Consider the following 220,894-nt stretch of genomic DNA (forward strand, 5'->3'; position numbering starts at 1 on the left):
ATACCATCTGTTCCGGATCGCTGATTCTCATGCCTCTAAGGATCGGCCCTAAGGGGGGGATACTGTCATATACCATATTCCCGGATACAGATCGTACAGATCCAATCTAATCCTTCTTTCATGTCCTGTTCATATAACTCTAACTATCGTTCATCTCCTTTCGGCATTCCTGTACACCGGTATACCAGTTATCCTTTACTTCCGTTATGCTTACTGATCCGCTACACTTACTGATCCGCTTTAGCTTAGACTTCATTCCCGGTTATGATACGTTATCCGTCCGACTTACCAGTACACTGTACACATACTTTGCTTATACTTCGTACATAGCCTCGCACCGTTGCTTATTGATCATTCCGTTAGTTATCTGTAGTATATAAACCCTTGTACATGCGCTGTAGTAGATCAGTTCGAATATCATCTTAGATTGCACTCATTCTGTCTGGACTCTAAGTCCATCCATTATCCGTCCGGACTTGAGTACAATACTCTTGTCTACTCCGAGACTTAGGATTGATTCCTATAGTCTATATATCTGTCTCTGTCTTTGGACAGTCCTCGCCCGTTAGTTTCTAGTTCAGATCCAATCCGGATTAGCCGTTACTATATATGTTTGATATCCGGAAGCCATAATGGATCCATTACGAGACTTATCCATCTCAATATACGCGATACTCTAGTACTCTGAAATAAGGGGCAAGACTCGGGAAAGGGGCACAGCGCATGAGCTCAGGCCGAAGCCCTTCGGATCCGATACTACTTGAGTATGGTCTTAACACTGACTCAACACACCAAATGGCATTGTTAGTAAGCACATTCTTACCAATCCATGTGATGATTCATGCTTTGTAATCAGGGCCTCCAAAAGGTATATAAGGAGCCCAATTTTGCCATGTAATAAATGGAGCACTTCCCACCTTCACTCATCTCAAACAGTGTGAGATTAAGTAAGAACCTAAGTACAGGCAATTCATTAGCCTCACAGTAAGACTAAGAAACATTTATTCAATTATATACTACCTTACAGGGGTTGATTATATAATCTATCAGCTATTCTAACTAAGTTTAACCCATACTATTTTCCTCTCTCTTTGACAGGAAGGGAGACATGATTCACGCTACACATTTCACACTACACGCTACACGAGCGAGCCCCTTCAGTGACAAATCCCGTATTATACGGGTCACCCGACCTACATAATATCCCGTGTAATACGGGCCAGCGGATTATGGGCCGATGTTATGTATATACCCGATGTTGACGGGTGGGCCGGGAGGAATATTATTTCCAATGGAGACGGGTGGGCCCATCTATGCTGATGTTATATATATCATCAATGATAGCAGATGGGCCGGGAGAAATATTATTATGGAGATGGGTGGGCCCATGTGGGTAATATGTAGAATAGGATTGACATATATTATAGACCTGAGGAGAGATGTATAGCAAATAGTATTATATAGATGGGTGGGCCGATGTAGGGAAATATTAGATAGACGGGTGAGCCAAGGGTGGGGTGAATTATTTATTACATAGACGGGTGGGCCGATGTGGGTATTAGATAGACGGGTGGGCCGAGGGTGAGGTGAATTATTTATTACATAGACAGGTGGGCCGACGTGGGGTAATATTAGATAGACGGGTGGGCCGAGGGTGAGGTGAATTATTTATTACATAGACAGGTGGGCCGACGTGGGGTCATATTAGATAGACGGGTGGGCCGACATCGGGTAATATCAAGTACCAAGTACTAAAACCCAAAACCCAAAACCCAAAACCTGAAACCTGAAACCCAAGCCCTGAACACCCAGACTCGGGACTCAAGAGACTCAAAACTCGAAATTCAAAACCCAACTGGAAAGTCATACATTTTTACGAGTTAAGAAAATTCAAATTTAAGATGATATGAATTTTTGTCATCTGGAAATACCGAGTACCGAGTACCGAGACCTGATACCCAAGACCCGAGATTCGGCACTCAGTAGTCAGTGAAATGAGTACAGAAATACATAAGATACTACACATTAGTGTCAAATTTTGACTTGTGAATCACAAGTCTCGAGTCTCGAGACTCGAATCACCGAAGTACTGACTACCAAGTACCAAGTACTGAGTGCTGAGTGCCGAGTGCCGAGTGCCCTGAGGCTTCCGGGTATTAAAACACAGATAGCCCTCGCTCTCAGGGGGTCATCAGAATTTAGATCACCTCAAACGGATGTGATTTGGGTGAGATATGAGCAAAATACTATATACCGGGTGAATTTCAGCATTGGAAGTTTGATGCTTTCGATGTTTTTGATGTCGGGTCTTGATGCTTTCGGGCATTAACATGTAGATAGCTCTCGATCTCAGGGGTGTGGCAAAATTTAGATTGTCTGAAACAGATATAATTTGAGTGAGATATATGCAAAATACCACACACTGACTACCGAGGGCTGAGTACCAAGTGCCGAGTGCTGAGTGCCAAGTTCCGAGTTCCGAGTTCCGAGTTCCGAGTTCCGAGTTCCGAGTTCCGAGTTCCGAGTGCCAAGTACCCCGATGCTCTCGGGTATTAACACCCAGATAGCCCACGCTCTCAGGTGCCTGTCAGAATTTAGATCATCTCAAACGGATGTGATTTGAGTGAGATATGAGCAAAATACTATATACCAGTTGAATTTTGGCATCAGAAGTTCGATGCTTTCGATGTTTTTGATGTCTGGTCTTGATGCTTTCGAGCATTACTATGTAGATAGCCCTTGATCTCAGGGGTGTGGCAGAACTCACATTGTCTCAAACAGATATAATTTGAGTGAGATATTTGCAAAATACTATGTATATACTGACTACCGAGTGCTGAGTGCCGAGTTCTGAGTTCTGAGTTCCGAGTGCCAAGTGCCGAGTGCCGAGTTCCAAGTGCCGAGTGCCGAGTGCCCCGATGCTTTCAGGTATTGACACCCAGATCATTCTCACTCTCAAGGGCCCTGTCAGAATTTAGATCATCTCAAACGGATGTGATTTGAGCGAGATATGAACAAAATACTATATACCGGGTGAATTTTGGCATCAGAAGTTCAATGCTTTCGATGTTTTTGATGTCGGGTCTCAATGCTTTTGGGTATTAACATGTAGATAGCCCTCGATCTCAGGGGTGTGGTAAAATTCAGATTGTCTGAAACAGATATAATTTGAGTGAGATATTGTTAAGACCGTAGCTCAAGGGTAGACGGATCTGAAGGGCTTGGCCTCAGCTCATGCGCTGTGCCCCTTACCCAAGTACGTGCCCTTAATTTCAGAATGAAGTCCAGATGGAATCCGACGAAGTCCGAAGGACTTCCGGAGGCTGGCTACTCTGGTTGAGTGCTGGAGGACTTCCGGATGAGCGCGGGAAACTTTCGGATGAGTATAGGAAACTCTGGAAGAGTTTCACCCGCTGCATTAGATCCGAAGGTAAGCTCCCTAGATGGAAACACATAGAAGATAGGCTGCAAGGGACAGAGTCCAAAGCAGGATAGGGTAGGAGGAGTGGTCCGAAGGACAGGACGTCCGGAGGTCCGAAGGTTGCGTCGTCCGAAGGTTGCGACGTCCGAAGGTTACGACGTCCGAAGGTTACGATGTCCGGAGGACCGGAGGAGTGGACAGGATTCTAGGACAAGAGAAGAAGGGCTACAACGGACAAGGTCCGGAGTAGAAACAGACGGAGGTAGACTACACTATGGTAGAGTCGGATAGACGGGGTTTAGACAGAAGTCTTGGAAAGACAGGAAATGCCGGAAAGGCAAAGCTTCGGCTTAGGGAGTCAATCCCTAAGCATGGATATAGACGGAAGGATAAATCCGGAGGACCGGAAGGTTGGCCTAGGGAATCCTTCCCTAGGCCTAAGGAAAGGCAATACTAAGATGGACCGAAGTCCGAGATCAGAATGAGTGAAGTCTAGGATGCGAGAGAGCAAGTCTATGTTGAGCAGAATCTAAGATGATATTCGAACTGAGGAAACTTTACAGGAGTTGTACAGAGGTTTATATACTGGACGGGATCCGAGAGGATCAGTAAGCTGAAGACAAATGCTATGTACAAGCATGTGGAAACATATTGGTAAGTATGAACGGAACATAAACAAATGAACTCGGAGATGAACAAAGTACAAGGATCAATAAGCAAGATGGAAACACAGATAACCGAAGTCCGGAGTCAAGAGGATTACCATAAGGAGATAGACGCTGATTTAAGGTTTGAGCTTCGGATATGAGTATAGGTCGGATCCGGAGGTCTAGAGATATCGGATGAGGCGTCTGGATATCGGATGAGCGGATCCGGAGATCTAGGTGAAGACAAGACTAGGATATAGATCATGGATATCATCCGGTAGTCTAGGGAAGGTAAAGTCTCAGGTAGGATGAGCTCGGATCCGATGGGATCAAGGGTGGATGAAGCAGGCTTAGCTGCGGAGGTCCGAAGGTATGGATATATGGATGTACGAAGGTGTACGGATCCGAACCGATAGTGGACTGGAGGACTGCAGGCATGGATAAGGGTATGGAGTCATGGATAAGGGTATGGAGGTCCGGATGTGCATCCGGAAGGCGTCCGGAAGGCGTGGGAACATCATCGGACGTAGGTCCAGAATACGGGATATGACAGATATATGCAAAATCCCATATACTGACTACCAAGTGCTGAGTACCAAGTGCCGAGTGCTGAGTGCCAAGTGCCTTCCGAGTGCTGAGTGTCCCGATGCTTTCGGGCATTACCACCCAGATAGCCCTTGCTCTCAGGGGTCCATCAGAATTTTGATTATCTCAAACAGATGTGATTTGAGTGAGATAGGAGCAAAATACTATATATCAGGTGAATTTCAGCATTGGAAGTTCAATGCTTTCAATGATTTTGATGTCGGGCCTCAATGCTTTCAGGCATTGATATGCAGATAGCCTTCACTCTCAGGGGTCCTTCAGAATTTGGATCATATTTTCGCATCAGGAGTTTGATGCTTTCAATGATTTCAATGTGAGGCCTAGATGACTGTGTTCATTGACATGTGGATAGCCCTTAATGTCAGGAGTTCACAGAATTCATATGGCCTCACATGGACATATGAGGTAATGTAGGACATTCTCAACACATCAGGAGACACATAAAAACACATCATAAGGCACTACATCATGTCTTCAATAGTCATACCTATGTGTAGTATGATAGTGTGATCTTTAATATACTGTTCAGGCTGACACTCATCAAGTATCACAGGTCTATTGTACAGACTTAGAATAAAATACAGTAGTCTTAACTTGATAGTCATTACACGATAGTCTTCACTTGATAGTCTAATATGATTGTTGATTACTACATAATACATAAGCTGTGAGGGTTAGGATTATTATGGAAGATATGACAGTCATGGTTATTAAGAAAGCTTATATTATGCCTAGCAAGTTAAGACTATTGAGTTAAGACAATCATATCCTTAGTCTAGTAAGCACTGTCAAAGCTTGTGACCTTCTGGTAACCGTGTGGCAAAATCATATTTTGCTGATGTATATATCTTGTGATTGTAACTTTCTTGCACCAGTGAACAGTGATTGCCTTGAATTTCGAGTTTTTTTGTATTTAGAGATACATACCACTGACAGATACTGTTTCAGGGACTGGAACAGTACACTGGAAGCCAATCTATCATATTATACATAGGTGTGATCATAGCAAACCTGATGCAGTCCCTGATGATGGGTTTTTATGTTTCTCCTGATGTTTTAGAATTTTTCCCACACAAGGCTGACAACAAAAACATTGAACCTGCGAAGCTCAGACACACCCAATAAATTGTATTTTGCTCATATCTCCCTCAAATCATGTCTGTTTGAGGCAAAATATGATCCCCAACATCCCTTCGATAGTATATGCAATATATAAGGATACTAGGACAACAGGATTTATTCCTGTTGTGCTATGTGCTTACCCTTGGTGCAAGGCCTGACATCAAAAATCACCCGATACATAATATTTTGCTCATATCTCACTCAAGTCTTATCCGTGTGAGACGATCTGAATTGTGACAGGCCCCTGAGATCAAGTTCTATCTGCTTGTGAATGCCTGAATGCATTGAGGCTAGACATTGCAAACATGGAAAGCATTGACCTTACAATGCTGAAATACACACAGTATATGGGATTTTGCTCATATCTCACTCAACTCTTATCCATTTGGGATGGGCTAAATTCTGCCAGACCTGTGAGATCTAGGGCTATCTGCATGTCAATGCCTGAAGGCATCGAGGCTTGATATCAATAACATCAAAAGCATCAAACTTCTGATGGTGAAATTCACTTGGTATATAGTATTTTGCTCATATCTCACTCAAATCACATCCGTTTAAGATGATCTAAATTCTGATGGGCCCCTGAGAGCGTGGGCTATCTGGATGTTAATACCCGAAGGCCTCGGGGCACTCGGAACTCGGAACTCGGCACTCGGAACTCGGCACTTGGCACTCGGAACTCGGAACTCAAAACTCAGCACTCAGCACTCGGTAGTCAGTATATACATAGTATGGTGCAAATATCTCACTCAAATTATATCTGTTTCAGACAATGTGAATTCTGCCACACCCCTGAGATTGAGGGCTATCTACATGTTCATGCCTGAAAGCATCAAGACCCGACATCAATAACATCGAAAGCATCGAACTTCTGATGCCAACATTCACCCGGCATATAGTATTCTGTTCATATCTTACTCAAATCACATCCGTTTGAGATGATCTCAATTCTGACGGGTCCCTGAGAGCGAGGGCTATCTGGGTGTTAATACCCGAAAGCATCAGGGCACTCGGAACTCGGAACTCGGCACTCGGCACTCAGCACACAGCAGAAAGCTTGATTGCAACACTGAAGGCACTGAGGTGGATGAGGGAACACCTCCTGACAGTGATTGAATGCCTGAACGCATCAGGGCACTCAGCACTCGGCACTCGGCACTCGGCACTCGGAACTTGGTTCTCGGCACTTGGCACTTGGCACTTGGCACTCAGCACTCGGTAGTCAGTGTGTGGTATTTTGCATATATCTCACTCAAATTATATCTGTTTCAGACAATCTAAATTTTGCCACACCCCTGAGATCGAGGGCTATCTACATGTTACTGCCCGAAAGCATCGAGACCCGACATCAAAAACATCGAAAGCATCAAACTTCCAATGCTGAAATTCACCCGATATGTAGTATTTTGCTCATATCTCACTCAAATCACATTTGTTTGAGATGATCTAAATTCTGATGGGCCCCTGAGAGCGAGGGCTATCTGGGTGTTAATACCCGAAAGCATTGGGGCACTCGGCACTCGGAACTCGGAACTCGGAACTCGGAACTCGGAACTCGGAACTCGGAACTCGGAACTTGGAACTTGGAACTCAGAACTCAGCACTCGGCACTCAGCACTTGGGACTCGGCACTCAGCACTTGGGACACATTAAATCATATCTGTTTGAGATGATCTAAATTCTGATGGGCCCCTGAGAGCATGGGCTATCTGGGTGTTAATGCCTGAAAGCATCGGGGCACTCTGCACTTGGCACTCGGCACTTGGTACTCAGCACTCAGTAGTCAATATATTGTATTTTGCATATATCTCACTCAAATTATATCCATTTCAGACAATCTGAATTCTCCCACACCCCTGAGATTGAGGGCTATCTTCATGTCAATGCCCAAAAGCATCGAACTTCTGATGCCAAAATTCACCCGGTATATAGTATTTTGCTCATATCTCACTCAAATCACATCCGTTTGAGATGATCTAAATTCTGACGGGCCCCTGAGAGCGAGGGCTATCTGGGTGTTAATACCCGAAAGCATCGGGGCACTTGGCACTCGGAACTCGGAACTCGGAACTCGGAACTCGGAACTTGGAACTCGACACTTAGTGCTCAGCACTTGGTAGTCAGTATATTTTATTTTGCACCTTTCCCAAGTACATACCCTTAATTTCAGAATGAAGTCCAGATGAAATCCAATGAAGTCCGAAGGACTTCCAGAGACTGGCTACTCTGATGGAGTGCTGGAGGACTTCTGGATGAGCACAGGAACCTTCCGGAGGAGTATAGAAACTTCTAGAGAAGTACAGGAAACTCTGGAGGAGTTTCACCTGCTGCATAGGGTCCGAAGATAAGACTTCTGAAGGTAAGCTTCCTAGATGGAAGCACATGGAGGAGAGACTGCAAGGGACAGAGTCCAAAGCAGGATCAGATAGGAGGAGTGGTCCAGAGGACAGGATGTCTGAAGGTTGCGCCATCTGAATGTTCAGATGTCCAAAGGTTAAGATGTCCAAAGGTTATGATGTCTGAAGGTTATGATGTCCAAAGGTTACAATGTCTGAAGGTTTTGATATCCGAAGGGTAAGATGTCCGGAGATCCAAAGGTCCGGAGATCCAAAGGTCTGGAGGTCAGCAGGAGTGGACAGGATTATAGGACAGGAGAATAAAGGCCACCATGGACAAGGTCTGGAGTAGAAGCAAACAGAGGTAGGCTACACTTAGGTGGAGTCGGAGATAACAGGAAGTAGACATAAGTCTTGGAAAGACAGGAAGTGCCAGAAAGGCAAAGGTCCAGCTTAAGGAATCAATCCTTAAGCTTGGATAGAGATGGAAGGACAAATCCAAAGGTTTGGAAGTCCAGCCTAAGGAATCCTTCAGGTTGGACTCGGATCTCAGTACACTTCACTTGATTTTTGATATCCGGGACTCCATAGTCGGAACTTGAGTCTTGAATCTCGGGTGTCAGGTGTCGGTTGTCGGTTGTCGGGTGTTGGGTGTCGGGTGTCGGGTGTCGGGTGTCGGGTGTTGGGTCTCGATGGTCGGGACTCAATATTTGGGACTCGTTGGTCGGGACTTGATACTCGATTGTTGGGATTCAATGGTCGGGCATTGGGTTTCAGGACTCAAATCTCGGGCTTTGGGACTCGGGTTTCAAGACTCGGTAGTCGGGACTCAATGGTCGATTGTCGGGATTTGATAGTCAGGGCTCGGATATTGGTACACTTCACTTGATTTTCGGTAGTTGGAACTTGGCATTTGGCATTTGGTAGGCTTGGATGATGTTGGCTTTCAAAGATCTATTATCATATATTGCTCAATGAAATACCAGACGATCGGAAGTGTGCTGGACATCACATATTCATTGGTCGAGACCCGGGTCTCGGAACTCGGTACACTTCGCTCGAGTTTCCACTTCACCCCTTTGCAAGGCTCCATGCCATACTACATCATTAGATGACTTTGAATTATTACCTCCATGATATACAACTAGCTGAGCTCCATCATGTCTACAATTATCATTCTCCTGGGCCCACCGTTTATATTATATACCCCTACATCGGCCTACCCGTCTATGCAATATATGTCTACCATTGGCCCACCCGTATATAATAAATCTTTCACCGCTCCCTCGGCCCACTCGTCTACAAAATAATACCAATACGTCGGCCCACCTGTCTACAAAATAATATTAATTCGTCGGCCCACCCGTCTAATATGATATATATCTGGGCCCACCTGTCTATGTGATAACAAGCACCCTTGATATACCCAGCTATTTGATACATATCTACCTTGGTACACCCATCTACATAATATCCAACTACCTCGGCCAATCCGTCTATTGAAAATTCATGTCCATCGGCCCACCCATCTACTTTACATATTCCCCACCTGGGCCAACCCGTCTCCATCGGGAATAATAACACTCCCGGCCCATCCGTCACAGTCGAGGATATATCTACCTTCGGCCCATGGTCCACTGGCCCGTATCATATGGGATATTATGCACGTCCGTTCACTCGTATAATACGGAGATATGTTACTGCAATATGTGTACGAGCATGCTAACTCTCAGACACAAATCATACCGTAGACTCAGTATACAGAATCAAATTGTTTTAAACTAAGCAAGGAACAAGGAAAGAAGGTATATTGAAATAAATCCTCCCAAGAACTCACACATTATCTACCACGAAAACTAGAAAAGTTGTAGACCGTGTACTTAAGGACTGGCAATAAGTCTTATTCTATATAGTTGTGTTGTCACTATATAAGCGGCGTACATAAGACCCTTAAGTAAGAGGACAACACGTTAACCAAGTAGAGTCCGAGAGTGACAAACAAAAGTCTAAGAACTGATAGTTGCCAGCATTGGCAACCACTGGCAAGCCTCAAATCTAATTAAGGTCTGGCTGCTGGTGGACGAGTGTGACAGAGATACTAATATGTATTGAAAGGTGGGTAGAATTTAAAAGTTGTCAGCATTGGCAACCAAGCCTCAAATCTTTAAGGCCCAGCCGCTGGTGCGAGCATGACAGAAATGCCATTGAAAAAGTAATAAGGACGCAAATCAAGAAATGCCGCATATTGAAAAAATGTAGGTGGAATGTCTGTCAGATGGGCACAAGCTATTTGGCCTTTCGGCCAGACCTCCATGTAGTCTGAGCGTTATTGCTCCCAACACCCAAACAAGTAGAATCCACAGTAAAACCTTCACCTATGACAAGATTATCAGCTGTCTTGGCTTTGCGTCAGGGCTTTGGTTTTGGTTTGGGGCATGCAGTATCAGCTTTCACAGGACCTAAATGTTCAACTCCAACATGGCCATCTTGATGCCCCAAATCAAGGTCCCCCATTGTGGAAGATATAGACTCTGAAGGAGCTGGAACAGGTGGAGCTACAATAGTGGGAGCTGCCATTGCATTGACAGTCAGAGCTGCGGGAGGATGATTCAGAGGTGCGGGAGGATGGTTCAGAGGTGTGGGAGGTGCGGGAGGTGCGGGAGGTGCGGGAGGATGGTTCAGAGGTGCAGGAGGACGAGCCTCATCTTCGGAGTCTGAGAGTGGTGAATTGCGCAATGACGAACCGACAACATTCAAATGATTTGGGTTGAAGACCGGTCCTTCAAGCTCCTGTTCCATGGCACGCTCAAACTCTTCTTCATACATGTGGCCTGGTCCATCATCATGGGCAGAAGGAGGGACAGAGGATGAAGTCGAGAAGAGAGCATCATTGAAGAATAAGATAACCTGGCGCGCCCAGGAGCCTCCAGTCAGTAGGCGTTGACGGAAGAAGTTATGGTATTCGCGGTATGGTATCTTAGTGGTCTCCCCAATCTCAGTCAGTTCTGCATCACCCAAAAGTAGGAAGATTGCCTGATAATTGAGAATAATGAGTCATAGCCATAACAATAGCTCAAAATAGACTTACAACGACAGCAGCAGCAGCAATCATACCTGGTGTTGTGGCCCGTAATTTCCAGATTTTGGCTTTCATCCTAGAAGATGCTGCGCCTGTGGCAGCCAATGACGATTTTCCGAAGAGTGATACTTTCAACACCTGTTATACATCATACAGGGTTTATTGGCCTGCACGACAACAAAAAAGAGGAACGTACTTGCACCAGCTTTGCTGATTTGAGCATCTCGTTTGGTACTGGCTTTTCGGGTGTAGGAAACAGCACCGGTGCAAACTTTGTATAGTCACCGTGGGGACTCAATAAAAGTGCACGACATCCAGGGTCTTCATGTCATTTATAGCCACATATGAATATATTGGCGTTCAGACTGAAGATGGCGCCAGCACATGCCTTGACGTCTGAAGCCATTTCGGAACGAGCATTACTGACACCCATCCCGAACTAACAACATTTGGATCAGAACACGAGAATACATTGACAGGACAGGCGTGACATACCTGTGAGCCGAAGCTTTGATAATTCATCAATTCACGCTCTTCTGCAGGAATGAACTGGAAGAGTTCAGCCTTCACACCATCCTCCATCGAAACCCCACTTATCCAGCGCTCCTTGCTGTTAAGATCAATGTCCGGACAAGTACGCAGTGGTAAAATCTCGAGGTTAATCCAAAGGCAGTGAGTGATAGAGTATTTCCTCCCAAGAACCCGGATGGTATCTTCCTTGGCTGCCATCGCAAGATCGTTTGGGGTGAGATTGTGTTGCTTGCGACCTTTGGATGTTGCCGCCTCGAGGAGCGCATTCCTCTTCATAGTCTCCCGGTATCTACCACGCAGGTTGAGTAGCAACTTCTGAGTGACCTCGAGAGCCTAGTAATTGTGAACCAACTGATTAAAACTGTATTATCAAACTCAATAGGAATGGAATAGCTTACCTGACGGAGCTCCTGAGGTGTTGCATCTACGGGTGCAGGTGTGATTGCGGTGCAGACGTGTACAAGTTCTTCGTCTGAGTCATCTGAGTCGGACTCTGATGAGGACTCAGAGTCAAATTTGGCATTGGACTCTGGTAGATCTTGATGCTGTGGCATGATGCGCAAAGGTGAGAGGACTGGTGACTCGAAATTGAGTGGAGCTGGAGGAATCTGTATTAGTATCACTGCGAGTTTATATGCAAAACTCACGGTCTTAGACTGGGTCTTGCGCTGATAGGCGAGCATTGCAATTCAGAACGTTTTGGGGACCCGAGGGCAACACCACGCACAATTACATACTAAACCTGTAGCACGAGTAGCGATTACACACAAATCAGCAACCCAAAAGTAAAATACACACCTGTTACGCTCCAAAAATGTCCAAGTACAACTTGTAATGTGTAATGACCCACGTGTGGTGTCAATGTGGTAATTTCCAGTGCACAATTGTACCCTGCCAAGAGAGGGCAGCGTCATAAGAAACCATGATGAGTACACATGTCAGTGACTTGTCAATGTCATTATTATCATGACAAACCTATTATTAATGATATTCTGAAACACCCGAACATGGTGAGGAGTCGGGCCTTGTTGCGAGGGTGAATGAGTGTTCTGGCTCATAGACAAGTGGGTCCTGTACGAGGGTGCTGTGAGTGTGCCCAAATAAATTACGGTTGCCACCGAGTTATTTCAGTGGACGAGCATGACAGAACTGCCTTTAAAAACACCTGAATTGCTGGAACTGCGCAGAGGTCCAGCGCACAAACATACCTTGTCCCAGAAATGTTGAGCTTGCTGGAAGTAACCGCACCACAGTTCTAAACCTCCACCCAAGGTCTGTATACCAGCAAAAAGGCCCTAGATTGTACAGCGTTGACAGCAGTCAGGACCTGAGTGGTCTGCTTGGTCTGTTTTCCTTCGATGAATGCTTGCAATTCCCTATAATTTGTCAACAGTAAGTGGCAAATGATGAGCGAAATCGGCATCTGGTCTTTATAAAATAGTTTGCAGACCTAACATAATGGTGTATGGCGACTTGGATAAGATATCTGGATACATATGCGCCACTACTGATTGGGATCTGGAAAAAGGGAGTGCATATAATCAGTTAGGCTCCATGAAGCACTGGGACACAGCAAGAGAAATAAGCGACGAACGTCGATGATTTTGTTAGTCATAATCTTCCCTCTCCCTAAAGCCCAAAACATAGCGTCCATGCTGCCATAACAGTTGAGAAAGCAGTGGGCTTGGACGTAGGGATCCTGGGACACATCGTAAACGTGTTTGGGAGTAAGTGTTGAAGTGGTAGGGTCGTCAAGCCTTGGTGAGGTTGGCTCCATTTGCGATGTTGTGGTTGGGCATCAAGAGTCTAAGGTAAGCAGAACTCCAGAGAGGTAGTAGACAAGGGTGCACTTGAAAAAAAATACAACTGGCGGAATTGCAGGAAGGCAGAGGTCCAAGAGAGAAGTATTGTACAATAGGGGTCTAAGCAGCCTGCCAGGATTGTATGTACAGTGTCTGCAATATGGAAAGCACAGTAATATCTATGGTAGAGTTCAGTCCAGTGAGGGATGGGTTAAAAGAGTCATCTCTGAGAACGAAGAAATATGTCAGTGTCTACATAATCAACAAGGAAATGATCTCCGGGAACAGCAAAGTCCGGAACAATTAATACACCACGAATGATAGAGTGAAGCGTGATGAATTCTGACGAAGCCAGGGGTCGCACACGAAGGTGAGTCAGTCGCAAATGTCGATCGATAATACGTTGTGGACCCATTCGCGCATCCATAGTTTGAACTAAAGCAAGATCTAAAACCTTGCTGCCAACTGTGTGCTTGAACATAAACAAGATGCGAACAAAAATATTATTGTCATTGCCGTCCTTGTCGTTGGTGCAAATCAGGGCGCAGTTGTGTCGCTCATGGCCATGAAAGCTCGGGTTACACCACAAATAGTCTGTAGCGAGCTTCCAATCCACGACAGACTCATAATTGACCTTGAGGAACCAATGCTCCTGGACCTGCGATTGTTTAAGAAGAGGAAGTTATCAGTGAAACGAATGTTACTGACTGTATCTTGTGCTGAAAGTCTTAGCCACATTTTTCCGTCAGGAAGTGGTATGTTGTGGGCAGGTAGAACATTGTTGAGGAACAATGAAAGTTTCTTGCAGAACTGCGCAAAGGCAGGGTTGGAGGTGTTTTCTTCATTGAGTTGCAAAAGGGTTAGTGAGCGTTGTGGAGCGCCAAGGTAAATATGTCCACCAAAAGGCTGATCATCTAGGTCTTCTTCCTCAAGTTCTTGCTCTGAGAGCATGACCTTACGTTGCTCTTCGTCAAGGTAGCCGATGCGGCTCCGGATGAGCCCCGAGAAAATGTCATATGATCTAGTCGAAATATCTAGTAATACGCAAAGGATGAACAATGAGTCAGAAAGCATGATCTAATAAAGTAGTACCTGATTTGCGATATCCTTCCCGTTTGTTTGCAATTTGTATGCACATTTAATCGGTCCATGTTGCTTCTCATTCGGTCTGGTGCTGAAGTTTTGAGCTGCTCCTTTCTCCCTAATGTCAGTAAATACATGCTTTGAGGCATGAGCCTTGGGGAAATTCCAATTTTTTGTTGCATCATCGCCAAGGGCCTCAATGTATTCCTGTGTGATAGTAGTGTTGAGTCATGGTGATGGGCACAAACGATTTGGACACGACTTACATCTAACAGTTCCTGAAACATGAGGATCTCCGCCTCTCCAGCTGCAAGAGTACTTTCAGTATGAACATCAAGAGATACATACATATCAATGTGAAGATAGCTCACTATTCACTTTAAAAGTGCATAGCCAGCTTCATCTTCCGCCCATGTGAGCACGTTCTGTGCCGCATACACGATTTGCTATCAAAACCATGAGAAATGAGTAGTTTTAAATATAGCACATGAGAACGTACCTTAGATATATCCTGGAACTTGTTGCTGTCAGTAAAATAGATGTTGGTAACACAGTCAAAATGATTGAGGTTTCGCCATCGCAGAAACACATCAAACCTTAAAATTAATGACATATGAGACACTGATAATAGAGTAACGACTGGGAAGGGACTTACTGTTCATCAACCATCTTCTCGGCAACACGTCCCAGTGCCTTGAGGTGTTTCTTGCACTCATCGAATAAGTGATCACCAAACTTTCCCTTATGGTAAACATGTAGCAGATCTTGCGAGAGCGCATCGTGCGGGTCCAACAGCCTAACCTTCCAAAATGCATTCTGATGGTTGTGAGATCATGTAAGTGAGAAAGACACATCAATCATGCACCTTGATAGGCCTCAAGCTCTGTTTTTTTCAGTTCTGCCTCGCCCACAACATGGTCTCTGGACCACAATGCGACCCGATTTTGTGCATCTTCAACGGTGCGCTTCGGGTAAGTTGTTGAATGGTTGGTGAGCGCTTCTCTTGGGACCAGGCAAACGGGGCAAAGACAGCCAGATTTGAGGCCCGTATTAGCGCCATCACACACCTAATATTATAATAATATAAATAATTTGTATTAGAAATGACGTGTCAATGATAAAAAACATGGACACTCACTGCTCTTCATAATCGGCTGATAGGATTAGAATCAAGGGAAATAGCAAGCGTTGAGTTCCGTCGTAGCACTCATGTGCGAAGCCAGTTGCAGATAAGAGTATGATAGTTACGAGTAGGATTGAAAATGATTCGTGCCATACAACACGCTTCAGATTTGTATAGGAAAGTTTGCTGTCTTCGTCTGAGTCCTCGGGAACCTGTAACAAGGGGCAAAGACCATCAATTCTTCCAGTCAAGTGTGAGTCATATGACAATGGGAGGACTTACAATTGGTAACCACCCTACCATGCGCCCTCCTCCGGTACCATCAACATTTCTGATATCAACTGGTAGATTCCCGCAACGGGTGATTACCGGGTATGCTTTGACAGTACCAGCCGACGAGAGATGAGTTTTGTCGGCATATAGTATGAACGCAAACGGCGCTCCATTCTCAGGTAATGATGACTAAATGAATTGAAATTTATTAGTTAGTCACGTAGTATATAAAAAAAATGGGCAGACTTGGAGATTCCACCAGCAGTCTCCCGTTCATGGCTCGTGGAAGAAGTGCTCAAAGCGAGTCCCATCGTGCTTATAAAGCCACTGAGCATCCCAGACAAAGTGCGGAGCCAACAATGGATTGGCTAATAGGTCCATTGTCCAGTCCCACAAAGGCCGCGAATAAAATTCATACTCGATCACCTCCTTCTTGTACTCAACAGGTATAATGTGTTTTTGGAACTGTATAATTAAACACGGTCATGTGCACTTGTTGCAAAGGTAAAATAAAGTCACACTGCTCTTACTGGTGTCAACTGGGTAGACGACCTAGCCCACGCGGTCATAACATCTACGTGTGTTTTGAACGAAAACTTTGTGTGTCCATCTGCAACTCGCCAGATGAACTTCAACAGCTCATTAGTCTAGTCCTTATTCAGCGCGGCTTTGTGAGTGAGCTCAGCGAACTCGAAGTCCGCACAACAAGTAAAAGGGTGCCAAGGTGTATCATCAACAATGGGTGAACGTGTTGCCGATCCGCCCCCGTAAGCAGAAAACGTCTCGACAGTTTCAGGGCGACCACTGTGGGGATGGAATTCTGTCTTAAATGTGTCGGAACAGGCTGATGTCGTTGCTGTAGTGGCGTAAACTGGAATGAGACCTGGAGGAGGTGCTGCCCCTGCAGAGGCGCTAGCCATGCTTGTATCAGAGTTGGAACCTAATGAATGATATTAGTTATGTGACTCGGGTCAAAATACAAACACATATGTTGTCATGCCTCAGCCTCAATGCTCTGCGTGTCATCGAGACCCCCTTCCAGCCCTGCAGCAGGATAATCGTGGCCACTGACATCATGATCATACACGTCTGAGTCAAGTACAGTAGTAGGAACAGATTCCGTTGCAGCTGCGCCTCCTGATGAGTCCACAAGCACAGGGGCTTGAGCGGATGCGCCAGTTGGGTGATATTTCTTGTTGCGATGATGTTCTGATGCGAAAAATTTCGATGATTATTAGTGATTGATTCAGAGGAGATCAAAATGTAAAATGACAATGAACTGTGTTCTCCTTCGTTCAGTATTGAGTGTACTGCAGCCCATGCAAATTCTCTGTCCTCTTTCCTCTTTTCCTTCCGTCAAAGGCAGCTTTTCTCGTGCAACTTGATGCCTCTGGTCGTGTAAGCCTCATTACAATATTGACATTGGACCTTGATGGTAGATGCAGAAGTTTGCGTGTATTTATGCCCTGGACCTGTGGCATTGTTTCTGAGTGCAGGCATATGAGTATTGTATAATATAAACAGAATGAAGTGTTGGAGTGGATTCAGATATGCAACATCAAAAATCATTCAAGGTATAATTGGAATGAGATTGCAATCAGTTGCTGACATAACTGAACGCTTGGAAGGCGCAAATGTACCCTTGCAAGTTACCAAAATAATGTTGCCTTCCTTGGAATGATCTAAGAATATACCATGGTTCCTTGGAAGGATCGTGCATTGTGGATGCAATACGGCTAAATGATGTCTCAATTTGGAATCATTGCAAGGTACCTAAGGAATTTTCCGACATGCTCATGAGACTTTGGTTCCCAGTTTCTAAACACGGTATCAATGGCTGGGAGCCTAATTCGCAGAGTAAGATAAGTACATTGAGTCGATTTTCCTCCTCACGACTCTGAACATTTCGTTTGCATTGAGGTGTTCGTGATTCATCACCAGTTGTCCAGATCACTATTAGACCTCAAACATACCAATGCAAACTTTTGTTTCCTCGTTGCTATGTTATCATTCCTATCCTGGCACCATGTCGGTTATCGCGTCCAAGGTTGGATGAATTCGAGATTTTGCGAGCACACCATGCTGACTATGAGTGTGGTCAGGGTGTTCCTATGTGGTGGCCCTTGAGCGCAATACTTGTGTGATGGGAGTTTGGCATCATACAACACCCTGTTGTCATAACCCCAATGAGTTTTGTTCCAGTGATGCTACTTTCCGTACCGATGGTTATCTATCATCTATTGCCCATAAGCACATGCCACTTCACAGTTAAAATCCATGCTCACAATCTATCCAAGTAGTCTCGCACGTCTCAGGCTGTTGTTCTGGCATTGGTGAGTTGGGTGGTTTATTGGTAGCACACAAGGAAACCAACCAAACTTACCAGCACTAGCGATGCACATACCACATCATTTTGACGCTGACACACAGTCCACCATCTCTACTTAGTAGTTCTGCCAGTATGTCCTTCTTCGGCGGTTCCCTTTCTCTGTCTTTGCATGCTCAAGCACCACTCTCATAGCATTAAGCAGTTGATACGACTCTGCCTTCTCATGCTGAAACATTATTAGGTGCTTGTGTCATTCTGATACTGGGGTGTTGAGCTGTGATGCCTGTGTAAACACATGGGAAACACAACCCAAGTCGCCAGTGTTAACAAAGCCTGAAGCAGACGCCCTCTCAAGTATCACCAATTGGATCCACATACCCGGAGAAACTTTGCCATCAAACAGACTGAGCTGTTCGTCCGGTGTGTAAATCTCTTGTTCTGTCTCACTGCACACCTCAACTAGTCTCCATGCAGAATGAATAAGCAGCTACATGTATTCCTCTCCAACAGACTGGAAGGACTGTCCGGGATCACTGACCTAACTAACATATCCACATGCTTTGACAAAGAAATTGGGCAATACAGGATTGCCTAGGACAACGTCATGGCAAACAGTCGAAGCCGGTTCAGTCCCACTCATGCAAGCTGAAACCCCAGTTGATGGCATTCGTGACGCAGAGTGTTCTACTAGCACCAGTGCTATTGTCAAAATACTTTCTACCTTAATCAACATGGTGTTACATGCCAGTCATACGTCAGGCTTCACGGCGGCAGCGTCCTTGGAGAATGGGTCTCGAGTGACACTCATTGCACAAGAATTCTCGTATCACTCCTGGCCTGTTGAATTCTGAGTAGTAAGAACACGTCATTGATTGCAGTGTCAGGAAGACATTCAGAGCATGATCATGGCAAAAATGGTTGATGCTGACAGGTTGTGTGGGTCGGTGGGGCGCCAGCATCAGCAAAAAGCCTAGATCATCGTAGCCCCGGTGACAGCTATATAGAGCTATATAGCCACCATAGCGCCATGTAGCCTCAAGCTCTGCTACATACTACTACAGTAGTCACAAAGCCAAACAGTGTGCTACAGGTAGCTACAGGAGCTACCATGTCCGCTACAGGTGGCTACAGGTGGCTTCATAGCGCAGTAGCATTCTGCAATTTAATTAGTGGCCACTGATGCGCAAAACATCTCGCCATCGATGGACTCGTTCAAATAAAAATAATTTGCGGCCTCATATGCATTACCACTTCTCAACCTCGGCTCAACTGACAGACCCATCTTCGGTATAAGATGACAAGGCCTAACAATTTCATTGACATGAATAACCACAGCATTGCGGCAACAATGGCGGGTCGAATGTGACACTTGTCGCATTCCAGAAGAAGGGTCTGGTGCCCTGAAAGGTGTGAACCACTTGATGTATGCAAGGGCTCTGGTGTATGTGCCAAACTGACGAGGGAGGGAGAATATAGCACACACTTGAGCCACTCTCAGACCTGCAACAGTTACTATCAAACATCGCCCTTCAGATAACTCCCAAAAACTTACCATCCAGAGTCCGCAAACATGCAGGATGAGGTCTGTCAGATATCAACCCCATTTCAAACCGAGCTGGACAACCAGGCTTATGGCCTGATGACAATATCTCAGGTGTTGCTCTAAGCGCCTCCACATTGGTATGTCACTAACTCGGAGGTCAGGTGGCGTCACAATGACCACTTGCCGGTAAATGTCAAATGGTCCTGCACCCCTGGTACGACAGTACAGCCAGGGAGATTCTTGTGTATGAAAGACTGGAGAGCTGTGAAAAAATCGGTAGCACCATGTGATGTTACAATGTCTTGAACCGATTGATGTGGATGCGCTGGAGCCTTTGCAAGGACATGCGTCAATTGCGATCGTTCGGCATATGTGGAGTCGTACGTGTTTGAAACATGCTTGGTCCGGCCTGCAGCTGAGAGAGGCACATGTTCCAGCCAATCCAGATATGTACCCTGCAAGAAGACGGCTTCCTGGTGTTGAAGCCACAAGACCATTTGTTCCTCATAATCACGTTTATTGCTGGCACGGTAAACGTCCTTTGCAAAGTCTATATGCAAGCGCTCAGGAAGTTCTGTGTTGAAACCATCAGCTGCACCAAACAATGTGATTGACTGGACGTAATGAGAGAGTTGGTGCAGTTTGGGGATGTTGAAATGTTCATGAATAGACAGTTCCTTGAGGACCTCCTTGTTAGCGTGAAATACTGATAGTGCTGTTTGTAGGGCTTCGAGCGAATCCACCGTGTGAATTCGCAGTTGCGCATAATACACGAAGTCCAGAATCAAACGAGTAACTACCAAGACCCGACTACCCGGCATATGATATCAGCCACATATACCATGTTCGAGACTCGAAATACACACACCTAGGCACTGCTCCAGTGAGTAAGCCTACAAAGACTCGCTGCATTTCTTTATGTTCACTTCCGGTCCATTGCTTCACAGTCGATATTCTTTTCTTGAAGTGCCGGAGCCCTGGGTAATTTGGCATTGCCTTGAAACGTGCGTCCATCTCTTCCTCCCCGATTATTTGCTGACACCACCTCACAAGGTGGTCCTTGAACACACTTTTATGAACTTGGTGCAAAAGATCTGGAGTGAACACTAGGAAGATGTCGGCATGAGGCATTTTGGCCCAGAAAGGCTTGTAAATGCTATGTAGTCCCATTTCCTCGAATTCAGGCGGATGCTGACTGATCTTACGCCTTTGCAAGACATCCATCGTGGTCTCAGTATCACGCATAACTGAGTCCAGCACATCCCCTCGCTCCTCTGCTGCCACAAGACACTTCAGACATTGATTTTCCTTACAACAGGCCACCAAACACTGTTCAGGGAAATCGGCCACATATGCGGCCGGAATCGGGTATACACGACATATCCATGAGTCAGCACACACCATCTCGACGCCATCATTGCCGGTGGCAATCAGAGGATGGAGTAGGAGGGCCATGCAGTGATGGAAGAGACGGTATCCAGCCAGGGACCGTTCTTCATGAGTGAAGCAGTCCAGCTTGACCGCAGGTATGTATCCGATCAGTACAGTCACATGTGAAGAAGCCTGATGCCTTTTTGCTTTTGCGACATTGCCAATAGACATATACACAGGCCACGCAGACTTATCGCCTCGGAACTGTGACAACATCATTTTGTCTGAAGACAAAATAATCGGAGCTATAGTCGCTCCTTCAGGCAATGCTTTCTACATGCGAGGTGAGTCAATTCCTTCAATGCTTCTCTAGATTAATCTTACCTGTTTCTTGCCCCACCAGTCTGCTGTCCACATCTCGTCAATAACTCTATGTTGGCCTGCACGGTCAGAATATGCTTTGGGCAGGTGAGTAGGCCATATCCGCCTTGAAAGCAGGGTTTCCAATGAGCTCCTTCACATATTCAACAGGATCTCGACTCCACAGCTCAACCTCTTCTTCCAAAAACGCTCCATCCTCATCCTCATGATTACCACAGACAGTAACCTTTTTACAGCTCCACCCCGGACCATGTTGAAGTTCGTCTATTCTTTGCAAGAATGAACAATTGTTGTGAAACGATGGCTTCATGCAGTGTTGTGTCTGTCAACAGCATCAATACGGTGAGTTCCATTCTTGTTCAAGGCTCTTGACGTACTATGGGTAGTTTTAGAAATTTGTCGGTCCGTGTTTGTCCCAGATTTTTGACAATCCACTGCGCTAAACCCCACTCTTCCCTGGTGAGTCTTCTACTCAGTACATATCTGGCCAGCATGTCCAAGGACTTATGCATCCTCAAAGGGAGACCATGGATCTTCGCCACCTTGCTGTTGTTCCCTTCTACGTCTTTCAAATCTGGTCTCCCCTTTGCCAAATCCCCAGCCTGCATTTGGCTGGGGTTCAATATAGCGGCCAATGTTGAGTGATGTACCATCCTCATCATCAAGTTCTTCGACTGAAATGCAACGAATTTTGGTGAGTGTAGGGTTGGTGTCCATTTCAGGACCTGAGTGTGCACAAACATGGTGTGGGGCTATGTCTTCATGGCCAAAGTCTACATCAGGTGTGTGCAAATCCTCCGCCTCTATATCTTCAATCATTGATGTCCACTCCCTTTGGCATTCAGGCCGTCCTACAATGTGTCTTTTGAGACCCTCGTGCATAGACGTGACCTTGCCGCAAAACATACAATTAGGCATGGCAGGTTAGTTGTTGCCAACAGTGACTGGTTTCACATCCTAATACGCTGGTTTTCAGGCACTAGAACCACCAACATGGATGCAGTTCATAATGGGGCTCCATCTTTCATTTCACTTGGTTGGTTACTCGCCTCCTGTGGAATGCGTGTATCCAGGAATGTGTGAGTCCAGAGGCAAATGATGATATTGTATTTGGTTGGGATTACCCTGAGGCAAGCTGGAATGCTATCAGGTTCGTCCATTTTTGCTGCTGAAGGTCTTCGTCGCTAACCTTCTGGTTACTCACCTCCTGTGGAATGCGTGAGGTGAATGATGATATTGTATTTGGTTGGGATTACCCATCCATTTTTGCTGCTGAAGGTCTTCGTCGCTAACTTCACGTCCTCGCCCTTGGAGAACAACGCAACCTTCATCTTTTGTTTCTCTTTTGTTTCTAGGGTGGATATGTTGCTGGTTCGGCAGCCTATCCTCCCTCTTACCAGCGGTGCGCCACATTTCATTTCACTGGTATCTGGTTACTATCATATTTGGCCTGGTCCTTTTCTTCCTCTCGTCTCATATCTTTCTCCCTTGGAAAATGCTGAGTTCATGCATCACATCACATGGCTTTACTTCTGATTTTGCCCATTAGGTTTCTATTTTATTTTGCCCATTTCTGTTCAACCCCATATGCCCATGGCCTGGAGTCCATTTTTCATTTTAAAAAGGCGAGTTCATGCATCACGTAGCTTTCTTTCTATTGATTTCACCCATGGCCTGGAGCCTGCAGTCCATCTTTCATTTTAAAAAGGTGAGTTCATGCTTCACCTAGCTTTTCTTTGGCTCATCTTCTCTACTCTGCAGAGTTCAAACATCGCATGGCTTTGCTTTTACTCCTCTTCTCGATTCTGTTGCTTACTCCTCTTCTCGATTCTTTCATGCACACCTTGCCTTTTCGTTTTATCTATTTCATGCCCGACTGATGACTCACTTCAATTTAATACCCATACGCGCCATCATTCATACCCAACTGATACTACTAACAGACTAAACAAGTGTGGTTATACCATGAGACACGAGCAGGATTTCCAAAAGTTGGACTTTGCGTTGTAGAGACTCGATCCTGGGTAGCCTCACAATGGCACATATTGCAACATAGGTCGAGTCTACAGTATCATGCATGTAACACGACACTTGCGCGATAAACGCGACGTTCGCGCAACGCGCGCGACTTAGGTGACACTTCCGCAACATAGGCGACACTTGCGCGACTTGCGCGCGCTTTAGGCGAATTTTCCCACGCCTAAGCGCTATAGGGCGCCTGACTTCCCACTGTGTTTTCCCATGTCCAACCAAGTTCCCAGGTATGCATTTCTCCATTTATCATTTATTTCAACATCGTACCATGTTTATTTTCACTTGGTACACATTTTTCATTACACATTTTTTTACTTAACACAACACACATTACCACAGACCATCATCATAGACAGTCACCATCTCCGAGTTTTTATTATGTTTTGAATAAATCATCGCAAGCCCTAGTAGCAGCTAGCTCTAGTGGCCATATCCGCATCAGTTGTCTTATCAGCATCTCAGTCCACGTCTTAACATCTCACTATCGCTCGCATACCGCTTTCACCCAGTTCCGCTTTTCGACGCGCGACTTTCCCGCGCTTCGCGCGCCTATAGCGCCTTTGTTCCCGCGCTTTCGCCTTATCACGTGCTTTGCGCATTCCCCCTAGAGTTGACCAGTGGATATTTGCTTTCTCCGCTTCCCCTAAGGGACGAACATATCGCACTCATATTTTCCTCCCTTCAACAATTATATCAGCTGCACCCTCAGCTGAGTTGAAGATCCTTCAGCGTGCTTCTTCACACTTCTTCTTCTCTGCATTCCAGCGACCAATTATTAACTCCCTTACATATGCTTGGTGAGTTAGTGGACCTTGCATGCATTCTGATATTTGCGCTTTGCAAGCCTTGTCACAACGTCTGAGCTCAGCATCCCAACGTTCCACCACCAGGGTTCACAGGTAAGTCTGTGAGGTGGGGATGGGTCCTGGGGTCTGACGATGTGGGTTCAAGGGATAATGAAGATCAGGAGGATATGGTCCCTGCTTGGTGCATTTGAGGCCTTCCTTAGCCTGTCCTGGTGCAACGATGACATGGAATGGGCGACTTGGAGGTGGAACAGGCCTGCTGGATGGTCAGTGTCCATCAAGGCATCTCTTGGAGGAACGTACCGTTGCCTGAGTTCAAGTCCATTTTCCTCCATTTCGCTAAACTGCGGGAAGGGGTATCTATGAGACTGGTTAGTGTGTGGTGAGTCTCAGACTACTCAGTCACTGACTGTTTGTTCATTTGGGGATTGTAGGGTTAATGGTAATGTAATTCAGTTGCACTTTATAGTGTTGCACTGCAAATGAAAACACTAACTTGAATCAACAGAACAGTTCTTTGTTGATCAGACCTTTGTTGATCAGACCTTTGTTGATCAGACTCCACGGCACCATATTTAAAGGCATGTCATCAATTTTTTTGCACTGCAGACTACCCTGAACCTGATAGATGGCAGTGAAAATGTACTCTAAAAGGTCGTCCTCTAAAAAGTCGCCCCCAAACGCCATATCAAAGGCCCAGGACGACTTATGTGCCCAGATGGTATCAACCGCTGGTTGCACCATGAGTGGTTGTCACCGCTGGCCCACCAAAAAAGAGACTTATCGACGTATGTAATCCTCAGGTGTTGCTCGTCATGTTTTTTTACTGACTTCTACCTAACAGTTTCAAAATCTCAGCGAGGTGATGAGCCCCATAAAGCTATGCAAGCAAAGATTGGCAAACATAATTTAAAGGCACTGTGCACTACATACAGGACAAATCTAGAGGTATTTGATAACAAGCCCACTGAGCTGCTAAGCGATGTTGACAGCGATGAAGATAACATGGTCAGCATCATATTCTTCCTGGTGCTCCATTGCTCACTACGACGTATCAGTTCACCGATTGGTGTGTACCTGCCAAGCCATACGGGCCACAGGTACTCGCTTTCAGTTCAAGCAAAACACTTCCTCCGGTATTCACTCGAAAGACAAAAGGTAAGCAAGTTTGGCTGGTTGTGTCTTGTACTAACTGTACTAACTATGTTTCATCATATTCTCCCATATTGGCTCAAAAGACGAAAGGTAAGCCATCTGCGCTGGTCATGGCTTATACTGACAGACTTTCATCAGATTCTGTCCCTGTGCTGGCTGCTGGTGATGCCAGCAGTGAAGACAGTAGTGACAGTGGTGACAAGACCTATGACCATAACGACAAATGACCCAACGGGAAATTATTTCTCAGTGATGACGACTCCATCGACAATGAAGAGGTCAAAGACTCTTCACAACACATTGACAGGGTCAAGGACCAGCTGGAGATCTCCGATGAAGACATCAAGGCGAAGATGAAAGGTTTCAATGGAAGACGTCACCGATTGAAGGCGGGAGATTTTGATCATGTCACCAAAGATGTGCTCACCACCGCCACATCTGTTTACCGCTGTCTTGTCGTCACTTGGGCACCTTTTCCCAATACGCTCTTGGTCGAAACCAAGCTAGCGAAACGTGCTTGGCATGAGGCATCTGATATCACTGGACTTACCATCCAACTCACGCCTTCATTGGTGAAAATGGTAAGCACTCTGTTAGGTTCTCATCCTGACCTTGTTTGATGTTTTGTGACGGCGTAGATGACGAGGCGCACGTCCCATGTGCACGGAGAGCTCAAAACAAAGATGCATGGTCTCACAGCATTGTTTTTTGGCTTCCGGTCCAGCCATTCAATGGCGGCTATTAAGGCAAACCATGACTTGGCTAAGTCATTGAAGGAAGGGAATTCATTTGTTTTTAAGGTATGTCATCTTGACCATCATTAGGCAATGTCTGACTGTGCGAGTGAAAGGATTGGGAGTTGAAATCCGGCATATACAAAATGGAATTGATCCAGAAAGCAATTAATGATATGTGGTTTGCAAATCGCTGTGACGAAGGTATACTCTATGCTAAATACTTTGATCCTTTACCTGTGAAATTGATGGCGCTGGTACTCATGGTGGTGAGTACTTTGGAGATGTCTGATGGTTGGCGGCAGCTAACGTCTGACAGATGGAATGTTGTGTTGACGAGTGGACCACTGGAGTCAGGGAAGACGTTAAATTCTCCTCGGTGTCTTATGGTCCGGTCTACCTTGCACATCTCAACTCCTTGCAGCAGTTCGAGGAGCGCACTGCTCCCTACAAATTACTGGATAGAATTCTTGATAATCTGCTTGACATGGCTCGGTGCATATCCTACTTGCATTGATCATTAGCCTGACCTAACATTGACAATAAGGTTACATGCTGGTGGTATAAACCCATTCAAGACAGCAGAATCTGTCGACGCCTTTGCCAATGATATATTTGATGAGGCGATCCGAGAGTATGAAGTCAAAATGCAAGCGGCGCGGGATGGGCGTCCTGAAGGGGTAGAGGCTGGTGATGCTGCTGGTGATGCTTGATGCTTCAGGAGGCCACTGGTTATTACGAGTGTCGGAGGTACGGTTGTATTTTTGCCACCCTGAATACATTCAATTTCCCTGCTCCTACTACGTTGGATCCTGTGGTACTATGATAAGCTACTGTAGATATATGTAGCGCGCATAGTGGCCTGTAGCTCTGTAGCCGTGTGCTACAAGATGCTACTGTAGTACTATGTAGCATGCGTAGTGGCCTGTAGCTCTGTGACTGTTTGCTACAAGAAGCTACTGGAGTTACCTGTAGTACTATGTAGCACACGTAGTGGCCTGTAGCTCTGTAGCCGATTGCTATTGGACACTGGCAAACTCGTGGCTGGTCCATTGGAGAGCTTTTCTGGCATGGGCACAGTTCAATTCTCCCCAGACTCGAAGAAGCTCGCAGCCAAGTCATCTGTGGGGAGGTTGCTTGAGGTCTGGAATGTCCAATCATGGACATTGGATCATTTGGATGTGAGGAGAGGGGAATGGAGGACAGGACACATCACATATGCGCCAATATTTTGGACAAACAACAACAAAAACATCTTGGCCGCATTCAGCTTCACTGATGCCAACATCATAACTATCTACCAGTTTGACACATCAACACTGTAGACTGTCGGAACTCCCTTCAGAGGGCACACCCACACTGTTACTTGTCTAGCACTTTCATTTGATGAAGCTCTTCTCGCTAGTGCTTCCTTTGACAACACCATCAAGCTGTGGGATTGCGAGTTCCACCAACTTCTCACCTCCTTCGACATTCAGAAGATCAGTACCCTTGTCCTCTCACCCAATTCGAGCCGACTAGCTTACATGACATATGCCAATGATGATCACGAGATCTACATCTGCGATACTTCACTGGATGTCCTTACTCAGGCCAGTGTATGCCTTCCCCGCTTGTCCATATGCTAGTATTCTCTTACAGACCATTGCATGCAACAAGTCAGCTCGCAGGGATCTACCACCTCCCTCTACCAGTTTCAGCCATTAGAGCACAGAGTCCGGATCCTCGACCGACAGCCTACACACAGGAACATTTCGCATACAGCCTACTGACACGCAGTCCTCTACAGTAGGTTCATGGTCATCCCAGTTATGCCCAAACCATCGAGAGCTTCTTCCCTCCTCTTCCCATTCGCATACAGTCTTCTCTGCTCGTAATGATGAGCCCCACGATCTCCCTCCTGAAGCAATCCTCCAAAACCTCACAGGATACATCACTAAGGATGAAGACTATCCTACTGCTCATGGTGGGATTGGGGAGATCTGGAAATGTACCTATCACATAGATCGGAGATCAATCAAAGTTTGTCTGCAGTGTTGTTTTCTCATCAGTCTAAAATTGACAATTGGGCAGGTCACAGTGAAAGCATTGCAGGCGTACACGACTGATCAACTTGGTGCAGCGAAGGCGAAAAAGATCAAGGTGAGTGGCATGACAAAAGACTGAATCTATCACTTACATCACAGGGTGTCACTTCGTAGAGAATAAAGCATGAACTCAGGATATGTGCCAACCTCAACCATCCAGATATTCTGCATGTTTTTGGTTATACAAATGGCTTCGGCCCATTTATAGCAATAGTCAGTCCTTGGGCGGAGAATGGTAACTTGACAGTCTATATGGAGCGCAAGGGTGTGGCTCTTACTCTCATTAGACGATTCCAGCTGGCAAGTCATCTCTTCATGTATTTTGGATAGACCATAAAACTGATGGAAAACTTAGCTGAGAGACATCATAGCTGGTCTGCAATATCGTATGTGATAGACTAAGTTACTGTTGCCGGACCAAGCCATAACTACTCCTCATAGTTCACGCCAACAGTGTCATTCATGGTGACTTCACTGGGGTGAGTTCAATCTTCTCGATGGCTTCAATTTCATTGAGATGTGAGCTCCAGCCTAACGTGCGTTAATTTGCAGGTAAATTTCACCTAATTGACTGTAATTTACTCTACAGACTCCCATGTCTCCCACTCGTCATCCATTGGTGTCGTCGATGAAGCTGCAGTGTCAGACGTCAGCTTGGATGGAGGTCCGTGACTCGCGGAAGCGGTTGGCTTAAGCTGCACAGGCTGGTCTGAGAGAATATCGAGAAGGAATCCTGATGATAACTTACAAGGGCTGCATGCTGTAACAGCATGCAGCCCTTGTAAGTTAGGAACACCGATTTTCGCCTTGATCTCTATGAGTCGCTTAAAACACGCATGGCCAGCAATGGCACCATCTCACTCACCTTGGTGAGTTTGTCTGTTTAGACCATATTCCTTCCACAGAGCTGACATTTGACCACAGAGAACAGTCAATTGAATAGACGCCCATGATAATATATAAACACACACAGTCCATCCAGATCAGACATATACACGGAACGCCCCTCGAATTTTTCTTCAATACCAAGCCCTCGTGCTCCATCCCCAAACTCTGTCCTTGCGGCGTTTGACTAGTTTTCGCCTTCATCGGGTTGCAGGACGTGGACAAGTTTATATTTTGGAAGCAACGCTTTTAATATCCACGAGGTTGATTGGTGCGTTGGGTTTTCGTAGGGAGAAACGGATGCAGATGCTGACTCAGTGATGTAGGCGTCTGCAAGTGGCACTCGACTATGCTAATTGGCGTATTCACCTGAGCTTCGACAACGACGCACTCGACCCGGTTTTTGCGCCTAACGCGGGAGCACTAGTAAGCATTTTTGATTCTTGACTGTTAGTGCTGGTTTTGGTAGGATGGAGTCAGTCATATGGTTTGCACGCTTTTGATGTGCGCACCGAAAGTGCCTTTTGATGGAGACGTGTCTTGAAAGTCACAATTATTTTCCATGTATCCTCAGTCAGATACCTGACGCTGCAGGCACTCGCTACATGCGTGAAAGAAGCACATTGGCTTGTGCAGATCCTTTATACGTCGTTTGTCCTGTTTCATTGGGACTTGGAGCTACAAACACTTTGATCCGTTGTAGGAATGGCCATGTTTACAACAGGCGATATCTTCCGACATGAATGTATTCCGAGTCAAATCAAATGTGAAGTCAATGACCAGCACTCACCAAAATTCTGGGTATGGGCACGTCTTTTATGGATTTCAGCGTCAGAATGACATTTATGTAAAGCTCAGAACACTGAATTCAAAGGTGATCAGGGCGTGATCAAGGCAAAAATGGTCGATGCCGACAGGTTGTGTGGGTTGGTGGGGTGCCAGCCTTAGATGCTTGAGCACGATCCAACTGTGGGACGAGGAAAGGTGGTCTTCGTGTGGTCTCCATGCAATGTCAATAACAATTGTTCACGCGTCCGCTGGCATTCAAAATAAAACTGCAATGACGAGCGAGCAACGAAAAAGGTGAATGCTAAAGGCTGAATGTTGGACCACCCAGGTAGGCCATAGCCATCAAGCATACAGCAACACTGACGGGTGGGAAATAGAAACGAGATTGACGCCTTAGCACAGGAAGCTCTCATGGCTGTGAAAGGCTGCGATAAAGGAAGCAGAAGCAGAATTAGAGATACCACATCTTGAACGACTGCGGTACCCGCATTTTAAAATTTCTCAATCTATCATTGATAGCCTCTTGGTAATATCAATTTTCATTCGCACTTCCAGCTCGAATGAACTGACGATTGGCTCTACTAGACTCTAGAGGCAAAAAAAATTAAGGATCTTGAAAATAATTAGCAACATCAGGCTTACAACACACAAGGAGAGCTCACCACGGGTCCTGCAAACACAATCAAAGAATCCCTTGCTCGTACTTGACTACGTCCGGGTTTCGCTCGCGGAGACGGAGGCATGGCATCTACATCGACGAAGGCAACCGCCACGAAATCGATTCTGACACCATCAATGACTTTGAAGGGCCATAAAGACTCGATTCGATCTATATCCTACTTTCCAGACGGCCAGCGAATGATCAGCGGATCTTATGATAAGACCGCTCGACATTGGGATCTAAAGGCAGGAAAGGAGATCGAGGAAGCACGGGGTGTTTGTGAGAAGGAGGTATGGGCAGTGGCAGTATCAAGGGATGGTCGATTGGTTGTCACCGCTGGTGGAGATTCGAGTAGTGCGGAGCTGAAAGCTTGTGAGGTTGAGACGGGGATTGTGAAAACATTCAAAGGCCACTCGGTTACGATCAACTGCATTGATATCTCTGTGGACAACACCCTGCTGGCGAGCGGGGAAGATAATTTTACAGCACGGATATGGAACATGGACACCGGCAAACTCGTGGCTGGTCCACTTACGAGCAATGATTGGGTGGGCGCAATTCGATTCTCCACAAATTCGAAAAAGCTTGCGGTCAAGTCGTTGGTGGGGAAGCACCTTGAAGTCTGGAATGTCGACACCCAGGAATTGGATGTTAAGACAGGCCTGACATATGGTGGACAAGAATTCACGTATTCGCCGGTACTCTGGACAAACAACAACAAAACCATCATAGCCGCATTCAGCTTCACCACAGATGACAATGTCAGGATAATCTACGAGTTTGATGCGTCAACGCTAGACCCTGTCGGAATTCCTTTTGAAGGGCACACTGAGGTTGTCGACAGTCTAGCACTTTCGTTTGATGGAGCTCTCCTTGCCAGTGGTTCTTTCGATGATACCATCAAGCTCTGGGATTGCGAGTCCCGCCAGCTTCTCGCCTCTTTCGACGTTCAGAATCTCATTACCCTTGTCCTCTCACCCGATTCGCGCCAACTAGCTTACGTGACATGCACCAAAGATGATTACAAGATCTACATCTGCGAAACTCCACCTGACATCCTTGCTCAGGCCTGTGTACGTATTCCAAACAAACTTCTACTAATCGTGTGCTAACATTTTCTTACAGACCAGTGTACGCAAAAAGTCAGCCTGCAGCCATTTACCATCCACTCCCATCAGTTTCGCCTCACAGTCCGAATCCTGGACTGACAGACACGCCGGAACCTTTCGCGTACAGCCTACAGACATGCGACCGCTTCCTGATATGCAGCAGTGGCCTGCTGACATGCAGTCATCGTCTGATAAGATGTGGGGGAAACACTACGAACTGGGATTCCAGCCACTGGAGACACTGCATTCTAATGGAGGCCCTACGGCAGATCTCCAAAGTACAACAATATCGCCTGTCATAGCTCTTCTTCCTCCACTGCAGATACCCTCTTCTACAGTAGGTTCACGGCTATCCCAGTTACGCCACGAACCCCGCGAACTCCTTCCCTCCTCTTCCCATGCGCATACAGTCTTATCCGCTTGTAACGATGAGCCCCATGATCTCCCCCCTGAAGCGGTGCTCCAAAACCTCACAGGATACATCACTAAGGACGAAGACTATCCTACTGCTCGTGGCGGGTTTGGGGAGATCTGGAAATGCACCTATCATATAGATCGGAGATCGGTCAAAGTTTGTATGCAATGTTGTTTGCCTGTCCGTCTAAATTGACAATTGGGCAGGTCGCAGTGAAAGCGTTTCAGGCGTACACGGCTGATCAACTTGGTGCAGCGAAGGCGAAAAAGATCAAGGTGAGTGGCATGACAAAGGACTGGATCTGTAACTTATACCACAGGGCGCCACTTCGTAGAGGATAAAGCGTGAACTCAGGATATGTGCCAGCCTCGACCATGCAAATATTCTGCGCGTTTTTGGTTATACGTATGGCTTCGGCCCATTTGTAGCAATAGTCAGTCCTTGGGCGGAGAACGGTAACTTGACCGTCTATTTGGAGCGCGAAGGTGTGGCTCTTCCTCTCGTCAGACGATTCCAGCTGGCAAGTTCTCTCTTCATATATTTTGGGTTGACCACAAAAACTGATGGACAACTTAGTTAAGAGAAATTATAGCTGGCCTGCGATATCGTATGTGATAGACTAAATTTTACTGTTACCGGACCGAGCCATAACTATTCCTCATAGTTCACGCCAACAGTATCATCCATGGTGACTTCAATGGGGTGAGTTCGATCTTCTCGATGGTTCCAATTTCATTGAGACGTAAGCTCCAGCCTAACGTGCTGATCCATGGTGATGGCACTGCTTGTGTTGCTGACTTCGGTCTTTCGTTGATGTATTCCGAGTTTATAAGCGCCTCTCAAGCTTCCTGGACGTCCACGCTCAAAGGAAACATGCGATGGATGGCTCCTGAAATGCTTGTCGAGCGGGAGGATGGCTCTCAAGCTCGGCCAAGCGAGCAAAGTGATATGTATTCATTCGGCGGTATCATGCTGCAGGTACGTCTGGGTTCATTTTGCCTGTCATTGATATCACGAGCTCCACTCGTAGGTCCTCACCAACAAAGTACCCTATTATCACCTCACGAATGATGCCGCCATCATACTTTGCATAGCAAAGTCGCAAACGCCTGCCCGATCTCGTTATGCTGAGGTCCCTGAACAATACTGGAAATTTATCGAACGATGTTGGTCTACTGCTCCTCAGGACCGTCCCTCGACAGAGCGAGCTGACACTGTGATCAGGAATGAATTTTACTCGCTGTCTAGACTTAGTTAATTCTTGCACTGTCTCGCATTCAGAAATCTTGTTACAGTGCAGCTATATGGATAAACCTAGGTACGCCTGTATAGTACGTAGGCTCCCCCAAAAATTTCTCTTATAATATTGGGGCACACTTATACCGTGACGGGGAAACTTCAGTCATACAGTCATTATTGGAGTCGGGAGACTCATTGTCGCTGACCAATGACGAAAAAATTATCCTGTTCGCGAATTCTGCGATGACCTAATTCAACATGCAGGCGGGCACTGGCTGGTCTGACTGAGTATCTCGTTGTCAGACCTTCGAGATAGAGGGAACATGACTGGTTCATGTTCTACTAGTGCCAGCCCTGGTGTCACAACTCCCTGTAAGTACGCTGGCTTACTAGAGTTCCCATAATCTACATAAATACTGTCCGCGATACTGAAACACAAGCTTTCAGTATCACTGTCTTTTGGCGTAACAGTTAAGGGACGACAGTCTTAGCTAAGTTACACTCCATCGTATAGCTCTATACCATTCTGTTCTGCCCTCGTCTTACGTCAGGCTTTGCACCAGTGGCCTTGGAGAGCGGGTTTCAGGCGTTGCACGAGCATCACCAGGCTTAGCCTTTTGAATTCTGGGACAGGTACTTCAGTTGGGCACACCGACACTTAGCACTTTCATTTGATGGAACTCTCCTGGCCAGTGCTGCAGATACTACCATCAAGCTGTGGGATTACGAGTCCCGTCAACTCCTCGCTTCCTTCATCGTTCAGAATTTCATTGCCCTTGCCCTTTCACCCGACTCGTGTCAACTAGCTTATGCGACATACGCCAAAGATGATTGCAAGATCTGTATCTGCGATACTCCACCCGATGTCCTTACTCAGGCTACTAGTGTACCTGCAATATATCCTGTTCGTGTGCTAATATTACCTTACAGACTAGTGCACGCAAAAGTTGGCTGTCTGTGATTTATTAAAGTACGTGCCTTATTATTTTACTCGTTGCACTACTTCATCTGTCGCTATGATCGCTGCAGTCTGACGCAACTCGTCGTCCTCCTGCTGGGCGCCGCAGACCACCAATATCTGTCATACATATGCTGCCGAGACCTTTGCCCGCAATAGACCCGCAGCAAACCGTTTTCGTTCGCCTTCGCAAATTTCTTCCTTTCTCGTCTCGCACAAACGCAGCACACCCTGTTCGGAACGATCAACTTCGTAATCCCTTAGATGTACGTCTCTTTTCTTGTTTATGTTGGATTTGATTCGACGCTCGCGTTGCAGTTCTCGGCTACATTGCCCCTACCCCCTCTCTCAGGGCACACCTCAACTCAGGGACGTCCAGATATGAATTCCGGAGAGAGCGTGAGTTTCGGCTACTTGCCGTCACATATTCGACTCACTCTTTTTAGTCTCAACCACTACCAATCACTCGATCGTCTCCCTCACCACCCACCACATTCACATCCCGCATACACCAGCTATCATCCTGGTGGCCCGTTCGTGGAGGTAATGCACAGTCCCGCAACGTCGATGTCCCTCTCGCGCAGGCTAAAGAGGTATGTTCATGCATTTTTCACATTGTATCCAAAATATAATGCATGAACTTACAGCGCAATGCTGCAGCGGATGCTTCGAAAAAAGATGAAGATATAGTACCCTCGACCCTCCCTCACCGAACCCTGATTCACAACCACCAGTCGCTGCGGTGCAGACTAGCACGGAAGAGCATGGAGGCGACCGGTCATGTTTCTGCTTCTAGCATTGTGCATTTGACATTCCCTGTACTTTAATATTATCGTCCACTCACACTCAGTATTCTATAAGCATGGATACATATGTTTTGTGTAACTTTAGATCTCACCCTGTGTTTAGCTTGATGCGTTGGTACATGAGCGAGGCACATCAGTGAGCTATATGCTCATGATGCGGTGCTTTGCCTCTTTGTAGTAAGAGCTTCGAGATTAAGTAACGTCTATTTTCTCTGGTAAACGAATCAGCAATTACATTCCTTCCTCTCTGGCTGCGTATGATGTACACCTTCGCTAAACTGAGATCGACATCCCAGAAGTTTTGCACGCTGATCCATGTATCGCGTCTGGTTGGACTAAATAGAATATAAGAAATTCGAGATGCAAGAGGCTAAAACACCGACCCAAAGTACAAATCATGGGAGCGATACCGTTGCGACGTGATAAATCGAGTTGATCAGCGATGCCAATCAATATTCCGTCTTGGAAAAGCTTGGCAGTGTTGGTGGTCGAGGGTGACAATGTTGAGGGGAGACATCTGGAAGTATAACAGCTTCGCTGATACTTGCGCCGTCGACGAAGCACACAAGAACAAAGGTAGTCGTTCATTCATTCTTTCATAATGTGTTTCTGGCATTCCGTGCCCAATGCTCCGCGCTGGGAGTCAACATTTTACCAAACAGAGCCTGGAGGCTGGTGGTCAAGGATATCACGTTTTGGTTGATGTAGAGCTTACCCTTTCGCGCCCTCACAGCTGCCTTTCAGTGGGACAGACTCTAGTTTTCCCTTGTCGCACTCCAGGTACGCAGGTCTTGCCTGCAGAAAGGCTCGGTGTTGCACATTTGCAAGCAAGAAGCGCCAGAATGTCTGCGTCGCGTGGGTCGTGTCGGAAATGCCATCTGTGGTGGGGAAAGCAAGATGGAATTTGGATGGAAGTCTGTTGCGTGGTTGGCTATTAAAATTGCGGAGGTTGTCAGCCATACAAAAGTGGGTTTGGGACTGGATAATTCCAAGCTTCGACTTGGGAGCAAAAACATTCTAGGCTATCAACACATCGTCGTGCACTATAGAGTTGATTCTCGTTAGGGTACGGGTGAATCCGAGTGGAAGCGCGCGCATTTGACATCGGTTTGTACTTGGAATGCATTTTCAAAACCTAAGGCTGAAAGTACGAAATAGACTCGATCGAATGTCTTCCCTCATAGACGCTGCAAGAGAAATATTAATGAGGACGCTCTCATGATCGCTAGGAAGCCTTGTTGGTGTTTCAGATGACGATGATACCTGTCGGACTTTGAAAAAACAAAGTGTAGAACGACTATCGTCCGCAACTGCACCTTTGGAAAGCATCACCGACTCATCCGACTCCACTATGAATTTCACATGAACTGTTCGAAAAAATTGTTGGTGCTCCCTAGGTGTGATATCAGACGGTTCAATAATTATTCTATCCATATGTACATGGTAGTCCAGCACATCCCCTCCCCGAAATACAACAGCATGCAGCCCTTGTAAGTTAGGAACACTGATTTTCGCCTTGATCAACAAAAACTTAATGAGTCGCTTAAAACACGCATGGCCAGCAATGGCACCACCTCACTCACCTTGGTGAGTTTGTCTATTTAGACCATACTCCTTCCACAGAGCTGACACTCGACCACAGAGAACAGTCAAATGAATAGACGCCCATGCTAATATATAAACACACACAGTCCACCCAGATCAGATATATACACGGAATGCCTCTCGAATTTTTTCTCAGTATCAGCCACTCGTGCACCATCCCCAGACTTCGTCCTTGCGACGTTTGACTAGTTCTCGCCTTCATCGGGTTGCAGGATGTGGACAAAGTTATATTTCGGAAGCAACGCTTCCAGTATCCACGAGGTTGATTGGTGCGTTGAGTTTTCGTAGGGAGAAATGGACGCAGACACTGACTCAGTGATGTAGGCGTCTGCAAGTGGCACTCGACTATGCTAATTGGCGTATTCACCTGAGCTTCGACAACGACGCACTCGACCCGGTTTTTGCGCCTAACGCGGGAGCACTAGTAAGCATTTTTGATTCTTGACTATTAGTGCTGGTTTTGATAGGATGGAGCCAGTCATATGGTTTGCACGCTTTTGATGTGCGCACCGAAAGTACCTTTTGATGGAGACGTGTCTTGAAAGTCACGATAATGTGTATTATTTTCCGCGTATTGTGAGTCAGATGCCTGACGCTGCGGGCACTCACTACATGCGTGAAAGAAGCACATTGGCTTGTGCAGATCCTTTATACGTCGTTTGTTCCGTTTCATTGGGACTTGGAGCTACAAACACTTCGATCCGTTCTAGGAATGGCCAAGTCTCCAACGGGCAGACGATATCTTCCTACATGAATTGATTCCAAGTCAAATCAAATGTGAAGTCAATGACCAGCACTCACCAAAATCCCGCAGGTGCGCAGTGGCCTTACAGGATACTACATCCGGGAAGCGATTCATGAAACTAAGTTTCTCGTCGCGCTTGACTGAATGGTACGTCTGTTACTTTCGTTCGTAAAGTCTATTGACATGATCTGACATGTTCCGCTGGACACAGATCGCTTGTGGACGTGGAGATACTGTAATGTGGGGTGCTCATTCAAGGGCGCGGTAACTCGCTATTCTGTAAGAGAAGAGAAGGTTTGCATGGGTTACTAGGGTGTGGAGTTCGTATACGATGTCCTTTTGGACTGTCTCTGCAACCCGGAGACACGGCCTTCTATTGGTTGTTGGCCATATATATATATCGTTAGTATCAATAACTATGGGGTATCCTGTCCGGGGTGTTCATATTAATGGATTTTCTCGATAGATCTCGAGTGCGCAATTTCGGATGGCAATATCGTCGGTAACGTCTGGCGAACATATACACAAAGAACATACGCAGCTAAAGGGGAGACTACTCTAAAATCAATAAGATCCGACGCGTCGTGTTCAATATTTGTGGATAAATAGCACTCCTCTCCACTTAATTGAACATCTCCACAGCCGTGTTGTGGAATATCCCTGTGGCCTATGTGTTATATCATTGTCCGCTGACAGAATCAAGGTTAGTGGACACATTCCTTTGTATTCGTGCTGTTTAACTTGGGTAACAATTCGTGGGCCACAGCGCTTCATCCACCTGTGGCGGGTGCTTGGACAGTTTAAATACTGCAACTTGTGTTTCATACCTCCTCTTTGCCATACATCGCATTTTGCCTTGTACGTCTATTATCTAACTTGTGTACTGTGAGTTAGTCTTCTACACATACTTCACCTTTTGTCGCTCATCTTGTCCTGCCACAGGCTAGAGCCTACCGCCGTTCTATATTTGAATATGCAGCAGCAGCAGCAGCAGCAACCAGCTCAAACAGGCCAATGGTCGATCCCAGGCCCACCTCAATATGGACTCCATCAATACCCTCCCATGCCTCAGCCTCCATCAGTGCCGTCACGTCTTAATCCTTATCCCCCAGAAGTCTACACATATGTATATCATCATTGGATCCAAGCGTGTCACACACTCTACGGAGGGCAATACTCGGCCCCTCCTCCCGACCAATTGGGTGGGTATCCCCCCGCCGTCCAGGATACGGGTGTACCGCCGACGGCTGCGCCACCTAGCTATCCTTCCGCACCCCCCTTGGTGCAACCCACCCAGAACCAACGTTTGGAGCAAGTACCAGAGCAAGCACCGCCGACTAGCTATCCTTCTGCACCCCCCTTGGCACAACCCTCCTACAACCAACGTTGGGAGCAAGTACCAGAGCAGCAAGCACCGGAGCAGCCCTACCATTTTGGTGGGTATCCCCCCGCCGTCCAGGGTATGGGTGTACCGCCGGCGGTTGCGCAGCCTAGCTATCCTTCTGCACCCCCCTTGGCACAACCACAACCCTCCTACAACCAACGTTTGGAGCAAATACCAGAGCAGCAAGCACCGAAGCAGCCCGACCATTTGGGTGGGTATCCTCCCGCCGTCCAAGGTATGGGTGTACCGCCGGCGGCTGCGCAGCTTAGCTATCCTTCTGCACCCTCCTTGGTACAACCCTCTCGCAACCAACGTTTGGCGCAAGTACCAGAGCAGCAAGCACCGAAGCAGCCCCACCATTTGGGTGAGTATCCCCCCGCCGTCCAGGGTATGGGTGTACCGCCGGCGGCTGCGCAGCCTAGCTATCCTTCTGCACCCCCCTTGGTACAACCCTCCCACAACCAACGTTGGGAGCAAGTACCAGAGCAGCCAGCGCCGAAGCAGCCAACACCAGAGAAGCAAGCACCAGTAGCCGCCGCTGAGGAAAGCTCTGTCAAGCGTGGAAAGCGCAAGGCGGTGGACTTGGATGATGATGATGCTCCCCCGCGAAAGAAACAAATGATCCACCCCCTCCTTTACCATCCCGATTTTGTGAGTCCATTTTCTGTTTAGTTCTCGCTATCATTCTGACGGTTTTATCAGGAACTGGTAGAAAGTCACGGTGAAGCCCGTTACAGATGCTGCCTGACGCAGTGCGAAAATGCACCTTCAGTACGACAAGCTGATATTCAAGGTCATATCAGATCGAAGAGGCACCAGAAGGTTCGGTTCATATCACCAGGACGTGACGAAGCGTAAGTACTGCAGTGCTTTCAAATGCGACTTTGGGGCTGATATATAGATTCTTGCTAGTGTAACTCGCGTGGACTCTTCGGATATAGGCGGCTCTTTTTCCAAGAACCAGCCAGAGGCCGGCAAGGTGTCTCAAAGACCTTCCGAAGGTTTCACTTCAAGCCAGCCATTGGAACATTTTTCCAACAATGTTGAAGAAAGTGCCAACCCCACTTCGAGCGAGCCGTTGGAAGAGCCTTTCAACAATCTTGATGAAACTGTCGATCCGGCTTGGGACGAGCAGGTGGCTTCGGATGAGCAGGTGGCTTCGGATGAGCAGGTGGCTTGGGACGAGCAGGTGGCTTGGGACGAGCAGGTGGCTTGGAACGAGCAGGTGGAAGAGTGGTTCAGCATTATCAACAAAGCTGCCGAATCGACTTCGGGCAAGCAGTTGGAAAAGGCTGTCAACAATCTCGAAGAAACCGCTGACTCGGCTTCGGGCGAGCAGTTGGAAGAGGTTGTCATCAACCTCGAAGAAACTGCTGATTCGGCTGCGGGCGAGCAGTCGGAAGACTTTGTCAACAGTCTTGACGGAACTGACGCTTCGGCTCCGGATGACTTGTTTGAATATTGTATGAACAATTGGGACCTAGCTTACAAAGAAGCTCCGGGCGAGCCGTCGTTGGAAGAATTGATAAATCGTTTGGTGTCTTCGAACTATGAATTCATCGCTATTTAGCTTCATCCTTACTACATTGTAACATACTGTACACTACATACAAACTGTGATATGGCTGCAAGCTGGTCTTGCCAGACTCGTACACGAGGCTATACTGCTACCTTTGAAATTTAAAACAAAGTTTCTCTTATTTAACCACCACAACAGTATATACGTAATATCTACGGTCTCCAATCCCCATATCCTTGTTCAGGAACATACATGTCCCAGATTGGAAGTACTGGCTACGCTTGGGGTCTCTACATTGATGGCTGTGTTTGGCGTACGTCAATAGTGTCTCTGTTCCTCGTCGAGTCTGGAGTACTTGGAGTGAGCATGGCCCACTTCCTCATTGCTACTGCCATACCATTGTACTGCGACAGTGACGGGAAATCCGGAATTCTGTCCTCTTTGTGCAATGATTTGCTTCTGTTTACCACAGGTAGGCTTTGCGGCTGATCCAGTCGGTGGGCGTAAAAATGCAGCCATACAAAATTGAATTCTACTGGGACCCTGACTAACCCAGGTACCCGCGCACTTGGATCAAGCATTTGCGCTGGAGAAATCTCTGGTTAGTGTTGATCGAGGACGCCAAGCTGTCCGGTCTCACATCACCGCTAGCCTGAGCGCATGTCATGACAGGTGGATGGATGGGGCGGTTTATGTACAAGCTTCAGTAACCTCACTGCTTCAATGGCAGCTGGCGGCAACAAGTTACCGACGTGTGGATTGAATGTCAACTGTATGTACTGCACTTGACAGGATTAGGTATGTATTTCCAAAATGCAGTGCTCCTCCACCCATCTCATGACTGATCTGAAACATTGCATCGTCACAGCTATGGCTGTTTCCCCAAATGTTTTGAACGTGGATCGACATCATGTAGGTGCGCTTCTTTAAATCCACCTAATGTCAAAAGTTATTGAAACCGTGCAATGATGATTTACATAATGCCCGACGCAGTGCATGTATCATTTGAAACTCAATGCCGCCGTAGACAATGCCACCTTCAAGGGGTATAAAGTTGCTCAACTTATTTGCCATACAAGAAATACCTAGAAAGCGCCTTAACCCTCATAGCCAACTTCCCGTTAACATGCTCTTCAAGTACATAGCTGTCTTTGCTGCAGGGATTTCTGTCGCCTTGGCTCAGACAATCGAGTTAGGGTTCCCTCAGAACGGGGACAACTTCTGCCCCGGTCAAGAAGTAATCGCTCAAGTTATTCTACCGGTTGGTAGTTGGTTCGTTTCTTAGTATAATGTGTCACTCTGACAAATGCTATAGGGATCCCTAGCATCTTGCATTCAGGTTGGCATTGCCTTAGCAATCGATAACTGCGTGGACGGTTTGTGCCCCGTCCCAGCAGAGGAGTTAGGATCTGTTCTCTATGCAGGCCCTTGGACACCCGATACCCCCCTGGACCACCCTCCTGGTGGTAACTACCAGAACTTTACCGTCACTATTCCGTCCTACCTTGCAAAGGGTCCTGCTATCTTTACACTCACGCACTTGTGTCTCCTTGGGGTACGAGATCTTCCGTTTTTATCTCCTTTCGTAGTCTGAGGACGTTTTTATAGGCGGCTCCATATCCACTCCTTGAATATCGTAACGCGACGGTGAACATTGTGTGAACGGTGGACACCGGAGAAAGGTTTTCATCATGTGGGTTCATATGGATGTGCTGGATCTGGACTGTTGTTTCGTGTCTTCATTATGAAACTCAAGGACTTTAGTAATTGTTGATGTAGGATCGGAGGAATTACTGTCTGTCGTACTTCGCTAGCACTCATACATGCCATCAATTGATGTAATTACGCATAATCTGCAAGTAAAGAGTGAGCACTAGACTGGGAGACGAAACAAGGAAATTCATGCGAACTCTGGTAAAAGTTTGGAATCACTTGTTCTGCTCACAGCGTGCCACCAAGGAAGACTTGAAGACTGAGCATACATGTGTCAAGACATATTGTTCGATACTCTGTCCCGCGTTGCCTGTTCCATGTTCTTGCCCTTCTCCATGTGCTGCCCACCGTTGCGCGTCTTCAAAGACTCGGTCAAGTTGTTCACTGTCATCTCCACTTTTGACAACCCCTTGGGCGGGTTAACATTTAATCTGGTATCCATATTGAAATCTTCCTCAATTTCATCGTGCCGGGGACTTCGCCAGATATGCCAGAAAAAGAGCAGGGTGACGGAAGCAAATAATCAAAGAAGACTCAATAGAGTCACAAGTATGATTGTACTGCTTATGTTGGTGCCTTGGATGCAGAAGGCGGCGATGGCGATGGTAAAGCAGAGGACGGACCATAACAGTGACACTACTGGAAGTGAGAGAAAACAAGCAGTAATGGTCAAGTCAACGTGTTCACCCAGGTGTCGGACATGGTACAGGTACGACTCCTGAGATTGAATCAATAATCCATCATAACGTGGAATTGGATATGATACTTGCTGCGTCCTGGTGGAGCGCGTCCGCCTTGCCGCGGTGTCGCCACACGTGGTGCACCTCGAAGGCAATGCTCATCATAGTGAACAATGATGATGCAAGTGAAGCGGTTTTTTGCAGCGCATCGATCCCCCTAGACGAATGAATTTATCGGTTGATGGTACACATATTTGGTTGTAATGCTTACAGGAATGGCCAGGAATACTACGTTGGCATTGACGAAAACAGTCGCCAGCGTTTGAATGTATGCAAGTTAGACATGTCTACTGCCGCTCGATGGCAAGCCTTACAAGCAAATTGGAGTCTGTCGTCATGGTGAGCTTAGATAATGTTGCAGGATGGACGGCGCTTACCCGCCCATTCGTCAAGGAACTGTTGCATCAACTTCCGAAAGTCGGGGAGGTAAACGACCCCTTTGACTCTTGTCCCTTGTAGCCGCGTCCGGTACATGGAATGAGTCCCAAATAGTGGCGAAGGCAAGATAATCTCCAGGAGCGAGAACTTCGGAATAGCTATATTCGGTTTTCAGGTGTGCCCCAGTGATACCGTGTGCGAGATTTCTCAACTTCTGTCATTACTCTGGCGATATGCCATACGATGGCCGGAATGACAGCGTTCTCTGTCGATCCCTGTCTATCTATATTACAGCATTAATAATTAATTCTGCAATGCATCACTGACCAGAAGACGATAGAGCTACCTTTCAGATCCTGATATATTCGAAGAAAGCGTTCACATTGACGATCAACAAATGGGAATGGCGTGTTTCTGAAATCGCGGATCCTTTCTGACCGTAAAAAATCAGCGTACGTGACCAAATTGAAGCGACGGTGACGAAAGTAAACTTTGCCACTGCCAGTGAAGTGAACGTATTTGGTCCAGAGGGGGACCGATGATTGTTCTTGTTACCATCTCGGGGTGTGTGGTCCCTCGTTCGGTTTTGCTCTTCGGGTCATAGTATCTGTGGTTAAGGTGGCCTCCCTTACAACACCTCTCTGAGGGGTGGTTTTGACATAGGAGCGTTCTGATTCTTTACCAACTTCTGTACCAGTTCGACTAAAGGTCGATGTAAGTGAGCCACGGAGGCACTATCTGATGGCGCCAAGTGTTCGTCCATGTCAGAAGATCTTTCCTCAAGAGCAGGAATGTTATTCGCAAGTCTATTCCACTCAGCTCGAGCGGCAGACATGTCAGTCGGAACAAACTTGAAAGTCGGAGGGAGAGGGAGGTGGTGTCATTTTGTGCGTCGGGAGTAGCCATTGGCTGAAGGCGTTTGTCTGAGTTCAGCCATGAAACAGATCTGGTCCTTATATTGATAGCACACTACAAGTGATGCTGTTGTTTGCAGAAGGTCCAGGGAGCCTTTCATAATATGATAGTGTTTGTGGCCAGGAGCACGGACAAGTACATGTTGCCATTGCAGGTCCATGTAGGTCTTTGTGTCACCTGCATTTCAGAATCAGATAGGAAAGGTCCCAGGTCTAATCAAGGGCTGTGATTATGAATGTTTGACTAGTGGCCGCTACTAGGAGTACTAGCACTGATTCGGGACAAGACATTGTGGAGTCTGGACAACGAACAAAGACAAACTTTCCTATCTAGGAATAGGAAACTAGCAACTTGCGGTCGCCCCCGACTTCGTTAAGTGTCGCATTCATCATTACAATCCGAAAAAAAATCAAGCAGCTGCTACATAATACCCACGCAACGATTACACTATGACCAGCGACTGGTGCTACTAGTAATAAACAGTAAGATACAATACTCTCAGCAATTACCAAGATAGCAACAATTTTGCTACGACGGTCGACTCTCCCCTCTCCCGGATAAAAACGACGAAAAAGCAAGTTCACTGCTCAACGGAGCAAGTCCCAGCTTCGGATTTGGAGGTGGTTCGACCGGAATGGGTGATCCTGGCGTCTCTCCTAAACGTGAGCCAGATGGAAAACTACCAGTTTGGAAGGCAGACAGGTCTGGTTTACTGTCGAAGACCCCTAAAGTTGGGTAAGCTTTGAGAGTAAATAATGAATATTTGCAACGTACCTAGCTTGCGAAGCCATCGCTGCCGAACTTGGTGATATCCCCTCGATGGTAACGCTTTCTGGACCAAGTCCCACTTCTGTCCGTATTTGGCGACGGCCTGTCAAAACGTGTCAAGAATCTGGCTGCTGTATAATCACAAAATATTGACCTGAGCAAGTAGATCATCCTCCTCCTTGCTCCACTTGACGTAAGGACTTCGCTGCCTCTTTGGGATATCTTGGCCCACAACCCTGGTGACTTCCTTGTTCTTCGTGATCGCCACAGATTCTGTTCCAGTTGCAGGACTAGAACTCGGTTCATTATTATCAGCGATCGAATCAGCACTTCCTGCATCAGTCTTTCCGGGAGCTGTCTCGTGCCGCAGATGTGCTTGCAAATCCGACGGGGCATCTCCCCAACTACTACTGATCGGGGCCGTGACTGCCCGTTGGTGTAGTGCAGATATTGGGGCCACAGCTTCTGTAATTGTGGAACTTTCATGCCGAGGAGAAAGAGGAACGAGGAATGGATCAATGAGTGCGGACTGACTGGGGGGCGTATTCACACTAGGATCGGGAGTGGGCTCGGCGGGAGGTATAGGTGGTGGTGTAGCCGCGTTGCTGGGAGGATCATGCCTCACCTGATCAGCCGACTCGGGTCGCGGAGGAGGGGTAGGGGATATTGTTATAGGCTGAGTGGGGGGAGGCGTTGAGGCGGTCGCGATTTCACGAGCAGAACCGTGGTCCCCGGACGCAACTTGTGAAGATCCATCGGCCCATTGGACTGGACGTAGATTTGGCGGTCCAGAACCCCAGTCAACTGCATTTGCTCGGGGTAAAGGTGAGGGACGACGGGAGCGAGGAGGCTGGGGCGCAACATCAGGTACGGATTGCTTCCTTTTTGACCTGCTTTTCTCTCTCAGCTGATTGTCGGGGGATTTATCAGGAATAGAGGGAGCCTTCTCCTTTCCTTTGCCCTTGGGCAGTGAGTGAGGTTCCAAATGATTCTGCTGATCTTGCGAAGAGAATGCGGCGGCTTGGTCAGCTAGTACGTCCAGCCCTGATCTAACCCTGCCAACAGCAGCTGAATTGGAACCAGCTGAGCTACCGTTCGGCTGTCCTGCACCTTGATCTCTCGCTTGATCTCTGAGCGCACTGACCTTGTCCCGAGCAGCGATTTTCCTGCGTTTCGGTACAGGACTATCAGGCATTTCGCTTGATCGCGAACGCCTCGTGCCAGTGACAGTCTCTTCCTCATCTTCCTCATCATCCATCATTGACCTTGCTGCACTCAAAAGAGAGTCCAAAGGTGTTGGTGGGTTCTGGTTACGCGCACCTTGCTGCTTCTTCTGTTGGTGGGTGGAGGAAGACGCTGAAGCCGCTGTCTTAGAAGAGCTTGGGGTTTGTAGCAGGTGATGTGAATATGCTGGAACAAGCACAGGGACAGCACCTGGGCGCATAGGACTATTAAGATAGACGTACCCTGGCCCAGGGGGAACAGCTGTCGTGCGCTTTGGTGTCTTGGGGGTAGCAACAACGGTTGATGTTGATCCCTCTCGCTGTTTATCCAAGGTCTGTGTGAGGCCAGCCATTATGCCAGCACGCTGTTTTCCGATTCTCTTTGCCGCTAGGAGTAAGTGTTCTGTTCTTGCATCCGCAGTTAGAACTCGCGGAGCTTGTCTTTGAGAGTGCCGGCGCTTGGAAGGATGCGGATGGAGACTTGCTGCCGCTGTACGAGGTTTCTGCTTTGGTGTGGTTGTAGGTGTATCTTCAGGGTCTCCTGGATGGTCATCATCAGAAGGATCAGGACCAGCGTCCTCGTCTTCTGTAGTTAGTGGATCTTTCTTTCTCCGCCGGTGTGAACGAGTCTTTGAGACTTGATTCAAGGTGACAGTCCCATTCAATGCGAGAGGTTGCATTAGAAGTAAGGGACGGAGGCGGGATAGTTCGCCTTCGAGGATAGAGAGACGCGACTGAGTTTCATGAAGCTGGTGGGGAATCAGAAATGGGGGTGCGTAATGGAAGGTGGGGCTCACTCGTTGGCGGAGACTTCGGTTGTCTGCTTCAGTTATAGCATGTTGTCGCTCGAGCTCCTGAATCGAAGTTAGTCACTGGTAATCCGAAGAAAAAGGGGCAACGAAGACGACAAAAAGTTATAATGAATTTTCACATGTCTATTAAATTGGCTTACTGCCAGCATCATCGCGGCCGAGTGATTGGCGTGAAAAGTGATTTATCAAGACGACCATGCAGTCTTGCTAAACCAACATCGCTAAAAAGAGAGAAGAATGACTTACCTCATCCTTGTCAGACGAACTCCTGTGCTTGGCCTGCTGTACAATAAGTGCTTCGGCCATCCGTGCCCAACCATCCTTCTCTGAGTTCCACCGCAATCTCTGCTCCTCTGCCTGTCGCACGAGCATATCGCGCTGGTCAGTTAGGCAGGATATAATTTCGGCCTGTCTAATGATTTGCTCTGGATCAGGATGTACGACATCATTTTCCTTCACCGTCTGTCAGTATAGATATGGAGCTTAAGTCTCATGCCCTGTGATAGTATTGAATGGGACATAACGCACTATATCGGGTAGCTCTTTCTCCCCTCCACCAAGATCATGCATATCCGTAATATTCATGCGTATTTCTTGTATGTCAGTGTCATTTTGGGGCCTAGGATATGCGATTTTGGGCCGGAGGGGTAGTTGGGAGTCATCCAGTGTTGCGAGTGGTGGCGCCGGGGAGAGGGATATGATATGAACAAGGTCATCAAGAGCTAGGGGTGGATATTCATTGCTCATCACGACCGACAGTGAGAGGCCTTGTCAGTGCGGGTCGTGGTCGTCGTGGGTGACGATGAGCAGGAGTCGTCGACCGCAAGAAATCAAAAAGCCAAACAACGCCAACCCAACGCGCGGTGCACGTCACATGATCTGTCGGAGTTGCATAAGCTGTAGTCATGTGACATTGCGCTGTTGCAGTTGGACCGGCTCCTGTTTTGGAGAACGCTACGTCTTTCGTGCGTTTCATGATTTTTACGCGATTTGTGTTTAATTACTGCCAGTGATACCCCTCATCTTGTGCATATCTTGATCATCATCAGCGACGATGGGTTCAACCCCATTTCATCGTCTAGCCCTGGTTCTTCCCCCGCTGTTTCTCACTGTTTATCTCTTAGCCAGCTTCCCGAGACCACCTACTGTACCCATCATCCACACATCCCTAGCCCACCTTCCGAGCTCATCGCCGTCGTGGAATGTATTCCCAGAGGACTTGTATAGTGGAGGTGCATACGCTAACCTACCTCTAGGACGGGTATGTACTTTGCTGATGCGTACCCATGTTCTAGTACTGACGAGTATATTACTCAGGTGCGATATTGGCTCATAGGACCGGAGCACGGACGGCGTGTGCGTGTTTGCGTGCGCGCGGGTATCATATACTTATCAAGACTACTAGATTGTTTTGATACATGGACTTTCCATCCCGGCCATCGTCTGGAAAGACGTAGCGCCTGTACTAGCCTCACGAGGTTACCGTGTACTTCTGTATGGTGTGTTATTGTCTTGCAATGCATATTACGATCCGAACCCACTCATGTTGTAGATTTATATGGTCGTGGTTACTCGGATGCCCCCCAAGTAACTTATGATACCACCCTTCACACCACCCAACTTGCGCTCCTTATGCAACACGTCAAATGGGATAATGCATTTATTGTTGGATTGTCGATGGTAAATTTGTCTTATACTGTTGATCCACCGCTTAATCCCTCTCCAGGGAGGTGGCATTGCTACTGCATTCTCAGCCCACTTCCCTCATCTGGTGAATGGAAAGGTCGCTCTTATTGCTTCAGCAGGTATTATAGAGGTAATTGGCAACCAGAAAATCAAAGTTTTAATCTAACGTATCTCACATAGTCGAGCGATATCTCTCGTACCTCAAAATTTATGTCAACTCCCCTCGTGCAAACTGTGTCCGCCCTCCCACCTTTCCAAGTAAGCTTGAGGGACTGCTCCATTTTATCTGCCATCTGACTTTGACGTAGCATTATATGCGTCTCCTTGCGAATACCTCTAAATCCTCGGAACTTTGTGAAACCAATCCGATACAAGAAGTCTGTTTTTCCTAATCACCTGTTTCACAGCCACTAACTACTACTGTCTCTCTCTCAGATTGTCCGTCTCCAAACCGCGCATCTTCCTCACTACAACGCTGCTGTGGCATCTTCCCTTCGCGATGGCCCTATTCGTGGCTTACACTTTGCATTCCAATCACTCGCACGCTCTAGCAACCAAGTGTTGCTCATTCATGTAAGAGTTTGCTCCATCAATCTACCACTATGATGCTGACTTTTGCGATAAAGGGCACGTCAGACAAGACTGTCCCTTATAAATATGCTTCTAAGATACAAAGTCTCGTACCGCAAGCCGACCTCGTCACCATCAGCGATGGTGGCCACGATCTCACTGTAACTCACGCATCCGAGGTGAACGCCTTGCTACTTCACTTTCTCGCCGATGATTACTCGTACAAGCCTCGTGGATGAGTATTTTTCACTTGATAAAGGGGCTAATCCTTTTCTTTGATGATATGTATCTGCATCCGCGCACACATGCTATTCGCTACTCATCGTCGAACGCTATTCCAACGTATAATCTCTCTTGCATCATTCTGGATACCATGCCCATCTCACTTTATTCTCGTCTCATGTTATCCTCGCTATTCATCCGCGTTACACTTTACCTCTTTTCCTGTTTGCATTACTCTACAAAGCAATATTTTGTATTAATTACATTTTCTGGAATGAATGAAGCACTTCGAAGTTATACGGAATAATCATTCACCTATCAAGCATTGTGTGTCGATATTTCCGCCTTAGCTGTACGCGCGCTAATGACTGTCACTGACTGGTAAGTTAAACCTCGGAATACGCGAGGTGCTATGTAGCGTGTTAAAGGTGATTTTTTGTCGCTTCTATGTTTATCGTTGGGTCATGTCTTGATAATTATTTAAATCGGGGAATCATCATGATTGTCTGCTACCGCAGAACTCTTTCTCCGGTGTCTTGAAGAACTCTCTAAAGAGGTCCGGTAACGCCATAAAATGGTTTACGGCCCTTGCTAAGTTACAGTCCGATCAGTTTGTCCACGGCAGTGAAAGAATGAACGTTCCTTCGTCAACCTTGCACCATGCAGTAAATGCAATGTATTTGGAGAAGTTCCCTTACGAGCAATATTCTTGACGTGCGCAACTCTCGAACACACGGTGAGAGAGCCACTTTTCCCAGCAATTGAGGTGCATTGGTCTGTGAGGGAGCCAGAGATGTATGTCTTCAACACCTCCAGAAAGGACCGTGAACTTCCCTTCCGGTTTAATCATAAAGTGGACATATTGGCGCGGTCTCAGTCTTCCGTGGCAGAGCGACTTCGACCAGTGCAACACATCGGGTGACCTACTGGTGGATGGATGATGTTCTGTCGGTAATTTTGGCCAAGATGAATCATTGGAACGGTGACCCTCTGTTCGTCCCGACGACGTTATCTCCCAGTTTGAGGAAGTTCATCCCCTTCCGCAAGGTCGCTTAACCAGGCAACTCTCCCCCGGAGGACCTCACTTCACCGACCAGAGGGTGATGTTCAGTCAGACTTGACTTAACTTTGACTCATAGTCAAGTAGTCCCCTTGCTCGTCCAGACGACAATTCCTGCGCCTCCGCTTCAAACAGAAGGGTAGTCATTCCTGTGGACAGGTTCGTCGGAAGTATCGAAAAGAAGTCGTGGACCCGAAGCCTTCGAGACATTCACGACTGTAAGTTACCTCATGTTATTATATCTCTTTTGCCATTGTGAACACCTCCTGCTGAATATCAGTAGAGACGTAATCTATCACTGGCAGAAGCTAGGTTTGTTGCCAAATTTCCGACAGTGATCAGAGAATCTGATATGCCAGTCTGGGCAGAGAACAAGCGTATGTCAATTGATGGGAGGCGTAGATGTTTCGGAATTCCCTTTGCAACTTTCTCGTCTCAAGCATGAATAGTATCACCTGCCCGTCAATGGAGGATGCGACGATGTTTATTTTTCCAAAACAAGTCATGCTGCACAGAATGGTCATAAAGCTCAGGTAAAATGCGAAATTTGACAGATGAAAGCTAAATAAATGATATGTTTACGAAGACTGAGCCTCGAAGTGGTCGGTTACCGCAAGGCGAGATGGTCCTGCTTCTGGCTGTGATTGACTAGCTATCGGTTTCAATTCAATTTCTTCGTGCTGGACCCTGAAAGACTGCATCAGTGAATAAATTTTGTGAACCAATATGTTTTATATACCTGGGAGGAGGCAGGGCGACTGGATCAAGAGCATTTTCTTCCTCTTCGTCGTCCTCGAGTTCATCATCATAGACTGGCCGTGGTTCCTGCTTCTTTTCCTTTTTCTGGAACCAGCTGAGGCAAAAGAAGAGAATAAATGGTCGCCATCCGTCATCCACACCGACAACATCAGCCTGGTGAATGACGCGATCAGATCTCACGAACGCAGCGGAACTGTAGAAAACAAACATAGGTAGCTTGTCCGAGTGGAACATTGTCAACTTTCGCAGTTTTTCGTTTGGGTTCGCGCGCCTTTTGTTTTCCCTTGTCTGATGACGACCGGACGGGGTTGAAAAAGGCCCCGCCACCGGGCAAGGGAGTCGATGGAGAATTGTCTCCATGAAGGTGATTGGGAGGTAAGGGTGATGTAGCTGGGAACTGCAGCGCGAGTCTTGAGTGAGTTGTAAAAGAAACAAGAGAAAGAAACTCACATCTAAGGGATCACGAGATTGATCCTTCCGACCAGGGCGTACCATGTTCATGCGAGGAGAGAAGCGAAGAAGTTTGCGGAGGCGAAGGAAAGTGGGCTCTTGCGGGTCACTTCTAGGCGGAAGTCTCGGCGCTATAGGTACGGCGGACATCATTGGTCTGCGGTGCCCAGCAGGAGGACGACGAGTTGCATCAGACTGCAATGATAGCGATGAATGAGTGGTATGATGAGTAAAAGAATGAGATGCTGACATTCAGGATATCTCTTCGGGCTGATTTTTTGCGTGCAATGATCTGTAAGGGAAATGTTAGTACACGAACAGTAGATGTGTGCGGGGAATGCGTACACGGGCCTGAGCAAGGATGTCGGGTGGAATATCACAGATGCAGATCTCGTTGTCGTCTTTGAAATTGGTGGATGTCGTGTAAACCAGTTGGCTTGAAGTGGATGTCGTGTAAGCCAGTTGGCGTGAATCGGATGAGAGGACAAGGGGAAAGGAATTCTGAACGTCGAAAGAGGCGAGGAGCTGTCGCGACTCGAAAGCCCAGAGCTTGATGGTGGCGTCGTAATGGGAAGCACTGGCGAGGAGAGCACCATCAAATGAAAGTGCTAGACCACCAATGGTCTTGGTGTGCCCTTGAAAGGGGGCTCCGACAGTCTCCAGCGTAACCGCGTCAAACTCATAGATTTTCTTGGCGAAGTCATGTGAAAAAAACCCTGGCTCAGATCTCAGACTCAGAATCATCTGCGGTGGAGCTATATGTGGCTATGATGGTTTTGTTTTTGTTTGTCCAGTAAACTGGCGATATTGTGCCTCCTCCTCCACTGGGGTTCCCTAACCTCACATTCAATTTCTGTGATTGGACATCCCAGACTTCGAGGCACGTCCCAAAATCTAACTTGACTGCGAGCTTCTTCGAGTCTGGGGAGAATCGAACTGCGCCCACGCGACCAATGCTCTTGAATGGACCAGCCACAAGTTTGCCAGTCTCCAAGTTCCATATCCGCGCTGTTTCATCGGATGACCCGCTCGCCAGCAGGGTGTTTCCCGCAGAGATATCAATGCAGCAGATTTCCCGTGAGTGTCCTTCGAATGTTTTCACAATCCCCGTCTCAACCTCACAGGCTTTCAGCTCCACACTGCTCGGATCTCCACCACCAGTGACAACCCATCGACCATCTCTCGATACTGCCACCGCCTCTACCCCCTTCTTGCAAACATCCCGCGCTCCTGCCGAGTAGTCTTGTCCACAGATCCGCTGATCATTCGCTGGCCGTCTGGGAAGTAGGATATGGATCGAATGTTATTTCCATGACCCTTCAAAGTCGTTATTGGTTTCAGAATCGATTTCGCAGTGGCTGCATTCGTCGACGCGGAAGCCATGGCTGCGTCTCCGGGAGTGAAACCGTGAAGTAGTACGGGCAAGGTATCCTTTGGAAGCGTTCAAAGGTGCCCAGGTAAGGTCTCCCGGTATCAGTGTACTATATGACTAACACTGACAGTGATTTGAAAATGAGCCCCTTGGTAAAGCCAAAAGTTAGTCCATCCCTGCTGGAAATACAGATAATATTGTTGAATCACCGAGAGATTCTGGTTAGTAGCGATGGACTCGAGGAGCGATGAATTATTGAATATGAGTACAGCTATTAGTGTTAGGCGCCACGCCGCCACCTCACATATATGCCGTAATGTACGCCCTCTCCGATGCATGGCAGCAGTGTGCATTGCACCGAATTCTTCCATCCATATCAATGACATTAATATTTAATTGGTTTTTATTCAGTTCTCAGCTCACAGCCACGGCCTATACTTAGCGTCAATCTGTTTCCATTTTCCACCTACCTGACGGACGACAACTGTGATTGCATATCGTTGCTCGCTTGTCGGATTCACTTTAGATGCATGAATGTTTAGAGATAGATACCACTATTCCTCGTTTCATCATAGCAAACGTTCCGAGTATAAACAAACAACGTTGCAGACACGCGAATGTTTCAGCGCCCTTTTTGTTATCCCTGACCACGCACCGACCACCTTATGGATTCACAACGTAAATTTCCGGTCTGTGGACGTTTCTCTGACGCTGATATAAAGTACCTTTTCAAAGAGTTCAAGGTCGCCATCACTATACATACTCGTAAGCGTGTCGAATGTCGGAAGCTTGAGCTGTAAACCTGCAACATCTAAACCTGTCGACGGTATATGTCATTGAATCTCATCACTTGTAAATGCCATAATCGCATGCTCATCACCCCTACAAGTCACAAAGTATCCAGTGCGCAATCGACGAGATGGTAAGTCAGATACCAAGAGAATCTATCCAAGATGAGGAAGTGCGAAAGAAAACAACGGAATGAGCCAGTCTAGGCATCGATGATAGTAACTGGCACCCTGGAGGTTGTCATTAGTAGTTGGAGATGTGACTGAGAGCGGAGGTTTGAAACTCACCATTGGTAGTAGAGGTCCGCAATACAAACGAAGTCCTCAAAAACAGGAACCGAATGTCCTATGAATAGGGATAATATCGTATACTCCGGTGCTCGAGCCAGCCTGCTTGAATCAGTGTATGAGAGATGGTACGAGAGATATATATAAAAGAGGATGATTTCGTATGATCCGAAGTTGTCGTGTATCATTGTGATATGCGGTGAGACGGTGTGTCATCTCATGAGCGCAAGGAAACACATTCCAACATGGCCCATCAGTACTTCAATTCGGAATATTGAGCGAGCAGACACGGCATAGTCTATGTATGAACATGATGTTGCCTTGACAAAACACTTTGATTTGTGTTTGTCATTGTTTGGGCAAGGGTGCTCGACTCGTTTCCCGCCAGTACCCAACGTTCAACACCCAACTACATATATCCTCAATCTCCTACTACTGACTCACTGGCAATATTCCTCTCGCTCAATTCCTGCTTCGTCGATTCTGATACCGACCCCCTTAAGATAACAGACTAAATTGTTTCGTTCGCTACGTGCACATACCCTCGCCCACATCTACCCCAGGTACATCCGTTCCACCACCACAAAAACGCTCTACACGCAGATTCAACACCCTCACCGGCGCCACAGCTACATTGCGTGCGCTGTCACACCATCCTCTGTGACCTTTCAAATACAGATACGTCTTGCTGCACCTCCCACCATTATCAGAGCGCCCTCGTCGATCGCGCTGCGTGTGAGATAGTGCGGGGCTCAGAGGAACGTGGTATATGGATCGTACTATGAGTGAAGATGCACAGTGAGTGTCTCCCTCGTTCCTACAATTCAAAAGCTAATTTGACAAGACACGGGCTAAACACATGTGCTTCTGCGCAGATTCGTCCATCTAGTCGCACCTAATAAACAGGCATATCCATTACAAGTGCTGGTAGATTGACTTGCAATATCGTCTAAAACACATACGATGCAGCAGCTCAACTCGCCAGCATTAGAATGGCAGGTGTACACAACTGCTCAGATCCCAAGTATGCGTGTGGAGATAATACAGATGAGTCTCGCCTTAGACAAGCTTTGCGCTCATTTGTCGATTCGCTTCGTCGCATTACTGTCAATAAGGGGGTCGTTTCTTCCGTATCTCACGCAAGCGTTACGACTGATTGTACACCTTGGACAGCCTTTCAGCGCATTTTCGCTAGCTCGCCAATGAAAAAAAATTGAAGAGGATCGCCTCAGATCGCCATGTCGTTTCACAAGTCAAAATATCGCTTCTGTTTGCAGCATGTTGAACGGTAAGACACTCGAGATACACAGCATTTTGAAGAACAGAGGTCGCTAAGTTTTCATTGTACCTTGACGGTAGCTTCGACGATTTTGGATACAGAATTTCCCTTGCGAGCAATATTCTTGACGCGCACAGCTTTCCAACACACGACGAGAGAGTTATTTTACCCAGCAATTAAGGTACATTAGTCTGGGAGGGTGCCAGAGATGTATGTCTTCGGCACCTACAGAAAGGACAGTGAACTTCCCTTCTAGTTTAATCATAAAGTGGTCTATCCTGGTCATATCGGGGCGATCTCGGTCTTCCGAGGCAGAGCGACTTCGACCGGTGCAACACCCCGGGTGACCTACTGGTGGGTATGGTGTCCTGTCAGTAAGTTTGACCAAGATGAATCATTAGAACGGTGGCCCTCTGCTCGTCCCGACGACGTTATCACGACTTTACTCCCAAATTGAGGAAGTTCATCCCCTTCCGCAAGGACGCGGAATCTCCCATACCCAGACAACTCTCCCCCGGAGGACCTCACTTCACCGACCAGGGGGTGATAACCAGTCAGACTTGACTTTTACTAATAGTCAAGCAGTCCCCTTGCTCGTCCAGACGACAATGCCCACGCCTCTGCTTCAAACAGGAAGGTAGTTGTTCCTGTGGACACGTTCGTCGGAAGCATCGAAAAGAAGTCGTGGGCCCGCAACCTTCGAGACACTCCTGACTGTAAGTTACTGCGCCTCTTTGACCATTGTAATCAAATGAAAGTGCTAGACCACCAATGTGCTGGGTGTGCCCTCCAAAGGGAGCTCCAACAGTCTCCAGCGTAACCGCGTCAAACTCGTAGATTGTCTTGACGAGGTTATATGGATCGGGCTCAGATTCTGAATCAGTGGTGAAACTGAATTCGTATGCGGCTATGATGGTTTTGTTGTTGTTTGTCCAGAAAACTGGCGATAATGCGATTCCTCCGTCACTGGGTGTCCCTATGCTCACATCCGATTTCTGTGATCGGACATCCCAGACCTTGAGGCACGTCCCCAAATCTAACTTAACTGCAAGCTTCTTTGAGTCTGTGGAGAATCGAACCGCGCCCACGCGACCAATGCTCTTGAATGGACCAGCCACAAGTTTGCCAGTCTCCAAGTTCCATATCCGCGCTGTTTCATCGGATGACCCGCTCGCCAGCAGGGTGTTGCCCGCAGAGATATCAATGCAGCAGATTTCCCGTGAGTGTCCTTCGAATGTTTTCACAATCATCCCTGTCTCAACCTCCCAGGCTCTCAGTTCCCCATTACTCGAATCTCCGCCACCAGTGACAACCCATCGACCATCCCTTGATACTGCTACCGCATATATCTCCTTCTTGCAAATACCCCGCGCCCCCTCAATCTCCTTACCCGCCTTCAGATCCCATCGCCGAGTAGTCATATCCTGAGATCCGCTGATCATTCGCTGGCCGTCTGGAAAGTAGGATATGGATTTAATGCAGTTTCCGTGACCCTTTAGAGTGATTGATGCAGTCAGATCCAATTTAGTGGTGGCTACCTTCGTTGACGCAGAAGCCATAGTTGCGTCTCCGTGAGCGAAACTGTGAAGTAGCCGAGTATTCTTTGGATATATTCAAAAGTGAGGTCTCCCGTTGCCACTTGCAAATGTGCGCTATATGACTGACGGTGGTAGCGATTTGAATATGGGTCCCCTGGTTATGCCCAACGTCAGTTCATCCGCGCTCGAGATACAGATAATACTTTGGTCTTACCGAGAGGTTCCGATTAGCAGCGATGAACTTGAGGAGCGATGAGCGATGAATTCCTGAATGTGAGTGCAGCTATTGGTTTTAGGTGCCGCCTTGCATATATATACCCTCCTGTGCATGGCAGCTGTGCATTGCGCCCTGAATCGCTTCTCGGCCCACAGCCATGGCTAAAGTAACTGCCATCACTAAACCGCCTATCTATTTTATACTCCCCACCCAATCAAAGACAACCATGGGCGTCAAAATAATCGAGCTTTAATCATTGCTAGTTTGTCAGTTTCGCTTTCGACGCGTGAACGTTTACGGAGACCAATATTTGTAATTCCGTCGCATCAAACTGTCCTGAGTCTGTGTAAACACAATGTTACAGGTGATACGTGGATGTTTCCCTGTTCTTTCACTACGCTTCAACCACCTGGTGAATTCAAGCTATCACTTCCAACATTTGAACGTTTCTCTGCCGCTGGGATCAAGCGCTCATCCACAGTATTCAAATCGACATTTCCATACATCTGCTCGTAGGAAACGAGAAGGTTGTGAGTAGAAATGCGGCATCTCGCAACATGCGCCCGAGCCATTACCCGTCGACATCCCCCCAAACGGACTGCAGGGCACCCAGTGTGCAGTCGAGAGTCGGAGAACTGTATCCGAGATGAGGAAGATACAATAGATCTGTGAACGCAAACAGCGACGTCAGCCAGTTCAAGCAATGACACGGATGACAACAATTAGCACCCTGGAGGTTGTCATCGGTAACTGGAGACCTGTAGACTGCGCAGTAGCGTGGCTACGTCACAAAGGGCATCGCATCTGAGTGAGAGAAGGGGGACTTCTGAATGAAAATACACTGACAAGACTGCTAACCAGGTGGAGATGGTAGACTGCGTTTCAGTGTCGAAGATGAGAACGACAGCCTGAGACGTGCGCGACTGCCTAGGTACAATTTATGTTAGCAACGATCTAGAATGTGATAGATATGTACTTGTTAAAAACTGATTAGCGTCAGAAGTGATGTGACATGTGCATCGTCGTCGCTGGCGAGTTGGATTGGGTTTCCAGTGCATCTGCGCATCATAAGCCCTTCAACTCAACTGCTACAACTTGAGACGTGGGCGACCACCTGGATAAATTTTGTGAGGATGAACTTGAAGTTCGAATGTGATGCAGTACGTACCACATCCTTATAAAAAACTGATTAGCATCGGCAGGAAAAGTAGCATCGCTGAGAAAGCCATTCAGCTTGACGACAGCGACACGTGAGCGTGCAGTGTGTAAAGGGAGTTTCTGCGTCTGGAGAATGCCGAGTCAGAACGCCTGATGCCACTCATAGTAAGCAGAGGATCGCATAACCTCAAACCTAACTGGGCGAGATAAATCATGGGACGGTAGTAGCAGCGCATATCGACGAGAGAAATCAACAAATATGCATTGGTGTGTTTCATGTCCAGCAACGATTTGAGCTATCGCTATGGCACGAAAACACCCCAATGCAAACGGTGTGCTCAAAGAAATTAACGCGACGGATCTAGCTTTGCAGGTGAGGCTGGCATGTATGACATGGAATACAAGTCCTGTAGCTCAACTTGTCGGCGTCAGAACGAGCAGGATATGTGACCACTTATGTATACCAACAGCTTTTCAAACATGGGCGTGATTTATTTAGCGAAAAATAGCATCAGCGGGCAGGGAAGTGGCTCTTGAGCATGCAGATGGGATGACTGGTTAAGGATGACTGGCATAAGTGGACGAGATATCAACGGGACGATCTCAAGAGGGATGACGTACTGAAACTAACAATACCCGCAGCGACAATAATTTGGCCATCTGACCATGGACTTTAAAGCTCATCTGGGGCAAGATTAGAAGGAGCGAAGAGTTGACATCGACTCATTTATGGGCTGGTGAAGTGATTTGAAATTCAGCTTATTGACACAACACGGAAAAACGGGAGCTAGGTGTCATATGAACAAGGAAAATATCTTACCGGTCCTGAATCAGTATGCTGAGATGACGTGGTGCTTGCAACGTTGCAGCACATCCATACTGGTAGAGGCATTGATAAACAACGGCCTCATGTTGACGAGTTCAAGTTACTACGGATCGAGAAGGTCAGCTAGTTGACGCAGATAAGAAAACAGGTTTCAACGGTTGAAATGAAGCATTGAAAGCAGAGAATGACGAGGATGTAGATGCATCGATGAGCGCTTGCAAAACACTTTGATCTGTGTTTGTTGTTGTTTGGTATACAGGTTGACTTCGAAGCCTTGTGCACGTCCGCTGGAGATCATCTTCTGCAGATATCGATATTGTTGCTACTGTGCTTCCTTTCTTTACTGATTTCCATTATCTACCAAGTATTTTTACATCGAAGGAAGATCAACAAATATTATTCTCTGAATCGAGTACGTACGATGGTCTTCGGTCTCTTCACTCGCGTTGGATTCATCACCCGACGCCCAACTACCTTTTCGAATTCCCACACCGACTCCCTGCAGCAGTCTCGCCAGTCCACCTCCCAGTTCCGTATATTCCATCGATTCTGGAGTCCGACCCTAATGCAACAGAGTTAGACCCAACAGCCCTATAGACCTCGTACGTTCATTCCCTCCGCAGACGCTACACATACACCAGATCCTCGCCCAATTCCATTCTAGGCCAACATCGCCATCATCCCCGCACACACTCACTATGTCACGCCTCCTTTGGATTTCAACGACAGCGCCCTCGTTGATTGCGCTGTGTAGGAGACACTGTAGGGTTCCGAAGGGATGTGGGATATGGGTCTTCCTGAATCCTGATGGGTATTACAACGAGGGAAGACACAGTGAGTATTTATCTCACACTTTCGAATACTGACATACGGATGTCAAATGTCACCTACTGAAGCGCCGCACCCTTCATAGCGATATGCGCCCAAACCCAAACCCAAAACCCCTGGTGTCTCCTCCCCATTAGCTGTGCCCACGCAACGGACCCAACACAAATCGAACCTCCACCAACTCTCATGTTACCTCTCCAATGTAGACGGCGTTTCTAGCACATTCGCACGACACAGACATTCCCGCGTACTACTCGAGGATGCGCAACATCAAGCCATACTATGGACAAGAAAGCACGGGAGGTACGCCAATGAAGAGTGGATCCTCTGGTATACGATGGAGAGTTTGAGGGTGCGCGATCTTACGAATGGGTAGGTCCCGTGTTGATTAACACGATGATTCCTAACTACAAGCCTCGAGTAATCTTTTGTTTAACAGTGTCGACTTCCAGTGCTACTCATTCAGCAGGTACCACAGATTCAAGATGCCATCTAGCTTCACTCGTCCATGGTCTGCCCAGGGAATACCCAGGATTAATACTCGAGTCTACACTCGACGCGGGCGAAATCTTAATACACTTTGCTTCATAAATGATGCGAGTATCAGCAAAGCTGTCGGGACTTCCAAATGTCCGCTTTCGACATTGTCATTCACAACAACTAGCACCATAAGTTCATAACAACTTCTAATAGATTAACACACCCCCTGAAACATGCCAGCCTATTGGACTGAGGCCTATTTCATATACTTCATCCCTCGCAAGTCAATAACACCTGCATCATCTCGTCAGACCTAATGTTCGGCTCGACAATACCAATGCCCACGCCTCTCCATCAAACACGAAGGTAGTCGTCGTTTTTGTGGGCAGAAGCATCGTGCCCGAAAGGAAGCTGCGGACCCGCGGCCTTCGAGATTCTAGACCGTAAGTTTACCTCGTCAACACGTCCTATTTCTGAGCAACTCACGGCACAGTTCCTACTGAATATGACCCGAGAAGTACAAACGTGATCCGTTAGTGGCAGAAGTTCGGTTTTGTGGGCAAAATTCCAGAGCGGAGAATCTGATGACAAGCGTAAATATTTCAGGCTTCCCTTCTCAAGTTTGACTATCTAAACTGTATCACCAACTTGTCAATGTATAGCGAGGATTCAATAATTTATACTCTTCCAAAACAATTCGATATCCAGAGACAGGAAGACGAGTAACACGGTGATAATCATAAAGCTGCAGGTAGAACGCGAAACTCGACAGATGAAAGCTCAGTGAATGGCATATTCACGAAGACTGAGCTTCTAAGTGGTCAGTTACCGTGAGGGGAGATGGTCCTGCTTCTGGCTGTGGTTGACTAGCTATCGTTTTCAATTCAATTTCTTCGTGTTGGACCCTAAAAGACAGTTAGTGAATCGTTTTTGTGAACAAATATGTTTTGTATACCTGGGAGGAGCCAGGGCGACTGGACCAATAACATTTTCTTCCTCTTCGTCGTCCTCGAGTTCATCATCATAGACTGGCCGTGGTTCCTGCTTCTTCTCTTTTTTCTGGAACCAGCTGAGGCAAAAGAAGAGTACAAACGGCCGTATTCCGTCGTCCACACCAACGACATCTCCCTAGTGAATGACGCAGTCAGATCTCATGAACACAACAGAATTGTGGAAGACAAACGTAAGTAGCTTCTCCGTGTGCAACGTCGACAACTTTTACAGTTTTTCGTTTCGGTTCACGCACCTTTTGTTTCCCCTTGTCTGATGACGACCGAATGGGATTGAAAAAGGCCCTGCCACCAGGCAAGGGAGTCGATGGAGCACTTTCTCCATGAAGGCGATTGGGAGGCAAGGGTAGTGTAGCAGGGAACTGCGGCCCGAGTGTTGAGTGAGCTGTGAAAGACACAAGAGATAGAGACTCACATCTAAGGGATCACGAGATTGCTCCTTCCGACCAGGGCCTACTGCGTTCGTGCGGAGAGAGAGACGAAGGAATTTACTGAGGCGAAGGAAAGTGGGTTGTTGAGGGTCTCTTGTAGGCAGAGGTCGCGGCGCCATAGGTATGGCGGATATCGGTGGTCTGCGGTGCCCGGCAGGAGGACGACGAGTTGCATCAGACTGCAATGATAGCGATGGGTGAGTGGTACAATGAGTAAAAGAATGAGAAGCGCACATTTAGTATATCTCTGCGGGCTGACCTTTTGCGTGCAATGAGCTGTAAAGGAATGTTAGCACATGAATAGTAGATGATCGCAGTGGATGCATACACGGGCCTGAGCAAGGATGTTGGGTGGAGTATCACAGATGCAGATCTTGTTGTTGTCTTTGGTGTATGTCGTGTAAACTAGTTGGCGTGAATCGGATGAGAGGATAAGGGGAAAGGCATTCTGAACGTCAAAGGAGGCAAGGAGCTGTCGCGACTCGAAAGCCCAGAGCTTGATGGTGTGATCGTCGGAAGAACTGGCAAGGAGAGCACCATCAAATGAAAGTGCTAGACCACCAATGGTCTTGGTGTGCCCTTGAAAGGGAGCTCCGACAGTCTCCAGCGTCACCGCGTCAAACTCGTAGATTGTCTTGGCGTGGTCATCCTGATCAAAATCTGCGGTGAGACTGAATTCAAATGCGGCTATGATCGTTTTGTTCTTCTTTGTCCAGAAAACTGGCGAAAACGCGGTTCCTCTTCCGGTGGGTTTCCCTATCCTGACATCCAATTTCTGTGATTGGACATCCCAGACTTCGAGGCACGTCCCAAAATCTAACTTGACTGCGAGCTTCTTCGAGTCGTGGGAGAATCGAATCGCGCCCAAGAAGCCAATGCTCTTGAATGGACCAGCCACAAGTTTGCCAGTCTTCAGGTTCCATATTCGTGCTGTCCCATCGTGTGACCCGCTCGCCAGCAGGGTGTTGCCCGCAGAGATATCAATGGAGTAGATTTTCTCTGAGTGTCCTTCAAATGTTTTCACATTCCCCGTCTCAACCTCACGGGCTTTCAGCTCCGCACTATTCCAATCTCCACCACCAGCAGTGACAACCCATTGACCATCCCTTGATACTGCCACCGCATATACCTTGCCCTCGAAAACATCCCGCACTCCCTCAATCTCCTTACCTGCCTTTGGATCCCATTGCCGAGTGGTCTTATCATATGATCCGCTGATCATTCGCTGGCCGTCTGGAAAGTAGGATATAGATTGAATGTCCTCTCCATGACCCTTCAAAGTCGTTACTGGTTTCAGAATCGATTTCGTGGTGGCCGCCTTCGTTGACGCAGAAGTCATAGTTGTGCCTCCGTGAGCGAAACCGTGAAATAGTTGAGTACGGGCAACGTATTCTTTGGATGTATTCAAAGGTGCAAAGGTAAGGCACGGCGTCAGTGTATTATATGATTGATGGTGACAGTGATTCGAAGATGGGCCCCCTGTTCAAACCAAGCATCAGTCCATCCCCGCTGGAAATTCAGTTGATATTTTGGTGTTACCGAGAGGTTAACGCTTAGCAGCGAAGGACTTGAGGGGCGATGAATTGTTGAATGTGAGTGCAGCTATTGGTTTTAGGCGCCGCCTTGCATATATATCCTAACACGCCCCCTCTGCATGGCAGCTGTGCACCAGCTGTGCATTGCACCCTGAATCCTTCCATTCATCTCATTTGCTTCTCTTCGCTTCTCTGCTCATAGCCATGGTTGAAGTCGCTGCCATCAGTAAAGCATCAAATTTCCCACTCAACGATGGTCGTCAAAATACTCAAGCTTTATCATTGCTCGTTTGTCAGTTTCGCTTTGGACACGTGAACGTTTACGAAGACCTATATTCTAAATTCCGTCGTATCAAACTGTCCCTAGTCTGCGCAAACACAACGTTACAGACACATGGACGCTTCTCCGTTCTTTCACCACGCTTCAGTCACTTCGTAAATTCACGCTATCACTTCCAATCTTTGAGCGCTTCTCTGACGCTGAGATCAAGTGCTCATTCAGTGTTCAAAATTGACATCTCCACATATCTGCTCGTAGGAAGGTTGAGTAGAAATGTGGCATCTCGCAACCTGCACCCAAACCAATGCCCATCGACATCACCCAGAACCGACTGCAAGGCACCCAGTGTGTAGCCGAGAGCCAGAGAATCGTATCTGAGATGAGAAAGATGCGAACAGCGGCGTCTGTCAGTCCAGGCATCCACTCAGACAATGACAATTGGCATCCTGGAGATTGCCATCGATAATTGGAGACCTGTATACTGCGTGGGAGTGTGTCCGCGTTACAAAGGGTATAGCATCTGCGTCGCTGACGCAGGCGAATTGGTTCGTATTTCCTGTTCAATGACGTGTTCAACTGAGGAGTGTCAGAATGACAGCCTGAGGCATGCGGGCTATGGTGCTACCACCTGTTATGTGAGTGTGATGTAGTGTGGGGTCGACGATATCAATGAAACCGATCACTCACCTTCGGGATTCTTCTGTTCCTTGTTCCGGGCTTGAATGGTTAGACGCGATCTAAAGATCGAAAAATCTCGAGTTCGATCCCTAAATCAGCAGTACGGTGATCAGTAAGAAGCATGTCATTCTCTCGCGTCCTGAAGAACAATGGTAATTTTTGGTCTACTTTCCAGGGACGACCTACTCTCCGCCGACGGCTTTGGGCATACGCAAGACAAGGACGCCCACCATGAGTGAACGAGATATCGACGGCACGATGCTCAGAGATAGCACCTTCTGGAATATGTGCAGTGATAATAACTCGCCCGTCTGACATTGGAAGTCGCTTGAGCTGATCTAGGGAAAGATGAGGGAAAGTATTTTACTGGTCTCGAGTTGGTCTTTTATGATGCGGCTGTATCAGGGATAGTGCGGTTGGATCGAGAGATATAAAAGGGCGCCGTGGCACTTGCAGCTTTGAAGCGGAAGGCCATCACTTGGCATGGCGCCGACTAAACATGATGCAGCGAGCTAGAGGAAGCTTTATTTGTTGTTGTTTGCAAGCCGTTCCCTCCATGATTTCCCAAATCGACGCCACTCTCAGCTGTGTATATAGCACCCTCGCCCACTCCCCATAGGTTCTGATAGCGAGTTTGAGGGTAACAGACACAATTGCCTTGCATGACCTCGTGCGCTCCATCCCACCTCGGATGCTATATGGATCATACACCTCGACCGCATCCGTTCTACCACGAATCAATCATACCACAAAGGCGTCCAACTAACAAAGTTCACAGAATGTACCGTAGCTATGTGATGATATTCATTGTTCCTTTGATGTACTTACATTACATAGCCTGTGGCTCAGGGATCAAAGCACTATATATTGCGTGTTGGCAGTATTCTCTTCTTTCCATCTTTCCATCTATTCGCACCTACTGTCTACTCTGAATTATCATGTCTAGCAACATCCCTACGCTCAATTCTCGAGCAGCCGTCATAGATCTGTCTGATTGTCTGGGCTCTCTATACCACCTTCTCGACACTATCAATAACATTATGAAACTCAGTCACTTGGATGATTGTGAACTGCAACACTACGGGCACAAGGTCTTGTCTTTGTTATTAATCATCTGTTATAGTCAACTAATGATTTCCGTGCAGATAATCACTCTGACGGACGTAATTATAATTTCAATTCTTGTAAACTCTTCAATAATGCTCTTGGTAATTAAGGTCGTGTGCATGACTCTCAGGTATCAGAGATTGGACCTGTCATTGGGGCTGTTTGCTCTTTGTTCTAAGAAATTTCCACCGTACAAGTCAGCGTACTTCAAATTACTTGTTTGGATCAGATGGCGGAAGGCCGCATTTCCTGCTGGCCTGAATGGTAAATATTGGTCGTTGTTTTGTTCGATTTCCTTTTCACCATTTGTATAGATCGAATCAACGTGCTCTTGTTTACTATCGGCCATGGTTTTGTCGTACAACGCAAGGGAGTCAACCCTCATGCCCAACTGGGAATTGAAGAATTACTAGTCCCCAGGAACACGAACCCACTAGATTATTGGATAATTACCAGCAACGCTACAGCGCCTGCTGCTGCTGCTGTCTCGTCGGAACCAAAAACATCCACCAGCCCCTCCGAAATACCTAACAAGCGATGATTGGGCACCTCTCCTTCGAAGGCCATTTGTTCGCAGATTTTGAACAAGAGCCCAACACTTTGAGGTTGGCACTGGGAAGCACTCTTGATGTTCTTTTCCAGCATTATTGGCTGGACCAATGGCTACCACGAACCTCAAATCGCAACCTTCGTCTGCATCTTGTCATCGCGAACACCAAATCTGTCTACATACTCCGTGTTATATGAACAAAACGCCATCCCCTTTCATTGCAGGGCTTTTCTTCAAAATTTCATATCTGTAAATATACATCTATTGCCCATGCCACTATCGACGGACAATCTACCTTCCTCGGCTGCCACACCACTTGTCCTTGAAGTCTGGAGTCTTCTGCCTCATCCTGCGTAAAAATTACATCCCCAGGCACATTTGCCACCCTCACCCACCGCTTTTGTTGTCACACTTCCTTCTATGACCCTTCAAACACAGACTCAGACATGTCTTGCTGCATCTACACAATGGCAACAGCACCCTCATCGAGACTCTGCGTGGCTCTGAAAGAACGAGGATATGGGTCCCCTGACGAGTAGTGCTACGCGCGAACACACACGGTAAGTGTTTTTCTCGTGCTTACAATTCAAATCTGATTTCACGGGATGCATATCAAACAGGTGTGCTCCTGCAGTGTCAACCGTGACGATCAGCTTGCCAATACCTACGCTCTATAAAACGACGCCGGACATCCTCTTTTCCCGTTCTCGACAACTTGGCACAGTTCCTGCTGAATAGTACAGTCACTGCCAGAAGCTCGGATTTATGGCCAAAGCTCTCGTAGTGATCGGACGAATCTGAAATGCTTAGTCTGAGCGGAGAACGAGCGCATATACATTGATGGCAGGCGTAGACATATCAGGCTTCCTTTTTCAAATATCTAAATTATATCACCCGCCGTCAATGCATTTAAGTGAGGATGCGACTATTTATTTTTCCAAAACAAGTCGTGAAGCTGGAGGTACAGTGCGAGATTCAACAGATAAAATGCACAACGGATGAAATATTTAGGAAGACTGCGCCTCTGAGTGTTCATCAGCTACTGCAAGGCGAGATGGTCCTGCCTCTGGCTGTGACTGACTAGCTACCGGTTTCAATTCAATTTCTTCGTGCTGGACCCTAGAAGACCACATTAGTGAATGAATTTTGTGAACGAATAGGTTTGTTGTACCTAGGAGGCACGGGGACTGGATCAAGAACATTTTCTTCCTCTTCGTCGTCCTCAAGCTCGTCATCATAGACTGGCCGTGGTTCCGGCCTCTTCTCCTTTTTCTGGAACCAGCTGAGGCAAAAGAAGAGAACAAATGGTCGTATTCCGTCGTCTACGCCGACAACATCGGCCTAGTGAATGACGCGGTCAGATCTCATGAACGCAATGGAATGGTAGAAAACAAACGTAGGTAGCTTGTCCGAGTGGAACATTGACAACTTGTGCAGTTTTCCGTTTCGGTTCACGTGCCTTTTCCTTCCCCTTGTATGACGACGACCGAATGGGATTGAAAAAGGCCCTGCCACTGGGCAATGGAGTTAATGGAGCGCTTCCTCCATGAAGGCGATTGGGAGGCAAGGGCAATGTAGCTTGGAACTGCAGCGCGAGTGTTGAGTGAATTGTGAAAGAGACAAGAGAAAGTGACATACATCCAAGGGATCATAAGATCGATCCTTCCGACCAGGGCGTACTATGTTTATGCGAGGAGAGAAGCGAAGGAAAGTGGGTTGCTGCGGGTCTCTTGTAGGCGGAAGTCTCGGTGCCATAGGTATGGCTGATATTGGTGGTCTGCGGTGCCCAGCACGAGGATGACGAGTTGCATCAGACTGCAATGATTGTGATGGGTGAGTGGTATAACGAGTAAAAGAATGAGATGCGCACATGCAGTATATGATTGAGAGTTGACTTTTTGCGTGCAATGAGCTGTAAAGGAATGTTGGCACATGAATAGTAGATGATCGCAGGGGATGCATACACGAGCCTGAGCAAGGATGTCCGGTGGGATATCACAGATGTAGATCTGGTTGTCGTCTTTGGTGTATGTCGTGTAAGCTAGTTGGCGTGAATCGGATGAGAGGATAAGGGGAAAGACCAAAAAGAATCCCTGAACGTTGAAGGAAGCGAGGAGCTGTCGCGATTCGAAAGCCCAGAGCTTGATGGTCTTGTCATAGGAAGCGCTAGCGAGGAGAGCTCCATCAAATGAAAGTGCTAGACCATCAATGGTCTTGGTGTGCCCTTCAAATGGAGCTCCGAAAGTCTCTAGTGTAACCGCGTCAAACTCGTAGATTGTCTTGGCATTATTATCATCTGCGTACGGATCCAACTCAGATCCAGAATAGTCATCCCGATCCGAATCCCGCTCAGATCCAACTGTGATGAAACTGAATGCAGCGATGATCGTTTTGTTTTTGTTTGTCCAGAACACCGGCGCATATGTGACACCACCGCTCTCGCGTTTCCCTTTGCTCACATCCAATTTCCCAGATTGGACATCCCAGATCTCAAGGCACTTCCCCACGATGGATTTGACTGCGAGCTTCTTCGAGTCGTGGGAGAATCGAACCGCGCCTATCAGAGAATCGATGCTCTTGAATGGATCAGCCGCAAGTTTGCCAGTCTCCAAGTTCCATATCCGCACTGTCCCATCGTGTGACCCGCTCGCCAGCAGGGTGTTGCCCACAGAGATATCGATGGAGTTGATTTCCCGTGAGTGTCCTTCGAAAGTTTTCACGATCCCCGTCTCAACCTCACAGGCTTTCAGCTCCCCACGTCCACCACCAGTGACAACCCATCGACCATCCCTTGATACTGCCACTGCATACACCCCCTCCTTGCAAACACCCCGTGCTCCTTCAATCTCCTTGCCCGCCTTCAGATCCCATTGCCGAATGGTTTTATCATACGATCCGCTGATCATTCGCTGGCCGTCCGGAAAGTAGGATATGGATCGAATCCCGTTTCCGTGACCTTTCAAAGTCATTGATGGAGTCAGATTCAATTTCGTGGTGGTTACTTTCGTTGACGCAGAAGTCATAGTTGCGTTTCCGTGACGAACCCGTGAAGTAATTGAGTGCGGGCAAGGTATTCTTTAGATGTAATCAAAGGTACACAGGTGAGGTCTCCCGTTGCCAGTGTGTGCTATATAATTGACGGTGTCAGCGATTCCAAGGTGGGCCCCCTGATCAAATCAAACATCAGTCCATCCCCACTGGAATCACAGATGGGAATTTGGTGTTACCGAGAGGTTAACGCTTTAGCAGCGATGAACTTGAGGAGTGATGAATTGTGAGTGCAGCTATTGGTTTTAGGCACCCCCTTGCACATATATACCTCTGCATGACAGCTGTGCACTGGCTGTGCATTGCACCCTCAATCCTTCCACCACATTTGTTTCTCTTTTCTTCCCACTCACAGCCATAGCCAATAATAAAGCGTCAATCTGTTTTCCATTTCCCACCCCACGATGGGCAACAAGACATTGAACTTTTATCATTACTCACTCGTCAGTTTCCCTTTGGCTTATAATTCATGACATCACTTCCACGGAGTACACAACCAAATCAAAGTGTAAAGTTTGGTCGAATCAACTCAAATGACATTCAGAAAATATAAGCGCATCTCAAAGACCTGGCATCGAGCCATGCGAAGTGACAGGGCTGATCCAGTGGATTTGAGCATAAGCTTTTGGTGGGGGATCCAGGCTAGCGTCACAAAGGAGTGAAGTCCATCAAAAGTGTAAACTCGTTGACAATCAAAGACCAGGTAAGCCAAGCGACTATCCAAAGCGATACATGAGAGGGCGAACAATCTTGAAAGGACTGTAAGAGAGGTGGTCGGATTCTAATAACACGCCAGATAGACAAGATCATCCATGAGAATAGGGTCTAGAGAAGCGGAGGTTGATTGGAAGATTGACACGGAAGTAGTTGTTGGCAAAGCGGGACTCGGAATCCAGTCGATTCTAGGAGGTGCTATTGGCAAAAGAGGGTTCCAAGGCTAGTTGTTGTAAAGGCCCACCTGAGAGTGAGAGTCTTCTTGCTCGAATCCATGCACAACCAGGTAGTAAGAGTCGCATCTTGCTCGATAGTTAAATTGCACCGATTTTGTGGTTTGGTGTCGTCCCATCGAATTTCACAAAAATTGTATGAAGCTGGATGTCTAGATGGGTAGGGGGAGTGGAAGTAGAAGGAAGAGAAGGTTGATTTGGACGACCGCCTGATATATGCGAGAAAGCAATTGTAAGACATCCAAATGAGGCTCCTGACGAAATGTACTACCTGTCCTGTCTCACTAAGTACAGTCCGTGATGATGTACAATGAGGCCATTTCAGTCTTGAGCAGATCAACATTCTGTGGGAGATAACCGTCAACGAGGATGGGGATCTGATGAAGTTCATCTTCTGATGGAATTTGGTAAATGCAGCAAGTATTGCAGATAGCACATAATTAATACACGAGTTGAAACATCAGTTACGGAGCATATATCATACAACAAATGTGGACGAGTGCATACGAAGTTAACTGCGATCATGAGCACCACCACGGCTGCTACTTGCTGCACCATCCTGGCGGGGTATGTCAACACGCTCCAAGCGCCATCGAGGAGGCATCCTCAGTCTGCCATGAGACAAACACGAGTAATAGCAGAGGAACGCCTTGACCCAATGCACATCTGGGAGCGAATTGATGTCAGCTGTGTCGTTTTCCTGCGGCACGGTAGCTTGTTGGCTAGAGGGATGTCGGGTATCGTCTACTTTCTTGTATTCCGGTAGTTTGGCAGCAAGAAGCCGCTGTAGGGCACACAGATCAACAAAAAGGTACCGAGAAGTACGGAAATTACATTACAGTGACTTTCCGTCCTGGTGCGACTTCAACGACTGGTGGCCCATGGCTGTGTTTGGGCACTAGGAAAGAGAGATGCTGCCGTAGGGATTGCACGACTCCGTTCGAGCGTGGAGGTGGGGAATTTATTTCAAACTGGATACACTCTCAGTCATGCATCGCGAGTTTAGCATATAAATCGAAGACTGACCTGATCAAATCGAGTTGCGACCTGACCTGAAAGAGGGGATGGTAGGGGTAATGCAGCAGGAACCTGTTGTGCCGTCAGAGTTGTCAAATAACCGAGATACGAGAGTCGCGGCCTACATCTAGAGGATCACGAGGTTGGATGTGACAAACAGGAACTGCATTCGCGCGAGGAGAGAAGTGAAAAAATTTGCTGAGGCGAAGGAAAGTGGGTTGTTGCGGGTCTCTTGTGGGCAGAGGTCTCGGTGCAATAGGTATGGCGGATATTGGTGGTCTGCGGTGCCCGGCAGGAGGACGATGAGTTGCATCAGACTGCAATGATGAAGGTGGGTGAGTGGTGTCATGAACAAAATAATGAGATGCGCACATGCAGTAGATGATTGAGGGTTGACCTTTTGCCTGCAATGAGCTATAAAGGAATATTAGCACATGAATTATAGACGGTCACAGGGGATGCATACACGGGCCTGAGCAAGGATGTCGGGTGGAGTATCACAAATGCAGATTTTGTAGTCGTCTTTGGTGGATGTCGTGTAAACTAGTTGGCGTGAATCGGATGAGAGGATAAGTCGAAGAGGATTATGAATGTCGAAGGAGGCGAGGAGCTGTTGCGACTCGAAAGCCCAGAGCTTGATGGTGGCGTCATCATAGGAAGCACTGGCGAGGAGAGCTCCATCCAATGAAAGTGCTAGACCATCAATCATCTTGGTGTGCCCTTCAAAGGGAGCTCCGACAGTCTCCAGGGTCATCGCGTCAAACTCGTAGATTGTTTTGGCGTAGTCATACTGATCCGAACCTGCGGTGGAATTGAATTCGAATGCAGCAATGATGGTTTTGTTCTTGTTTGTCCAGAAAACTGGCGAAAATGTGGTTCCTATTCCAGTGGGGTTCCCTATGCTCACATCCAATTTCTGTGATTTGACATCCCAGACTTCAAGGCAGGTCCCCCAATCCGACTTGACTGCGAGCTTCTTCGAGTCGTGGGAGAATCGAACCGCGCCTACATCACCGATGCTCTTGAATGGATCAGCCACGAGTTTACCAGTCTCCAAGTTCCATATCCGCGCTGTCCCATCCCATGACCCGCTCGCCAGCAGCATGTTGCCTGCAGAGATATCAATGCAGTTGAGTGCCTGTGAGTGACCTTCAAATATTTTCACAATCTCCGTCTCAACATCACAGGCTCTCAGCTCCGCATGTCCGCCTTCATCCCCGCCACCAGTGACAACCCATCGGCCATCCCTTGATACTGCCACTGCCCATACCTCCTCCTCGCAGACACCTCGCGCTCTCCCTGCAGCAGCCTTTCGCCAATATATCCCAGTTCTGTATGTTCCATCAATTCTGAGTCCGACCCCAATGCAACAGATTCAGACCCAACAGTCCTAACCTCGTACGTTCATTCCTTCCACAGACGCTACACACATACACCGGATCCTTGCCCAGCTCCGTTCTGCCACCATTGCCATCATCCCCGCGCACACTCGCAACGGCAGTGCCCTTGTTGACTGCACTATGTAGGGAACGCTGTGAGGCTCCGAAGGGATGTGGGATATGCCTGATGGGCATTGCTATGAGGGAAGACCAAGTGAGTATTTATCTCGCACTTTCGGTTAACTTCTGAATACTGATATACGGAACGGACCCCAGCATATATCCAATCTCCACCAATCTCTTGTTTCCTTTCCAACATAGGCGGTGTTTCCGACACACTCGCGCGACGCAGGCATTCCTGCGTGGTGCTCAAGGATGCGCAACACCAAACTGTACTGCAGACAAGATAGTACGTGGAGTGCAGCAAGGGAAGATCGGAGTCGCTGGCACACGAGGGCGAGTTTGAGGGTGCGCAATGCGGGGTCAATGGGTAGGTTCCAGGTCGATTAATATGATGTATTTTTGACCACGAGCCTCAAGGAAATTTCTTTTCGGGGCGTTGACTTCCAGTACTACGCATTCAGCATTCACCACGCAATTCAAAACGCCATCTAGCTTCACTCATCTGTGGTCTTTCCAGCGAAAACTCAGGATTGGTACTCGAGCCTACACTCGACGTGGGCGAAATCTTGACGCACTCTGCTTCATAAATGATGCGAGTATCAGCACAGCTGTCGGGACTTCCAAATGTCTCCTTTCAACATCGTCATTCACAACAGCCAACCCCATTAGTTTGACATGCCCCCGAAATGCGCCAGTCTATTGCACCGAGTCGCATTTCACATGCTGCATCCCTCGCCTGACGGGCTAATAACACCTGCAGTATCTCATCAGATCTAATCTTTACTTATCGGAAAGCAGTGCCCTCGATCGTCCCGACAATACTAATGCCCACGCCTCTGTATCAGATACGAAGGTAGTGGTCATTCCTGTTGGCAGGTTCGCCACAACATCGTGACCGAAAGGAAGCCATAGACCCGCAGCCTTCGAGACACTCTAGACCGTAAATTTGCCTCGTTAACGCGCCCTCTTTGCAGTTTTGAGCGACTCACGGCACAGTCCCTACTGAATATGACCCGAGAAGTGCAGACGTGATCCATCACTGGGAGAAACTCGGTTCTGTGGGCAACATTCCAATAGTGATTGGAGAATCTGATGACAGGTGTAGCTTCCTATTTCAAGTTCGACCATCTACACTGCAGTCTGTATTACCTACTTATCAATGTATAGCGAGAATTTGACAATTTTTACTCTTCCAAAACAAATCGATATCCAGAGACAGAAAGACGAGTAACATGGTGATAATCTGCAGGTAAAACGCAAAACTCGACAGATGCAAGCTCAGCGAATGACATTTACGAAGACTGGGCTTCTAAGTGGTCAGTTACCGCGAGGCGAGATGGTCCTGCTTCTGGCTGTGGTTGACTAGCTATCGTTTTCAATTCAATTTCTTCGTGTTGGACCCTAAAAGACTGTTAGTAAATCGTTTTTGTGAACAAATATGTTTTGTATACCTGGGAGGAGCCAGGGCAACTGGATCAAGAGCATTTTCTTCCTCTTCGTCGTCCTCAAGTTCGTCATCATAGACTGGTCGTGATTCCTGCTTCTTCTCCTTTTTCTGGAACCAGCTGAGACAAAAGAAGAGAACAAATGGTCGTATTCCGTCGTCCACACCAACGACATCGGCCTAGTGAATGACGCAGTCAGATCTCACGAACGCAACGGAATGGTATAAAACAAACGTAGGTAGCTTGTCCGAGTGGAACATCAACAACTTTTACAGTTTTTCGTTTCGGTTCACGCGCCTTTTGTTTCCCCTTGTCTGATGACGGCCAAATGGGATTGAAAAAGGCCCTGCCACCGGGCAATGGAGTCAATGGAGTGCTGTCTCCATGAAGGTGATTGGGAGGTAAGGGCAATGTAGCAGGGAACTGCGGCGCGAGTGTTGAGTGAACGGTGAAAGAAACAAGGGAAAGGAACTCACATCTAGGGGATCACGAGATTGCTCCTTCCGACTAGAGCGTACTGCGTTTGTGCGAGGAGAGAGGCGAAGCAATTTGCGGAGGCGAAGGAAAGTGGGTTGTCGCGGGTCTCTTGTAGGCGGAGATCTCGGCGCCATGGGTATGGCTGATATTGGTGGTCTGCGGTGCCCGGCAGGAGGACGACGAGTTCCATCAGACTGCAATGATAGCGATGAGCGAGTGGTATAATGAGTAAAAGAATGAGACACACACATGCAGTAGATGATTGAGGGCTGACTTTTTGCGTACAATGAGCTGTAAAGGAATATTAGCACATGAATAGTAGATGATCGCAGGGGATGCATACACGGGCCTGAGCAAGGATGTCGGGTGGAGTATCACAGATGTAGATCTTGTGGTCGTCATCATTGATGCGTATCGTATAAGCTAATTGTCGTGAGTCGGGTGAGAAGATAAGGCGAGAGGTATTCTGAACGTCGAAGGAGGCAAGGAGCTGTCGCGACTCGAAAGCCCAGAGCTTGATGGTGTTGTCCCCGTAGGAAGCGCTAGCGAGGAGAGCACCATCAAATGAAAGTGCTAGACCACCAATGTACTTGGCGTGCCCTTCAAAGGGAGCTCCGACAGTCTCCAGCGTAACCGCGTCAAACTCATAGATTGTCTTGGTGTGGTCATACCGATCCAAATCTGCGGTGAAATTGATTTGGAATGCGACAATAATGGTTTTGTTCTTGTTTGTCCAGAAAACTGGAGAAAACAAAATTCCTAATCCAGTGAGTTTCCCTATCCTGACATCCAATTTCTGTGATTGGACATCCCAGACTTCGAGGCATGTCCCCCAATCTAACTTGACTGCGAGCTTCTTCGAGTCGTGGGAGAATCGAACCGCGCCTATTTCACCAATGCTCTTGAATGGACCAGCCACAAGTTTGCCAGTCTCCAAGTTCCATATCCGCGCTGTTTCATCATCTGACACGCTCGCCAGCAGTGTGCTATCTGCAGAGATATCAATGCAGTAGATTTGCCGTGAGTGACCTTCGAATATTTTCACAATCCCCGTCTCAACCTCACAGGCTTTCAGCTCCCCACGTCCACCACCAGTAACAACCCATCGACCATCCCTTGATACTGCCACCGCATGTGCGCTCCCCTCACAGACATTCCGCGCTTCCTCAATCTCCTTACCCGCCTTCAGATCCCATTGCCGGGAGATCCCGTCCAAAGATCCGCTAATCATTCGCTGGCCGTCTGGAAAGTACGACATGGATCGAATCCAGTTTCCGTGACCCTTCAAAGTCATCGATGGAGTCAGATTCGATTTCGTGGTGGCTACCTTCCTTGACGCAGAAGCCATAGTTGCGTCTCCCTGATGAAACCGTGAAGTAGTTGAGTGCGGGCAAGGTATTCTTTAGATGTATTCAAAGGTGCAAAGGTGAGGTCTCCCGTTGCCAGTGTGTGCTATATGACTGACGGTGTCAGCGATTCGAAGGTGGCCCCCCTGGTCAAATAAAACATCAGTCCATCCTGCTGGAAATACGGATGGGAATTTGGTGTTACCGAGAGGTTAACGCTTAGCAGCGAAGAACTTGAGGAGCGATGAATTGTTGAATGTGAGTGCAGCTATTGGTTTTAGGCGCCGCCTTGCATATATATCCTAACACGCCCCCTCTGCATGGCAGCTGTGCACCAGCTGTGCATTGCACCCTGAATCCTTCCATTCATCTCATTTGCTTCTCTTCGCTTCTCTGCTCACAGTCATAGCCAATAATTAAGCGTCAATCTGTTTTCCATTTCCCACCCCACAATGGGCAACAAGACATTGAATTTTTATCATTACTCGCTCGTCAGTTTTCCTTTGGCTAATAATTCACGACGTCACTTTCACGGAGTACGCAACCAAATTGAAGTACAAAGTTCGGTCGCATCAACTCGAATGACATTCGGAAAGTATAAGCGGATCACAAGGTCCAAACATCGAATCCTACGAGGTGACAGGGCTGATCCAGTGGACTTGAGCATAAGCTTTTGGTGGAGGATCGAGGCTAGCGTCGCAAAGGAGTGAGGTCCATCGAAAGTGTAAACTCGTAAGATCAAGTCAGCCAGGTGACTGCCCAAAGCGATACATGAGAGGGCGAACAATCTTGAAAGAGAGGTGGTCAGATTCCAAAAACACGCCAGATAGACAAGATCGTCCATGAGAATAGGGTCTAGAGAAGCGGAGGTTGATTGTAAGATCAACATGGAAGTGGTTATTGGTAAAGCGGGACTCGGAATCCAGTCGATTCTAGGAGGTGCTATCAGGCAAAAGAGGGTTCCAAGGCCAGCTGTCGTAGAGGCTCACCTGAGAGTGAGTCTCCTTGCTTGAATCCATGCACAACCAGGTAGTAAGAGTCGCCTCATGCTCGATATTTGAATCGTATCGATTTTGTGGTTTGGTGACGTCCCATCAAGTTTCACAAAGATTGTAGGAAGTTGGAGGTCTAAATGAGTTGGGCAAGTGGAAGTAGAAAGAAGAGAAGATTGATTTGGACGACAGCCTGATATATGCGAGAGAACAATGCGAGTCATCCGGATGAGACTCCTGATGGAAACAAATGTTCCACCTGTCTCACTAAGTACAGTCCGTGATATGAGGTAATTTCAGTCTTGACCAGATCAACATTCTGCGGGGGATAACGTTAGCGAGGATGAGGATCTGATGAAGTTCGTCTTCTGATAGAATTTGGTAAACGCAACAAGTATTGCAGATAGCATATAATCGATACAAGAGTGTTAAAACATCAGTTACGGAGCATACATCATACAACAAATGTGGACGAGTGCATACGAAGTTAACTGCAATCATGAGTACCACCACGGCTGCTACTTGCTGCACCATCCTGGCGAGGTATGTCAACGCGTTCCAAGCGCCATCGAGGAGGCATCCTCAGTCTGCCATGAGACAAACACGAATAATAGCAGAGGAACGCCTTGACCCAATGCACGTCTGGGAGCGAATCGATGTCAGCTGTGTTGTTTTCTTGCGGCACGGTGGCCTGTTGGCTAGAGGGATGTCGGGTATCGTCGACTTTATTGTATTCTGGCAATTTGGCAGCAAGAAGCCGCTGCAGGGCACACAGATCAACAAAAAGGCACTGAGAAGTACTGGCAGCAAGAAGCCGCTGCAGGGCACACAGATCAACAAAAAGGCACTGAGAAGTACGGAAATTACATTACAGTGACTTTGCGGTCTGGTGCGACTTCAACGACTGGTGGCCCATGGCTGTGTTTGGGCACAAGGAAAGAAAAATGCTGCTGTAGGGATTGCACGACTCCGTTCGAGCGGGGAGGCGGAGAACTTATCTCGAACTGGATACAAACTCAGTCATGCATTGCGAGTTTAGCACAGAAATAGAAGACTGACATAATCAAATCGGGTTGCTGCCTGACTTGAGAGAGAGGATGGTAGGGGCAACGTAGCAGGGACCTGTTGTACCATCATAGAGTCAACTGTCAAAGAACCGAGATGTGAGAGTCACGACCTACATCTAGAGGATCACGAGGTTGGATGTGACGAACAGGGACTGCGTTCGCGCGAGGAGAGAAGCGAAGGAATTCACTGAGGCGAAGGAAAGTAGATTGTTGCGGGTCTCTTGTAGGCAGAGGTCTCAACGCTATAGGTATGGCGAATATCGGTGGTCGGCGGTGCCCAGCAGGAGGACGACGAGTTGCATCAGACTGCAACGACAGTGATGGGTGAGTGGTATAATGAGTAAAAGAATGAGACGCCCACATGCAGTAGATGATCAATGGTTGACTTTTTGCGTGCAATGAGCTGTAAAGGAATATTAGCACATGAATAGTAGATAATCGCAGGGGATGCATACACGGGCCTGAGCAAGGATGTTGGGTGGAGTATCACAGATGCAGATCTTGTTGTCGTCTTTGGTGTAAACTAGTTGGCGTGAATCGGATGAGAGGATAAGGGGAAAGGCATTCTGAACGTCGAAAGAGGCAAGGAGCTGTCGCGACTCGAAAGCCCAGAGCTTGATGGTGAGATCGTCGGAAGCACTGGCAAGGAGAGCATCATCAAATGAAAGTGCTAGACCACCAACGGACTTGGTGTGCCCTTCAAAGGGAGCTCCGACAGTCCCCAGCGTCACCGCGTCAAACTCATAGATTGTCTTGGCGTCGTCATCCTGATCGGTGAAACTGAATTCAAATGCGGCTATGATGGTTTTGTTTTTGTTTGTCCAGAAAACTAGCGATAATGCGATTCCTCCGTCACTGGGTGTCCCTATCCTGACATCCAATTTCTGTGATTGGACATCCCAGACTTCAAGGCACGTCCCAAAACCTGACTTGACTGCGGGCGTAGCTATTTTGACGCGGTCCTGCCGCGCCTGCCGCGCCTGCCGCGGTCGTGACGCGGGTGTGACGCGGCATTCACGCGGCTACTAAATGCGCTAGTGTAACTCATTCCTATGTTCTATACTCGACTCTCACATCAAGTTGAATGGGTTCATGATCGTTCCTTCGTTGATTTTATTCACCATAGGCACATATACTACAAGCTAGTCATCAGCTAATGACTATTTTCTTGGTACTGACGAGCCTTGACGCGGGAAAGTTGTCTCAGACGCTTTGGCAGGGTCAATGACTTCACTGATTTTTTTTGACGCGTGTGACCTGAGACCGATAATGCTGCTGACAACCTTTGAGGAGCGCTCTTGCTCCATCTTTGAGTTCGGCTTGAGAACGTGGATCCTCGGAGTCGCAATCGGTCCAGAATGTAATGAATGGTTGAGTAAATCCCACTCATTCAGCCTTGCTTCATGAGTCGATTACATTACCTGTTCCACTTGTCGAATTTGAGTTCGCAAAGAGCATCAGTGGAACGGCGCACCCGAGCGGTCATAGCAGGAAATCAGGTCCCCAACCAGCGGTTGATCTGAACGATTTTGATCCCCTCTCTCACTGGAATAGAAAAATTGAATACATGTTGGATTAATTCCTAGAGTATGGTGCACTCCGTATCTCAAAGCACTCACAAAAGGCATGGGTATATAGATTTTCAACAGCGCGATACCAGTTTTGCCCTAGGCCATAGGAGTGGAGGCTGGAGTAATGATTTTTTGGAGTGCCACTGTCCGTAGAATGCTTATATATCTAACTTACTAAGTGACACTGACAGTTATTGAAATGAGGTTTGACGCGGCATGTATAGATGTGACGCGGCATGGATGAGGTCAGACGCGGCCGTGACGCGGCATTGACGTGGCACAACTTGATTGACGCGCCTGTGACGCGGCACTGACGCGGCATGTGCTATGCTTGACGCGGCATACAAGTGGGCCCTGACGCGGCATAGGAAAGTGTGGAAGTTTACATTAGTACAGAGGCTACGAATATGTTGGAGAGAACTTGTCGTGGTGTGAGTAGTGCTTGACCCAGCCTGACTGAAGCTTGACATGGCATGGTTGGGGGGGCTTGACGTGGTAGTACAGAGTACAGAGGCTCCCGGACTTGATAAAGTGGGGTCGAGACTTGACACAGTGATACGATATTTCACACTGCTGTCTGAAAACAAACGTTGGATCAATGATTAGATCGATCAGAGACAATACAATACAAACACAAGAGGCACAGAACATTCCCCAAGAAGTACGCACACGGGCCGCCAGGATCAAGCAAATTGGTGAGAGATGAATGCTGCATTTCAGGGCCTGTACGCAGATGGACACTCATATATTGATCATTAGCGAGGATTCAAAGTGTTTGGAATTCATTTAGAGCGACGTAAGATAGTGTTTGAACATAATCTGTACCCTAGTATTTGTGACGGGGCCACGTCACATAAGACGCGTCACAGGCGCGTCACGACCGCGGCAGGCGCGGCAGGACCGCGTCAATTTCACCTGGCCCCTTGACTGCGAGCTTCTTCGAGTCGTGGGAGAATCGAACCGCGCCTATTTCACCAATGCTCTTGAATATACCAGCCACAAGTTTGCCAGTCTCCAAGTTCCATATCCGCGCTGTTTCATCGATCGACTTGCTCGCCAGCAGGGTGTTGCCCGCAGAGATATCAATGCAGATGATTTCCCGTGAGTGTCCTTCGAATGTTTTCATAATCCCCGTCTCAACTTCACAGGCTTTCAGCTCTCCACCACCGGTGACAATCCATCGACCATTCCTTGATACTGCCACCGCATACACGTTCTTCTCAAAAACATCCCGCGCTTCCTCAATCTCCTTACCCACCTTCAGATCCCATTGTCGAGTGGTCTTATCATACGATCCGCTGATCATTCGCTGGCCGTCCGGAAAGTAGGATAAGGAATAAATACAGCTTCCATGACCCTTCAAAGTCATTGATGGAGTCAGATTCGATTTCGTGGTGGCTACCTTCGTTGACATAGAAGCCATAGTCGTGTCTCCGTGAGCGAAACCCTGAAGTAGTTGAGTACGGGCAATGTATTCCTTGGATGAATTTAAAGGTGAGGTCTCCCGCTGCCTGTGTGCACTATATGACTGATGGTGACAGAGATTTGAATGTGGGTCCCCTGGTTAAGCCAAACGTCAGTTCATCTACGCTGGAGATATAGATGATATTGTGCTGTTACCGAGAGGTTTCGGTTAGCAGCGATGAAGTTGAGAGCGACGAGCGATGAATTCATGGATGTGAGTGCGGCTATTTGTTTTAGGCGCTGCCTTGCATATATGTATATACCCTACCACGCTCCCTCTGCATGGCAGTTGTGCACTAGCTGTGCACTGATCCCTGAATCCTTCCATTCATCTCATTTGTTTCTCTTCGCTTCTCGCCTCACAACCATGGCTAAAGTCACTGCCATCACTAAATCATCAATCTATTCTCTATTTCCCACTCAACGATTGGCGTCAAAATACTCGAGCTTTATCGTTGCTCGTTTGTCAGTTCTGCTTTGGATGCATGAACGTTTACAGAGTCCAATATTTTTTTTAATGCTGTCGTATCAAACTGTCCTAAGTTCTGTGCCAACACAGTGCTATAGACACGTGGACGTTTCTCCACTCTTTCAACCACGTCCTGAATTCACGCTGTCACTTCGAATCATCGAACGTTTCCATGACGCTGAGATAAAGTGCTCGTCCAAAGTTATTCAAAATCGACATTGTCATACATCTGCTCCCAGGAAAACAGAAGCCTGTGAATAAAAATGCAACATTTCGCGTCCTGCACCAGAGCCACCCAGAACCGACCACAGGCGTTAGTCGAGAGCCAGATAATCATATGCAAGATGAGGAAGATACAAAAGATCTGTGAACGTGAACAGCGATGTCAAGGAGTCCAGGCATCGACTCGGATGATAATAATAATAATAATAATTGGCACCCTGGAAGCTGTCATCGGTAACTGGAGACCTGCGGACTGCATGAAAGCATGTCCACGTCACAAAGGAATTAGCATCTGCGTCGCTAGTGCAGGCGAGTCGGTTCAGGTTTCCTGTGAGATAACATTGAAATCCCACTCCAACTAAGAGTGTCAGAATGACAGCCAGAGGCATGCGCACTACCACCTGTTATGTGAGTATGATGTGATGTGGGTCGACGATACCAATGAAACCGATGCACTCACCTTTGGAATTCTTCTGCTCCTTGTTCCGGGCTTGAATGGTTAGAGGCGATCTAAAGATTGAAAGTTTTGCAGTTCGATCCCTAAATCAGCAGTACGGTGATGAGTAAGAAGCGCATGTTATTCTCTCACATCCCGGAGAACAACGGTCAATTTTGGTCTACTGACCAGAGACGACCTGCTCTCTGCCAACGGCTTTGGGCATGCACAAGACAAGGACGCCTGCCATGAGTGAAAGAGATATCAACGGCACGATAACCAGAGGGATAGCACCTTCTGGAATATGTGCAGTAACAATAACGAATAACTCACCTTCTGACATCGGACGTCGCTTGAGCTGATCTAGGGAAAGACGAGGGAAAGTATCTTACTGGTCTCGAGTTGGTCTTTTATGATGCTGTATCAGGGATAGTACGGTTGGATCGAGAGATAGAAAGGGGCGCCATGGCACTTGCAGCTCTGAAGGATCGGCATAGTTCCTCTGAATAGTACAGTCACTGACAGAAGCTCGGATTTGTGGCCAAAGCTCTCGTAGTGATCTGACGAATCTGAAATGCTTAGTTTGGGCGGAGAATAAGTGCATATACATTGACGACAGGCGTAGATATATCAGACTTCCCTTCAAACTCTCAAGTTTAAATATCTAAATTATATCACCCACCCGTTGATGCACTTTAGTGAGGATATGACTACATTTATTCTTCCAAAATAAGTCGTGAAGCTGGAAGTAGAGTGCGAGATTCAACAGATGAAATGCTCAACGGATGAAATATTCACGAAGACTGTGCCTCTAGGTGTTCGTCAGCTACCAATGGTCCTGCCTCTGGCTGTGACTGACTAGCTACCAGTTTCAATTCGATTTCCTCGTGCTGAACCCTAGAAGACCACGTTAGTGAATTTATTTTGTGAACGAATAGGTTTGTTGTACCTGGGAGGCACGGGGACTGGATCAAGAACATTTTCTTCCTCTTCGTCGTCCTCAAGCTCATCATCATAGACTGGCCGTAGTTCCTGCTTCTTTTCCTTTTTCTGGAACCAGCTGAGGCAAAAAGAAGAGAACAAATGGTCGTCTTCCATCGTCTACACCGACAACATCGACCTAGCGAATGTTATGGTCAAAACTCGAGAATCCAATAGAATTGTAGAAACAAACATAGGTAGCTTGTCCGAGTGGAACATTGTCGATTTTTGCAGTTTTTCGTTTGGGTTCACAGGCCTTTTGCTTTCCCTTGTATGATGACGACCGAATGGGATTGAAAAAGGCCCTGCCATTTGGCAAGGGAGTCGATGAAGAGCTTTTTCCGTGAAGGCGATTGGGAGGTAAGGGTGATGTAGCAGGGAACTGCAGTAGGAGTATTGAATCAAACGTGAAAGAAACAAGAGAAATAGACTCACATCTAAAGGATCACGAGGTTGATCGTTCCTAACAGGGTGCACTGCGTTCGCGTGAGTGAAGTGAAAAAATTTGCGGAGGCGAATGTTGAAAGTTGGTTTCTGCAGGTCAATTGTGGGCGGAAATCTCTGCGCCACAGGTGTGGAGAATATTGATTGTTTGCAGTGCCCAGCAGGAGGACGGCGAGTCGCATCAGACTGCAATGATAGCAACGGATGAGTGATGGAATGAGTAAATGATAAGGAGCGTACTTTAAGTAGATCACTGAAAGTTGGCTTTTTGCGTGTAGTGGCCTGTGAGGGAATGTTAGCACACGAACGGTGGATGTTGGCGGGAATTACGTACGCTGGCCTGAGCAAGGATGTCAGGTGGAGTGTCGCAGATGCAGATCTTGTATACATCTTCGGTGTTTATTGTGTAAGCTAGTTGTCGTGAGTCGGGTGAGATAATGAGTCCATGAAGATTCTGAATGTCGAAGGAAGCAAGGAGCTGGCGAGACTCAAAAGCCCAGAGCTTGGTGCTGTCGTCTCTGGCAGCGCTAGCAAGGAGAGCACAATCAAACGAGAGTGCCAGACCGGTGACAAGTTTGGTATGCCCTTCAAAGTTCAAAGGGAGCTCCTACATTCTTTAGTGTCGACGCGTCAAGCTCGTAGATCGTCTTGGCATCGTCGTCCGTAGAGGTTAAGGTTAATGCGGCTATGATTGTTTTGTTCTTGTTTGTCCAAAATACTGGCGCAAATGCGACACTCGAGTATCCAAGGGGTTTTCCTATCCTCACAACTGATTTCTGTGATCGGACTCCCCAGACTTCAAGGCAGTCTCCCGTATCAAACTTCACTGCGAGCTTCTTCGAATCATTGGAGAATCGAACTGCGCCCACCCAACCAACGCCCCCGAATGGGCCAGCCACGAATTCCAAGTTGCCAGTGTCCAAGTTCCATATCCGCGCTGTACCGTCTTTTGACCCACTCACCAGCCGAGTGTTGTCCGCAGAGATATCAACACAGCTGATCTTCTTCGAGTGGCTTCCAAATGTTTTAATAATCCCCGTCTCAACATCACAGGCTTTCAGCTCCCCGTGCTCGCCATCTCCACCAGCAGTGACAACCCATCGACCATCTCTTGATACTGCCACCGCATATACCCTCCCCTCGCAAACACCCCGTGCTTCATCAATCTCCTTGCCCACCTTCAGATCCCATTGCCGAGTGGTCTTATCCCAGGATCCGCTGATCATTCGCTGGCCGTCTGGAAAGTAGGACATGGATTGAATGTTGTTTCCATGACCCTTCAAAGTCATTGACGGTGTCAGAATCGATTTCTTCGCGGCTGTGTTTGTTGATGTGGAAGCCATTTCTATGTCTCCGTGAGCGAGACTGATGTAGTCAAGTATAGGAATGGTATTCTTTGGATATGTTCGTGGTGCAAATGTGAGGTCTCCTGTCGTCGGTATCCTATATGAGTGACGCTAACAGTGATTTGAAGATGGGTCCCCTGGTTAAGCCAAACGTCAGTCCATCTACGCTGGAGATACAGATGAGATTTTGGTGTTACCGAGAGGTTAACGCTTTGGCAGCGAAGAACTCGAGGAATGATGGATGCCTGAATGTGAGTGCAGCTATCGGCCTTAGGCGTCGCCTTGCATATACTTATATACCCCAACACGACCCTTCTGCGTGGCAGCTGTGCATTACACCCTGAATCATTCTATCACATTTGTTTTTCTTTGCTTATCGACTCGCAGCCACAGTCGCGTCAATCCATTATCCACTTCCCACCCCACGACGACAATGCATTGAATTTTTATCGTTACTCACTCGTTGGTTTGCCTTCGGCTTATAATTCATGACGTCACTTCCAAAGAGTACTCAACCGAATCAAAGTGCAAAGGTCGGTCGAATTAACTCGAATGTCATTCAGAAAATATAAACGAATCACCAAACATCGAACCATACGAGTGACAGGGCTGATCCAGCATAAGCTTTTGGTGGAGGATCAAAGCTAGCGTCATGAAGGAGTGAGGTCCGTCGAAAAATGTAAATTCGTTGACGGTCAATGACCAGGTCGGCCAAACGAATATCCAAAGCGATACTTGAGAGGGCACAATTGGAACCCGAAAGGACTGCGATAGCCTTTGAAGGTGGCCGGATTCCAAAAACACGCCGGATAAACGAGATCGTCCATGAGAAATGGCTCTAGAGAAGTGGAGGTCGATTGGAAGATCGACACTGAGGTGGTTATTGGTAAAGCGGGACTCGGCATCCAGTCGATTCAAATGGGTGCCATCGGACACGAGGGATCCGAGGTCGGCTGTCGTGAAGGCCTGCCTGAGGGTGAGAGTCTTGCTCGAATCCATGCACAACCAGGTAGTAAGAGTTGTGTCATGCCTCATAGTTAAATCGTACCAATTTTGTGGTTTGGTGTCTTCCCGTCGAGTTTTGCAAAGATTGTATGAAGTTGGAGGTCTAAGTTAGTAGGAAGTAGAAACAAGAGAAGGTTGATTGGACGACGGCTTGATATATGCGAGAAAGCAATTGTGAGATATCCGAATGAAGCTCCTGACGGAAACAAATGTTCCACCGGTCTCACTAAGTACAGTCCGTGATGAGGTAATTTCAGTCTTGACCAGATCAACATTCTGTGGGAGATAACAGTCAGCGAGGATGGGAATATGATGAAGTTCATCTTCTGATGGAATTTGGTAAACGCAGCAACTATTGCAGGTAACAAATAATCAATACACGAGTGTTCAAACATCAGTTACGGAGAATATATCATACAGCAAATGTGGATGAGTTCATATGAAATTAACTGCGACCATGAGCACTACCACGGCTACTATTTGCTGCACCATTCTGGCGAGGTATGTCAACGCGCTCCAAGCGCCATCGAGGAGGCATCCTCAGTCTGCCATGAGACAAACACGAGTAATAGCAGAGGAACGCTTTGACCCAATGCACGTCTGGGAGCGAATCGATGTCAGCTGTGTCGTTTTCCTGCGGCACAGCAGCCTGTTGGCTAGATGGATGTCGAGTATCGTCTACTTTCTTGTATTCCGGTAATTTGGCAGCAAGAAGCCGCTGTAGGGCACGCAGATCAACAAAAGGCACTGAGAAGTACAGAAATTACATTACAGTGACTTTCCGTCCTGGTGCAACTTCAATGACTGGTGGCCCGAGGCTGTGTCTTGGCACGAGGAAAGAAAGATGCTGCCGTAGGAATTGTGTGACTCCATTCGAGGGGGGAGGCGGAGAACTTATTTCGAACTTGATACGCACTCAGTACTCAGTCATGATGCAAGATGACTTAAAAATGAAGACTGACATGATTGAACCGAGTGGCGGCCTGCCCAGAGAGAGGGGATGGTAAAGGCAATGTAGCAGGGACCTGTGGTGCTATCGTCCAGTCAAATGTAGAAGAACTGAGATATACGACCTACATCAAGGGGATTACGAGGTTGGACAGGTGGTACCGCATCCGTACGAGGAGAGAAGTGAAGAAGTTTGCGAATGCGAACAAAAACGGGTTGCTGTGGGTTGATTGTAGGCAAAGGTCTTTCTGGCCTGGGTATAGCGGATACCGGTTGTCTGCGGCGCCCGGCAGGAGGACGACGAGTTGCGTCAGACTGGAATTATAGCGATGGATGAGTGGTGTAATGAGTAAAGGAGTGAGATGCCTACATTTAGTAGGTCGTTGAGGGTTGACTTTTTACGTGCACTGATCTGTAAGAGAAGGGCCTGTTAGAACACGAACAGTGGACGTCTGCGGGGAATGCGTACACCTGCCTGAGCAAGGACATCGGGTAGAGTGTTGCATATGTAGATCTTGCAATCATCTCTGTTGAATGTCGTGTACACTAATTGGCGCGAGTTGGGTGAGAGGATAATGTTATGGATGTTATAAGCGTTGAATGAAGCGAGGAGCTGGCGAGACTCGAAATCCCAGAGCTTGATGGTGTCATCAAAAGAAGTACTGGCAAGAAGAGCATAGTCAAATGAAAGTGCTAGACCACGGATGGTTCTGGTGTGCCCTTCGAAGGAAGCTCCTACAGCCACCAATGTCGATGCATCAAATTCATAGATCGCCCAGGCGGCGTCAACCGTAAATGTGAACGCAGTCAAGATGTTTTTGTTTTTGTTTGTCCAGAACACTGGCACAAGTGTGAGTCCGGGTCCACCAAATTTCCCTATCCTCACATCCAACTTTTGTTTTTGAACATCCCAGACTTCAAGGCATGTTCCTGTGTCTAACCTCACTGCGAGCTTCTTTGAGTCTTGCGAGAACCGAACTGCGCCCACCCAAGGGCAGCTGCTCTCGAACGGACCAGCCACGAGTTTTCCAGTGTCCAAGTTCCATATTCGCGCTGTGGCATCTTTTGCCCCGCTCGCCAGCAGCGTGCTGTCCGCAGAGATATCAATGCAGACGATCTGATCCGAGTGTCCTTCAAGTGTTTTGACAATCCCAGTCTTGGCCTCACAGACTTTCAGCACCGCCGCGCTATTCTGATCTCCACCAGCAGTGACAACCCATCGACCATCCCTTGATACCGCCGCTGCCCACACATCCTCCTCGCAAACACTACGCGCTCCCTCAATTTCTTTACTTGCCCTCAGATCCCATCGCCGAACGGTCTTATCCTTGGATCCGCTGATTATTTGCTCGCCATCCTGAAAGTAGGAGATGGATCGAATCGTATCTCCATGACCCTCCAAATTGATTGATGGTGTCAGAATCGATTTAATGGCGGCCGCCTTTGTTGATGTAGAAGCCATAGCTACTACGTCTCCGCAAGTAAAACCGTTTTGTAGACAAACACGAAAAAGGTATTCGTTGGATAGGCTTGAAGGACTGGTGGTGTGAGCTCTTCTCGTGCTGTAGGCCTGACGCTGATTTGAGGACTCCCAGCCCACTCGAGAGTACTTTGCCTGCTAGAGCTGGTTGTCAGTTCATTCGCGCTGGAACTTCAGATGAGAGTTGATGTTATGAAGAGGCTAGCATTGATAGAGGGAAGGATTCTACAACGTCAGTACAGCTATTGTCCTTGCAAGATGTGCTATTTATTCTTCAACTCGATATTCAGTTCCTGTGCTAGAGCGTCAATCCCTTGTTTATTTCTCACCCGCCAGTGTCGCTGTGTGCTAAGTCTCAAGATAGCATATCTGGAAAGCCCGAAACGTCGGATGTGCTGTGGTATTCAATGTTAGTATTCGATGTTCTTTGCTCGCTCTCCATTGCAGTTTTGCTTTGGACGCCGGCAGACACGCGAACAGTTGCCATTACTAACACTGTAGGACAACACAGAGACCACCTCTCCTCATCCCATAGTCTCCAACGTTCTGAGTACACACTCATGCAAGGCCATCTCACTTTCCCAATGCTCGACCAACCCCAACCTTTCGGCATCGACAATTTTAGTTTCATGGCACGCCCTGATTACCTTTGAAGGTTCCGATCTCTGAATGTCCCTCTGACGCTGTGATCAACGAGTGAGTGCCCATACCTAGAATCTGGAAGCGCGAGAATGATGCAAGACTTATCTTGTAATGACCAGCACGTGAGACCTGCTCGCCAAGGCCACTGCTGCCTGACATATGATGAGGGCAGGTCATAGAGCATTGCACATTTCAACTAATGGAAATGCATGTCTTCTGCCGTAGTTGATTTCAGCAGCCCTTCAAGTCTCCCGGAGAGAATGCAACTGCTGGTTCATTTTCCCGAGGGACAAGTCAGAGATGGACTAGCGCAGTGAGATGGATCGAACAGAGAAATTTACTCGTCGTACAAGTTAATAGCAAAGGTTCTCCGAGAATTTGGATCAGAGAGTAGACCTAATCTGACCCTAGAGTCGACCGAGGGTGACTTGAGAGGGAGTCCGCGTCGGGCTGCACAGGGAATTCCTGCATCTGAAGCACAGCGTGCTCAATAGATGCCGAATAAGAGTGCCCTGACAACACCCATAGTCAGTATAGCATCGCAAAACCTCAAGCCATCTCTTAGACGCGAACATACAACTAGCGCTGGCAACAGCGAAGCCCCGACGTAAAATAAGCCCCGAGGTAAAATTGGTGTGTTTCAGGTCCAACAGTGATTCAGACCAAAACATCCTAGCTCCACAAACACTCCAACGAAACAAGTTGCTCGGAGGAGTAGGAGCTGTAAGTAGAGAGCACACGAAAAGAAGACCAGGGGTAATGACTCGGAATTCCTCATGGCCAGTCATGGAATCACAGAGAAACTCACGGTGGATATGAGCGCTGAGCTGTGATCTCGTTGTTTTGCGGGGAGGTATACTAGCACACTGCAGGTAAACGGGAAATTCAACAACGACCCCTCGCCCAAGCCAGCCAGCAAACTTTTCAAATTTCCACCATAGGCAGTGTTTCGGAATCCAAGTCAGGCACACACGACCATATGCGTTCTTGAGTAAGGCTCGACAGAGACTGAGGGTGAGTTCGTAAATTTGGAACACAAAGAAAGAGGTCGATAGGTTATCATGACATTCATGAATCATGTATGATCGATTGATCTCCCTAAAGTTGCCGCACACGGCGGCATCTGTGTTTGTTGTTGTTTGGTGTACAGGCTCGCCGCTCCGAGTCGACTCTAGAGTCTGGAGTCCAAGTCACCCAGCCTGCAGCATGTGCATGCAGTGGCACCCTCCAATTGCCCTCCAGATTAATTGATATCGTTTCTACTATTGTTTCTTCGTTTCCTGATTTCGAGTTCTCAATCACCTGTTTGGAAGATACAAGCATTCAGTCTCTTCATTCGCAAGCTTGAAGCGTTGAACGTTGCCAAGCACACTAATTTCATATTCACCGCCGGCATGACCCAATTCCTACAGGTTTTTCCTATCTCGGCGCTTGGTTTTGCAAACCACTGTGATGCCTGCTGCGGTCCTCGTCATGTTCTTTGACCCCATTCCAACCATGCCACCATTGGCTGGTGTTGAACCATGAAGATACATGCAGCCGATGGGCAACTTGTCAACACGACTCCTGGCGCCAAGGCATTGCCCCCCGTACACCCTCAACAAGGATCGCCGAAGGTCTTTCATTTACCGCTTTGGGGTGACGAATGAAAGTGTGCCAACAGGCTAATTGCTTTATTCAAGTTCCGAGGTCTCTAGATCTATGGCTCAGAAACGAGTGAGAATACTGGAGTCCTGATAACACTTGCTGAATGGTCGAAGTCTGTAACTCACATACTCTGACATCTAAGACTGGCTTTCCAGACTCGCGCAAAGCTCGCCGAATTTCAAATGACGAATGCATGATGATCCGGGGGTTCCTGATAGCACCTCCCGGATAACGGGAGCCTGTCCAGCATATATTACAGGATTCCGCAAGGCGTCAAATGCTTACATATACATTGGCGCCTTCTCTAGGTATGGACGCCTGTGGGAACAGGCGTGGGATTTGGCAAGTTCACGCCTTGCTCTGACTACACACTTTTTACATCTTACTTCACTCAGACTGTCCTACAACTTCCACTGTTCGCGATGAGTAATGTCTCCAAATCCCGTGCCATGGATTCGAGGCTAGATCATCTTCATGAAGCCTGGGAATTCAGCCACACAAACCCTGACGAGAGCTTGGTGCGTGATCATGATGATCCCGTCTGATAAGGGCTCATGAAATATATCGTGCTTAAAATCTTGCCTCTGATATTTCCTTCGTACAGAGCCGACCCCGTGGCAAAATTCATCGGTTTCTACGGAAGATCAAGGGTTTGACTAAAAAAACATCTGTATGTCTGACGAGGGCTCATGAAATATAGCTTGCCTCTGACATTTCCTTCGTACAGAGCCGACCCCGTGGCAGAATCCATTGGTTTCTACGGAAGATCAAGGGTTTGACTGAAAAAACATCTGTATGTTGATGTAAATGCCCTGAATTGAGGCTGATATCGTGCAGGAACACTTTAGGCGTTCCAAGAGCCTCCCCATTCAACGGAACGTCGACAATGAACGTGCTTCGTCGATTCAGAATGTCGAGGTGGGCACTCAAATCCGTTATTGCAGTCCTTCACTTATCTGAGAAATGCCTAGGACCCATCGCATCTTCATCTTTCCAGGGACAACGACAAGCGTTCCACTAGTTATCAAAATCCCAATAGCTTGAACCGAGGATCATCTCAAGATCCAGTTTTGAAGGTACTTGCATCCAAATGTTTTCTTACGCTTACTCTAAATCGTGATATTTATGATCAGGAAGCCCCTTCTGGCTTGGAGGATGACGTCGGCGTCCGCCCAGTAAACACGAGCCTTCTGGATGCCCATGGAATCATAAACCACATGAATCCGCTCGCGAGATCTGGGGCGGACATTCACCCAAATGTACAAACAATTGTTGATACTAACATCTCCGTCCAACCTCAGACAGCTCTTAACGGATATCCATATCATATATCGAACCTTGATATGTCGGCCTCTGCCTCAGAACCCGAAGAAACTCCTGTGCTGCAGTATATAATCACCCACATTTTTTGCCCCATCAAGTTACCGCGGCGTGATGATTATACTGCTGACAGAGATCGCGCCCTCCTTGATCTGGTGCTAGGCTCTGCTCGCAATTTTGTGAGCCATTTACCCCACAGCGATCAAGAGCATTGGAGTCATTTGTTGAAGATGCTGAAGCACCTTGGGGTTGCAACGACATCTACTTCCCTGACACAGGATGTTGAGTCGCAAGTTCGATCTATGCGTGCTGGAGGTATGCTCATAGTGTTAGCGACCCGAATTGATGCAAATCTCAACGTTTCCCTACAGATATTCTCGCATATGTGATTCGAGCACAAAATGCAGCTGTCGTGCTTCGTAGGCTTGGTGCAAATACGATATTTGAATCCTTTGAAGTTTCTCCAGTAGCGTCTGCTGTTATGGCAGCACAGGGGAAGCTCCTCTGTTCTTATCCAGGACCTGCAATCGCCGTACCAAACTCAACTGTGGATAACCCTACTTTTCTTCCTGAGTTGGCGAACTTTCTCATGCATATGAACCACGATGTGTTAGATTCGGCAGCAACCACTGCCGAAGCGCATTCCACAGTTCTCAAACACCGAGACACTGCACATCCTCGCTATATCACCGAGCTTTTGACTGGCATCCTGCGCGCCTTTGGCGAGCCAGCTGACATCCCTCGTATCCGAAAACGTATAGGCGATGATGTCTCATGTTCGAAGGACAACCTTGCGTGGCGGAGATCATCCCTATGGCTTGTCATAAGGGTCGTATTGCAGACATCCCTCGAGCGCACCACCCTTGGTCGACAGGGGTATAAGGCCTTCATGGCCTCGCTCATGACGGACCTTGTATTCAAAGCACTTCAGGAGGATCTGTCGAGCGATCTGCTCTACTTCATGTCCACCAAAATCAGTCGACGTTTGGTCAAGCTTCAAGTCGAAGACGGATATTTAGCGGAGATGATGCGCAACGCGACCGAGGGCGTCAAAAATCGACTGGAACTGCGTTGGAGGGAGGTCCAGGTTGCCCAGGCACATTTCCCTTACTGGGATGCCTCGAAGATCGACATAGACAGAGACACCAGGCTCTCTTTGACAGCGAGCGAAGAGTATATCGCTGGTGTCTTACAATATACCTATGTTCAACCTACAGTGCCAGATTTTCAACCCGATCATCACCTATGGGGCAGTATCGACGACTTCCTTGATCCCGATGCCAAATTCTTAGCGGGTGCTTATGCTGAGGACCCTTTTTTAGCACTTTTTGATTTTGAACATGCCGTCGAGCAGGGCATCGCTAGCTGGGTGGACAAAATCATCAACCTTGATGCTGTTCACATCAATGCCGCTTGCCAGACCATTCAAACGTGCGCCACGAGTTACGCCACCAAAGGGCGGCTTTCCTATTCCAACAATCCCGAAAACACATCCATCATGCTTCTTACATTGTTCGAACTATGGGCCGCACTCGACAAGCTGGCTGTTAGATCAATCCCCCTCCTTAAAGACTATTCTCCGGAGGTTCCAGTTACCATTTTCAATCGCCTTCTCCTTCAAAACGCCACTGCTTTAGCGCGTCTCAAACTTCTTCAACAGTATGTTGCTGCTCGCATCCGCGGCGCGCGCTTTGGTTTCTCTGTCTTCTCGGACAGCATGGGCGTAGACACGTTCGCAGTGCGCTATTATCACCAATCCAAGGAATTACAGTCACTGAAGTGCAGGATCGAGCACGATGCAGCTGTCGAGTTGAGCATGCGGATGGACGATCTTTACGATAAGAGCAGCAGGTACCGACATCTCACCCATGACATTAATGCTCTCACATGCGACACATACATGGATCCGCGGGGTTCAAGTCGACACGATGATAGTGATTGTCGCAGGTGCAGAAAAGTGCAGGAGAGGAGGCATCTTTGCATTGAAATTCATGAATGGCCACTTCCTGACGATGTCGACCATGCAGCGGTAGTGACATTTGAACTTGGTGCACCGATCGCTTTCAAGATGTGGCGATCTTTTACCATCCACCTTCTTCATGACATATGCACCCCAGCTGTAAAACAAACTAGGAGCGCAGCACAATTCATGCTGCTCACACATTACAAACCCTTTTTGGACTATCACTTGGAGCGTACTGACCAGCATATCACGCTGGCCTCCGAAACACAATCCTTCCTGACCTCTCAGAGCCGTTTCAAATCCTTCCCATGCACTGAAAGCGACATCCGCTTCAACAATCCGCTGCGTTTTCGCCTTTACAATGCAACTAGAGGCGTTTGGGTGTCTAGCCTATTTCAAAACATCGACATATCTGATCTATGCACGTACGAGTTGCCGCCAGGCCCGTATCACGGACTGCAAAATTACCTGTCGAGCACCGAGCACACCTCCAATGAGGTCTTAGCCAACCAGGCTTTGTGTCATGGAGAATTGACGCTCCACGAATTCATTGCTTTCGGCAACTTACGTAGCGGCAGCCTCCTGCAATGGATTAACATTCTTCGTGAATTCCGAGCACGCACGCTCGCCTTTCGTGATCCAGAAGTCTATTTTCTGTTGCTTCAGGCTAGCTGTGAGGTGGGAGAGCTTTCGGCGGATGGGTATAGGGTATGGCACGATGAGTTGCGAGTCTCAGATTTTGGGCATGCCCTTATCGATGAGCTCCAAAGCTTAAAAGTCAGTGTGGAAGCTAACTGGCTCGAGGGGCTAACAATGGCAACCATCTCCACTATCACGTCCCGCCTTCTCTCATCGGCAGAGGATTCTGGTGTCATCGAGCGATCGTACAACTTGCTGCGCGTCGTCCGAGATGCAACTTTCAAATTAGTGCAAGAACTATCCAAGGCTCTCCAAGATGCAACAAACGAAAATTCCCGTCGTGAATGCCAGGACCACATTCGCGATATCGCAGCAATTTGTCGCAGCACCTACGACGTAGGCTCGGACAGTATCAAAGAACTCCTCCAATCACCACATGACTTAGAGATCTTGGTGTACTGCGCCGTTATGTTGAGGGACAACACGCCTCTAAATCTACATGGTCTTCCCCTGGTTTCAAGGCTACTTCTTGAACGTGATCGTCGGTTGTCACACTTCTTAGAGATTCATTTACACCGCCATGTGGAATATGATAGCCAAGGTCTTGATCGGGCGATGATCAATCTCTGGCCTGCATACCGGCGCCACACCTACTGGACAGTACTTGAATCTCCAAACTCTCGATGGCTTAGATGTGATACAGCGCCTTCCAGCGATGTATCACGTCAGATTATTCACCTTGATATGTTGACGGGGTGCCTATTGGTCGACGGCAAGCCCTTAAGGAGGCTACCGGTGTGCTTTTTGAAGCATCCTAGCTACGGCGTACTCTTCAGTCATGTAAGTGTGCATCTTGCCAAATAGTCGCCAGCGATCTGATAGCACTGAGTAGCAAGAGCTTGATGTTTTCCCTGCGGAAATGCCCGGCTTCGAGTTTGCGACAAAAGCTCTCATGCATGGCTTTCAAGTGAGGTAGCACAGTTTAAGGGTGATGTCCAAAACTTAACCGTCCTTACAGATATTTTTCGGGATGCGCAGTCAGGAAGTTGTCATTCAGTCGAAACGTGTCAATGGGGACGTCCTTGAGCTAATACCTCGACATAAGATTGAGCCAGACATCCCCGCATTCTTGGTCGAAAATCACGTGCATTGGCTCAACCTAAGGACTCGTGCGATCGAATTTCGTCCGAAGGAGAGAATGTGGGAGCCATCTAACAAAAACTGGGAAATGCGATTTACGGAAGGCGGGCAGTCAGTCATGCAACAGGGACAATCAACTCTTTTTGACATTCATAGTCCCACCTTTCACATGATAGCAAAGACACTGAGCCCACTAGAGGACTTCCGATATCTGGTTGTCACTTGCAATGTGGAAGCGGGCCAGACCGTAGTCAAGGTCGTTCTCCCTCGGTTTGGTCTCTCTTTCTTTAAAGACAGAGATGGGGACCTGCATTCGCACGACCAGAGAGGCATGGTTGTTGATGAAAACCAGTCCACTGGCACAATGCTCGGACTCGTTAACCAGCTCGTTTTACGCCCCAAAGATCAACGGACTTACAGCAATCGTTGTGTCATCATCCCACAAGGCGATATCAAAGTAGAGCCTAGAAACCACCATATCCAAGTCACCATTCATACAGCTTCTGATGCTGTTCGCCTTTCCTATCATTGTTATACCATTGACGTGGAACTCTGTCGCCTGGTGGGAAACGTCGGTCTCACAAATAAACTGTACAAGGTGTACCTGCACGCCATGTGTAGTGCCCATGTCCCAGACCCGTTGACTAAGCGCACCGGTTTGGAAGAAGCCATGTATTTGCTGCAATCCGCTGCATGCTATTCCTTCATGAAGCTCGACCCATTCGACTGTGAGCTTCTAGCTCGACTAGGCTCCTTGACCGTCCATCGAACATGGCATGATACTCAGAAGATGCACATGCAGGATATCCATTGGCAAGATGGCTTGCCATCTTATGTTCAAAGCTGCGCATTTCACCATGCTGCCAGGAATATAGTCCCAATATGCACAGAACCTGCAGGTGCTCCAGGAGACTCGGGTTGCAATCTGTCCGAACTTTCCAGCGCGGGAAAAGTCCCTCCTAGAACGTGGCTCTCAGCGGTCTATTGTCCTTTACTCCCGTGATTTAGTCCATTCCTTCTATCCAAGCGAATCATTGAGCAGTGAATATACTGCAAGAGACGTGGTCCACTACTCAGTCGATGAACAAAGGTCTTTTGATTGTGCATCGATGGTGCGCGACTGGAGTATCACTCTGGAACCTTGTCAGTCGCTCTACGATGTTTTCGCTCGGTGGAACAAAGTGTCTGGGGAGATGCACGATGTATCTCTTCAATATGACCAAGGATGGTTGAACCCAGAGTTGGCCAAGAGATGGATATCTGTCTGCGAACTTTGCCGCCACACCGATCGGAAAACTCACACATTCCAGCTCGCTTTCACACTATCGGCCATGGCTTACTCCTCTCCGGAGAATATGGCACTCACAGCAACCATGTTTGCATTTGCCGCTATTCCCAAATTCCGCGCCATCTCCTCCCCTGGATATGATCTATATGACCTTTCCTTCGGGATAGAACCCCTGGAACATAGTCTCTGCCGTCACATCTCCTCGCATACTACCTTCGACAACAGTCCTGAGGCGTCCTTGTCTAGTGACTGTCACGAGTCATCTAGTGATTTTAATGCTCGGCGACAAGATCTCTTCCGATCACAGTGTCTTCGTGAGCAGAAAGAGGCGGTCAACGTCCTTCTTGGTTGTTGGCCTTGTGATTCCGTCCCTAGGCGTGCACTGGAGTGTCTTAGCGATACTCGATATGACAGGTCCACACTTGCAGCTGCCCTTGAAAAACTATATTTGAACTGCTATCGCAATCATCGCCTGAAGATATATTGGGATCAAGTGCAGGATGTGCTCAATGAAGTGAAACGAATCCCCTCGCCGTCTGTCAACTTGAAGCAACCGTACACATTCACTCCGAGCAATTCAGTTCCCGTATCAGTAATCACCGCTGTCCTTACCGAAGACTTGCTCAAAAAGCCCGCTCCTGTTATTACATTACTATCAGATCCACTCACACAACTTGAAAACCCTGTCCCACTGACTGACAATTCTTCTGGTAGCGGGTTCGATTCGACTGCACTGGAGCATGTCATCGCGACCTTCTCACGATCTCGATTTGATGCCTTTGGTCGCCAGTATGCTACAGATCTAGAAGACAGCAGAATCAATCTAGATAACCGACAATCATCAATCTCCTCGAGCCCAACCCCGACAGCTGACATGTTGCAACACCATCATGCACGTTGTAATGAGCTCTATAGCAACACTTTTCGCAACTTGGAAAAACATCTAGCTCCCTCAAGTGTGGCGGAGTGGAGTTTGTTCAACTCTGGGCAATGGCCACGCATTACTGTTTCATTTCTACTCCAGCTTCTTGCCGCCATGTCAAGGATACCTCTTCGTGACTCGTGGAAAAACTGCTTTGACCAATTTCGCTCACATTCTTCTTCGGTTACAACGATCAAAACGACTTCTGAGGCTGGTAGCTGGTGGGGACCACGAAGAGTTTGTAAACGAGCTGGTAAACAATGGCTACCAGGAAGTAGATCGTACACAGGGATATCTGGACTGGCTTCTGATTCAGGTATTCGATGCTCATCAATAATCAAAATTCTCGATTGCTGATCATACTAGGCAGAGAACCGGTTCCTTATCCGTCCCATGCAAGCCAGTGTGGCAACCGAGATGATATTTCCAAGCACTGGAGACAATACTGCTCTGCAGCTTCACATGGGGGAAGGAAAATCTTCTGTGATCGTACCTATCTGTTGTGCTGCACTAGCAGATGGCAGCAAGTTGGTCCGCGTTGTCGTGCCCAAGCCTCTGGCAGTGCAAATGTTTCAGCTACTCGTGGAACGGCTTGGTGGCCTTACCAACAGGCGAATTTTCTACCTGCCATTCTCACGGTCTTCTCCAGTTACCCTCGAACATGCAGAAATCATCCAGTCGCTGTTTGACGAGTGCAAAAGAGTTGGCGGTATCCTTATCGCTCAACCAGATCATGTTCTCTCTTTCAAGTTAATGACCGTGGAGCAGCAGCTTTCCTCCACGAAGGCAAGTGGACAGCGCTCACTGACTGGGCCTGCCACATCCCTGTTGAACAGTCAACGGTGGCTTGATAGATACACTCGTGACATACTCGATGAAAGCGATGAACTCCTGCGTGTTCGCTTTCAACTTGTCTATGCTATGGGTCACCAACAGCACATGGAGGGACATCCCGACCGATGGACCACAACACAACAAGTGATGACTCTTGTAGCAAAACACGCTCGTCACTTGCATCAAGAATTTCCTCTTGGAGTAGAGTTTAAGCCGGGTGCCATCGGAAGCTTTTCACGTTTCAGAGTCCTGGACGTCCGTGCGGGCGAAAAGTTGGTCCAGCTGGTAGCTGATGACGTCCTTGATGGAGGACTTCCCAATTTTGCCTTAGGGCATGTGCCTTCTCATATAAAAGATGCCATCCGCAAGTGTGTTACTGTACCTGCTATTGACGTGCAGTGCCTTGATCGAGTCCGAAGTTATTGCGCTGGCTCTAGTCTGTGGAATGGACTACTGCTTATTCGAGGTCTCCTTGCGGTCGGTATACTAGTATCCACATTGAAGGAGCGGCAATGGCGTATAGATTACGGTCTGGATCCTCGACGCACGTTGCTCGCTGTGCCATACCGAGCCAAAGATGTTCCCTCTTCCAAGGCGGAATTTGGACATCCAGACCTCTCAATCGCCCTTACATGTCTTTCATACTACTACGCAGGGCTTACTGAGAACCAGTTAGCCACCTGCTTCCACCAGCTGCGGAAGCAAGACAATCCTGCATTGGAGTATGAGACGTGGATCAAGGGGTTGCCTCTAAATGTGCTTCCAGATAACCTGCGATACCTCAATGGAATCAACATGCACTCTACTGAGCAGTTCACTGCCCGTTTAGTGCCTCTCTTCGCACACAACAAGGCTGTTGTAGACTTCTTCTTGGCTCAGATCGTCTTTCCAAAAGAGGCGAAGGTATTCCCCCCACAAGTTGTCTTGCTCTGCATGGGACCTTGCAGAACAAAAGTGTTCTGGGTTGCCCACTACCGGCTTCAGCGGAACAAACGATTTGCGTTACTTGCTTCCCCACTTCCATATCACAGCATGCGCTAGCCCACCAGCGTGGTACGAACGCCAGAGTTCTCACGTACCTTTTGCAGTGCGAGAATGATCATTACGATTCGCATGCAGCCGGTAAAGGCGCTCGGGAACTCCTTAGAGTCATCGCAAAGCAGTTGCCAGAAATACGGGTCTTGCTCGATGTGGGTGCACGGGTGCTTGAATTGCAGAATGACGAGGTGGCGGATATGTGGCTAGAAATCAACCAGGATGCTCAAGCGGCAATCTATTTCAATGAACACGATGAGCTTGTGGTGCGCACTCGAGATCAAGTCGTAGAGCCATTTATCGTGTCTTACTATGCTCAACAACTGGATAAGTGTGTCTTGTACCTGGATGACGCACACACCCGAGGAACGGATGTCAATTTGCCCCGGGGATTCCGCGCAGCTGTCACATTGGGTCCAAAGGTCACTAAGGACCGCCTTGTTCAAGGTCAGGATCCAATATATATATTTATATGATAGCACTCAATAACATATTAACAGGTTGCATGCGCATGAGAAAGCTCGGCCACGGCCATTCGGTCATGTTTTTTGCACCTCCAGAGGTAGACCGCAACATTCGGGATGTGAACAACAAGGACAACACTGAGGACATTCACGTGTCGGATATCCTCGTGTGGGCGATGGCTGAAACGTGCTTGGACATTCAACATCATGCTCCACAATGGCTTCAGCATGGAATGGATTACAGATCTCGCCACCGTTCATGGTCTTCATTCTTATCTGACAAAGTTACTCCTGCTGCATTCGCCCTCTCGTGGCTTCAGCCAGAAGCCAAGCACTTGGAAAGGTTGTATGCTACAGCTCCTGTGAGCTACTCCGCTTCCCAGACATCGGTAGATGAAGATCTGTTGGAGAGATTCCATAAGCTGGGATTCAGCATCTTGCCCGACAACCGCCTGGACGAAGAGCAAGTGAGAGAAGTGGTGAATGAAGTCGAGCTTCAGCGCGAGGTTGAGAGACCACTGCTGGTGACGCCTGCAAACCACGTGATTGACAAGGATGTCCAGTTCTTCATTCGAACAGGCTGCATTCCAAAAGATTCTGGCGTGTTCACTCCAATCTTCGACGTTCTTACCACAACTTCGGCTGCCATCTCGAGCAGTCAGCCGTGGACCCATCACATACTTGCCTCGAGGGATTTCGCTACAGCTCTGGTCGGCTTCTCGGACAAAACAGACAACTACATTCGCCCAGTCAATTGGATTCTTTCAAGCGCGGCGTCAAGAGTGCTGGTCATAATAAGCCCCTTCGAGGCCAACACTTTACTACCAGATATCCGAACAAGTCTGCAAGTTCACTTGCATATTTATACACCACGCGTCATCAGAATGATGAAGCCATGCGATGATTTGCGCCTTTACAGTATACCATCACTTCCCATGCAGTGGACGCCACATGAAGCTCTCATCCTGCAACTTAATATCTTTGCTGGACAACTATACTTTCTTCATCACAGCACGTATGTGCAGTTGTGCCGCTTCTTGGGGATCTACATCGCAGATATTGAGGGTCAGGGTGCGTTTGAAGTTCAAAGCGATGGATTCATTAGACCAGAGGATCTACCTCCTACTGCAAATCAACCCCGCCTTTTCGAACAGTCGCCCATCCCCATGTTGAAAGCTCTTTTCAGTATCAGGCGCAAGGGAATGGGGTACTTGCCCACCCACATCGGGAAGCTATTGAGCGCTCAACGGTTGACAAACGAAGACTTTGAGGAGACCGCCTGGTTGGTAAGTTTTGTAATTCTTCTATCCAGTTAGTGCTCATCGACTCACTGACTCATAGTAGCGCTGAGTGATCAAAAATATACTATGACGCCACGGTCTGTAGAATTCTTCTAGTTCATGTATCTTCTTTGCCCTTCCCTTTTATGTCTCACTATCTACTATTCAAAGGATCACCGTCGAAGAAGGATTAATTGCTAGCCAACAATATTATTTTTCTTTTATGAGATAAACTAGCGCACGAGCCTCGGGGAGGATATGTGGATGGATGCCGTAGCATTAGTTCCTTTGACTTCCTTGTGTTTCCCGGAGTTCCGACAGGCGAATGCTTAGCGCCTGGAGTCAATACAGCAGCAAATATTTGCCTCGAGGCGAAGTTATGACCTATTGTGTATTTAAACCCACCAGGACCCACCCTTTCTCCAACTTCTTGTCGCACCCTACTTCGCTTAGACTGATCATCAACCTCAGCTATTCACCATGAACGACGACAATCAATCGAGGGGCTCGAGGTCAGTTCCTCCTCTAGACATCGAGACATCCAATGAAACAAACGCTGTTGGACGCCCGGTAGTACGTGGCTGATGTTTTATGAAGTTGCACCCGAAACGCTGACGCTCGTCAATGCATCCTTTGTCTAGGGCCGATCTCGTGGCAAAATATGTCGGTTTCTGGGGAAGGTTACGAATAGTGTAATAAAAAAAAATTCTGTGAGTCAAAATCAATACTTCGTGGTGTACTGGGATAAAACTGATATCATAAACAAGCGCTCGATCTTGAAGAATTCACGCAACCGCGACCCTGTTCTCCCGACCGTCGACTCTCGTGAAGGTGCATCATCGGTTCCGAATAACGAGGTAGGTCACCTTTCAGTTTATGGACTCTCCATAAATTCTGTTGTCCATGCAGGTCCAGGATACCCCTTCAGGTGTGGAACAATTCGCTGATCTCCAGCCGGCAATTCGAGACGCCGAAGAAGCTGTCAAAGGCATAAATCTACTGTCGGGACCGGTGACATCTGGAGTATCCGCCGCACAAAATGCACCAGCGGATCTCGAGGATGCATATAATTTCGAGGAGACATATCTTCGACCACTCAAGATCTTCGACACTGTTATTGGGACACTCACCGATGTACGGACCACAACTCTTGATCGGGACCAAAATAATCTTGTTCCATAGGTACATCCATACGCAAAGATAGCACTGGGTGTGTTGTCTGGGGCCGCAAAAGTATGTTTGGTTTCGCTCTCATTCCTATCTCTTGCTCAGTTGTTATGTGTGCAGATAGTTCTTGCTCAAGCGGATCGCGATAAAGCGATATTCAGCCTTCTCAAGAAGTTGGGTGACGTTTATGGTTTCATTTCGGACTACAAGAGGCTTCACCAGCTTTCGTCGATGCGCACTGTCCTTGGAAATATCTCTCAGCAGACCCTTGAATGTGCTCATTTCATCAGAGATTATTCGAAGATCAAGAGCTTTTGTAAGTCCTTACAAGTCACTGCACTTTTCGCAGTCTCAACCGTCTACCATTATCATAGGGAAGAGATTTGGAAAGAACCTAGGCCGGGAAACAGATGATGCGATTCGACAATATAGCGAAGTGTTGGATAATCTCATGGACAACTTCCAGAAGAAAGTCACTCTCGACACAAACATCTATGTCCATCGTACAGGTAAGCGTTTGTACGTGCTTCTCATTCGACATCTATTTATAGTCTTCAGTCGAAACAGTGGAGCTCAGTGGTTTGACTTATGCGAGGGGCGCTGGGCTAGATACTGGGAAACAATGCCTACCCAAGACGCGCACAAGAGTTCTCTCAGAGATCACAAACTGGGCCAATAGCACTGGAGGCGACGTTCAGCGTGTGCTATGGCTGTCTGGCCCTGCAGGCACGGGTAAATCAGCCATCGCTCACACGATCGCTAAGTGGTTCAAGGATGCGGGAGGGCTTGGTTCATGTTATTGTTTTGACCGCCAGCAACAAACCGACCATCGCCATCAAAAGATTTTTTCTACCATTGCATGCGATCTAGCTGACCGTGATCCGGAGTTGAAACGAGCATTGGCAGATGCAGTTGAAGATGACGGTTCGCTGAAGAAGACGACAGATATCATCCAGCAGTGGGATGAACTTCTCATGAAACCCCTAGGGAGGCTCTCGAATATAACAAGACCTATCGTTATAGTGATAGACGCATTGGACGAGAGCGGCGGAGTCGAAACACGGCGTCGCATTCTCCACATCCTTGCGGGTAAACTGGGTAATCAACCAATCGCCACACTTCCAGCCAACTTGCGGATTATTGTCACTTCTCGCCCGCTTCGCGATATCGATGATGAGCTTGGCGGTGCTCAGCATATTCGACAGATGTCCATGGACAGTATTCCATCCGCAGAAGCGAAGAACGACATCGGTACTTATGTATCTGATAAGCTGGGAAAGCTGTCGGATTTTCGGGATGAAGAGATTGCAGCTCTCGCTGAGAAGGCTGATGGACTTTTCGAATGGGCGCGTCTTGCCTGGGAATATATCATGGACACCCCTGCTGGCTTATCCCGAATGGATTGCTTCAATGCTCTCATGGCTCGTGATCCTCGAGAGCGGAAAGACTTGTTGTATGATATGTATAACTTCATTTTGGCAGAACTCCTGCCACAGGATAAGTATACACCAGCCGGTTATCAAGGCGCACTAGCGAAGTTTCGGTCCGTGATGGGACAGATACTTGGCACAGCCAAACCCCTCACCTTAGCTTCCCTGAATGACATACGGGACCATTTTCCAGATCAAGGTGACCGTTACAAAGTTGACCTGGTGGTCAAGGGCATGGGTCCGCTGCTCAGTGGTACCACCAGCCAACAATTCCCCATCCGACCTCTTCACGCCTCCTTCGGCGAATTCCTGACAGGCCCATCCTGCAAGCAAGATTTTTTTGTCGATGTGTCAAAGGCGCAACGTGACCTTTCTTTTGCGTCACTTCAGGCGATGAAACATCTTCGCTTCAATATCTGTGGTTTTAAGTCATCATACCTTCCCAATTACGAGGATCCCGGACTGCAAGAACGAGTTAACACATTTTCCCCGCATCTGTCCTACTCCTGTCGATTTTGGGCTTCACACGTACGAGGAGCGCAATTCGACTCGGAACTCGCAAACGAAATAAAATCATTTCTCAACCACGAACGATTACTATTCTGGCTTGAAGTACTTGGCTTCATAAATGCAATCAACGACGCAGATACCTCCCTTGCAATCATTACCCAGTGGCTGAAGGTGAGCCTACTAATATCCAGTGTCAGACAAAGTGCTCACCCACAATCACAGAACCGTTCGGGATATGAGGATGCCTTGTCTACTGCAATGGATATACAGATATTCATTCAAACCTTCGGCGGCATCATCTCGCACAGCACGCCACATCTCTATGTATCAGCACTCCCGTTTTCGCCCGTCAACTCTGAGATATCCAGAAAATTAGCTGCCAGATTTCAAAACGCTCTTCGTCTGACCTCGGGACGCGCTTTGGATTGGACGGCTATTCAGAGCGAGCTGAGCGGGTATACAGTTGGGATGGAGTCAGTCTCGTTCTCTCCTGATCAGACTCGCATTGTGTCCAGTTTGCTGGATCGTACACTCCGGCTGTGGGATACAGTGACGGGGCAGCCAATTATTCCGCCCATGCGGGGGCACACTGGCCGTATTTTGTCGGTCGCGTTCTCACCAGATGCCACTCTTATCGTCACTGGTTCTATTGATAAAACTATCCGGCTGTGGGATGCAGCGACGGGGGGGGAGCCATTGGGTGAGCCCTTCCGAGGGCACACTGATTCAGTTTTGTCAGTCTCGTTCTCCCCCGATGGCATTTGCATCGTGTCTGGTTCTTCAGATTCCACTGTCCGGCTCTGGGATGCAGCGACGAGGAGGCCATTGGGTGAGCCCTTGCGAGGGCACACTGAATCGGTTTCGTCAGTCTCGTTCTCCCCCGATGGCACTCGCATCGTGTCTGGTTCTTCAGATCACACTGTCCGGCTCTGGGATGCAATGACGACGAGGCCATTGGGTGAGCCCTTGCGAGGGCACACTGATTCTGTTTTGTCAGTCTCGATCTCCCCAGATGCCAAACGCATCGTCTCTGGTTCGGCTGATAAGACTATCCGGATCTGGGATCTAGAGACAGGGGAGGCAGTTAGGTCGCCCCTGCAGGGGCACACTGGTTCTGTTTGGTCAGTCTCAATCTCCCCAGATGCCCGATACATCGTCTCTAGTTCAGATACCGATATCTGGCTGTGGGATGCAGGGACGGGGGAGCCAGTTGATGGGCCATTACAGGGGCACACTAGTTCAGTTTCATCAGTCCAGTTCTCCCCAGATGGCACTCGCATCGTGTCTGCTTCGAGAGATGGTACTGTCCGCCTCTGGGATGCAACCATCGCTCAAACCAATCAATTCATCCGTTTTTCGTCTGACTCGACGCACGCGCTGTACAACCCTGCTGAGCTAATTGAGGGTAGCCGCCGCCATGACCGCAGGTCAACATCCTTTTCGCTAGGAGTTGATGGATGGGTGATGGGACCCGATCGACAACTCTTGTTCTGGGTACCGCCTGGTCTCCGACAGCCATTTTATACTCCCAAGACTGTGTTGGTGATACCCAGAGGAAACGTTGAACTTGATTTGAGCAGCATGGCACATGGAGAACGCTGGAGCAATTGCCGAGATGAGTGAGTTCTGGCCTTTATCGTCCGTCACAGTCAGTGAAACGCATACTTTTTAGAAGCCCTACTGAAGGATGATTTATTCTGGCAATCGAGATATTCAGTCTTGCAGTTCAATCCCTTGGATAATTTATAACCTGGTACTATGTAGTCTCGAGATGCTGCTGCTAGTTTACGAGACACGTACTTACGTTGGGGTGGCATACTGATCACGGGCAGAAAGATTTCTCCACTAGAACATCTTGAGTAGAGTCTATATACGATGATTTCGTCGTCCATGTTCCTTTGTGCATCATTAGACAAACAATGAAGATAATATGAGGTTTCCCCGCAATGGCACCGTACCATTCATACTGGTAACCGCCGAACAGCCCGAGACGTCTATGAGGCAAACCGCAGTTTGGTCACCAATTAATGGTATGGTCGGAGGTCGACACGCTGTGCAGATGAGCGAGTAAATGCAGCAGATCGATCAGTCGTACTTGAAAGCACAGTCAACTTGAAGGTGGTAGTATCTGTAGGTACCGCAATGCAAACGAGATACTCGAAAAACGGAAGCTGGGTATCCTAAGAACAGGGAGAATATCGTATACTGGTCTCGAGTCAGTCGCCTTGCACCGGTGTATTTATGAGTGATGGTATGGTGAGACTGAGAAACAACAGGCTGATGTTAGAGCTCGTAAATTTGGAGGACCCGAAGAGGTGAATGGCTACGTGTTTCGTATATATGAAACAAGTTGCCGCAGATTGTTGCGATGTGCAGCGACGAGATGGTGTGTCAGCTGAGCGCAGGAAAAACTTAAAAAAAGACATAAATAGGACTCAAGATGAGCGCCTTGATCTGAGCGCACAAACGGATAAACATCTTCCCCAGTGACCACTCGTCTAATTCCGAGTTGCCGCAAACTAAGTGTGATGTCCAGCGCTGCAGAGGGCGACAAAAAATATTTCGGCATAATGGAGACGGGAAAGACACAGCACGACAATACTGAATTTGAAACTGAACACCGAGTAAATGTCAGCAAAGTAACTCTAGAGGTAGAATTGTGCAATGTAGACGTTAGAAATCACCAGGTACAAGGAAACAAATGATAATAGATACTGCACTAAGTGCAACTGTGAACACCACCACGGCTGCTATTTGCTGCGCCATCCTGGTGAGGTATGCCAACGCGCTGCAAGCGCCATCGAGGAGGCATCCTCAGTCTGCCATGAGACCAACACGAGTAATAGCAGAGGAACGCCTTGACCCAATGTACGTCTGAGAGCGAATCGAAGTCAGCTGCGTCGTCTTCCTGCGTAGCCTGTTGACTAGACAGATATCGAGTATCGTCTACTTTCTCGTATTCCGGTAGTTTGGCAGCAGCAGGTTGCTGTATGGCACAAATCAACGAAAAGGCACCGATAAGTAAGAAAATTACATTACAGTGATCTTCCGCCCTGGTGCAACTTCAACGACTGGTGGACCATGACTGTGTTTGAGCACGAGGAAAGAAAGATGCTGCTGTAGGGATTGTACGAGTCCGGTGGAACGGGGAGGTGGAGAACTTATTTCGAACTGGATACACACTCAGTCGTGCATTACGAGTTTAGCATATAAATTGAACACTGACCTGATCAAATTGAGTTAGGGCCTGACCGGAGAGAGAGGATGGTAGGGGCAATGTAACAGGAACCTGTTGTACCATCATAGAGTCAACCGTCAAAGAACCGAGATACGAGAGTCACGACCTACATCTAGAGGATGACGAGGTTGAATCTGACGGACAGGGACTGCATTCGCGCGAGGATAGAAGCGAAGGAAAGTATGTTGCTGCGGGTCGCTTGTAGGCGGAGGTCTCGGCGCCATACTAGGTATGGCTGATATGGTGGTCTGCGGTGGCCAGCATGAGGATGACGAGTTGCATCATACTGCAATGAGAGCGATGAGTGAGCGGTGTCATGAGTAAAAGAATGAGATGCGCACATGCAGTAGATGATCGAGGGTTGAAACGTTGACTTTTCGGGTGCAATGAACTGCAAAGGAATGTTAGCACATGATAGTAGATGATCGCAGGGGATGCATACACGGGCCTGAGTACAGATCTTGTAGTCGTCTTCGGTGTATGGCGTGTAAGCTAATTGACGTGAATCAAATAAGATAAGGACAGAGACATCCTGAACGTCCAAGGAGGCGAGGAGCTGCCGCGACTCGAAAGCCCAGAGCTTGATGGTGTCGTCTGCTGAAGTGCTAGCGAGGAGAGCACCATCAAATGGAAGTGCTAGACCACCAATGGTCTTGATGTGCCCAGCGTAATCGCATCAAACTCGTAGATTGTCTTGGCATCGTTATCCCGATCCGGATTTGCGGTGAAGCAGCAACAAATCAAAATGCCTACGAAGAACACAAAAGATTTAACAGATCATCCAACGACTCACCCGAAGCCGACGAATTGTAAGTTTCATCAAGATTGTTGATACAATATTCAAATAAGTTGTCCGGTGTCGAATCGTCACGCGTCAGACACGGCAAAGGTGGATGGTTGAAATACTGTTGGGGCCGGGGGCCAACAATTTGATCTGTATTTGTTGTTATTTGGTATCCAGGCGGTGAGCTGAAGTGCTAAAGCGCTAACGCTCCAACTACCAGAAAGATACACATCAACGTTACTCTCTACTATGGTCTTTGGCCTCTTCACTCGCACGCCCGATTCGTCACTCAACGCCTGTCCAACTACACACGTCCTCTTCCCCAAAACTCCGTCCTCACGTACATGACGGTCATCATAGTTCCATTGTATGTGCTGTCACGCCCTCTTCTGTGACCTTTTAAGAACAGATATGTCTTGTCGCACCCCCAATGAAGATGACGGCATGCTCGTCGATTGCGCTGCGGTGAGGCACTGCGGAACTCAGAAGGAACAATATGGGTCCTCTAGATGCGTAGTTCTATGAACGAAGATGCACAGTGAGTGTTTTCCTTGTCCTTACAGTTCAAAAACTGATTTGACGAGACACATGTTAAATGCATGTGCCTTTGCGCAGATTTGCCCATCTTGTCGTACCTAATAAACTGGTATATCCATTACAGGTGCTGGCAGGTTGGCCTGCGACATCGTCTGACGAACATACGATGTAACAGCTCAACTCACCAGCATCAGAATGGCAAGCGCATATAACCGCCCAGATCTCACGTACGCACGTGGAGATAATACGGATGTCTCGCCTTACGACTGACCGTGCGCTTAGGACAACCTTTCAGCGCATTTTTACTAGTTCACCAATGAAGACAAAAAGAGGATCGCTTCACATCACCATATTGTTGTACAAGTCGAAGACATCATATCTGTTCGCAGCATGTTGGACCACAGGACACTCGAGATATACAGCATTTTGAAGAACAGAGGCCGCTAAGTTTTCATTGTACCTTGACGGTGGCTCGATACATGGATACTTATCCAGTCGTACTGCTATCGTATTGCTCACTGGAGGATAAGTGCAACTAGTGGCAGTATCTAGCCCGGCCAGCCAGCCGATTCCAAGGACACATGACATCTGACACGTGGGAGGTCATGGGGTTGTCACGTCTTAAAATAATCGTGCTCTGCACTTGAAATTTGGGACATGTGAGTCTTCAATTTTTCGCCCCACCGGCGTGATACCCTTTGTCCTCAACTTCATTCCCCTCAGAGTAGTACGCACCATTTCAAAGTTTTGACCACGAATTCGAACAACACCTGGACCCACTATATATATATATAGTACTCACTGGGACTGGCCCGTACTACCTTGTTCCAAGCTTACGTTTAGCAGGGGGCACACCACCATATATGAAAGTTTGCCCAAACCAGCATTCCACTAGCATGGATTTAAACTTACTGCATGTTCGTTATCAACTTGAGCTTGTGATAGTATCATTACAAACTTTGTTTTCAGGTGTATGCGCCAGGATTGGCGTACATCTGTCTCGGTGGTTTTGTAGTGTCGGTCCGTTCTATTTCCATTTGAATGTCCTTAGACATTGTGCTTTGCCGACTGCATGCTCAGTTCAACCACTTGTCATCCGCTGCCATTAATTTGCTCCACACCGCCATTTCTCATTGGATTCGTAGTATGCTGACTCTTTGCCGTAGTTCTCGATGGTATCCCTCATACTTAAAGAGAAGGTGAGATGGATGTCCCACCTGTCATAAACCCTCCGATGATCCATACCTTTCCCAGCTTTATCTCAATGAAGTCGTCCTCGGAACGGGTTTTGGGATCATCATAGGCCCTCACGCTGCCAATATCTTTACACCTCGTTCATGGGGTTCCTCGGAGAATGCCATAACATTAGAAGTGATGCGTATCGTCCTTGTCACTGGCCTGTTTGCAGTGGGAGTCGAATTACCCTGTGCGTATATGAAAGAGCATGCCAGGAGCTTGCTTGTAATGGTCGTGCCCACAATGGCCTTTGGCTGGGTTGTTATCGCCAGTATGTGTATCTCCTCAGAGACATTTCCATTTGCTGATCATCATGGCAGGCATCATACAAGCACTGTTCCCGGAGCTCAATTATGTCTCGTCTCTTTGCATCGCTGCCTGTTTAACCCCTACGGACCCAGTCACATGTGCTGCTATCATTCGTCAGTTCTACCAACCATCAAATTGAAAGTAACAGCAGATCTCTGGTGTCTAAATCTGCCCTACAGGCGGAAAATATGCTACTAAACATGTTCCTGTGAATATCCGTCGAATATTGACCGCGGAGTCAGCAGCGAATGACGGTCTCGCATACCCCTTTCTTGCGATATCCATATACCTCACCGTAGAGGCATCTGTTCGAACGGCTATTGGCAAGTGGTTCTTAGTGGGATGGCTATGTTCGTGCTCTCGGTTTTCTGACCGCATCATGAGTATTCATCATGTTCTAAAAAGACCAGGTCATTCTTGGTACCACTTTCGGCGCTGTCATGGGTCAGCGAAGTCGCCTGATCATCTGATTGCATCGATCTAATTGTATTTCGTTTGTGGTTCAGGTTATCTGTTCTCCAAGCTCATGAAAATATGCCATGACAAGGGTTTCATAGATCGAGAATCGTACATCGCACAGTATCTTGCTTTATCCATCTTTATTATGGGAGTCGCAAACACGATCGGTGCAGACGATCTTCTTGCAGCATTTGCAGCAGGTCTGCATACACTCTGAACACGCGGTACTTAGGTCTGACATTCCTTCAGGTTGTGCAATCTCCTGGGATGGTTACTTCCATGCACAGACAGCAAACGACGCATTTTCTTCCGTAATTGATTATGTCCTGAATTGTGGCTGCTTCATCTACATTGGCGCTTGGCTACCTTTTGACGACTATCACTCTCCTGAGTATGGCATCACCCCTTGGAAGCTTGTTCTTCTTATGATCGCTATTTTGTTCTTGAGGCGAATTCCATTCCTACTAATGGTCTACAAGTTTGTTCCCGAGATTGCTTCCTGGAAGGAAGCTCTATTCTCTGGTCACTTCGGTGAGCTGCTAACTCCAGTCATGTCGTGACTTTTACCTAAATTCCTAATCCTTAATACAGGTCCAGTAAGTTGGTTGAATGTCATTTCTATATCCACTAATGTGTCCTAGATGGGAGTCGGTGCAGTTTTCGTGTCTTCCCTTGCTCTTACGCGTTTGCCCACTCCGGAACACCCGCCTGCAGATCAAGCACAGTTCCTCGCCGCAACTATCCAGCCTATCGTGTCCTTCGTCGTCCTTGGTTCTATCATCGTTCGTATGTATTCTCATGGACAGTATCGTACTGTCGCTGATCTCGAAGGCATATAGATGGCTTGTCTATTCCCTTCTTCAGCATCGGCCGTGGCATACATTGCCGCACGACCTCACCCATGGACGCGTTTCATGGTATTGCAGGGTCAGCAGCAGATAGCGATGTCGAGCGAGGCCTGAAGACTCCAGGTGTTATATCTAACGGATCTGCTGTGGATACCCTGCAGACCACCGAACGCGTTGGTGCTAGACTGTAATGTATAACCTCTACCAACTTGTACGATCATCACGCCTCGTCATGTACAGTACACCACGCACACTGAATATCTTGCCACCTACTTTCTGTCACAGCAACCAATGACTACTTAGTGGCGCCTTATGAACATCCTCCACGACTTTTTATCTTCAAACTCCGATATATGTACGACATCTAGACTGTCCAATGACAGTAGTTCTCCCTTTGTTTCTTGATTTCCATTATTCTATCAAGGTCTTGCTACGGGAAACTGCCTTTGTTATGAGTACTCCCTTTGTTTCTCTAGTACCTTCAGAAAATCATATATAAGCCCAATGAGAATCAGCTTCAAATTGCTCAGCTGGAGTTGCCAGTCTCTCACAACTCGTTAACGCTTTGACACCGATACTTCATATTCACCACCAGATGATATCACGTATAAGTACCGAGTGCGTCAGCCACAACGAACTATGCATGACAGATGAGCGCCATCTCTGGTTTATTACCGGCGCTTTTGATGCTGAATTCATTGGTGCGATATCCATGATCTTCTTTCTGATCACTGCTGAACATATTATAGCACGAATTAGACTGGGGAACGCATGCTGGTCCTGAGTCCAACGTCAAATGGATGGATAGGCGTCATTATTGATTTCAGTTGACAAGGTATAACAAATACACAACTTGTGAGTAATACACATTATCACGGGATATATCCCGACTGAGGGTAAAGTAACATCGGTAGGTCAAGCTCGCAGTACGAATCGTCAACGATTTAACTGCAATATTTTCGTTTTGCAGCTCTTCCTTTGATAGTAAACTGTGGCAAAGGCAGGCGATTGATATGTTGACCCGACTGGTCGACTTCTGCAGCAGGAGCAACTGCCCCAGTCTTCTGCGTGGGAGCTTCCTGTCGTGGCTGCAGCTGACGGCGCCTCAACTCCCTATGCGAGTTCCTAACAGTTGTCGTCAGCTGAGTTGGACCAGCGAAATGTGAACGAAAACTCACGGTGCATCTCTTCCGTCGAAAGGCAAGGTTGGTGGGCCTGTCGGGCCTGTTGACGGTAGTCTATCGACGAAGCGGTTTAACATGAGTAAGTCAAGGACGGGGGAATACATACGGTGGTGTCATAGTCTTTAACACTCTTTCTGTCCGCATCTGATCCTCCTCGCCTTCTTCGTAGATCCAATCTTTTGGCCAATTGGGCGCAATCTCCCTCCAGTATGTGAAGTAGGCCTCCAATCTCTCACGCCGCCCCCGCTCGGCGCGCACGACATCCCGCGTGTTCCTCGCCTGCTCCTTCAGCCCCGCCGCTCTCTGGCGGAGAGCGGCGGTCTGGACGAGAATGCGTTGATCATCGGTTGTGATTTGTTTCATAATGTTCACAGCCCGGTTGAGCAGTTGTGGTTGTTCGGGAGGAGGCGTTCCTGCACGCGAGCTGACGGGGGATTTGTAGCATTGCTGCTGATTGGGACTTCCGTAGGACAGGTAAGAACCACCTGAATCACTGGAGTCGTACTCTGCAGCAGGCTGCCCATTGGGACTTGCCATTAACGGCGAAAGGCTTGGCGAATTTCCCGCTAGATTGCCAGGCGCCATGCAACCGTCATGTCCGACTGCTTTTATGGGAGTCGTATTTTCTACCGCCAAAATCAGGACGGGTGCAGGGGCATCTTCCTGGATGATGAGAGGATCGGCTGGCGAAGGGTTAGGTTTCTTGTACTGCAACGCGAGGTATGACACTCACAATTTGTAACCATAGGTAAGTCTATGGTTCGAATTGAAGGACCGGCAGCTAGACGACTCTCCTCCGTCGTTCTGAACTTCTTTCTTGATGGCTCCTCGCTCTCTTCTTGACTGAACAAACGTCAGAACCATTTATAGCTTCGAAGACGAAGCAGGTCACGTACAGTGGAGGAATAATCTTGCCGAGTTTCACTAACTCTCTAATGATTACTGCACTCTTCATGTTCGCTTTTACTCCATGACCCTGTTTGCAAGTCAGTGGCTGGCATTCAGGACAAGAAACGCAACACGCACCTTGGCTACCTTTTGCAGCTGTGCACGGGATAGCTTGCCAAGTGTAGTTTCATCCATGAAGAGGTTTTCTTGACTTGGAGCTGGGATCAGGTCGTTGGATGAGTGGGCACCGTGAGGAAAGAGTGCTTCGTTCATTTTGCGTAGCGTAGTCTTTAAAGCACGGGTACTTTGATGACAAGATGTGGTACTGGGTCAAGTTGGGGATCTGCTCAAGGAGGTTGGGAACAAATGACGAGGAACTTTGAAGGTGCTTTAAATTTGTTTTCGTGATGTGGATAAACCCACAACTTAATTACACGATGCATGCTTGTACCCGGAGAACAATAGATTAAGATCAACTCCGAGAGCCTTGACTCAGCCACAGGGGGTACGGGAGCAGTTGGGCTGCCGTATTGCTGAGATCAATTAATTCACAAGTGTTTTTGTTTTTACACTGAACGCCGATATGTCTGGTCGCATTCGAGGTTTTCGATTTCATGCAGACTGATATCAAAGGCGCACGCTTCCGCAACCACCCGGAAGACTTTCACCCTCTTCTACCCAAATTCCACGTCGCTTTCCTCCTCAGACGACATTTACGACACAAGAACCACGTACCTGGAGTGCGGCAAGGGAGGATCAGAGTCCCATGCGCTCGAAGGCTATATGAAGAGATGTGCAAAAAATGGAATAGAGAAGTGGTAGGTTCCACGTCGATTAAGTGGAAATATGCCTGACCGCAAGTCTCTGGGCAATATTTGCTGCAGCAATGACTCTATGGCCTACCTATGGGATTAGTACTCGTGCACGGGTGGCAATCACTCCCGTATGTATGTACGTTCGACGCGGGCAATATCTCGAGGACTTCCGCTTCGACGAAGCTGTCAGACTCTCAAATGTCTTTTCTCAAAATCGGCACACACGACGACCAACTCCATGATTCCTCGACAACCACTTTCTCTGCCAATAGCGTGGCATCCCCGAATTCTATTGCATGGAGTCGCATTTCACGTTTCGCATCCAATCCAACCACGACTGTCAGCAGAAATAAAGCTTCGTGGTTCCCATCGTTAGCGTTTCTGGCAGAGGGCTCATCCATCGAGAATAAAACTGAGGGTGGTTAGGGCGCTATTGTATGGAATTGATACAATGTTTCCATGGAAGTTCTAGTTAGGATTCAGAATCAGACACTTGACGTCGATATGAATACATTGCATGATGCGTTACATAAAGTGCAATGCACACGTGCACACTAGATGTGGCGAATATTCCTATCAATCGGGTGGCTGTTATCTCCTGCTTACCTCCTGGTAAAATAAAAACTCGATATCTAAGCACCCCGCCCGGATGAACTGACGATAGAGTTTGGCAGGGAAAGTGCTGGAGCGCTCGAACAAGTTAGGCTTCACCATCAACGTCAGGCCAATACACACGAGGAGATCTTACCAGTGATCCTGAACTCGGCCTCATAATCACCCTAGTACTTGTCGCCGTCGCCGTTGAAGAGATCAGCTATGGCTTCTAGCTCGACAAAGCCCGTCAGAGCAACAAACGAATCGATTCTGAAACCAGTCATGACGTTGCAGGGTCGTACACCTTCGAAAAAAGACGAGCAATACGTGAACAGTGTCACATACCATGTTTCATCCATTACCTACTTTCCGGACGGCCAGAGAATGATCAGTGGATCTTGGGACAGGACTGCTCGGCAATGGGATCTGCAGATGGGGAAAGAGATTGAGAAGGTACGGGATGTTTGTCCCAAGGGGATGGTAAATGCGGTGGAGGTATCAAGGAATGGTCGATGGATCGTCACTGCTGGTGGAGAAAACAGTGAGATGTATCATTACGGGGAGCTCCGAGTTTGCGAGGTTGAGACAGGGATAGTGAGAACACTTGCAGGCCACTCGAGGTGGATCACCTGCATCGATATCTCCGCGGACAGCACTTTGCTGGCGAGCGGGTCATACGATTCCATACAGATATGGAGCTTGGACACCGGGAAACTTGTGGCTGGTCCATTCAAAAGTGATGCATCTAATGGTGCTGTTCGATTCTCGCAAGACTCGAAAAAGGTGGCAGCCAAATCAATTCTTGGGAAGGGCTTGAAATTTGGGACGTCCATACACAGAAACTGGATGCCAGAGTGGGGCAATCAATGCGAAGTGTTGGGTTGGTGACATATGCACCAGTGTTCTGGACATCAAAAGACCAAACCATCATAGCCGCATTCTCCTTCAGGGATGACATGATTGAAACAGGCATCAATGACCTTCCAAGGATGATTTACAAATTCGACGCGTCGACACTGAAGACTGTTGGATCTCCCTTTGAAGGGCATACCAGTCTTGTCTCCGGTCTAGCACTCTCAGTCGATGGTGCTCTCCTCGCTAGCGCTTCCAAATTTGACAACACCATCAAGCTCTGGGCTTTCGAGTCCCGCGAACTCCTCGCTTCATTCCGTATTCAGGAACCACACTCCATTATCCTCTCACCCAACTCACATCAACTAGCTTACACGACTTGGTGTGACACAAAGTCCAGGATTTACATATGCGACACTCCACCTGACATCCTTGCTAGCATACGGCCTGCACAAGAAGCACAGCCCAATGTATGCATTCAGCCGCATATATCTGTCCATTCGTACTGACAATTTGTAGATCAATACACCTCGCAATCCACGCCGCGCCGTGCGCCGTGACCCCAGCAAATATCCCATCCGCATCCTACCAAAACCTCTTCCTGCAATAGACCCACAGCAACCCACTTTCCTTCGTTACCTTCGCAAACTTCTTCCATCCTTCTCCAACGCAGTTCGTCCTATTCGGAACGGTGAGCCTCGTGATCCACTGGACGTATGTTTCTTCTACCTGTTGCCTTCGTAATCCACTTGACGTTCCCCTTGCAGTTCCCTGCTACGTCGCCCCTACCTCCAAATATCTTTCCTCCAGCGCAGGCCACAATTCAGGTGCGTTCATATACAGATCCCTGCGAGAATGCGAGTACTCACCGTCGTAATCACATCTTCAACTTATATTTTCAGTCTCGATCCGCACGAGTACTGCCTGCTTCCTAATCCTCTACTGCTACTCCCACTACCTTCATATCCCGCATAAGCCACATCTCAGCCCGCTTGCCTATCGCCGACGTTCCTCTCGCGCAGGGTAAAGAGGTGTGCTCAGTTAATTTGTCACTGTTTGCAGGTCTCATACATCAATTTATAGCGCAACGCTGCAGCCGGTGCTCCCGCTAAGGATGATGATGATTTGATCCGTGATGAAGACTATGTCTCTCCTCCTCCTTCGCCGACCCCCGGTTCACAGCCACGATCCACAGCAAGGCAGATTGATGTTACCTCTGGAGAGCATGGAAGCGGCCGCTTGTGTTTCTGCTTTTAGCGTTGTCTCGAGGACATTCCCCGGATATTTCGTTTTTACTTGTTGTAGCTCGTCGCATGCGTTCCCTATTACCACTCAATGCAAATGGTCAATACACCCTTTGGAGTCCGTCTTATCTTTTTATCGATAGCACGTATTCTGACTACAAATTACATGTCTTCCTTCAGGTATTCACTTAAATTCTGCCAGATTTATGCAAGGCTATATATAATTTCCAAAATCACTTGAGCGGGTTGTGTGCGTGTTTCAAAAGACCAATAAGTAGAGGTCCATTTCCAGCTTCAAATCCTGCACCATACACAAGTATTAAGGAAAGACAAAGTCCTCGCAAGGAAATCCACGGCGTAAGCGCGTGTACACATTGACATGAAATAGAATGGTGCCGGTGATGGATGACCTCCCTCATTCACTCGATTCAGCCATATCGCGATCCCAACATCATATTCTAGACAACGCTTGGTCTCGCCACAATCCATTAGCTCATAGTTAGCATCCCCTTGATCGTGTCTGCTTCGTGTAGGTAGCTGGGCTGCCCGGGCATCTGGCGCCAGCTGAGAGTGCCACATTGGCGAGCGTTTTAAAGTTCAACATCTCTGCGGTGATAAGTATTTGTGGCCTGTTCCAGTTCGTAGCTTTGTGTGATCGTCACATACAGTGACGTGGGTGTAGGCAAGGACCGACGTCAAGTTAAGATCCGAATTGATTTTTGCGAGACTGGAGGTCTGTGAGCTTGATGAGCGAGATTCAACAACCTAGTAAGCTTGTCTCGCAAGAGGTGATCAGTCCGTCTTTTGGACGATCATCACTCGAACGCCCTCGGAAAATTGGGTCATTCCAGGCTTCTCTTTTCTAACTCTCCGTCTCAATCTTGAGCATCTAAACTGTATCTCCTACTTACCAATGCACTTTCCTGTTAATTCGAAACCAATTGAGGGTGTTGGTCTCGCCCATTCATAGTCGTGGCCCGGCCTGACTTAGCAACACAAGGTAAAAGTTTATTAATAGCCATCATTTTAGTGACTCCACAGACATGCCCTTCCGTCGTGGCGCAGACGCCGGGCGTAAGAACGATCGGAAGGACCAAAGACGCTCTGTGACTTAGGTCTGGTACATGAAGTATTCTGTGCCATACAAAGCTGCACATGCAGCTGTGCCTGCCGTCATTGCAAGTGTTATTGGATAAAACGGTGGTCTTAGGGACCGGCGCAGATGCAAGAAGAGGTATGTCAATGACCAAGCTGTCGCGGTGCATGTACATCATGTGTGTGCCACGGAGTGATGCTAGAACTCACCAGTAGCTATTCCGCTGCCGTTCCTTGCGTCACCAGCCCCTAGGACATACGCGGCACCACCAAAAACCAGGGAGAAGCCGACCCGGTGGAGATATGGAGGAAAGTAAACATTTGGACGAACGACAGTGGATGGAATCACGGCTGAGGCTGCAACTATTCGTACCAAAAAAAATCAGATAGTGATGATATGAAGTGAGAACTTTTGACACGTACATAATGTCCCCAGACCAAGAATAGGTCCCCTTCAGAATTAAATCAATAGGTTAATGTGCCAGGACAACTGGTATAGGCAGTGGACTAAACTTGGAGCGTGCGTATGGTTGAAAATGAGAGAATGGTCCGGACGCCGTTTGTGACGTAGAAGGAATCGACGAATTTGCGCGTTCAGGAGACTCCTTTCCTTCCATTCCACCAATTGGGCTGTGTTTAAATGTAAAACTTGAACGTTCTGAACATGAAGTCACGCAACTAGGCCTTAGGGTTGGAGAATTCGGGTATTTATTTAAATCCCGAATGGGGAAACCTGCAGCCTTCAACTGTCAGTCTCGGAACATGCTTGTGGAGCAGTATTTGTGTCGCCAGCACGGAACACACGAGGATTCTCCATAATTTATAGGCAGGTAAGAGAATATATATGCTTTGTCCTCTTGAACAACGTTAACAGCAGTGACTCGGTTCAACTGAACGATGCCCTCGACTATCATCCAGGCAGGACAAACATGGCATGGCTTTAGCAAGATCCAGTATTTGATCATATTGTACGCCATCATCCTGCCTATCAGCTAAGCTTTTATAAGATTAACTTGCTCAACTCGATCCATTTAGTGGTGATTCCTATAGCAGCATTCGTTGGGACTACCAATCTTCTCCCCATCCGACAATCAAGAGCCCGATGGGAGTAACCTATCCTGGAGTAACATACGCAGAGCCTGGCAAGCCGAACTGGGTCGGACATATAGTAAAATCGCGTTCATCTAAACTGGTGTACGACTATGCCAGGGGAAACGACTTTGTGTCTTCTCTAGAGAGGCAGATCATATACCAGTTCCTTCCAAATGTTGCAAGGAAGCCATCGACGGCCCAATGGGAACCAGACGACACACTATTTAGTGAGTGCTCTCGAGTCGCATACTTTATCTCTCTGACGGGATCTGCGTTGATCTACGACAGTGACGTGGATTGGGATTAATGATCTCGCGTAGGTCGTCGTTCTGCTGTCTTGATTATCAACTGATCGAGAATTCCTCAGTCTCATCGAAGACATTGAAGGCGTGTTTAACACGCTGAAAGGCCTTTTCCGGTACCAAGAGAAACTATATGCCTCCGGGGCTCGAAACTTTCTGTTATTTGACCTCCCTCCGATCCATCGATCGCCCTCAGGTATAGTCGCATCTTCTACCGTGGTTCATATATTCATTTCAAAATATAGTACGCGAAGATACTGATACCGTGTTGGAACAGTATCAGACGTGGAATGCGACATTAGAGAAAGAACTCCAGAGCTGGACTAGAAGCCATCCGGATATCACCACCTTTCTCTTTTCCTCGTGGGATTCATTTTCGCGCGTGTTGGATGACCCAAACGCATTTGGATTTGATCACAACGACATCAGCGAAGCTGGGGGCGCAATATGGGTAGATCGGCTTCGTCCCACGAGTGCGATGCATCGAATCATTGCGGACGATCTGATTTCGTTCTTGGATGCCCATTCACCGCATGTCCCCGATCAGCCGGAATTCCCGCATAATCGGGCGTGCTTCTCAGCAAGTAATGCTGTATGAGTGAAGACGAGTTTGCGAAAAAGGCATAGGACGGGGCGGGTGCTTTATTGTTGCCTCTGGAAGGAACTAGTGGCATTTTCAGTCCATGACAACTGTCAGGTTATATATTCATGTGAACGTATCCAGTATGTATAATCCTACGGCATTACGTGACTTACGGAACAACACATCCATATAAACACGCACGCAACTTTACGTTGACGAGGTTGACTTTACCTGCGCTCGCGAGTGCCTCGTACTCGAAAAGCTGACTCTTTCAATTTATTTGGCATGATCTCCCGAGTTTGGTTATCGTCAACGTGATCTCGATGTATCGTTCTCATCAAACAATAAAGTTATGATCATCGCGAGCTCAAAGGAGTATGACAACAATTAATGCTACCCGTGCCGCTGTCAGGGTTGGTGCGTATCCACACTGTACACGTTATTACCACGAGGACTATCGATTGATGGGATAATAACCTACAAAAAAAATGAACAATTTCTCCCAAGAGGATATGCGATCTCGCTCAGTTAGGTCCGATAAACTGAAACAGTATCCGCCTCACGAGTCCAGACAGATGCTGGGGGTCGTTCTGCAAAGAATGAGCTGTTCAGGACATTGCTTACCACAACCTGAATCAAAGTCACCTGATAAATACTCTGGACGTCACAAAAATAAGATCAGGACGGCGTTAGAATAATATAACAACCTCCCACTCACCATAACCATACTCATTCCGATCGCAGTGAGCTAGCGCATGTCAGCACGTCGATCCAACGCGAAATTGAACACTTACGATCATCTCCCCAAATTGACCGGTATGGAATACCCAGCCCTTGCCTCTTGCCGTCAACCAGGCACTTTCCATGCCCTTCGGCAGAACATACATCGCAAGCTCCCCTCGCCTCCGCTTTTCTTCGACAAAGAGTGAAAGCGCACCAAATAATCCACCGAGTCCATAGGAATACTTTGACACAAAGAAGTCGATAAATTTCTGTGGGAGCTTGACTAAAGTTTGGGAGGATAACATCCTGTAGAGATAATGTTTGAAACAGACCCACGCTACAAAGAGATGTCAAGTGTCATGCAGGCACAAGGGACAGTGGGAATACATACTCTGGAACGTAGCAATGAACGTTGCTAGGAACGCAGAACTCCGTATCGTAGCCCAGCCTGCACGTCCAAGCTTTTGCAATGGGTTCCTCAAGAATGCATGCCGCTTGAACAATATCATCGGGACAAAATGCAGAGCACCATAGATTGGGAAGGCCCATTTGAACACTGTGACAAAACGCGGTAGCGGCACGTGTGTGCATGATTCTACCCAGGGGTGCACGGCGCCACAGAGGGGGTAGGGACCAAAGTCAGGAGGCGAATTGGTAGCCATTGCTCTACTGGCGAGAAGGGTGACCTGATTTGCAGGGATAAGGTCCTGACAAGCAAGTGAGAATGTGGCGAGGAGAGTCAGCACAAAAAACCCACCTCGCGGCTGAGAATCTTGTTGAGGTCCTGTACGTCAAACGTCCCTGTCTTGTTCATGTCTTGCACTATCTTAATCGCGTTTGATGGAGCGCCCGACGCAGTTGTAAGCCTAAGAAATTATTTTTAAAATACGCTACAAAATACTTTAATCGACTGACCATGCGGTGTATGACCGCGGGAGTGTGTCTGGTCGTGCAAATAATGCGTACACAATTTGTGTAGAGCTGTTCACATGTCAGAGCTAAGACCTCTACCATAATGCACAGACTATACCAAAGACAAAACATGAGCACTTCTCCATTGGGTAGATGGAAACCGTGCTTCGAAGTAAAAGCGTTATATGAACCTTGTAGGCCTCTAGACATCACTTTTAAATGAATAATTGCATTATCATGAAGATAGAGTAAATTACCGAACGAAGAGTTGTTGTGCGATGACCACTCTTCTTGATCGCTTTTCAAACATAACAGCGAGGCCGCCAGCTAGAGCGCCAGCGAACATAGAGTGCCATCGTCGCGTCTTCTTACGCACCCACACTTGATGTGCTTGAGCACTTAAGGAAAGGCGCGGCTGTCTGGCTGAGAGGGGAACCTCAAAAGGCGTTGGTGGTGCTTCGATATCTTCATCTTCGTCCTCAAATGGTGAGGGTGGGCTTGCACGTTCATTGACAGGAATCAGGATGGGGAGGGCATTGAGTGTTGCCTTGTAAATAGTCACGAAGGAGCCTGAGCAAACTATAAGAAAAAGCTTGCAAAAGATACTATGACATCTATTCGCTCACCAAACATGGCTGCGAATCTAAATGAGTCCTTTCCGAAGATCGCATGTTGAATGAGTGAGAGCCTCATGTTCCTGTACAACTCAGTCGACCTGGGATCTGAGTGAAGGTCCAGTCCTGACTTACTTTGGTACCTTTCCCATTCTTATTGTGGCCAACACAAGATTCACGCTTGCACGGAGAGCAAAAGCGATAGCTGCAGCTCCTATATGTCAAATATAAACAACGCACACAACCGTGAGCATGCCAATTTAATGATAACCCACTTAATCCTCCACGCCCCGCATGCTCCATACACTCCCAAAGGTCTTCAAGCTCAACAGCGGGCTCACCGCGCTCCCTCCAGACAATCCTTCGAGCTTCCCGGAGTCGCTCTTGGTGGTTTGCGAGTGCGACGAGATTCTCAAAGGACGCCATCGCGCGGCGGGGTGCAAGTTGAATATATGATGGCGTTCGCGACATGGCAGCCTTATGAGGCGCTGCTCGACTACTAGGTTCTGGGGAGGCCATGGCGTCTAAAATACAGGGAGTCAAAACTTTGGGGAGCTGGCCCATGTAAGTCTTGGCGCTTGTTTGCAAATCATCGTGTACACGAAGTCAACGCTAATACCTCCGGCCAGCACGGTTTCAGCACAAAAACCAACTAAACCGCATACAACTTATTACGCAATTCCAAATCTTAGAGACTGCAATTGGTCAGTTGAATGCACTTTGTCAACTCCCACTTGGAGGTCCGTCTGGGTCAAACTTAAACTGGTTGGGGTGAATTTAATGCAGCATATGTGAAATCTTAGGTACCCGGCCAGAGTGGAAAGAAACACATGCTAATGAGTGTGACCGGCGACAGCCGGCCATGCAAGTTGAATGATAGGGAACAATCAGCCATCAAACACGCAAGGTACAAAGGAGACCATTTATTTGCAGATGTACGAGAATGATGGACAAGAGTACGCAAGAATCTGTAGCGTAGAGAGATGATAGTCAGTGATGAGGTTTCATGCAAGAATACGAATAAGGATCAGACAATATAATGATTCCGGTTAGACTGTTTCCTCATCGAACGGATTCTCCGTTGAGGGAGTCTGTTTTGTCATCGTGATACGAAAATTGGAATGGTACTCACCCTATCGGTTCTTGAAGTATTCAAGGAGCACATTCAGACCCTCACTCTCTACACCGTAGTCCTTGACAACGACGCAAGAGCAGCCCACGACCTTGCGGGGGTTGCCTTCCTTGTCAATCTTGCAAAGACCTGCCCATGTGCCCAGGATCTTGCCGTCTCCGACTTTGATCAGGTTGATTTTGTGCTCTGCGCAGAGTGCTTCGATGAGTTTGATGTACTCAGCCTCTGTGCAGGTCTCCACAAGCACACACAGGTGGGCCTGGCGCTTGTCCAATGCCTTGGCGCACTCGCGGAGACCACGAGCAAGACCGTCACGAACAAGGGCGTTCTTCAGGACTTGCTACGCGATCAAAGTTAAGGATCGATGAAACTTGGCTAAAGAACTCAAGTTCTGCATACCTGAAGAGCATCCTCGACGGACATTTTTCCCTTTGGAGCCTCGGTAGTGACCTCGACCTCAGCGGCCGGGGCGTCAACTTGAATTTCATCTCCAGCGTCAGACATCCTTTATTTCACAATCAGATAGATGACTGGGCGTTATCATAGACAAACATACTTTTATGATTAGTTTACAGAATTTGCGATGTCTTCGTCCGCTCTCGTTGATGTGAGGAAAAATAAGGTTTTGGCCAGTAACAAGGTTTTGTGTGCGTTTAGAGTCCGCTCGGAAGGAGCCGTTATATCCCATTTGACCTCTATGATCGAGGTCTGCCTTGCACTTCGCACCTAATCATCCACCACAAAGCAGTCAGATATGGTTTGTTCGCAATTTCTGATGCATAGCAGTTAGATTATAAATTTTGCTAGAGTCTCGCATTCGTTAACGCGCTTGAGTGCAAAGAACGTACGCGCCAGAGTGTCACAACCTTTAGGCAGACTTCATTAAACTTATCATTTACAGCGCACAGTGACGAGATCTGGGCTGTAGCATGGACAGCAAATAATACAGCCGTGTCCGCATCCGCAGATGGCACAGTGAAGCAGTGGGATTCCACCTCTGGACAGGTATCGATGTCGCGTCCGCCACACAACCTTGCCATAGTTTCGCTATCCGTCTCACCTGACGGAAAGTTCGCGTTGTACAACGGACTTGATGGTACAACATGGCTTTGGGATCTCCAGGCTGATACCGTGGTCGGGCGTCATGAAAGCTACGACCGTTCTGCAGTGCAAGGCGCTGAGCCTTGTGAGTTGCACGGACTCTAAGAAAGCATGATTTCTCATGATGTTGCATGTGTCCAGCCTGGTCCGTATCACTAAATCCGAATGGAGCGACGTATGCGGGCACCAGCAGCTCTGGAAATGTGAATATCTACTCTGCGAACCCTGACTCTTTCGGCGCACGCCAAGCAATCTTGACAAGTGGTAGGAGCAGACACGGTATGGATTGCGTGCATGTGAGTTTATTTTGTTCGATATTGCAATGCTCCGAGTTCCAAAGCCCCCAGAACGCTCGCAATAACTAACGGATTACTTTTGATTAGAGTCCAGATGGTACTCGAGTGGCATTATCGAACGAAGCCGGCCAAGTCTTCATATTTGACTTGGAATCACAAGCTTTGACATCAACCTATTCTTCGCATGCCATGTGTGTGCGATCGTTAGCATGGTCATCCGACGGGCAGGTTCGTCTCTTCAATTTTATCGAGTAAAAGTAGCCTAAGTGAACGGCGTCCAGTTGCTACTGACAGCCTCTGATGACAAACGCCTTATTCTTCACGATGTACGCTCAACTCCATCCGGAAAACCAGGTTCTGGAGCAGTAGCCACACTTACGGGCCATTCCTCTTGGGTGCTCAGCACCAGCATATCGCCAGATGGACGTCTGGCCGCATCAGGGTATATCATGTTCTATCAGACATAACTCTAATAATCCTTGTCCGCTAGGTCCGCTGACAAAACGGTCAAAGTGTGGGACTTGTCAGCACGCGCAGCAGTCTCGACGCTCCAGGAAAGTGGCGAGGTATGGAGCGTTGCTTGGTCCCCAAAACCACCCGCTCCTGGCACTGCGGGTGCATTCATCACTGGTGGACAGGATGGACATGTACGATGGTGGAGATCTGCTGGTACTGGTGCATAGTATGGGTAGGATAGCATGTCACTTTTGGTCCCCTTGTACTGCTGAAGTTCATTGTTTTCCCAACCGCTGTAGATCCCAGACTTGACAAATGAATGAAATGAAGGTCTTCGTATGGAGAATCATCCATGAATTGATATCTAGACCCAGACAGTCAACTGTACTAACTAGATTCTAGCATATCCGTTCTTTGATGTAGGCTTCTGTTGTTCCTGTTTCCGTCCGCTTAATAGTTCTTATCGACCCGCCAAGTACCGGCTTCTTCTTTTGGCTGCTCGTGGCCCTTTATTTGCCTCATCCCTAGCCGGTTTGGCTGTCATTGCTTGTTTGACTCAACTCTGATAAGTCGCTTCGTCGCAATCTTCTCCTAGACATTACACCTGCGACGTGAGGCGGCAGAAGCTGTTGGGGTCCGGAGCCACCCTGATCTTACGCTACATGATCTTTAGGCGCGGACGATGGTTCATCGTGACGAATAGCTTGTTTCCCCTTGAGTCCACCCGAGATGCACTGCTCCGGTTGTGATAGAATTCTGACCCGCTTGCCAGCGCCGAGTTTTATGATCGCTCTGAGTAATGGATAGAACGCTCCTGCCTTCTCCGTATGCGGTGGAGGCTGATGTTAAAAATACCACTCGAGGAATAAGGTACGTCCTACTTACGAATAGTCCACCTATGAGATGCCCATGATAGGCGTTCCCTCAGATTGTACGTTCCCGGAATGAAACCTATGATATCATCATTCGTCAGAATCCTGATGATCTTGGAGATAGCAATCACGATTCATTGCCGTTTTTGTTGTTTTGTCGTTGGTGTGCACCGTCCACTTCCATGTACATATAGAATCTCATGCTGTGTGAGGAGAGTAGCTCTTGTAGAGTGCGTCCCCTCAAAAATTGCTCGCTCCCTTCCATTCGACTCCCCAAGGTGGACGATGCACGTTCGTCAGTTTCCATACCACTTACACTTGGAACGAGTGGACACGTCGAGCTCCAGGCTACTCAGCTTATTGATGCAGCAAGCCTGAGTGTTAGACTACACGAAATCGCAATCACGCCCCCTCGTCTTCTCGCAGAACATCGCGAATTTCTCCTCATGTAACACATTATGATATGCTATGGCATGTCTCACTCCATGCTTCACCAACTCATGAAGGCCCTTCTTGACATGCGCTCCGGCTGTGGTTGCTGTTCAATTTCATGATCGGTGATGCTACCGACGGTAGGCTTAAAACGATGCTTGTCCCGGGATTTATCGAAGAACTCCATGTTGGGGATGTGGAGCAATTAGACGGGCATCGCGTAGAAAAGTTGATCGAGCAGCGTGCGCAGCGCCGAATCAGCCTTGTTCATAACGTCAACCATCAAGCAAAAGTAAGCCCTTTCTATTTCCCCTGCGACACGTCCTATTCCAGCATTTTATGCAACTTACATTGAAATTGGCAGGTTTGCACGTAATAAACGAGCGTTTATCTGGACCTACAGCGGCCATCGCCGGACGGTCACTGATCATTTGCCTAGATGTAGGCAAATGTCATATACCTGGATTCATTGTCAGGGAATTTGATAGATGACCGTGACATAAAGCTCTAATATCTCGAAAGTCAGCGCAGGACGGTTCGTATTAAATTCTGAGCTTCATGGAGGTCATACACTGTGTATTGTGCAGAAGAGGCTGGCTTGATAACGTTCTGAATATAGATTCGCGAATCACCACGTTTCATCGCGAGCGTCAAAGGTGATTCAAAGGTTCGTTCTAGAAAGTTATATATAAGTGCGAACGTATTGCAGCCCTTGAGAGCGTCTAAGGAGTCTCTCAGTGACCACGACTGCCAGAGGTTAACGATCGTGAGTTACCTACCATATATCATGACCCTGTTGTCTAACGTTAGCAGACAACTTTCAAGTCACTATGGGCGACTCGGGCGTTCCTATGGTGGTAGACAACTGGATAGGCGCCTCCAGAGCCGCCGACATCGACTTCAAAGATCTCGTTGAAGAAGTATTCGACGAGTATATCGCCAACGAGATACCAATTCGTCTAATTCATATCAGCAAAGATAACCAGGGGCTGAATTTCAAACTCGTGGACAGGACTTTCGTGAAGAAACACTTCAAAAAAGTTCCTGATGAGATTTACAGAGAACTACGCAATGAAAGGCTGGTGGATAGGGAGCGCCGTATCAGGGAGCGGGTAAAGGAGACACTCAAATACGCCATCTTCTCCCATAGATGGCTGTTTAGCGAGCCTTCGTACCAAGATATGCCGACGGAGCCGATGAGAGTCCGGGCTGAGCCAGAGCCTAAGTGGAAGAAGCTTCAAGAATTTTGCCGCAAAGCGAAGGATGACCATGATTGCGAATTCGCCTGGTCAGACACATGCTGCATTGACAAATCAAGGAGTGCGGAGTTGGACGAATCCATCCGTTCCATGTTTCGCTGGTACAGGAATTCCCACATATGCATCGCACACCTGTCGGAGACGGCAAACCTTGCGGCTCTTGAAAGGCAGCAGAAGGGCGAAAAAGGTGGTGGAGCAAAGGTAGATGTTTGGTTCACAAGAGGATGGACGCTTCAAGAGCTCCTTGCTCCATCGCAAATCAAGTTTTACGGAACGGACTGGCAACCCCTCATACCCCTCTACCACTCCAAGAGCGACAGAATCAGCGATACCATCATGCGAAAGATATCAAAAATCACGCACATTCCTCCCAAAGATCTTAAATCGTTCAAACCTGGCACAGATCGAGTGCCGGAAAAGATGTTGTGGGCATCGAAGAGGAGAACGACTCGCATCGAAGATACCGCATATTGCCTCATCGGAATATTCGATGTCAGCCTCATGGTCGCATACGGCGAGGGGAACAGGGCCTTCTTCCGTCTCATGGAGGAGATAATTAAGAGATACGACAAATGGGACGTGTTTCTCTGGAGTGGCAAATGCTCCTACTACAATGCTGCCCTTCCCTACGCTCCACAATGTTATCCTGTGGGATATCAGGAAACGCTTGTGAAGCGCCCACACGAAGTAGGCAACGAGGAGGAATGGAATACCGCAAGCTGTGAGATTGGAGATAGGCTCTTTGCCTTGACCAACCATGGCCTCCGAATCAAAGTACTCCCTCTGTCTGTCATTCTACATGACGCAAGAGACGAGATGCATGATTCGAGATACCTTACCTTCAGGCATGCGGAGTTCAATCATGATGTGGTGGTGAGGCACATTGGTACAAAGCGCGAGCCTCATACCACCTGGGCAATAGCTATCCTGGACTACTGGGTCAACGGCAGTGGGAAGGGTTTCATCGACAGGGCCAGAGGGGACCCATTCACTGCGTTTCTTTTGTCGATGGACAAATTACATGCAGCTCCAGATGTAAGGTGGAAGAAGGAGATGACAGAGGAAGTCATCAAAATTCGACCAACCGACCACTATGCAGACACTTTGGTCCAGTTGTACCTTTGACGACGTGGCCTTTGCTCAAGCTCAAGGCTTATGCTCATCGAAACCCTTTCACCTCAGGCTCGAGCTTTGAAGTTTAGAGTAGTATACTAGTAGCGGAGTTACAATTACTAAATCACAATTTATGTACTACCGAATTCCGAGAACGTGACAATTATAATTGGCTACTTCTTTGTGAAGCCGTCGTTCCTTTTTCTCCGGTGAAGGTCGAGAGCGTTCCTGTATCGATATGGAGCAATCTTCAACGTTCAACATTCAACGTATGATATATAAAGAGGCCCAACAATTTCAACTTTTTTTCAACGTTCCACATTCTTCGGTCTCACGCTGGCTAGCGGCTGGAGTATCAAAATATGGCATGCTGAACGTATATTTGTTTCTGAGGTGTTGCACACCTGGGCGACCGCCACCGCTGCGCATGCCCTTCCCCGAGTCCAAATGCGATACACCAATTCTGCCAAAATACCAATTGCACATGTGTGGCTCCAGGCTCGTTAGCTGTGCATTCTACGCATTGCCTGCAGTCCGGTACTACCCCCAGTCTACCTGTCCTTTGCGTCACGATGACTCTTGTGCAGTACGGTACAGCTATTATACCGAACACGCCAGGACCCGGGCCAATGGCGAGACCTGTATAATTGACTCGTGTTAGACAACACCGCCTGCAAGCGCTCGTGTTACTATAAATGAAACACAGTAGAGTTCTTACTATACCTGTCTGACCTGGGCCCTTCTTCCGTTCCCTCCTTTTTGACGCCACTCACAATCAATCATCATCGTCAATCCAAGACCTCGTAATCCCTCAGGTAATTAGCTCAATCAAGCACGTAACCTAGTGACTAAAGATCTGATCGCAGCATGAGTTCAAATGAGATAGAGTTCAGAGAGCTCATCTCGAGGATGTTCGACGAGTATATCATCAATGAGATGCCTGCACACCTTCTTCGACTGCATCCCGATACAGGCCCAATCGAAACTATTGAGGTTGTTGACCGATTCTCCTTGCGCTCATATTACGAGACCACAGTCAACGAGATCAAAGAGGATGATATCGTGCCTAATGCTGATGAAGAATGGGAGGATGCCATCATAAGGTTGATAAAGGAGAAGATCCAATATGCCATCTTGTCTCATCGATGGGTCAATGGAGACTCAGAAACATCGTTCCAATACATGCAGTCGAAAGTCGAAGTCAAGTCCTTTGATTGGCATGTGGGTGGGCTTGAGAAGTTGTACGCGTTCTGCCAAAAGGCACGCAACGACTTCAATTGCTCATTCGCATGGTGCGATATGTGCTGCATAGACAAGACGAGCAGTTCAGAGCTTGACGAGGCCATCCGTTCCATGTTTCGATGGTATCGCAATTCACACATATGCATCACCTACCTCCAAGAGACAGATAGCATAGACGATCTCGCGGAGGATGAGTGGTTTGAAAGAGGTTGGACGCTCTTGGAGCTCCTTGCATCATTCCGCATGAAGTTTTACGGAAAGTCGTGGGCGCCACTCAGGCCCCTTCATGAGTCTGAGAACGACAAATGCGACTCGAATAGCATCTTACAAGAAATTTCGCGCATTACGCGTATACCTGAGACGGATCTCAGGACATTCACCCCTGGGACTAACCGGGTGCAAGAGAAGATGGTATGGGCATCCAGCAGACGAACAACGAGGGTCGAAGATATTGCTTATTCCTTAATTGGGATCTTCGATGTTAGCCTGATGGTTGCATATGGAGAAGGCAGACGAGCCTTCTATCGTCTAATGGAGGCCATCTTGCAGAGATGTGACCATTGGGAGATCTTCTCTTGGAAGGGATCCTCTTCCTCTTACAACGCCGCCCTTCCAGCTGATCCTAGCTGCTATCCTGCAGTGGGGAACACAGGTAATTTTGACGCCGAGGAACAAATCAACAACGAACACTACATAATCGGGGATAGACTATTTTCCTTAACTAATCACGGACTCAGGATCAAAGTGCTTTTGGTTCGAGTCGAAAAAGTGCGCGAAACAGTAGTGGAGGGAACCCATGGCTCGAGGAAGAGACTCGTTTTCAGCAATGGAGCGCTGGGTGATGTGCAATTAACTTGCATGCATTCCAAGTACGAACCTCGGATGGAGTGGGCATTCGGCATCATCGACTTTTGGCAACAATACGGATCCGGAGGCGGGGACCGCGCCTTTCTTGATCCATGCAGGAAGTCACGCCCGTACACAGCATTCCTGTTATCATATCACCCAAATGCATCTCCTGATGCTAGATGGAGGAAGGAGATGACGGAGGATGTTGTGCACATTTGGCCTCAGAGACACATGGCGGATTCACTTACCCTCTTGTACCTGTAGTTGACGGAGCAATGCAGCTCAAGTGTCAACGGTCCCTGGATAGCCGCCGTGTTGACAAAGAGTAGAATCCACAGCTCAAGATTGAGACCCGGTATAATATACGTGATAAAATTGGACTGCCCAGATATATCAGGGATGAACGACCACGTTTGCGTAGTCAGCGCATAGGAGGACATGAAACCCACACTGGTGTGATACTTGTCCCAGAAATACATGATGAGTGCGGCCCATCCAGCACATGCTGCAACGACCACCCAAAGAAAAATGACAACTTTCCGAATACTAGGGTGAGCATGCCACGCAGAGGGCTGTATCTCGGATGGCTTTGCTGGACCTCCAAACGTGTCTAGGTCAGACACACAACACATGCACCGGAAAGTAACAGGGGCCAACTGCGTGTGGTGTACCAATGCGGCGGTCAGGTCGAAAGGTGAGGAGCTCCACGTCAATATTTTGACAGCCCGCATCCCTGACAATGCGATCATTACCTGGATAAGGAGCGCGACGCCCAAAATGAGGAGAGGTAGCCCTATGAAGGCAAAACCGCTCGCTTGTACTGTTTGATATTGAGGACATACAATGAGTGAGGTAGAGCTGTAGGATACAATGAGGAGGACAGCTGAGATACCGTTAAGCAGGGCGCCGTTAGGGTTGTACCATCCACGAGCTGCGGTCAGAAGGCGCAGATTGGTGTTGAAATGAAGACAAGACTCTGAGGCTAGCGCAGAGCGCAATGAGATGCCGTGTACAAGACCTGTGGACTCAGTGCATAACATGACGATGAAGTTAAGTGTCAGGGTCAATATCTCCTGCGCGAGCGACTGGTTATGATCGATATCAGAAATGACCATGGCTAAACCCATGATTCCGTGATTAGTTAAAATGACAATGCCTGCAACGATGCATGAGAAGCTGAAGATACTTGAGAATGCCACTCCGATACGGGCATATCTGCGACTCGTCAGACTGCGGTCGTAGAAATCGGTTCCGGTATCAACAGTGAGCTTTGCGTCAGATTTCATCGAGTTAAAGTCCTGGTGATTTGGGAGTGCATCATATGGATGCGAACTTTCATCTGTCGGTTTGGAAGAAGCTGCCATGGGAGATAGACAGGAAGGCCAGTCTCAAATGAAGAGAGGCTCGGACTAGAAATGAAAGGAGAACTATGTAGGTACTAGTTAGAATGAAAATACATATCGGTAAATACTAATACTCACCGCAGTGTTCGGATTGAGAGACTGAGGAGAGTTCGTTCTGGGGATGCCAGAATAAAAGAAACCTATTGGGACGGCGAATGAAAAGTGCTGTGTAGAACACGTATAGCAACGACAATGACAATGGCATAGTGTTGCTGCGGGGTGAAGCGAACTAAGACGAAGTGTCACTTCGTTCTGACCCCGAAAATGGAGGTGGAACGAACCGAAGTGCATCGAAGTCGAACCGAGTGACTAGCCAATCAGATTCTTGCTAAATCGTGGCTAGTAGTTCAATAGATATGAAGCCTAGTACTGGCTATGTATCTATATCAATACGCGTAGATATGAATTAGCTACGTCATAGTCTATGCAGAACACAACTTTAAATAGCTTGATTAATGGAGTCGTTGTAGATATCTGACTCCAACAGTACTAGTGTATATTGATAGACGCGTTATAAATCACGTGCCTAGTTTTTTTTTGCTTCAAAATCACTCGGCGAATTTAATATGTAAACTGACTATCTAAATATGTTCTAGATTAGAAGAAAAACCCTCTTCTGGTATTGAATTACCGATTTTATGCATGTTGGAATTCCGGGCTGGACCGTCACGGTGCAGTCTATTCGGCACCGATGATCGAGATCCTCAGACACGATATTCGGGATTTTGCGAACGCACACCTCTTGCGTCTCACAGGGAAGACCGTACATACTAGGAGTCCCCACACTCGGCAGTCACCTGTAGTAGGTTTTTGGCAGTGCTGCACAGGATTTGAATCCTTTGATGTGCTCTGCCATAGTGAATGCGTAGCCACTGATCTATCAAGCATAATTATCTTGCATCTCACGAGCGCGGGAAGGGCCCTTGTATTGGAGTTTTATACCTTAATATGAGGCTGGCTATGCATACTCTACGCACTGACAGCTTATTCGAGCAATTCCCAAAGATCGGGCATTCCCCTTCTGGTAGGTGGCCTTGACAATCCGCTAATCACTACTTGTCGACCAATCACGCTAACATCACTCTTATGATCCAGATTCCAGAGATATCAAACGTCGATTGATAACTGAGCCTTTCATCCCGTTTTGCACCGATCTTTCGACAGTGAGATATACATATAAGAAAGTCGCACCGTGACGGAGATACAGAGCTCACAACTCCTTACTCCGCAGCTGGTCATGCGGAACCATGTGATTAAGCAAACCTCGCGACGACAAATGCCTCGATTCGAAATTGGCTCACAAAGGACTCCAGGTCCACTCGTGTCCATTGCACAAGTCAAGGGGCACCTCCGCCTCCTCAGAACGTTCCATAATTTGAGGGTTATAGTAGAAGAATGCAAGGACCGCAGGATTCCTGCCTTTGCAGCACAAATGGATAGAGATAGCCGGTGGATGTGGTTTATCACCTTGGCTATTGACAGGTACGTCGAGTCACTTCCATTTGACGTACACACCGTGACGCCTAGGCAAGATTTGAGCGATGGGTCAAGTCTCTGCAATTCGTACCTCTTGAGAAGTTCATCAGCAAACAGTTTCCACCCATTGACGTGTGGATGGTTTGGCATGCCTATCTATTGAATCCATGGTAGGTTTTGTACTATTCAACTCTGCGGAGTCAATGATTCTAAATTTCACCTTCGGCAGTTGGTACGAAGAAGACTGTGAACGTCTCCTTATTCTTCAGCAGCTCCGCCTGCTCAACACGTTCGTCGTTGCTTCTGTCAGTCCTTACTCATGGTTGTTTCCCTGGACACAAGTTGACTATATGTAGATCAATGTTGGAAAGCTTACAAAGAATCAGCCATCTACCTCGCGGATTACTGCATGGCACAAACAAACAGGGTCATTATTCGATCCGTTTGATGCCATGGGGGAGTTGACTCACAAACAAATGGAATGTCCTCGGTGTCGGACACGTGTCTTCGTTCGTGAGTCAAGAGTCCATTCATTGCTTATAAGGCTAATATATCTGACAGCGTTTGTCAACGATAACGGAACTGGGTACTCAGAGCAGCAGTTTAGTGCTATGTGTCCTCTCCCAGGGTGTAGACTGAAGATCACCAAAGGGAATCTAGCCGTGGCAAAGTTCGTGCGAGATCTGACAGAGTCAGAGGATGGGAGCGAAAATTACATGGCGTTGAGTGGCAATATATTCAACATGATTGCTATCGCTGATAATATTACAGCGGAAGTCTGTTCTTTGGCAACGGAAAGCGAGATCCCCGGCGGGCGAAGGCAATCAAAGATCAACTAACCCAGTCATCACAGTTTTGTCGCAAGAGTCCTCAGTCTTCTAACCAGCGCATTGCCCGACTGGATTGGGAGAAAGAAATTAAGGAAAGCATTGGTTACTCCTGGCCACTGTTAAAAGATGCTATAGCGATAGCCCTCAGAGACCAACCAGAGGCGACGTATGTGACCTCACGACGTATTAGCAGTAATTTCTCACCTCAATTAAAAGGACCAAAATTTTGAGTGCATACGAAGACGACAGCCCATTCTCTATCAACCTCATTTCTGCGGTGAGCTGCAATGTTTCCAATTTTTCTATATCTATAATATTTCTTGTCTAGGTGCTGCGACAGGGGATATTTACCAAAAGGATCGATGAATTAGGCTGGCTTAGACCTGGCACATTCAAGGAAGGTGATAAGATGCAACTCCTGGAACATGCTCTACTCCGATACCACTGGCAAGGATATATCTATTGTAAGATTGCAATGACGACCTGACTATTACCGTAGCTTCCTCGATTTAGCAGCAGCCTCGCCGAATCTGATGCCCGTCCCTACTCTCGACATTGACCTGATTTGGCACAGCCATCAGCTTATGGGTGGTAAGTACGGTGTTGATTGTGATATATACATCGGCCGTCGTGTTGACCAGTGAGTGAAGTCTCTTAGTTCATAGCCGAGATAATCTAATATATTCTGCAGTCCACTTACCACAGAAGAAGCCATTCTTTCAACAGCCCTCGATAATACATGTCGTGCATGGCAGGTAATTTTGGTCATGCCCGTGGTGGAGAACGTTTACTGATCAAGACTCAGTCACGGTTTCACGTCCCATACATGCAGTGCGGCTGCCCTGCGCCAGACGAAACTGTATTCGAGAGGCTTATCCGCATCTTCCGACAGTACACAGGAACTCGAACGCGCCTTCAAGCGTCTCTCCATCCCGACCATCTACCCGCCACGCATCCAAGCCTCCACAATGCTGTCCTCGACCCAGAACGTGGAGCCTTTGGATCTTTCGGCAAACCGGCTCATCCGCAACGAGACGAGAAAGACCTTGTGCGACTCTCTCGTCCAATGGGGGTTCGGAAGAAGAAGACTGATCCGGAACTTCCACCGCAGTTGGAGGAGGGCTTTGTTTATGATAAGATGGCTCAGGAACCTGTACCCCTCAGTCCCGCACCTCCATACGTCGGTTATGGGTCGGACATTCGTTTTATGCGTGACATCTGATAACTACTTATGCTTATGTTCCGAGTTATTACTTGGTTGAATTTTACATGGGACTTGTATAGTCGATTGGTACTTTTCGCCGTCATTATGAGTCGGACATTCGTTTTATGCATGACATTTGATACCTACTTATGCTGATGTTCTGGATTATTACTTGGTTGGATTTTACATGGGACTTTTTTTTGATTCATATTTGTTGTCCTTTAGGGTCGAAGACCCTATGCTGGACATAGCCCTTTTCGCGGGGGGCTTGCTCCCGCTTGTCTATCGTATGTTACATGGGACTTGTATGGTCGGTTGGCTCCATTTCACAACCAAAGTACTCTGGTATTAGTGGAGGATCTTTATGTGAATCTGACGGAACTATAGGCAATCAGATGCCACCATGCATTGGTAGCTATATAGGACTACATGTCGCACAATGTCGGCGATGAATGCTTGTATAAAATGCAACTCCCAACAGTGTCACGTCCGTGATCGCAACACCAACAATAAACACGGGCCGCACGTAACCCGTACGCGTAATTCCTTGTACTTTTCGCCTTTGGTTAATATTCAATATTCAATCATCGCCGTAGTACATTCCCCCCTCGACCGTGACAGAACATCCGAGACTTGCATGATCATTGTGTCATAGCCTAATAGGAACTTGGGTAAATGCATAACATCATTTGTATCACTACACCTTATCAAACCAAACCTCAGCTCGGTCTTTCACACTCGTGTGCGTTCGCTCCCTCTTCGTTAGTTGGCCCACCAGCGCGACCAAGCCAAACCCAACAACCTTTCCATCTTCCACAACAAACTCTGCCGCAGTATCGGATGACCCCATCTCCGACGTCTCGAAGGGTATAGTGTCGCGCCCATATCCTTCTGGGAATAACGAGATGCACTGAATCACGAACGTATTTCCGGAGTGATGTACACCTCGAATATGAGATGACCATACGCGAGGCCATGCTGCGAATAGCTGAACTGACTGGGGAGCACTCGACTTTCCTGCCTCCACCGCAGTAAAGTCGGAGATCACATCTTGACAATATGAGGAGCTGCTGGAAGGACTGCACAAAGTGATGGCGCCATATCCAGCGTTGGAATATGTGCCTGTGAACTCTTCAAGTGCAAGTTCCAAATCAACGACGTTTTCGTTTGGAGGCGTGATTAGTTTCTTCTCCGACGTGTCGGGTTTACTGAAACGGTGATAAGTGAGTAAAGGGAAGGGATTTGGCAATGAAAATAACGAACATCGGTGGTGATAGTTTTGACCGCAGGTTCAGAGCCACATCAATTATACGGTTGGAGATATTCATCACAGGTATTGCTTCATTGCCACCGTTGGCAAAAACGACGACCCCAATATCGTCATTTGGAAGGAATGAGGCTCGTGTAGAGAATCCTGGAATCCCCCCTGTGTGATATACGATCTGATACTGCGGCATCAGTCATACTCATCATGCACAATAACAGATGAACATTTGTTACATCGTGGCCCAGGTAAGAGTTTCTAAACCAACCCATCCCATACCCCACAATCGAGAGCTCGGGATCAGCTGAGGTGCCGATGCATACGGAGTACGACTGCGATGCGTTTCCATACACAGACAGCGGTATGACTGTGACGTTGTTGTGCACGCCCTTGTTAAGCCACAATGCAACCCATTTCGACTGGATGACAACAAACGTCTTCAGTTGGTAAATAGAACGAAGGAAAAAAAACACCTACCATATCTACGGCACTCGAAATCACACCGCCTGCACCGGCCATCAGCGCTGCTATCTCTTCTGTAAAACACTCAGGTATGAGTCTGCCGCTGCTAGTCCATCCTTGAGTGAATCTGCCAGTCTTTCCAGCCTTTGCAGGTGAAAACGTAGAAGAGGTCATTCCTAGTGGCGTGAAGATTCGATCCTCTACAAAAGAGGTGTATGTTTGTGCGGAGTAAGTTTCAATAATATGTGCGGCCGTCGTGAACATCTGTTCGTAGATTAAGAGGATGCATTTAGCGCTTTTGCCGAGACTGCATTACCTTGTTGTTGTACGACCACTGTTCCCGAAGTTCAAAAGTTGGCCTTAGATAGCGCATCCGCAAGATATCATCTTTCGGGCTGTCATGTGGTCCATACGAGTAGTCATGGCTAACTCACGCTCAATAAAATCTTGTGCTGGAGCGTTGAAGAATTTGAGTCAAGCTTACCTAGCAAGGCCAGACACATGAGAGAGGATGTCCTTCATATTTGCTTTCTCGGACGCCCAGTCATCCATCAATTGCCATTCTCCTGGAAGCATATCTTGTACTAAGGTGTGCCAATTAAATTCCGACAGAGCGGGAGGAAGCGGCGTGACGTTTCTTCCATGTTCATAGTCGTCCATCAAAATTCCGAGAGCGCTCACACAGAAAGCCTTGGACACAGACGCCATGTGGAATAATGTCTGGAAATTGCAGCTTCAGAGTTCACGCAAGAAGAAATTTGAGTAGTTCGCACGTCTTTTGTTGTCTTGTCCCCGTCTTCTGTCATGTTTCCCCATGAATGAAATTCCGGTTCGCCATACCTCGGAACAACTGCGACAGATAGTCCAGTGATGTTCCAAATATCGAGGGTCTCTTGGATAGAGTTGGAGAGCTCTGAGGTGATAACCTGACCATTGTTTACCCAGACAGAATCAGCTAAGAACGATAGCTGGGAAAGATGACTGAATGGCTGGCTCAAGAAGCCTAATGCTACACTCAGCAGTTTAGCCATGGTATTGAGAAGAGGGTAGCAGAGCGGTCATTCGGTGACCAGGCGCTCAAACGAGACTAGAATAACAAACATCATGATTCGTGAGAGCGAACTGTGGAAATAAAAGATAAGATCCTTAAGAGGGATCGCCCCTGAACCAAGTGGCACCCCGACTAGGACCCCAGAACTCAAACGCGTGTAACCCTTGGTACCACTTCAAAGACGTTCACACGGTCTATCAGCCTGGTTTCTTTGTTATGGGAAACCATGCTGAAAGCCCATCATCCCCGGGAGGGTCTTCCCTAGTGCTACAATAGGTTCCTGCCCTTGCGAGGATATTTGACTCAAGTTTGCGGGGAGGCTCTGGCAGACCTGGAGGTTCTCATAGTAAGTATAATTTGTGCCCTTCCTTGTCACATACTCACTGCTATGTATGGTAAGTATAGTCTGCATCCTTCCTCATTGCACAGTGCTGTCTGCTGACCTCACTCACAGTGGCATGTAACATGTCAACATTCGTTTTATGCGTGACATTTGATGCCTACTTATGCTTATGTTCCGAGTTATTACTTGGTGTGAATTTTACATGGGACTTGTATAGTCAATTGGTACTTTTCACCTTTGATCATTATGGGTCGGACATTCGTTTTATGCATGATATTTGATACCTGCTTATGCTTATGTTCTGAATTATTACTTGGTTGAATTTTACATGGGACTTTGTTTTTGATTCATATTTATTGTCCTTTAGGGTCGAAGACCCTATGCTGGACATAGCCCTTTTCACGGGGGGCTTGCTCCCGCTTGTCTATCATATGTTACATAGGACTTGTAGGGTTGGTTGGCTCCATTTCACAACCAAAGTACTCTGGTATTAGTGGGGGATCTTTATGTGAATCTGACTGAACTATAGGCAATCAGATGTCACCATGCATTGGTAGCTATATAGGACTACAGGTCGCACAATGTCAATGATGCATGCTTGTATAAAATGCAATTCCCATCAGTGTCACGTCCGTGATCGCAACACCAACAATAAACAAGGGCCGCACGTAACCCGTGATCCATTGTATTTTGGTCAATATTCAATATTCAATCATCGCTGTAGTACATTCCCCCCCTCAATCATGACAGAACATCCAAGACTTACATAATCATTGCATCATAGCCTAATAGGAACTTAGGGGTATATGCATAATATCACTACACCTGAACCTTGCTCGGGGAAACAGCAAGGAACACTAAATGAATCAGGCAAAAGTAACAGGACGAAACTGTGGATTCTTTGAGCGTTGTACTAATGGATATGTGATGGTAGGTAGGAGACCTGAGTCTAGTCTGAATAATAGAATTTTACAAAAGAGGCAGAATATCAGGGGATGGGTCACATGACATGTGATAATGTAAGCATGTAGTAAGCGGTGAGCTTACACCCTCTCATTCTCTGAAGAATAAACACTGGTGTCAACTTCTTCCTGCGTCATTCATTCTTGTTTGTCTTCTTCAGACCTCAAATGATCATCTTGTAGGGATCTGTCTTCTTCTGACCTCGTATGTGTTGTGTTGTACTCTTGTAGTACATGAGTTTCTTCCAGTTCCTTGCCTGGAACCAATACATCCACTTCAGGACTGTAACCACACCATTGGACGAGATATTGCAGTCCGCATCTGTGTGTTCTCTTATCTAGGATCTTCTCTATTTCCCACTCCTTCGCTCCGGTCTTTGTCACGATGGGTCCTGGCCGTTGTAGCTCCCGTGATGGGTAGAGTTCAGCGTTGTTGGGAATGTGACACTTCAGCTCCGATACATGAAAGGTGGGATAAACGTTAGTATGATCAGGCAGGTCTGGAGTGTAAGTGGATGACTCAGGGTTCACAGACACTATTTTGTAAGGGCCATCGAACTGTGGCATGAATTTTGCCACTCGCTTGCCACTTCCATTGAGGTACTCTCATCTTCTGTGCACCGTTGAAAGGTATACAAAGTCTCCGATGTCGAAGGTAGGTTCATCACCCCTGTGTGTGTTAGCGCTGTTTGCTTCAGCGATTCGCGATGCCAGTAGGGCGTCATGTGCATCTGCGATGTCGGTTTTTAGTGAAACGATAGCTTCCAGGGTGTTAGTGATGTCTGTTGGGAAGTCCTCTCATGCTGAGTGAATGCCGTCCTGCGTTAGTGGTGGCAGGAGATGTGGAATTCGTCCAAGGTGAAGGTGAAATGGAGTGTATCCTGTCGATGCGTTAGTTGTTGACATCATGTTGAATCTTACTCTTGGCAGGGTGTTCACCCATCCCGTTTGGTGTCGATCCATGAAGTACCTGAGCGCTTGATCAACAGTCTTGTTGGTACATTCGCTCGCACCGTCAGTTTGTGGGTGATAGGCCGTTGACATCTTTAGCTTTACTCTGGTCAGGCGGTGTAGGGCCTTCCAGAATTTGCTCATGAAAAGTTTGTCGCAGTCTGATACTACACTCAATGGCAAGCTGTTTTCGCAGTACCAGTTGTCGAAGAAAAGGTTCGCGACCTCCCGTGTGTTCATGTTCATGCAACATGGTATCAGTCTGATGTCGGCTCCCAGTCGGTCCATGACAGTCATGATTCCGTCGAATCCTCTCTCTGATGGCAGTGGACCTATGAAGTCGATAGCGACTGACTCACCTCTGTGGTCCGGTACTGGTAGGGGATGCAGAGGTCCAGCTGGTTTCATTGTACAACTCTTGTTTCTAGCACATTTGGGGCATGCAGGTATGTAACTTTCTTCAAGGTTGCGTCTCATGTTTGGCCAGTAGCATGATTGTCGATTTGCTGCGTAGGACTTGTCGATGCCGAAATGGCCAAGATGGTCGTGTGGGAGACAAATATTGTCTCTCTAAGGTGTGTTACCCTAGGTATGATCAGCCATTCATTAAGGTATAACAGCCCGTTGTAGAGACTCGCGTTTCTGCAGGCTCATATGGGCTCATATTACGAATTCTGATGACTGGCCTTCACGGCACAACTCGCACCATCACCCTCTAGTCATTCCCTATAGAGCGCACCACTTTCCCCCAGAACGCGCCATAGGCGCGACACTTTCCCGCACAACGCGCAGTATTCCCGCGTGCGCGCCTTGCGCGCTTTCTCGTGCGTAAGCGCACTGCGTCGCACATCATCCAGGAGCATCCATCCATCGTCCAACCAGTCCCTCGGTATGTCCCTTTTCGTTATCTGACCATATTTGGCATATTACACTTCCTATTTCGTTATGCACCCTTACTTTACATCACCTTACCTCACTTACATACTTAGAGCGCTTCCTATTCGGCTCCGAGCCCTGGGAGAGCGCTTAGGTAGAACTTACATACTCTCATGTTCGTTTTACACCCGAACTATTCCACCTTAGCTTCCTACCACCACCTTCCTACCACTCAGTATCTATCACCAGTTAGCCCATGCAATGCACATATCCATCATCATCTTGAGGCCCTAGCATCAGTCTATAGCTAGTGGCACTATCAGTATCCATCTAGATCCGCGCTTTTCCCTCTTATCAGTCTCAGTATATATCTTTTACACCTGTGCACCGCTTGCACTACCTTCCCGCGCTCCGCGCACTTTCGCACTTCGCTTTCCCGCGCGCGCTTTCTCGCACTTTCACCGCCATTCACCAGGGTTGATCAGCATCATTCCGTGGATCCTTGCTTTCCTTGCTTCCCCTTTAGGGTCGAACGTTCTTGCATTCTGCGAGTATAGCAGCTAGGCAGAGCTGAGACTCACTTATACTGGCTGAGCACTTTTCTTATATGTGCCTGCCAGGTTGTGATACCCACACCGTCTCATTGCTGAAGTCCTGGCAGTGATTCTGTCAGTTTTGACAACTTCACGCACCAAGGATCTGTCAAGTAGCCGCTTTTGATGTCCTTCAGCAGTGAAGTGTCTGGCGTTACTGACAGGACAAGAGAGATTGGTTTGATGTGTGTTCCGACCGCAGCGGGCATGTGTGCTGTGAGGGCGAGGAATGATAGCTGCGTGCTAGGGGGAAGAGTGGGAAGTGGGCTCTCAAGTGCTCCTCTGGATACGAGTGGAAAGTCGTCCCAAGGGGATTGCTACTGAGAAAGATTCCTCTATTGAAAGGTGAGGGGGATCTATAACCAGCGGTTCAGTCTCGAAGTCTGAATGGGACTCTGAGGCAAATAATGCACCCAAAAGCGAAGTGCGCTAGCTAAAGGCACCTAAACGCGCTAATAAGGTGGAAAGTGCGGAAAAGCGCGCTTCAATGTCAAAGCGCACTTTGTGCGATCACAATGGAGTGCTTCGAGTAGAGATGACAATCAAATGGGGAATCAGGACTTTGATAGATGTAGAAATAGACACTTAAAGGTGTCAAAGCGCCAATAGGAAGGAAAACCGGTGTATTCAGATAGAAACTCAAGCTATACACTTCGATGGTAGTGGAGTGGAAGTAAGTGATCGGAAAACAAACATGGTGATGTGTAGGTATGCTAAGCGAGTTCCCACGGCTCGGAGCCAAATAGGAAGTACTAAGGTAAATGGTGAGGTAAGTCAGGGTCCATAACGAGATATGATGATAAGTACTAGTGCCTGCGTGATGGAGTATGAGATCTGAAGAAGGGAAAACGCACCAATGGACCTTGGAGGACTAGGATGGGACATGCGGAGGACAGGCGACGGATCCTAAGGAAATGCGACGAAGTGCACCGTAACGCGCTCGAACGCACTTGAACGCGCTGGTACACGCCAAAGTGCGCATTGCGTGGAAGTCGTATTAGAAGCGCGTTGTAAGGATATCGAGTGCGTCGTGAAAAGCCGTGAATTTGGTACATATGAGCCTGGTGAAATGTGAATCTCTACAGCTGTTTGTTGTACATACTTCGGCAATTCGTCGTTGTCTGGTTGGAGACGTGATAGGGCATCCGCTGTCTTCTTACTTGAGGGTCTTATATGTTGAACAGAATACAATGACTATCACAATTGTACTCTTTAAGACTAAGGTGCCAGCTCCTCAAGTTCACGGTCAATGGATTTTCTACTTCTCGGTTGATAATGTGGTGTTTGTGGGTGGCCAAAGGGTAATAAATTACTTCTTTGCTAGATCACTTCTCGATAGTAAAGGAGTATATATATTTTGTCAGGTTAACTTAAACCTAGTAGGTAATATGAACCTCTCTGAACTGAATGTGGCACGAATATGTAAAATGATGGATAAAACAATAGATTATTGTATAGGCGATCCCTGTAAGATAGTATACAATCAATCTAAACTAAGTGAATATTATTGTTTTCAAAGGCAACTTGTAGGCCTTCACTTTCTTCGTGATCTCACAGTGTTGAGACAGAAAGTGGGAAAACTCCTGACTTCAAATTCCTACGTTCCCACATGGTTTGGGAAAAGAATGGAAGGGGAAAAACTTATATATTATGTGAGAATGGAGTCCTTATATACATTTTAGAAACCATCCTTACTAAGCAATGAGTCATCACTGGATTGGTAAGATTATGCTTACAAACCAAGCCTTTTGGTGTGCTGAATCAGCTGCTTACTAAAGTACATGAGTAAAATATTACAAAACACTGTAAAATATTACAAAGCATGATGAATCATGACAAAACATGATGAGTCATGGAAAGTCCTTACAAATCAGAATATTACCAGTCACATGACATGCTTACAAACATATCTGAGTGGCTCACTGATGTAATCAAGTGGCTGAATAAACATAAACAAATAATGGAAAGAGACAGAAACTAATGGAAACTACAAATACAACTAAATAAATAGAAACAAAGCTTACATAAGTGAGAAGTATATCCTTTGTACACTCCTCTACTCATCTCCTTTTACACTGCTATTCATATATGTCATGGTATGAACTCCATACCATGCATGACACCGCGACAGAGTTGTCTTCACCACGGATATATTGGATATGAAAGTCGTACTGTCCGAAGAATTCTTGCCACCTGGCCTGATGATGTGAGAGCTCCTTCTGTGTCATGAAGTTTTCTAAAGTCCTGTGGTCTGTGTACACCGTGAACGGTGTACCCAGGAGTTCGATTCTCCATTTCTTCAGGGCTCGTACAATTGCTAAAAGCTCCTTTTTGTGAACAGGATAAAGGCAGTGATAATCAAAGCTCAAGCTTGATTATCGCGGACAGTATTTATGTTGATTATGGGAACTCAGGTAAGCAACGAGCTTACACCCTCCCACATTTTTAGATCTTTTTATCCCCCCACCAGTGCTGGCTCCCAATCGCGTAGCACTGTGGTTTGGTGTGGGAATTTCATCCTAAACGGGAGGACACAAATGGCCGCCCCAAGGGTGAACCTTGAAATCTGCTCAGAGCGGGTTGGAACACCCGACCTCCTGCTGCCTTCTACATGAAGGAAACCAACCATCTCTGAACCCTTAACCACGTGACAGCATGCAAGGAACCGAAGGCAACCATCTTTCCCATACCCACCCTCGTCCCCCTTATCCTCTATATCTTCAGACGACACGCCCGCCAAATGTGCCGCCCCTGCAACTGTCTACAGTGACTCTTCATCAGACTCAGAACCTGACGACACGCATATATTATATCCCTGCTCTCACAAAATGACAAAATCTGCTAGCGTCGAACAATCTGCCCCCAACAAACCGCCGAAACTCTTGGCAGGCACACTCACACCTGAAGTCGCTTGCGACTGGAACAATGCCTGTACCACATACTTTCTACATAAGGGAATTGAGCCTGAGAACCAAGTAAAGATGATAGCGTCCAGAATAATGGACGCCGCACATCTACACACTTGGTATCTCACTCAGTGAGCTATTCTAGACACTGGAACCTTTGCCGAGTACATGACCGCTCTCAAAGAAGCTTGGCTCGAAAGCCACTGGGACAACAAGCTTCGAAGGAAGGTGATAGGATCGCAACAAGGCAGTCACCCTTTCTACGAATGGGTTTTGGAACTGCAAAATCTGAATGCACTACTGTATGGTAATGTGGCCCACCTATCCAACGAACAACTGCGCATCCAGCTCGAAGCCAACATCTGCAATGAGCTCACCGTTCCTGACCTCAGAGCGAAACTTGCTGAGGATCTAACGCTCAAGAAATGGATTGAAGAAGTCAAACATCTTGATGACAAGTGTCTCAAGGACCTTGCCAGCCACAGAAAGATGGCTGAGGACCTTCACAAGTCCTCGAGGCGCATGACTTCTTCCAACAAAATGTCAGCCCCAAGGACATACACTCCATCCTCTTCACATCTAGGAACCCTATCAGAGGCCAAATGCACCTTGCTGATGAAACACAAAGGGTGTTTCAAATACCAGAAGTTCTACGTCTCACACCAGTCAAAAGAGTGTACAGACGGCATGCCTGAAGCATCTTCATACAAGACACTAACAGAATCCAACGCTATAGCAGCCAAGCCAAAGGGTAAGACCATGGCCGCTGTTGGGATTATTGGAGCTGTGATGCTATTGTCGGTACTCGACGACAGATCAAGCTCAGAGGATGACATGTGCATAGCCCCTTTTGAAACCGCCCACCTTGTATGGCCTTGTCAATTGACAGGGCCTTCTTCCAATTCCTTTGAACGTCTCGACACTTTGATTGACCATGGGTCACATCTAGTTCTGATTGATGAAAGTGTTGTCAACAAGCTGGGACTGCATAGACGCAAACTGCATGCAAAGATAGAAGCAAATTTGGCTTTCTTGGACAATTCTTCTTCCCTTTTCTCTTTCTCTGAATATGTCTTGTTGTCTCCGTCTTCTGTGAATCATGACTGGACTTCGCGTACAATATGCGCTATTATTGTGCCGAACCTTGCGGTTCCACTCCTCCTCGGAGGACCTTTCTTATCACACAATTGTCTTGTTATAGATCATGAAAATCGGACCTGTATCGCCAAAGATGCGAACTATGATCTTTTGAACCCCCCTCAAAACACGCCTCGAACAAAGGTAAATATTCCAACACATCATGACATGCGATGACTACGTAAGGATGTCGTCACTGAGCTCAAGACTGTCCTGAATTACTGTTGCAAGAACCTTGAGGAAAATATGGTCACTGAAATGCCTAATGTGGTCACACTGTTGTGTCATCGAATAGATGTCCTCGCCTTCATTGAGACGAACAAAAGAACACCTCGAACATCTTGATAAAGAGATGCGGAGGAAGTACAAGGACAGATTCCCCAATGATATCCCACACATCGATCAACTACCGACGGACATTGTGCACTGCATAACCCTGAAAGACCCAAATAAGATAATCCAGTGCAGACGGTACAACACCCCAAGAAAATACCGTGAGGCGTGGGATGCACTATTGAACCAGCACATCGCAGCTGGACGGCTGCGACCATCTTCAAGCCCCTTCGTCTCTCCCGCCTTCCTGATACCAAAGAAAGACCCTACGGCACTGCCGAGATGGGTTAATGATTATAGGGCACTAAATGCAAACACGGTGTGACAATCATATTGGCGCTAGGCATGTATACCTGCATAAGCCTTGATTAAGTGGACCAAAGTTATCCCTCATATTATTCACTACTCCCCTATCAGCAGTCTTCACTTGTCTCAGCCATAACCCTTGTCCGATGCTATTCCGCACTTTCCCACACTATGCGCGCACATTCCTGCAGCGCTACTCATGTTCCCGCGACTTATCCTGCGCTATTCCCGCGACTTATCCTGCGCTATTCCCGCGACTTATCCTGCGCTATTCCCGCGCTTATAGCGCTGTCAGAACTACCAGCAATGTGTTTTAGATCCATTAGCGCATGTCTGCTCTATCTAGTGCTTGTTCCCGCGCTTAGCGCTTATCCAGCGCGCTGTTCTCGTGCTCTAGGATCCACTCGGAACATCAGAATCCATCCATTGTCCAGCCTACCTCATTGGTATGTAATTTGCCTTGCCTTGAGTTTGTAAAAAGTGCTACAGTCTTATTACATGTACATCCTATCCCTTCTGAGTCCGAGATGGTATAGCTTACTAGTATAAGAAGCCTATGGTGATTACTTCGAGATTACTTCCCTTCAACTGTATTTCCTTCCCCTTAAGTTTTACTTAGAAGTAGTCACCTTTAGCTGCGCTCTATAGCCCCTATTGGTTCCCTTATACCTGAACACTTTACCTTGACTTTCCCTTACCCTTGCAATCAATACCTTTGACCTCACTCGTTATCCACTACACTCCTTAGACTCCCTACCTGCATCTCCGCTGTAGCAACACATTTCCACTCCGCTACCAACACATTAGCAACCCAATAGCGACGCATTTCTGCTCCGCTACTGATGCATTAGTGACCCGATAGCGACCATCTACCGACCCGCACTTCCGCTTTTCTCGCGCCATAGCGCTCTATACTTGCGACATACTTTCCTGCGCACTAGCACAGTATCTTGCGACGCAATTTCCCACGCTCTAGCGCACTTTCAGGTCTTTCTATCTTAAGTTGTCCTTAGTAGCTATTCCCTCCGGTCGAACGTTCTTGCTTTATTGTTTGCAAGTATAGCAGCATAGGCAGAGCTTAGACATATACTGGCTTAGTACCTTTACAAGTGCCTAGTCAGGTTGTGTTTTTCACAATGGTACCAGACAACCATCCGCTACCACGTATCGACGAGATCTTACGCGACTGTGCAAAAGGCAAAATCTTTGGGAAGATCGATATGACGAACTCTGTCTTTCAAACACACATACACCCAGACAATATAAACAGCTATCAATATGCCTGAAGGGCTACATGAGTGGATGGTCATGCCACAAGGAGAAAGGAACGCTCCTGCGACTCACCAACATCAGATGTTCATCACCCTTTGTGGCCTGATTGGCAAAATCTGCCATGCATACCTCGACGACATAATAATATGGTCCCAATCAGTAGCAGAACATGCCAAAAATGTGAAGCTGGTTCTCAACACCTTATGAAAGGTATGTCTCTTCTGTTCACCAAAGAAAATGTCCCTTTTCTGCACAGAAATCGACTTCTTAGGACACTGGATTTCAGCCTCTGGTATCGAGGCCAACTCTTTGAAAGCCAAGCAAATCCTGGACTGGCCAACACCAAAATCAACAAACGACGTACACTCATTCCTCGGTCTTGTAAGGTACCTCGATCAGTTTCTGCCTGGACTAGCAGACCATACACAACTATTGACACCCTTAACAACAAAGTTGAGTGAAGCCGACTGGCCTGGCTGGACCAACGTACACCAGCAAGCCTTCGACTCCATTAAATGCTTGGCCATAAATCGAGACTGCCTGACGACCATCGATCATGACAACATGGGCGATAACAAAATCTTCATAACATGTGATGCCAGCGACTGGCACATAGGCGCTATGCTAAGCATGGGCCCTACGCCACAAACAGCACAACCAGTTGCTTTCAATTCGATGCTGCAGTGAGAAGCGCAATTGAACTATCCTGTTCACGAAAAGGAGCTTTGGGGCGGCCATTTGTGTCCTCCCGTTTAGGATGAAATTCCCACACCAAACCACAGTGCTATGCGATTGGGAGTTCTCAGGCTCAATTCCCTTATGTAGAAAGTATGTGGTACAGGCATTGTTCCAGTCGCAAGCGACTTCAGGTGTGAGTGTGCCTGCCAAGAGTTTCGGCGGTTTGTTGGGGGCAGATTGTTCGACGCTAGCAGATTTTGTCATTTTGTGAGAGCAGGGATATAATATATGCGTGTCGTCAGGTTCTGAGTCTGATGAAGAGTCACTGTAGACAGTTGCAGGGGCGGCACATTTGGCGGGCGTGTCGTCTGAAGATATAGAGGATAAGGGGGACGAGGGTGGGTATGGGAAAGATGGTTGCCTTCGGTTCCTTGCATGCTGTCACGTGGTTAAGGGTTCAGAGATGGTTGGTTTCCTTCATGTAGAAGGCAGCAGGAGGTCGGGTGTTCCAACCCGCTCTGAGCAGATTTCAAGGTTCACCCTTGGGGCGGCCATTTGTGTCCTCCCGTTTAGGATGAAATTCCCACACCAAACCACAGTGCTACGCGATTGGGAGCCAGCACTGGTGGGGGGATAAAAAGATCTAAAAATGTGGGAGGGTGTAAGCTCGTTGCTTACCTGAGTTCCCATAATCAACATAAATACTGTCCGCGATAATCAAGCTTGAGCTTTGATTATCACTGCCTTTATCCTGTTCACAAAAAGGAGCTTTTAGCAATTGTACGAGCCCTGAAGAAATGGAGAATCGAACTCCTGGGTACACCGTTCACGGTGTACACAGACCACAGGACTTTAGAAAACTTCATGACACAGAAGGAGCTCTCACATCATCAGGCCAGGTGGCAAGAATTCTTCGGACAGTACGACTTTCATATCCAATATATCCGTGGTGAAGACAACTCTGTCGCGGTGTCATGCATGGTATGGAGTTCATACCATGACATATATGAATAGCAGTGTAAAAGGAGATGAGTAGAGGAGTGTACAAAGGATATACTTCTCACTTATGTAAGCTTTGTTTCTATTTATTTAGTTGTATTTGTAGTTTCCATTAGTTTCTGTCTCTTTCCATTATTTGTTTATGTTTATTCAGCCACTTGATTACATCAGTGAGCCACTCAGATATGTTTGTAAGCATGTCATGTGACTGGTAATATTCTGATTTGTAAGGACTTTCCATGACTCATCATGTTTTGTCATGATTCATCATGCTTTGTAATATTTTACAGTGTTTTGTAATATTTTACTCATGTACTTTAGTAAGCAGCTGATTCAGCACACCAAAAGGCTTGGTTTGTAAGCATAATCTTACCAATCCAGTGATGACTCATTGCTTAGTAAGGATGGTTTCTAAAATGTATATAAGGACTCCATTCTCACATAATATATAAGTTTTTCCCCTTCCATTCTTTTCCCAAACCATGTGGGAACGTAGGAATTTGAAGTCAGGAGTTTTCCCACTTTCTGTCTCAACACTGTGAGATCACGAAGAAAGTGAAGGCCTACAAGTTGCCTTTGAAAACAATAATATTCACTTAGTTTAGATTGATTGTATACTATCTTACAGGGATCGCCTATACAATAATCTATTGTTTTATCCATCATTTTACATATTCGTGCCACATTCAGTTCAGAGAGGTTCATATTACCTACTAGGTTTAAGTTAACCTGACAAAATATATATACTCCTTTACTATCGAGAAGTGATCTAGCAAAGAAGTAATTTATTACCCTTTGGCCACCCACAAACACCACATTATCAACCGAGAAGTAGAAAATCCATTGACCGTGAACTTGAGGAGCTGGCACCTTAGTCTTAAAGAGTACAATTGTGATAGTCATTGTATTCTGTTCAACATATAAGACCCTCAAGTAAGAAGACAGCGGATGCCCTATCACGTCTCCAACCAGACAACGACGAATTGCCGAAGTATGTACAACAAACAGCTGTAGAGATTCACATTTCACCAGGCTCATATGTACCAAATTCACGGCTTTTCACGACGCACTCGATATCCTTACAACGCGCTTCTAATACGACTTCCACGCAATGCGCACTTTGGCGTGTACCAGCGCGTTCAAGTGCGTTCGAGCGCGTTACGGTGCACTTCGTCGCATTTCCTTAGGATCCGTCGCCTGTCCTCCGCATGTCCCATCCTAGTCCTCCAAGGTCCATTGGTGCGTTTTCCCTTCTTCAGATCTCATACTCCATCACGCAGGCACTAGTACTTATCATCATATCTCGTTATGGACCCTGACTTACCTCACCATTTACCTTAGTACTTCCTATTTGGCTCCGAGCCGTGGGAACTCGCTTAGCATACCTACACATCACCATGTTTGTTTTCCGATCACTTACTTCCACTCCACTACCATCGAAGTGTATAGCTTGAGTTTCTATCTGAATACACCGGTTTTCCTTCCTATTGGCGCTTTGACACCTTTAAGTGTCTATTTCTACATCTATCAAAGTCCTGATTCCCCATTTGATTGTCATCTCTACTCGAAGCACTCCATTGTGATCGCACAAAGTGCGCTTTGACATTGAAGCGCGCTTTTCCGCACTTTCCACCTTATTAGCGCGTTTAGGTGCCTTTAGCTAGCGCACTTCGCTTTTGGGTGCATTATTTGCCTCAGAGTCCCATTCAGACTTCGAGACTGAACCGCTGGTTATAGATCCCCCTCACCTTTCAATAGAGGAATCTTTCTCAGTAGCAATCCCCTTGGGACGACTTTCCACTCGTATCCAGAGGAGCACTTGAGAGCCCACTTCCCACTCTTCCCCCTAGCACGCAGCTATCATTCCTCGCCCTCACAGCACACATGCCCGCTGCGGTCGGAACACACATCAAACCAATCTCTCTTGTCCTGTCAGTAACGCCAGACACTTCACTGCTGAAGGACATCAAAAGCGGCTACTTGACAGATCCTTGGTGCGTGAAGTTGTCAAAACTGACAGAATCACTGCCAGGACTTCAGCAATGAGACGGTGTGGGTATCACAACCTGGCAGGCACATATAAGAAAAGTGCTCAGCCAGTATAAGTGAGTCTCAGCTCTGCCTAGCTGCTATACTCGCAGAATGCAAGAACGTTCGACCCTAAAGGGGAAGCAAGGAAAGCAAGGATCCACGGAATGATGCTGATCAACCCTGGTGAATGGCGGTGAAAGTGCGAGAAAGCGCGCGCGGGAAAGCGAAGTGCGAAAGTGCGCGGAGCGCGGGAAGGTAGTGCAAGCGGTGCACAGGTGTAAAAGATATATACTGAGACTGATAAGAGGGAAAAGCGCGGATCTAGATGGATACTGATAGTGCCACTAGCTATAGACTGATGCTAGGGCCTCAAGATGATGATGGATATGTGCATTGCATGGGCTAACTGGTGATAGATACTGAGTGGTAGGAAGGTGGTGGTAGGAAGCTAAGGTGGAATAGTTCGGGTGTAAAACGAACATGAGAGTATGTAAGTTCTACCTAAGCGCTCTCCCAGGGCTCGGAGCCGAATAGGAAGCGCTCTAAGTATGTAAGTGAGGTAAGGTGATGTAAAGTAAGGGTGCATAACGAAATAGGAAGTGTAATATGCCAAATATGGTCAGATAACGAAAAGGGACATACCGAGGGACTGGTTGGACGATGGATGGATGCTCCTGGATGATGTGCGACGCAGTGCGCTTACGCACGAGAAAGCGCGCAAGGCGCGCACGCGGGAATACTGCGCGTTGTGCGGGAAAGTGTCGCGCCTATGGCGCGTTCTGGGGGAAAGTGGTGCGCTCTATAGGGAATGACTAGAGGGTGATGGTGCGAGTTGTGCCGTGAAGGCCAGTCATCAGAATTCGTAATATGAGCCCATATGAGCCTGCAGAAACGCGAGTCTCTACAACGGGCTGTTATACCTTAATGAATGGCTGATCATACCTAGGGTAACACACCTTAGAGAGACAATATTTTGTCTCCCACACGACCATCTTGGCCATTTCGGCATCGACAAGTCCTACGCAGCAAATCGACAATCATGCTACTGGCCAAACATGAGACGCAACCTTGAAGAAAGTTACATACCTGCATGCCCCAAATGTGCTAGAAACAAGAGTTGTACAATGAAACCAGCTGGACCTCTGCATCCCCTACCAGTACCGGACCACAGAGGTGAGTCAGTCGCTATCGACTTCATAGGTCCACTGCCATCAGAGAGAGGATTCGACGGAATCATGACTGTCATGGACCGACTGGGAGCCGACATCAGACTGATACCATGTTGCATGAACATGAACACACGGGAGGTCGCGAACCTTTTCTTCGACAACTGGTACTGCGAAAACAGCTTGCCATTGAGTGTAGTATCAGACTGCGACAAACTTTTCATGAGCAAATTCTGGAAGGCCCTACACCGCCTGACCAGAGTAAAGCTAAAGATGTCAACGGCCTATCACCCACAAACTGACGGTGCGAGCGAATGTACCAACAAGACTGTTGATCAAGCGCTCAGGTACTTCATGGATCGACACCAAACGGGATGGGTGAACACCCTGCCAAGAGTAAGATTCAACATGATGTCAACAACTAACGCATCGACAGGATACACTCCATTTCACCTTCACCTTGGACGAATTCCACATCTCCTGCCACCACTAACGCAGGACGGCATTCACTCAGCATGAGAGGACTTCCCAACAGACATCACTAACACCCTGGAAGCTATCGTTTCACTAAAAACCGACATCGCAGATGCACATGACGCCCTACTGGCATCGCGAATCGCTGAAGCAAACAGCGCTAACACACACAGGGGTGATGAACCTACCTTCGACATCGGAGACTTTGTATACCTTTCAACGGTGCACAGAAGATGAGAGTACCTCAATGGAAGTGGCAAGCGAGTGGCAAAATTCATGCCACAGTTCGATGGCCCTTACAAAATAGTGTCTGTGAACCCTGAGTCATCCACTTACACTCCAGACCTGCCTGATCATACTAACGTTTATCCCACCTTTCATGTATCGGAGCTGAAGTGTCACATTCCCAACAACGCTGAACATCAGTAAACTACAACTTTCTCACAGAGGTCACAAATTTGGCGTCTAGCGACAGGAAGCCACAGCGCTCTACAGTTCATGCAGGCTCACAGATGACAGCAATGAAGCACTCACAATTCAAACAGACACCTAGTTAACGAGGCTCCTACACTAACTTAAGAAGTACTGTACTAGTACTAGTACTAGTAGTATGTTCTATTATTTCAAGTTAGTTAGTAATACTCGTTAGAACCTTCAAGTTAACACTTATACTAAACTTGAAGCAGTTAATTGATTAGATCAAACAAACACGCCATATATCATACAAAAATTGGTTGCTCAAAAAATCTTTATCAAAGGCAATGTAAACATAAGCTCAACATAACTACATATACGAAATATATGGATGACAGCACAACCCAACATGACGGTACTACAACACAACTGATACAACACGACTCTGGATATTGATTAATTGAGAACAATCGTCGGGCGCCAGCCCTGCGATACTTTCATTCCTGAACATTAGTAAGACCAACAATATTGCAAGAGACAGACTTACCATGCGCACTTGACTGTCCTTGTTTTTGTGATGCATGACTGGGAGGGATGTGGGACCAACTGTGATCTTTAAAGACAATCCTCATACATCCCAGCCCTATGTCTGTCTGATCGATTTTCTTCTCAGCAGTTGCTACTTGGATTTTGAGCAGATGCGCACCCACCTCATTCTCCCATAGCACACAGTCTGCAAGTGTCTTCTGTGCTTGGAAAACATCTCTCTTTGCTCTTACAAGATCAAGCACAAGGCTTGCCTCGGAGTCAGTTGGTTCGTGGGCTCTGGACTATTGAAATGTAAGGTGTGATAAGGAAGACAGAAATGAGAAACGAGGACTCACTAGTGACTCGATAGCTTCAAGAACTCCGTATAAGTTGCACATACCACCAGGTGGTCCCCCATTAGCTTCATTGTCACGGTTGGTGTAAGAATAATGAGTGGAATTATCAGAGCAGGAAGCAAGCGATGATAGTGATTGCAGAGTATTAATGTCGAACTTTAGCGATGAGGATAACATGGATTCAGAGACTCGGTCAATGTAAAGCAGGGGCATCTGGAAAGTGCCAAATTCACCCACTCTTTGCTTTTCTTAAGTCTGTGACTCAGATATAGTGTGTTATGGCCCCAGCTCATTGTCCATTGTGCAGAAAAGAATTTCTGGATCATACATCAGTCGCTCGTCATATGAGCCAACCACGGTCTGGATGCAATAACTGGCTAGAAGATCTGATCCAACTCAACTCCACCCTGCCACTCACCGAAGATTCTATGCCGGTAGACAATACTATTGACAAAGTGCCCTCTTATGAACAAGGAGAGGACATGAGTTTCTATGATTTCAGCACTAGGGAAGGGATTTGGACTTTGAGCAAGCATCTGGAGGCAGAACTCCGGACAAGGGCAGTGAGGTAGTTACCGACTATTTTCCGCAGCCCCCACTGGCTTTTGAGGAGGGCTACACATTTCTAAGCCTATTCGATACTGATGAAAACAGTGTCTATCATAAAAGAAATCTATACTATCCGTTCAGTGAACAGCAGGCATTCGAACGAATGGTTGGGTCGAGGTTGAGAATTGAATCAACAAAGTTTTCGGAGGACCAAAAAAGACCTTACTTCAGCTATTCAACAGTCTCAATGAAAGAACGGATGGACAAACTATTCAGGAAATGGTTAGAGTTCGAGAGGTGAGCCTGACACTTTGATAGTATTCATCAAACCCTAATAAGTTTTCAGTCGATTGAAGGGAATGGCAACTTGCGTCATGGCTTCTTCATTCAGGCTTGAGCATGGGGAAAATCAATGATTTCCTAGCGCTAGAGATTGTGAGTGTTAAATTTGAACATCACCATGACAGCTTAGCTCAAAGAGCACTTAGATCAATGATCTACCTTTATCCTTCTGCTCAGCAAAAGATTTGTGAGGTCGGGCTGAATTGTTACCTAGCGGTCCACGTTGAAAATCTCAAGTTATTCCTACGTCGCATCCCACAAAGTCTCCTGCAGTTCTCTACTGGCGGGATCCGCTTGAATGCATCGCTACTCTATTCAACCATCCTTTATTTCACAATCACATAGACTACACAGCTCGCAAGGTGTACAGCACAGCGGAGAAGCTCTCTCAGTTATATACTGAATGGATGACAGGCGAACATGCCTGGGAGATGCAGGTGCATGATGCAGTCCCTCCTAAAGTTATTGCCTCATGCGTTATTGTAGTCGGCACTTCCCCATGGTGCAACTCTCCTCGGTACCATTCTATCCTCAGACAAGACATGCATTACTGCATTGTCGGGCGATCATGTTGCGCATCCTCTCCTTATCAGTCTCGCCAACATTCACATGAACACATGGCTAAAATCATCTTCAAATGCCTTCCTTCTCAGTGCCCTCCTTCCGGTCCCAAAATTCATTCACAAAAATAAATGAATGAAAGGTGTGTTGCAAGATCGGCTCGTTCATCATTGCCTAGACATTGTACTACAACCTCTGAAGTTGGCTGCTCGAAATGGCACCATGTTGTCTGATCCCATCGGACGCAGCCGTTATTGTTTCACAATGCTCGCTAGTTATATTGCGGACACACCAGAAGCCATGATGTTGGCATGTGTCGGTGGAAAGACGTCCCCAGTGACTATGGCGATGTACAAAGATTTTGAGGACCCCTTCCAACATGAGCCCCAGACACGACCGATAACTCTTGCACAACTGGAAATCATGTGTTCACATGCTTGTCCAGATGACGTCGAGGCTTGTTTCTGCGAAGTGCAGAAGTTTCGCCTGAATGGTGTAGACAACCATTTTGGTCGGACTGGTTGCTGGCAGATCCCTCCCAGTTTTTCACGCCTGAATCACTGCACCACATTCATAAGGAGTTTTGGGACCATGACACCCAGTAGATTATCCTTGCAGTGGGAGGGTCCGAGATAGATTTTCGGTTTTCCATTATACAGCCCACCACTGGTTATCGACATTTTCATGGAGGTATCTCCAAAATTAAGTAGGTTACGGGTCGTTGTCACCGGGACATTCAGCAATCCATCATCGCGGTCAGTGCGGATGCAGCATCTGCTGGAGTTATTGTTGCTGTACATGCGCTTATGCACTTTTGTTATCTTGTGCAATCACTGTGCATTGACAACAAGGATCTCAGTCGCATTACAGCTGCACTGGACGAGTTCCATGCAAACAAGCATGCGATCATCACTGCTGGTATTCGCCAGGGAAAAGGCGGGTAAAGTCATCGACAATTGGCAGATCCCCAAATTTGAACTTATGCAGAATATCGTCCATAGCATCCGCAACTCTGGCGTTATAGCCCAGTGGTCTGCAGATGTTACTGAGCATGCTCACATCACTGAGGTCAAAGACCCTGCAAGATCTACCAACAATAATAATTATGACCTGCAAATCTGTCGTCATCTTGACTGTGCTGATAAATTCAATCGTTTCAACCTTGCTACTAGCCTTTTGGATCGTTTGCAGAGTGAAGACCTGGGAATTTTTGGAGATGAATTTGTTGAGGATGACGAGATTGACAATGACACGAATGACTCTCCCGCAGAGCTACTGTCCCCAACTCGAAGACCCAGACAACCACGTCCTATCACAAACTACTTTTCAATCACAAAAATACTCCAGCACAAGGAAATTGGATTGGTACCCATCCCACTATGTTCTTTTATCGTCGGGCGCACCGCTCTTCATCTTTCCTATGATCCATCCATCAGGAATGCTACCATAAATGAAGTCGCCATCATGTTCAGCCTACCGGACTTGCGGCCGGCTATCGCAGATTTCCTTCACTGTGAGGCGACCTATGGCAATCACATGCACTCAATAGGTGGTCCTAGAAGGTCTGCACATGATGCTGAACTTCCATTTGAGAACCTTCAAGTGTGGTTCAAGATTCGTTTGCAGGAGACTGATTTCCATGATCCCTGTAATGTTCAACCCACTCAAATGCTCAACTGCGCACCACCTAGTGACCCATGGACCTTAGGTTGTTATGATATGGCCATTATTCAGACCAACTCAGGGCACACTTGGCCTGCCAGTGGCCTTTCAGGTACATTATTTCTGTCTTTAAGGGCAATATTCACTAAGCTAAAGAATGACCCCCCACAGGGCACTCCATTAGCCAAATTAGGCTTATCATTCAGCCCATTGGTAGAAGTGGGACGCCATGGGCATGGGATGATCAGTTCCTAACATACATCCAATGTTTCAATGTCTCTAGTGAATGTGATCCGACCACCCAGCTCCATACACTGAAAAGGGAAAACACTTGAATGGCACACAGATGGGCAATGTCATTCCAGTCTCTCAGCTTAAAGCACCTATCCATCTTGTTCCCCATTTTTGCGCCACTACGGACACGCATCTCACGGCATACAACAGCTTGGAGCATGCAACGGAGTTTTGGTTAAATTATTTTTGGGATAAAAATACCTTTTTTGCACTATCCAAGTAGAGAACTTGCACCATGTTCATACTTCATCAGTACCATTTTTGTACTAAAAGATACATCATGTACATATCATAGCACTTAGGATTCTGCATTTGTTGAATGACATTGTCGCTCTTCTACTCAGTCATGGCACCCGCAGATCACAGCAAAACTGTAGACTTCGGAATCAAGTTAGTGTCACTGATGTCAGCTCCCCATGTCAGTGATGTGCCTACGATGGACAAACTCACCGATCTCGAGCTCAATCATTTGATTGTAGAGGAGGAAGTACCAGCTGATTCCCAGCCTCTTAGTTACTTGTTGTCGCGGATTTTCAGGACATTTACTATTGAAGTCCCAGACTTGACAGAGCTCCATGTTCCGTTACATAAAATTCATTATCACGATACCAGACTTCACATTAAATTTGCTCACCTTGATGAACAGTCTATGGTTCCCTTGTATGACAAAGACAGCTGTACATAGGTGGAACTGGGCACTTCCCAGATCACATCGTGAATCTGGCATTGATCAGTTACCCGAACTCAAAGTGATTGGAGATGGAGAAGAGAATAGGGGTGAACAAGGAGTCTGGGAGTGGGGGGTAGTAGTGGCGAGGGCCCATCAATTCAACTTGGGCAGCACCCTCCGGACGCCACCAGTGGTGATACCAGCCAAAAACCACAGACATTGGAGGATATCTTTTCGTCGTTCTTCAATGCTACATGTGGTGCTGTTGTTCAGCAGAAGCGAGAACAAATCATGGCAGTGAATAGCGGAGCAGTGATTCGTACATGGAGCTCACAGAACTCCTCGCGCCCCGTGAAGGATGATGAAATGTCACAGAAGCCTGACCTTGCATTGTTGGACAATGTAGAGGCTCATTGGGATACCATCAAAGCTGTCTGTGAATTGACATCGCAACCCTACACACCTTCAGGCACGATTGGAAAAACACTTGACAGTAAGGCCTACCTTCTCTTGAGGCGCCAGCCTTGGAGGTGGTTTGTTTTACTCTTCTCCCTTACCAATGAGTACCGTGAACTACGAGTTCATATGTACGACCATGCAGGTGGTATCTTAACGCCTCCCATCCATATCGACAAGGCTCCCAACCATTACCTGCATATCTTGTCGAGCGTCGCCTTCGGTCATCTTTAATGTATTGGTTACGACCCCTCCATTAGTATTTTCACCAAAACACTTCGCCCAGCCCAGCTCAAAAACCCAATTCTTCGCCCTTCTACTAGACAACAAACCACACTAGATCAAACGCACAACCCCCAGATGGATGGTGCAACCCAAAGCACTGTACCAAAGATGTTTATTGATGCACCCAAGTCTGACTTGGAGATGGACTCAGACGTGAAGATGCCAGACTCAGAGTTGAACTCAGAGAGCCTCCCTACAGACCCCCCTCAGCTAAATATACTGGAAGACCCTCTTTGCCAACCCTTTTCAGAACCGATCAGCAGGATCATAGTTAATGATCACGCATACAACATCCTCAAACTGATTTTCTCTAGTCAGGGGCTCATTGGTCGAGGCACCGTCTGTTATTTAGCCAGGAGAGACGAGGAAGAATACATTATAAAGGACCATTGGGTTCTTGGGGGTAAAGATGATGTGTTAAATGAAGTTGACATGCTGCAGGAGATGGAAGGGGTCCACGGCATGCCAGAACTGGTCGAATATTGGCTTGTCAAGATTGCGCCTGGGGAAGTCGATGAAACTATGAGTTATCAATACAAGGTGTTTGGAAGTATCAAAGGTACCTCTTGTACGCATCTGCATTTGGTTCTCAAGCCCCACGTGCGACCTTTACATGCGTTCCAGACTAAATTAGAGTTGGTAGGCGCTCTTCGAGACATTGCCAAAAGTGTGTACTGTATCTGGTCCGTCTTTTACATTCTACTGACGTATTCATCAGTTCAACAGACAGCAGTTGAGGAGTGCGAAATTCTTCACCGTGACTGTAGTCTTAACAACACTATGATCTGTGATGATGGCAATGGGGGTCGGGGAACCTTGATCGATTGGGAATTTGCCGTGCATATTGTTGCAGGTCGAAAATATGCTATTTGTGGAATGGTCAGTACTACTCTATTGCTGTAAGAATCAATGTGCTCACAACAATCATCAGGGTACATTGCCATTCATGTCTCGTTCTCTTCTGTGGCAGCTCTCAGAGGCTGTTGGCGACCCGGCGACATCTGTTCGCAGCTGGAAGGCGAAGCTCGCAATGCAGTCCCTTGCAATGCCCCCCCCTCTTATACTACACCACTACCACGACGATCTTGAATCTCTTTTCTATGTCTTCGTGTGTATCTGCATCGAATTCAGGGGTCCCCTTGGTGTTAGACGTGATCTTTCAGCTGATAGGACTCAAGAGTGGCTACCGTATCAATGCTCTACCAACACGTTCCAAGAAGCCAGCAATGTGAAGACTTCATTTTTTTTCCACCCAAATGTGCACAAGCTCAAACAACAATTTCACCCCTACTTCTCCAGTCTACTCCCACTTGCAAAGCAATGGTACAAGTTGATCAGGAACAAAGGACCATATCTAAAAGTCGATGAACGTAATATAATAAAAGGTTGGATGGGCTGGACGATGGAAGTCGCGCCCCAGCCCAAGCAGGGTATGTTACGAACTAGGATAGTTCAGACGTATGGCTACTCGATAAGAGTAATTGGCCAAGGTCGTTCAAGGCTTCGGCGTATACCGAAGTTCGATGTTCTAAGACAAGGCAAGGAGAGTGTCCTCGACTCGAATCAAGTTCAATACGACTTAAGATTGGAGGTCTTAAGCAAAGGAAGTTCCAGGTAAAACCTAGTAAGATTAAAGTAAAGAACTACATAGTACAGGACGGGTTTATATAGTGAATGGTAACGACTTTAGGGCCGGTACGATGAGGTCATAGGACGAGTCAGAGATAAGACGAGTCAAAGATAACAAGAATAGAGATGAGTCAAAGATAACAAAGACGAGTCAGAGATAACAAGAATAGATCATCTAGCGACGGCAAGATGTGATCGTGATGTAATACAATGATGTAAGAGAAGGAAAATGAATAGGGGCGTACTTGACTGTAACAGGGTAGAACTACATAATTGTTCTTTATAATTGCAATTTTTTCTCATATCAGTACCTCACATCAGTTGATAGCCCCTTTACGTGTACAATGAACGCATTGTTCTGACAGCGATGGAGATATTCCCACCCAAGTTCAAACATGCTCGGCTACTATACACGAGTTCAGTTTTACACATTTGCTCTCAGCCTACCGCGTTTTGACTCAATGTCAAAGCAGACTTGTGGACTCGGCTACATCTCACCAACCCCATCCATGGTCTGTGCTGTGCTGTATTACATTTGGCACGCTTGTGCATTGACGTGTATGATGTTAACTGAGTTATTCTATTCTAAGTGCTTTTCAAGGTGCGATGGGAGCTAGATTTAAAAGGTGAGTATCTGTAAATTGTTAGCATTGTGGTTCATCTCTCCCCCTTCTTTGCAAGTCATGCCAGGTAGCCCCAAGAAAAAGAAAATGAAGTGGAAAGCTACAGAGTCCGATCTTAAGGCACCCGAAGGGCAAGAAGGTCTGGTGAAGAGAGTGCATGCTCAAGCTGACGATCAAGCAGATGAGTCGCAACACCGTCGATGTTCGGGACGTCCAGGTGCTGGGAAAGGAGGTAGAGGCACTCAGCTGGAGAAAATTGGCGCCATCTTGCATGCCCAAGTATGGACCAACCAAGCCAAGGGTGCTACATCCCTTGATCTGAACGTTCCCGCAAACCCTCTCGCTCCAGAACCGCCTCGCAAGGGTCGCAAAAGCCATTCCAAGGTATTTTTATCCTGTTTATGGGGTGCAATACTAACCAGACATTCAGAATAAGCAGCCCCCTCCACCATATAGCCCTTCAGAGACGCTGCATGCAACAACTTCCAAGTCACGCTCAAAGAACAAGGTGAATTTTTATTCTGTGACTATATATGTACTAATTCTTCTGTGACTATATATGTACTAATTCTTCTGCAGATTCCCATCGCTCCTACCCTGAGCCTTCAACTTTTGAACGATCAACCAACTTTTGCGCAATGTGAAGCTGGCGGACAATATGGATTTTCACCCCCGATTGTTTCCATTGTTCCCCCTGGCACGGAACCAGATCTTCAAGTATTAAATAATTCCTTCATGGCCGATGCTAGGAGGCAGCACGCACTGTCTGCTTCTGACACCTCTTGAAGTCAGACTCACATTGGTACCTCTAACTCATCTCAATTTCAGGCTCCTGCTTCCGAAGCTCACCATCTGACCAATGCTCCTCACATCACAGATCCAGTACCTTCCAGGACAACTTCAACTACTGCGACGTTATCAGACACTACCTTCTATGATAACTTGAATCCTGCCCTCTGGTTGAGTTCACCACTAGGAGCAGATTCCGAAGAGTCAGACACGTCGAAGGATGAAGAAACATCTGGTTTGGATGGTGGTAGTGAAGACAGGCAGATCGGTTGGGGAGAAGTTGGTGGGCATCATAACGCACATCCTGGCATGACCTTCTTTATTTTCCATCATGTTGCACTGACGAATGACAGGTTTTTCAAGAGAAGAACTACCTTCCCAGCCTCAAGTGGTGACTGCACTGCCAACAGATTTCGAATTTCAGCACACGTGATGAAGATGATCAAGTGGCCGAGAGAATTTTAGCGGTTGATGGTGATTTGGGTGAGGGTAGTACAATGACGGATCAAGAGAGCTCTCCCCAGGTATGAACTTGATATATTGCTGGAGTATACTAATTTATCATTTAAGCTGGATGATGTCTTGAGAGTTCACCATGGGAAAAAACGGCCATCCCCGCCTTCCTGACCCCGCCCTTCTAGAACTTCTCTGTGCTGGTGAGGTAGATGCCCCCAATTCGAAGGCAAAACCAAAGGCAAGATGGAATCGGAAATTGAAATTGAAATTGATGCTGGATGCCAGATCCAATGATGAAGGGCCCAAAGCTTCACAACTGGGTTGGTATAGTTCACGCTGGAGGAGTTTTCTTGAAGATGCGAAGGGGGAGTGTCATACCCAGCAAGCGTTGGAAAACCCATTTCCAAGCCTTGTTGTTGACATGCCGGTCTCAATCACTGAATCACTCTCTGCATCCCTTGTGCAATGGCTCAAAAACGGCCACCAAGTTGACGCTGGTAAGTCCCTGTTTCCTTCAAGATAGTCAATTGACTTGGAGCATCCAACAGGTGTGTGGCCCGAACACAAACCTGACATGGCAAGGCTGGTGTGCATATACATTGTCGTACGCTTCATATCTTATTTATTTTCTAGTTGTACAATGACCTGGCAACTTGGCGTTCTGAGCTGAAAAAATCATCATCGCTATTGCACCTTCCACGTATGGCCTTGTCCTGCCAGCTGACATTCCCATTCAGGAGCACGCAGCTTGGGTTGAAGCCGCTGCTGAAGAATTACTGGACAATGGCAAGTTTCTGCACCATGGACTAAACGATTTAGGGAAAACGAGGAACTTTGCTCACCCCGCGCTCCATGAAGCTATCATTCTATTCATGTATACTGGAACTTATCGCATTGCTCATAGGCGACCAGGTATTTTTCGGAAAGAGGTACCATTGAAATGTTTGGCTCTTGTTTGTACAGCAGTACTTTCTCAATAATGATGCGCTCTCACAAATGTTCTGACATTTTTTCTAGTTCCATTGCGTCCTGCAAGGCCTCGTGAAACACGGCAATGGCAAGTTTTATCCAAAGTTTACCACCAAGGAGTATGAGTCTGTTTACATGGCAATGCTCAGTCTACTTGAAAATGTCAAGAACGACCCTTATCACGGTCCCAAGCTGATGCATCAGCTTCGTGAATGGGCTCAAGCTGGATGGTCAGGCCTTTTTTTTTTGTAGTGTTCGACGCTGACAAATTTCTCAAGGACGGAGGCATGCAAATACGATGGCATCAACACATCGAAGCACCATAATCTACGAGTGCAGCTTGATTGAGGTTCCTGGCACTGTTTTCCGCAGGATCAACCGTCGTATCATGTTCTCGCATATCTTGTTTACTTCTCGTTTACTGTTTACCGTTCACCGTTTACTACTAGTGGTTTTGTGTTTTTCACTGATTCAATTATATCATGATTTTTGTGTGCTATTGTATCCGATTCAAATAAGCAGCTGATAATGAACACCCTCTGAGCAGTCTGTGAGTACCTGCACAAACCCGGACAGAGGTCTACAGGCATGACAGAGAAAATAATAAACCTATTTGGTAGCTATTGGGCGGCTCTGTGAGTATCTGTACAGAGATTGACAGAGAAAATTCTACTGTGGTGAACTGGCTAGTAAGGACCAAGCTGTCCACCTGGTGCTCTGGACAGATCTGTACAGATCTGTACAGAGCCTGGTAATTTACTGATGAACTCTACCCGTCATGGGAGCTACAATGGCCAGGACCCATCATGACAAAGACCGGAGCGGAGGAGTGGGAAATAGAGAAGATCCTGGATAAGAGAACACACAGACGCGGACTGCAATATCTCGTCCGATGGTGTCGTTACAGTCCTGAAGTGGATGTATTGGTTCCAGGCAAGGAACTGGAAGAAACTCATGTACTACAAGAGTACAACACGATGTGGTGTTCAAGCTCGGGCTAGCCTCGCAGAACCCCATTTCGCTATAGGAGTCAAGCAGCCTAGATATCCACATCGCATCCATACACCACTTCCTTGCAAAGTCTCGACTCACTCGACTCACCTATGTCGCGCCGGTCTATGTCCGACTTGGCCGATACGGATCCGTGGTCTCAGTCTCTCGCAGAAGAGCCAGGGTTGTCTTAACCGTCCCTTGCTCGTCAGATCGGCCATCGCGCACCTCGGCCAACCGTTCCGTCCCATCGGTACTGAATCCTCCCATGTCCTACCCATGTCCACCTATCTCCATTGGTGCCTTTTAAGCTTATTTTACTGTTACTGAACGAACAGCAGGCGTTATTACATGTATTCCCATGGCCGCAGCACTCGCGAGCCTTATTACATATCGACCCGAGTACCTCGCATTTCGCTACTACTCTTGCCTGTGCGATTCCGGACATTCACGCAGTTAGATAAATAGGACTCAAGTTCATATTATCCCTTACTTCCCTTCCTCGGACATTCCTGGTACCATTGTAGGAGTCACCTTAGTTAGTCTTTGATTGTGCAATTGATCCCCCTTGCTTTGATCATCGGACGTGCCTTGACCGCTCTAAGTGCACTCTATCTAAGGTTTCTTTACCTAGGCCTTGTGAGATCCAGACCGCTACCGGTAGTCTTACGTCAGCAACCCATACCTAGTCTTACCTAGTCATACCTAGTTATACCTGGACTCTCCTTACCTCGGCCTAGACTTACCTGCTGCTCATCAGCATTGGACTCCTCACCTCGCGTCGGTATCTTGCATCTGTGTCTTTCATCGGTATCTCACGTTGGTGTCTTTCATCAGTATCTCATGTCGGGTGTACCATCAGTATCCCATATCGCGTCAGACATTCTCGGACTCAGACCTTTGGTTGGTTGGATATCTCAGGTCTTAGACCTTAGTTTCTTCCTTTCTCTTCCCTCACACTATTAGAAGGAAGTGCTTCAATAGCAGTCCCCTTGGGTTGAAGTACTGCACTCGCACCCATTAGGATTTGATAAGTTAGTTGGTATATCTAGCTGACTACTATTTCTTTCACCACAGTGACACATATGAGGTCAGAAGAAGACAGATCCATACAAGATGATCATTCGAGGTCTGAAGAAGACAAACAAGAACGAACGACGCAGGAAGAAGTTGACACCGGTGTTTATTCTTCAGAGAATGAGAGGGTGTAAGCTCACCGCTTACTACATGCTTACATTATCACATGTCATGTGACCCATCCCCTTATATTCTGCCTCTTTTGTATTATTCAGACTAGACTCGGGTCTCCTACCTACCATCACATATCCATGGACCATTAGTACAACGCTCAAAGAATCCACAGTTTCGTCCTGTTACTTTTGCCTGATTCATTTAGTGTTCCTTGCTGTTTCCCCGAGCAAGGTTCCACTTAAGTAGTCAAGACTGTCGTCCCTTAACAGTTACGCCCAGACCATTAGGCCAAAAGGCAGTGATAATCAAAGCTCAAGCTTGATTATCGCGGACAGTATTTATGTTGATTATGGGAACTCAGGTAAGCAACGAGCTTACAACACCTTATCGAACCAAACCTCAGCTTGGTCTTTCACAGTCGTGTACGTCCGCTCCCTCTTCGTTGGTTGGCCCACCAGCCCGACCAAGCCAAACCCAACAACCTTTCCATCTTCCACGACAAATTCTGCCGTAGCCTCGGATGAGCCTATCTCCGATGTCTCAAAGGGTGTAGTGTCGCGCCCATATCCTTCTGGAAACAGCGAGGTGGGATGAACCACGAATGTATTTCCGGACCGATGCACACCTCGAATATGAGATGACCATATGCGAGGCCATGCTGCGAACAGCTGAACCGACTGGGGAGCAGTCGACTTTCCTGCATCCACCGCAGTAAAGTCGGAGATCACATCTTGACAATACGAGGAGCTGCTGGAAGGACTGCAAAAAGTGATGGCGCCATATCCAGCGTTGGTGTATGTGCCTGTGAACTCTTCAAGTGCAAGTTCCAAATCAACGACATTTTCGTTTGGAGGCGTGATTAGTTTCTTCTCCGACGTGTCGGGTTTACTAAAACGGTGATAATTGAGCAAAGGGAAGGGATTTGGCAATGAAAATAACGAACATCGGTGGTGATAGTTTTGACCGCAGTTTCAGAGCCACATCAATTATACGGTTGGAGATATTCATCACAGGTGTTGCTTTATCGCGGCCGTTGGCAAAAACGACGACCCCAATATTGTCATTTGGAAGGAATGAGGCTTGTGTAGAGAATCCTGGCATCCCCCCTGTGTGATATACGATCTGATACTCCGGCATCAGTCATCATGCACAATGACAGATGAACATTGGTTACATCGTGGCCTAGGTACGAGTACCTGCCCCATCCCATCCCATACCCCTGAATCGAGAGCTCGGGATCAACTGAGGCGCCGATGATTATGGAGTACGACTGCGATGCGTTTCCATACACAGACAGCGGTATGACTGTGACGTTGTTGTGCACGCCCTTGTTAAGCCACAATGCAACCCATTTCGACTGGATTGCAACAAACGTCTTCAGTTGGTAAATAGAACGAAGGAAAAAACACCTACCATATCTACGGCACTCGAAATCACACCGCCTGGACCGGCCACCAGAGTTACGATCTCTTCTGTGAAACATTCAGGTATGAGTCTGCCGCTGCTAGTCCATCCTTGAGTGAATCTGCCAGTCTTTACAGCCTTTGCGGGTGAAAACGTAGAAGAGGTCATTCCTAGTGGCGTGAAGATTCGATCCTCTACAAAAGAGGTGTATGTTTGTGCGGAGTAAGTTTCAATAATATGTGCGGCCGTCATGAACATCTGTTCGTAGATTAAGAAGATGCATTTAGCGCTTTGCTGAGACTACGTTACCTTGTTGTTGTACGACCACTGTTCCCGCAGTTCAAAAGATGGCCTTAGATGGCGCATTCGCAAGACATCATCTCTCGGGCTGTCGTGTGGTCCATACGAGAAGTCATGGCTAGCTCAGGCTCAATAAAATCTTGTGCTGGAGCATTGAAGAATTTGAGTCAAGCTTACCCAGCAAGGCCAGACACATGAGAGAGGATGTCCTTCATATTTGGTTTCTCGGACGCCCAGTCATCCATCAATTTCCATTCTCCCGGAAGGATATCCTGTACCAAGGTGTGCCAATTAAATTCCGATAGAGCGGGAGGAAGCGGCGTGACGTTTCTTCCATGTTCATAGTCGTCCATCAAAATTCCAAGAGCGCTCACACAGAAAGCCTTGGACACAGACGCCATGTGGAATAATGTCTGGAAATTACAGCTTCAGAGCTCATGCAAGAAGAAACATGAGCAGTTCGCACGTCTTTTGTTGTCTTGTCCCCGTCTTCTGTCATGTTTCCCCATGAATGAAATTCCGGTTCACCGTATCTCGGAACAACTGCGACAGATAGTCCAGTGATGTTCCAAACATCGAGGGTCTCTTGGATAGAGTTGGAGAGCTCTGAGGTGATAACCTGACCATTGTTTACCCAGACAGAATCAGCTAAGAACGATAGCTGGGAAAGATGACTGAATGGCTGGCTCAAGAAGCCTAATGCTACACTCAGCAGTTTAGCCATGGTATTGAGAAGAGGGTAGCAGAGTGGTCACTCAGTGACCAGCCTTGCGCTCGAACGAGACTAGAATAACAAACATCGTGAGAGCGAACTGCGGAAACAAAAGATGAGATCTAAGAGGCCTAGTACCAGCTTATAATTATCTTCTTCCCTACCGTCTTCACTCGAAGCCGTTCAACGATGTGCGGTGCCCAGTGAGCGCAACTCATGAAGATGCCTTGCGCATTTTTGCCCATTCCACGTATGTTTGCTGTATATCACTGTCCCCAAACTTCAAAAGCTGCATTAATATAGAGATTTTCAGGTCGTGTAGTCAAGATAAGAAACCTATGATCAGCTGATCTTCCGCTCGGGACGGTCTCAGAGTTCAGGTACGGTCTAAAAGGTACATACATAGTCACTGAATGATAAAGGGAGGCCAGGATGCTAGCACGGGTGGGTCTTCCGATGGTACGAGTCACCCGCGGGATTGTACATTGTGGATACAACTTGCGGGGACATAGCTATAGCTAGGTAAAGCGACGTATCATAGCTATGAGCAATCTACCAGCGTGTTTTCGATGCCACTAAAATGACAACATATGAGTTCATAGCTCTAGACCACACAATGAAATACCAATGATATCATTGTCGCACTCGTTCGAGGTCCGATTTTTCCACTTTAGCTCGTCGTTTCTTCTTGGGAGACTGAATCGGGGACGCCGTTCATTTATGATGGCTAGTGATCCGGGTGCCGAGGCTGTACCCAATATTTGGTGAAATAAAACACTTCCTCATCACGGGGCTCATCTGCGCAAGTCTATCTGCTTCCGTTGGCGCGAGCCGCCAGGGTGTAGGGTTGGTTTAGGGCAAAGAAGAAGCGAAATTAGCTCTATTTGGCACCACTGACCTCTGGGTTCTAAGTTCTAACATGTGCAAACAGTCTTTTGCCTATTGCAGATGTACAGTGGAACTACGAAGTAGTAGTTGGTCTTGGTAGTTTCAATTGTACCCTACGCTTGTAAACCTGCTGGGAGCTTATTCATGGCTGACGCACCTCCTATAAATGGCCCAGAGCTTGACCCTTGGCAGGACACCCGTCTTTTTTCTTCCGATGTCTTACCGAACGGATGCAACCCTTCCGCAGATGATTACCATACCAATGACATGCCCTTGTCATTGAACGGGACTCATCATTCTACCAATGGAAATACGAAGGCAGAACCGCGACAGATGAACTCATCTAGTGATGACAAGAACGCCTCAGACACAGGATACGTGGAATCAGAGAACGCAACCCATACGTCTGAAAGCGGCCAGGACGAGTCTGAAAGCGGAGAGGAAGATGATGATGATGAAGAGGAGGAGGATGAAGAGGAAGTGGAAGGGGAGGAGGACGATGAAGAATGGGAGGATGACTACGAAGACGAAGAGGAGGATGAACCAACTCTAAAATATGAGCGTATGAGCGGGGCGATTAACGACCTCCTCAAGAAGGACTCGGCTTCTGCCCTCGCGGTATCAAATAACCTTCTGGTAAAGCTTTCACTCTAACGCGGGTAGGAAAGAAGTGCTCAGTGACCCCGAATTATCTAGGCACTTGGAACGCACAATGGTATTGTTCACATCGTCGATTTAACGGGTAAACGCATCAAGTCATATAAACCCCATCAAGCTTCAGTGAGTGATACAGAGTTTGACAGTACTGCGGACTTCGTCGCGACTGCCTCCATCGACGGTAGGGGTGGGTTCCGGCTTGGCCATTAAATTCTAATAACTTTACAATTAGGACAGGTCGTCATTCAATCCCTCTCGACCAATGAGTCATACATGTTCGACATGAAGCGACCAATCCGAACTGTAGCACTAGAACCTAATTTTGCGAAGAAAAGTACTCGATCGTTTGTGTGCGGAGGCATGGCCGGGACACTGGTACTGAGAGAAAAAGGCTGGCTGGGGCATAAGGAAACAGTCCTCTACTCTGGTGAAGGTCCAGTGTGGCATGTACGATGGCGGGAACGCCTAATTGCGTGGGCGAATGATTTGGTGGGTTCGCATTGATATATCCTGGCCATATTTACACTGTCCATGAATAGGGCGTCAAGATCCATGACACCCAGTCCCAGATGCGCATCACATTCATCGAGCGCCCAGCTGATAGCCCTCGTGCGGACCTTTTCAAGTGCACTTTACATTGGCAAGATGATACGACTCTCCTGATAGGATGGGCGGACTGCATAAAGATCGCGCACATTCGGGAACGCCCTCATACTGCAACCGCATCAGGCAGTTCTAATCAACCTCCTTTCATCGTTGAGATCACCGCCGCATTCCAGCTTGACTGCATGATCTCAGGGATTGTATCAAACTCGCCCTCGATGCCAAGATCCAAGGACGGATCCTCTGTGCAGGAAAAAACGCCGCCATCATTTTTGATATTGGCCTACCAAGCACCAGATACATATGGCGACGAAATGACGGAAGATCGCACAAGACAAGCTCGTAAAACAGCTGAGCGCCCTGAACTACGGATAATCTCTCACACAGGTGAAGAGCTATCGGCCGATGTGCTTGGTGTCACGAATTATCAAGCATGGAATTGCAACGACTATGTGATGGCGGAGGTCGACGGGTCGAATTCGCCAGGGAAATCGGGAAGATGCTACGTCGTAGTTAGCCCCAAAGATATTGTCATCGTGCGGCCCAGGGACAGGAAGGACCACATCTTGTGGCTCGTAGATCATCAGCGGTATGACGAAGCTCTCGAAGAAGTAGAGAAGCTTGATGATGAAGAATGCTCTGCGGATGGCGATCAATCTGAGATCAGTCCTATCGCTATAGGAGAGCGATATATTAGACATTTGGTGGCTGAAGGTAAAACCACGTTTGATACCGTTTCTGCAGATATCAGCTTAAAATGTTGTCAGGCAACTATGCTAAGGCTGCAAGCCTTTGCCCGACGGTCTGTAGCACAGACGTCGAACGTTGGGAAAATTGGATTTTTATTTTTGCTCAAAGTCAGCAGCTGCAGGTGCGGTGACCCTGTAATGCCATATGTACGCAGCTTAGCTGTTCTTTTTTCGCAGGCAATCATTCCTCATGTCCCCACGGAGGCACCTCAACTTGGCCACCTGGTCTATGAGATGATTCTTGCGCACTTCCTTGTGCATGATAGGCAGGTATATCATGTGAATGTCCTGGACGTAATTAGCACTGATTTGTTGCATAGTCTCTAATGCGCACTATCAAGGAGTGGCCGAAGTCGATTTATGATGTAACCGCCGTCATTGTTGCGGTGCAAGCAGAACTTGACAGATCGCCATCATCATCATCATCATCCTCAAGAAACTTACCCGCACCTGAAGCTGTCATTCTCATGGAATGTTTAGCTGAGCTGTTTGTGTAATCTATGAAGTTGTTTGGTTCTCGCTGATCTCGGTTCCAGTTATACTGCTAATCGACAATACGGAAAAGCCCTCCCGTTTTTCCTCCGCCTCAGACGACAGAATGTATTTGAACTCATCCGGGAGCATAATCTATTCACCGATGTGAAAGATCAAGTGCTCTTGTTGATCGAGTTTGATCAAGAGCTTCTTGAGAAGCGGAAACAAGAAGGCACAGAAGCTGAAGCAAGTTCCAGCGAAGCAATCGCTCTACTGGTGGATCATATCCATTCTATACCTGTGCGATCACGTTCTCCTGTCTTTTCACTTGTCTGAACAGTTAAACAGATCGTTCGCGTAGTTCAGCAGCTCCGTGATCGCCCCTTCTATCTCTTCCTTTACCTAGGTGCTTTGTTTAAAAAGGACTCTCAGCTTGGGTCCGAGTTCGCCGATCTTCAGGTAAGCCCACCAGTGAATACGAGTTTGAATGCCTGTTGTATCGATATACATTTACAGGTTACGCTGTTCGCCGAGTTTGCAACACACCGCCTGATTGATTATCTTCGGGCAAGCACTTCGTATAATCTTGAGGCGGTGCGTCATTTATTGAAGCTGGTCACATTGTTATCTGACATCATGCAGGCGTACAACGAGTGCAAGAACAGGGATCTTGTAACCGAGATGGTGTTCTTACTTGGTCGCATGGGCAACAACAAGAAGGCGTTGACGCTCATTATTGAGCGCCTAGGCGATGTGCATATGGTACGTGATTTGGCAGATGAAGGCCAGCAAAGAGTGACATTCAGCAAATATAGGCCATCGAGTTCGCTAAAGAGCAAAGTGATGACGACCTTTGGGAAGACCTTCTCAAATATTCTGAAACACGTCCGAGTAAGCGATTGATGAAACCCAATTTCTGCATGGCTCTTACTCTTTGTAGCTTTCATCCGCGGTCTACTGGAAAACGTCGGAGCTGAAATTGACCCCATCCGTTTGATTCGTCGGATCAAGAACGGGTTGGAAATTCCTGGCCTCAAGGAAGCATTGATCAAGATTCTCCATGACTTCCATCTTCAAATCTCCCTTATGGAGGGATGTCAAACGATTCTCAATGGTGACAGCTCCGACCTTGCCAAGACGCGCTCAAAGGGCCAGAATAGCGGGTTCTTCATGAAATGTGCGATAACTTATTGCTGTACTCCTGCGTCATTGATAAATCCGACGCCTATTCTAGCAAGAACAATTTGTGTGCTATGTACACAACCTCTACAACGATCACCACAAGACCTTCTTTTGTTATTCTTGTGTCATCACGTAGTTCATGCCAGCTGCGTAGATGGCATGACAGACATTTACAACCACGAGGAGCCCAGTGAAGGCATGAGTATACTCACCAGTGGAGTAAGCGCTAAGATAGCTTTGTAAGTTCATACATCTACATTTTTCTCATTTCTGATTTTGTTCGGTAGCGCTTCTGTAGTACGGGCTAAAATCCATCAGGGTTGTCCAGTTTGTTACCGGAGGAGCGAAGGGAATTTGATGTAACTACACGTTTTGGTCCTTTGCATGATTTACTGTATACCTTGCATTCACGCAACCATCTCTTCTGGATATCATTTCATTTAGAGATTCGCGTTGAGCGTGCTCGTTGAACTGCTACTGGAAGTGCCACATCTCCTTTAGTTTGTAGAATGCGTTTCTCAACATGCAGGTATTTCTTCAAGTACTAACTTGAAGTTAGAATGCACATCTGATGATAGCGCTTAACTCACTGCCTGAAACGTCAAGACAGACACGAGACAATGTTAAGAAGTGGTTTCAAGTGACAGTAAAGCCATTCAGAAACAGGGTAAACATGTTCAAGTGAGCTAGTATATTGTGACGCGAGCACCAAAGGCTATTTGAGCAATACAGCTACCGTCAATGCACAAATGAAAACTACTCGAGGATCCCTGTTTCAAACTATATGAGTAACCGCCCGCTGCGAGCGCACCATCTCCATGGGAAGCATAGAGCACGTTTCGATCTTACTTGAGGGCTGAGTGAAGCGCAGTTGATGATTATAGACGGAGAGACGGGGAGACGTTATTGAAATACTTACCAGTGAACCAAGCACGTAAGTCGGCCTTCATATCCTCATCAATCTTACCCATGGTGGACTGATAAGATTCGATGGCTGTTCCAAAACTACCTGCTCGAAACAGTGCGTAGCACTGTTGCTGGTTTGCGGTTTGCCACAAGGACTTGAGGTCCCAGCCAAAGAGCTGCGAAAAACACGTAGTTGAGAACGAAAGAATTTTGGGTTGCGTCATATCAGCGTACCGCGACAAATTCGTCGTACATCAAATGAATCGGCGATTTGTAAAAGAAAGTGCTAGCATTGACGGCGGCAGTGAAGTGTTCAACAGCTTCGCTGTGACGCGCGCCATTCAAGGCAATATTTCCCAGTTGGACGCGTAGGTAGGCCTGGTGTACGAAGAGCAAGAAAAATAAATGAGAGCACATGAACCTGGTGTGATCGAGCGCATGGTACTCACTTCCACGATACGACAAGCAACAGGGTCCACATTGGGACACGCAACTAGCTCTCCAATGCGCAGTATTGCCTCTTGATGTTCATCTGCATTAAACAATGCAACGGCCTAAAATCGTAATGAAGGATGGAGTATGTTAGCAAAATATTACGTGCCTTGATCAAGAAAAGGAAGTGATCGGTCTTTAAATCTCCGTTCGTGAACAGGGATGCGAGGTCAAATGATATCCTTGCGGCCAGAACCTGCTTTTTTCCGCAGAGGGAAATGCCCTTGGAGATATGGCCTACCAACGATGGCTGAATGCTGACGGACTATGCCATCAAAGTTAACACTTGTAAGGAGGTCATGATGGGTCAGTCAGTCTCACCTGAAATGCATCTTGAAGCGCTTGATCCCAGTCACATTTTCGCGCCATAACAAATGCTCAATTGGCATAGGCGATGTGCTCGTTGATGTCATTGTCAATATCTAGATTTAGCGCCTTTTCAGCAGTAGGCCAGTCTCCAACCATGCACGCGTTGCGGGCTGTCGAGTTGATTGCGAGGATCTATATAAATCATGTTCAGATTGCATTATAGGAGTCAAAAATGGGAACATGCCTTGAAATCAGAGTAGCCTTGAGCCTTGGCATAACAAAGACGTTTAGATAATGAATAGGCGGGAAAATGAAAGCAAACTTACCTGGTACGTCGCCTGCTCCTTCATAAGGCCATCATTGGGACCATCCTCTGGCAAAGCGTCTTCTGATATTGGCCACTCTGAGATCTTTTTATCCACACCTCCACTGAGGATGTGCTTGTCATCCGCAGAGAACGTGACGCAGTTCACCTTCCCAGAGTGCTTAAATATGGCAATATTTCGTCGATCTGAGAGTCGCCAGAGGCGGACACGGTTGTCATGAGATGCGGAGGCAAGGAGAGTACCGCCAGAGTTCAGAGACATGGCGTGGATATTGTTGAAATGGCCCTTCCATGGATCACCAACCTGCTGCCAGGTCGATGTATCCCACTCTCGTATGGTGGGATGAGTCCCGTTGCCCCCCAAGAAAAGCCGTGAGCTATCGGGCGCCCACGCGAGCGAGTAGTTGAATGCCCCACTAATCGTTGTCATCAACTGAGTCAGGAATGGTGGAAGATTGTAATCGTAACGATAGTTTGAATTGTATGGTTTCTGGTAAATTTGGACATTGTGGTCCGTTGCAATCGCAAGATAGTGACTATGCGGCGAATACTGAACGCAGCGGACATTTCCACCACAACTGAGTGAATATTGTGGCCCCTGCCACGTTGATGTACTCCACACCTTCGTGGTGGCGTCAGATGATCCACTGGCCAGCACCCTGGAATCCGAAGAAAAGTGAAGCGAAAATATCCAGCCGACGTGGGCTTGATCGGTTGCTTGACTGCATGGTTCCCCAGTTTGTCCATGCCAAACGATGAGCTCTCCGCTCTCATCACCGCTTGCTATCCATTTCCCATCTGGCGATACCGCCAATGCCCGTACCCGACTGCGATGCCCCTCCATTTTCTTCACCACTACACCTGTTTTAAAGTCCCACAGGCGAAGCATTCTGTCATACGAGCCTGTAACCATGCGTTCGTCGCGGAAAACCGCGACTGCGATCACGCGATCCCCGTGATCTTCGAATGATCGAATGGGTGTGGTGTTTGGAATGAGCGCCACCATTTTAGTGGAGTTGCAGCACAGTTGAGGTGGATTTGATGGGTGTGTGTATTGGGGGTTGGGGGGGGAATGACGTCTTGCTCGAAGTTGCAGATGTGCATGTGATGGGACGTTTTAAATCTGCTTCAGAGCATCAACTTCTCGCTAGACGCACAAAACATGAGGCTATTATCACAAGTACCTTGCTTGACGATCTAAACGAATGAGGTCATGCGTGCAAGCCGTGTCGCCGCAACTTCTGCATCAGTCAACGAGCCTGATAAGAAGACGACATACACGGTTCAAACGTTCACCTGATTCACCTAATCGGCCATGCCCTCGAATTTTGATTAAGTCGTCACCCAAATATGTAGTATTTCACCCGGTGACATGTTGAGCTTCTGTTCCCTGGAACGTTCGTAGCGGAGATCCTACGGTTACGAGGCTTCCTTTGATCTCTTCTGGTTGTCAGCATCATAGGTATGTGTGATTTGCCATTAGCATTGAAGATAATCAATCGTTTCAAACTCTGATTAACGATCATCAAATAGGTATTTACTATTCATCCCAAGTCAGGTATGGTTGAAGTTCTGAACGTTGAATTCAGGATTTTGAATCGGCAACTCGAAGACACATTGATTCTCGGATTTCCTGTGGTTGAAGATGGCGATCGGTATGTCGATGACCTACTAGATGACCCCACCAGTTCGTGCTTCCACTCTAGCACACGCAATTCTACACGGAACCATCATATATGTTGCATGTAGGTCACTAGGTGTACTAACATAATACAAATTGCATACCATTGTGATAGGCAATTTGTATTATGTTAGTACACCTATCCATATGTGGTTCTCGACGCTCGTGCCATGGATGGTCGAGTTTGTGAAGTTCGAGGCCACTTTTGCACATCGAAAGAATTTCTGGAGTCAGTAACTATGACGGGCTTATCGAACATGGCTGGTATGGGCAAATTCAAGAGAGACAGAATCCAGATGGCCTTTGTCAGAAATTTGCGAAAGCGGTTGTAATCAGCTGTCGACATGTCAACGTTTCAACATCGGGACTCGGATTGACTTTCACCTGATTACGTAATCTGAATAGATCTCGTAAGATAGACCGCTGTCAATTCATACACAGCTTCAAGTGATCATGTGATCTGATTCCGGGTGACAGTAAGAATTCGAACAACTAGTAGTGATGTGCAAGTTTCCCACTGTTTTCATCTCATCTCCCAATGCCGAGTCTTTTTCTCCTTCCAAGTGGACCTGACACTAATCAGACGCGGTTGGTCGCATGGTTGGAAGCGAGAGCCAAGACTTATACGCTCTCTCACCTAATTATAAAATTGGCAAATTTTCAAAGCCCCTATCCTGCAGGACTCTGGTCTCTTTTTCAAGTTTCATCACCATGAATCAGGATACGAGGCCCCAGTTTCTGTTTCTCGCTGAAGATCTCCATGCTTGCATTCTGACCTTCCTCTCTTACCGAGATATTCTTCGATGTACGTCCGCGAGCATCATTTCCCTTGTTGCCATCGATACTCCTAAGTGGGATTTTGTACTGACACTCATCTTACAGGTATGTAAAGGTCTTCATCAGACATACTTGTCATCTTCTGAGCTTCAGTACATTGTTGAACTCGGTGGTCAACAACTGCTCCCTGTCGGTCTCGGAGCCCACAACCACACTCCCATTTCAGAGCGCCTACGACTCCTGAGGGACAAAGCTCACGCATGGTTTAAGTTTGACACTCGACCTGTCCAAACAGTCGTTGTACCAGAAAGGTTTAGAAATGAGAAAACATTTGTCTCCAATGGGCATCTCTGCCTCGGCCACGCTAATGGCCCAGGCTTCGCCAAGATATCTTCAATACTGCCAAAGCCCACAAAACAAGGAATCAACCGTGAATGGCACTGTCTTGAATCGCTGTTATCAGTTCCCAATGCACACAACAATGGTGTACTCATCGACCCAGAGCAAAACCTAGCTGCTGTCGTATACGAAATCATTGGCAAATCGGGTGCCTATATCGACCTTTTGGCTTTGGATGGAGATGGTTCCCACCCCAGAGCTGTTGGACCGACACTCTCTACGGTGCAGGGGCTTCCCAGACGTCAGAGCATTACCCAGACGCGCGAGAGTTGGAGGCTTGACGGTCTGGGGAGGCATATTGCTCTCTGGCATTTCCTGCGACTCTATGATCCACACAGGAGCCTATTATGGTTGCAGATTTGGGACTGGCAACATTCAACAACGTCCAATGTGAGTGAGCCCTCTCAGAAAAGACTTAACGGTTGATGCTCGATTTAGTGCATCCTCAGGGACACTTTATTCGCTTACGGGCTCGAGGAATCAATTGATTCCTGTTTCCTCGGAAACAACAGATTGCTAATTGCCAGCGACAAATTGAAGATCTATTCAATCGAGGATATGTCCCAGGCACCGCAGTTGCTGGCATGTTTCTTGTTGCCTTCCATAGTTGATGCCGTCAAATGCTTTCCTACCACGGACAATATCGCACATATCTCACAGACGGGGATGCAACACACAACATGGGCCTCAGACCCTAGTGATCGAGTACTATGCCTTTTGGCAGCCCCTCCTTTGGCCCTTTTTGTCATTTCCACTAGCACTTTTTTCGAGCTCGACTTCTTCGAAGAAATGGCAACGGCAATACCTTGGAAGATTTGGGGCCCTTCAAATACTCGTATTTTCAAGCATGACTCCAGCTTTGGTGTTGGCGTTGGCGGGAGTCGAGTCTTGAGGGCAGTCCCAGCATGCTGCACGAAGCATGGATCATGACCCGTACGACCCTACTATAGAGTATAGATTGCATATGATGGACTTCAGTCCATTAGCTGTTCGGCACCGGCAAGGCCTAGGACGAGTGGTGAGAGGGCCATCTAAGATAGACTTAGAGGGAGAGTTGGTAACAACGTCTTTGGCTTATGTCGATGTCGTGTCGAGCAGAAAGTCCATTCCGCAGGACGATGAAATTGTATTTTGGATCGATGACGACAGAATTTACACATTTGATATGGACACGAAAAGTGTAGGCTCTTCCCTGTTTCAAGGACTCCAGTACAAGCTGATTTCCATCCACAGCTTGAGGTTATCGAAATTCAGTGCGGGGACTATTTGTGATTCTGAATCTGCTTCCCGAGGTTCCCCGCGGATGTAATAATGGATTGATACTCGCCCAGAAGTCTCAGGCATGCTGATCCACTTGTTGATAAATGCCACACACGATGATAGCTTATCAAAGAACTGGACCGGGTGAAGGAGCTGGACGAGGTGATCGCATTAGCTATTTCAGTATTTGCCGAAGATGAAGTTCCACTACACCCGCCGCAAAGGAAGACCACCATAGAAACCCAAAGATGTCTCACTCATCCGTTCCCATCGATCTCTTCCCTCCCTATCCTCATTCTTAGTTTGACCATTATGAAGACTCCATGCCGAGCGCTTCGTCAATATCACTAGTCCTCCACACCACTATCCCACTAGACTTCTCAAACTTAAAACAGACCCACGATGTTTTTTTAGTGTTAACTATTTATAATAACGTGTTGGAGAACTTTGCTCGAAGCCCCACTGCTTAAAGGTGGCGGGAAAATGGCAGGTCTCCTTCAATAACAGCCCCGTTTCAGGAGAGTCGAGACCTGCCATTCCATGGACGCACTAGCCTTCAGAATTAAGGTGTCGGTGACTTGGCTTTTTGACCGCCCTGCACTCCAAGTTAAATCAAGTAAGTGCAGCCTTCTCATGCAGTGGCCATTGTCCGAACGACACAGCCTTAAGGCAATGGCAATTATGTGTTAACACAGACACTGGTTTCAATGCGCTTACACGATTGTTGGAGGCCATTGTTTGGGTTGCTCATACCATCAAACAGGAAGGTAAAGATATCGGGCACGAGGAGGTCCACAACGCAGAACGACAGCGCTGCGGCAAGGATGAATCTGGCACGTCGCGTGTACTTGATGAAGGAAAGAACATGGAGATCAGCCTGAGACGGCGACGGAATGTTGTGATAAGGATTGAGTACTGGAAATGGTTAGTACACCTGAAGAACAAAACACAGCGCATACTTGGGAACAAGATCCCAGAAATCTTTCCGAGGACACGGAAGAGAATGAGGAAAAAACACCATCTACAGTGTCTGCTGCGCGGTTTGCACAGCGAGTGATAGGAATGACACTGTTATTCTGTCCCAACAAGTAGTCGAACTAGACCGTGACTTAGGATGCCTGATCCCAGAATTAGCTCTGCATGAGGTAACTTGATCATGATCAAATACATCGCATCCAACGAGTGAAGCTAATGACGTGCCAGGGTCCAGCGCCAAGGAAGTGGAAAAGATTATAGACGGTGTAATGGCAGAGACGGTAGACAGAGCCATCTACAATCATAATCACCAAGCCAGCGTGCTTCATAGTCACTTTGTGTCATGCGACGCTGAATACAGATCTAAGCGCAAGACGAGATCAGCTGCAGGCGACGGATATTCATTAGCTACTGAAGACATAGAAGGCCCCAACATAGTATTTCTCTGCCGGGTAGTCAGGAATTCGAAACCTCAAGCACTACAGCATATTTGTGCTGACGTTGAGGACGTTCGAGCCTTCCAGGAGTGAGATATGTGTTCACCCACTACCGGCTGACTTATTGGGCCACCCGGGCATACAGAATACCCACTATCTTAAAAATGCCGTTGACACGAGTTAAGAAATCTGCTTATCGCGTCCTGTTCCACATCAGAGTTGGGCCTTGGCAATGTTACATTTCAAATGATCAGTGCACGTACCTGGAGGCACAAAAAAAATGCGGAACGACAATGAGCCGAACTGAGAACTAATCGAAAAAATCCAGGTGATTCATACCAGGACATAAACAGGAAAAGCAGTCCTTAAGTAGTCCAGGATGGCCATGGATGACCCAGAATGCAGTATACAGTTTAGATGAAGGGATATTGATTTCGATGAGAAACCCACACTGATGACCTCACTCGTTGCTGGACTAGAAGGTGGTTGGCAAAATCACGTCAACATCTGAAGCTAGGACAGTTGTCCCCGCCACCGGCTGCTAGCCCAATAGCGGGGGGAAAGGAACTACATACAAAAGCGCCGCCGGCACACCAGTAGCACATAGCGGAAAGTGCGGGGTAAAATTTTCGATAAGCAATCAATTCGATGATATCATGACCTTCTAGCCTTTCCTGCAGATTCAACCACACACAGAGACATGTTAACTGTTTCACTCACTCACGGAACACACATGAGATTAAATGTTCAACCACCAAGTGCAAATGTATCCACGTTGAGACTGGCGTGCGCCGTACGAATCACATCGTTCGCTCCTGTTCTACCGCCTGAATTTCTAAATCCCGTGCAACTTCCACCTCCCCCTTATCTTCGTCCTGCGGTAACATATCCTGCGGGAGTATCAGGTTCAGCACCAAGGCAACGATGCCGGATACCAAAACTATCATCAATGGTATTAGTATCGTGCGATAGTAACAATGCATGAAACTTGTCGACTGACAGGGCGTGCTTAACACAATCGTGATGCTCTCAAACAACCCTTGAAGGCCTTTACTTGGGTTATTCACACCATCAAATAGATAAGTGAAGATGTCGGGCACGAGAAGGTCCCCAATGCCGAACGACAGTGCTGCAGCGAGGATGAATCTGTCGCGCCGCGTGTACTTGACGTAGGAAAGAACGCGGAGGCCCGAGACGGCGACGCTCGCGAAGAGGAACGTCGTCACACCGCCCAAGACGGGGTTGGGTACTGTAAATAGTAAGTGCCTGAAAGAGGACCAGCGAGACATAAGGCACACTTGCGAGGAAGAACCCCGAGATCTTTCCGAGGCAACCGAAGATAATGAGGAAGGCACAACACCATCTTCCTGCTGTGCGGTTTGCACATCGAGTGACAGAAATGACACCGTTATTCTACGCCAAGCACAAGATGAGACCAAGCATCGCAATGATAGAAGATCTTGTCAAACCTGAGCAAATACCGATAGAGGAGTGACAGTAAACAAGGCAGAAAGAAATCCTCCTATCCCATCGCTCTGCAACATAGATCAGAACATCATTGGTAACGATGTCCATGAAAAGACGAACCAGAACACCGCCCTGTATTCTTGAATCAAAATCCTTTCCCTCGACAGGGATATGGGATACTTCCGCAGAAGCAGTTATGTCGCCAATAGCTTCCATTGTCGTTGACACTGACGTCGGGTTTTCATTTAGCCAGCCTGTCCCAAGTAAGGGAGATATGCCTACCGTAAACTGCCAGCATTGGCAAAATAGCTGGTGGGTACACATTAATCTTGAATCGATATACCCTGCCCAACATTCAAACTTCGTGTTAACATGCAAGAATAGATATGTTACCATAAGAATGTGATTGCAGGTGCACTTGTGATAGTGCTCCCGTCGATGTACCCGGCTGCGCCAGCAACGATGCATCCCACCGCAAGCCCAACGATGATACTCGCATTCTTGAGGAATGGAGAGCCGAAGAGTTCTGTGAGGATTATGCTCACGAAAGAGAGGAATCCGAGACCTATGAACTGAGGAGAGCCCCATCTGTCATAAAAGCGTTATTAATATATATATTTTCAAATGCGTCAGACATACGGTAAAGCATGGGGAGACCCAACTGTTGGACATAGCTGATAGATCCCGCTAGTTGGGCGCGCTTGACAGCCATTCGAACCACCACCCCAGTCAAGGATGCCAGAAGACCCGACGAGAGATGCCCCGATCATGAGGATAACGGTGCCTGAGATAAGTGAGGTTTTAGACCGAAGCCGAGCCGTGTAATCATACCAGTGATCATGGGAGGAAAAATTCGTTGCAAAACCCGCGGGGGAAGAAATGACAATCCGATCTCTAAAAATGCGCAGATAAGGGAGGTGCCTTCACGACGTCGGTAAATTAGCTGTCACCGGGAAGTCAGGATCGACTTACCAAGTAGCATCCCATAAGCATCTGGGCATGGGCTTCGCGTGATAGTGCCATCCGCAGCAGTCGTCGAAGGACATGTACCGTTGGCGTACATCATGTTGAAAATCTGGGTTTATCCACCTCATCAATAATGTCGCACGGGCAGAACTGAGGCACGCATACGGCATTTGCTGTGCTGAGCGTAGCAAAACTTGTCCCGACCACGGACAAAAGCCCAGTACCAAGATAATAGCCCCCCCACAACTTCATGCGTGACAATTGGACTAAACTTAGAATGCCTGATTTCTAAATCAGCTCTGCGTGTAAGTTCGTTATTATCAGACGTACCAGATCCGATGAGTGAAGCTGATATCATGTAGGATGATGTGGCAGGGTCCAGCATCAAGGAGCTGGCAAAAATGATGGGTGGTGCAATGAGACCTGCAAGCATCGCGAGTGCGTGCTGCAACCCGCTTGTCATAGCCAGCACGAGCGGGAGCTCGTCGTCGATACCATAAAATGGCGGTTGTTTGCATCTAGCTGTAGGAAGAGATGGCAGACAGAGCCATCGATAATCATAGTCACCAAGCCAGCCATGCTTCGTAGTTACTTTCTGTCGTACGACACTGAATACAGAGTGTGGGTTGGGATTGGCAACAGGCGACAGCTGTTCTTTGGTCACTGAAGACGTAGAAGCACGCGACATAGTGACGCTGTGCCTGGATAACCGAAGACAGAGATTTCCGAGTGCTGGTCAGCGTCCAGGAGAGACCAAGGAAGGATTGGGCTCGGGTTGACCCAGCTTTTATCATTTTGACGCAAGCACATGTGGCAGGCACGGGCGCCTGGTTAGAGGGAGTCGAACATCCGAAGATAAGGGCTACGTTGGTGAAATGGCCGGTTTAGGTCTGGTCAATTCAAAAATGTCGTTGTCAACGTCGACTTGACGGACGTCCTCTCGTAAACGCGGAACCTAAATATTTCCTGATTTGGCCACCGCCGCGTCGGTTAAACATACGTTCTACGCCTTGTCGCAGAGCATCCTCGTCCTAGTACTCCTCGCTGTATAGAGCCCAAGTTAGCTACCTGAATCTTCCCATGTAGTATTGATCATCAGTGAAAGGTATGGAAATTATGCCGGGACCAATACTACATAGAAAGGTTTACTATGAATAATACTCCATGGAAAGGCCGAGGTAGCTAAACTTGGGCTCTATACAGCTAGGATTAGGACAACTCGGAGGATACTGTAACTCTGCGACAAAGTGTAGAACGTCCCCCATGCGAAGGTTCTCTGACAGACGTTATCACCCAATAAGGGAATCGAAATAATGTTGCACAGCCACGACAGTCCACGTTAACACATACCTTCAACACTGTTCGCCGTGACGAGCAACCATGACGAAAGCGCAGGATAGTTTCACTTTTACGGTCGGAAAGCTTGGTAAGTAACTCGCACTCGATGCGCTCATAAGACTCATATCATTGAATCCAGATGCGGGGATGGCTGTAAGTCCAAGTTCAGTACGTCACTCAAACATAAAGTGACGCGGTGCAGATCCTCCTGGGCGACCGAGCTCACCTCATAGAATTTCCATCAGTACTACTTCCTCCTGGAGCAACAACTGGTTCCATAGTCAGCATCGCGGTCCACCAGAACGTGGCTCAGGAGCGGAAACGAGACCATGAATTCTGGTCGCTTCAAGAAGATATCTTAGAGACGTTTGGAAGTCACTCACCTGAGAATCCGCAGCTTGAGGTGAGCAGCATCCACTTTATTTCAGTCCGCCTCACTCGTTGTCATGTCAGGTCCGCAATGTCACCCAAACCTCCGTCACGCTCGAATGGCCTCCCATCAAGCTTGCCACCGCGAAATTACGCTCGCTTGATATATACAAGAACGGCCAACGCCTTGCCGCGATTCCTAATGCACTTAACAACTACTCCACAAAGCTTTCTGGTCTCTCCGTAGATACCCAATACACTTTCCAGCTCCTCCTCCGTACTTCCGCAGGAACCTATCCCTCGAACCTCATCCGCGTGCGCACGCACACGATCGCAGACACAAGCGGAATTTCAGTTTGCTTCGCAAATGTTACAGACAGCGTGTTGCTGGAAAATGCAAAGCTTGCTTTGAAAGAGATGCGCGCAAAGTGGAGCGACAAAATTCAAATCGACACCACTCATTTCGTGTGCACTACTCCTGCGGTCACGCCCTCAGGTGCGCAACCAACTGGTGGTGTTGCAGCAGCCCCAGGTGCAGAATATCAACGCGCCTTGCAGTTAAGCATCCCTGTGGTTCAACCGCAGTGGATTTTAGCGTGCCATAGCGAAAAGAAGTACGTATATGCGCGTTTTATCTATCCATGAGCTTCTCATTGACAGTTCCTTTTGTTCAGAATGGTGCCCATCTCTGGCTACTATCTCGGCGTCACCCCACCCACAAATGCTGGGTACTCCCAGCGTCCCCAATCGATGTCACAAGCCTCTCTCCCCAGCTCCAGCGCAGCTCACAAAAACTCGGCATCGCGTCAAAGTCTTCCGGCAATACGCCGCTCTACACCACCATCCGCAGCGCCGCAACGGCCGATCGACGAGGAAGAGGACGAAGAGGAACAACCGCCGAAACCTCCGCTCTCTGACTTCAAGCACAAGAGCAGCGGTACGATGGATAGGAATTTCAAGTTCCCGCCGTCACAAACCCAGGCTCAAGCAGTCCCACCTGTCCCCTCTATTCCTACACAACCGCCTACTCCCAAGTCCGAGCCCGAGGCAGGTTCAAACCGTATAAATGAAGATGAGATGACGCCCGTGGCGGTGGTCGTGCCATCTAGTGTAGAAGTTCCTCCCCCACCTCCGGTGGAGAAAGAGATCCGGAAGAGTTTTGTGGAATCTGATGATGGCGAGGAGGAAGTTGGGGAGACGGTTGAGATTGATTTGCGGTGAGAATTGTAGGCTGGTTGTTGTCTACTTATTTTGTGGTGTAGCTTCTGGTGTTATGAGCTTGTGATTTGGCTGCGCTGTGTGAAGATGTTCGATGTTGGGCATATGAATATCATCGATGTTTCGTTCTGTATTTGATGCCGTATCTTTTGCTCAGCTGTTTTCAGAGAACGGAGAAGATAAGATCCACAGCCAGTTTATGATGACGAACTTGAGGAAGAAGAACAGGAGACAGATGTTGTCACAGTACCTCTTCCCAAACCTATCCAGTCATTGATTTAATTCGCTGATGCAGTTTTTAACGTCCAGCACGAAGCAAAAGAAGTGGCTACTTAGTCACAGCCATGAGCTTCTACAAAACCACACCCAGTAAATCCTGCATCTCCCCCTTCAGTTTCACATACATTCCATGCCTCGCCAGCCTGAGACTCACTCCCAATATACTCGATATACCGCTAGTGCGGGATATGCTGAATCGCAAAAGCCCGCGGAAGATGGAAGGATTCTTAAGCGCCCTATCCCTCCTTTGAAGGCTCGCATACTCATCCTCACACTCATCCTTCGTACGCGATGGATTCCTCCCCGTGAAGTCTGCTTTTTCTTTCTTTAGTTCTGGTTAGAAAGGAGTGGCGTGTCTCCGGCGTAGAGACGTGTGATTTCGTGAGTCTGGGGTGAATGGCGAAGGCTCTTGTTTAGTGCGCTGTGTATCTTTCCGTGGTGCACGGTGGGAAAGAGATTCGAGACGCGTCTAATGATGGTGAGCTCGTTCCAGTCGTGGTTTCACTTGGCTTGGGCGATTTAAACAGTTAGATTTCATGCAGGGTAGATCCTAGATGACCTCCTAGCAGTCTGGCACATCGATTAAGTTAGGATAGATACAACTGGTGGATCTCCGCATATAGTGGGGTAGTAACATACAAAAAGAAGGTTATGAGATATATCAACTGCCAGCGCCGTACTCGTCCGCTGACTTAAACAAGGGACACACCAGAATAATACTATATGCCATTCATACCCATCCACGCCGCACATTCAACACAAACGACTCATACACCCACCTTTCTCTTCTTCACCTCTCTTCCCCTTCCTCGTCCCATATCATCCCCATCCGACTCGTTTATCCCCTTCTCTTTCTCCCTTTCCCTCTCGCGCAGCACACGGATAGAACCGCCTCTCATGACTGTTCTCGTGCGTGAAAGACTACGCTCTTCTCGTGCTGCACTGCGCGTACGTGGTTTATCAGCAAGAGTGCGCGTTTTGTCATCTGCAGCAAGACGGGTCTTCCGTTCGTCAGAAGTAGGGCGCGTTCTTGTGCGTTCTCGAGTAGGACGCGCAGGTGTATCTGACTCGCGTGGTTGTTCGTCAGTGTCGGATTCTGAAACGGCGTCTACGGTTTGTGATGCGACGTGGGATTGGTGGAGGTTGGATTTGGGTAGGGGTTTGATGCGTGGTTGGACGAACGTGACTGAGGATACGAGTGTACTGGATCTGGAGAGGGGTTTGGGTGTATTACTGGATGTTGATGCTTTTGAGGTGGGTTTGCGGGCTGACTTGGGCGAGGAAGCGTCGTTTGCTTTTGGGTTTACATTGGCTTTGTCTGTCTTCCTTATGCTGGCGCTCAGGTCATTGCTGGAGACGGATGCACTTCGCTTGCGTTTCCTGCCATGACATCCACTCGCAGCGCAGGAGAATAATTTATCGTCATGGATTGTAGAATCTGCACGGAATCGTGCGCGTTTGGTGTCCGTCTATATATCTGGAATCAGTGTTTGAATTTTAAAGACGGGATAATACTCACTGTGTGTCTTCCCTCATAACACCACCCATCCGGGGGACCCATATCACCCGTCCCTTCCACGCTCCCTCCACAGCAGCCCCACAACGTTTCATACGCAGCACGATCGACGAGTGCGCTTTCATCGTCATGTGGAATGCGGCAGGACGTGTCTGTGTTTGAAAGTTCAAAGAAGGAGGAGTGGCAGCGCACGCAATGGAGTTGTGGCGGCGGGGAGAGTTCGTGGAAGAAATGGGTGAGAGCGGTGAGTATGCGCGGGGAGGGTGGTATCAGTGGGGGATCGGAGGTTGGGGAGAGGTGGGCAAGGGTATATGCGTGTAGGGTTTGGGGAGGGACGGAACGTACGAGGTCATACAGGGCTGTTGGGTCTGTTACCTCGGGTTCGGGCTCGGTCTCGGTAGTGCAGGAATTGGGTGGTGGAGTTGGCAAGAGGGGCACTGGTGAGTCAGTGTGGGAAATTGAGGGAGAGGGTGTGTGTAGTTGGGCGTTGGGCGGTGAATCGGGTTTGCGAGTGAAGAGACTGAAGACCATCGTAAAACGTTGATCTGAGTGTTTCAGTTAAAAAAGTACAGTTGGTAGATAATAGTGAACAAAGGAAGGACGGTAGAAACGATATCTAAGAGCTATGAAATTATAATCTGGAGCATGCACTCCTCGAGGTCAATGCGTGCAGCAACACCGCCTGTATACCAAACAATCACAAATACAGATCAAAGCTGCTCTTCACTACGAGATTCTCCATGCTGTCTCTGTGCTTCCTCATTTCCATGATGCTGGAACGTGTTTTATTGCAAAAACTCTCGAGATCATACGATGTAATTAAGCATGCGGCGTCCATCCAACTCATTTCGCGTGCTCCAAGTGCACATTGTACATTGCGATCAAGCTGAGTTTCAAATCTTCGCTGACCTATAAATACTTCAGTGCCAACTTTCTCCCTCGTCCTTTCCTCAGATGAGTTGTAACGTCCAAGGCCGCTGAGACGGGCGACTCAGATGTCCTCACTGCTGCAGAGATGAATGCTACCCTTGTCATCTGCCATCGATATCCCGCTCACTCATGGCGGTCGTTCTTATTCATTATTCTCCTCCCCTTCTGCACGCTCAAGAGCCACTCCTCTACCCGCCGATGCTATTTTTCATTGACAAGTGCACGCCCCGTGTTTGAAACTCTTGGGTAACATGTGCCTAGGCAGTCGCGTATCATCCTTGTTCTGATGCTGGCAGCATTGGCTTCGGAGTTTCATATGCAATAACTCAACTTGCAAGCGATCACCATTCGCGTCTCTGGAGTCCATCTTTCCACTCACAGCTCCTACTTCTCTGACCTCGTTTACATTGGGGTGTGTGCCTTTTCATGCTGTTGTTCAAATCGTGACTAGACTCAAACACCAATGCAAACTTTTCACCTCTTCGCTTTGCCCTTGCTACTACCTCGTGCAGGTTATCACCTCCAAGGTTAGATGGGTGAATTCTACTTTGCTCCACTCCTTATGAGTGTAGTAACTGAGGGCGTTCTCATTCTTCTTAATCGTAATCGTTGATTAGCATCTGATCTTCAAGTGCCGCCGTCATGACCCCGAGCAGTTTTTCTTTTTTTAGTGATGCTATTTTGTCTGCCCTCGATGGTCCATTACTCACAAGTACGTGTTACTTCCTATATCAGATCCATGATCACATATATACAGGTTGCCTAGCACGCCTCAGGATGTTGTTTTGGCGCTGTTGAGATGGGTAGAAGTCAGCGACACTCTACATAACTCACTAGCGCTAAACGTCAATAATTTCTACTCGCAGCTCCCTAGTGCCTGAACATTTCGTTTGCATTGGGGTGTATCAGCCACGTGATTTCCCATGATTGCTTGACTGTAAAGACACCAATGCAAACTTGATGTCGTTATCCAGTCGTTACTGTCGTGTCCGTCAGATGGGTTTGAGGTTCTGCGAGCAAATGTGTGTGTTGTCAGCGTGTTCTTATTCGGCGGTCTGAGTTTGTGGGTACTGGAAAGACTCGCCTCCTGACGTTGATCAATAAGTACGTGGCATGTGCGGTGTCTCATTCTGAAACGATGCTCATAGATTACATCCAGGTGGTCGCGCACACCTCGGGCTGGCGTTCTGGCGTTGGCGAGGCTTCGTTGCCTGACAAGCTATAGGGAACTTAATCCAACTCGCCAATGCTAGCGATGAACATGTCACACCGATTCGTTCGTTGATCATTGCTGACAAGTATGTGTAACATCACATTCTAACTCCATGTTCACATTAGATGCATCCAGCTAGTTGCGCACGCTTCAGGCTGTCGTTCTGACATTGACGAGTGGGGTCGAAATTTCGGATTTATTTCAACTCGCCAGCGTCGCGACACCATGCCATATACTCTTTATGACGCAGACCCGCTGTCCACCATCTCCACCTGGTTCGCAGTCCTGTCAAGGGCATTCTTGTTTGGTGATTCCTTACGTTCTCTCTTTGCACGCTCAAGTGCCACTCTCGTGACATCAAGCTGTTGATGCGACTCTACCATCTCACAGTGACTTATTGCTAATATACTCAGGGTGGCGGGTAGTGGCGGGTTCTGACCCTGGTGAGTCGAGTTGAAAGTGTTGTCAGGATTACACTAGCAATATTATTAACTCAACTCTGCCAGTGCTGGCGAAGCAAATGCTAAATGATGTAGATATCAAGTTAGTTCAGGTTAACTCCAGGATGTCAGCGAATGCATTCAAATGCCAGGAGAACCTCCGTCGTTGACCAATATTAGCTTGTATGATGTGTATGCCTTTGTTCTGCCTCACTGCGCTCACTTGCCTTCCTGTGTAATTGATTGATTTAGCGTTACGGGTATTCTGAATTTCCAGCGCGAATCCAGCAGGCAAAGCGCTCTTGGGTAAGTCGCCCACCTTCAAAAATCGCTATCACTGTTAATGTGAGGGTTATTGACAAGTCGCGATGCGTGATGTGTTGCTCTTTCACATGTACTACCTGGCCAGTGAGAGTTTTGCTGGCAACGGCATAGAACAGGTCTCATCGACGTACACCGTCCATTGTATGATGAACTTGCGACGCTGCGAGTGGACATTGAGGAGCCAAAGGAGGTGCCATGGTGTGTGGTTATCAACGGCTGTACAGTGTTTTGAGACGAGAGCAGGCGCGTCAGATGCCGGAAGCGGCGAGTCGGAGAAAGCGATCATATCAATATCAATGCTGACGCCGTCGGCACGGGCTTTGGTGATCATACGACGAGGCGCTGGATAACCTCCTAATGCACCTGTCCAAGGTTGTGTCAGTTAGTTGGGGAGGCAAAAAGAATTGGGCGAGTGTGTACTCGAGAACGGTTCAGAGGATGGCATAGGGACATGTGGTCTCCATGTTGTCCCACAGTGTTGATAACATTGTAATGGCGCCAGCGCTAGCCCCCGACTCGCTTATTCTTGGCATGTTTTATGTCCATCGAATTAAATGTAAGGGAGTCTTTTTGTTTTGTTTTGCATTGGCAAATGACTGCTAATCTTAGGTGATTCTACTGCCAATCCATGGTGGTCTTCGACTTGTAGATGTCCATCTTGACCAGTCTTGCTAAGCCAATTAGACAGGACAGCAGGTTCGAAACCTGCTCAACAACATTGATATTTTCTTTTCACCACACCTTAAGCTTGAGCTTGAACATTCACTCATGGATGGATCTTTCAAGGTCTGTCCTAAGCAGTCATGGCCAACGATACCAAAACTGATTAGAAATCTGCTCTCTTAATGATTTTCCGGCCCTCTTATCACACCGACATTCACTCTAGTTGACTCGGGATGAATAGTAAATATCTATTCGACGATCGTTAATCAGAGTTTGAAACGATCGATTATCAATTATCTTCGATGCTAATGGCAAATCACAAACCTGGCATGATGCTGACAATCAGAAGAGATCAAAAGAAAGCCTCGCAACCGTAGGATCTCCGCTACGAATGTTCCAGAGAACAGAAGCTCAACATGTCACCGGGTGGAATACTACGTCTTTGGGTGACGACTTTATTGAAATTTGAGGGTATGGCCAATCAGGTGAGCCGTTGATGTCGTCTTCCCATCTGCCGCGTGGACCCCTGAAACAACCACGATCAGGCTCAACGGTTGACTGATATGAAAAGTTACGGTGACACGACTTGGACAGATGAGCTCATTCATTTAGATCATCAAGCAAGATACTTATGATAATAGCCTCATGTTTTAGGCGTCTAGTGACAGGTTAATGCTATAAAATGCCCCATCACACGCACCTCTGCAACTTCGAACAAGACTCCACCCCCCCACACACCAAGTCCACATCAACTGTGCTGCAGCTCCACTGAATGGCGGCCATTCAAAGCATCACGCTCATTCAAAGCGCCACACCCATTCGGACATTCGAAGATCACGAGGATCGTGTGGTCGCAGTCGCAGCCCTCCAGGGCGAACGCATGGTCACGGGATCGTATGACGGGATGCTTCGTCTGTGGAACTTGAAAACAGGTGTAGTGTTGAAGAAGATGGAGGGGCATCGCAGTCGGGTGCGGGCATTGGCTGTTTCACCAGGTGGATATTGGATAGCAAGCGGTGATGAGAGCGGAGAGCTCCTCGCCTGGGATGGAAGGACTGGAGAACCACTCAACCAAGCAATCAAAGCCCACGACGGCTGGATATTTTCGCTTGACTTTCCACAGGATAGGTACAACTGCAGCACGCTGGCCAGTGGATCATCTGACACTACCATGAAGCTATGGAGCACATCAACGTGGCAGGTGGAACATTCGATCAGTTGCGGTGGAAATGTCCGCTGTGTTCGGTATTCGCCGTCTAGCTACTTTGTTCTTGCGATTGCAACGGACCACAATGTCCAAATATTCCAAATTTACAAGAATTCAAGTTACGGTTATACAACATCATGGACCACTCATTTGTTGGGAACAATCGGTGGAGGATTCTACTACTCACTCGCGTGGATGCCCGATGGCAAACGACTTCTCTCGGGGGGAAACGGGGCTGATCCCACCATACGAGAGTGGGATACATCGACCTGGCAGCAGGTCGGTGATCCCTGGAAGGGCCATTTCAAGAATATCCACGCCATTTCTCTGAACTCCAGCGGCACTCTCGTTGCCTCTGCATCTCATGACAACCGTGTCCGCCTCTGGCGACTCTCAGATCGAGGAAACATTGGTATATTCAAGCACTCTGGGGAGGTGAACTGTGTGACGTTCTCTGCGGATGACAGGCACATCCTTAGTGGAGGTGTGGATAAAAAGATCTCAGAGTGGCCAACATCCGAGGACGCGGCTTTACAAGAGGATGGTCCAAAGGATGGCCTCATGAAGGAGCAGGCTACGCACCAGGTAACTTTGTCTGCTGTTTCCCGGCCATTCATCATCTAAACGTCTTTTTATGCCAAGGCTCAAGCCTACTCTGATTTCAAGGCATGTTCCCATCTTTGACTCTTATAACGCAATGTGAACACGATTTGCGCAGATCCTCGCTATGAAGTCGGCAGTCCGCAATGCGTGCATAGTTGGGGACTTGCCTACCGTTGAAAAGGTGCTAGATCTAGATATTGACGCTGACGCCAACGATCACACTGCCTGTGCAAATCGAGCATTTGTTATGGCGCGAAAATGCGACTGGGACCAAGCGCTTCAAGATGCAATTCAGGTGAGACTGATTGACTCATCATGACTTCCTTACAAAAGTTAACTTTGATCATGGCATAGTCCGTCAGCATTCAGCCATCGTTAGTAGGCCATATCTCCAAGGGCATTGCCCTCTGTGGAAAAAAGCAGGTTCTGGCCGCGAGGATATCATTTGACCTCGCATCCTTGTTCACAAACGGAGATTTAAAGACCGATCACTTCCTTTTCTTGATCAAGGCACGTAATATTTTTCTAACGTACTCCGTGCTTCATTGCGGTTTTTAGGCCATTGCGTTGTTTAATGCAGGTGAACATCAAGAGGCAATACTTCGCATCGGAGAGCTAGCCGCGTGTCCCAATGTCGATCCTGTTGCTTGTCGTATCGTGGAAGTGAGTACCATGCGTTCGATCACACCAGGTTCATGTGCTGTCATTGATTTCTTTCCCTCTTCATACACCAGACATACCTACGCGTCCAACTGGGAAATATTGCCTTGGATGGCGCGCGCCACAACGAAGCTGTTGAACATTTCGCTGCCGCGGTCAATGCTAGCACTTTCTTCTACAAATTGCCGATTCATTTGATGTACGATGAATTTGTCGCGGTACGCTGATATGACGCAACTGCAAATTATTTCGTGCTCAACTGTGTTTTCCGCAGCTCTTTGGCTGGGACCTCAAGTCCTTGTGGCACATCGCGAACCAGCAACAATGTTATGCGCTCTTTCGAGCAGGTAGTTTTGGAGTAGCCATCGAAGCTTATCAGTCCATCATGGATAAGACTGATGATGATATGAAGGCCGGCTGTCGTGCTGGGTTCATTGGTAAGTATCTCAGTAATGCCTCCCCGTCTCTCCACCTATAATCATCAACTACACTTCACTCAGCTCTCAAGTAAGATCGAGACGCACTCTATGCTTCCAATGGAGATGGTGCGCTCGCAGTGAGCGGTTACTCATATAGTTTGAGACACGGAGATCCTCGAGTAGTTTTCATTTGTACCTTGACGGTAGCTGCATTGCTCAAATAGCCCTTGGTGCTCGTATCATAATATACTAGCCGACTTGAACATGTTTACCCTATGTTTTGGAGTCTCTTTACTTTCACTTGAAACCATTACTGGATATCGTCTCGCGCGTCTGTCTTGGTGTTTCAGGCCGAGCTAAATTCTAACTGGTGAATATTTCATAGAGTGATCATACGACGAGGCGCTAGACAACTCTCTAACGCACCTGTCCGAAGCCGCGTCAGTTAGTTTGAGACAGAAAGGGTGGGACGAATGTCTACTCGAGAATGGTTGAGAGTATGACATAGGGAAATGTTGTCTCTATATTCTTCTACAGTGTTGATAACATCGTAACGGCGCCAGTGCCAGCCATCCACTCGTTTATTCCTGGTGTCTTTTGTGTTGGCAAATGACTGCCAATCTTATGCGATTCTACTGTCAAGGCATGTTCTTCGACTCGTAGATGTTCGTTTTGACCACTTGGTACTCAGTTCGAAACCTGTTCAACAATATCAATCTTTTCCTTTTGCCACATCTTGAACATTCACTCATGAATGGATCCTTCAAGGTCTATCTTAAGTAGTCATGGCCAACTCACATCAGGACAGATGAGAAATCTGCTCTCTTGGGTGGTTTTGGATTCGAAACTGCTGACAAATGATTTTCCGGCTCTTATCACACATCCACTCTAGTTGACTCGGGATGTCGATGATCGATGAATAGTAAATACCTATTTGGTGATCGTTAATCACAGTTTGAAACAATTGATTATCTTCAATGCTAATGGCAGATCACACACCCATGATGCTGACAATCAGAAGAGATCAAAGGGCCTCGCAACCATAGGATCTCTGCTACGAACGTTCCAGGGAACAGAAGCTCAACACATCACCGGGTGGAATACTACGTCTTTGGGTGAGCCGTTAATTTCGTCTTCCAATCTGCCGCGTGGACCCCTGAAACAACAACGATCAGGCTCGTTGACTGATGTGGAAAGTTGCGGCGACACGACTTGGACAGATGAGCTCATTCGTTTAGATCATCAAGTAAGATATCTATGACAATAGCCTCATGTTTTGGGCGTCTCGTGAGAGGTTGATGCTATAAATCAGGTTTAAAACGCCCAATCACATTCACCTCTGCAACTTCGAGCAAGACGCCATTCCCCCACACATCAAGTCCACCTCAACTTTGTTGCAGCTCCACTAAATGGCAGCACTTATTCCAAGCACCACACCCATTCGGGCATTCGAAGATCACGAGGATCGCGTGGTCGCAGTGGCAGCCCTCCAGGGCGAACGCATGGTCACGGGCTCGTATGACGGGATGCTTCGTCTGTGGGACTTGAAAACAGGTGTAGTGTTGAAGAAGATGGAGGGCCATCGCAGTCGGGTGCGGGCATTGGCGGTATCGCCAGATGGGAATTGGATAGCAAGCGGTGATGAGAGCGGAGAGCTCATCGCCTGGTATGGACAAACTGGGGAAAAATTCAACCGAGCAATCGAAAAAGCCCACGGTGGCTGGATATTCTCGCTTGACTTTTCACGGGATTCCGGGGCGCTGGCCAGTGGATCATCCGACACCACCACGAAGCTATGGGAGCCGTGGAGTTGGAACAAGCGAAGTTCACTCAATTGTGGCGGCGGAAATGTCCACTGCGTTCGGTATTCGCCGCGTAGCGACTATTCACAGCTTCTTGCGATTGCAACGGATCACAATGTCCAAATCTACTGCCGTGACACTTCAAACAGACATCATTACGGTTATTATGATGACTATGACATGCTCCCCACTCAGTTGATGAGAACGATTGGTGGGGGATTCAACTACTCACTCGCGTGGACGCCCGATGGCTCACGGCTTCTCTCGGGGGGCAACCGGGCTGATCCAACCATACGAGAGTGGGATACATCGACCTGGGAGCAGGTCGGTGATCCCTGGAAGGGCCATTTCAAGAATATCCACGCCATTTCTATGAACTCGAGCGGCACTGTCATTGCCTCCGCATCTCATGACAGCTGTGTCCGCCTTTGGCGACTCTCAGATCGACGAAACATTGCCATATTCAAGCACTCTGGGGAGGTGAACTGTGTCACGTTCTCTGCGGATGACAAGCACATCCTCAGTGGAGGTGTGGATAAAAATATTTCGGAGTGGCCAACATCCGAGGACGCTTTGCCGGAGGATGGTCCCAATGAAGGCCTCATGAAGGAGGAGGCGACGCACCAGGTAAGTTTGCCTTCATTTTCCCGCCCATTCATCATCTAAGCGTCTTTTTTATTCTAAGGCTCAAGAGTACTCTGATTTCAAGGCATGTTACCACCTTTGACTCTTATAACGCAATGTGAATGTGATTTACACAGGTCCTCACTATGAACTCGACAGTCCGCAATGCGTGCATAGTTGGGGACTGGCCTGCCGCTGAAAAGGTGCTAAATCTAGATATTGGGGCTCACCCCAATGATCACACTGCCTATGCCAATCGCGCATTTGTTATGGCGCGAAAATGTGACTGGAGCCAAGCGTTTCGTGATGCAATTCAGGTGAGACTGACTGACTCGTCATGATCTTCTTACAAAAGTTAACTTTGATGATGGCATAGTCCATCAACATCCAGCCATCGTTGGTAGGCCACATCTCCAAGGGCATTGCCCTCTGTGGACAAAAGCAGGTTCTGGCTGCAAGGATATCATTTGACCTCGCATCCTTGTTCACGAACGGAGATTTAAAGACCGATCACATCATTTTCTTGATTAAGGCACGTAATATTTTTCTAACGTACTCCGTGCTTCATTGCGGTTTTCAGTCCATTGCGTTGTTCAATGCAGGCGAACATCAAGAGGCAATGCTTCGCATCGGAGAGCTAGCCGCGTGTCCCAATGTCGATCCTGTCGCTTGTCGTATCGTGGAAGTGAGTACCATGCGTTCGATCACACCAGGTTCATGTGCTGTCATTGATTTCTTTCCCTCTTCATACACCAGACATACCTACGCGTCCAACTGGGAAACCTTGCCTTGAATGGCGTGCGCCACGACGAAGCCGTTCGACACTTCACTGCCGCCGTGAATGCTAGCACTTTCTTTTACAAATTGCCGATTCATTTGATGTATGACGAATTTGTCGTGGTATGCTGATATGACGCAACCGAAAATTGTTTCGTGCTCAACTGCATGTTTTCCGTAGCTCTTTGGCTGGGACCTCAAGCCCTTGTGGCACATCGCGAACCAGCAACAGTGTTACGCACTCTTTCGAGCAGGCAGTTTTGGAACAGCCCTCGAATCTTATCTGTCCGTCATGGATAAGACTGATGAGGATATGAAGGCCGGCTTACGTTCTGGGTTCACTGGTAAGTACTTCAGTAATGTCTCTCCGTCTATAATCATCCATCCCACTTTACTCAGCTCTCCAGTGCGATCGAAAGAAGCACTGTGCTTCCCATGGAGATGGTGCGCTCGTAGCGAGCAGTTACTCATAGTTTGAAACATGGGAATCCTCGAGTAGCTTTCATTTTTACCTTGACGGTAGTTGTATTGCTCAAATAGTCCTTGGTGCTCGTGTCATAATATAATTGCTGACTTGAACATGTTTACCCTATGTATTGGAGTCTCTTTAGTTTCACTAGAAACTACTCACTTGAAACCATTTCTGGACATCGTCTCGCGCGTCTGTCTCGACGTTTCAGGCTGAGCTAGGCACGATCATTATCTGTGTAATCTAACGTGTTTACGAGAAGAAGGTATGTGTAGTGGCAGTTGATGGGTTGTCATTGGTGGTGGAGATTACGATTGGAGATCGAGACTGGGCTTCTTGAAAGATTTCAAGGCCACTCAAAAGAGATTGGTTGCATTGATATCTCTGCGGATAGCAAGCCATTAGCGAGCGGGACAGGAGATGTGGCATGGATATGGAACCTGAGCACTGGCAAACTTGTGGCTGGACCGTTCGAGATTGTTGATTGTGTAGCCACAGCTCGATTCTCGTCAGACTCGCAGTGAACTTGTAGATGGGGAGCCGCCTTGAGGTCTGGGATGTCGAAATACAGAAATCGGATGCGAGAGTAAGGGAATCCCGTGGAAGGCTCGGACGAGTCACAGATGTCCCTCCAATTTGCCCAAACCAACCATGTTCGATAAGCCCGTTATCGGTACTGGCTCCGGAGCTTCTATGTGAAAAAGTAGCCTCGAACATCACCGGGAGGTCTGGGATGTCGAAACACAGACATCGGATGCGAGAGCAGGGGAATCCCGTAGAAGACTCGATCGGACGAGTCACAAATGTCCCTCGAATCTGTCCATACCAACCATGTTCGATAAACCCATGCATCGGCACTGGCTCCGGAGCTTCTACGTGCAAAAGTAGCCTCGAATATCACATACTCGACCATCCATGGCACGATACCACATAGGGTATGCAATTCGTATTATGTTGGGAAATCTACCTGTAACATCCATAATGGTTCCGTGTAGAATTGCGTGTGCTGAAGTAGAAACATGAACTGATGGGGCCATCTAGTAGGTCATCGCCATACAATTCTCGACCACCGGAAATCCTGGAAACATGTCTTCGAGTTGCCAATTCAAAACCCCCAATACAAATAATCCAACGTTCAATCATAGCTAACTTGGGATGAATAGTAAATACCTATTCGATGATCATTGATTAGAGTTTGAAACGATCGATGATCTTCGATGCTCATGGCAAATCACATGAACCCACATGATGATGCTGACAACCAGAGGTGATCAAAGTAGAATCTCCGCTACGAACGTTCCAAGGAACAGAAGCCCAACATGTCACCAAGTGGATAAGGTGGAATAATACGTCTTTGAGTGACAGCTTAATAAAAAATCGAGGACATGGCCAATCGAGTCACTTGATTGAGCCGCATATATCGTCTTCCTATCTGCTGCGTGGATCCCTGAAATAACCATGATCAGGTTCGTTGACTGATATGGAAAATTGCGGCAACACAACTTGGACGCATGAACTCATTCGCTTAGATCGTCAAGCAAGGTACTTAAAATAAAAGCTTCATGTTTTGGGCGTCTAGCGAGAGGTTAATGTTATAAAGCAGGTTTAAAACACCCAATAATACACATCTCTGCAACTTCGAGTAAGACGCTATCCCCACACGCACACCAAGTCCACCTCAACTGTGCTACAGTTCCACTAAATGGCGACACTCATTCCAAGCGCCACACCCATTCGGGCATTCGAAGATCATGGGGATCGCGTGGTTGCAGTCGCGGTTTTCCGCGACGAACGCATGGTCACTGGCTCATATGACGGGATGCTTCGTCTGTGGGACTTAAAAACAGGTGTATTGTTGAAGAAGATGGAAGGGCACCGCAGTCGGGTGCGGGCATTGGCTGTTTCAACAGATGGGAAATGGATAGCAAGCGGTGATGAGAGCGGAGAGCTCATCGCATGGCATGGAGGAACTGGGGAACCACTCCACCAAGCAATCAAAGCCCACGACGGCTGGATATTTTCGCTTGACTTTTCACAGTACAGGACACTGGCAAGTGGATCGTCCGACACTACCACGAAGCTATGGAGGACATCCGAAACATGGCAGGTGCAATATTCATTCAGTTGTGGTGGAAATGTCCGCTGCGTTCGGTATTCGCCGAATGGCTACTCACTTGCGATTGCAACGGACCAGAATATCAAAATTTACCGTTCAAATTCCTTGAATTACAAATACAGTTACCAAGCTCCTTGGCCCTCTGGAACGATTGGCGGAGGATTCAACTACTCACTCGCGTGGACACCCGATGGCTCACGGCTTCTCTCGGGGGGCAACCGGGTTGATCCCACCATACGAGAGTGGAATACATCGACCTGGCAGCAGGTCGGTGATCCATGGGAGGGCCATTCCAAGAATATCCATGCCATTTCTCTGAACTCTAGCGGCACTCTCCTTGCCACTGCATCTCATGATAATCGTGTCCGTCTCTGGCGACTCTCAGATCGACGAACCATTGCCATATTCAAGCACTCTGGGGAGGTGAATTGCGTCACGTTCTCTGAAAATGGCAAGCACGTCCTCAGTGGGGGGGTGGATAAAAAGATCTCAGAGTGGCCAACATCCGAGGACGCTTTGCCAGAGGATGATCCCAAGGATGGCCTCATGAAGGAGCAGGCAACGCACCAGGTAAGTTTGTCTTCATTTTCCCGCCCATTCATCATCTAAGCGTCTTTTTTATTCCAAGGCTCAAGGCTACTCTGATTTCAAGGTATGTTCCCACCCTTGACTCTTATAATGCAATGTGAACATGATTTACGCAGATCCTCGCTATGAACTCGACAGCCCGCAACGCGTGCATAGCTGGGGACTGGCCTACCGCTGAAAAGGTGCTAAATCTGGATATTGAGGCTCACCCCAACGATAACACTGCCTATGCCAATCGCGCATTTGTTATGGCGCGAAAACGCCACTGGAACCGAGCGCTTCAAGATGCAATTCAGGTGAGACTGATCCACCCATCATGACCTCCTTACAAAAGTTCACTTTTGATGATGGCATAGTCCGTCGGCATTCAGCCATCGTTGGCAGGCCATATCTCCGAGGGCATTGCCCTCTGTGGAAAGAAGCAAGTCCTGGCCGCGAGGATATCATTTGATCTCGCATCCTTGTTCACGAATGGTGATTTAAGGACTGATCACTTCCTTTTCTTGATCAAGGCAGGTAATGTTTTTCTAACATACTCCGACCTTCATTGTGGTTTTTAGGCCATTGCATTGTTCAATGCAGATGAACATCAAGAGGCGATACTGCGCATCGGAGAGCTATCCACGTGTCCCAATGTCGATTCTGTTGCTTGTCATATCGTGGAAGTGAGCGCTCGATTCGACCAGATTCATGTGCTGTCATTGATTTATTTTGCCCCTTTGTATACCAGGCCTACTTACGCATTCAACTGGGAAACATTGCCCTGGATGGGGCGCGCCACAACGAAGCTGTTGATCACTTCACTGCCGCCGTCAATGCTAGCACTTTCTTTTACAAATCACCGATTCATTTGATGTACGACGAATTTGTCGCGGTACGGATATGACGCAACTGGAAATTCTTTCGTGCTCAATTGCGTCTTTTCCGCAGCTCTTTGGCTGGGACCTGAAGACCTTGTGGCACACCGCGAACCAGCAACAGTGTTATGCACTATTTCGAGCTGGTAGTTTTAGAGCAGCCATCGAATCGTATCAGTCCATCATGGATAAGACTGATAATGATTTGAAGGCCGGTTTACGTGCTTGGTTCGCTGGTAAGTATTCAGTAATGTCTCTCCATCTCCCCGTCTATAATCACCAACTACACTTCACTCAGCTCTCGAGTAAGTTTGAAACGCGCTCTACGCTTCCCATGGAGATGGTGCGCTCGCAGCGAGCGGTTACTCATATACTTTGAAACACGAAGATCCTCGAGTAGTTTTCATTTGTACCTTTTGACGGTAGCTGTATTGCTCAAATAGTCCTTGGTGCTTGTGTAATAATATACTAGCCTACTTGAACATGTCTACCCTATGTTTCTGAGTCTCTTACCTTCACTTGAAATTCCCAGTGGACATCGTCTCGTCTGTCTTGACGTTTCAGGCTAAGCTAAGCGCGATCATCATGACAGCCTCCTAACAGACGTGTCCAAGGCCGCGTCAGTTAGTTGGGGAGACCAGCTTCAGCGATGTGATTGCCACAACAGAATCAAAATCTGTTTCTCTCGAGACGGGCCGTGCAGGTCCAAAACTTGCCCAACTTTTTCTATTAGAACACGCCTTGACATTAACCCAAGGATGGTTTCCTCAGAACCATCTGACTGGTCTTAGCCAGGTGGTTACCACGGAGTCGAAATCTGTTTATCTCGGAGTTGGTTCGAAACCTGCTGACAACATTTTTGTGGTGTAGAGAGCCTCAGAGGTCAATCTTAACTAGGCCCGTTCATTGCACCGAGACCTCCTTTTTACGTGTCCATGAAAAGGAATCATCGTCATGCCTTGCGAGGGTCGTCTCAGAAATATACAATATATCCCCGAGATGTGTATGAGCTATCTTTGACCTAAATCCTCGACAGAAACTGTCGAGATTCACCACCAAATGAAAATGTTAATGGGGCCGGAGGCCAGAAGAATGTGCGCAAGCTGAGGACAGAGTGAGTTTGACAGTTACGAAAATGATGTAACCCGAGACACTGATCGAACATGATCCAGATTCCAATGTACAGGTCTTATGATACGAGAGTACTGCTGGTAATCAGGATGCTCATCTTAATGCTCCTCGATTGTTGGACTAGCTATGAGAGAAGCTGATGGAAGGCGCAAGCAGAGCGCCAAGATAGCACAGTTCCAATACCTTCGCGTATAGTAGGCCTTTGCTATGGAAAGCCGGAGCACCGTGCTCATTTAGTCAGCGTATTTGCTCACGTGAATTGCCTAATAAGGCAAAGAGCTTCGACAGGACTCCTGACACGCCTCCAACCCATTATCACCCTTGGCAGCACTTTTTAGTGCTTCCCACGGTCTGTCAGACCCAGTTTTCGTGTATGGCACAACATGTCTCTGAGACATCCCTCTCCCCGGAGGGTCTCCCTCAATTCCTTAAGAGTAACCAGTGTACCCTCATGGGCCTCATTGGAGGGTTAACTGGTTAGCTCTGATTATTGCAGAAGGTGCCTAACAGCCTCCACTACGTCAGCATGGGTCTCTCGCCCCTCGTCAACATAACTTGGAGCCTCTCAGGTGTGCTCCTCGGACCTCCACATATGTTTTCCCTTATGTTATATCTTCATATTTATGTCGGCAGGGGTCTCTCGCCACTCGTCAACATAACTTGGAGCCTCTTGTGCTCCTCTACTTATGTTTTCCCTTATGTTTTATTTCATATCTTCGTCACTCACATTTATGTTTTTCCCCACCCGCTACTTCTCATATGTTTTTTTTGCTTTTGTCGTTGTATTTATGTTGTAAATGTCACTTTCCAATAAAACATATCACGCTTCAGTTTCGCAGCGATTTCGAACAAGTTCTGAAGCAAACCAAAGCAGGCATTGGAGCCGCTATACTGATATTATCAAGACAAGGAAAAATGTAACAACCGCATGTGTAGCTACATAAATAGGGTACGAAAGCGGGACGAGTGTAGGAATGAGCAAACCACCATAGCAAGTTATCAGCATAAACAGACGAAGTAAGCACAAGAAGAAGAACCAAAGAGCAACCCAACCAATGACAAAAGCACGGGTGCATCAAAAGCCGATTATGATGAAGGAGGAGGTGGAGGGAGAGTGTGATCACGACTAAATGCTCGTGGCACAGCATAGTCCGAAGATGAAGATGCAACACTGTGGACGTTGTCCATCCATCTGGAATCCTGGTTACGAGCCCTGCCTTGAGGGTACCCACTGTCACGGTATGGTCCTCCACCAAATCCCCGACGCTCGTCAAGGTCATTGCGTCGAGCATAGTCCAGACCAGGCACTGGGCTGTATCGGCTTGGGTATGAACGTTCACGCTCACCATGAGCATAAAGGGTGTCGCGGTGTGACTCCAAGGCTGGGGAACCATCCCGTGTGGTGAACTCGCTGTCAATGCGAGGATCAGTAGGTCCATAATAGTTGCGAGGTTGCAGACTAGTGTAGCGGTGATTGTGAGAGTCACGGTGGTACAAGACATCACGAGAGAGGTGAGCATCACGCTCGATCGTAGGAGTCTCTTCACGACGTCGCATGGCATCATGCATGTACCATGGCTCACGAGAATGGGCACGAAGAGGTTGACGAGTGTCACGGAGGGTATCACGTGGGTCGTGATGGGCAGTATCTCGAACATCATAGAGGACCTCATGACAAGGCTCGTGGGGATTGCAAAGAGGACCCCCCTCGTGAAGGTCGTCGCGAGGGTCAGAGATGACCTCCTGATGACGTTCCTGTTGGTGGTGAGGAGGGTTATCCTCACGAAGATGATGACGTACAGGGAGCTTGTGATGAGCTTGGTGTAGGTCATGTGGAGGGTCGTGGGGGTTACGAGAGTCACGAACTGCATCGTGAAGACCCTCAATGGGTTTGGCGATGCAAGGGAGTTCCTGCTGCTTGTCCGCTGGCTTAGCATCGTGTGTTACCTTGGCCAAGCCTTCCTGTAAAGATTCTGCCGTGACATTGACCGAAGTAGGGGAGATGACACTCTCAGCAACCTTCTTGCCCTTGTCGACCTCAGATTCGTCTGACTGGCTGTATGCCATGCGGTGAGCACGCTTCATTTTACCTTTGGAGTCCTTGGTGATTCGGCGTGGTTTGACTGGAGGATAGATGGACATTAGTTATGTAGCAAGAAAATGTGAAATCGCTTACCCTTAGTCCGCTCAATATATGGTTCATCTTTAGGTCGCGCTGGAACCACAGCTATCAGCCTTGAGTCAAACGAAGTCAAGTGAGAAAAAAGTGTGCTCACTTTCAGGCTCTGGTGATCCCGCCACACTCGATGATCCCACTGTCAATGGGGACAACGGGCCACCCTTCGTCGGAGAGGTTGATGGTAAGGGAAGTGCTTTGGGTGGTTTCGTCTGAGCCCGTGACCCTTTCTTCCCTACTTTTGAAGTATCAGTCTTCTCCTCGGATGATGCTTGCCTCTTTGACGCACGAGACGTGTTCGTAGCCTTAGCCTTCAGTTTCCTCTTCTTCCCGCGTGCTTCGTCATACTCGGTATCAGGCTCTTCGACATCCTCGGTCGAAGTAATTGAGATAACCTCGCTCGCTGCTGCAGTTGGTTCCGGCTTTTGAATGATTTTGACTGGGCGTGAGCGTGGTGCTGCCACAACCTTGAATGGGCGCGAGGGCAGGGGCGGTGGTAGTTCTACTCGCATGGTAGGTTTTCGGAGCTTGGGAGCAGCAGGTACTGCTGGGCGATCATCACCCGAGTCGGAGTCGGAGTCGTCGTTGTCATTATCGGAGGGTGGGAGAGGGGCCTGAGGCGCTTTTTCTTTCTTAACCTTTGTAGCTGCACTGCTGGGCTGGAGACGAACTGGGCCATGGTAGTCGGTATCACCATTAGCAAATAGTCGTCGAGCACCCTCATGAGGCCACTCGGGTGGCGGTGCGATGCCTGTAATGACTGGCCTCTCGGAGGCCATCACAGCTGCTACACGTGAGGTTAAAACCCAAAAGTGCATATTAAAAGGTAAACAAAACTCACCTCGGTGTGCCTTGTCAACTTTGAAGACTTGCATGGTTCCTCCCTTCAACGCATCTATCAGCGTTACAATTTCCTTCTGAGTCAGCACGCCGATGCCCTTGTTCTTCGAGTTTTCATTGTGAGCTTCGCCAGGCAAGAGACACTTATGAGCCGGATAGCCTCTAATACAGAGATTGGCATCAGCAAGGGCGCTTGACATGCCCTTCCAAGGGAAATTTTTATCCCAGGCGCACTTGCCTCCAAGTTGGGCTATTTGTAGTTTAGGTCAAATGAATAAAAGGAGTGTCGACGTTCTAACATACCAACTTGTCTGATAAGTTCGAGCTTGATCCATTTCAAGCCATCATCCCGTCCCTCAGGAGCCTGAGACTGATCACGATCATGGTTCAGGGTTGAATTTGGAGTTGAAGGGTCGTTGCGGGTGCCATCGTTGCGGGTGCCATCATTGAATGCTTCATCCACCGCAGCTAAAGATGTAGTATTACTGTGTGGGCATAAGTCATAGCATAAACAAAATTTAAGTGTACACTCACTACACGTGAGCCTTGAGATGCCCGACGATGGCATCATCGCTTGCGCGACATCGTGTCTCCCAGAACTGTCTCTTTAAGTATACGTCAGGATGTAGAGTACAAAGAGACTTACCCCTGCAGCACCTGGCGTGTTATACGAGTGGCCAAGTGAACCATCTTCATTGACTACTTTCCCGCAGAGCACGATCGCTGCTTCAAAGCCTGACTTCATAGCGGCAGACTCGAGCTGTGATTACAACATGAGGGGATGATGGAACTTCGGGAAAGAAAACGTACAATCTGTATCACCCTTCGATAGTGTTTCTGGAATCCATGTCCACGCTGAGCTATTGTTTGAGGCGATGATCCGAGGAGTGATGCCTCCTCATGCATGAGCAGGATATCTTGGTAAGAGTCAGGATAGGCCTCTTTGAATTTGTCGTAACATTGCGTGCGCACAGTTGCACCTATAAGGGTTATAAACGTCCTGCGCAACAAGATATAAAATAATACTTACTTGGCGTGCCACCTCCAGCCTGGGCTTCTTTGCCAATGCGCACGAGTTCTATCTGCATATGCTCTTTGAAGTAGTTGGCGTATAGGTTCCAATAGTTAGTGCCATTCACGGTGCGTCCACGACTCTTCAAGAATAGGTTGATCAATTGGGAAGTAGGGAGCGTGGTGGATGTAGCGAGCTCAAGAAAGCAGCGCTCTACTGCAGCAAACCCGACATCAAGTGCTGCATTCACCTCTGCAGACCTGCGTCCAGTGACCGTAAGTCCTTCATCATGGGTCACTGGCTCGTGTTCCTCGGGAAAGCGTGCACGAGAGGTAGAAGGATGGCCTCCTAAGTCCATCTGGGAATTGGAACCGCTCAGCAAAGTACCGATAGTATTTGTTGAGGTGGTGCTATCACCATCCTTGAAAGGCATCGGTGGAATGACATTGGTGGTTGGGAGGGCAGGCAGGTGATCATGAGACGATGATGACGGAACTGGCTGAAGGACGAATGGTGAGACTTTGCCAGCAAGATCCTCAGTCAATCCAGAATGGGTTTGGCCTGTAGCATGAGGATCTAGCGAGCATCCACGAGAGGTCAAACCCGATGAACTCGCAGGAAAAGTGTAACTTGGCGGAGGTGCTAGGCGGTCCATATCCTGGGGGACGAAGTGATTTTGCAATCCTCCAGATAAATAAGATTCGGACCCCATCATGCTAAAGGTATCCGAAGAGTTGGGATCCATCCAGGCGTGTGGCTGGTTCATGGAACCAAAAAACACATCCTGGAGCTGTTCAGGAGCGTGTGGGGCAGGAAAGGGTGAGGCATGGCGACTACTACCCACATGGAGCATTGACGATGATGTTTCGCTTGTCGAGATAGCAGCCGGCACCGCATGAGGTAAGTTAGGTGCAGGATCTTGCCCTTCCACAGCGAGGCGTTGATAAGCCTGGCGGCGGGTAGATGCACCTTTGACAAGGCCGGCATCCCGCTCTGTAGCCTTGAGCTTACTCCTGAGTCGCGAAGGAGTCAGCTCAATGGGTGGTGATGGGTTACGACGGCCACCACCAAACTGCTCTTGCATGTAATCGAAGGTATCAGGAAGACCCATGTAACTCGGGTGAGGAGATGATGGGTTATCGGGGATGTTTTGCGTCATGTCTACAGTGTGGTCAATATTGGAAGAAATATATGACAGCACGCGTACTTACTCGTACTATGTGCAGTAGATGCCAATTTTTGCAGACCGTCTATTGGGCGGTTTGCGCAAGAGTATATCAGATGGGAAATCAGAAGGGGCAGAAAAAAACCTACAGCGCCTTCATATTTATGAGGCTGATTTGAGCTGATGCAGACTAAACAAGTTAGAATGGTATGCTAGCACGGAATTAAACAAACGTACAAGATATTTGAATAGGCCCATCTGGCAAGGTAACCAAGAGGGTGCGAGCGAGGCTCTCGGGATGCTCGAGAGGCTAATAAGAGGGTTCAGAACGAAAGGAATGAGGATAACGCTGTACATAATGCTAAATGACTCACGTTGAAATGAAATGCTTGAGCTGGCAACCAAAGTGTAATTCTGCGTGTATATGAAGAAGTGAAAGCAGGAGGCTTACCGGAAGATCGTGAGGGAGGCTCAAGGGAGGCTCAAGAGGCTCAAAAGAAGCGAATACCGCCAACGATCGATCACGACCCGAGTATCCGCGTGTTCAGAAAAAAAAGTACAATTCCGAAAAGATTGCTTGTATAAACATGTCATCTACGTTATTTGAAATCATTAAGATTCAGTCATACCGTATCTGTTACGCTTGCTCACTAACATGTAACTCATCATCATATTCAGAAGTCGATGCAGACTGCTCGACAGAAGTGATGGGCGGGATAAGGTTGGTGTGATTAGAAACTGCTCTGGAAGCTGACCGGAGTAGCGGGCGTGATATGGTGCGAGCAGTGGATGATGGTATTGCCCTAGAAGCTGGCCGGGGTGGTGGGCGTGATATCTCTACAAAAACCTGAGTACGACGAGTAGGGTGTATAGCAGGACGAGCAGCAGGTGCAGGAGGACGAGCAGCAGGTGCATGAGGACGCACAGCAGGTGTGTGAGGACGCGCAGCACGTGCTGGAGGACGAGCAGCAGATGTAGAAAGACGACTAGGAGGTGTAGAGGGACGATTGGAAGGTGTAGAGGGACGAGTGGAAGGTGTAGAAGGGGGAGAGGCAAGACGGCGAGGCCCCCTGAAGTCAATGTCACCATTAGCAAACACACGTCGCGCGCGGGAGTGGTTTGATCGATATGAGGGCGCCTCTGCGATAATGACTGGGTCCCAGGACATTGTAAGGCGTTTGCGAGCAGTATCATTTGTCATGGCTTGTATAGTGAGGGTGCCCATCTTGAGTGCATTGACAAGATTAACCCGATGAGGAAGGGTCAGATCATGTATGCATTTGCTCCGAATGAGTGTAGGTCGAATCTCGCCGGGCATCAAAGTATCATCAGGGTAGTTGACAAGGCGACATCCGAGCTGAGCTAGCTCCTTGGGTAGAGTTTTCCAAGGGAAGTCGTTCGAGGTACGCCCACGCAAGGTGCCACCAACAGATGCTGAAATAAAGTCAGGATTGGTATTAAAAATGGAAGGCAATATGCCTTACCAACAAGGGCCGTTATGCCACCCATGATACAAGGAATGCCATCGAGGCTCTTCCACCCAGCGTCAACTTGGAGACTACTAACTCCTGGGTCCTCCTCTGTCGACACAGCCTTGTCCACAAGCTCAAGCTAGAAGCAATCAGTAATCAGCAGCATCTGAATATTAAACTGACTAAGGACTTACGAGGTGACTGATGGTACAGAAGTGCGTGTCTGTTTGCGTGCCAACATCAACAAAGTGTGAGGATTGAGATATGATTGCAGTCATTCTGCAGCAGGATACAGACAAGGTACGATAGTTGAGACTGTTAATCGATAAGAAGAAGCCATGGAAATTTTCGGAATAATACAGTAGCTTCGAAGTTCAAGGGTACTAGCGCCGAAAAGCAGGCTGGAGGGTTATTATGTAAGCTGAAGTCAGCGCTCAGCCCCATGAGGCTCCATGGAGGCTACTACTAGTAGTGGGAGGCTCCATGGAGGCTACTAGTGGGAGGCTTGTCCGAGCCTCCTGTGGGGTGGACATGACATTGGTGAGCCAATGAGATTGAAAATACATATCGCACTGAATTGAAAACACAAATGTAGAGGGATTGACTGCCAGCCAACTGTCTCAACAGTAGCATCATCGACTGCCGTGGTGCGCCCCATCATGCTAATACAAAATCAAGGCAAGAACATCATGTTTCATGGCTGTATTGCATTTTGACGGGTAAGAGGACAGTATCGCAATATGAACTTAAGACCAACTATGGTCTTAACACACTTTTGACCATTCACATTGCCCGGTCTCTAGTATGGGTCGCAAAGCTAAGTACTTCACATTTGAAGAGAAATCAGCAGCTGCACGGCAACACAAGACATTGTATGCTCGGTCAGAACGGTAAGTATTTTGCAATCATTTATTCTTGTTAATCATATGTTTTACAGAGGTAAACTCGTTCGACAAGCTCAAAACGCTCGTGCCTATGCCAAGCATCATGGTCGACGTGGGCCTCGTATCAGATCTGGGGATCTGCATGCTCTTCAGGCGTCTTCCCTAATCCAATATTCAACCCTCTCCCTTCCCGATTCCTATCTGTTTCACCAATCTCTCACTGGATCTGACTTGATTGATCAATCCGATCTCTTGCAGTGGAACAAAGCCCCTCCTTACGACCTTCCAGCTCCACCTGATTTACCAGAGGAAGACCGTTTCACGCAAAACCTCTGCGACGTGATGCATGGCCGGCACTTGCGCGCAGAAAGGGAATCACATGCTCGTCACGCAGCCATATATAACATGGGTGAAATCGCTGAGCTTCTGAAAGAGATCCGAGAAGCACATCAGCGGTTACTTACAGGTTGGGATGAGCTCAATGCTCGTGTTAGCAGCTTGCAGGCATGCACAAGACACAAGGTCATGGCCGAATGCTATCGCCAATGGGTAGCACGAAGGATATTGAATTATCAGAGGGAGGACAATATGCTAATTACTGGGAAGAATCCTTATACGTAGACCTTGTATTACTGTAACTCGAGAGAGCTGGTAATGCAAGCACCATACTCCGCACATAGCGTCGCAGATTGCCCATGTCCTGCTCATGTAGGCCTGTAACACGGCTGCCACGTATAACAGCGAATATTGCAGCCAATACCCACACGCCACAATCAAAGTCGTTATTCTGAAGACGTTTGGTCTAAATAATACACGATGTCAGACTAGTCAAGAAAGCAAAGCATGAAACTCACATTCAGTGGTCGAGCCACCCACCCTGCAAGATCAATATGAACATGATGGCCGTGTTGACGCACAACTGCAAGGAACCGAGCAATCAGTCTCATTATATCCTTTCATATCATGTGTCAATCAGTCAGGTCAGACAAAAGAACTCTTAAAAAATTAATCTCACTTTGACGTCACTTTGCCAAGGGGTCCTGTCGCCCATGCTGTCAAACAGGTAAAGTTCTTTGGTCGACAACTGGATGACGCACATCACCCAGTGTCCAATCCCTGATGGACGATGAATCGGAAGAACCCATATGTCTTTTTCCCAATAACGAATCCACATTGTATGGCGCCAGATGTTGTCGTCTGGGGCATTGTAACGAATGCGGGGAAGATCGTGAGTGGAGAGTATCGCACACCGTGCAGCGGAGGTGTTCAGTTGAGAGCACCACAGGAGAATGGTGCAGTTGTTAATGCATGTATCATTGAGGCATGCAGTAGGAGAACTGAGTATACCGATTTCTTTTGGATCAAACTCTAGACGAGGGATTCTGTCATGCGAAGGTCGTATTCGCGCGAAAATTTTAGCAGGGTCGAGGACACCTGGCTCTTGCGATGGGACGCAGAAGTCATCCACAAGGAGATTCTATGACACGTCATCGTCAACTCCTAACAATAAAAATAACCGTACCTCAGGAAGGTTTCCAGCAAATCACAGCATTAGCATCGCGCCCATAATTTGTTGAGTCATCGTCATCTAACTCAATTGCCCCCATCTCACCCTCCAGGACATCGGCCAGAGCTGCTTGTTCAGAGTCGACTTGGGGGCAATGGTCAGGATCGACGATAGGGAGTTCATCACAACCTTCAGAATCAGACACTACCAGCATGCTGGCATTAATCCAATGAAGTGCCATGTTTGGTGAGCCTCCCGAGAGGGTGGTCGCAATGGCTACTGCCTTGCTGACTTCATTAGTAAAGCGTACCGAAGAAGCCAAGCAATTTGACCATCGTGTTTGAAGGCAGATAAAATTGGCATGCCGTTGTTGCAATAGAACTGCGAATGGTTCACCTAAGGGTATATGAGATATGGAAGTTAATAAGAAAGGTTAGCTCACTGTTTGGCGACCGAAGGGCAAGTTCAAGTGCCCCCAACTCATTTCCGAAGAAGCGGCACAGGTTATCGGCCTCAACACCTAGCCGAACCTGCTCCTCTCGACACCGATCACGCTTGAGAAGTGCACGAATGCCATCTCTTGTAGATGTGTCGTCTAACCACCACGGAACCTCTCCATGAGACGGTGTAATCCACACATCCTCCATCAGTCCTGGGTCAGAACGTAGTTCTGCAAGTTGGTGGGAAGGGGTGCGGGCAGTGGAATCCCCCAGGATGTATCATACAATGAATCAAGCCGCTCACAGTAGGAGTTAAATTTCCTGATAGCGGTCATTAGTGCGGGGCTGACGCTTGGAAATTGCTTTACGTGTCTGTTGATGCAGCTTGGTGCCTAAAAGAATCTAATAAATCATTCACAAATGAATCGGCATGAACTTACCTAACGCTTGCTGAGCGCCACCCGACTGCTCGATCTAATTTATCCCACTCGAAGAAACTCGCAATCGCACGTTTACGAACGTTCATTTTGAGATCGCGTGCCATGAGAAGGATGCGAACAAATTCGAGATTGATGCCATGAAGCTCAGGAAATCTGTCATGAACATTCAATGAGGAGTAAAGAGCCTCGACCTTGTTCATCAGGCGATTGTGTCCCCTCTCTAGACTTTCGAGAGCCTCTAGTGTATCATCTGAAGCCATATCTTCTCCAACATCGTCCTGGTGGTTTGCAATGCTTTGTCTGAGGCGTCCAGATCTGCCTGGAGAGCTAAGACTGTGTCCAACTCCTTCTTGAGGCGGGCGGGTGCATCTTGTGATATCATTGAGCAATAGCCAACGTCAATTTAAAATGTATAAAACTTACGAGCACGGATAGATAACTGAGATTGCCTTTGCTGCGACCACTCGGCTTGCAATTCTTCAATGGAGACCTCACATTGATCTAGTGCGTCTTGGGCTGCTGAACCTTGCCCCTTGATGCCCCGTCTGAGGCGTCGTTTGATCCAGTCGCCTAGATCAGTTCGCATCTCCGAAGCTATAGCCACTGCTTGCCGATCAATCAACCATAAACGGCGTTGGCGCTAAGCAGTGTTTTAAATTCATTAGTTTTAAATGAAAATAATAGAGTACATACACTAGAAGTGCGCTCAACACCTATCAATCGAACTAAGCGAGACCAGAGGCGTTCGGTCCCTTCACCATCAGATAAGCCAAGACCCACACATATTCGTGGGTTATATACGAGCTGGCAAGCCCACTCGTGCCCATATGCGTGCATGGCAGTGGTTGCAAATCGAAGGCGTGAGGTGATGCTTTTGGGAAGAATTTCATGCTGTAAATGGTGTAAGCAATTGTTTCAGTCCAGGATCATAACGTACCTTGGAGAGTGTTCGTGCCAAAACACAGCCGACATCATAAAGAGCTACGACAGTAGCTTCGGGGGGGAGAAGTGAAAAGAAGTGCTGAAGTAAGGCTACCGAATACTTTTGCTGTTCTCCAGGTGAGTCTATGTTGGCAAAAAATAAAGGGATGTCGTGACGACAGATAAGGGCCATGATTCCAGTGTCGTCGAAGCTATCCATTGCCGCTTTCTGTTTTTTGCCGTCAGCAGCCTCGTAAGCATTCTCGCATTGGTCAACGGCTTCATCAGGGACAAGGGGAACGTGAGACCTCACTGGTCGCTTACGTTGAGTGTCAATATGGCGCCCAATCGTGTCAACAAAGGTTTTCGGGAGAAAATAAGTAGGGTCATAGAACTTTGGACAGTCTCCAGCAGCACGTCGATGACGGTGATGGAAATTACCGTCCATTGCGACATGAATGTCACCTCCCTCATCTGTAGATCTACCATGAAGAATACCTGCAAAGCAAGCAGGACACCGTTGCACTAGAAGGGGTGCGCATTGAGTGGGCAAAGGTGAATTCGAGACTCGAGAGGATGCTTGAAACTCTGCTATACGATCACGGTGTTGTTGAACGACCGTCTCAACTTGGCGCTCAACTTCAACTTGCAGGATGTCGTACCATTGCACGGCATAGCCGAGGCCTCGTCGGAATGGGTCCTGTATAACTTCGCCCTGGGATGAATCAGTAGTGACCTAGTTATGTAAGTGATTGTTACCTGGGCGTCAGTCATCTGGTAACCCCGCCGGGAGTAGTGATTTTTGAGCGCTGATGCGAGAGCGTTAATCGCGTCACATGAGCGCTCAAACAATGCGCGGTAGAATGAGAGCAGGTCAACAGATACAGCCATTCGAGGCTGTGAAGGCGCGGTCGGAAATAGACCATGGTGAACGAGGACTTGCTGGAGAGTGGAGCAGGTACAACTTAGTACATCTATAGATGTGAACCCTATGTAGATGTCAGCAAAATTTTGATTACTGCAAGACATGGGCTCACGGTCGAAGAATAAACACATCATTGTCGTCCGTTTCGGTGTACACGAAGGCTTCCCACATGCAGATATGACTGGATGTATATTTTCCAGTGCTTTGCCCTGCGTTCGTCTGAAGTACTGGAGTACTGGATCAACAAGGGTTGGTATGAGTGCAATCCAGTTTTTGTAGAGTGAATTGGTGGATTTGTCGGGCACAATCCGCCGTTTGACAGGCGATACTGAGATCTCAAGAGATGGCTGTTCATCAGAGTGAAATTCGCTGACAACAAGATTGTCAGTATCCATGTGTTCCGTAGTCACAGTATCAGATGGTGGTGCTTGTGCCAACAACTGTGGGTGTGATTCCTCGTGTTGCGGCTTCAAAAGTCGTTCCATTGCGTCCAAAAGTCGGCGGCGCTTAGTCTCTGCGCCAGGAAGCTCAACATATGTTTGAGTTTTCCGTTTGTCTCGAGCCTTCCTTGGGCTTACAAAGTGAGATCCTAGGCCAGAAGATGCGAGTTGAGCTTTGCGAGTGCGACGTGGCGTCAAGGAAGACATGGTGAGGGAAAGAAGAGAAGAACTTACAGCGTGAATCGGGGAGGAGCAAGGCTCCCAAGCTCAGTGCATAAGAGATTACTGGAGGTGCACGAGAGGTTTTCTGGAGGTGCACGGTTTTCTGGAGGTGCACGAGAGGTTTTCTGGAGGTGCACGAGGGTTTTCTGGAGGTGCACGAGGGGTTTCTGGAGGCGCAGGTACATCCTAGGAGGGTGTGTTATTATTAGAAGGCGGGAGGGTGGGTCTCACAGACTACTTTCCCACAACATAGGAACCGGGTCTCAAAGACCGTTATTGGTTCCGAAAAGTAATGCCTGAGGTGTTCTGCCCCCCAGGAATCAATTCACCCAGTGGGCCAAACCCACAGTAGATCAGAGCTCCAACGACGCAACTACGTTAACCGTCAGTTCGAGCTTGAAGGAGAGAAGCTCTTCCAAGCGTCGGAGACCTACATATAGCACTAACTTGACTCCGATACCTTCCCATCTTCGCCCGCACTGTCCTGCAAAGGATAGACTCTACTTGTGGGAACCAACGACCTCGCGGTCCGCGAAAGATGCACAAGGAAAGTTCGTTCCTCTAACTACTGAAGATATCAATCGGATCCGAGGCGTCTTAGTGCACGCTTACTCAGAAAGCACGCGCGAAACGTACGGTTCAGGTCTACTGGTTTTCCATGTCTTTTGCGACAGCAAAATCATCCCGGAAAATCAGAGGGCACCAGCAAGCAACATACTAATAGAAGCCTTTATTGCATGCATGGTTGGCCATTATTCAGGGAAAACAGTATCTAACTACGTGAACGGAGTTCGAGCATGGCACATTATACACGGCGCGACCTGGTCGCTGAACGATGCGGCGATAGACGCCATGTTGAAGGCGGCAATGTCACTCACGCCTGCTTCCGCAAAGCGCGACAAACGGGAACCATACACCGTCGACCTAATCATTGCCATCCGGGGAAAGCTAAACCTCAACGACCCATTAGACGCATCGGTATTTGCATGTTTAACAACCATATTCTACGCTACCGCTAGAGTCGGGGAATTCACCGTCCCTCGCCTGAACGCTTTCGACCCCAAGCTACACATCACACTCGGTGGTGTCAAGGACTTGCAGGATCGACAGAACCTCGTAACCAAGAATTTCAGCCTACCGCGCACGAAAACTGCGACGGGAGGCGAAGACGTTCATTGGGCCAGACAGGCAGTCTATCCGACCCAGAAGCAGCTTTCCTGAACCATCTGCAAGTCAACAAACCCCCACAGAACTTCGCACTATTCGCGTATCGCCACAAGGACAACACGCACCGGCCACTGACAAAAACCAAGTTTTTGAGCAGGTTAGCTGCTGCAACCAAAGCTGCCGGCCACGCACCAGTGCAAGGCCACAGCATTCGTATCGGTTCAACCTTGGAATATCTCCTGCGGAACATCCCATTCGACGTGGTAAAAATCAAGGGCCGGTGGGCAAGTGACGCATTTCTCGCATACCTGCGGAAACACGCGCAGATCATGGCACCATACATGCAAGCAACTCCCACTCTACATGACCAATTCCTTCGTTATACCATTCCCCCAGTCCGTTAAAAGAACCAGGCCAAGACACTTACGAGTGAGTACGTCGCCCTTCTCCTACAAGTTGGGGATCCGAGTTTCGCTCGATGCGTCGTCGGACTCCTAACACTTGGGAATCGCAGCTCAACCTTTCTCAGTCTAGGTCTCTTTCCTCGGGGCCGGAAAGCGCTGCGCGCTTTCGCCCGAAAACTAATCTCCATCCTGTCACTACTAGTTCAATTCCATCAATTTGTGCCTACAACAAATCCCATACCTGAACTTTGAATCGCGTCGGAGTGAACCTCGAAGACCAGGACCTCGAAGCTTCCGAAGTTCCGAGTCAAGTTTGATTTACGCACGCTTGTTTATTGCGGTTGAGTTTATAATGACGACGTCACCTACTCCGTCACGCTGTCACACCAATGTAGGTTCGTCTCGACTCTCCATTGACTCTCAATGACTCCATCTTCCTCGCAGTCTTTTCCCCCGAGACGCCATAATACATCGTCGCATGCTATCGAAAAGAGCAGGATGACCCCCGCAGGATGCTGCTTCTGCGCTTGTATGTGATAGTTTGCCCATGAAAAGGAATTCACCTTCTCTCCTCGCGAGGGTCGTCTCAAAAACATAAGATATATCCCCGAGGTGTGTATGTGCCAACCTAGACCCTCGATAGACTGCAACTGTTGGGATTCACCATCAAACGAAAAATGTTAATGGGGCCAGAGGCCAGAAGAATGCACAAAAGCTAAGGACAGAGTGAGTCTGACAGTCAGGAAATGATGTAACCTCCTATCCTCGCTGAAGCCGCGTTGACGAACACTCCTTTGGTCGTTGGCTCTTCCAATGCGAGGATGACTTGAAAGCTGAATTGAAAGTGACAGACCGAGCCATATCGTTTTGATGTGTGCGTTTTGCATGTGCTCCTGTTTTATGTCAATGCTGAGGCGGAATCATAATAATAGTGAACAGTGACTACTAAGAGGTAGCATGTGGGTTTGGGAAGACGGGTTCGAGATCAGACATCAGTTACTTTTCTCGGCATTTATTGAGGTATGATGTCATTTCTCCCCCTATCTTCCGAGTACAGGTTTCTCCTGCTTGGTACTAGTAGCTCCTCAGCTTTCCGAATGACAGAACTGATTCTACACCCTCCATCTATGTTGAATTCTGGTCGTCAGTTGTAGTAAGATCGCGGGTCCATCATGATAGGCTGGTGAGCTTCGGAAATAACCTTCTCAGTCAGACTTTCTTTAAATATGACGGTCCAGCATGTTCAACATCTCTTCGGGCTCTGGTGCGGCTGAGTGAACGGGAGGCCCTGAAAGAGAGAATTGAAATATTGCATGTTACAATTTTCATTCAAATACAAGGACCCAAAGGCCGAGCGATGCGACAAGACATGAGTACAGGGCGAAATACGAGTGCCATGATAGATACGAGAGCGATGAGAAATACGAAGTGTTACAAGAATTGAGCTGCAAGAAACATGAAAATAACAGCGCTGAAGGAGGGCCATAACACGACATGCAAAGCACCCTAAACGAGCTTTACAAAGGGCCTAAGATAAGCAGGAGCGGGCGGATGGTGCCTAAAACGCGATTTGGGTGAGGAAAGACACCCCTCGAGATACCGTCTGATAAGTTATCTGCCGATTTTATCCACTCGACAGAAAACCATACACCATGGTCACGAGTGAATGCCGACAGACTGCGTAGAATATCATTCTGCGCAGGGCTACGAGAGCGACCGGCTCTGATGGCACCTACAACTCCCTGATTGTCGGAGCAGAAGCGGATATGGGCATCGCGAAGGCCGGAATGAATAAGAGCGCGAAGACCAAGGTCAACGGCCACCATTTCTGCCCACCCGATGTCGCGTCCATCTGACTTCCACCCTGGGAGCAAGCGCCAACCGAGCCAGCAGCCATCGACTAAGAGCCAATGCCAAAGGAAGTCGAAGCATTCACAAAGACCTGTAAAGGAAGGGGAGGTGGCACGGGATGGAGAACCCGAGCACATTCGGCTGCGCTGAGCTGGGAACGCCACCAGACGACATCCGATAAAACTCTGGATGGAATGCGGTGTTGAGTTGAGGTGAAGATGATGACTTGAATGAAGCTAGAAGGCGATAGAAAGAGGATAAGAAGGCACGACCTTCACGAAGGACAAGACAACAATGTTGGAGACAGCCAATAACAGATTCACAGTCCGCACGGGTGACGAGCCTATCCTCGGACCAAGTCTCCAGGCGTGTAAGGTATTTTGCACATTTAGAGGGAGGAATGACAACCTTCCGAACGCATTGAAACCCCGAGCTGGCCATGGAACAGTATCTCCAGTTACTGTGGATTAATTAATGCTCGGCGGCAACTTGAATACACCTTTTCTCTCTATATACTGGTACCTACTGATATTTACGGCCATATTCTGGCCTTTCTATGGCTACGTTATTTATTGCCCCTCAAAATTCAATCAGCGTTGATCGGACCTATGATCGTCCACTCCTTACTGGGCATCCAGTTTCTTCTGCTTCTCCCGCTCAACACTGGCTTCTCTCCAGTCCCTGCCTTTGTACAATACCAGCAGAATTATGCCCTCAATAACGACCATCAGACATGCCCAGAGAGTATACAGACCACCGTCGCCAATCGTGTCCTACACTAACCTCAGATCTGGACTTCTGCGAGCTGCTATGACCTTGACTCACTTGTAAGGAACCGCAATCTCAGCGGCGACAAAAGCAAACAGACCACGGAAAGAACTATTTGCTGCGACTGCCATTGATGAGCGACCAGTGTTTGCGTCGACAATGTATGCTAGTGTGCTTGTGTAGATCCATCTATCGTAGATGAGAGCAAAATACAATATAAAACGGAATGAACGTACATGGATAGAAATCCTGCGAGAACAGCATCACACACACGGCGGCAATATTGACTCGTTCTTGGCACACCCAGGCGTATCCAATCACAGATGGGGTAACCACAACATGGCGATTTCGTGCTCTCGAGGCGCATCTGCATGAATTTGCATCAGCCACATGCTGAGCTAGAGTTGGTGTTCAATGTTCACCTCTGGAAAGCTGACCCCTCCGTTTGCGGCCTTCAGCCGAGCAAGTGTCCGATCGGACCAACG

The 220,894-nt window shown here is 47.7% G+C and overlaps 54 protein-coding genes across 54 annotated transcripts; 25 read left to right on the plus strand and 29 right to left on the minus strand.

Moving 5' to 3' along the window:
- Positions 1-10,541: 10,541 nt before the first annotated feature.
- On the minus strand, positions 10,542-12,425 carry DFJ58DRAFT_726356 (uncharacterized protein; the record flags this gene model as incomplete). The annotated part of the gene is made up of 7 exons (XM_041385355.1): positions 10,542-11,165; positions 11,221-11,349; positions 11,408-11,532; positions 11,596-11,650; positions 11,707-12,075; positions 12,141-12,350; positions 12,390-12,425. The coding sequence occupies 7 exons, from the start codon at positions 12,423-12,425 to the stop codon at positions 10,542-10,544; spliced, it is 1,548 nt and encodes a 515-aa protein (XP_041245371.1).
- A 1,339-nt stretch (positions 12,426-13,764) lies between these two features.
- Positions 13,765-16,943, minus strand: DFJ58DRAFT_715722 (uncharacterized protein; the record flags this gene model as incomplete). The annotated part of the gene is made up of 13 exons (XM_041384154.1): positions 13,765-14,202; positions 14,253-14,450; positions 14,637-14,834; positions 14,894-14,997; positions 15,123-15,223; positions 15,283-15,443; positions 15,493-15,510; positions 15,539-15,629; positions 15,766-15,962; positions 16,033-16,212; positions 16,366-16,488; positions 16,602-16,670; positions 16,761-16,943. The coding sequence occupies 13 exons, from the start codon at positions 16,941-16,943 to the stop codon at positions 13,765-13,767; spliced, it is 2,061 nt and encodes a 686-aa protein (XP_041245372.1).
- Positions 16,944-20,062: 3,119 nt separating this feature from the next.
- DFJ58DRAFT_875622 (uncharacterized protein) lies at positions 20,063-22,364 on the minus strand (the record flags this gene model as incomplete). The annotated part of the gene is made up of 7 exons (XM_041394422.1): positions 20,063-20,304; positions 20,350-20,705; positions 20,764-21,599; positions 21,651-21,724; positions 21,807-21,951; positions 22,025-22,103; positions 22,174-22,364. The coding sequence occupies 7 exons, from the start codon at positions 22,362-22,364 to the stop codon at positions 20,063-20,065; spliced, it is 1,923 nt and encodes a 640-aa protein (XP_041245373.1).
- A 4,001-nt stretch (positions 22,365-26,365) lies between these two features.
- DFJ58DRAFT_780680 (uncharacterized protein) lies at positions 26,366-27,167 on the plus strand. Its single transcript, XM_041389752.1, has 4 exons — positions 26,366-26,442; positions 26,493-26,645; positions 26,696-26,871; positions 26,924-27,167. Exons 1-4 carry the CDS (start codon positions 26,374-26,376, stop codon positions 27,087-27,089), a joined length of 564 nt encoding a protein of 187 aa, XP_041245374.1. The 5' UTR covers positions 26,366-26,373; the 3' UTR covers positions 27,090-27,167.
- A 279-nt stretch (positions 27,168-27,446) lies between these two features.
- On the plus strand, positions 27,447-28,793 carry DFJ58DRAFT_726361 (uncharacterized protein; the record flags this gene model as incomplete). Its single annotated transcript, XM_041385356.1, has 5 exons — positions 27,447-27,557; positions 27,702-27,974; positions 28,156-28,398; positions 28,450-28,518; positions 28,578-28,793. The coding sequence occupies 5 exons, from the start codon at positions 27,447-27,449 to the stop codon at positions 28,791-28,793; spliced, it is 912 nt and encodes a 303-aa protein (XP_041245375.1).
- A 167-nt stretch (positions 28,794-28,960) lies between these two features.
- DFJ58DRAFT_840200 (uncharacterized protein) lies at positions 28,961-30,041 on the plus strand (the record flags this gene model as incomplete). The annotated part of the gene is made up of 7 exons (XM_041392589.1): positions 28,961-28,982; positions 29,053-29,127; positions 29,233-29,244; positions 29,308-29,332; positions 29,563-29,619; positions 29,675-29,774; positions 29,943-30,041. The coding sequence occupies 7 exons, from the start codon at positions 28,961-28,963 to the stop codon at positions 30,039-30,041; spliced, it is 390 nt and encodes a 129-aa protein (XP_041245376.1).
- A 571-nt stretch (positions 30,042-30,612) lies between these two features.
- On the plus strand, positions 30,613-35,346 carry DFJ58DRAFT_744691 (uncharacterized protein; the record flags this gene model as incomplete). Its single annotated transcript, XM_041387337.1, has 13 exons — positions 30,613-30,663; positions 30,723-31,871; positions 31,924-32,478; positions 32,529-32,597; positions 32,657-32,824; positions 32,899-32,929; positions 32,987-33,024; positions 33,076-33,300; positions 33,353-33,538; positions 34,591-34,785; positions 34,838-34,918; positions 34,966-35,112; positions 35,167-35,346. The coding sequence occupies exons 2-13, from the start codon at positions 30,879-30,881 to the stop codon at positions 35,344-35,346; spliced, it is 2,868 nt and encodes a 955-aa protein (XP_041245377.1). The 5' UTR covers positions 30,613-30,663; positions 30,723-30,878.
- A 3,295-nt stretch (positions 35,347-38,641) lies between these two features.
- On the plus strand, positions 38,642-40,629 carry DFJ58DRAFT_875636 (uncharacterized protein; the record flags this gene model as incomplete). Its single annotated transcript, XM_041394423.1, has 3 exons — positions 38,642-39,710; positions 39,762-39,913; positions 39,972-40,629. Exons 1-3 carry the CDS (start codon positions 38,649-38,651, stop codon positions 40,627-40,629), a joined length of 1,872 nt encoding a protein of 623 aa, XP_041245378.1. The 5' UTR covers positions 38,642-38,648.
- An 845-nt stretch (positions 40,630-41,474) lies between these two features.
- Positions 41,475-42,430, plus strand: DFJ58DRAFT_780689 (uncharacterized protein). Its single transcript, XM_041389753.1, has 4 exons — positions 41,475-41,493; positions 41,546-41,839; positions 41,894-42,133; positions 42,187-42,430. The coding sequence occupies exons 2-4, from the start codon at positions 41,609-41,611 to the stop codon at positions 42,238-42,240; spliced, it is 525 nt and encodes a 174-aa protein (XP_041245379.1). The 5' UTR covers positions 41,475-41,493; positions 41,546-41,608; the 3' UTR covers positions 42,241-42,430.
- A 590-nt stretch (positions 42,431-43,020) lies between these two features.
- Positions 43,021-44,244, minus strand: DFJ58DRAFT_840204 (uncharacterized protein; the record flags this gene model as incomplete). The annotated part of the gene is made up of 7 exons (XM_041392590.1): positions 43,021-43,188; positions 43,243-43,259; positions 43,409-43,556; positions 43,634-43,692; positions 43,756-43,765; positions 43,866-44,016; positions 44,042-44,244. 7 exons carry the CDS (start codon positions 44,242-44,244, stop codon positions 43,021-43,023), a joined length of 756 nt encoding a protein of 251 aa, XP_041245380.1.
- Positions 44,245-44,702: 458 nt separating this feature from the next.
- DFJ58DRAFT_288116 (uncharacterized protein) lies at positions 44,703-47,112 on the minus strand. The gene is made up of 3 exons (XM_041379682.1): positions 45,247-47,112; positions 45,099-45,195; positions 44,703-45,049 (listed from the first exon to the last, which is right to left on the minus strand). Exons 1-3 carry the CDS (start codon positions 46,993-46,995, stop codon positions 44,853-44,855), a joined length of 2,043 nt encoding a protein of 680 aa, XP_041245381.1. The 5' UTR covers positions 46,996-47,112; the 3' UTR covers positions 44,703-44,852.
- On the minus strand, positions 47,113-47,874 carry DFJ58DRAFT_632663 (uncharacterized protein; the record flags this gene model as incomplete). The annotated part of the gene is made up of 3 exons (XM_041381228.1): positions 47,113-47,169; positions 47,374-47,589; positions 47,656-47,874. Coding segments are annotated over 3 exons (492 nt in total), but the record flags the coding sequence as incomplete, so codon positions are not given.
- Positions 47,875-47,995: 121 nt separating this feature from the next.
- DFJ58DRAFT_780696 (Alpha/Beta hydrolase protein) lies at positions 47,996-49,927 on the plus strand. The gene is made up of 9 exons (XM_041389754.1): positions 47,996-48,388; positions 48,445-48,483; positions 48,533-48,626; positions 48,680-48,807; positions 48,854-48,943; positions 48,994-49,071; positions 49,122-49,190; positions 49,249-49,386; positions 49,440-49,927. The coding sequence occupies exons 1-9, from the start codon at positions 48,182-48,184 to the stop codon at positions 49,620-49,622; spliced, it is 1,026 nt and encodes a 341-aa protein (XP_041245383.1). The 5' UTR covers positions 47,996-48,181; the 3' UTR covers positions 49,623-49,927.
- Positions 49,928-51,243: 1,316 nt separating this feature from the next.
- DFJ58DRAFT_840207 (uncharacterized protein) lies at positions 51,244-51,658 on the minus strand (the record flags this gene model as incomplete). The annotated part of the gene is made up of 2 exons (XM_041392591.1): positions 51,244-51,352; positions 51,405-51,658. The coding sequence occupies 2 exons, from the start codon at positions 51,656-51,658 to the stop codon at positions 51,244-51,246; spliced, it is 363 nt and encodes a 120-aa protein (XP_041245384.1).
- A 9,786-nt stretch (positions 51,659-61,444) lies between these two features.
- On the minus strand, positions 61,445-61,983 carry DFJ58DRAFT_840209 (uncharacterized protein; the record flags this gene model as incomplete). The annotated part of the gene is made up of 3 exons (XM_041392592.1): positions 61,445-61,553; positions 61,604-61,717; positions 61,895-61,983. 3 exons carry the CDS (start codon positions 61,981-61,983, stop codon positions 61,445-61,447), a joined length of 312 nt encoding a protein of 103 aa, XP_041245385.1.
- Positions 61,984-65,164: 3,181 nt separating this feature from the next.
- DFJ58DRAFT_913169 (uncharacterized protein) lies at positions 65,165-66,230 on the plus strand (the record flags this gene model as incomplete). The annotated part of the gene is made up of 3 exons (XM_041395306.1): positions 65,165-65,673; positions 65,728-65,953; positions 66,004-66,230. Exons 1-3 carry the CDS (start codon positions 65,521-65,523, stop codon positions 66,228-66,230), a joined length of 606 nt encoding a protein of 201 aa, XP_041245386.1. The 5' UTR covers positions 65,165-65,520.
- Positions 66,231-67,102: 872 nt separating this feature from the next.
- Positions 67,103-68,139, minus strand: DFJ58DRAFT_913170 (uncharacterized protein). The gene is made up of 5 exons (XM_041395307.1): positions 68,112-68,139; positions 67,878-68,056; positions 67,636-67,824; positions 67,411-67,580; positions 67,103-67,358 (listed from the first exon to the last, which is right to left on the minus strand). The coding sequence occupies exons 2-5, from the start codon at positions 67,992-67,994 to the stop codon at positions 67,247-67,249; spliced, it is 588 nt and encodes a 195-aa protein (XP_041245387.1). The 5' UTR covers positions 67,995-68,056; positions 68,112-68,139; the 3' UTR covers positions 67,103-67,246.
- Positions 68,140-70,542: 2,403 nt separating this feature from the next.
- Positions 70,543-71,879, minus strand: DFJ58DRAFT_288432 (uncharacterized protein). The gene is made up of 5 exons (XM_041379684.1): positions 71,718-71,879; positions 71,377-71,665; positions 71,261-71,323; positions 71,074-71,205; positions 70,543-71,018 (listed from the first exon to the last, which is right to left on the minus strand). The coding sequence occupies exons 2-5, from the start codon at positions 71,623-71,625 to the stop codon at positions 70,746-70,748; spliced, it is 717 nt and encodes a 238-aa protein (XP_041245388.1). The 5' UTR covers positions 71,626-71,665; positions 71,718-71,879; the 3' UTR covers positions 70,543-70,745.
- Positions 71,880-74,045: 2,166 nt separating this feature from the next.
- DFJ58DRAFT_840212 (uncharacterized protein) lies at positions 74,046-74,458 on the minus strand (the record flags this gene model as incomplete). The annotated part of the gene is made up of 3 exons (XM_041392593.1): positions 74,046-74,154; positions 74,205-74,377; positions 74,405-74,458. 3 exons carry the CDS (start codon positions 74,456-74,458, stop codon positions 74,046-74,048), a joined length of 336 nt encoding a protein of 111 aa, XP_041245389.1.
- An 82-nt stretch (positions 74,459-74,540) lies between these two features.
- Positions 74,541-76,101, minus strand: DFJ58DRAFT_288372 (uncharacterized protein). The gene is made up of 4 exons (XM_041379683.1): positions 75,019-76,101; positions 74,923-74,966; positions 74,675-74,869; positions 74,541-74,621 (listed from the first exon to the last, which is right to left on the minus strand). The coding sequence occupies exons 1-3, from the start codon at positions 76,021-76,023 to the stop codon at positions 74,677-74,679; spliced, it is 1,242 nt and encodes a 413-aa protein (XP_041245390.1). The 5' UTR covers positions 76,024-76,101; the 3' UTR covers positions 74,541-74,621; positions 74,675-74,676.
- Positions 76,102-77,440: 1,339 nt separating this feature from the next.
- DFJ58DRAFT_744701 (quinon protein alcohol dehydrogenase-like superfamily) lies at positions 77,441-81,465 on the minus strand. Its single transcript, XM_041387338.1, has 7 exons — positions 80,613-81,465; positions 78,536-79,060; positions 78,442-78,483; positions 78,195-78,386; positions 78,073-78,135; positions 77,886-78,017; positions 77,441-77,830 (listed from the first exon to the last, which is right to left on the minus strand). The coding sequence occupies exons 1-7, from the start codon at positions 81,072-81,074 to the stop codon at positions 77,501-77,503; spliced, it is 1,746 nt and encodes a 581-aa protein (XP_041245391.1). The 5' UTR covers positions 81,075-81,465; the 3' UTR covers positions 77,441-77,500.
- A 313-nt stretch (positions 81,466-81,778) lies between these two features.
- On the minus strand, positions 81,779-82,428 carry DFJ58DRAFT_288532 (uncharacterized protein). The gene is made up of 2 exons (XM_041379685.1): positions 82,267-82,428; positions 81,779-82,207 (listed from the first exon to the last, which is right to left on the minus strand). The coding sequence occupies exon 2, from the start codon at positions 82,193-82,195 to the stop codon at positions 81,899-81,901; it is 297 nt and encodes a 98-aa protein (XP_041245392.1). The 5' UTR covers positions 82,196-82,207; positions 82,267-82,428; the 3' UTR covers positions 81,779-81,898.
- Positions 82,429-91,067: 8,639 nt separating this feature from the next.
- DFJ58DRAFT_913173 (uncharacterized protein) lies at positions 91,068-101,852 on the plus strand (the record flags this gene model as incomplete). Its single annotated transcript, XM_041395308.1, has 15 exons — positions 91,068-91,253; positions 91,340-91,405; positions 91,463-91,528; positions 91,573-91,653; positions 91,707-91,811; positions 91,869-92,370; positions 92,427-95,497; positions 95,550-95,624; positions 95,676-95,908; positions 95,954-96,632; positions 96,697-98,244; positions 98,374-99,744; positions 99,873-100,323; positions 100,377-101,626; positions 101,727-101,852. Exons 1-15 carry the CDS (start codon positions 91,158-91,160, stop codon positions 101,850-101,852), a joined length of 9,720 nt encoding a protein of 3,239 aa, XP_041245393.1. The 5' UTR covers positions 91,068-91,157.
- Positions 101,853-101,957: 105 nt separating this feature from the next.
- On the plus strand, positions 101,958-102,937 carry DFJ58DRAFT_288712 (uncharacterized protein). Its single transcript, XM_041379688.1, has 5 exons — positions 101,958-102,193; positions 102,262-102,330; positions 102,388-102,477; positions 102,530-102,853; positions 102,908-102,937. Exons 1-4 carry the CDS (start codon positions 102,101-102,103, stop codon positions 102,800-102,802), a joined length of 525 nt encoding a protein of 174 aa, XP_041245394.1. The 5' UTR covers positions 101,958-102,100; the 3' UTR covers positions 102,803-102,853; positions 102,908-102,937.
- A 4,333-nt stretch (positions 102,938-107,270) lies between these two features.
- DFJ58DRAFT_780808 (uncharacterized protein) lies at positions 107,271-108,325 on the minus strand. The gene is made up of 5 exons (XM_041389755.1): positions 108,307-108,325; positions 108,076-108,251; positions 107,954-108,016; positions 107,767-107,898; positions 107,271-107,713 (listed from the first exon to the last, which is right to left on the minus strand). Exons 2-5 carry the CDS (start codon positions 108,187-108,189, stop codon positions 107,447-107,449), a joined length of 576 nt encoding a protein of 191 aa, XP_041245395.1. The 5' UTR covers positions 108,190-108,251; positions 108,307-108,325; the 3' UTR covers positions 107,271-107,446.
- A 1,215-nt stretch (positions 108,326-109,540) lies between these two features.
- On the minus strand, positions 109,541-109,941 carry DFJ58DRAFT_780810 (uncharacterized protein; the record flags this gene model as incomplete). The annotated part of the gene is made up of 1 exon (XM_041389756.1): positions 109,541-109,941. A coding segment is annotated over exon 1 (244 nt), but the record flags the coding sequence as incomplete, so codon positions are not given.
- A 419-nt stretch (positions 109,942-110,360) lies between these two features.
- On the plus strand, positions 110,361-112,479 carry DFJ58DRAFT_701625 (Sodium/hydrogen exchanger). The gene is made up of 9 exons (XM_041383604.1): positions 110,361-110,485; positions 110,541-110,793; positions 110,843-110,944; positions 111,011-111,181; positions 111,237-111,275; positions 111,338-111,490; positions 111,540-111,838; positions 111,932-112,076; positions 112,130-112,479. Exons 1-9 carry the CDS (start codon positions 110,459-110,461, stop codon positions 112,327-112,329), a joined length of 1,389 nt encoding a protein of 462 aa, XP_041245397.1. The 5' UTR covers positions 110,361-110,458; the 3' UTR covers positions 112,330-112,479.
- A 425-nt stretch (positions 112,480-112,904) lies between these two features.
- DFJ58DRAFT_288755 (uncharacterized protein) lies at positions 112,905-114,191 on the minus strand. The gene is made up of 4 exons (XM_041379689.1): positions 114,056-114,191; positions 113,429-114,005; positions 113,317-113,376; positions 112,905-113,263 (listed from the first exon to the last, which is right to left on the minus strand). The coding sequence occupies exons 1-4, from the start codon at positions 114,066-114,068 to the stop codon at positions 113,083-113,085; spliced, it is 831 nt and encodes a 276-aa protein (XP_041245398.1). The 5' UTR covers positions 114,069-114,191; the 3' UTR covers positions 112,905-113,082.
- Positions 114,192-118,826: 4,635 nt separating this feature from the next.
- DFJ58DRAFT_658407 (uncharacterized protein) lies at positions 118,827-119,427 on the minus strand (the record flags this gene model as incomplete). Its single annotated transcript, XM_041382025.1, has 4 exons — positions 118,827-118,966; positions 119,021-119,173; positions 119,234-119,262; positions 119,324-119,427. The coding sequence occupies 4 exons, from the start codon at positions 119,425-119,427 to the stop codon at positions 118,827-118,829; spliced, it is 426 nt and encodes a 141-aa protein (XP_041245399.1).
- Positions 119,428-119,707: 280 nt separating this feature from the next.
- DFJ58DRAFT_840218 (uncharacterized protein) lies at positions 119,708-120,802 on the plus strand (the record flags this gene model as incomplete). The annotated part of the gene is made up of 5 exons (XM_041392594.1): positions 119,708-119,778; positions 119,846-120,129; positions 120,191-120,218; positions 120,270-120,400; positions 120,450-120,802. The coding sequence occupies 5 exons, from the start codon at positions 119,708-119,710 to the stop codon at positions 120,800-120,802; spliced, it is 867 nt and encodes a 288-aa protein (XP_041245400.1).
- A 509-nt stretch (positions 120,803-121,311) lies between these two features.
- Positions 121,312-123,507, minus strand: DFJ58DRAFT_658336 (uncharacterized protein; the record flags this gene model as incomplete). The annotated part of the gene is made up of 11 exons (XM_041382022.1): positions 121,312-121,391; positions 121,502-121,535; positions 121,582-121,847; positions 121,902-122,217; positions 122,268-122,376; positions 122,426-122,491; positions 122,541-122,624; positions 122,680-122,992; positions 123,049-123,119; positions 123,172-123,250; positions 123,312-123,507. The coding sequence occupies 11 exons, from the start codon at positions 123,505-123,507 to the stop codon at positions 121,312-121,314; spliced, it is 1,614 nt and encodes a 537-aa protein (XP_041245401.1).
- Positions 123,508-123,786: 279 nt separating this feature from the next.
- On the minus strand, positions 123,787-124,770 carry DFJ58DRAFT_682374 (50S ribosomal protein L30e-like protein). Its single transcript, XM_041383243.1, has 3 exons — positions 124,725-124,770; positions 124,568-124,673; positions 123,787-124,508 (listed from the first exon to the last, which is right to left on the minus strand). Exons 2-3 carry the CDS (start codon positions 124,670-124,672, stop codon positions 124,170-124,172), a joined length of 444 nt encoding a protein of 147 aa, XP_041245402.1. The 5' UTR covers position 124,673; positions 124,725-124,770; the 3' UTR covers positions 123,787-124,169.
- An 87-nt stretch (positions 124,771-124,857) lies between these two features.
- DFJ58DRAFT_780834 (WD40-repeat-containing domain protein) lies at positions 124,858-126,537 on the plus strand. Its single transcript, XM_041389757.1, has 8 exons — positions 124,858-124,925; positions 124,976-125,012; positions 125,070-125,354; positions 125,411-125,565; positions 125,653-125,793; positions 125,847-126,007; positions 126,056-126,253; positions 126,321-126,537. The coding sequence occupies exons 1-7, from the start codon at positions 124,923-124,925 to the stop codon at positions 126,246-126,248; spliced, it is 975 nt and encodes a 324-aa protein (XP_041245403.1). The 5' UTR covers positions 124,858-124,922; the 3' UTR covers positions 126,249-126,253; positions 126,321-126,537.
- Positions 126,538-128,155: 1,618 nt separating this feature from the next.
- On the plus strand, positions 128,156-129,856 carry DFJ58DRAFT_744713 (uncharacterized protein; the record flags this gene model as incomplete). The annotated part of the gene is made up of 1 exon (XM_041387339.1): positions 128,156-129,856. The coding sequence occupies one exon, from the start codon at positions 128,156-128,158 to the stop codon at positions 129,707-129,709; it is 1,554 nt and encodes a 517-aa protein (XP_041245404.1). The 3' UTR covers positions 129,710-129,856.
- Positions 129,857-130,564: 708 nt separating this feature from the next.
- DFJ58DRAFT_726385 (uncharacterized protein) lies at positions 130,565-131,660 on the plus strand (the record flags this gene model as incomplete). The annotated part of the gene is made up of 2 exons (XM_041385357.1): positions 130,565-131,591; positions 131,647-131,660. 2 exons carry the CDS (start codon positions 130,565-130,567, stop codon positions 131,658-131,660), a joined length of 1,041 nt encoding a protein of 346 aa, XP_041245405.1.
- Positions 131,661-132,009: 349 nt separating this feature from the next.
- DFJ58DRAFT_701645 (uncharacterized protein) lies at positions 132,010-133,074 on the minus strand (the record flags this gene model as incomplete). The annotated part of the gene is made up of 1 exon (XM_041383605.1): positions 132,010-133,074. The coding sequence occupies one exon, from the start codon at positions 133,072-133,074 to the stop codon at positions 132,010-132,012; it is 1,065 nt and encodes a 354-aa protein (XP_041245406.1).
- Positions 133,075-134,263: 1,189 nt separating this feature from the next.
- Positions 134,264-136,977, plus strand: DFJ58DRAFT_780842 (uncharacterized protein). The gene is made up of 11 exons (XM_041389758.1): positions 134,264-134,673; positions 134,724-134,837; positions 134,897-134,972; positions 135,024-135,180; positions 135,229-135,388; positions 135,439-135,663; positions 135,714-135,774; positions 135,826-135,944; positions 135,997-136,137; positions 136,189-136,252; positions 136,303-136,977. Exons 1-11 carry the CDS (start codon positions 134,429-134,431, stop codon positions 136,717-136,719), a joined length of 1,779 nt encoding a protein of 592 aa, XP_041245407.1. The 5' UTR covers positions 134,264-134,428; the 3' UTR covers positions 136,720-136,977.
- Positions 136,978-137,083: 106 nt separating this feature from the next.
- DFJ58DRAFT_780843 (beta-lactamase/transpeptidase-like protein) lies at positions 137,084-139,521 on the minus strand. Its single transcript, XM_041389759.1, has 7 exons — positions 139,201-139,521; positions 138,912-139,147; positions 138,744-138,852; positions 138,443-138,691; positions 138,202-138,384; positions 137,965-138,143; positions 137,084-137,909 (listed from the first exon to the last, which is right to left on the minus strand). The coding sequence occupies exons 1-7, from the start codon at positions 139,456-139,458 to the stop codon at positions 137,399-137,401; spliced, it is 1,725 nt and encodes a 574-aa protein (XP_041245408.1). The 5' UTR covers positions 139,459-139,521; the 3' UTR covers positions 137,084-137,398.
- A 16,430-nt stretch (positions 139,522-155,951) lies between these two features.
- On the plus strand, positions 155,952-157,039 carry DFJ58DRAFT_840229 (uncharacterized protein; the record flags this gene model as incomplete). Its single annotated transcript, XM_041392595.1, has 5 exons — positions 155,952-156,001; positions 156,111-156,371; positions 156,494-156,649; positions 156,709-156,787; positions 156,872-157,039. 5 exons carry the CDS (start codon positions 155,952-155,954, stop codon positions 157,037-157,039), a joined length of 714 nt encoding a protein of 237 aa, XP_041245409.1.
- A 1,116-nt stretch (positions 157,040-158,155) lies between these two features.
- On the plus strand, positions 158,156-159,172 carry DFJ58DRAFT_726391 (uncharacterized protein; the record flags this gene model as incomplete). Its single annotated transcript, XM_041385358.1, has 1 exon — positions 158,156-159,172. One exon carries the CDS (start codon positions 158,156-158,158, stop codon positions 159,170-159,172), a length of 1,017 nt encoding a protein of 338 aa, XP_041245410.1.
- Positions 159,173-161,195: 2,023 nt separating this feature from the next.
- On the plus strand, positions 161,196-161,468 carry DFJ58DRAFT_607764 (uncharacterized protein; the record flags this gene model as incomplete). Its single annotated transcript, XM_041380834.1, has 2 exons — positions 161,196-161,289; positions 161,341-161,468. Coding segments are annotated over 2 exons (222 nt in total), but the record flags the coding sequence as incomplete, so codon positions are not given.
- A 1,466-nt stretch (positions 161,469-162,934) lies between these two features.
- DFJ58DRAFT_726393 (uncharacterized protein) lies at positions 162,935-164,096 on the plus strand (the record flags this gene model as incomplete). Its single annotated transcript, XM_041385359.1, has 5 exons — positions 162,935-163,258; positions 163,305-163,382; positions 163,454-163,591; positions 163,703-163,946; positions 164,017-164,096. The coding sequence occupies 5 exons, from the start codon at positions 162,935-162,937 to the stop codon at positions 164,094-164,096; spliced, it is 864 nt and encodes a 287-aa protein (XP_041245412.1).
- A 162-nt stretch (positions 164,097-164,258) lies between these two features.
- Positions 164,259-165,436, plus strand: DFJ58DRAFT_726394 (uncharacterized protein; the record flags this gene model as incomplete). Its single annotated transcript, XM_041385360.1, has 5 exons — positions 164,259-164,616; positions 164,668-164,723; positions 164,857-165,072; positions 165,137-165,318; positions 165,367-165,436. 5 exons carry the CDS (start codon positions 164,259-164,261, stop codon positions 165,434-165,436), a joined length of 882 nt encoding a protein of 293 aa, XP_041245413.1.
- Positions 165,437-167,643: 2,207 nt separating this feature from the next.
- DFJ58DRAFT_658335 (beta-lactamase/transpeptidase-like protein) lies at positions 167,644-169,697 on the minus strand (the record flags this gene model as incomplete). The annotated part of the gene is made up of 7 exons (XM_041382021.1): positions 167,644-168,157; positions 168,213-168,391; positions 168,444-168,626; positions 168,683-168,931; positions 168,983-169,091; positions 169,151-169,386; positions 169,440-169,697. 7 exons carry the CDS (start codon positions 169,695-169,697, stop codon positions 167,644-167,646), a joined length of 1,728 nt encoding a protein of 575 aa, XP_041245414.1.
- A 945-nt stretch (positions 169,698-170,642) lies between these two features.
- On the plus strand, positions 170,643-174,804 carry DFJ58DRAFT_780870 (uncharacterized protein). The gene is made up of 15 exons (XM_041389760.1): positions 170,643-171,209; positions 171,270-171,411; positions 171,463-171,719; positions 171,770-172,547; positions 172,601-172,704; positions 172,760-172,852; positions 172,903-173,069; positions 173,119-173,356; positions 173,405-173,515; positions 173,573-173,650; positions 173,699-173,818; positions 173,872-173,947; positions 173,997-174,233; positions 174,291-174,477; positions 174,526-174,804. The coding sequence occupies exons 1-15, from the start codon at positions 170,718-170,720 to the stop codon at positions 174,599-174,601; spliced, it is 3,156 nt and encodes a 1,051-aa protein (XP_041245415.1). The 5' UTR covers positions 170,643-170,717; the 3' UTR covers positions 174,602-174,804.
- Positions 174,805-178,662: 3,858 nt separating this feature from the next.
- Positions 178,663-180,057, plus strand: DFJ58DRAFT_726398 (uncharacterized protein; the record flags this gene model as incomplete). The annotated part of the gene is made up of 3 exons (XM_041385361.1): positions 178,663-178,833; positions 178,882-179,517; positions 179,566-180,057. The coding sequence occupies 3 exons, from the start codon at positions 178,663-178,665 to the stop codon at positions 180,055-180,057; spliced, it is 1,299 nt and encodes a 432-aa protein (XP_041245416.1).
- Positions 180,058-180,927: 870 nt separating this feature from the next.
- On the plus strand, positions 180,928-181,892 carry DFJ58DRAFT_840235 (uncharacterized protein; the record flags this gene model as incomplete). Its single annotated transcript, XM_041392596.1, has 3 exons — positions 180,928-181,003; positions 181,083-181,311; positions 181,571-181,892. 3 exons carry the CDS (start codon positions 180,928-180,930, stop codon positions 181,890-181,892), a joined length of 627 nt encoding a protein of 208 aa, XP_041245417.1.
- Positions 181,893-182,419: 527 nt separating this feature from the next.
- On the minus strand, positions 182,420-185,274 carry DFJ58DRAFT_913186 (xanthine uracil permease). The gene is made up of 13 exons (XM_041395309.1): positions 184,563-185,274; positions 184,398-184,513; positions 184,239-184,341; positions 184,098-184,187; positions 183,906-184,050; positions 183,660-183,854; positions 183,549-183,610; positions 183,387-183,493; positions 183,269-183,334; positions 183,098-183,212; positions 182,800-183,048; positions 182,520-182,739; positions 182,420-182,468 (listed from the first exon to the last, which is right to left on the minus strand). Exons 1-12 carry the CDS (start codon positions 184,918-184,920, stop codon positions 182,600-182,602), a joined length of 1,746 nt encoding a protein of 581 aa, XP_041245418.1. The 5' UTR covers positions 184,921-185,274; the 3' UTR covers positions 182,420-182,468; positions 182,520-182,599.
- Positions 185,275-185,569: 295 nt separating this feature from the next.
- Positions 185,570-187,290, plus strand: DFJ58DRAFT_701660 (uncharacterized protein). The gene is made up of 5 exons (XM_041383606.1): positions 185,570-185,658; positions 185,710-185,723; positions 185,773-185,973; positions 186,024-186,553; positions 186,614-187,290. Exons 1-5 carry the CDS (start codon positions 185,613-185,615, stop codon positions 187,158-187,160), a joined length of 1,338 nt encoding a protein of 445 aa, XP_041245419.1. The 5' UTR covers positions 185,570-185,612; the 3' UTR covers positions 187,161-187,290.
- Positions 187,291-188,761: 1,471 nt separating this feature from the next.
- DFJ58DRAFT_610590 (uncharacterized protein) lies at positions 188,762-189,483 on the minus strand (the record flags this gene model as incomplete). Its single annotated transcript, XM_041380871.1, has 2 exons — positions 188,762-188,905; positions 188,956-189,483. Coding segments are annotated over 2 exons (672 nt in total), but the record flags the coding sequence as incomplete, so codon positions are not given.
- Positions 189,484-191,334: 1,851 nt separating this feature from the next.
- DFJ58DRAFT_840239 (uncharacterized protein) lies at positions 191,335-192,392 on the minus strand (the record flags this gene model as incomplete). Its single annotated transcript, XM_041392597.1, has 5 exons — positions 191,335-191,535; positions 191,759-191,854; positions 191,937-191,955; positions 191,991-192,222; positions 192,311-192,392. The coding sequence occupies 5 exons, from the start codon at positions 192,390-192,392 to the stop codon at positions 191,335-191,337; spliced, it is 630 nt and encodes a 209-aa protein (XP_041245421.1).
- Positions 192,393-206,574: 14,182 nt separating this feature from the next.
- On the minus strand, positions 206,575-206,991 carry DFJ58DRAFT_641585 (uncharacterized protein; the record flags this gene model as incomplete). The annotated part of the gene is made up of 1 exon (XM_041381356.1): positions 206,575-206,991. A coding segment is annotated over one exon (417 nt), but the record flags the coding sequence as incomplete, so codon positions are not given.
- Positions 206,992-207,601: 610 nt separating this feature from the next.
- Positions 207,602-208,092, minus strand: DFJ58DRAFT_618091 (uncharacterized protein; the record flags this gene model as incomplete). Its single annotated transcript, XM_041380993.1, has 2 exons — positions 207,602-207,771; positions 207,834-208,092. Coding segments are annotated over 2 exons (429 nt in total), but the record flags the coding sequence as incomplete, so codon positions are not given.
- A 3,356-nt stretch (positions 208,093-211,448) lies between these two features.
- DFJ58DRAFT_840241 (uncharacterized protein) lies at positions 211,449-216,204 on the minus strand (the record flags this gene model as incomplete). The annotated part of the gene is made up of 15 exons (XM_041392598.1): positions 211,449-211,525; positions 211,789-211,860; positions 211,958-212,126; positions 212,179-212,277; positions 212,340-212,801; positions 212,872-213,227; positions 213,274-213,483; positions 213,712-213,745; positions 213,792-214,060; positions 214,135-214,351; positions 214,405-214,602; positions 214,649-215,130; positions 215,230-215,347; positions 215,392-215,621; positions 215,670-216,204. The coding sequence occupies 15 exons, from the start codon at positions 216,202-216,204 to the stop codon at positions 211,449-211,451; spliced, it is 3,528 nt and encodes a 1,175-aa protein (XP_041245424.1).
- Positions 216,205-220,894: the final 4,690 nt, after the last annotated feature.

Source organism: Suillus subalutaceus (genome assembly GCF_016647625.1).
Source record: "Suillus subalutaceus strain FC151 chromosome Unknown DFJ58scaffold_35, whole genome shotgun sequence".
In the NCBI taxonomy this organism is placed as follows: domain Eukaryota; kingdom Fungi; phylum Basidiomycota; class Agaricomycetes; order Boletales; family Suillaceae; genus Suillus; species Suillus subalutaceus.

Coding starts and splice junctions, on each gene's coding strand:
- DFJ58DRAFT_288755 (XM_041379689.1), bottom strand. Junction 113,377..113,428: donor TTAAAGACTATGACACCACC/GTATGTATTCCC, acceptor CTTCGTCGATAG/ACTACCGTCAACAGGCCCGA. Junction 113,264..113,316: donor TTCGACGGAAGAGATGCACC/GTGAGTTTTCGT, acceptor GACAACTGTTAG/GAACTCGCATAGGGAGTTGA.
- DFJ58DRAFT_288116 (XM_041379682.1), bottom strand. CDS start 46,995: ATGCAACCTCTCGCATTGAATGGGACTGTCACCTTGAATCAAGTCTCA. Junction 45,196..45,246: donor AGGATGATCTACTTGCTCAG/GTCAATATTTTG, acceptor ACGTTTTGACAG/GCCGTCGCCAAATACGGACA. Junction 45,050..45,098: donor GCGATGGCTTCGCAAGCTAG/GTACGTTGCAAA, acceptor ACCCAACTTTAG/GGGTCTTCGACAGTAAACCA.
- DFJ58DRAFT_288432 (XM_041379684.1), bottom strand. CDS start 71,625: ATGTGCGCATCTCATTATTTTGTTCATGACACCACTCACCCACCTTCA. Junction 71,206..71,260: donor TCGCAACTCGATTTGATCAG/GTCAGTCTTCGA, acceptor GAGTGTATCCAG/TTTGAAATAAATTCCCCACC. Junction 71,019..71,073: donor CACCAGGACGGAAAGTCACT/GTAATGTAATTT, acceptor TGTGCCCTACAG/CGGCTTCTTGCTGCCAAACT.
- DFJ58DRAFT_780842 (XM_041389758.1), top strand. CDS start 134,429: ATGCGGAACCATGTGATTAAGCAAACCTCGCGACGACAAATGCCTCGA. Junction 134,674..134,723: donor ATCACCTTGGCTATTGACAG/GTACGTCGAGTC, acceptor CGCCTAGGCAAG/ATTTGAGCGATGGGTCAAGT. Junction 134,838..134,896: donor GCCTATCTATTGAATCCATG/GTAGGTTTTGTA, acceptor CACCTTCGGCAG/TTGGTACGAAGAAGACTGTG.
- DFJ58DRAFT_744701 (XM_041387338.1), bottom strand. CDS start 81,074: ATGGCTTCTATGTCAACGAAGGTAGCCACCACGAAATCGAATCTGACT. Junction 79,061..80,612: donor GCATTGGTGAAATAGGCGCG/GTTCGATTCTCC, acceptor CGACCGCGGCAG/GCGCGGCAGGCGCGGCAGGA. Junction 78,018..78,072: donor CAGCAACCCGATTTGATTAT/GTCAGTCTTCTA, acceptor GTTTGTATCCAG/TTCGAGATAAGTTCTCCGCC.
- DFJ58DRAFT_288372 (XM_041379683.1), bottom strand. CDS start 76,023: ATGGCTTCTGCGTCAAGGAAGGTAGCCACCACGAAATCGAATCTGACT. Junction 74,967..75,018: donor ACATCCTTGCTCAGGCCCGT/GTATGCATCCCC, acceptor ATTCCTTTACAG/CTCATTGTACGCAAAAAGTC. Junction 74,870..74,922: donor CTCAATCATCTACTGCATGT/GTGTGTCTCATT, acceptor CTATCATTGCAG/TCTGATGGAACTCGTCGTCC.
- DFJ58DRAFT_780680 (XM_041389752.1), top strand. CDS start 26,374: ATGGCGGCTATTAAGGCAAACCATGACTTGGCTAAGTCATTGAAGGAA. Junction 26,646..26,695: donor TGGCGCTGGTACTCATGGTG/GTGAGTACTTTG, acceptor AACGTCTGACAG/ATGGAATGTTGTGTTGACGA. Junction 26,872..26,923: donor AATCTGCTTGACATGGCTCG/GTGCATATCCTA, acceptor ATTGACAATAAG/GTTACATGCTGGTGGTATAA.
- DFJ58DRAFT_913170 (XM_041395307.1), bottom strand. CDS start 67,994: ATGGCACCGAGACTTCCGCCTACAAGAGACCCGCAGCAACCCACTTTC. Junction 67,825..67,877: donor GATCTTATGATCCCTTGGAT/GTATGTCACTTT, acceptor CTCGCGCTGCAG/TTCCAAGCTACATTGCCCTT. Junction 67,359..67,410: donor CCAGTCCCCGTGCCTCCTAG/GTACAACAAACC, acceptor GTGGTCTTCTAG/GGTCCAGCACGAAGAAATTG.
- DFJ58DRAFT_701625 (XM_041383604.1), top strand. CDS start 110,459: ATGGTATCCCTCATACTTAAAGAGAAG. Junction 110,486..110,540: donor CCCTCATACTTAAAGAGAAG/GTGAGATGGATG, acceptor TACCTTTCCCAG/CTTTATCTCAATGAAGTCGT. Junction 111,182..111,236: donor GTTCTTAGTGGGATGGCTAT/GTTCGTGCTCTC, acceptor TGTTCTAAAAAG/ACCAGGTCATTCTTGGTACC.
- DFJ58DRAFT_701660 (XM_041383606.1), top strand. CDS start 185,613: ATGACGAAAGCGCAGGATAGTTTCACTTTTACGGTCGGAAAGCTTG. Junction 185,974..186,023: donor CTGAGAATCCGCAGCTTGAG/GTGAGCAGCATC, acceptor TTGTCATGTCAG/GTCCGCAATGTCACCCAAAC. Junction 186,554..186,613: donor GCGTGCCATAGCGAAAAGAA/GTACGTATATGC, acceptor CCTTTTGTTCAG/AATGGTGCCCATCTCTGGCT.
- DFJ58DRAFT_780870 (XM_041389760.1), top strand. CDS start 170,718: ATGGCTGACGCACCTCCTATAAATGGCCCAGAGCTTGACCCTTGGCAG. Junction 172,853..172,902: donor TCCTTGTGCATGATAGGCAG/GTATATCATGTG, acceptor TTTGTTGCATAG/TCTCTAATGCGCACTATCAA. Junction 173,948..173,996: donor ATATTCTGAAACACGTCCGA/GTAAGCGATTGA, acceptor TACTCTTTGTAG/CTTTCATCCGCGGTCTACTG.
- DFJ58DRAFT_913186 (XM_041395309.1), bottom strand. CDS start 184,920: ATGTCGCGTGCTTCTACGTCTTCAGTGACCAAAGAACAGCTGTCGCCT. Junction 184,342..184,397: donor CGCTCAGCACAGCAAATGCC/GTATGCGTGCCT, acceptor GGATAAACCCAG/ATTTTCAACATGATGTACGC. Junction 182,740..182,799: donor GATTGTGTTAAGCACGCCCT/GTCAGTCGACAA, acceptor CATTGATGATAG/TTTTGGTATCCGGCATCGTT.
- DFJ58DRAFT_780696 (XM_041389754.1), top strand. CDS start 48,182: ATGGGTTCAACCCCATTTCATCGTCTAGCCCTGGTTCTTCCCCCGCTG. Junction 48,484..48,532: donor GACCGGAGCACGGACGGCGT/GTGCGTGTTTGC, acceptor CAAGACTACTAG/ATTGTTTTGATACATGGACT. Junction 48,627..48,679: donor TTACCGTGTACTTCTGTATG/GTGTGTTATTGT, acceptor CTCATGTTGTAG/ATTTATATGGTCGTGGTTAC.
- DFJ58DRAFT_288712 (XM_041379688.1), top strand. CDS start 102,101: ATGAACGACGACAATCAATCGAGGGGCTCGAGGTCAGTTCCTCCTCTA. Junction 102,331..102,387: donor GTGTAATAAAAAAAAATTCT/GTGAGTCAAAAT, acceptor ATCATAAACAAG/CGCTCGATCTTGAAGAATTC. Junction 102,478..102,529: donor CATCGGTTCCGAATAACGAG/GTAGGTCACCTT, acceptor TTGTCCATGCAG/GTCCAGGATACCCCTTCAGG.
- DFJ58DRAFT_682374 (XM_041383243.1), bottom strand. CDS start 124,672: ATGTCTGACGCTGGAGATGAAATTCAAGTTGACGCCCCGGCCGCTGAG. Junction 124,509..124,567: donor CCGTCGAGGATGCTCTTCAG/GTATGCAGAACT, acceptor TTGATCGCGTAG/CAAGTCCTGAAGAACGCCCT.
- DFJ58DRAFT_780689 (XM_041389753.1), top strand. CDS start 41,609: ATGCCACCTTCAAGGGGTATAAAGTTGCTCAACTTATTTGCCATACAA. Junction 41,840..41,893: donor TCGCTCAAGTTATTCTACCG/GTTGGTAGTTGG, acceptor CAAATGCTATAG/GGATCCCTAGCATCTTGCAT. Junction 42,134..42,186: donor CGCACTTGTGTCTCCTTGGG/GTACGAGATCTT, acceptor ACGTTTTTATAG/GCGGCTCCATATCCACTCCT.
- DFJ58DRAFT_780834 (XM_041389757.1), top strand. Junction 125,355..125,410: donor AGTGCAAGGCGCTGAGCCTT/GTGAGTTGCACG, acceptor GCATGTGTCCAG/CCTGGTCCGTATCACTAAAT. Junction 125,566..125,652: donor ACGGTATGGATTGCGTGCAT/GTGAGTTTATTT, acceptor ACTTTTGATTAG/AGTCCAGATGGTACTCGAGT.
- DFJ58DRAFT_780808 (XM_041389755.1), bottom strand. CDS start 108,189: ATGGCGCCGAGACCTCCGCCTACAAGCGACCCGCAGCAACATACTTTC. Junction 108,017..108,075: donor AACCTCGTCATCCTCTAGAT/GTAGGTCGTGAC, acceptor ATGGTACAACAG/GTTCCTGTTACATTGCCCCT. Junction 107,714..107,766: donor CACCAGGGCGGAAGATCACT/GTAATGTAATTT, acceptor TGTGCCATACAG/CAACCTGCTGCTGCCAAACT.
- DFJ58DRAFT_780843 (XM_041389759.1), bottom strand. CDS start 139,458: ATGGCTAAACTGCTGAGTGTAGCATTAGGCTTCTTGAGCCAGCCATTC. Junction 138,692..138,743: donor AGTGGTCGTACAACAACAAG/GTAATGCAGTCT, acceptor ATCTACGAACAG/ATGTTCACGACGGCCGCACA. Junction 138,385..138,442: donor TTTCGAGTGCCGTAGATATG/GTAGGTGTTTTT, acceptor GTTGTCATCCAG/TCGAAATGGGTTGCATTGTG.
- DFJ58DRAFT_288532 (XM_041379685.1), bottom strand. CDS start 82,195: ATGCCTCTGGCTGTCATTCTGACACTCTTAGTTGGAGTGGGATTTCAA.